The 288,358-nt window shown below is 41.4% G+C and overlaps 2 protein-coding genes and 1 pseudogene across 5 annotated transcripts; 2 read left to right on the forward strand and 1 right to left on the reverse strand.

The window, feature by feature from the left end:
* The first annotated feature begins 8,212 nt into the window (after window positions 1-8,212).
* LOC148016338 (uncharacterized) lies at window positions 8,213-11,407 on the forward strand. 2 transcript variants are annotated; one of them, XM_087664107.1, is made up of 3 exons: window positions 8,213-9,131; window positions 9,287-9,394; window positions 9,505-11,407. In XM_087664107.1, exons 2-3 carry the CDS (start codon window positions 9,382-9,384, stop codon window positions 11,007-11,009), a joined length of 1,518 nt encoding a protein of 505 aa, XP_087520233.1. In that variant the 5' UTR covers window positions 8,213-9,131; window positions 9,287-9,381; the 3' UTR covers window positions 11,010-11,407. The 2 variants fall into 2 exon arrangements, with proteins under 2 accessions (XP_087520233.1, XP_087520234.1); XM_087664108.1 differs by lacking the exon at window positions 9,287-9,394.
* Window positions 11,408-48,017: 36,610 nt separating this feature from the next.
* LOC148016339 (TOM1-like protein 1 pseudogene) lies at window positions 48,018-49,232 on the forward strand (annotated as a pseudogene).
* A 13,159-nt stretch (window positions 49,233-62,391) lies between these two features.
* On the reverse strand, window positions 62,392-181,340 carry LOC148016340 (ADP-ribosylation factor GTPase-activating protein AGD12-like). 3 transcript variants are annotated; one of them, XM_087664859.1, is made up of 9 exons: window positions 180,802-181,340; window positions 180,345-180,410; window positions 171,191-171,275; window positions 146,059-146,134; window positions 127,795-127,958; window positions 127,486-127,711; window positions 127,185-127,304; window positions 80,318-80,413; window positions 62,392-62,996 (listed from the first exon to the last, which is right to left on the reverse strand). In XM_087664859.1, exons 2-9 carry the CDS (start codon window positions 180,400-180,402, stop codon window positions 62,709-62,711), a joined length of 1,113 nt encoding a protein of 370 aa, XP_087520985.1. In that variant the 5' UTR covers window positions 180,403-180,410; window positions 180,802-181,340; the 3' UTR covers window positions 62,392-62,708. The 3 variants fall into 3 exon arrangements, with proteins under 3 accessions (XP_087520985.1, XP_087520987.1, XP_087520986.1); XM_087664861.1 differs by having other exon boundaries at window positions 127,579-127,711; window positions 180,802-181,336; XM_087664860.1 differs by lacking the exon at window positions 180,345-180,410 and having other exon boundaries at window positions 180,802-181,339.
* Window positions 181,341-288,358: the final 107,018 nt, after the last annotated feature.

The following is a 288,358-nucleotide window of genomic DNA, read 5'->3' on the forward strand; positions in this document are numbered from 1 at the left end:
GATACTGTCCTATCTTGTCAGACCATGCTCTAGGAGCTTGCTTCAAGCCATACAAGGCTTTCTTCAACCTGCAAACAAACTCAGGATGAACAGCATGCACATAACCTGGTGGCTGCTCCATATAGACCTCTTCTTGCAAATCACCATGCAAGAAGGCATTCTTTACATCCATCTGATGTAAAGACCATCCCTTTGATGCAGCCATAGCAATGACTGCTCTTACGGTTGCCATCCTTGCAACCGGACTGAATGTTTCTTCATAGTCAATGCCATATGTTTGTGCATACCCCTTGACTACTAATCTTGCCTTGTATCTGTTCACAGAACCATCTGCATTGTGCTTCACCTTATAAACCCACTTACAGCCAATTGCATTCTTACCTTTGGGCAAAGGTACCAATTTAGCATTTGCTTCCAAGGCATCCATTTCTTCATCCATGGCTTTCTCCCATTTTTCTTTTCCCATAGCTTGCTCAAAAGAAGTGGGTTCTGGTTCATGTATTACTTTGACCATATATGCATAGTGAATGGCTGTAAATCCATCATATTTCAGCCTATCCACAGGATACCTAGCTCTCGTAGACCTGCGCAAAATAGATTCACTCCCAGGTGCTCTCAAAACATCCCTGGTATTTCTTACTCCAGGTGTAACAATAGAAGGAATACCCAACTCATCATCAATGCTCTGTTCTGAGCCACTGGATTCACCATCCACATAAGAGTGACCTGCATTCACATCAAACATGGGCTGATCAACCTTCTCTTTTCCTTTTCGTGATACCTGCATACCACTATCTGCATTGCTTTGAGAAGATTCTCCTGATCTCAATCTGCCTGTCCATGGCGAAGAATGTGAACCACTGCTAGAGGACGCTCCAGGTCCACTAATATTTTGTGACTGCTGTTGTGAATTCTGTGCAGCATTACCATTTTGTGCATCTACATCATCAATCACATTTACTGGTTTATACCAGCTACTCATCTCATCAAAAACAACATCTCTGCTCACTGTAAACTTACGAGTAGAAGGGTTATAGCATCTATACCCTTTTTGCTGCAGAGAGTAACCAATAAAGATGCACTTCTCAGCTTTTGGATCCAACTTGGATCTCAACTCATCTGGCACATGTACATAGGCAATGCAACCAAAAATTTTTAAATGAGAAATATCTGGTTTCCTACCAGTATACCTCTCCTCTGGAGTCATCCCATGTATTGCTGCAGTGGGAGTCCTGTTCACTATATAGACTGCTGTAGCAACTGCTTCAGCCCAGTAAAAATCTGGCAAGTCTTTTTCGTTGAGCATGGCACGAGATACCTCTCCAATATGCCTGTTTTTCCTTTCTGCAATTCCATTTTGTTGTGCGGTATGACTGCATGAATATTGCTGCTTTATGCCATGCTCCTGCAGGAACCTTGCAAACTCATTTGAGAGGTACTCTCCCCCTCCATCTGACCTTAGGCATTTTATTTGCAGGCTTGTTTCTTTTTCAACCATAGCTTTAAGAGTTTTGAAATGCCCAAAAACTTCACTTTTCTTTTTTTCATAAAATACACCCAAACTTTTCTGCTATAGTCATCAATAAAAGTGACAAAATAATGACAGCCTCCAAGAGATGCAGCTTTACTAGTCCACACATCAGAGTGGATTAATTCCAATGGCTTCTCACTCTCTTGAACATGTCTAGGAAATGGTTTCCTTGCCTGTTTTCCAAATTGACAGGCTTCACATACCTTATGCATTTCTGCAACCTTGAATTTAGGCAAACCTGCAACAATATTTTGGGCCTGCATTGATTTAAGTCGCTGTACATTAACATGACCAATGCGTTTATGCTAGATATCAATATCTGCAACTACATCGGTCCCATGTGCAAACATTGCTGCACTCAATTCAGGCATGTCTGTATCCAACGTAAACATTCTACCCTTCTTCTTTCCTTTTGCTATCAAGCGACCTTTATTTTTCATATCCTCAACAAAGCATCCATGAGGATTAAATCTGACCTACAAGCCCTGCTCAACCATTTGACCAACAGAAACCAGATTCTTGGTGATATTCGGGACATGAAATATATCGGACAGGTATTCCTTTTTTCCATCCTGCATAGACAAAGGAATTTTTCCAATCTGCATAATAGGATGTGCAGTATTATCACCAGTCTCCACAAATCCTGGTTTTTCCATTTTTCTTACATCCTCCATCCATTCTGCATGACCTGTCATGTGGTTTGATGCACCTGAGTCAACATACCACACATCGTTGCTTTCTTCTATACTTGTCACAGAATTGTTCATGTGCTGTACCATAAACAAATGCTCATTTCTATCATCACTCTGTCTACTAGAAGATGTATAATTTCCTTGTTGCCATTTCCCATTCATGATGTCATTCTGCTTTTTATAGCAGTCTTTAGCCATATGACCCATTTTACCACAGTAGTAGCATTCAACATTGCTATTTGCATTTTGGCCTCTTTGCCATCCACCACGACCTCTTTGGCTCCCCCTGCCTCTAGAGCTACCACGTCCTCCTCCGTAGGACTAGTTTTCTTGAGTTTGCTGCATATTTTGATTTCTACCACGGCCTCCTCTACCTCTGCCTCTACCTCTTCGAGCATTTGAGTAGAAGACAGCTTCTTTTGAAGTTCCTCCTGAAGAAGATGCACCACCATTTCTCTGCTCCTCAGAAATTAGAAGAGCAATCAACTCCTCAAAATCAGGAAATCTTTCAGGACGGAAATGGATGTTCGGAACTGTGCATAATCCTTTCCTAGACCATTCAAGGTCACAGAAACTAAATCATCATCTTCCACTGGCGACCCAATGGAAGCAAGTGCATCTGCAATCTTCTTCACCTTCATGTGGTAGTCATTGATGCTCATATTTTCTCTTTGCACATTGTGCAACTCTTGCTTGAGCTGCATTTTCCTGGCTTGCGTATTTGTGCTATACATTTTTGACAAAGTATCCCATGCCTCCTTTGGCGTACTTGCATCTTGAATATGCACAATCATAGAGTCTGAAATGCTGATAGACAGCCAGTACATAACTTTCCTGGCTCTCTCATGCCATGCTTTAAATGCCTGCATTTGCTGTTGATTGGGAACATAAGGAAGAACTGGTTCTTCTTCACTTCCTGCAACAAATTCCCAATATCCTTTTCCCATAAGGAAATTCGTCATTCTAAACTTCCATGCTTGGAAGTTTTTCTTGTCAAGCTTTTCAGTGACAATCTGTGAAAGAGAATCAGACGCCATTACAGAACACTGCAAAAAATTCTGTCACTGCAAAGAACACAGCTTCAGCCTCACAAGGGCAAATCTGCAAAACTGGCGAAAGTGGTATTTGACCACACAGTCACTTCCTAGTGACGATTTTGCATATACAGGAACCAAGGATGATTCTGTAACTCCCAATGTCTCTGCACACGAGCATACGATGCAATATCTGTGGTAACTTTTCACCGACCTATAGAACAGTGGTCGCACAGCATAAAACAGGGTTTTTTCCTGAGTGCGTGCAGAAAACTTCCGCCTCCAAAACAGGCCTCGAAATGGCCTTAAATCAAAAAAACAGGGTCGCCAAGGGGTAAAGCCCTTTCCCGCAGCATATACTGCCCTCTTGCTTCACCGCGAAGGGCGTCTCAACCTGAGACAATGCACTCTTGCAATTTCCGGCTGTGCTGCCTGCAGAGATCTGCTCCCAAAACAGAAAATGAAAGCAACACTGCTCCTCTTACCAGAACACCGCGAGCTTGGCTTGCTTTCTTGAGCTCCTTACCACGAACAAGGCTCTGATACCATGTCAAGATTGTGGGAGAGAAGGAAGGAGTCTCACTTGTAGCTTTCTTGCTTGCACAATGGGGGAATACACACAGAGGTGGAGGCTGAAAACAGTTTTCCTCTTCTTAGTTGTGTAAGCCAAAAAAGAACTCTAGTACAAGGAAATAGAAGAACCCTATATATGGGTCTCAAACCAAACTCAACTAACTAAGGTGGCATACTAACTGAGCCACGAACTAGAGTAGATAAGGATAGCTATCATGTAGCTATTATTCATGGGCGGTGTACTAATCGCATCTGCAACTGACAAGTCGGTGACATAAATGCACAATGGTCACCCTGGCATATCACGAGTGGAGCTCGATATCTCAACACCAGATCCCTTATGCTTCAGCCGTGGGCAGTTTGATGTATGCCATGATAGCCACTCGTCCAGATATTGCCTTTGCAGTTGGTGTTGTGGCACGCTATATGGCTACACCTGCTATAACTCCAAATGGAGCACTCTATAGCTCAATAGATTCTATTTGTCAAGCACTTTCAATGATAGGTCACATCATATGGTTTTGAGAAACTTATGGGCATATTATCTGAGTGCCACCTTTTTAGTATTCAAAAAATGGGAATTGGGAGATTCCCAAACTCACTAATATGGTCAACTCCCTGTGGAATTGCAATTGAATTCAATTCCATGTAAAAACAAATGGGCATGTTATCATATTTTGGCAATGGATGGCAGTGCCTTTGAATTCAATTCCCTGTAAACACAAATGGTTAATAATAGAATGAAACTCATTTAAGTGGGTTGATATAAAAGCACCCTCCTTCATGCAAAGTTCCATGAGTTGCTTCAAAAAATACATTGGAGAAGTGGGGCTTTGCTTGTCATAGACATTGCGAATCTTTCCCACAATTCCCATGCGGATTGCCCATCAGAGACAACATTGTAGAACACATGCTTAGAGAGGGATACTATGATGATGGACTTACATAGCTCACATGATTCAACCCAATCATCTGCATCAATAAGTTCGTGCTTGACACCCTTATGTTTCAAGGGCCTAACCTACATTTTCTGCACTAAAACTTGCCAAATTTGGGCCTTCTAATAGCTATAGTTGGTGCTATCTAACTTGTCAATATTAAAGATAGCACTATTAGTCGGGCCACTAGCCATAATGAAGGCAAACAAGTGCACAAATGGTCAAAACATGCTATTGTGATTATTGCAAATAGCCCTAAAACCACTGCCAGATCAAGTTAAACACAAAGGGATATTGATCAAGGAATGAACTTTCTACAAACTCAATGCAAAGAACTGTCAAATAAAGGTGATTGCTCATATAAACAGTGCGGTAAATTGCAATTATAGCATGCTGAAGATGAAGTACATTAGTAAGAAATAAATGTGAAAGAGACGTAATCATTGATATAAGACAAATTGCAACTGCCAAGGAATAGCTCCAACTAGGAGTGAATGAATATGCGATTGGCACCGAGAACTGTCAAAGAATCAGTGTGTCATATTGAGATACATCCCATAGGCATAACCACCATGCATAGAGTGAGTCTCACAAGGAACAAAAGAGACCAACTAGAGGCACAATGTACTGAGCAATGCAACAGAAGCTCAGTACATAACCAACCAAGATGCATACATCACTGACAACATCATGAGACAGAGATAGGTGCCGGCCCAAAAGTAATGTCAGATCGATGACCCACTAAGCATCAATTGTATACATAAAGCATGACAAGAGCATGTGCATGTGCATGAGACAGAGATAGGTGTCGGCCCAAAAGTAATGTCAGATCGACCCTCGATCGACCCACTAAGCATCAATTGTGTACATAAAGCATGACAAGAGCATGTGCATGTCACCAAGTCCCACGGTCTCACTATAAGACCCTTAAGCTCAAATGCATAACCAAAAGCTCAATGTAATTTCCAAATATTAAGAAATGGCTCTCATTGGAATGAAAGTCGAATGTCAAACAATCAAACAAAGCTCAAAACATCATGTGGAAGGCATCCATATATCCAAGATTCAAGTGGCATACATTTGGGAGCATTCGATCCAAGTATATTGCAAAGCTCTTACTAAAGCATCAAATAGCCACACATACGCAAAAGTAATGTCAGATCGACCCTCGATCGACCCACTAAGCATCAATTGTGTACATAAAGCATGACAAGAGCATGTGCATGTCACCAAGTCCCACGGTCTCACTATAAGACCCTTAAGCTCAAATGCGTAACCAAAAGCTCAATGTACTTTTCAAATATTAAGAAATGGCTCTCATTGGAATGAAATTCGTATGTCAAATAAGCGAACAAAGCTCAAAACATCATGTGGAAGGCATCCATATATCCAAGATTCAAGTGGCATACATTTGGGAGCATTCGATCCAAGTATCTTGCAAAGCTCTTACTAAAGCATTAAATAGCCATACATAACAATGAATGACAGCCAATGTCAAGATTCAAAGCTCCAATCTTAGCTCAAATGCAATCCAGAAGCATAACCAAGCATGTAACATGAACCGTAAGCATTGGTATATCATCTAGAATAATCGGTAAGCACCTAAGAGCAATAGGCATAACCAAAAATGTAACATGAACCATAAACATTGGTATATCACTAGGAATAATCGATAAACACCTAGGAGCAATAGACATATGCTTTCATTGATAAAATAGGCTTCATCCTTGGTTATTATAGTAGTAAAAAACCTTTGTAAAATTGAGCAAAAGACTACTCAAATCAGTCCCAAAGCATTCCAATACATTGGCATAACATCCTAGATGATTTAGCCTAGATATCTTAGGAAGCATAAGTGACCTCCTGACAATGAATAAAGTGTTGTCCTGAACCCTATGATAGCAAACTATCACAAACTATGAAATAATAGCTAATCCCAGGAGCTCCAATTGATGCCCAAACTCATGCGAGAGATGTCACGGAAGTTTCCAATATTGCCAAGAGCTGGGAGGAGTGTCAAGAGTTGGAAGATGAGGTAGGCTGATCAGGAAGTAGCAGATAGCAAACAAGTGCAAATCACACAGATGTTGTTGCCCCTATGTTGCTCCTACTACTAGTGCTGAGTGAGTGTTACTAAGCACTTGTTGAAGCTTAGGCAATGGTTTTGAAGCTCCGGAACAAGCCTCAAGTGGAGGAAGCAACTAGAAAAGAAGTGGGAGCAAGATTCATACCTTAGGAAGAATGGGCTCAAGCTCTTGGGGAAGATGGCTCTAATACCAGTTGAAGGGAGTGAGCCCTAAAGTGGAAGCATGGAGTGGAAGCAAGAGCTATGGTGGGAGGAGCAAGAGCAAGAGAGAAAGAGGCACACAATGTGGAAACTCCAACAGTCACAATGTGTGAGTGGCCTTCCCTTTATTCAAATACCACTAAAAAAATAAAGAATGAAACAATAGTGATGGGCGCTCACCACCTGCAATGTACAGGTGTGCGAGTACTATCAATGTAACTAATACACAGGTGGCTAAGCACATGCAATTCTTCTTAATGGTTTGCAATTCACTAGAAAGTAAGCCTCACTTTTTTTTTTTGAATACCTCATTGAGAGGTGAACTAACATTTGGTTATAATGCTTCACAGTGGCCATGTCTCTTGCTCTCTCTCTATCTCAGGCTTAGGGGTGGTGGTGTCTTTGTCTCACACACTCTAGTGGTCACATGTGTAGAGTGAATAAAGCTTTGCTTTTTTTAATATTTTGGGCAATAGAAATACAAGATTGAACGCAAACGTGATCAAGTGTGTGCGACGTGTGAACGCAGGTGTGTATTTTGTGTGTATAGGCGTGGGAACCAGCTCTAAAGCACGGCGGCAGCAATGCGGGAGGGGCGTGGCGGTGGGAGACCTGGAGCCGTGAAAACGAGCTGGGGTTCCGGGGAGCCGTGAGAATAAGCGGCGGGATGACGGCGACGTCAGGTTGTGATTTGGTGTGCGGTCTCTCACTGAGAAAGCGACTGTGCGTGTGGAAGAAAAGGCTGTCTCTGCCATGAGAACTCTTCTGAGAGGCCGCAGCAGCAGCGGAAGAAGAAGAAGAAGCCGGGCTGCCCAAGGAACCGTGGCAGTAACTCCATCATTTTCATCTATTAAAGAAATTCCCATGTTTAATTACGGAAAATAGCCGATTTTATAATTAAAATTGTACTTAAAATATTTTCCCAACCCCTTGTTTTTTTAATAATTTAAAATGTCCAAAACTTTATCGATTTTCATCGAGATAAATTTCAATTTCGGAAATTCTTTTTTTCCCATATGAAAAACACCCTTAAACAAAGGTACATTTTGAAATTCGAAGGGTAATTCCAGAATTTTCTCTGGTAAGATAGTCCGGACCTTTGGACAAAATACCAATTTTATTTTACGCATATTACTTGGTCGTTTGCTTATATTTTTAGAAACCAGCATAATGTGCTCTTGCCGCTACACACCCGCATATGCTACTACAAGCCTGTCCAAAGAACAGAACCTTCAACCACCCCTTCTCTCTCTCTCACGGTGTCTGTGTCTGTCTGTCTGTCTGTCTGTCTGTCTGTTGGTGCATGCTAGCTAGGGTTTCCACCCCCTGCCATGGCCGCCTCCTTGCTTTCTCCCCCTACCTTCCTTCCCGTTTACCTGCCCGATCGTCCTCTCCGTCCCTCAGTGCAAGGCATCGTTCACATCGGCCCGCCGACTTAGTCTTCTCCTCCCTCACATCTCCATGTCTCCCTAGGGTCACCTGCATGCATTCCTTCAGTTTTTTCTCCAGCTGCATTTCTTCCTTCCGTTTTGCATCTCTCTTCGCTCGTTAAGCCTTTGTAGTCTTCCACAGCTCCAGCAAATTCATCTCCTTCCGTCGGCTTCAGATACTCGCACGCAGATCTTCCTTTGCATATACTTCCCCCGTTTCGTAGAGATAATGTACCATCCGAACGTTCTTCTTCGCAAATGCAACCCTTTTTAGAAGCGAAGCTGGACAGAGTTCAAAGAATATCGCCTTCTCAAATCGGTGGATTCCTCTGTGGATAAAATACAATTTTTGCTGACCAGAGGAGCTCCTCCACAGCAGGTTTTGTGTGACCCATTGCAAAGAGGCAGCGCGAAGTTCAAAAGGGAAAAAGTGAGGTAAAGCAACAGCGAGAAAGGTGTGCGAAGTCAGGGATGCAGCTTGTCAACTGAAAACACCTGAAGAGTAGAAAGAGAATAAGGCAGCTTTAGGCCTGATCAGATTAAGAAGGAAACTCCACGTCTGTTTTAGGGAAATTGTCTTTATTGTTCTCCCAACATACATTCATCTCTTTCTGGACAACAACAGCTGCAGAGGGACATTGAAGAGGTAGGTTTTATGAAACAAGTTGAATGTTCTATTTGGTGCTTTATGTTATATTCTGAGGACGAGCTTACATTCAATGGTCCTGACTCCTGTGCTTTGTTTAATATTATGATCTGATGTGGCCTAAATATTCATAAGCGTACCTCTTGAATGTTCAGTTGTGAATTAAAAGGATCCAACTGCAAACGATTACAAGGGCCTTTATACACACATGTAGGTGCACGTGCAACGGAATATTTACACAGCATTCTTCATGCTTCTCACTTGTAAGAGGCTCCCCACAGATGAATATGCAAAATTGTTTCTTTCTGGTTACAAGGATTGCAAACATTTCTTGAGAACTGCTTGTAACGGTCTTGTAATTTTTTGGAAACAGCTGATAAGAAAGTGGATCCAGGCAACCCTGGCCTCTCAAGAATGGGTTGCACATCATCTAAGCATCGATCAGGCAGAGATCGCTTCAATGCTTCATATTCTCGCAGCTTGTCTCTACCAGCAGATGCCACAAGGTTGGATGCACAGGAGGGCTCCACTAACAGTTTTGTTTCAGGCATCCATTACAGGAGCAGATTACTGGTATCATGCCCTTTGAAGCTTAGACCTGTTGAGGAGGAAGAGTTGGAGCCTGAAGCACAAGCAGGTTCAGGTGCAGCATTAAATGGCTTGGAGGACACTCACATTGGCCTTCCTGAGAGTCTACACGACAGGAGGAAGCGCAAACTGTATGAACGGTCAGCAACTTTCCATTCCAGCCAGAATGATACCAAAGGTTCTGCTTGGGGTGAAGATGAAGAAGAAAATAGTTTGTTAGGCAGGGACAGAACGATGCCCAAATTGTCATACAGGCTTTCAAACTGTTTTGCATCTGAAGAGTTTACACATGGATTCACTGGACTGAGGTTACTCTTAAGTCCTGTTGCTACTCCAAAGCATGGAATTATGCCTTCAACCAGGGGTGCAGCTCTCAGCAAGTTTATTTCTTCAAATGGAAGGTCTTCATTGAGAACACTAACTCTGCCGACAAAGCCACCTGATGCAGGAACTCTAATCTCCAAGCCTGAGGAGGTGAACACAGAGGATGAACTAGCAGAACCTGGTAGCCCTCTTTTTGATCCTTCACTTCTTGCCACTTTTGAAAAGGCTTTGGAGACATCTGATGACAGTTGGCTAAGCTTAGACATGAGCAGCAGCAGTTCCAGGAATACTTCGTCAGAAACATGTTCCGATGCTGACAGTCCAGAATGGCCCAGAGCAAAAGAGGATGTTCACCAAGAAAGTTGCTATGGATTTTATGGCCCCCAGGCAGTTTGTGAAGAGGTACAACTCAGAGGGGTAAAATGTGCCTCAAAGGTCAACAGCAGTGCTCACAATGCAAATATTGAAAAGTGGACCAAGTTACAGTACCTTGAGCAATTTGAATTTAAAGGTCCACCTGGCTGTGAGGAGAAGATTGTACTCTATTTCACTAGTTTGCGTGGCATAAGGAAGACATTTGAGGACTGCTGCACTCTCCGGATGATATTGAAAGGCTTTGGTGTACATGTTGATGAAAGGGATGTTTGGATGCACTCCAAGTTCAGGCAGGAGCTGACAGATATACTTGGTGAAACATTACCTGTTCCAAGGCTATTTATTAAGGGTAGATATATTGGAGGAGCTGATGAAGTGAAGGTGCTGCATGAGGATGGCATCTTAGCAAAGCTTCTGGAGGGACTTCCTAGTGATGGGAATGATGTTTGTGACCTTTGTGGAGGTGTAAGGTTCATACCATGCAGCACATGTGGTGGAAGCTGCAAGATGATATCTGCTGATGAAGTGATAGCTCGCTGTCCTGATTGTAATGAGAATGGTCTTAGCATGTGCCCTTCATGTGGGTGGTAAGAGGAGCTGCACAAGTTTTCGGATATTCGCCATAACATCTGCATTGCTCAGATGTTCTGACAATTTAGCAGCTGTTCCTCACATACATTCCTAATATGGCCAACTTGGAAGTCACAAGTTTCGCAGAAGCTAGCATTTAACATTGTGATGCTGAATCTCGAGGATTATTCCACCATCATACTACAAATAGTCCTAAATATTCCAAGAACTGTTGTTGCTTGTCCTTGAACTTGAAGCTGTGAGTACTATTTTGGTAAACCAACGTAGATGGATTGTAAGCTACATGGATGACTATAATCACAATCTACAACTATGACAATCATTGTCATTATTATGGGGTGTTATTTTGGCTGTGGCTTTTGCATATAGAAGAAGATACGAGGTATTTGATTTTCAAAGTGTAGGTTCCATGAGCTATACTGGTGAGAGGCTTGAAAAATAAACTTGTCAGCTCTTGGATGGTAGGAATTAACTTTCAAAGTAGGGTTAAATAAGCTAGGTGGCTGATTATTGAAACCTAATTCTAAAACAGCTGAGTCAAGGTTAGATGTAAATGTACGAGGAATCACTAGGAAGTTGATAGAATCTGTCATTGGCCAATATTATAAGGCTATCTGATGCTTTGTTATGGCTGTCATGAGTCAGCTCAAGAGCACCAGAGACTGGATGATTGAATTATTTGGGACTGGGTTGTAATAAATGGTTCACAGCTCATCCAAATGATGTCAACATCTTTGACCTGCCATCTCGTATACTTCAACAAAAAACGTGGAAAGCAGACCCAAAAAGTGTTGTGGGCTCCAGAAGTGTTGTGGTGCTGCCTTTATTCAGCGGAACATATACTGTGGGATAATGTCACAGGACAACTTTGTGTAGGTTTTCAACAGACGGTAAAGGATTCAACTTAGTGGCAGGCATGCACCTGTCCCTCTTCCCCTTCCCCCTCTGCAAACAATCCCCCCTCTCTGTTTTCCTCCCCAGTACAAAGAAAAAAATGCTGGAGAGAAGATAAACGTGAAAACTGTGAAGGCTGATGAAAATCATGCGACAAGCAGGCATATAGGGTTGAGTTAATGGTATTGTACGTAATTTAAAGTTGCCCTGTCCATCCGCCTCTCTTATGGTCACGCACACTAGAGGAGGAAAAACAATGTGGCCTCATAGGTTTCTTGTCTGCCTTGTTAAATTGCCTTGTGTTCAATGTGGCTTCATATAATTTGAAATAGATTTGGCGGCAAATCAGTTGCTTGTGCAGCAAAAGCTTGGCAGTTCCATACTCACCTGGGTGTGGGGCCATGCCCGCCTTGAATTGTGGCAGGCTTGGATAGACATTTGCTGTCTACGTAGGATTCAGGATCCTGTCTGGACTTGCGTGAATCCATAAAGGTAGTCTTTTGCATGCTGATTGGTCCATTTGGACTTGCAAAGTTTTGGACTGAACTAGGGTGAAAGCAGCCTGACCTGCAGTTGATACCCTCTTGCCCCATTGTTCTCAGGACTCTGTTGATCATGAAAGCAATGCCAACCTGACCTACAGTTGATACTCTCTTGGTCCAATCTTTTCCAAGTCGCTATCGTTCATGGAAGCAATGTTAACACTGATTTATTTTTTGGGATATTCTGCACTAAAACGAGATTGGCTTGACTAAGCTCTTCCATAACAAAGGAGCTGCCTTCAATAATCAGTCTGATCAGAAAAAGCAACTCATGAAGCTCAATAAAATTTGAAGCAAAGACACCATTTGGTGAACTTGCTTGTGTTTTTTTCTATGTATCTCTTGCCTTCTGAAGAGAATGTTGCAATTGCTTCGTTTATTTGCTATATTGCCTTGGTTATGGGCTTTTTTTCAGTCGCTAGTGTGGCTCACATCAATTCTTTATGATATTCAACCTATACGGTTGATTATGATGCATGCAGGCTTTTGTCCTTTCCAGGGTTGTGATTATAGCCAATGTGTGTCGAATTTCTTGGTTAGGTTGCAGTCAACTGTAGGTCTTGTCTCGCAATTTAGCACAACAATTGTCTAATTGAATCGAGGATGTGGTGTGCAAGCAATTGGACCCACAAATAATGCTTCATTTTTTAAAGCATGTTGCTTGTTTACAAGGTGTGAGGATGTGGGGTGAATGGTAGGACCCAAGGTATGTTTACATTTTGGTGGATAATGAGGACAGGCGAGTAAGAGAAAACAAGCAATAGCTGTGTAAAGAAAAAGATGTGAAAGATAGGATGTAGAAGGGCCCTCATTTTCAAGGCTTCACCACCTAGAATAGTTCTTGAGTGTTGCTTCCTTATCTAAATGGCCATTGCTAATTCTCTTGCTCATCATCACCATCCCTAACAGTCCTATTCAAGTTCCCTAATGAAGCAAGGTACATGAGAGTTTACTAGAGAAGACTCCATAGAGGATCAAGTGGAACTCTAGTCTCGTTTGTGAGCGTGAATTGGGAAATTTCTTGAATACTCGTGATGTAGCACATAAGAGATGATGAGAAATGAAAGTACAAAAGCTCTTGCACAAACAAAATTTAGTGAATGAACTCTCCATGCTTGAATTGGTGAAGGTCAATGATCCATGTGGCTTAACATATCAATCAACATATGCCCAAGTTGCATACTTTGGAAAGGAATTTGCCAAACTTGAGCAAGGTGGGTGCATAGTAATAGTTAGTTTGATGTTTCTATCTTTGTTGGTGTTGAAAACACTCTGTATCTAAAGTAGCTTCATCTTTGAAGCTTCCTGACACCTCTTGTGCCTAAATATTTGACCAAGAATACTCCAATTTCGCCAAACTTATTTCGAAGGCACAATCATGTCAAATAGGTGGCATTGAATGCCACAAATAGACGGTCAAACAATCATCTCCATAGCTTAGATATTATAGATTGAAATTCCCTTTCTAATTCCGATATACAAACTTGGATCTCAATGGTGCAACCCATGGTGGCAAGGCATGATGCCATTATCTTAAAATGACACATGAATGGCCACTTTAAGTTTCATGTGTAACTTGTGTGTAGAAAATGGGATAAAATAAGAGCTAATGATTGGCTATTGCCTATGGTTTCACCAAATATGTAAGAGAGAGAAAACATTAACGTTGCCACGTGAATAGGATTCATGATCCTTTTAGAAGGTAGAACATAGATCTTTGTTAACCCTCAAAGGAACAAGGTGGAAAATCCGAAAAATCTAAAGCAAAAGACAAGGCTAAGGTAAAAGTGAAATGGGGGACGAAGGCGCGTCAAAGAAGAATCTGGAAATACAAGAAGTGCAAAATAGTCCCAAATCAAGGAGAAAGATGCACAAGAAAAAGCACAAGTCAATACTTTTGTAAAAGAGCGCAAGGCGCACCAGGATTTATTTTAAGAGTGTCGGGCTTTCACCCTGCAAATTGTAAAGGTAGATGGGTGGTGGAAAGAAAGCTAGGAAGATAGGAGGACAATGGGAAAAAGGGCTTAGGTTATGGTCGGTCATGTAAAAAAGGGAATAAGGGGATGATTGTCCAAAAGGGATTTAGGGTTTTGTATATAAAGTTGAAAAGTGAATGAGAAGCTCATTCTTGTGTGTAGCCAAAAGTAGCTCTCTTTTTTTTCTTCTTCTTCTTGTTCTCACTTGAGGGGGTGTGAGAGTGTGAGGGAGGGAGTGTGTGAGGGTGAGGAATCGTGGTGGAGAAGCTCTCCATCTTCTTCTCTTCTCTTCTCTTCTCTTTTCTTCTCTTGCTCGCGGCAATGGAGCTTGGAGTGTGGAGCTTGAGGATGCAGCTCGCTTAAAGTTTGCACTTAGATCATGGAGCTACTGGAGTGCTCGGGAGAGGAGGCAACTCGATCGGGCATGGGTGTAAGCTCACTACACTCGTATAGATGGATGGTGCGCCGGCTATGTGAAAGGTAGCCATTAGTGCTCGGCTTGGAATGCTTGAACAATAAGCGGTTCGTGTGTCTTGGAGGTTGAGCTTATGCTTGTCTTTACAATCTTGTTCCATGTGAAAATATGAGTAAAAGAAGGAAAATTAGTAGGAAGTATTAAAATTGTACAAAGAGGTGATCAATAAGATACAATAGGACCATTGGACACATAATGTAAGTGGAGTGATCACATACATTCTCTTGAAAGTTCAAGACCATGTAAGTGCAATGATTTCAAAATTAGTTGGAAGCATTAAAAATGTAAAAAGAGGTGTGATGCTCAATAAGACATAGTAAGACCATTATATACACAATGTAAGGAGAGTGATCACATAAATCCTCTTAAAAGGTTAAGACCATGTAAGAACAGTGATTGCAACTATCTTATTGACTGGTTAATAAAAATAAAAGTTAAACAAAACATTCCAAAAAATAGCTTCAATAGAACCTAGAAGAAGAAGGTCAATAGTTTTACTTGGTCTTGAACACACTATTGATGCTTGATAATTGTATGATCTTAATGTTAATGACTTGTCTCATGTAGAGGCATGTGGTGCCTCTTTGGATTGCCTTTTGGGCTGTATCACCAAAATCCAACTCCATGGAGTGAATCCAAAACCAATTGCTAGTAAGAAAGCAATTGCATTTGTAAACATGTCATCAATTAAGATTTTACTAATCACACACAAATCTTATGTATTTGTGATGACCGATAAAGATGTTGATGTTTATACATGGGTATTAAGGTGGAGAAACATATGGCATGAAGGAGCGCATAACCCTTAATTGGGCTGTGAGATGAGGTGAATATTTACTTAACATGGCTTGCCTTAGTTGCAAGTAGAGCTTTTGTATCGGACCTTTTTTAGACTTTGTCAAGTTTTTGTGTTTGAAAAATCATTTTTTCACTTAATATCTTCCAAAAAAGTTTGTTTATTTTTAAGTGTGTTGCAGCTTAGAGAAGTGCATTTTCTATGTTTGTGAGTTGGAGCATTCAGGTGTTTTGCATTGGGAGTTGCTTGCAAGATAACTAGTTCGCATATTGGTTGGAAGCTCCATGCACAAGATAACAACCTCGATAATGCTATTTGTTCAATCAATGAACTTTGAATACATGATAAAATATGAAATTACAATGTTTTGAATGTATACATCAAATCAATATATCAAACGTTTTTAAAAAAATCTTTGTTGACATGGTTGCCAGAGTATAGAGGAAAAGGAAAATAGAACCTTTTGAAATGCTATGCCCACCTAACTTTAGCATCTTTGATACATATACTTCTCAACCACCTTATTAGAAAATATAGCATGGAGTCTACCACTAATTGGTTTTAGAAATTTTAAGTGTTGTGTGCACTTTACTCTTTTATTGCTTTATATTTTTAGTGCTTTATATTAAAAGTCTAATTGATATTAAAAAGTGGCTAAAGAGGGAGCCTAGATGAGGAGGACTAATTAGAAATGCATAATATTGTGATCAATTTAATATACAAATTGGAACTTTGAAATCGCGTATTGATTGTCATATCAAGGTTTCAAAATTTAGAAATTATGGGAAAAATGTGCTAGTTTGAGATTTAGAGTTTTCTTTTTTGGTTTGCTTGTGACATTTAGCTTTAAGGTTGCTTGTGAGACCAAAGGCAAGTGAAGTCAATTGTTCTACATGAAAATGAAAGTTATTAGTTTGTTTATTAAAAGTTATTAGTTTGTAAAAGTTATTGTTCTACATGTAAAAGTTATTAGTTTGTTTATTAAACGTGGAAGTTGGCTCCTTGCATGAATATTTGTAGTAAAGAAACCATTCAAAATATTTGTGGTAACCTTTGATATGAGATCAAATTTGTGTTACCATCCACTTGAGAGTTTTATTAAGTAGTGTTACCTCTATATGGGCATTCCTCACAATTTACAAGGCAAGCTACACTCTTAAAAGCTCCTTTCATCTACAAAAGTTTTGATGATAGGATTGTCCGTAGTATGCATCTTCTAACTCAAAAGCACAGCTTTGCTAAAGCTTCTCAAATAGAAACAAAGCTTAGAGAAGCATCTAACTTTAGCATACATATCTCTCTTGAAATGACAACCACTTTAGTATAAACAATTTGCTTCAAATGTCTGACATTATATACAATTGGGATAACATAAAGACAACATGGTGAGCTAATGAACACAATTTATGTACCATTTCTAAGATATCTATGGTGTCGAACTTCTAAGCCACAAATTAGAGAGGACTAAACAAGAGCATATTGTTTCGGTAGAAACACACCCAAACCATGCAAGAGGAAAACAAAATAATCAAATTAAGTATTAAATCACTCTGAAGTGTTGGTCAAGTCTCTTCTTAAAAAATGAAACATTAATTATGTGTAAGCCATCACGCAATCAACACATATATGAAGCCCAACCATGAAGCACATGTAACTAGAATACATATTGGAATTTTGATTGTCATAGCTATTGTAATGTTAATAATTCATGTTTGACATTAATTTTTGGGCTACTTTGCATGGTCAACTATACAATACATATTGGAATTTTGATTGTGGTGGCTATTGTGATGTTAATAAATTCATGTTTTACATGCATTTTTTGGCTCCTTGGCTAGTGATCCCAATATTCTTTTCAATTCAAGAATGGTCTATAGTCATAACTAATGTTGTGAATTTTTTTGATAAAGCTAATTTGCATAGTTGCCACAAAAAGCTAGTCTTGTAATATTTTTACTACCAACTACTAGCACAATAATTCATATGAAGAGTCAACGTACTTGTTTAGTCTTAGGTTCATAGAAGAGGTTAAACAAGAAAGAGGCTATCTTTTCCTACTTTTATTTGGTGGCCTGTCCTTCTACCTCTAATGGGCTAGATCTACTAATATAACATAACATGCTACACTTAGCAACAATGGCCATTTTCATTGGTTGATAGGATAATGAGGATGTGGACCTATTCAACTTGCCCATGTGAAGGAGAGAGCAATTGATGACATATTAGAACCCACATAGGATGTTAATGAAGCAGATGTGAGTTTGAAACTAAAATGCCTCGAGTGGAGAACCTTAGCTCTAAAAAGTATACGTTAAGTGCAAGGCGTTAATAATGTGTAAGTCATGGTTTCTTTATAAAATAGTGATAAAACCTTCAATGTAGATTAAATGCATACATTTGGCGCATAGTAGAATTATGTATAAATGCTCACAATGTGAGTAAAATTTGTGCACAATTGCTGAGAAAGTAAAAGCTATAGTAGACTTTCTCATAAGGAAACAAATGTTAGGTTACAATAACATTTTCAAGGTGGTTTGAAAACCAAGGGTTGTGGTTATCTAGAGGTCAGCCCATGCATATGTTGTATGCTTTTATGGGTCATGCTTTTTTGGGATGTTGATATCTGCACTACAAGCCAAGAGAAGCATTCCAATTTTTACTATAAAGTTTGTGTCATTATCTCTAGGACATAACATGTGTTCTTGCAAGTTGGTCCCTTCTATACAAACTTGCCTATTGTATCTTTCTTAACCACCAATGGGATAAGGTGGAAGAATTAGAATAATCCATTAGACTTGTTTAGTGCTACATCTTGACAAGCCCTTGCTCCAACACATCTAGGCACATCATGACTTTAGATATGCAATTGCTATACTTAACATTGAAAGGTGTCACAAATTTAACACATCCTTATAGATTGAAAATCTTTGTTTTATTGTTTCACTTAGGACACTATTGAAATCTAGCTATATTACATTTCCCATCAAGCACAATCAATCTTGATCCTATGTAAGATGACCTTCATTTGTTGGATTGAGATCCATGTCAAGTATAGGTTAAATCTAGTCGAATGACTAATTAATTTCTTACTATATTGAAGCAATTAACTTTAAAATGATGGGATGGATCCCCATGATTGGTGTGGTTAATCTAAGAAACATTGGTGCAATTGACATTTTAAGTGTTGAGATTGGTGGGATGGGTTAAGATATCGTGGAGGAGGGGATGCAAGGCCCCAAGCATCTAAGTTTAGCTTTCTTATGAGATGATTTGCATGCGATTCATCATTCTGTTACATATAGTGGGGTACATACATCCTATCAATCATCTCATAAAGTGATGGTGGGGGCCTTAACATCTAGTCTACTTTTTTTTCTATATAGTGGTGTTACACAACCCCAAACATCTAGTTCATAATCTAGTTATGCTATTGGGTGGGGCCCCTTGCTATTGTGATGGGTACAAGGTGAGGTGGCATAAGGTCACCCACCACCACCACCACCACCTCCATTCTTATTAAGGGGCACCATGATATGGTACGAAGAAGATAGGGGAGGGGGAGAAGCCTCTTTATAGTGGGAGAAGGTAGGAAATCCTAGCCATTGAAGGAGAGGAGGACACATATGTGATATGGATGGGAAATGGATGCAAGATGAGTTGATATGTGTTGCAGAGAAAGGAGGGTGTTGAGGGGGCAATACTCTCGAGAGAATACAAAAGGAGAGCTTTCTTTTTCCTTTCAATCTTTGGCTTTCATATTCATCTTTCTTCTTCTTATGAAGGGTCTCTCTGGCTAGGCTAGTTCCTTTTGGCATGGAATATTGCAAGGGCTTTTTGATGTTGTTCTTTCCTTGGCCCCCAACTCTCTCTCTTTCGAGTGTGAGGGGGAGTGTGTACGCCACCCCCTCTCTCAGGTGATAGAGTATATACTTCTTGCATGCGAGCTTGTCAAGTGCACATGCAATGCATGATGAGACACCTCTCTCTCTCTCTCGGCTCAATGATGGCCTTTGAAGAGAACCTCGGATTTGCCAATATCGGCCTAACAACGTCTCCATTAAACTAATCCCTTGACGCCCCCCCCCCCCATAGCATCTTTATCTAAGTATAATATATTCACAAGCCTTCGACCTCGCTCCTTTATATGACCGCATTATAATAGCCGCCTTTGATTGGAACTTCAAGCAAAGCATTTCTAACCTTCAGCTTTAGTCATGCAGACCTTAGACCTTAGACCTTGGACCTTAGGCCTCACGCAACGCATTCTTATCCTCCTCCTCTTGCTTGCACCTAAGAGTCCAGTTGTTCTCCCAGGAACGCTTCACCATTCTAAATCCTTGCCCTTCCCTCCCCATCTTGCTTTGTTAGCGTAGCATGCTTGTCATCATAAAGCATTTGCTTTAGTGGTTCATGGAAGTAAGTGACCAATAGGCTCCATCATACTTATGCATTTAGCTCCTGATTGCTTGCTTGGACTAAAATTTTAACCTCCATACATCCATGTGCAATAAAGAGGTACTTCTCAAACAAATAGAAAACCATGTGCAATCAAAGAGCCTTTTCATGAAAAGGAGAGACTCCTCCACTCTTAAAGAAGAATCACCTTACACTTGTACTACAGGCTAAGGAGTAGGGTATAATTTAAAGTACTCAAACTCTTTCTCGGTTCCATGCCCAACCTTTTTCACTACTCTTTGGTCAAAAGTAAATATGTAGCATGGAGTCACTTGTCCTAGATATACATTTCACTCAAAGCTCTTGATCCGAATAATGCCATCTTAGCCAAACCTTGCCTAGATGGATGGCAACACACATAGAATGACCATAGAAAAACTCACGAAATCTCTAATAATATTGGAAACCTTATTTTGAGGTCAATTTGGGCCCTTCTCAAGGAATTCCATGAAATCTTTGCTAATAAAAAGAACATGATAAGAAACTTAAAAAGTATTCGATTTGGTAGATACTATATGATTTGAAAGTTCATAATTAATTTAGACAACAATGGAGAGTTAACATGTTGGTAGAAAACAATTTCAATAGTTTATCTTTGTTTGCACTTTTGAACCAAATCAAAGGCTAAGTTCATTATTTTGCACATGAATATTAGAACCTACTCTTTACAAGCTTTCAAAGAAAAATCACATGAGCTTCAATGTAATGATTAGAACCATCTTTTAAACCTCCTACAAATTTGGGCTTTAGAGACATTCAAATTTCAAGATCCTAGAATCCGCAAAAACACTTTACAAGTAATTAACAGCATCTAGTATTTCATGATTGTCTCCATGCAAAGCTATATCACCATATAATGTCCATGTCCGTTATGTTTTCACTATGTTGGTAAATGCATGGATATGAAACATTGAAAAATGATTTTTTTTCTTTGACAAAGTTTATTTACATGTATGATCAAATGAAAATGACACTAGGGTGTATGATTTTCAAGTTATAAAATGGGATATCATTCATGCATAACACATATGAAAGGACACATGAACAACAAACTACACCAACCTTTAGCATGCAAAAAGCATCAAATTTGCCAACTTGTACAATCACCCACCATCACAAACATATGTTGGTGGGCATATTTGTTGTTTTTTCTACATTAGAAATATACTTGTATTGACCCTCTCACCTCTTGGCACATTGTGTGCATTTATTATTGGGGACATATTGTTGTTTTACTACATTGGACATAAATTTTGTAAGTTTTTACCCTCTTGCTTGTTGGTACATCCAATGCCCTTTTTACTGTATTCACAAATGGAGAGTTGGGTAAAGATGAGGCCTTTAGAGGGGAACAATGCATCAAGAAGAAGATGGATAGTTTTCTAAAGATAGACAAGTAATAGTTGACTTCTTGCATTTAACATGTCAATTTATCCCCTTTAACATGCTTGGAGCCAAGGGCTTCAAGCACTAGAGCTCGTCACCGTTCTCCATCTTCACATTTACTTGCTATGTTCCATGTGATTACTAATGCTTGGAGCCAAGGTCTACAAGCATTAGAGCTCATTACCATTCTCCATCTTCACATTTATTTACTATGTTCCATGTGATTACTAATGTTAGAAATGTTATTATTCCACCTAATACAATGTATGGATTTGTAATTTTGACATATTAGAAAAATTTACACCTTACATTTTTTTGTACAAGAACATATGTAATGCTTAGGATTTCAAATCTAGAAGATAGAAAAAAACCCCTTTCAAGTCCTTAAACTATTGTTATCTTATCTACAAAATCCCACCTTGTCTTCCTATGTGAATTTGATCAAATATTACACTTGCACAAACAAATCTTTAGGTTATTGCTTCATACAAGTATGAAACTCAAGACTCAATAATGCCTATTGTATGCTACACGAATTGGGCTCAAATGGCTTAGCATGACTTCTCTCATATGCTCTTCTAGATGTTGGACACACTTGATTTGCCTGAATAGCTACTATGTTGGTACAAATTTTCCTCAATTGGGTACCCAAAGGGGTCTTTGTTGATGGGCCAGCACAAGTACATTTGCATGGCCTTGAAAGTGTGTTCACTATACACAAGCAAAAACATGTTTGTTGGGTCGGTTGCCACAAATGTGATCAAGTCTCCACTTCTTTTTGTAAATGTGAAAACTACCTTTCATGAATCGCATATCTTTTTGTTTGACTACCTTTATTTAATTGATTATAAAGCCAAATATAATTTTACTTATGCATTTTCATGAATTATTCACCATATTTTGCATAGATGAGTACTCTTTACTATACAAAAATATTGCTTGTGAAACTCATAGGAATTTAAAAAAAAAAGAATCTTGAATTTGATATTTTAAAATGTTATATGTAGATCTTATAGATTCAATAGAGCATGAGAAGAGGAAGTTTTAGAAAATAGAAAAATAAAAAATCATGGTAACTTGTTAACATATATACTTCTAATGAAGCAAAAAACTTGTGACTTTAAACCTCAAAAAACTCTAAAGAAAGAGAGATGATGCTCCATCATAATATGAAAGTTCATCAAATACAGAACCATAGCAATTGACCTCTCAAATGCAATGGGCTTCCTCTCTTAAGTGCCTACTTGTTGCTAGTATAAAAAAATGGCATCGAACTATTGAATGGAGGAAATAACAAGGGAAAAAGTTGCTTAATTTGAGAAATGGAAGTGGAGTTTGCGAGACTACCGTAGTAGTAATAAGTAGATATGCAAGAGGTGGACTTTAGAAATGCACATAATTGAATAATGAAAAGAGGAGCCCCTCTTTGTTGAGAGTGAGATGAAGGTTTTCATGGTCTCTTCCAATTCCTTTCTAGATGGGTTAAGTAAAGCTATACAAAACTTGCATTGGCTTGTCTATATTTTGATTTCATGGGAAATGTTCCAAACTTGATAGTTGGTTTCAAGGAACATATCAAGCAAAGGCATCTTCATGATACTACATGTTTCTTAGTACATGCTTTGTTTTTGTAATGGTTGGCTCTAATGTAGAAAAGGAATGGATTCTTAACAATGGTTTACAAGGGAAAGTTTCTTAAAACTTGTGTATGTTGGATGACTTTGCTGACTTTTTTCTTAGCATTACATGTTTCTTTCACATCTTAGGGAACCTTTTCAATGTCAAATAAATAGAACAATGGAGAATTACCTTATTTGTTAGTATAGAGGTGGTCAAAAAATTAATTCAATAAGTATGCTAGTTGAAAGAACAAGGTTTTCCTTGGAAAATTTGCATATGCAAGGTGACAAAAGGCTATAGAAAACTTGATGGCTATGAAGGAGGTGATGGCTATTGCTTTCTACTTGTTTGAGTGAAAGGCTTGACTCAAGAAGCTTAATATGGTTACATGGGATGTAAGGGTTTCATGATGAAAAGAAGAAGAGCTTTATCCAATATGACTTAGGAAACATAATGTAGATATTCTTTAGTTGCAAGAATTAAGGTTTATGTAGATGATCTTGTCCTCTCCAAGTGTAGTGTTATGCTTCATTGGAGCTAAGCACACAAGCAAAAGTGGCACTCAATTATCACTAGCATGAAGCCTCATGTTAGATGGTGTGATGGATTAGGAAATATGGTGGGAATGCAAATGATTGGAGAACGTTTGACTTGATTTATGATTCATTAGCTTGTAGATACAAAGCCAAAGTGGTTCAAAAGCACACATTTACGAATATATTAGGTCAACGAGACATTGGGATTGGGATATGACACTAACTTAGTCTGACATGTTGGACGATAGTTTTAAGATGCTTGAGGAAGGTAAAAGCTGATGGGACCCTAAAGTTCTATACATTAAATTACCTAGATTAGGCAAATGTGACTCAAAATAAGGTATTCTTTCAATCCACATTGTGAAAAAAGAGATTGCATGGTAGATACTGTACCACTAGTGATTAGTTTATCAATTATGATGTTGTGAAAGGAGCCTTTCCAAGGCAATTTTGTTGGGATAATACAATCTAGTTTGTGGAAAGCTTGTGGTCCTAAAAGAAGATAACAAGTATTTGGACACTTATGCCACAATATTATTCACTCTATTGCAATGGATACCATACTTTCAAATAAAAATGGCTATGGTAGGTTTGGTAACTACCACATAGGATGGTGCTTGAGTGGGGCATTTGGGCATTCTTGGTTAGCTTTGTTAGGTCAAGGGGACACAAATCCTTTGAGAACTTAGAAGTATGGTAAAAATAAAAAGAGGTGAGTTTGATAAGGATTTGAGAACATAAGCTCAAGTGAGGAGACCAACACAATGAAAGTGAGCAACAATGAGATCGTGTAGAAGACCAAGAAATCCAAGAAGAGGGTAAAGTCCATTGCTAAGTGGTCCATAAGCTCAAGTGAGGAGACCAACACAATGATAGTAAAAGCAACAATGAGATGGTGTAGAAGACCAAGAAATCCAAGAAGAGGGTAAAGTCCATTGCTAAGTGGTCCATAAGTAGCCATATTAAGATGTTTGGTGTGCTAAGTGAAATAACTCCAATGAGTCACTCCAAATTGTTCTTGGAACTAGAGGTGTTGTGAGATTTTCGATACACACACTCGTGATATTTGCCATACTATCACTCACAATACACACACGTGATATTTGCCATACTTTCACTCATAGTACACATGTTTGTGATTGTAATGGTCACATGAAGAGGCCTAAATTTATAGAATGCCAAGGAAACATGTTGGGCTTATGAGAAATGGATGTGACTTTGATGATTATTGTTTTAAGGGCTTCCTTCCTCATTAATGGTTTTAAGCTATCTCTTGCACATAGTTGGCTCATACTCTAGCTCCAAACTATCTATGCCTCTCTAGTCAATCCTTATGAATGAAAGAGAGAAAAAATGATTCAATTGTCATATTAGACACCAAACTTAAATTTCTTGTTGTAGTCTCTTTGTCAAAGGAAGCTTAATGGTTTCATGATTCAAGTGATGCCTTTTTAAGCTCTCAAGCTATTGATTGCTATTAGATTCATTCACCTCCAATGCTATTGAGAGAGTAAAAAAAACCCAAATAGAAGAAGCTTCTTCTCCATCATAACTGCCCATTCTCTTTCTCACTCTCTCACCTTCTTTTTCTCATGGCTGCAATGGTTTCCTTAAACCTTCACATGGTATGGTCAAGAAGAAGAAGACAAAGAAGAAGAGAACATGAAATCCACCATTTGGTTGTAGAGTAGGCCTTGATCTCTTGGGTAGCGACATCAATGCCCTTTGCATTGTCTCCTCTAATTAAAACAAGATTTGATGAGCATCTATAGGTTGACTAATGTTACAGGACAACCCCTTGGTCTTAGTTCCATTAGATGTATAATTTGGGTTATTTCGAGCTCCATTTGAATGTTTCCATTACTTTATCATTATTTGTAGAAGTTTAAAAAATGTTCCAACTTTGCAAGCAAGGCCTTTTATAATCTATTTTATAATATGCTATATATCACATGTCGATTTTATGTAGGATTTTCTTTGAACATGCACCTTATGTAATGGCCATGGTTGACAACAATGGTATATTCCATATGTTGGCTATTGAGGATAAGTTGGATGGAACCAATTTTCCATGGTGGGCTTCATGTAATGGTTAGAAAAGGGTTTGGAAAACATGCATGGAATTAATTTATGTTTTGTTGTGCCTATGGAAGTTGCAAGTTTAGAAACAAGTGATCTTGAGGATATTACAATTTCAAGTTCTATTGGAATTAATGCTAGATCACCATCACTTTCCAGTAAGCAAATTCAATGGGACAAGAAAGATAAAATGACTCCTACCTTGATTATGTTGTTGTCTAAATGTATTATGATCCCACACATCCACTCATGCATGACAACTAAAGAGGCTTGGAATATAATTGTACATTTGTAGGAAGAAATGAGTCCGTGTTACTTACATGTGTAGAAATTATAGAGTGAAAACATGGATCAAGGTGAATCTATAGATAATGAATATAGTTCAAAGATCTTAAGAAGCAATTATTTTTGCATATGATATTTCTCACATAGTTTATGCAAACTATTCTTAGTAGTATTCCTAATTCTTTAATTAGAGTCTTGCATCAACTCAATTTGATGATGAAAGGCAATCTCAATGCTTTGTCATTTGAGGAGTTGGTCTCTATTTTGCTCTATAAGGAGAGCAGTCTCACTCCATCATGCATGTTACTGATCAAGTTTTTATGGCTAGTTGGAAAGGTAAAGGAAAATATACCCTTTCTACTAGTAAGCCAAAGTATGCAAACACTATTTAGACAAAGAAGAAAGATAATGATGAGAAGAAAAATAAGTATGAGTGATTTTGTAGGTATTGTAAGACAAAAAATTATATCCATTAAGAACTATCCTAAACTAGCTATTAAAGAGGCTAATAAGAAATAGACTAGTATGATTGTTACAGATGTCTCTACTTCTAATTCAAACTCTACAAACATTTTGCACATAATAAAGAGTGGATAATTAGTATGTAATGAAGCAATGATTTTTTTCAACATGATTCTTGTAAATCTATTGTAGATTCACACATGTAGGTCTTTGATAGTGGTGCCACTAAGCATATTACTTTCATAACATAGTTTGTTCACTTCTTTTGAGTCTAGTCTTAAGGGTAATACTCTCACATGTGCTAATAACACCTTTTTATCTTGTTAAAGGCATTACAAAAATTGTAATGACTATCACTACTAGAAGTGATTTCACACTTTCAAATGCTTTGTATATACCAAATATTAAAAAGAACTTGCTATCTTTTTTTGCTTATTGGATTTGTGGATGGTAGATCACCATTCATAGAATCTCATATGCCACAAAAATATAACATGGTATCTTCATTGCCCAATTTTGAGGTATCTGTAAAACACATTTGTGAGAGCTACATATTGGGTAAAATGTATATACTTCCTCTCCAAAAGTTGGTTCAATAATGAGAGCTATTTGCAAAGTACAACTTGTAAACAATGATGTTTATAGTCAGACGTAGAGATTTTCTTTTGGCAATTACCTAGACCTTGTGGCCTATATCTAGAAAACATTGAGAAAAAGTGTAACATATCTTATAATTGTCCCCTTGACTGAATGGTTCAATAGTCCATCAAGAGATCATTTAAGGCAACAACATTTGGAACTCCCAAGGAATGTCATAAACTTTGTTACCCAAGATTTCTTAAGTCTACCTTATAGGGGAAGGTTTGCCCAATTCCCATAAGGATAGTCCTAAATTTAGAGTCCCTAAAATAGTATTATGGTTACCTAATTGTTTGCGTAGCATTGGTTATGGGTGATGACTTATGTAACTCATCCCAAACCAAGTGGATATCTATCACACTTGGTTCAAAGAGAGTGAGAAATGAGGGGGAGCTCTTGTCATCCATGTCAACCTCTCTACCCATAAGAAAAAGTCTCACTCGGCCCCCCTAAAATGACACAAGATTGGTTCTAAAATTGATAATTTGGGATGGTCGCATGTAAGCTCTCTCTAGTTTGTTGACATAATGTTTTGTGAAAAAACTCTCACCTTATCGAGACCACCCTACCATCGGATGGATTCATTGGGGACCTTCCCTCCTACTTCCCATTAAAATAGAAGTTCTTATTTACCTAATTACATAGCATGATTAATGTAACATACAAAAATAACTTCCTTAATTAATTTGATTATCACAAGGTTCCTTCACATAATCTTAGCACGGATACAAAGATAGGTTGAAAATAATCTTTCAATAAAAAGAATTCTTTATTCCAATTGAGAATTATTAATTTATTTATATCAATACATTTCACCAAAATTTCACCAAAATAGGACGTGCTTGAGGGCATTACCACCAAATTCCCACCCTTACCTAGCATTGGGACCTTCTAGGAGCAATCCCACACTTAGAGAGGGTTGGACCAATCTTTGATGCTTAATTTATTTATAGCAAGAGCCCACTTGGCACCCTTGCCATCTCCTACCTAACTATGCTTCTTATGGAGAGACCTCTCACTCACAGGGCTAGTTCTAGTATCTAGAGTGGTAAATATATAGTCCCTTGTTGAAGGGCTCTCGCAACTACCCTTGGAGGAGGTGTAGTGCAGCTTTGAATTTATCCTAATTTTTGAATGCGTCTTAACTTAGTACAGGATCAAGCACAAACAATATTGCTAATGCATCATCCCCTATCCATCAAATAGTCATCGGATTCAATTCAAAACAATTGGGATTTATTCTAGATAGTATCCTCCCAATGTCAGCTTTTGCTTGATTATTGAGTGTCAAATTGAGGTAAAAAGGGTTATCCTAACCCTTGGAAGGGAAAATTGACCCCTTGATTGCATCAAAAGTAAATAAATTTAGGGCCACAAGATTCAATGATATTCGAACAAGTTTAATTTCCTTGTTTAAGGATCTTTGATCCCTTTGATCTGAAGAGTTGGGTTTATATCTATCGAATCCCTTTGATTATGACTATTTGGATCATGGCTTACTCTTTAAAATAATCTAATTGACTTACAACCTTGTAGATTTTTTGAAATGCACTTCCTCGAGTGGAATAGAAAGAGAGGAAAAATCACTAACTCCCTTTAGACAGCTTTTCTCTCTAGTTTCTTGGTCCTAATCCCTTAGGAGGTTTCAAAATAACTTGTGTCTTTGGTAGATATCATGGAGTCTATAAACCATGTTAATTTACGTTCTATTCAAAAAAATTCCTCTTTGTTGTAATAGAGAACTTCAATAGGATAAGGACAAAGGCTCCCTTCTTAGGCTTTGAATCCTTATCCTTAAAGAAAACTTGATTCCACATATATCATTTGAATTATGGATCTAATTCTTCTTTGATATATCCCTCTTCAAATAGAAATTCGCATGTGGCTTAAACTTCCCTATAGCGTTAATTTAAACTAGGATATAATCTATTGGTGCTAGAAAAGGAAAAGGTACTTAGTAATTCTGATCTAGTATTTCCTTGCATTTCTTAAATGCTTGCTACCTTTTTTTACACTTCCAATTAATGTAAGTTTCCTTAATCTACCTTCACGGATTAAACTACCTTTGCATAATGAGGATCAACTTGAATTTAAAGTCTCAAAAATAATATGATGGATGCCTAAATATTTGCCTAACATCTGATTACGAGCAATCATGTATGCAAGTCATCCCAAACTGGAGTGAACTTGTGTCACATTTAGTTCAATGAGAGTGCGAAACAAGAGGGGATTGATGCGTCAACCCCTCTGCTCATAAGGAAAAGTCTCACTTTGGTCCCCTAAAATGACACAATGTCAGTTCTAAAATTGATCACCTGGGATGGCGGCTCTTTTTAGTTTGTTGACCTAACGTTTCTAGGAAACCTCTTAACTTACTAAGGCCACCCTACCATAGGATGGATTTGTCAGGGACATGCCCTTCCATTTCCCATTTAAAATGGAGGTTCTTAATTATCTAATTAGCTAGCATGGTTAATGTAACATATAAAAATAGATTCCTTGATTCATCCCATTAGTTATGATATCTCCGATCCCTATCCCTATCCCTCCCTGCATGTGACTTGAAGCCTCGGGGGGCGGGACTAATAATATTTTAAATCTTAATTTAAAAATAACTTTAAGACTTACATGTGGATGTTGAATGAACATTTTCTAGCAGGTGTCGCACTGTCAAAGCTATTGCCAGTTGCGCCACCATCATAAGTATCATCCTCCACCCCCTTCTAAGCATTACCTCTAGTGGCATTGCAGATAGATTTGCCTCCTGCATGCAACCACAAACATACCATGGACTACACTAATAATGAGGTGAAGAGAGGGAGTGTAAACAAATCCACCCCCAACTCCCCCCTCCCCCCACCCCCACCCCCCACCTAGAATGGAGGCTCTTTTTAGTTTGTTGACCTAACCTTTGTGGGAAACCTGTTGGCTTACTGAGGCCACCCTACCATAGGATAGATTTGTCATGGACATGCCCTCCCATTTCCCATTTAAAATAGAGATTCTTAATTACCTAGTTAGCTAGCATGGTTAATGTAACATACAAAAATAGGTTCTTAATTCATCCCATTAGTTGTGATATCTCTAGTCCTTGTTCCTCCTCGCATGTGACTTGGGGCCTCGAGGGGAGGGACTAATAAGATTTTAAACCTTAATTTAAAAAAACTTTAATACTTACCTATGGATGTTGAATGAACATTTGCTAGCCGATGTCACGACATCAAAACTGTTGCTAGTTGCACCACCATCATAACTATCATCCTCCACTCCCTTCTAAGCATTACCCCCAGTGGCATTGCAGATAGATTTGCCTCCTGTATGTAACCACAAATACCACGGACTATGACAATAACAAGGTGAAGAGAGGGAGAGTAAAGGAACCCCCCCACACACCCTTCCCCCCAAAAAAAGGCTATATAATTTCTTAAGGCAATGTTTAAGGCTTAGGATTGGGAAATTTTCAATAAGTTAGGATGTTGTTGGAAGAAGGGGGGAGAGAGAGAGAGGGGCGGAGGAGGGAAAGAAGATAGATAGAGAGGGAGGTAGAACTACATACATACATACATACATACATACATACATACATACATACATACATACATACATACATACATACATACATACATACATACATACATACATACATACATACATACATACATACATACATACATACATACATACATACATACATACATACATACATACATACATACATACATACATACATACATACATACATACATACATACATACATACATAGCCATAATCTCTTGTCAAGATGCCACAGAACCAAGATTTTTCAGAAAGGGTTGTACAAAATGGAGTCTATAAGAAGGTGAAATATCAGAGAGGAAAATACCATGGTATCCAAGAGCAACTTGGATACAAAGTATAGAGTTGCAACCAATATATCCATCCCACTTGCATCACAAATTTTCTAGGTTTCTTTTAGTAGATCCAAATGTCTTATATTGAAAATATTGTTGATATATAAAATAAGACATATATCTTCATAGACAAAGAAGGAAATTTCTTGAAATATTCATAGCAAAAAGGGTTTGTTTAGATTCCTAATGTATGGAAATATTCTTGCAAGGCTAATAAGCGAGACTTATATGATTAATGGTTGTTATCCAAAGTATCATCCGTACAAAGGTTTGTAAAAGAATGAAGTTGACTCATTAGTATACCCTATGAGGTTACGAATAATAGATGTGGCTCCCATGAAAAGTAAATTGCACCTTGACAAAGATACTATGCTTAAGCATGTACTTGCTAGGAGTAAGATTTGGTTTTGTGACTTTTCTGACAGCTAAAGAGAGTGATGACCAATGAGTATTCCTCAAATTGCAAGTATCCTAGTATTTCACCTTGATAAATTCCTAAGGATGAGTCCACAAGGGACCTAGTGATCTCTAGATCATACTAAATGTAAAGGTAGATGGGTTGTGATGCCACAAGGAAGCAACCATGTGTAGTTAAGAGTTGCACCTTTCTAAAGGGAAAGATTTATGTGATATGAAGAGGCTTGAGATGCATGGTCTTGACTTGCAATCTAAGCATACTTGGGATTGCTATTTGTATATTAATTCCCAAGTTGTAGCACTCTTTTGGAGGATTATATTGGTAAGTTTATTGAATCTTGTGGGATACCCAATGAATTTTTTTGAATTGCATTTCTATCTTGAAGAGACATTACTCTCATTAAGGGAAAAAGTTTCTTTTATTAGCTTAAAGGTAGGTTGTTTGCCTTGCTTTTGATTGAAATTGGAGGATTCCCTAAGGGAGGGAGTTTACTCGTTCTGAGGCTTATTAGACAAGAATGTAAGCCATGGGTGGATCACCTCCATGATTGCAACTATGGAAATAGATACTAATAAAGGCAAGGAATCCAAAATGGCATTGCTTGATACATCGGCCAAAGGTCGAATGGTGTGAAAGCCACCATCGAAGGTCGGTTTGCTCCTATGGTAGCTCACGCATTAGAGAGGTTGTGGATTACCCATGTTGAGCCATGATGGAGATGGAAAAACTAAGTGGCCTAATGTTTGCAAACGTTGGAAGAAGGGTGGATTATTGATTGTGTCTATTGGATTTGTACATGGGTATCTAAGTGCTTTGGATATGGGTCCTAGTGTAAGGAACGAAATGCAGGATTAGCATTGCATCTTGGAGAAGGTGCATATAAATATATTATTGTTAGTGTCTTCTAAAGGCTATTTGATTTTGTCTTTATATTTGTGTATAAATTATTTGAATGAACTTTGTGCTAATAGGCTAATTAAAAAAGTTGTCTCTACATGTCAAATAAAAATATGTTAGGTGAATTAAATAACTAAAACACACCATCAATGAAAGCAGGAGGGTGGAACCCCTAGGGGATCCATCCTATAGATGGGTGATCTTGATTAGTGGAGTGCTTTTCTTCAAAGTCACATTAGTTAGGAAATCACACATTGACCAATTAGGAAATCTAGTAGAACCAGGTAACTTTGTGTTGTTTTAGGACGCTGGAGTGAGACTATGCCTTATGTGTAGAGAGGTTGATGTATTGCACTCCCTCTCATTTCTCACTCTCTTTGAACTAAGTGCGACATGGGTCATTAGAGGAGATTTGAGGTCAATTTTTGGCCATGTAAGAAATTGAGGAGAGAGAAAGTGCTGTGCAAATTCATAAAATACACCAATGGAAAAAAAATCACAATCTAGGGAAAAATTAGCCCTTGGTGGTTGGGTGAAAGCACAATTTGATGGTACAATAAAAGGACCAGTTTTGTCTGTGCACAATTGGTGCTTCCATTAATTCTTAATTTGGATTTTGGAGGAAAATCCCTAGATAAGAAAAGTTAAAACTGCTTAGAATTTTGAGCATGTCGTTGGCCCAAATGATGCCAAGTTGCGATGTACATCTATGGTGTCATTATAATCACATATGAATGGAGTTCAATCGAGTAGACTCGAGTTTGAATTACTGAGCAACATCCTATCACGCAAATGAATCTCACCATCATCCAATCGATGGGGCATAGGAGACGTGATAAAGCTCACTGCCCCAAATACAACACGAGCCCCCTCTAGCCATTAAGCTCTCAACATAGCCCCCATGGCTCTTTATTGTGCTGCTCAAACTCTCTTCTTAGAGCTTTGCACCTAGTTTTCTAGTTTGCATGTTGCCATGGGGACTCCATTAAGGAAGTGGGCCATTAAAACCACCCCAGTGAAGTCCCCCAATGACAAAGTGCTATGAGGGGACTGAATCCCCTCACAGCATCAATAAGACACTATGGTCCATACTGGAGGAGACATGGACCACAACCATTGGTGCAAGCAATGATAGCTTCTCCAAGGAGTAGTTTGAGAAAACACTAGTTTGATTTAATGATGAAGACAAATCCTTGATGAAACGTAGAGGTGATCTTCCATGGTATTACTTTTTTTGGGACTCACTTTGTTTGTTCTGTGTTTTTCCACATTTAGCTAAGACGTCATGCAATCTGTCATTTTCGCACATATGGTTGATCTCACTATTTTCATTCCTAAGAGCTTGTTGCTCAGTTGTGACTCTCATGTGGTTTAAACCCACAATGGGTCACCATGAAGCGAGAAAGGCCCCTCCTAAGGGTGGAGAATACTATATCACTTGGTGGTGACCCTTTTGTGTAGTGAACTCCATATGGGCCAACACCAAGTGAGAGATCCCCATCTCAATAGTGGAGGGTCCTCATATCGCATGGTTGCGACCTCATATGTGGTGAGGGTGAGAATTGTGTTCAGGAGGTGAGAAAAGTTTGCAGATTAGAGAGTCAACTAGTGCTAAAAATTGCAACCCTGCCCTTATCGCTGCAGCTTTGCATATACATGGTAATAAAATTGCAACTCTTCCCAATGCAAGCCAAGTTGGCCTCGAGGCTTAGGAGACTAGGTTTTGATTGTATCCTTGAGATATATAAAATTGTAACTTCAACATACACTTGCATAGCTAATGTTTATATAGTAGTGCAAATGCAAGAGGATGCAAGAGAGATTGAAGTTATGCAAATTACAAAGAAGGCTTGGAAGAAGCTAAGATGTTGTTAGTGGATTGATGCCAAAGAAAACATTCAATCCTTTTTAGTCTTCGACAAAAAGCACTCACAAAGAAAGTACATTCATGAGAATCTACAATAACTTATAGGAAAGATGGCATGGTAGGGTTATTCTTCGAGCTTGGGTCTGGTTTCACAAAACATATATGAAGACATGAAGAAGGATGTGCTTTGTGGGCACAGTGAGAAGTAAGTAGACTTTCTAAAGCAATTTTCAACTCTCTGGTTTGCGATTGCCTATGCCTTGATCAACACACTAGAAGGGTCAACTATAACTGTTGCTATGAATATCCTGGTCTGTAATGATTGATGTAGAGCTACACCACTCGTATTTGAGATAGAGAAGGAAAAAGTTAAGGTCGAAGATGCTAATTGTGTTCATATCTTTGAACATGGAAAATGTTCTAGTAAGAACTGAGTAGTGCAAGGTTCACTTTCAGTAGGGAAATGTAGTAAGGCTGGTACAATGCTATAATATTTCCACGCAATAAAAGTTAGTTGGCTAGTTCGAAAGTTAGTCAGTTAATTAATAAGTTAGTAAAATTACTAACTAAAGACTAACTAAGGTAAAAACTAGCTAACGTTAATAAATAAATAAAAATTATTTAATTATATATATATATATATATATATATATATATATAAATATAAAATCGAGAGCTGTAAATCTGACATTTTTCTCGGATTGACAAGGACTGTAGCCACCCTTTACGGAAGTCACAACGTGAACGAGACTTATGAGCCATATTCATCATTAATGATAATGTGTATAATATGGATGGTCCAAAGATATTAGTTTTTTGGGGAAAAAAAACTAGTATATTTTAGATATTATCTTAAAAAGATAGAACTAGATGTCATTTAAAAGAAAAGACAAGTGATGTGTTAGTTAGTTTTGGAGATTTTATAAAAAGAAAAAAATAAATGTAGCTACCTTAGGTTGCTCATTCTCTTAAATAAAATGTACCCTAGTGAATTTCCCTACATCACAATTCAAGGCACCTCAAAGGGCAAGACACCCTTACACTTGCTCATTAGTCTCGTCATCCTAAATTTTACTTCACCACTTTGCCCCTTACATCAACTAGGTTCTCACATACTTGAGGAGTTTTAGCTTGCATAATGTTAAGCCCATCTCTCGATTGCATTGTATTACTACCAGCCCATCACTTACACAATTAGATTGGATAATTAGAGTGGATACTACCTTCATGAAGAGATCACAAACGTTAGTTTTACAAGTAAACCTCAAAGACACACCCCATACATCAACATCCACCCCACTTTCTACAGCAACTCTATCCTTATAATAGTACATTTTTGTAATTTTTGTTGCAAGCACTACTATCTTTAGTGCTTGTTTGTTACAAACTTGCTATCTTAAGTTGATATGCTAAGGGATTGGTGACTATCTAGATAGAGCTGCAAAAAAAGTATACAAAAATTCAAAATGAGAGCTTGCAAAGTGGACTCTACAAAAATGCAAAATCAATGAGAGGGAAAATTAGTCAAAGCTAGGGTCAAAGGAGCCACATAGGCTTGTCAAGGTAAGAAAAAGAAAACTCGAAGTAAAAATGAACCTATTTGGAAGTTCAAGAGGTGATGTAGGTAATAGTAGTGATTCCTTAGAAGTAAAAGAGGAATAAAAGGTAGCAAGAAGCATAGGCAAGATGCCTCTCATTTCATAGTTAGTTTCATAATATCCTACAATGATATTATGTTGTAAAAAGAGAGAACCCAGTTCACTCCTGTACAAATTGTAATTTCTCTTAGAGTCATAAATGTGTAATTTTAACTCTATTCATGTAGATACAGAAGATTTGCAAGTCATATAGACCCATAGGCAAGCCCCTCTATTATGTAAGAAGTTTGTGCCCAAATATTATAGCTTTGGGCATGCAAACAAGTGGATCATGCAAGAAATTTGTGTCACAAATCTAAAGGCTAAAGGCATGTGAAAGAGAGGCCAATGGGTAAGGCTAGCTACCTAGAAAGCGCTTTGTATGAAATGTGTAAAATGAATAAAATTGTTCATTCATATGTGTGTAAACTTTTGAAGCTCTTGGTTCCATATACTTGCTTCTTTCTTCACCATAACCAAAGCTTCCAAGGGTAAGAGAGAGGCTGTGCATTTTTGCATGTGAGAAAGAGGATGAGAGAAACCAAGAGGAAGAACCCCAAGGGAAAGGAGCTTGAAGATTCACATCACAAAAGGTGTATGAGGTATCAAATTAGAAGATTTATGAGACTGAGTTTTCCCTTGAGTCAAAATTTCTAGTTCTTTTGAGTTGACATCATTGGTATTTCTCAACTCTAGAAAATGTGTAATGCTTCCTAGCTTTGCAAAGTACCATGACTATTACATACAGAATGTTCTTGTGTGCAAGGATTTTTAATTAAGGGTTTATTTGTGTATAAAAAAAGGATGGTTATTTATTTTTGCACATAAAAATGGGGTTCATAAGATAGTGCCAATAGATCATGGAATAAGTTGTTTGTAATAGGTAAAATTATATTGAAGAATAACGTACCTAAACTTTTCCTTCTTGAATTTTGTGCTTTGAGATTACTTTTCAATCAAATGATTGTTTTCAAGATATTGTTTGTAAATTTTTTGTATTCTTGCTTTAAAAATATTTCAAGGAATCCCATTTAAATGAGCTAATCAAGAAAGTTGATTGTATGTGTTTCATAAGTGTGGTAGCATAAAGTACTTGGTTAACTAAATATGATTTAGGTGTGTAAGTGAAGAATAGGTGGACATTTCCCCTCAATGGGGTTTTCCTATGGTTGGTTGGGATCAATTAGTTAATATTTTAAACATATGTGGCTAATGCAATCTAGAGAAGGATGTTAGAAGCTATATCAGTGCATTTTAGGGGAAAGGAGTGGTAGAGTATTACATAGCAAGTTAACACCTTGATATGAACTAAGTGTGAGTCCATTCACATAGCAAGTTAACAACTTGATATGAAGGGTATAGTTTTTCTATAACTAGTTTATCTACTATTACATTTTCTAAACATAGGTTTTATCTAGGCTACATTTACCATTGTGAGGTAGTTTGAGAAGCCGTGACTAATAGTCTTATTGCTTGGTTTTGATCAATCATTCTTACATGGTATTAGAGAAAACCAAGAAATTTAAGACTTGATTGTGTTGAGATGGCAAGCTCAATACATGTGGACATTGATGATGGACTGTCTAGTTAGATGGGTTTGCATGTTTACACTTAACACTCGGGGAGGGGTGTTTAGAAATATGCAATCACACCCATGTGATAGCCTCTTTGTATGGAGTAGTGGGCAAGGAAAATACTAGCAGTCTAGGAAGAGGTCCTGAATCCCATAAGCACAATGGTGCAAAATGCTACCTATGGAGCTTTTATAAAGCATTGTACTTGACTATCACTTTCACAATGAGTAATGCAATATCATGATACTTTCCTCTTTCACTTAGTGTCATTGTCATTGTCAAACCATTACACAAGATTGTATTTATGAGTCTAAGCTTCCATTTTGGAACCTAATTCACTTGTGTAATAGTTGCCTACTCATTGTCTATGTCAACATGAATCTAGCCTTCATCTTCCATTCGCCATAGCTCCTACCATGCTCTAAATCCTGACATTTTAATGTCTTTTTTATACTTTGTGTTCATTATATTTTTGAGGAAGAATGAAGAAAAACCAACAAGAGAATATTTTGGCCTCCATCTCTCTTTATGTCTTCTTGCATGAGCTTCTTCTTACATGTATTATGCATGTTTAGTGCATGAGCTCAAGCAAATTCCCCTCCACACAATTCATGATATGATATCAGAGCAATGCCACTAATAGAGGCTAAGTTTAAAAGTTGAAGTGAAGGAGAAGAAGTAATGAATCAAGTAAACAGGCAACCGCTAAGAAGCTCTCCCATTCTCTCACTCTTTCCCCTGCATAGTATTTATGGAGGCATTGAAAGCAAGATTGAGAAAAATCTCAAATTATTGTGAGATTTGGTATGCACATAGAATGATATATATTGTTTAAATGGAAATTTAGGGGTTTTCATTATATTTTTGCCCATTTGAGATTATTTTGGGCTCCCTTTTAACTCCACAAGGTTACAGACAACAATTTTAGGGCATGTTCCAATTTTGATTGTATTGGCCATTCTCAAGTACACAAGTTAGAGATTTCAAATTTGTAAGCTTTAAAGTATCTATCAAGAAGCAAAGATGAGTTTTATCTACAAATAGATTTTAGATTATATGTATTACTAAGTAGTTAGTAAAAGAGATTATCTACTTTATTGTTCTACACATTTTATGAAAGGTTGTAAAAGACATGTTTACTGTTTGCTACTTAGTTTTATCATAGTGGCTAAGAGTAGTGAAAATCCTATTATTAAGAAGCTAACAATAATAATAAATCATGAAAGTTATGTATGATAAACTTCGTTATTGAAAAAGGCCTCTATGAGTTTGTTTCATGTGTGAAGAAAAGAGACTAGAGTTAAGTGAACATGTGATGACTAGAAAATAACTGAAGGTATTAAAAGAATGAAATATAAAAGATAAAAAAGTATATTGGTTGTTTGTAGTCATTAATAATACTATGTTGGGGTATATAAAAAATACAAAGAATTTTCATGCAACTTGGATAATCTTCAAAAATATATTTTCAGTAAATACAAAGATATGGAAGATTCAAATCAAGCAAGAGTTGATTACTTTGAAGAAAGAAAAGATATTCGTAAATGAATATAGGAGCATTGCAAAGGCCTTAGCAGTTGATATAATACTAGATGATAATGATTTGGTTTCATCTACTATGGGTGGCTTAATAATAAGAAGACATGGAAATATTTTGGTACTTGTGTATATGTACATAAGCCATTTTTAGATTTTGATAAGTTGGTCTCTCTCATGACCATTGATAAGATCAATATGCAAGGTGATCATTTGAAAGGAGTGGTGAATAGGTCTAATAATTTTACTTAAGTTCAAGAAGAGAATATGGCAAATCCTCTTCAAGAGGTTATGGTATGGGTCTTCCTACCAATAATCAACAAAACAAGTTAAATCAACAATTTGGTGATATGCAGATTTCAAGAGGCTGTGGTAATTCTAGAGGTAGGGGGAGCTCAAGAGGAAGAGATGGATGATAGAATAGAGGCTCTAGAAATTTTGATATTTTTTGTTATGACTGTGGAAGAACATATAATATTGCAACACATTGTTATGATAAGAAGGATGGCATTCACAATGGTAAATTGCAATAAGAAAATTATGTATCATCTTCAAGACAAACATACAATAAAAATGAGAGTTTGTTTATCATGTAGCATATAAAAAATGTTATTATAGTAATAGAGATATGTGATGATGTATGGCATATTGATTGAAATATATCTAATCATATGATTGACCATGCTGAATGGTTTGGAGAAATGCAAGACTTATATAGTTCAAGTTGTGTAGAGACGAGTGATGATTTGTACCATCTGATTTCACACATTGGAAAATTTTGCTTGCCCTTGGATGATGGTTAGACAAAGTGCTTATTAGATGTATTACACGTGCCATCCATCATAGAGAGTTTGGTATTGGTTGGGAGCAAGGGATACATTTTAGATTTAATATGAAAGGTTATTTATTGAATACTTTAATAATAAGTATATGTTGATTGTAAAAGGAAGTGGAGTTGGCAACATGCTTACTTTGGATGTTGAAATTCCTACTATAAATGCTACTACATATGCTAAAGGCAAAGTTATGGTTATATACATTAAAATATGACACAAACATATTGGATATACAAACACACAAAGGCTAAGATTAATGTATTACAGGTTGCATACATTTAGAGTTGCAAATTTACATAATAATTATGAAGCATGTCAATTTGGAAAATTGGCAAGCAAGCTAGACAACCTTTTTTGGATGATAGAGATGTAAGCAAGAATATACTTGATGTTATGCATCAGATGTTTGGGGCCTACATAGAAGTATCTCTTGGTGGTAGTAATATTTTGTTATATATATTGATGGCTACTTTAGAAAGCTCTCGGTATATTCCATGCAGGAAAAGAGTGAAGTGTTTGAGCACTTCAAAACTTTCAAGGCTAGTGAAACAAAAAGAAGATCGAAAGTTTAGTACTTGAGATTCGATGGAGGGGGAGAATACCTATTTCATGAGTTTAATGATTTTTCGAGATCTCATGGGATAAATTGACTATTTACATGCATGTGAACTTGGGAATAAAATGGGATTGTAAAAACAAAAAACATGCATATTGCAGAAGTTTCACAAGAATTGAAAGAAAATATGGGGGGAGAGAGATATATCCTGAGCTCTTCCAAGACACAAAATACACAGAGAGAATGCACATAAGATAAGAAACTAAACTCCTAGTCTTTCTTCTTCTTCTTCTTCTTCACTATATGAGTCTATGAAAAATAAGAGAGAGTAGAACACACATAATATATAAGCGGTTTATAACGTAAACAAGCTAAGTAGAAAGATGAATTGATAGATATCCCATAACTCAGGTATATGGACCAGCTAATGTTCAATGGTAAAGTATCACTAGAATGATATGTTGATGTAGGTATCAACCATGTTAGTGATATAAATATAGAAACAATCATCGAGGTACATGAGTATCAGCTCGTATTACGCTTGACGACTCAACACTTTCCCTCAAGCTCAACTCCATGACATGTACTCCAAGTAAGCTTTGAAAATGCACTAATGTAGATGCCTACTCTAAAGTGCAATCAATGATTTCATTTGAAGTTTTTGAAGACATTCCAATTGCCTTGGTCATCATACAAAACTCAAAGTTGGAGGTACCTTTGCTAGAGAGGGACAATAAGAGCAAAGTCAAAGTCAAAGAAGCTACAAGAAAAGTAAAGAGTGACAAAGTAAACAAAAAGAAGGACAAGAGATTGTATGATCTCGGAAGAAAATCCAATGTAATGTCAAGCCATGAGTCAAATCCATATGAAATCCCAAAATGTATCCCAAGTTTTATGTAATGGTTTAACAAGTCATGTCAAGTCACAAGAATTTACCTATTTGTATCCATCTCAAACTCACTGAGAAAAAGAGCCTTACAAAGAAGACTAGAGTACAAGATAATGAAGAATAAGTCAAAGATGAAGAGCATGAAGAAAAGACCAAGAAGATCGAGGACATCACCAAAGGATGCCAAAGAAGCAAAAGAAAAATGAAGAAGATAAAGAAATTTCCACTACTAACAACAAAGAATTTTTCCCTTAGGGGATCTCTATTTCCCATAGTGGATCTTGTTTTCCCATAGTGGATCTTTATTTCCTGTAGTGGATCTTGTTTCCCAGTGGATGTAAAAGCCCTTACCAAATATGTAAAGTTTCAAGCTTTAACTTGACTAGGCTGCCAAAGAGCTAGTCTCCCGAGCCATGTCATCATATAGGGGGGAAAAAAGCCAGGAAGGGTAGAGACTAATCATTTGAGGGGGGTGTTGAGAAAAACAAATGATGATGACCAAATGTGTGCCCAAAAGAGGCTCGTCCATAAGTGGCTTTGTATGGAAGATAGACATATGATGTATGCTCTAGGAAGAGATGACAAAATCCCATAAGTAGAGTGAGGTACAATGGTACTATCCAAAAGCTATAAAGGCATGTACTTGTTGACACTCATTTCAAGGTAATGGTACTATCAATTTGAACTGTAATTGTCAGTGTCATTGTCCATCTTACATAAGAATGTGTTTATGAGTCCAAGCTTCCATCTTGGAATCTAATTCGTTGGTGTAACAGTTAGTCTATCTAAGTTTATGTCATCATGAGTTGTGTATTCATCTTCCATCCTCTATAGCTCCTACCATGCTCTAGATTCATGTTTGTGACACGAACTGACCAATAAATAACTATGGAAGGGGCTACCCAAATCGGGATGTCGACATGGCCAATGCCAGAGGGAATGGTAGAGCTAATGCAATCATCCAAGGACCAAATGGGATAGGCAAAAGGAAATTCTACTAGTGCGGAAGGATTGGACACCTAAGGGAAAATTTTCTTAACCGTCCTCAAAATCCTAACCCAAACCAAGTTGGTGGAAGAGGCTGAGGGAACGACAACAATAACCTAGGCCGTGGACGTGGAAGAGCAACTGGTGCCCGGGCAAATACCATGATTGGATAGCCCGAGGAATGCACATTAGATGAAGAAATTGAAAGAGGATCAATTAATGCTAACGTGGAAAGGAAAGGAGCGGACCACCAATGTTCAGTAATTCAATCTCTAGCTACTTACAAGGGTATGTTTGTTTATAATGTTGATTGATTGTGGTAGCACTCATTCCTTTCTTGCGCACCCAAAATAGTTAAAAGATTGCATCTAGAATCTAGGGGAACAAGGAAAATGATAGTAGAATTGGCTAGCGGGAAGGAAATCACCTCAATTGAAACTGTAGGGAAACCTCAATTTGAGTTAGATAGCCATACATCTGAAGCAAAATTTTGAATCCTACCACTAGGATACTACGATTGCATTATGGGAATGGGTTTGGCTCAATAAGAAAAAAGCCTAGATTCTATGTGTTGAAGAGGAAATAATCTTTCAAGACTTGGAAGGAGAAATCGTAAAGGCATATGGGAAAGTTGGAAGAACTAGAGTCCAACTAGCCAAGGCAAGCCGTCTCAGGAAAGGATTGAAGAAAGGTCAACCAATCTACATGATCCGGTTGAATAAGGTCGAAAGGACTAATGAAGGCACTTTACCTCCTGGTTCAATGACTTCGAGGATGTCTTTCCAAAAGAATTGACTCAACTACCTCCAAATCGTGAGGTCGATCATAAAATAGAATTGGTTCCTGAGGCCGAACCAGTATTAAAACGACCATACAAAATATCTATTCTTGAAGCTATTGAGCTTAAGGAGAAATCGAGGCAACTAATAGAGCAAGGATTTATCCACCCAAGTAATTCACCTTGGGGAGCGCCTGTCCTTTTTCAAAAAAAGAAGGATGGAACACTTAGACTCTGCATTGACTTCAAAGGACTAAACTAGGTTATGGTCAAGAACAAGTACCCCATACCTAGGATAGATGAACTTTTAGATTGCCTACATGGAGTCAAGGCTTTTTCCAAGATTGACCGGATACTATCGAATCCGAATCAAGGAACAAGATATCCCAAAGACTGCCTTTAGCACTAGGTATGGTCATTATGAATTTTTGGTCATGCCATTCGGATTGATTAATGCCCCAACCATATTCAACAGTCTAATGCAAGACATATTTCGACCATATCTAGATGATTTTGTGCTAGTATTCTTTGACAATATACTAGTGTACTCCAAATCAATAGAGGAACATGAAGGTCACTTAAAGATCACCCTTGTAACACTGTGAAAATTAGCTCTATGCCAAGATGAGTAAATGCATATTTCGCATTGATAGAATTGAATATCTTGGATACATTGTTTCCGCTAATGGAATCTCAGTAGACCCTACCAAAGTAAAAGATATCCTAGAATGGCCAAGACCTAAGATAGTAAAAGAAATCTGAGGATTTTTGGGAATGATAGGATGGTACCGAATCTTCATCAAAGATTATTCCCTCATTGTTGCACCCTTGATAAATCTTTTGAAAAAAAATGCAGTAATAATTTGGATAATTGAGCATTAAGAAATCTTTGATAAGCTTAAAGAAGCTGTAACCATTGCACCTGTACAAAAACTCCCTGACTTCAATCAATCATTTGAGGTGATCTCACTGATGCAAGTGGACTTGCAATCGGTGGGGTGCTAGTACAAGAAGGAAGACCAATGGCCTATACTTCTAGAAAATTGAAGCCCTACGAGTCCAACTATGCCACTCATGACCTTGAGCTACTTGCAGTAATCCATGCCTTGAAACTATGGAGACACTATCTATTGGGAAGAAAATTCACTTTAATGGACAAATCATAAAAGTCTTAAGTGGATCTTCACCCAAGCTAACCTAAACATGAGGCAAAGAAGATGGATAGAGATACTGCAAGAGTTTGATTTTGAAATCAAATATCGTCCAGGGAAGGACAACGCTATTGCAAATGCCTTAAGCTGAAAAGCCTTTCTTAACAACATTGTCTAAGTTCGAAGCTTAAGAACCGTATACATACCTGATAACCTTGTACTTGAGCTTGTATGCCAAGGTATTTCTTAGGATAAGGAATATGAAGGACTCATGGCTAAGGTACTTCAAGGAGGAAGCTCTGATAAAGAAAGGTCTAAGATTAAGTATTATCGTGCTAGCAATGGTTGTCTATATTACCATGATCGCCTTTGTATCCCAAAAGGACCAGAAGTGAAGGCCAAGATCTTATGGGAAGCACATGACAGCCTTATTGCAGGACATCTAGGGTGTGCCAAGACACTCAACATAGTTCGTAGGAGCTATCACTTGCTAGGATTGAAAATGGATGTATTAAAGTATGTAACTCAATGCTTGAATTGTCAAAGAGTTAAGGTAGAAATGATCAAGATTCTTGGAGAGTTACAACCCTTGGACATTCCACAAATAAAATGGGAGTCAATAAGTATGGACTTTGTTGTTGGATTACCTATTGCTGTTGGTGGATATGATTCCATCATGGTAGTGGTTGATAGCATGACAAAAGTTGCACACTTGATCCCAGTCAAAACAACCTATAAGTCATCTTACATTGCTTGAGTCTTTATCAAAGAAGTATTTAGGTTACATGGATTGCCAAAGAGTATAATGACCAAGAATCCAGGTTCACCTCTAAGTTTTGGACTTGCCTATTCCAAAAAATTGGAATGCAGCTATGCTTCAATACTGCTTATCATCCTCAAATTGATGGTCAAACTGAGAGGGTGAACCAGACCATTGAAGATATTCTAAGGTCTTATTGCATAGTCCATTTGCATACATGTCCTTCAGCTTGTCATTGGAAACATGTTTGCCTTGCACCACTAAAGGAGCTAAAATTTTTCCACCAATTTCAATCATTTTTCCATCTGATCTATGTTCACCATTAAAGATGAAATTAGTGCCCTATTTTGAATCATAAACTGTAGGAAATGAAGCAATCTTGCTGTAGGTATTTTTTTATTTATTGTTTACTAAAATTTAGTCTTTTTCTACCCAAAATTAGCAATTGTCCTAGTGGACTGGTTTGGCTGAAAATGATGCCATGTTCTTGGGTGACAATTCTTATACTTTTGACCATACCTTTCAGCCAATTGTATGGCTGCTTGTAAGAAGGAAGGTTTCACGACTCCCACTTTCAAAGATAGAGAAGATTCAAGCCCAAATATGTATTTATTCAGCTTTGCATTGTTGAATACCCCATCAACATACATAGAGAGGTTAAGGAATTGGTTAGAATAGTCTCGAACATATAATCCCCTTTGTTCAAAACCATACCACTTCTTTTCTAGCCTCTCTTTTTTAATAGGAGATACAAATACTACGATCATTGCTCTATGTTATGCTTCCCATGTCAAGAACTCATGATCGATCTTTGACATGTACCGCCACCATGTGTATATCCCTCCAAGTGTAGGGTTGCAAACTTGACCTTAGCATTTTCTAGTCTAGGATACAAATAGAAATATATTTGAAGTTTGTCAAACCATTCTTCTAATTTAGTTGGGGATGGATTATCACCCTTGAAATTAGAAAGGTAATCTTCTTCTTGTATTCCCTCTCAAATTGATGAGGTTGACCATTATAGTGTTGCTGCCCATAAGTATTTGCACCAAATGAATTTTGCCTTTGAGTATCATTGCTCCATGTTCCATGAGCATATGGTTCTTGCTATCAATGAGAGTTTCCAAATCCATGTGGCTGATTATATTGTCCTTGTGGCTAAGAGAAAGAATTACCCATAACATGTGGTTGTCCATATACTCCTTGATGTTGTCCATACATAGGAGATTGAATATTTGTTGTGGCATTTAGTTGTGGTTGATGCTGACCACCACTAATTTGATGAGGCCAAAACTGATTAGAATGAGGACTTTGCTTAGAAAGCTGATTATAAGCATGATTATTGCTGACATGCTACTGCTGCCCATAAGAATTTGGGGATGAATTGACATGACAATGTCCATTATAATGGTGCTACCCATGAGAAGTATTACCTCCAGTTGCTTGACCATGATATGATAATTTTTCTTCAAACTTCTCTTCATGAATAGGTGTACGAATAGTAGATGACTGAACATAAAAAGACTTGTAGAAAGGATCACACCCATGTGTGTGTCTTCATCACACTTAGAGTTAGCATGGATGCTCTCTTGCAGGTATTGACCATGAGAGCTTGTGTAGGCCTTTGGCTGATAACAAGGCTGAAATCGAGGTTGAAATTGAGAGGGTTGAGCTCTAGATGGCTGTCCAACCTCATAGTGCCCCACAACCTTAGGCATTGTGATCTTTGGCTACTCCTCAACAATGGGAGGACTTGGAAAACTTGGAACTACTGTAGGCAATATTCTCTCACTTAAGAGAGCCACAAATTTTTCAATGCCCGACTTCATATCCCTTATATCATTGGATAGTTGCTGAAAGCTATTAGAATCCGTAGATACATGAGTTGTGCCAGCCCCATTTGCCTGATTGTTGACTGTAGCATGAGTTGAACTCATTTTCGCCTCCTCATTATCATGGTTCACATGGTAAATAGCTTCTTGGGAAGCTTCATGCTCTCTTTCCTGCTAGTAATCCCTTAAACCTTCATTGATAGTATCCATAATGGGATCCTTTTTCCTGTTTTTGGCCATAGGTGATGATCTGTCCTAAAGTATACAACAACAGTAAAACTCAAATATATTGAGCTTCAATGATCCAAACGATGAAATTTTTGGCTCTCTTCGAAGCTAAGGATGTCTCCTTTCCAATGAGCTATCAAATGTTGAAAATGGTTCATTATAGAAATTTTTGTAAGCAATTTGCAGTGGCCATCAACAATTCTCTACACCTAGTAAGTACCCTGTTTTGGTCAATTTTTGATATGTAACATCAGTTTTACGCATGCCCCACCATTGTAGGCCTGTAAAAGAATTGAATACACCTGCAAGTATTGAGAATAATCTATGCAAAAACCAAAACAAGTTGACTAATCCAACTGTAGTTGTAGGAAAGTGATCCGACAATGAATCCATGTTTGCATTCATTGCCAAAGTCTTCAATGCTGAACTAAAATACTTTGATGCATCAATAAGCATACATGCTGCCCTGCATATTTCTGCCCATATTTGCCAAGTGTTTCATGTTGTCATACATTTGCCCACATATCATGCTGCCATACATCTTATCCATACATTTTTCAAATACATCATGCTGCCCATACATTTGTCAATACATCATGGAGTCATTTTTCAAGTACATCACTCTTTATGTTGGTACTTGCACCTAAATTGAAAAATGTGTAGGATCCATGACTTTAGGGGTTTGTAAATTTCCCTCTCAAGCTAGTTTGTGCTCCCCTTCAGGGTCCTTGTCTAGGGGAGGGTCACCTCACTATTGTCTTACCGACTTGCCTGGCATTCACTTTTCCTCACAGGGAATGACATGGCAGATCAATACTAACCTAATAAAACAACATGAAATGCATGGATTGAAAGAAAATTGGTATCCATTTCATGATATGCATGAACCGAGTGAAATGGGTTGAAAATGAAATGGAAGTAGGTAGGAAATACCTTCAATAGTGACTCACTACATTACAATTTTTTTCCACTTACCATTGGGCACAAATTTTCTCATGAGATTTGAGACAACAATAAAAAAAGGCAATGTCAAGGTCAGGGAAAAATATATGAGAAATTGGAAGCTTAGAGTATGATTTTGGCAATGAAATCAAAGTGGTTTGGTAATCATTACCATCTACGAAAGCTCTAGGGAATGATCATGTAATGCATTTAGGAATATGGATACATTTCTTATCAATTTAACCTATCTTTCCATCAATTGGATAAGCTCAGCAATAGGATATTCAAGAGAGATTAAAAGATGATTGAGAATACATCTTGTACTTGGAGTTGAAGTATATTGTTGATGAAGAACTCTTTGATAAGAATGGCTTCAATTCAACCTCAAATAGACCAAGATTCTCCATTATAAGCTTGCTTCATGTTGGATTAACTTCCTTCCATTTTGATGTAGAATGTTAATAGGTAATCCAAGAATTATTCAAGAATCCAAAATCGAAGAAAAGTCCAATTATTTCAAGAACATTGTGACATGGTGAACCGCGAGCAGATCAGGGACAAGAGATTGTCCGTGCCATCAAGAAACGACTGGCAATGTCGGGTGCTGGTGGTAGCCCTAGGGTTCAACTACTCACACTAGTCCTCTTGGAGACATGTGTTAAGAATTGTGAGAAGATATTCTCTGAGGTTGCATTGAAAAGAATGCTAGATGAGATGATCAAGGCCATTGATGACCCCCAGACTCTTATGATTGTCCACGTAAAGGTCATCGAATCTTAGGGAGAATCAATTGAGTAGTTGTGTTACCTTCCTGTATTTGAAAAGACATATAAGAGCTTAAGAACAAGAGGATTCCACTTTCCTGAGCGAGATGTGGAGAGCTTAGCTGCGATCTTTACTCCTCCAAGGACATAGAGTACAGGGCTAGTTCCAAGGACAAGAGCAAGTTTTGGTGCTATGTCAGACTAGGATAGCGGCAAGGCCTACACACCTGAACAGTCGAAAGAGATCTTTGATGTTGCTAGGAATTCCATGGAACTTCTCTCCACATTGCTGACTTCATCTCCATAGTAGGAAGTACTGAAGGAGGAGATAGCCTCCACACTTGTAGAATAGTGCAGACAATCTCAAGTTAACATATAGCAAATGATTGAAAGAGGGGAAGACAATGAAGTCCTACTTTTTGAAGCTTTGAATGTAAATGATGGTATGTAGTAAGTGATGTCTAAATACAAAGAGATGCTTTCTATACCTACATTACATACAAGTCTCATAGAGCTTCAAGATAGTGCATTTTGATCTAATCTTGCTGACCACAATTCAAATCAAACCCTCCAAGAATGGTTATGACCATACTCCATGTGTCAAGTAGAATGAGGCTTTGACAAGCATTCAAGTCATTCATGTAAAAGAAAGAAGATATGCAAGGAAATCCACCATTGAAGCTCAGAGAAAAGCTTGAGAGAGATGAGGAAGGAGAAGATTGACCCTACTTTCAAAAAGTAGAGGTAACTTTAGTCCCCTCTAGTCTCCCATAGCTCTCCTTTTAACAAATGTCCTTCAAAATAAACCAAATTTTGATGACGACCTGCTAAAATAGCTGGAGCCTGCCACTATCCATGGGTCATGCCACGAATCTCCATCTTGGTCACAGTTTGTGACACATATCCATGTCTAACCACAGTTATGGAAGAACTAACTCCTGTGACTAAATTTTAACTGCGGTTTCCACTTCCTAGTCACTACAACTAGATCTAATGCATGAAAATAACTTCTGACAGGATCTAAACTATTGCTTTGATACCAATGTAAAGAATGCCTATTCTACCATGGAAATTAACAAGAAAACTAATGAATTGAACTAAGAAAATAACAAGAAATAACATGAAATGCTTCAATCATGGCCATGCAATAGACAACTTTCATTATACCATAGCACAACGTATCCATGGAAGCTGAATCAAGATACAAGAAGCAAAGCTTGGTATTCACCCCAAGATGGTGATGGACAAGAGATCTCCCAAAATTAGTGTAGGTGTCAAAAGATCCCTACATTAGCACTTCTTGCCTTTTCATAGTAAACCCTAGTACCATCATGGCTAAGGTATTTGCATGGTTTATTTTGGTAAAGGTAAGTGAACTAATGTGGCTAATTTGCTTTATTACACTATGTCACTGTGACAATGTATTATTAATAATTTCACACTAAATATATCTAATTACTAGCTTCTTACATCCCAGTTTGTAATTCAATCCCAATGTTTAGAAGTTATATGATGGCCTTGCTATTCACAGTCATTCCTATCTACCATAGTGTGTACAGATTTTTTGTATCAAATTGTCAATATATCAAAGCCTTTTTTGGGTACTTCCAATCTTCTCTAATCTACAATTTTTGACATGTTATGATGTTTTGTTTGCTTTGTTACTCTAAAGTACTATTGGAGTCATTAGAGTCTAGTTGACTATGATGTTGTAGGTGGTACTATGTAGTCATCTTACGGCTTTCAAAAATGTCAGTGGTGTGATAATGGTACATTTGTTGCTGATATTGGCAGAAAAAGGTTGGTAGTTTGAAGTATCAAAATTTTGTACTATTTAGACTTGGCATTGTATCAAATTGGAAAGAACAAAAGACTTTAAGAATTTGATGCTGTGAAACTTCAAGTTTGGTACTCTATTTAAGTACATAGAACAACAGACTTCAAGCTTTGGTGCTCCATATTCAAATTTGGTCATGTTGTAAAGAAGCTACAACAAAGGACTTGAAACTTTTGGCACTAGATAGTACCAAATTTGGTATTCCACAAAACCAAACTAGGAAGTGAATTAAAGTGGCAAGACCAATAGAATTTAAGCATTTGCTATTGTACACTTTTAAGTTTGGTATTGTATAAAGTACCAACACCAAAAGAATTCAACCATTTAATATACTATATACTAAATCAAATCATGTAATAAAGAACCAAAAAGGTCTTTAAACTTTTGGTATTGTAGACTCCTAGATTTGGTACTATGGATATTACCAAATTTAGTACTCTAGAGATTCGAAATTAGTACTATTAAACAAAGAGTACTATGGATATTACTAAATTTGGTAGTGTTACATAGTATACCTGTGTTTAGTTGCAAATTTGGCATTCTAAGACATCAATATTCTATCAGAACACAAGAAGCTCAAGAGAGGGAAAAAAACAATTCTCTTTAATTTAAAAATCTACATGGTTGAATTTTTGTGTTGGAAGAAGCTGTCATAGATAATTTATTGGTACTTATTGACACTATTTGGTTATGTATGTTCTAGGATTGCTATATCTTGATAATCGTCATCATCATATGGCATGCTATTGTATATGCCTTCATAAACCTTAGTAGATGACTTGAATCTATTTTGACATCTAGGGATAGGTTTTCATAAACCTCTATAGATAACTTGAATCTATCTTGACATCTAGGGATAGGCTCCATGGGAAACCTGATTGCTCTTACAAGGTGTGAGTAGATCACAACTAGAGATGTGTGGTCTAGAAGTCTGTGTGTGTCAATCCTACCTTCAACTTGGCCATAATATAAGTCTTCACGTACTTTCTCCCTTTGAAAATTTTGTTGTGCCATGCATCCTTTTTTGCTTTCATTGTCTGATATATAGATCAAGTGTAGTTGATTAGATAGAAATCCTCATCTTTCTCTAACTGCCTTGACTACAAATTTGTATCCAATGGACAACATCTCACATAAATGATCAAGGTTCCCTTCAAAAATGGGCAATTTTGATTCATTTTGCACCAAAAAATCAAAACTAGAACTATAAATGTCTCCAATATAATCATTTTCTTCATCACTACAAATATCTTCTGATTCTAGGATAGGCTAGATGATGGGATACTTCCATTCTTCTACGTGCTGCTAGTTCTCCATCTTCTCCTTTGCCCATAGATACATAGATCACAAAAACGTGAGAGTGTTTCATAACGTAAAGCACATGGATCATCCTTTGAATATCTATAAAATCAATGAAACAAGTGTGAGTTTGTAACACTCATAATTCCATTAGTCATCATGTTGCACATCATCCTGGAAACTAGCCAAAAAACTCTCCATGTACTACATCTATGCACCTTATATCTAGTCTAAAATGTCTTATTTAAATAGTTGATTACATCAAGGGTTTTCTTTATGACTGCAGCAGCTCCATCGTGCTTACCTTTTCCACATCGATGATGAGAAGTCATGCATGATCTGTAAACCTATTTAGTGATATACCTAGCCACAAAGTAGAAAGGTCTTCAAGCTTTCAACAGAGAAGCTATACCATGGAACCATACCCAGTGACATTGTAAAGAAGCTACACCATGGAACCATACCCAGTGACATTGTAAAGAAGCTACACCATGGAACCATACCCAGTGACATTGTAAAGAACGGTCCTTCTATTTCAACCATTTTTCTTGGAGAAGAAAACAATACTGTACAAAGAGAGTACCATGCAACTTATCATTATACATGTAAAAATGGAGTGTCTTTTTCACAGCATCTCCAATGCTCCTAACATAAGTTATGTGAACAAGTATTGTAACTTTGTTAGACTAGCAATCACTCCAATAATAAAGAATGAGTGTATACATATATAGTTAGTGTGTAAGATGGGTAGCCATCCACATTGGCATTTACCCACACAACAACTACAAAGGAGAAGGGTCAAGAGAAAATAAAGGGAAAAAAATCTAGGAAGGAGGCCTCCAAGAAAGAGCCCAAGACGACCTGTCACAAGGGAAAACATGCCTAGGCATCTATTAAAAGGAACCCCAAAAGGGAAAACAAGCCCAAGCGTATGTTAAAAGGAACCTTAAAAGTATTCCAAGCAACAAGGGGATAGGGGCTGGGGGGCATCCCCTGGAAGGGCTCCTAGGACTCTAATAGAGGATGTTTAAGAAAATAAATATAAAGCATGTTGTATTTTTGTATAAACTACCTCTTGTACACAACCAAAATGGATACATTCTCAATGATTGTTGCTATTCTCTCTCTTGAATAATACATTTTCAATTATTTTGAATATTTTTCCTATTCAACAATACATTCTCAATTATTTTTTATTTTTTTTCTTTGGAGTGTCATATCTTTCCATGCATTGTGAGTCTTATTAATATAAACTTCAAGTATCTCAATTTAAGATAATATTAATCCAAATAAGCATTACAGAGTCATTTATCTAAGATAAAATTAATCCAATCTAAAAGTTCAAGCATCTCAATCTAAGATAACATTAATCCAAATAAGCATTGAAGAACATTTTAATAAATTAGTATTTGAAAGGCACATGTAAATTGAAAACCCATGTAGTCTTATGGCTTTGAAAATTTTACAATGCCTTGTTGGGATGAATTATCACATTTTGGAGGGTTTCCTCCTTTCTTCCAATCCTTTTACATATTAAAAAATTGAGATCTTATATGTATAGTAGTAGACAATATCTAGAGAGTTGCTCTTATATTTATCAATGTCCATTTCTTGTTTATTTACAAATATTTTGACCCTCATCATCCAAATTGTTATACATGCAAAGTGACCATCACATTTTCTTAAAGTCCATTTAATGTGCCCATACACCATTAGTCTTCTTTAATCTTCTATGCTATTGGAAACTCAAATGTAGTACTTGTCTTGGGATATTGTATGATAACACGATGAGCACCTTGGAAGGTTTGTAGAGAAAAAATGATCCCTTGTGTACTTTCTCCATTAAATTCTAGTCTAGTTTGAAGATGTTATCAAATGGCATGGATGAGATCTTCGATCCAACCACATTACCCTAGCTCTATGCAAATCTATATTACAAGAGATAGATTTAAAAACATGAATTGGAATAAATCAAGTCAAGATAACTCTCCTTGACAATTTTCCAATCTTCATTGAACTTTGAGTATCTTCAATCACCTTTAACTTGAAGCCTTGGATGGTTCCATCATCAAGTATATCCCACTTTGTAAGCAAATTGAATCTCAAGGGTTTCACTATATAAACCTTTCTAATGAGATGCCTTCAAGGCTTGATCTAAAAGTTCATTGTCTATAAATTCATCATAAATAAAACACAACCTTCTCCTATACAACCATTCATTGATACCCTTTAGAATGTTAAAAACTTCAAAAAGTGGGATTTTTAAAATTCTTTCTACTGAATTCATGTGATGACTTGCATATTTATGAGTGATCCCTCTCCTCCCTTGGGATTGAGATTAGTGCAAGAAGCTCTTCCAACCTTCCTTATGCCTATGCATTTGCTAGAACAAAATATATTGCGAAGTTATTTAACAAATTCTGAAGAAGAATGGATGATGGTCTGAGTAAATAAGCTTTCCAAATTTAGTATTTGTGATGTCAAATATTCTTGTGAGTGACTCCAATGGTTGCCCTTTCACAATTGTTCCAAGGGACACATCTTCACAAAGTTCTCAAACTTAGTCTTAAATTTCATTAGAAAAATAACAATGATTTTAAAAGGCACACTTAATCTTAAAATTTAGTGAAAGATTAATTATGTTACCTTAGAATGAGATGAAAAATACTATTATATAAAAGGTGCCAATTGAGGATCCTTTGTAGAATACACATGTTGAATGTTTGTGTAGCATTTTTTATCCTATAATTTGAAGTCCAAAATTTATCCTTTCTAGCACTTTTCTATTGCCCTTCCATAGTTGTTACAAGGAACACATCTTTACAACGTTCTCAAACTTAGTATTAAAATTCATTAGAATAATAACAATGAGTTCAAAAGACGCACTTAATTTTACATTTTAGTGAAATATCAACTCTATTGCATTAGAATGAGGTGAAAAATACTATAATATTATATAAAAGGTGCCGGGTGAATATTGTCAATGTTTGTGTAGCATTTTTAATCCTATAAGTTGAAGCCTAGAATTAGTTCTTTCCAAGACTTTTCTATTTATTGACCTTGTGGGAACCTTTACAAGAGGGAAGCTTTGTTATCCAATTATGCACTTGTAGGGTTTTTCATGTCATACATCATTCTCTCTTATATTGTAGCATGTGCATGCTTGTATAAAGTTAGATGTTGCATTAAAGAAGGCATGCATGAAGTCTTGGGTATTGAAAGAAATAAGGTTGGAATAGAGTAAAGGTGATAAAAAATGGAGATTGGATTGGAGATGAGGTCTCCAAAAACAATGTGGCTACAAGACCAATGCACAAAAAAGGGCGCAAACAACACAATATTGAAATATATCTTAGATTGAGGCAACTGTTTTTTGGTCTTCTAATTTTGAAGAAAAAAAATCCACCTTTCAAAAGTCACATCAAGGGTGTTGAAAAAAAAAAGGGGAGAGAGAGCTCAAAAATTTCATGTCAAGTATAAATCTTTCGGCTAAAATTGCATTGAGAGGATTGGTTTAGAGGCCATTTTTCACATTTTTTGCTAGAAGCAAATAAAGTTTGGCTAAATTAGTAGAGCCAAATATTAGATTTGACTACACATTGTATTATCTTATTAGGCTATCTCTAATCTTATATTTAGCAAAAGTTAATGAAGCAACCGATTTGGCCTCAAAGTTGGCCCTAATGAAAATATTTATTAAGTTTGGTGAATAGCTCATGAATGTGAGGAGTAGGATACTTATTTTTATGGCATCTTGATTCTTACCCCTCGATAAAACTCATCAATGTGAGAAATATGATATTTTTTAAATGGTAATAGGATATACATGACAATAAATCAACTCAAACGTAAATGGAACCATGTCTCTTTTCTCAAAAGGACAACTGCTACCAAAGGGGAAGCTAAATGTAAAAACATTTATGACTATTGGGGACTAGCTCGATTTCATGATTCACTTTCATGATATTGGAAGTTTGGTGACCTCTTTCGGAGAGACATCAAAGGTTTTTTCTTAGAGATAAGTGGGCTTTGGTCATTTGTTCATACTATCTACCTTATTGAATTTCACAAGGAAGACTCCTTATCCCTTTTATACCCTAAAGGATATAATTGGTTTTTATTTTCTTGGCCTTAGGTTGTCATATATTTCCCTACATTACTTATAAATTTTGTGGGTCATTTTTAAAGATGGATATTGTTTTGAGTAGAGCAAAAGTTGGAAATTTTGTAGCCAACTAGTTGATTTCTAGTATCCTATGGCAACTTTTGAAACAAAAGATCATGAAGTAGCATGAATTTCCACCCTTAATTGAAATCTAGATTCTGGATTTTATGAGATAAGTTCCCATAGTTTAGATAGCAAAAAAAACTATTGACTAGGCCCTATCTTTCCACAAGCACATGTGTGGTAGCATGCTTTTCATCATTGAATTCTGAAGTGTATTCACTAATTTTAATGCAATCTCAAACTTGGAAGATTGACCTACTATGTTCTACTATGCCCACCTCGTTGGTTAGGGTCCATTGCCTTGGTTTTGTTGGGGATCAAACCATGGAGCATGTCATTAGTGGATGGTGAACACAAGTTTTACATAATTAGGATACTTGTCCTAAAAAAGGCCCACCTCATTACAAAAAGAAAATTGTTGGTTTGTCATCATCAACTATCAAAAAATTAGGATATGCATCCTTGCAATGCCCCACCTGGTGCAAACTAGTACCAAAATGTTTGTTGTCCTCTAGCTCCTTAGCAATTGCAATTTTGCTAGCATATGTATGGTATACAATATGATTGGTGGGTTATATATGCATGAAGTCATCATGATTATGTCACTGATTTCTATTCAACTCCCTTGTTTAGTTATATTCTTGCTACAACCTCATTTTAAATTCTTGGCATGATGTTGCATGAAGTGGGAATTGATGATCACATAAGAAGGTTAAAGGAGTGGACATGTAAAATTTTGACAAATGTCTAAAGATTGCACATGTGACTTCTAAAAAATTGGACAATATGGTTGGTTTTAATATTTGATATTAGAAAAATGCTAAGGAGAGAAAAACATTTTTCAAACTGTATTCACAATTTATCATGATGCTTGCTAATATTTTCTAAATGGCCATATTTCTCTTCTCCTAGTTCAAGGACAATCCACAATTTAGAGAGAATTGACATCATAAATGATAATAGCCAATATGCCACTCACTATGTATCTAACATGTTTTTTATTTCTAATTTCTGCTTATTGTAAGGTGAATGTGATAATTAGAAAGAGAATTACATACATAATAGGATGAGCACTGCAATTGGACCATCTAAGGGACCACACATTTAGGAAAACATCATTAGTCTTCATTTCATGTTCAAACCCTAAAATGCTTTGCATTATGCTCAAATACTAAAAACATCATCTTTGGACAAAAATATTGAAAGTATTCCATATTTCTCAAAGAAGTTATATTTCGAAAGAAATACAAAGGTTCGTTAGTACAATCCTGCACCAAGATGGTCAAATTTTTATAAAGTTTCTTATTGTGCGAGTTAATCAACAAAATAGCTATAGTTCTTATGAACATTAAATATATAGGGAGGGTTCATACATTTTCTTCTATGAAGTGTGTTGTTAAATTCTAAGAAAAGATAATGCACATGTAAAGACTGATCAGAGGGGCCTTTTCTTTGTTAGGGGGGTAAAGTAATTGTCTCAAAGTGTATGAAAGGTTTTTGTGTGTAGGGGCTTGAAACCATATGATATGAGTAAGTTTTTGAAGATTCACTGTGCATGAATTGCTTTATACTTGTGTTTCTAACAACCACAACCCCGAGAGAGAGAGAGAGAGAGAGAGAGAGAGAGAGAGAGTGAGTGAGTGTGTGTGTGTGTGTCTGTTTGATACATATTGCACCCCGAGAGTCTCATATGTATCCAACCTTCAAACCAATCTTGTAGAGATTGCCCTTAACAATATTGAATGCCACTTACAAAATTATGGCTGAGGCCATTGCAATGAGGCTAAAATTTCTCTTGGGTGAGGTATTACGCATAAAGCTCGATATGGGTTTCTGTGCGGGAGGAAAATGCAAGATGCCATGGTTGCAACGGAGCATGCAATTGAGTCAGGTGGGGATTTTGTGCGTGTAAGCATTGATTTAGATAAAGCCCATATATGTATGACCAGCTCAGGTAGGATTTCCTAGTGGCTGTCACGGATAAGGGACTTAGGTTCTGCCAAGTGGTATGCTGCAGACCCCCTGCTCAAAGCTTTGCAATTAAGGGTTGAAGCTGATGCCTTGCATGGTCTTCCTCTTCATGGGCAGGAGGTAAATGGTTGCACAGTTTTTTGCTAATGATAATGCTAATGTAGTGAGACCCGAGAAACGAAATGCAGCAAATCTCCTACAGGTTTATGAGCAGTACTCTCAAGTGTCTGGGGCCATAAACAATCAGCCCAAAATCGAGATCATTTATCTAGGTCTGGGTGATACCCTAGAATGGATATATGGTATGGGATGCAAGGTTGTGGCAGTTTGAGAGGTACTAAGGTACTTAGGGGCCCCAATTGGTTTGGCTATCACTGGAAAACAAAAGATGAATTGGTTAGTTGGGAAAGATGGAGCAAAAGATCACTAACTCTCAATAAGGATACCTATCCTTTGCAGGCAGATTTCTGGTGGTTGACAAGATGCTAATATCGGTTACAACATTTGTGGCTGCTATCAATCCCTTCAATAGAATGCAATATGGGAGGATTGAAAGGATGCTTAGGACATTTCTATGGTCCTATGGTGAACAGGAGCATTGGCATGCATTGCCTTGGGATATGGTAACTAACGACATAAATAATGGAAGCATTTGGATTAAAGAAGCTCAAGGACAGAATTAGGAGGTTGGTGTTAAAACTACTGTTCAAAATGGATAGCCAAGAACTCTAAGGTAGCGATAGGCTTGGCCAGAATTGATGGATGCAGATGGAATATGCTATCATGGGAGGATAAGTTGGTGGCAACAACCTCAAAGCTTACCTTTCAAGGGTATGAAATGATCCAACTGCTGTGTCACTCTTGGTGTGAGGTGCTCAAAAAGCTCAAATGGCAGGAAGAGGCACCCAAGTTAGGAGATGAAGCTTTACTGCAATGTGTCTGGACATTTCGGGCGTATGACGATAGGACGCTGCCTATTAATGTAGACACTAAGCGTGCAAGAAAACTGGCAAATCTGGGAACGGTTAAATAGAGGGATATATGGAACCTCCACTTAATGTATGCAAACCAGCTTAAGACCAAGTTTGGTATTACACATCATGAGGAAGAATGGGTTAGAAGGGTGACTCAGAATAGGAGTTAATATTGGCCCACGGCTTCCAAGATTGGATGCCAAAAAATTTGGAGGTCACTCACTAATCACAGAGGCAAGCCAGCTTGCAAATTGAAAAGCCGCAGAGATTCTGCAGGCAGAAATCTAGAGATACCTGTTGAGGTGCACAGCAAATGGAAGGACTATTTTCCTCACACCCCAGTCAAAACATGGAGGAGAAGGCTAGTCAAAGCGTGGAAATCCATTCCCAGCAAGAAACTGAATTTGTTGTTGTGGAAGGTGGTAGCTAGGAAGCTACCCACAAGGGATAGATTAGGTAGGTGGATACTAGTTGGCACATGCTGCCCATTGTGCTGTGCTCAAAAGGAGTCAGTTAAGCATGTTTCTGGGACTTGCAAAGAGACTATGGTGCTGTGGAAAAGGATAAAGGATTGGGAAAACAAATAGGTCTAAATGATGCTATGAAGATGAAGACAGTTCTTTTCTGTGTGCAGGGTTCTTTAGATGAAGAAACACTAAAAATTTGGAATGTGATCAGGGCAGTGGCCATGAATCACATATGGTTGGATAGGAATAGAGTAGGCATAAGAAGGGGAAAAAATAGTCAACTATTGAGCTGTTTAGGGCTGTTAGGACTGATTGCCTAGCAATTTTTGGAATTTTGAGAAAGAAGCTGCTCTACCTTCTAGTCAAAAGGCTTTATGCCAATGTTGTAAATACCTACATTTTTTGACATAATATTATTATCAACAGCATTATCAACAATGTGGCTCAAATACTATTTTATGATACTGAAAGGACTTGTCTACCTTTTCAAAACATTATGAAACTCTTAAGGTACATTTAGAAGGGCATTAAAAATTTGGTTGAAATAGCAATTAGAAAGGTTACTTGCTATTTTTAGACCACAAATAAAATAGCCCACAAATAAAGATAGTAAAAATAATCTATGTATGGACACAAATATCATAGTAGCAATTCAAGTGCAACGATATGTATGAAATGAATCACCAATGTATCGAAGTACCCACAATAAATAAGGTAGAGGGGCCAGGAGAATAACATTTAGAACGATCCCATTACATCTTTTATTATTTGGGTGAAGTATATATTTTTATTTTATTGATGAAATATATGCATCATCTTTTACTCGTTCAAAAACTTGGAGTGATTTACTTTCTTATCAAGTAGATATAGAGGAAGGGATCACACAATATTATAACAAGGGGACAATATAGCCGCTCAAGATGTATTGTTACTAGGCTATAAATGGAGTAAATCAATAAAAAGCTATGACATTAATTCCTTGTTACATATAGAATTTAATTTAGCATATTGAAATTCATCTCATGCAGTTAAATAATGCTTCCACCCCCCCACCCACCCCTCGGCCGCCCCTTCACCTTATACAAGTTAGGCTTGAATACTATTTGAGAACCAAACCACGAATAGCATTAAAGTTTTCTTTTAAAATCCTTAGAAAAGTAGCCATTGTAGACGATACAAAAATTAGACTTGGGGAAATATATCAATAAAGAAGTTCATGACTTGTAAGCTTTAGCAAAGAAGGTAAAATCTTTAATGTGGTAACCTCCTCCCTTTTCTAAAGTGGCCTTTCATCAATGCCTCACATTAGATAGTAGAGGGTACTAATTAATTTTGTTGTTCTTGGTTTTCTCTTCCTCTATTGCATTGACAATAATTAAACTACATGCATGTCAAGTCCTATACTTCCTTTGGCAAGCCCTATTGCCTTGTCTGATTTAGTAGAATAACAACAAAGATTCACGCCAACAAATGGTCTATGATAATGATTGAAGGGTCATGAAAGTAAACAATTAAGATTTATGAAATGGTAACAAAATGTCACAAGCCCTAAGAAAAGAGGGCTCTAAGACATGATAAATGCAAGTTCCAAGGGACGTTCTCCAAAAAAAAAAAAAGGTTCAAAAGTACATTGAGATGTAAACCATAGCCATAATTTCTTGGTTAACATTGTGTACATGATTAACAATGTTTGCTTCAAAGTGTATCTCTGTAGGAATAACAATGTTTGCTTCAAAGTGTATCTCTGTAGCCATAATTTCTTGGTTAACATTGTGTACATGATTAACATTGTTTGCTTCAAAGTGTATCTCTGTAGGAATAATTTTTCTACTTGACAAGGAGGGCGCATTAAATAAAAGATCCTCACAGTATGTGTCTTGGAGTGTTTGAGACCCAAAGAAGACTACAGTACTACAGAACATAGACAACATTAGGGATAGGCCTCGGCCGAAATTTCTTTAGCTATGATTGCTCCCCCTATACCGGTGGGCATATCAGCAGGAGAAGGCATGTCTTCTACCTTGATCATGTCAAAATGTTTACATAATCGGTTTACCCAAAACATGCATTCGGGTGTACAAACTCATATAGTGCATGCAGCATATGAATGTATGCAAGATAACGAAATTGATGTGCAGATAGAATGGAGGTGCTACATTAGAAATACATGCGATTGCATAAAAATCAGGATGATACATAAGAAATACAAACAAATAAATCAGAGGGATGTTCTGAATTGTCAAACTCAGATCGGAAGAAGCAAAAACAGAGCTGGCATTAATCACATTGCTTCTAAGGTGTTTTTCCAAAATGGAGAATGCAAAGCAATTTCCAGAAGAACTCCACTGTTACATGTGTAATGCTACATTGTTTGACCTTGTAGTGATGGAGAAACACAGTCAGTTGGCCTTGCTACAAACCTAAAGTAATGCAGAAAAGCTGTCAACTGGCCTACAGCAAGCCTCAAATGATGGAGAGAAAACGGAGTCAGCTGGCTTCACCACAGCTGTTGCTGGTCCTGCTTATTGTTACACCTGAAATGGCAGCAGGCTTCATACAATGAAGGCATGCAGGTTACTCATGGTCACTAGTTCATAACAGCTACAATCAAAGTCAGCATCTTCATGAAACAAAGGCACAAAAAGTTTGAAATGCTATTATGGCATTCCCTTCTGAAGCTCAGCTATCAATCAGAGGAACTGCAATACTCAAAAGTACGGAGTTCGGGATAGGAAAATATAATATAACTTTGAATAGTAACTTGGATGGAGTACTTCAATTGCTGGGTAGGTGAAAAATTAAAATGGTCAAAAACTATATCATGCTTTGGTGCATCGTCAAATTTAACATTTTGTTGTGTAAAAATTGGCTCTCAAATGTTTAAAAAGGACCCTTTAGAAGATGAACAACACCTAGAGGAAAAAAGGTAGCTCATTGAAGCCCTGAAGATTTTGCAAACACCTTGTAACCTGCTCACCACTCTGAACAATGAGGAACTCAAAACTGAGACGCCTCAAATCAAATTACAAGTTGTAGTTTAGTTGCCAAGCAGTTTGGATCAATCAAGGCTCATTCAGGTTCAGATAAGGAGAAGTGCCTTTGAAACTAGAAACATTGGTAATAAAACCCATAATTTCATTGACTTCCTTTTTCTCCCAGTTCAATCGAAAACCAGTTTCCTACAGCTCAGTGCATTCATACATTTTGATCCATTTGGGACAGAGAATGTTCTGTGTCAGTATTGACTCAGGGGAACCCACCCCAGTTCCAACATCAGCTCACCACTCTCAACATTCTGAAGTTTTAAAGATACATCTTGCTTTACCTCACCATCATCCCTGAGCCAAATTATACTGTCCTCAATAAGGGCATTGTCACGTGAAGCCAGCCATTTCCCTATTTGCATTAGTCCTTGATTCTTTAACCCCTCGTGTACTCTTGCTGCTGAGACCAAGGGCTGAAGCTCCACCTCGGCCTCGCCCATTTTATCATCTGCTGATAGCAGATCCTTGTCATACACTTGCTGCATTCACAAAAAATTGATCAATAAATAAAACTAGCATTTCAATCCAGTCAAACAAGCTTAATAACTTAAACAAGATTGGTACAGTGCAAAGGGATGCTCTTATAAATGTCAAGCAAAAGTGATACAATGTGTCTAGTATATTATGGGAGGGCTTGGTGAAATGGCTGGAGTGTGATTCGCTATTGTTATCAGAACCTGATGAATGCACAGCAGCTGAGGCTTGGATGCCTCCTTATAGCTATACACAAGCACAATCAATGAGACACAGACCATGGTTGCATTCACACAGAGCAAGCCTGGGCATCAGGTGCAATGGTACCCTGATGTAACAGAGCAAAAGAAGGAGATTCAGAATCGTGCGGCATCAAGAAGCTTACTTCGCACAAAGACCCCACCTACAGCATACATGACACTACAAATACATGTAGTGTCAGGAGTGGATTCACATCATCAAGTCCATCATCCACACCACATGACACACATGTACAATGCCATTGGAGTTCTTAGTATGCCCCATCCAAACAAAGATAAAAGCCTCTTCCCATTGAGGAAGCTGGGACCAAAGAAAAGGGAGGCGACTAATGCATCCATGGCCTGCTTCTTTTACCACAACTTTTTATGCCACCAAAGAAAAAGGAGGATCCACATGGATCTATAGCCTGCTTCTTTTACCACAACTACATTGCCTTCTATGCCACCAGGTTTGAGTACTTTCATTTCCCTTAACAAAATCATATTTTAAACTAACCAATATGTCCAATCATGTCATCATTATGGTAAGCCATGTCTATGTATTTGTAAGGCCGTGCCACCATGGTGAAGAAAATCAATTAAGGAGCTCATCTAGATTAATATCTGTGCCCATCTTTTGACATTTTATCTCTCAACATTTACTACTCTGAGTCAGCTTCCCCTCTAAATTGTCGGACTTCATATGAACTGCATGAGCCTCTCTTTGCCTCCTAGATCATCTCATGACATTTCCAGTGCTCTTCAGACCTTGCTCACTAATTTGATCAAAGCACAAACTTCACTGCTCTTTGTTCCTTAGCAACGATAACAAAGGAGAATGCATTTGAGTAGAGAACAGACCAAGGAAGTTGCGTCTAGTAACTAATGCTGCTTTTCTAGCTAGTTCTTTAGCAATGAGTGTCACCTCATTTTTTAAATGAAGAGCTGCTGTGTGTTTTCTGCAACTTTCTCAACAACACGTTAAGGCGTCATTTTGTAAGGCACATTTTTCAAATAATTTGGATATTTTTCATGGCTTGATCCAGTTCTTGATTAAGCCCATTAAAATGGCTGCCTTTGTATTACATCATTACCTTCCTCTCAAGTGCTTAAAACAAATCAAAGAATCAACTCGTCAACTAATCAACCTGATTTGTAACTTCTTGACAATGGATTGCTTGAGACAGTGCAATAATGCATTTATGAAACTTTCCATTAGTGATCACTACATGTGCATTAGCTCCTACTGCTGCAGGAATACTATGCAAGGAGAAGGCAAAACGTGTTGTGTTTTGTCGTAAGACATATCGAGAAATGGGATGGCTACAGCTTATCTATTGGTCCCTAATTGAGAAATGGAATGGCTACAGCTTGTCTATCGGTCCCTAATTTTCAAGGCAAAGGTCAAGAGAATGGCAAAGAGCTGACCAATGGTTACTGATTCGTCTTGCATTGAAAGATGCCTAAGCAAGGCATGTAAAACCAAAACCTAGCTTGCTGCATACAAGTGGTTTCATGAGAGGATTGATTCAATGTGGGACTGCTCTATAGTAGGAGGATTTTGGCTCAAATGGGGCTGAATTGCAACAATTGGTTACATTCTTAGTAAGGCTATGAGCTTCTCTTGGTTGGGGCTGCTCTGTGAGTAGAGGACTTTGGTTCCAATGGGCCTGAATTGCAATCATTGACTATTTGCATTCTTAGTGAGATGTGAGCTCCTCTAGAGCAATCATGGAGCTCTTACAGTCACATTGCCTGAAAAAAGAGGAGCCACTTGGGAGTGGAAATGGTGATTGATCTTGTTTGAACTTTGGGGTGCAGCCTATATGTTGGATACTTGTGCTAGTATTCTCGAGTCATCCCTAGATTGAAAATCCAGATGCTTTCATTGGAGTCTGGGACAAGTGCACTGGTTCAACATTCATTTGGGATATTGTCTTTTGGTCGTGTGACTGATACTAATGCTTCTAAAGTTTGAATGTTCTTCTTATGTACTTTTTTAGGAACTTTTGAACATGATCTATAAGAAAATATTGCATTCTCTTACACATGTTGTCCCCTCACCCGATCTTATCCTTGTCCCTTGAATTTGGTTGAACCTCACCCCTGCCTCTGTCACATATTTGCATGCTGCAAGTGGGCTCTACACTGTAGGCAACCGGCATCAGGTTCAGATCAGTCTACAATCCTGCTCCTCTGTGCATCCCTTGTTGTGCTAAGAAATGCACTTAGCCACCTAAACAACCCCAAAACATGCTTATTTTAGGCTTATTTTAGCCAAAACCCTAAAACGGGGTGCGGATCGAGAAAGTTAAGTAGGAGAGGATCTAGAACCCTAATTTTCTATAAATTGGAAGCCAGCCCTCCACTCTTTTACAATCTTGTTTTTGCAGGTTTCAGGTGTTAGCAGCTTGCTGCCCACACCCTGGTCACGAAAGACATCTCAGCCCTTGCTGTCCATCACTGTTCCCTACAGTCTGGCGCTTGTTTCCAGCCCTCCATACGCTGATTGCTGCTGTTTCTGCCTAGCGACTGACTGCTGTTCATCTGCACTGCTGTCGTACAGCCGGCCACGCCAGCAAACAGCTGCGTTTGCAGGCTCCAGCTGCCGCCTTGACAGTTTTCTCTCTCCTGTCTGCAGTCACTGCAGTCTTTCTCTCTCCTGCAGGCTGTCCTGCCTGCGTTTTCAGTCTTTCTCTCTCTTGCAGGCTGTCCTGCCTACGTTTTCAGTCTTTCTCTCTTCTGCAGGCTCCGTTTTTAGTTTTTCTCTCTCCTGCAGGCTGTCATGCCTGCGTTTTCAGTCTTTCTCTCTCCTGCTCTTGTTTTTAGTATTTCTCTCCTGCAGGCTGTCATGCCTGCGTTTTCAGTCTTTCTCTCTCCTGCTCTTGTTTTTAGTATTTCTCTCCTGTAGGCTGTCCTGCTTGCGTTTTTAGTATTTCTCTCTCCTGCAGGCTCTGTTTTTAATCTTTCTCTCTCCTCACTGCTATCTGCATCAGATCCAGCTTCTCACTGCTGCGTTTGCTGGTGTACGACATCCGGAGGCTGCCTTGCTGCGATTCAGGATCCGTTCGGAGTACGACACACTCTCCAGCTCATTATCCCTGCCCTGATCCTAGATACAGGAGTTCGAGGTTCAGTATTCATTCACTGCATAGTGTGTTGTTGCATGAGCATCGTATTATTAGTAGTCATATCATTTCATTTATTCACTATGTTCATTGTCTCTGAGTTACTCTAACCCTAACCCTAACTGTGTTTTTTTTATCAGTCTATGCTCTGTCGTACAGTTTCTGTTTATGTTTCTGTGTTAGGGTATTTTTTTCTTTACATGGTATCAGAGCCTTGTACTCTCTAAGAAACCTAGGCCTTTGATCTGAAAGCTATTCGCAAGAAGCAAGAACAACAGCAGATTCAAATGACTTCGAACACATCAACACCGATTTAGTCTCCAGATCAGCCTATGCCGAGAACCGAGCGAGAGTGGGCCGATTAGCTTGCTCCACAAAGTTCCGACATGGTGGGAGAAACATTTGAGTATATGGAAGAAAAGATAGGCAAGCTGACCTCTGAGGAATATAAACTGATCATAGCCTATCGACAAAAGAAGATTGAGGAGCTCGACCGAAGGATTGCCCTTCAAGAAAAGCTTCTAAATGAAGGTATGCATGGATTTCACTCTTCAGATGTTGCATGTAAGTCTGATGATGTTGTAGGGCCATCGAGAACTCCATCAGGGATGGGCCCCCCTCTTAGAGAGCAACATCCGGAGTATGTTCCATTTTTTCAGACTCTTTCGCCCTCTCTGGTGCAAGGTACTTTTGATTCATCTTTTGTGCCTTCTTATTTTACCTCTTCTGTTTTGTAATATACTAGTAGAAATCATGTGGGAGAAAAAGTCCAGTCTGTTAACTACCGAAAAGGTCCTCTAGAGAACCAATTCTTGTATGTTAACACACATCGCGGGGATTATAAGAAAAAGCTAGGTAACTCTTCTTCTGTCCTTCCTTCTTTTCCATCTACTTCACATAATCAGATTGAATTTGGTATTCCTTTCACTTCATTACATGGTGTATCATCATCTTCACAGTTTCATTTTCAGTCTTTAAATGATAAAAATGAACAAAAAGAATCTGCACCTCATACACCTCACTTTCAAAACCCACCTATCCCACCACATTCTTCCGCCACTTCACAACTTCCATTTACACCATTTATATTTCCATTTCAGATACCTCATGTCGCACCGCACATCACACCGGGGGGTTATGGAAACATAGGCACATCCTTTAGGACCTCATCCTTCCCTCCGTCGGGTGGTGTTCCACCTACCTCATACATACTTTCGGGATCATTGTAGCCTCGGTATCCCACTCAATCTCTCCCGAGTGTGGATCGGTTGCCTCCACAGTTTGCCTCCACGGCATTTCCTAGTGGACCTTCTGGTCATAATGCTGTGTCCCAGCCTTACTTTGGACAAGGCTACTGTGTCCCAGTGCCTCCACCTACACTAGCACCTTATGGAAACATTCATGTTCCAATGCCTCCACATCAATCTCGGCACTCATTGGACACTCACAGCCTACTTTTGCCTACCCATCTCTTTCCCCTCCTTCTTACTCTTATCAAACACTCTCACCTCCACCATCTTTCCCACCATCATCTTACTCCACCCACCCGACACCTCATGGTTCTAGTTCATCTTCTGCCAAGAATGCATTTAATGACAAGACTCGTTTTAACGGGTCAAACTTTACTACTTGGTCGAATTTGATGAGACATGTCCTTGATTCACAGAACCTATGGGATCTAGTGCAAGGGTTAAAACCCCAACCCGATCCCGCATTTCTTCCATACGAGGTCGTCCACTCATGGAAGGCTAGGAATGTCTCCGCTATTGTCGAGCTGATGCAAGGCTTATTGCCAGAGTTTCATTCTCAGCTTCAGCATTTTGACTTAGCGCCAGAGCGATGGGCACACTTGACTGACCGCTATGTGGCTCGAGATAGGACCCGTCGTATTAATCTTGACCATGAGCTTCAGCTTTTCAAAGTCACTGACCGGGATGGCTTGAAAGTCAAGTTGGCTGAGTATCAGCATCTCCTCACTGAATTCTCCACTACGGGGACTCCCAAGTCCTCTGACGATCAGGTCACATTGTTCCTAAATAAACTCCCCAAGAAATACTTCAATTTTGTGGAAGGAATAGTTTCAAAGCCTACCATGTCTATATTCTATGAATTTGAGTGTCATTGTTGCGTTACGCACGGTTGTTCGATCAATTTCATATGAATTCCTCTTCAGAGAAGGCTCTTCTTGCTCATTCTCAGAAAGGGCAACAAGGGAAGGGCAAACCAAACCAAACCTCCATTCAAAATCAAAATCAAAATCAAACTCAAAAGCTATATCAATCTAGGGATTCTCAAGGAAGCTCCCAGTCAAAACTCAAACCTGGGTGGCAAAATGTACCTAAAAAGAAAGGTATTATCAACATTGTCAAAAGGCTGGCCATTTTGACAACGAGTGTCGATCAAAGGCACCAGGCACAACACCAAAACTTCAGTCTTAGACCCCCGCCCCTCAGTCGGGCTACCCCTAGTAGGAGAGGCAGGGTGATGGCAAGCGGCAGTTTAAAAGTCAGACTCGCACTCCCACTGCATAGTCATCTCAGTCGACAACGTTCTCAACTCCAGAGGGCTTGTCTGACTGGTCTGCAGAGGCCCATATCCTCTCCATAGAGAGATCAGATGCGAGTCTCATCCACATCTATGAGTTGCCTCCCGACAAGGTTACTGCAGATGCCTACTCGTCACAGCCGAGCACTTCAGCTCCAGTTTGGATTGTGGATAATGGAGCTACACATCACATGACTCCTATAGAGGACATTTTTCGTACCCGAGTCCCTGCAACCGGGCGGGACCGTGTAGGAAACAACTCCTCAGTCAAGATTCACGCTCAAGGTTGCGTCAGTTTTGCCACTGACAAGGGTCCGGATCTAGCTTCGATGGACAATGTATATCATGTCCCTCGGCTTGGGGTGAACTTGTTATCTGTTCAGTAGCTTTGCCGGTTGGGGCGAGTAGTTTTCTTTACAGCGACCACAGTCGAGGTCCTTGACTCTCTGACTGGTTTAGTGATTGCTCGCGGTGAGCCACAACCTAATGGCCTATACCACATGACACACTTTCTAACCGAGCCAACCACCGAAGGCTTTGTGTTCCATAGCTTCCATGCCTTAGCCACATCTCGGGAGCCTACGCACAATGAGCGTCTTTGGCATTTTTGCCTAGGGCATCTTGGTTATGACTCACTTTATGAGTTGTCACGCCGTAAGCTGGTTGAGGGCCTTCCACACCTGAAGTTAGCTCGAGATGTCTGTAAAGCCTGTCAGCTCGGGAAGCAGCACTGTACCCCATTTCCTCAACAGTCTACACATAGAGCTGACGATCCTCTTAGACTGATTCACATTGATCTTTGTGGGCCGACATCCACTGCTGCTTTGAACGGCGCACTGTAATTCTTTTTTATAGTGGATGATCATTCTCAATACATATGTGTGTACTTCCTCAAGCATAAGTTAGATCCTTTCACATATTTTTTTGCTTGGGTGCTGCTAGTTCATAACCAGAGTCCAGACTGGTTATTGTATTGGGTGCATGAGGAGTGATAGCGGTGGTGAGTTTATCTCCCACGAGTTTTTCGAGTTTCTACAGAAGCATGGCATTTCTCGCCAGCTCACCTCTACCAACTCCCCCTCTCAGAATGGAGTTGTAGAGCATAGGAACCGCATAGTCATGGAAATGCCACGCTCTATGCTGTTCGCAGCAGAGCTTCCTGAGCGCCTTTGGGTCGCAGCTGCTAACACTTCAGTGTATATCCTCAACCGGTGCCCGACTGTGGCTCTTCCTCAGAAGACCTCGTATGAGGCATTTTTTGGCTCTTGGCCTGTTATTTCCCATTTCAGAGTCTTCACGTGTCGTGCGTATACACACACACGCCCGATGACAAGATAGAAAAGCTTACTCTCTGAGCTGATCTCCTTATTTCTATGGGATATTCCTCTGAAGCGAAAGCCTATTGTTTGTTCGATCCTCGGACAAACAAGGTGATCGTTAGGCGGGATGTCGTCCTTGACGAGAGGGATATTGTGCAGTCTTTTGCACCGGCTTCCAATCCGCTTCCTTCTTCCACATCATCAGAGATCATGTCTACTGAGCCTGGTCTACTTTCCGCTCCTGACATTCCTGTAGTTTCTTCACCTCCCAGGCCCCCTTCGCGAGACCCGTTACCTCGCTTGTACTAGTAGACCATGCGGAATTCGGGGATCCTACCACCAAATTCCACTCCGGAGGGACCTAGAAGATCTGCACGGCTTGCTCCTCAAGCATCATTTGCATCGCTGTTTACAGCTGATTACATAGCGCATTCTGAGCCGAATACCTGGCAAGAGGCTCTTCAGCACTCTCAATGACGAGAGGTGATGGAAAGGGAGCTAGAGAGTATTGACCGAAATGAGACTTGGACATTGGTGGATCGTCCGAGCCACAAGAAAGTCATGGGGACAAAATGGATTTTTCGGACAAAGCTAAAAGCTGATGGGACTTTAGACAAGTACAAGGCTCACCTTGTACTGCAAGGGTTTCGACAGAAGCACGGCATTGATTATGAAGAGACCTTTGCTCCTACTGCACAGTTGACTTCCTTTCGGTTGCTACTCACGCTCGCCGCTCACCGTGGCTAGCCAATACATCAGATGGATATCAAGAGTGCCTTTCTGAACGGATACTTGGAGGAGGAAGTCTATGTGGAGCAGCCACCGGGATTTCCCTCAGGGAACCCTAGGGATACAGTATTTCGCTTGCAGAAAGCTCTTTATGGGCTGAAGCAAGCGCCGTGGTCTTCCTTCCATAGAATGGATCAGTTCTTACAGACTCATGGATATCATTCTACCCCTTATGACCCGAACTTATATGTTCGATCCACTCCAGAGGGGGTTAGCTATATCCTGCTATATATTGATGACTTACTCATCACAGGTTCAGATTCTACTGCCATAGCGGAAATTAAGGCTAAGCTTAAAACTACATTTGAAATGACAAACCTTGGTTTCTTGTCTTATTTTTTAGGGATGGAGGTAGTTCGTTCTGGAGGATGTATTTTTGTGTCACAGCAGAAGTACGCACTTCAGCTTGTGGAGCAGTATACTTCGGATCAGACACAGCCAGTGGTGGCCATGCTTATTGATCCTATTGTCCAATTGTTGAAGGATACCCTAGGAAAGCCCTTCGATGCACACACCTATCGTTCTGTTGTAGGAAAACTTTTTTGGTTAATTCACACTAGGCCAAATTTAGCATACTCAATCAGTATTTCACAACACCTAGGATGTCACATTGGATTGCATGTCTTCGTGTGTTGTGTTATTTGCGGTGTACTTTTTCTTATGGCTTGACATATGGTTCTAGTTTATGTTTGCAGGGATACACTGATTCTGATTGGGCAGGAGATCCTGACACCCGACATTCCCATGGCGGCTACCTCTTTACCTTGGGCACAGCTCCCATTTCTTGGTCTAGCCGTAAGCAAGAGATAGTAGCGGCTTCCACAGACGAGGCTGAGTACCGGGCTCTCTTCCATGGCACCACCGAGGCCATCTATCTGAGAAGTTTACTAGCAACGCTTTATTTTCCATGTGACTCTCCCACAATTGTCTACTGTGACAACCAAAGTGCCATTGCCCTTGTGGGCAATTCCATCATCACACCATAGACACAGCATGTGGGAGTTCACTTCCACTTTTCCAGAGAGCAGGTTGAGCTAGGCACTTTTCGTCTAGAGTTTGTGCCTTCATCAGCTAATTTTGCAGATATCTTGACCAAAGCGGTCAACCGGCCGGTTCTTCAGTACCTGCTACCTAGGATCGGCTTGGGTACACCCTCCCCTACTTCTTCAGCTTGACAGGGAGAGGGTGCTTTCCTCTTGCTTTCCCTTCCAGTTTGAGAGGTGGTGGCCCCTTCTCTTGATCGTGACAGTGATGCTATTGCATAGCATATTGCATGAGTATGACATCTTGCATCTCCCTTTGCATTACCCTATACATTGGCATTCTGTTCATGTCAACATGAATCTATGCGCATTTATCTCTTTTCGGTCTTTTGGAGTGGTCGACTCTCAGATTCACCATATTCGTAGCATAACACATGGCAGTTCTCCCAAAGGCAGTTTTCCTATCCTTGCTTTGCTTGTCTTGCTAAGCCCACCGTTTTTTTTTACCTCTCACGTATTCAACATTGCCCAGTGGCCTACTTTTCTCACCCTATTTTACGCTTGAGCGGGGGTATTGTGCTAAGAAATGCACTTAGCCACTTAAATAGCCCCAAAACATGCTTATTTTAGGCTTATTTTCGCCAAAACCGTAAAACGGAGAGTGGATCGAAAAAGTTAAGTGGAAAAGGATCTAGAACCCTAATTTTCTATAAATTGGCAGCCAGCCCTCCACTCTTTCACAATCTCGTTTTTGCAGGATTCAGGTGTTACCAGCTTGCTGCTCGTACCCCGGTCACAGAGGACATCTCAGCCCTTGCTGTCCATCACTGTTCCCTACAGTCTGGCAACTGTTTCCAGCCCTCCATACGCTGATTGCTGTTGTTTCTGCCTAGCGACTAATTGTTGTTCATCTGCACTGTTGTCGTACAGCCTGCCACGCCAGCAAACTGCTGCGTTTGCAAGCTCCAGCTGCCGCCCTGACAGTTTTCTCTCTCCTATCTGCAATCGCTCAAGTTTTTCTCTCATGCAAGCTGTCCTACCTGTGTTTTCAGTCTTTCTCTCTCCTACAGGCTGTCCTGCCTGCTTTACTTGGCTTTTTCTTATAATCCCCGAAACATGTGTTAACATACAAGAATTGGTCCTCTAGAGGACCTTTTCCATAGTCAACAGAGTGGACTCTTTCTTCCACATGATCTCTACCAGAATATTGCAAAACAGAAGAGGTAAAAGAAGAAGGCACAAAAGACGAATCAAAAGTACCTTGTACCAAAGAGAACGGAAGAGTCTGAAAAAAATGGAACATACTCCGAATCTTGCTCTCCAAGAGGAGGGGCCCATCCCTGATGGATGTCTCGACGGCCCTGCAACATCATCAAACTTACGCGCAACATCTGAAGAGTAAAATCCATGCATACCTTCATTTAGAAGCTTTTCTTGAAGGGCAATCCTTCGGTCGAGCTCCTCAATCTTCTTTTGTCGATAGGCTATGATCAGTTTATATTCCTCAGGGGTCAGCTTGCCTATCTTTTCTTTCATGTACTCAGATGTTTCTCCCACCATGTCGGAACTTTGTGGAGCAAGCTGATCGGCCCACTCTCGTTCGGTTCTCAGCATAGGCTAATCTAGAGACTCAATCGGTGTTGATGTGTTCGAAGTCATTTGAACCTACTGTTGTTCTTACTTTTTACGAAGAGCTTTCAGATCAAAGGCCTAGGTTTCTTAGAGAGTACCAGGCTCTGATACCATGTAAAGAAAAAAATACCCTAACACAGAAACATAAACAAAAACTGTACGACAAAGCACAGAGTGATAAAAAGAACACAGTTAGGGTCAGGGTTAGAGTAACTCAAAGAAAATAAACACAGTGAATAAATGAAATGATATGACTACTAATAATACAATGCTCATGCAGCAAACACACTATGCAGTGAATGAATACTGAGCCTCGAACACTTGTATCTCTAGGATCAGGGCAAAGGTAATGAGCTGGAGAGTGTGTCGTACTCCGAACGGATCCCGAATCGCAGCAAGGTAGCCTCCGGATGTCGAACACCAGCAAACGCAGCAGTGAGAAGCTGAATCTGATGCAGACAGCAGTGAGGAGAGAGAAAGACTAAAAATGCAGCCTGCAGGAGAGAGAAATACTGAAAACGTAAGTAGGACACCCTGCAAGAGAGAGAAAGACTAAAAATTGAGCTTGCAGGAGAAATAAAGACTGAAAACGTAGGCAGGACAACCTGCAGGAGAGAGAAAGACTGCAAATAGAAGAGAGAAAATTGTCAGGGCGGCAGCTGGAGTCTGCAAACGCAGCAGTTTGCTGGCGTGGCAGGTTGTACGACAGCAGTGCAAATGAGCAACAGTGAGTCACTAGGCAAAAACAGCAACAATCAGCGTGTGGAGGGCTGGAAATAGGCGCCAGACTGTAGGGAACAGTGATGGACAACAAGCTGGTAACACCTGAAACCTGCAAAAACGAGATTGTGAAAGAGTGGAGAGCTGGCTGCCAATTTATATAAAATTAGGGTTCTAGATCCTCTCCCACTTAACTTTCTTGATCCACTCCCCAGTTTAGGGTTTTGGCTAAAATAAGCCTAAAATAAGCATATTTTGAGGCTGTTTAAGTGGCTAAGTGCATTTCTTAGCACAACACCCCCTCTCAAGTCCAAAATAGGGCGAGAAAAGTAGACTAGCCTAAATTTTGATTTACCCCAAGCCGTCCCACCCCAAAGCAGCCAGGGCATTGGATAAAAGGTGTCCCTAACACAGAAACCTAAACAAAATAAACAAGTCCATTGTTGATTCTATCTGGCTTTGTAAGCCTTGGTAGGCCCTTTGGCCGCCGACGAGCATCCTTGCTCCGATGCCCTGACCTCTCTGGGGTGATCACTTGGGCTCCCTTGGTAAGATATCCTTCGCCTCTGTAGTCTTGGTAAGCCACTGGGCAGCCGACGTGCACCTTTTGTCTGATGCCCTGGCTGCTTTGGGGTGGGACGCCTTGGGATAAATCCCCGCAACGTGTGTTAACATACAAGAATTGGTCCTCTAGAGGACCTTTTCCATAGTCAACAGAGTGGACTCTTTCTTCCACATGATCTCTACCAAAATATTGCAAAATAGAAGAGGTAAAAGAAGAAGGCACAAAAGACGAATCAAAAGTACCTTGTACCAAAGAGAACGGAAGAGTCTGAAAAAAATGGAACATACTCCGGATCTGCTCTCCAAGAGGAGGGGCCCATCCCTGATGGAGGTCTCGACGGCCCTGCAACATCATCAAACTTACGCGCAACATCTGAAGAGTAAAATCCATGCATACCTTCATTTAGAAGCTTTTCTTGAAGGGCAATCCTTCGGTCGAGCTCCTCAATCTTCTTTTGTCAATAGGCTATGATCAGTTTATATTCCTCAGGGGTCAGCTTGCCTATCTTTTCTTCCATGTACTCAGATGTTTCTCCCACCATGTCGGAACTTTGTGGAGCAAGCTGATCGGCCCACTCTCGTTCGGTTCTCGGCATAGGCTAATCTAGAGACTCAATCGGTGTTGATGTGTTCGAACTCATTTGAACCTACTGTTCTTCTTACTTTTTGCGAAGAGCTTTCAGATCAAAGGCCTAGGTTTCTTAGAGAGTACCAAGCTCTGATACCATGTAAAGAAAAAAATACCCTAACACAGAAACACAAACAAAAACTGTACGACAAAGCACAGAGTGATAAAAAGAACACAGTTAGGGTCAGGGTTAGAGTAACTCAAAGAAAATGAACACAGTGAATAAATGAAATGATATGACTACTAATAATACAATGCTCATGCAGCAAACACACTATGCAGTGAATGAATACTGAGCCTCGAACACCTGTATCTCTAGGATCAGGGCAAAGGTAATGAGCTGGAGAGTATGTCGTACTCCGAACGGATTCCGAATCGCAGCAAGGCAGCCTCCGGATGTCGAACACCAGCAAACGCAGCAGTGAGAAGCTGAATCTGATGCAGACAACAGTGAGGAGAGAGAAAGACTAAAAACGCAGCCTACAGGAGAGAGAAATACTGAAAACGTAAGTAGGACAGTCTGCAAGAGAGAGAAAGACTAAAAATTGAGCTTGCAGGAGAAATAAAGACTGAAAACGTAGGCAGGACAACCTGCAGGAGAGAGAAAGACTGCAAACAGAAGAGAGAAAATTGTCAGGGCGGCAGCTGGAGCCTGCAAACGCAGCAGTTTGCTGACGTGGCAGGCTGTACGACAGCAGTGCAAATGAACAACAGTGAGTCACTAGGCAAAAACAGCAACAATCAGCGTGTGGAGGGCTGGAAATAGGTGCCAGACTGTAGGGAACAGTGATGGACAACAAGGGCTAAGATGTCCCCCGTGACCGGGGTGTGGGCAACAAGCTGGTAACACCTGAAACCTGCAAAAACGAGATCGTGAAAGAGTGGAGGGCTGGCTGCCAATTTATATAAAATTAGGGTTCTAGATCCTCTCCCACTTAACTTTCTTGATCCACTCCCCATTTTAGGGTTTTGGCTAAAATAAGCCTAAAATAAGCATGTTTTGAGGCTGTTTAAGTGGCTAAGTGCATTTCTTAGCACAACACCCCCTCTCAAGTCCAAAATAGGGCGAGAAAAGTAGACTAGCCTAAATTTTGATTTACCCCAAGCCGTCCCACCCCAAAGCAGCCAGGGCATTGGATAAAAGGTGCCCCTAACACAGAAACATAAACAAAATAAACAAGTCCATTGTTGATTCTATCTAGCTTTGTAAGCCTTGGTAGGCCCTTTGGCCGCCAACGAGCACCCTTGGTTCGATGCCCTGACCTCTCTGGGGTGATCACTTGGGCTCCCTTGGTAAGATATCCTTCGCCTCTGTAGTCTTGGTAGGCCACTGGGCAACCGACGTGCACCTTTTGTCTGATGCCCTGGCTGCTTTGGGGTGGGACGCCTTGGGGTAAATCAAAATTTAGGCTGGCCTACTTTTCTCGCCTTATTTTGGGCTTGAGAGAGGATGTTGTGCTAAGAAATGCACTTAGCCACTTAAACAGCCCCAAAACATGCTTATTTTAGGCTTATTTTAGCCAAAACCCTAAAACGGGGAGTGGATCGAGAAAGCTAAGTAGGAGAGGATCCAGAACCCTAATTTTCTATAAATTGGCAGCCAGGCCTCCACTCTTTTACAATCTCGTTTTTGCAGGTTTCAGGTGTTACCAACTTGCTGCCCACAGCCCGGTCACGGAGGATATCTTAGCCCTTGCTATCCATCATTGTTCCCTACAATCTGGCGCCTGTTTCCAGCCCTCCATACGCTGATTGCTCCTGTTTTTGCCTGGCGACTGACTGCTGTTCATCTGCACTACTGTTATACAGTCTGCCACACCAGCAAACTAGTGCGTTTGCAGGCTCCAGCTACCACCCTGACAGTTTTCTCTCTCCTGTCTGCAGTCGCTGCAGTCTTTCTCTCTCCTGCAGGCTGTCCTGCCTGCGTTTTCAGTCTTTCTCTCTCTTGCAGGCTCCGTTTTTAGTTTTTCTCTCTCTTGCAAGCTGTACTGCCTGCGTTTTCAGTCTCTCTCTCTCTCCTGCAGGCTCCGTTTTTAGTCTTTCCCTCTTCTCCAAGCTGTCCTGCCTGCGTTTTTAGCCTTTCTCTCTCCTATAGGCTCCGTTTTTAGTCTCTTTCTCTCCTCACTACTGTCTACATCAGATCCAGCTTCTCACTCCTGCATTTGCTGGTGTTCGACATCCAGAGGTTGCCTTGCTGCGATTCGGGATCCGTTCAGAGTACGACACACTCTCCAGCTCATTACCCCTGCCCTGATCCTAGAGATATAGGAGTTCGAGGTTCAATATTCATTCACTGCATAGTGTGTTTGCTGCATGAGCATCGTATTATTGGTAGTCATATCATTTCATTTATTCACTATGTTCATTGTCTGTGAGTTACTCTAACCCTAACCCTAACTGTGTTCTTTTTATCAGTATGTGCTTTGTCGTACAGTTTCTGTTTATGTTTCTGTGTTAGGGTATTTTTTTCTTTATATCCCTCTCATTTATACAGGAATATCTTTGTCCATCTCCCTCATCCTGTTTGCTCCCTGGCTGAGTCCTCTAGGCTCCCATGTTCCAGTTACATATCCTTGGGTATGCTATCATTTAAGTGACCCAACAAGTCAAAGACAAAGCCCTGTTTTTGTTTTTGGTCTTTTGAGCCAGGTGCTTAAGAAGGCTCAAAGCTGAGGCCGAAGAACGATGTACACCTCACCCAGTTGCATCTCCCTTTTGAACAGTTAGAATGTGAATGGCTCAAGGTAGTGACTGAAGGGTTTGCCTAGGGATCATGATTCTCACTGAAGAATAGCAGGGAGACCCCTCTACCACCACATCCACAAACATATACTTGTCAATCAAATGAGTAAAGACTCTCTATCTTGGAAATGTGCAGTGTCAAGTAGGCATCCAGGCCTTACAAGTAAATTTTCATTGCAATGCCATCCCCTTCAAAAGAATAATCCTTAAACTCCACCCACCATCGAAAAAGGCCATTGTTGTTTGAGATTCAATCAGGCTACAAGAAAGCACCTCCTTTAGCTGCTGGCTGCTCCAAAACTGTTTGCTAAAACATCCCTTGCCCGAAGGGACTAGGATAGGACTCTAAACTCCAGGCCTGTAAGTGTCAACTGGCACAGACTGACCACTTAGTTTTATTATGTGCCCAAAAAGATAATGTGGACGATGAAATCTGAGGGGTTATTTGGATTGGCCTCAGGATCGAGTGTTAACATGAAAAATCAGACCACATAAACAGTACAGAGTTGGACTTAAGAAAGTCTTGGATTGTGGGGGAAATTCATCCAAAAAAGGACAATCACTAAAGATTTGTGCTATCCAGTGCCCCAATGGATCTTTCCCTCAATAGAACCTATAATCAGATTATCTTACTTGGAATCTACTTTGAATTCAAGTATGATGAGCTCACCATTGATTTGGATTTTTGACTTGAGAAGAAAAGAAAATTTTTTGGGACAAGGTAGTAGTGCACATGTGAGAGTTCACCATGAAATATGAAGATCACTTGTAAACCTTTCTGACACTCGATCATTAACAAATTGCCCATCTGTATAACATAACATATACAGCCTCGTTTAAGAGGAAGATGAGAGGAAAATTTGACAAAAGGAAGCCAAGGATTCTCATACAGTTTAAAAACTCTTCAAGTTAAAAGCCTGTAGGTTCTTTCTCTACAAGAATTTAGAGGTTGTTTTCCGAATCTGGCCAATTTTCTTGAAACTAGACCTCAGTTCTAGTGTTTTTCATGAGCACAGTCAGATTGCACAGGTGCCAGACAAGCTAATCATCCTGAGTTTCTGCCATTGTCAAAACCAGCCAAATCAGAAATGACAGCTCCAGCACCCCACATCATCCTTCCTGGACATCAAGAGCACGTCAATCAACCCCTTCATTTGAGCTTTAAATTACCCCTTGGGCAGACCAACCATATCAATTTTTGCTCCTGCCCACATTTGCCCACAGCTTTGGGCATCCAATCTTTTAAATTGGCACTGCCAAGTATTTTGGGGTCAGAAGCTTTTGCAAGTCATCCACTTTGTTCTTCATTTCCATTGTTACCTGTAGGTACCCAATATAAGGGACAAGTCATTCACTGGTGAATTCACTGTTCCTCTAAGAGACAAGTACCCAATATGTCAATACGTTACAGAAGATCAAGTTGTATGTTTTGACTCCCAAAACCATCAAACTCAGTTGAAGTCTATGTATGCAAAGGCAAAAGAGTTATGTATGTTGAATGGGGGGAACAGACCATGCAACCAAAAGATCAAGGAGCTTCAAAGGCTTGGTTTGATCAGGCTCCTGAGCATTGGACAATGTTAATAATTTTCAAGACTGGTTAGCTGATGGTATACAAGACCATGACATTATCAGTTGGGAAGTCAGTGCAATGTCTAACATACGTGAGAAAAATAGGAGAATATTTGCAAACGATTATGCCAAGTGGATTTTCACCTTGTGGAAGATAAGAATACGTAAGCATAAAACTGAATTAAGAAGCTGAAATAATTGTGCAATACCCCACCTATTTGAAGGTGCAAACCCAGTAAAGTACTGCTTCAAGATGCATTAATCTTGGGAAAACATAACAATATCTTCAAATTCATCTATAATATCTATTGGATCGAAGTTGGCCATGCTTGCATTTGCTTATTTTTTCTCTTTCAGAAGCTACATTACCGAATAGAATAAATGAAGAGCAATTTGAAATCAATCAAACTTCATTATAACAGTTAGTAAATACCCTAGCAGAGATGATATTGGTCCAATTACATACCACTTTGAGAGCTGGTGGTGGGATTGGCACAGAGAGCATAAGTTCCTCATCCCAAACAGGATTCAGGTTGCTGTTCACAACATGTGTTTTCACAGTCTGCAGAATAAACAGGGCACTGCATCAGCTTACTTCAAATGAACTCATTCAATGGGATAAAAGACTGTTTGGAAAAATGGCCAACGCGAGAAAAAAAACTATATATTTCTGTATGTTGGCATGCATTGATTCAATAAATATGGGATCCTGAATTTCATGCACCTTAGGGTCATCCTTCGATTCAAAATGGGATGCTTGAATTGCACACACAGTAGGTTATCTTTTAATGCACAACAGAAGATAGATGTGTTTAACACTACTATCTGGTATTAAGATCTCAAAAAGTGCATGTGTGCAGCAAAGTCTGGCAACCAGCCCAAAAAAAAGTATCATAGCACTTAATTTCAGCAAACCACATGAAGTTTCTCAAAAGTCTTCCTTTTATATTCCAAATGTAACTGTAACTCGAAATATAAGAAGCTAACTTTGAAAACATATACATATGCAGTGGCAGACTACATACAACTTTGGTGGTAGACGCAGGTTGGATAGCAGTCAAATACACTCACAAAAAAAGGCAGAAGTACATGTGGGGTCAACAGAATTTCAACTATGTAAGTCTTCACAAACCCCAAAAACACAGCCCTATAAGGGCAGGATATAACGTCTGCCAATCACTCAAAGGATATCCTTCAAATCCTCCCCCATGTTCTTTTCTCTGCTCTGCTACCTTGGCCTCTGCCCTATTCAAAGGAGTGATTCATGGGCGCCCAAACACTAATTCATGGACAGATTTCCTCAGGTCTTCACCGACTTACTTCTTGGAGGTCATCCCACTTTTTTGTCTGTATAAGGAGGGTGTGGGGCCAGTGGCCCAATTCATTGTCTTGTACTTGCAGATTCTTTGTGGAGAGGGAACTTGTGGAGTTTGTGAGCTGGCACTCAACTGTTGTACTCTATAATAGTTTAGTGGAGGCTGAAGCCTGTTCCTGTTCACCTTCTTGTTACCATTTCTGCAATGTCTCTTTCATTATTCCTGCATTGTATTGCTCTTTGTGTGGGTTTTTCTTTTAATGGTGATTTGATTCTATTGTGTTAACCTTGCATATTTTGGGCTTAATGCATATTTGCCAGATCCATAGGAAGCTACATTGTTTCGCCCGGTTAGCAACATCGCTATGGCAGGGTTAGGGATTAGCTAAGGCTCTAAGAGCCAATCGAAAATTCCCCTGGTAGCAAAGCAGCTGGACAAATACCAGAGTTGAACGACGACCTGGTACAACTTTGTAGAGCAATTCGAGCAAATATGCGAGGCCAACGGCCTCACTGATCTCACTCAATGCTCGCAAGCTTCCGGTCTGTGCTTAGGCAATAAGGGTAGGACTTGGTACACGAGTCTAGATGCTGTTGAGCAAGCCAATTTCAATAGCCTGAAAAATCTCTTCACATTAAGAGATTTTCAGAACCAAGATACTCCGATAACCTACTAGTACGACTCATGAATGTGAAGCAGAGAGAGAGAGAGGATATCAGAGATTACGTGACCCATGTGAGGAGCCTCTTCGAGACAATCCCTATGGGCGAGAGACCAACTGAAAGAGCAGTGTCCATGGTATTCATTAACGAAATACGAAGTGAAGAGCTCTACAGAGCCTTAGCAGGCAACTCAAGCCTGCAGCAAGACGTGCTGGCAAGGGTCTTTGAAGAGCTCTACAAAGCCTTAGCTAAGAACTCAAGCCTGCAGCAAGATGCGTTGGCAAGGGTCTTTGAAGATGCTATTAGAGTAGACGACCAACTCAAGGAGAGAAGCTCCAGGAGCTCGAATCGAGAAGAGTCCAGCACTAGGAATCCCGAGAGAGCTTCAATGCCGAGCGAGAAATCATGCCCAAGTGCTCAGGATAAAGGGAAGGGTACTGATTCAGGACAAGAGCTAGCAGAGACGAAGATGGACATAGCCAAATTGCAAAAGATGATGAGACAACCAACACGCCCACACATCCAATGCGTGTATTGTGGCGGAAACCACCTGCCAGCTGAGTGTCAGGACCCTAGGTCACAACCTTGCCCTAATTGCGGTAGGTTCGGCCATGACGCCATGCATTGTCGATTACCTCGGAGACTCCCATACTCATAGCCTTACGGTCAACTCTACCTCACGAATAGGCTACCAAGCTTCTTTGGAAGGAGAGCCCCATTGGCCCTCCCAGCACCTAATGACACTAAGCTGGCCATCCCTAAGATGGAGATAAACCCTACGGGTATCCCTAGACCACTTGGGCCCTACTTAACCCATCCATCGAGTGACACTTCATCCACTATGTGAAGGAGCCGAATGGCAACGAGCCTTATGTACACCCTTATGTATCATATGATGAAGAAGGCAATGCAATCCTTATGGACTATTGACTAGTACCGATAATGGCGTTAGGTAGAGGGAGAGATAGAGGCCTAGAAAAGCAAACCCAAGAGCCAATCGTGTGTTGGACTTGTGCGCTAAGTGTGGAATCACTGGTCTCTTTGTCGATTGCCCTAGACAAAAGCCATCCTCTAGTTCAGCAAACAGCCCATACCTCCCCCTACTCTATCGGCTCTCGTATCAAGGGAGCAAGCCACTCCAGAGGTATCGCTGCGTCTATCTCTCTTCTCCTCAACTCCACTCCTCTCTGGCAACCTGATACACGTTGTAGCACCTCCTCGTCCGCCATCATGTATACGTCCCACCAAATCCTGATGGTACGGGCCGGGCCGACCTCCCAACCAGCCCACTGGATGTGGGGGCGCTCGCCAATCTGTACCCCTTCCCGATCTTTGACCTAGGGGTTCCAGATCACCGGCTAACGATCTATCTCCTCCTGGCAGCCTAGGGGGCTCTAGATTAGGGCCTTACAAAGGCCCTGCCACATGCAGAGTAAGCTGCGTAGAAAAGGTGATCTGGGCTGACATGAAGATCCATCTCAGGGACGGCCTCCACTCCTCGCCAAGTCTCGGTCTACAATCCTGAAGACCCTCCTGCAATAAGACTTTCCAAGTCTGCCCGCCTAGTGTGAGGCCGCGGACAACTAGCTTGCCCAAGAGGGCCATACTCTGATACTCTGGGTCTATGATCCCAAGCCCTCCCTCTGACCAATACCGTATGATGGTCGCCCATGCCACCTTGGCCTTGGAATCCCTAGAGCCATCTGACCCTGACCAAAGGAAATTCCGCACTCGGTGGCGAAGCTGCATTACGCAAGATGAGGAGAAGCACCAACACGAGGCAATGTACCAGGCCGTCACTAGGAGGACCCAGTTGACCACCAGGGCTTGGCCGGCTAGTGAGAGACGAGCCGTGCTTCAGTAGATCACCTTCCTCCGAATAGAATCAAGGATAGGAAGAAACTGTTGGGCAGGAGTGATGTCGAGTCCCACCTAGAACCCTAGGTACCGGACGGTCTGCCCTCTACTCACCCATCTAAATCCTAGGTGGACGCCCCACTCCACGCTAGAGTCCGGATCTGTGAGGAAACCAACCGAATTTCACCTGTTGATTTTCGCTCCGGCTGCAAAATAGAATACGTCAAGAGCCAACCTCACTCTCTCCAGCATCAACTCATCGTCGTCAATATAGAGTGCTATGTCATCTGCATACTCTGAGTCCAACAACTCAGACTCCTCTCTCACTGGAAGTCGGAGGCCGCGTAATCTGCTCACACGTGACCTGAGGAAGTGAGACATCGCCTCTGCAAAGAGTAGAAACACGTATGGGGCCAAGGGGCAGCCCTGTCGGACCAATCTCTTCAGCTGAAACTCCTCCCCTCGCCTTCCACCTATGAGAACCTTACTTGTGGCCGATCTGTAAAGTGCAGAGACCTCGTGAATCCAAACCTGTGGGAAACCCAACCTCACCATGGTGCCCTCTAGGAAATCCCAATCCATCCTATCATAAGCTTTCTCGAAATCCAACAGTAGTACGACCAGTCTCTGCCCACTGTGCTGAGCCCATTCTGTCGCATCAAAGAAGGTGAAAACATTGTCTAGGATGCTCCTATCCTAAACAAAGACTGTCTGTGTGTCATGGATGATGTCTAGAAGCACGGGGCGTAGTTGCCTACCAATCATCTTTGCTAGTGCCTTATAGGCCACTGACAATAAGGTGATCGGTCTCCACTGGGAAAGCTCCAAAAGGCTTGTCAAAAGACTTCCTGGCATCTGTCTTGAAGCAAAAATCTCGTGGAAGGCCATCAGTAGGGGGTCCTTCACCACTTCCCAGTAGGTAGTGAAGAAGGCCTTAGAGAGGCCATCCTCTCCCGAGCATTTCTGTCCATCCTGTGTATGGAAAGCCTCCTCTAGTTCGTTCTCTGTGAAGGGAGCTAGGAGGGAGCGTCCCATCTCCTCTGTGACGAGGAACAAGATATGATCCCAGACCTGCTGTCTACATCGTTGTCCTCCAACTGAGACTGTCTCCTGCTAGAAAAGGCACCTATAGTAGTCAGTGGCAATCTCCATCACCTCGTCTGGGCAAGAACGAGTCCTTCTATATTGATCCCAGAGGCTGCGTATCTACTATCCTACGATGCAAGGCTAGTGCACCTGGAAGAACTCCATGTACATTATGTCCCCCTTCCACGCCCACAAGGCTACTGAGGTGCGGAAAGAGAACTCCGAACGCATGTCCTCTGGTCCAGCAATGGCTGCTCGCACGCACACCTCCTATGCGTGGAGGATGGGATCCCCTAATGCCTCCTGTAATAATCTCTGCGTGGCTGTGAGGTCCTGTCGGAGTGCTCTCTCCTCCTCCCAGCTCTGCTGCCTGGCCTGAATGGCTGCCTCTTGGCAGATTCTGCTCGACACGGCTAGGACCTCTGCAACCTCCTCTGCGATCCGGTCCCTCTTGCTCCACTCCCTAGTCCAAATCTGCTCTATCTGTCTCGTCACCTCCTCCCTCCAATAGATCGAGTCAAGGATGCGACAGGATCGTGTGTCTAGGGCAGACGCTGGGGGATCAATTGTCAGGAGAACTGGGCAATGATCGGACAGCGTGGTGCCCGTCAACTGCTCAATCTGGTCTCCACGAGAGCCTCTCCACTCTTCCACATAAAACCTGTCCAACCATTCCAGTAGGACTCCAGCGATCTCTCCCTCCTGTGAAAGACAGGGTCTCTCCAGGCATCGCGTGCTCCAACTGCCAGTAGAAAGCCCTCCCATGCCTCCTGCTCCTCCCCCGCCATACCTTGGTAGTTTCTGCCTCTACCCTGCTGGTCCTCCAAAGCCTCCAGGTTGTTGAAGTCTCCTCCAATGATCCACGAGTCTACCTCTGGGAGTCCATACGCGATCTCCACCCAAAATCTACTGCGTGCCCTAACCTCCGTAGGGGCATAGACATTGAGGACTCCAAAACACAAGTCCCCAATGTCCAATCTGATCCAAAGAACCCTCCTTGCCACTATCGTCCCGTGGTCTCGTACATAAGCGGTGAGACTCAGGCCAATAGAGGTGCATACGCCTCCACTCCTACCGTGGGCACCTACGGCATGCTCCCAACAAGTGTGCGAGCTGCCCGGGAGTACCTTCCCAACCCGCTGGGCTTGGGTGGGAGTGAGCTTATACTCCTATAGGAGTAAGATGTCGATCCGTCCGGCGAGGGCAAGCTGCAGCTCCTGCTGAACAATCAACTTCTTGGAACCACGTGCCCCACTGTAGTGGAGACTATTCACATTCCAGGATGCAAGGTGTAAGCTCATGGGGAAACATGTGACTGACTGAACAGGCATCTGTTCGGTGTGGAGGCTGCTAATGAGGAGGAAAAACTATGGGGCATACAAGTACGCTTTGCCACCAGTCTGGACGGCGAACTCCAGTCCCCCGTGGTGGCCCTCGGTCGGACCATAGGGATAATAGATGCTCCAGGTGGTACTATCAATGCATCTATCAACCATACTGAGGGTCTGGGGGGGATCACCTAAACCGGGTGCAGATCAAGGGGGGTACTCCGCAGGGGAGGTGGTGGAGGGGAAGAGAGTCGGAGGATGGTGGGATGGTCGGAGGTATGTGGCAGGTGTGGGGGGGGGGTGGGGGCTGGTGGTGCTGGAAGGGGGGGCTATGGACCAGGGTCAGGGGGGGCATGGGAGGTGTTTGGGGAGGGGGGGGGGGGGGGGGTGTGGGTGTGGGAGCTGTGGGATCTCAGGTGAGGTAGTCTGTGGTGCAGGTGGTGGATATGGGGGTTGCGATCCTACCGAGTGGGGCGGGCAAGGGGGGCTGCGGAGCGCTCTGTCGAGGAGGTGTCGCCCGCCCTCCTGCTCCTTGCTGCCGAGACTGGGTCTGAGGAGCAGGTTGTGGCCATAGTTGCACTCGTACGTAGTACGAATTGGTTCGTACTATACGATTCGTACCGTACCGTACCATACGAAATCGTACAAAAAAAGCACCTTTTTTTTGTGGTGGTTGTTGTTGGTGGTTTGGGTTGTTGAGTGTTGTTGTTGTGGTGGTGGTGGTGATTTTGTAGCCTTGATCGATCAACCAAGAAAGGTGGTGAAAGCTTGATTAGACTCCTCATACATGTTTTGTTATGATTTATCCTAGAGCCAAAGGCCATACATAAGGTATTCAAGCAATTTCAAACGTTTCTAATTGATGTCCCATCATTTTTCACAATATGTTAGTGTCATCAATAAATAAATTCAGCACCATTTGAGAATCATCAAGTAGCTTAATCCTATTGATTTTACCTTTGTTGACAGCTCATTTTGCACCACCCAACCCAAAGCATTAGTACACTTTGCTAATAAAACTAGGCCAGAGGATAGCTTGGCCTAATGTACCTTCTGAGAGTATACAAATTAGTGAATGTACCATCGGTAGCTGCTTTAGCCTTAGCAATGCCAAACAAAACCATAACAAAATTCATAAATCTTTTACCAAAACCTTTGGTAGTTTGTTTGGTAATTATTGGTCTCACAGGTCATTTTGGCCTCTTGTAGACGTATCTCATGTCATTTCATCTCTCTCTCTCTCTCTTTTTTTTTCGTAAAAGGTAATTGTTTTAATTACGAAAAAAAAGTACAAGTTTTCATGATTACAAGCTACACGAGGGCTCTAAGCCAACGTGTAAGATCCCAGTACTAAGCTACACAAAAGTTACACAAGTGATGGCAAAGACCCAACGGAAATGGCCATATGCCAGGTAAGCAAGTCCTCCCGAGGGAGCAAGTCCGAGTGCTGAATGAGATCTAACTGCCAATGCAAGAGACCTTTAAGTCGGGCAATGTGTTTCGGTACATTAGAGGTGGAATCAAAAAGAAAGGCATTCCAAGTGGTCCAATTGTGCCACCATCCCCAGAATCTGAAGAAGTGAAACAAGATCTTCATATGCAACTGTGGCAGCGTGGGGTATTTTGGTCGCACAAAAACCCAATCGAAAGGGGTGAGCGCGGACCCCACCACTGTACGCCAAACCTGTGACAAGAGCGACCAGATCCTCTTGGCCAGCGGGCAAGAAATAAATCGATGCCGGGCCGATTCCACAGTAGTGGTACAGAAGAAACAATTGCCATTCGAGATTCTACGCTTGGAAAGGGCCGAGGCAAGAGGAAGACCACCAATCATCACCCGCCAAAGAAAGACCTTGGATTTGAACGGTGTCTTATTCCACCAGCCCTCCATCACCATTGCCTTCCACCATGACTGAGATTTCCGCAGACCCCATACAGAATTAGCTTTAACAGCCAGCCATTGATGATCTTTCATCAGAAGATGATACACCTGATTAGCAGAGGCCTTTTCCAGACTCAACTGGCCTGCAAGGTCCCAATCCTGCCAAGGGCGATCCATCGCAAGGGCAGGAAAAGGTTGCCGGGCTTGAAGTACCAGCCAAAGCTGCTCCCATAAGTCATGGTAGCCCCGCGGGATCCTGAAAAGTCTCCTGGCCGTACGAAACGATGCGAAGACATTACGACTGGCAAGGGTGGCGTCCGCAACTGAAGACACCCCCAGACGGGCCATGCGGTTAAATTTTGATCGAAGCTCATGTTTGTCTTCCCACAAAAGTAATCTTGAGACTGCCAACAATTCCAGTTGAAAGGAGTTAGCATGCAAGCGGTCCTCCGCTGGATGCCAGCTCGCCTTTTGGAGCACCGCTTTCCAGGAGCCGACCAAATGCAATAATAGAGAGGAGGCGGTGCTGGAAAACCCAGAGTCTGCATTAAGGACATGCCACCAGGAGGCCCGAATTTGTGTATTGCCATGTCGAAGCCCGCTGTCCTCCAGAAAATAACGGGCTATAATGGTCCACGGGTGATGATCCACGCACATAGCGCGAAAAAGTGACCAACGAAGGGCCAGCATATGAGTTTCAGCATCCAAAATAGCCCCCCCACCCAAGCGTTTGGGAGTACATGTATGGGACCACGAAATCCACGAAATACCTGTGTGCAATGAATCCTTTTTCCATAGCATGAAACGAATAGGGCGAGTGAGAGCCTTCAAAGTAGTAGGAGTCCAGGGCAGCAATGGCAAGAAATATGTGAGCATTGGCAGCATAATTATTTGCGCCACTTTGAGGCGGACATGAAAGGGCCACGCTTGCGACTTCCAATACATAAACTTAGCTGCCAGTTTCTATGAAATCCATTCCAGTAGCTTCTTTGGCTGAACATCAACACCCAACGGGTACCCAAGATGCCTGACAATGGAGCCACGGGGCACAACCCGACCCTGCCAACCCAATGACTGTAAATCCGACTCCGTGCAGCTGAGAATGGCTGATTTGAAGGCATTGATGCGAAGACCCGAAGCATGACCAAAGAGTGTCCAGACATCCAATGTCTTGCGAATGTTGTCCTTGTCTGCACGCAAAATCATAAAGCTATCATCAGCCAAAGATTGGCTAATGAAGTGCTGCCCCAAAGGAAGAGACAATCCGGCCAGTTGATCAGAAGCTGCCATTGAAGATAACATTGAAAGAACCGGGTGAGTCGCCAGGGCAAAGAAGAGAGGACTCAAAGGGCAACCCTGTCTCACCGAGCGTGCAAGGATAAATGGCTCTGTAACCCCACCATTGAGCATAACACGCGAAGAAGCCTCAGCACTGATGGTGTAGATCAACCGGGACATCCACGCACCAAAACCCATAGCGGACATAAGTTCAGCCATGAAAGACCAATCTAAATAGTCAAAGGCCTTTTCCAGATCCAACTGAATCAATACCACTTCCTGGCTAGAGTGCCTTGCATAGTCAATGGCCATTTGCACATTTAAGATATTATCCAGAATGTTGCGTCCCTTAATGAAACCATATTGAAGAGGATGCACAATAGCTGGAAGGTGCTTGTGGAGCCTATTCGCCAGGACTTTGGAAAAGATTTTATACATCGAGCCCATCAATGAAATTGGTCTCCACTATTGCAACATTGACGACGAAGGAACCTTGGGAAGCAATTTGATAAGGCCTTCTTTCCATGAGGAAGGCATGACCCCTGTTTCCCAAACCTGTTGAGACATGGCCACCAATGGCTTCACCAGTTGGGTAGCCGAGCACTCAAAGAATTCATTGGTGAGGCCATCCCAGCCAGGGCTTTTATCCTTGGGCAGATGTAACAAAGCATCCAAAACCTCCTCCTCACAAATATCTGCCTCCAAGGTAGCTCGCATATCAAGTGGAACCTGATGGCGGACTAGATCATAGAAAACTGAACATGCATACGTAACCTGGTCAGAAGGCGACGAAGAAGAACCAAGAAGATCCCGAAAATAATTCCTGCACATATCAACAATGGTGTGCGGATCAGTAACCATGCAACCTTCTAAATCCTGAAGTCTGGTCATATTTTCTCGAGCAGGAGAAGCATGCAAGGCGCGAAAGAACTTATGAGTCTGGCAAGCATTATCTTGCAAATTGTCAGACAAATTGTGTAATTTGGCTTGCTGATAGGATTTCAACTGAAATTCTTGGATAAGATTGGCCAAACGCTGCGCCAGTGATAATAGAAAATCATCATCTGGGGTATCCACCAGAAGCAAACGAACCAAAGCCAGTAAGCCTTCCACTGCATGGCGACGCCTCCGACAAAGAGAGGCATGGTGTATCCCATATTGGCGAGCGACCCGTTGCACATTAGAGACCAATCGTTGAAAAGAAACTGTGCCTTCAGAGGCAAAGTCCAATAAAAATCTCTCAATCAATTGCTGCATATAGCCCTGAAAGATTGAATGCTTCAAATAAGAAGAGTTGAAGCGTAAAGGGAGTCTATCCAACAACTACATAAAGGGTGCAATAGGTTGTGCCAGTATCTCAAGTTGAAGAGGGAAATGGTCGGACAATGCATATTGCTGCAATACTGTCATTTCCAGCATCTCAGGAAGAAAGTCATCATCGTGCATGATGTACATTCGGTCCAACCGCGACCATGTAGATGCATACTGCGCTGAATGAAAAGTAAACCCTAGAGAGGACGGATGTAACCACGACCATAGATCTTGCTTAAGAGCCGCAAGAGCAAAGGCGTTCCACGTCCGCCTTTTCGGAGCATCCATCACCGAATGCCCTGAAGTGGACTGGGAAGCGTCAACACACATATTGAAATCTCCCATCAAGAAACCCCTTCTGCCAAGTGACATGGAGCTCTGCAAAGTCTTCCAAAGATCCCGGCGAGATAAAGGGTCATTCGGAGCATAGAGACCCAGCAGCCATAAGATCTCTCCTTCAAATAAAATTTCAATTAGCACAAAGCGGCCCTGCACATCATTTTTAATAAGAATAGGCTGATATTTCTCATGGACAATCATAAGCACTCCAGAATAATGTCCAGCATGTGTCCCTGCATAAAATAAGCGAAAACCATGGCAATCCACCACTTTTCCTGCATCACCGTGACTCTTGTGCTCCACCGCACACAAGGCATCCCACTGATTCTCATGCAAGACAGTCCACATGGCATGTTGCTTATGGCGAGAACAAATGCCTCGCACATTCCACGTGGCTATCTTCATATATCTGAAAAAAGAAAAATCAGGAAGGAGGCGCCGCTTGCCTCGATTTCACCTTGTCAGCTAGAATGTCAAGGACACCATCATCCAGAAAATCAGCTAAGACTGCAAAAGAATTCGGCCGGCCAGCTTTAGAAGTAGATGGGATATCCACTGTCTTAGGGGTGGCACGGGGATAATGACGATCCCAGGGTGTAATCACATTGCCTTTAGAATCAAATGCCAACTTAGCAGGCGGGCCCTTGGGCCCGTCTGTATATACTTTCCTCATAGACTGATTACGGGGGGCAGAAGGAGCCATAGTACGTGCAACATGCGGTGAAGAGAACATTTCTTTCCTGCGCATGTATGTGCGCATTGAATCCTGTGACACTGCAGGCCCAGAATCTGGCAAAGCAGCCTCCAACTTCTTACCTTTTTTGGGACGTGCCTCTATCCATTCACTGTTACGAGAATCCAAACCCAAAACCTGTTGTTTACCTTTATCCAAAACACTGGGTGGCTGGTTTTCCTCCTGTGAGGGAGCATCAAGCACCATGTCATCCCTGGGCAGCACAACATGCACATTATCTGAAGACGGTTGCCGCTCTGGGCATTCGGCCATAAAGTGTCCCAATTTGCCACACGAAAAGCAGTGTCCCGCAAAGTTACCCCATTTCAAGCAAAAATGTAAAGGATGCATGCCAGAGCAATTAAGGCGCAGCCACACAGGCCTCTTCCTGGTAGTGTCCCATAGCATACACAAACGGTTTCTATTCATTGCCCTTAGGCTTGGGGGGACCAGGACCGTTCCCACTGCGGCCATGGCATCCTTTAACAATGGCCAATAAACAGCCAAGCAATTTTCCACCTCAACCCACACCGGGCATTCACGTTGAAGCAGACGCTGAAAGTCTGCCATAGGACGCCATGGCACGACATGGACCAAGCGGCGATCAAAGAATAATGGTAGTTTGGACAGGAGCTCAGTCCGATGCTTGTCCGAGTTGAGCAGTACCTCATAGAAGCCTCGAGGTCCAACATCTCTCTCTCTCTCTCTCTCTCTCTCTCACACACACACACACACACACACAACCTTCTCTCTCTCAAGCATACATGCCTCTTATTTGTATGATCATTCATGTATGATGTATCCACTCCTATGTATGTACTTGTAAGTTGTAGCCATGTTGCGCATGCGGCATATGCCATAGAGGTTTTGGTGTGTTACCCTCAAGTATTCATCTTATATACTCCAATAGCATTGCTATTTAGACTCTTAATATCTATTCTATCATCTATAGTTCAAAATAATGAAGTTAATTTTTTTTTCGTACTAATATCGTACCGTATCTTATAAAATCTTAAGGTACCATTTAGTACCGTATTTTATCGTACCGTACCATACCGTACTTTTCGTACCTGACAACTATGGTTGTGGCCCCCCTTGCCGTCTCCCCCTCTGTTGTCTCTGGACCCATATAAAGCCGTCAGCATCCACTTGTGGGCCTGTCGACGAACCGCCTTGGCTCTGAAATGCGTACAATCTATTGCCTAATGCTCAAAGTCATGGCAGTGCAAGCACTGCCTTGGTTGCCCAATCACAATGAACTGCTGCCTAAAGGAGTGACCTCCTGTCTCAATCTCCAGAAACTTCGGTATACTCTTTGTGTCCTTCACGGCCACTCATACCTTTGGGACTCCTGCAACTGTCACTGCATTCGCAAAGGAGGTAGGAAGAACTGTGCCAAAGAGCCGTCCAAAGTCCTCCACTAACTGGCAGTACTCTACCGCTAGTCCGGGGAAGAGTAGGTGAATGGGTGTCTGAGAAAACTATTGTGAAGCGCAAATGTCTTAACTGTGAAGCCGCTATACCAAGGAACCATGTAGATGACCCCCTTCGTGGAGGCATAGGGCGAGCTCTCCACTAACTCACGAGCTACGTTGCAGAGGTGAGTCGAACCATGAAGATACCTCGGCCCATGAGGACTACCTCCACGATCTGTGCTGTGCCAATACGCAGCGTGGAGTGAAGCCAGTCCTGCAACTGGGCCCTCGATGGGGAGTGCCCAATGACCTAGCCAAATATCGTTGTTTCTTTTAGCTCCAACTTTATGGCCCGGACGGCTAAGATTTGTTCCTCAGAGAGGATGATGCACAAGGTGTTTTGACTGGGGGGCACTCGCAGAATGCGCCGGCGTCTGACTAAGGGTTTCCATTGCGCGCACCTGGAAGAGGCAGCCAGGGGGGGAGACGGCCACAGGGCAGGTAGGCTTGGAGGGAGGGAGGGGGGGGAGGGCACGGTTGGAGGCCGGCGAAGGGAAAGGGCAGGTGGCCCCAGGGGGGCACGCTTACGACGGGCAGGGCGGCGAGCGGACAGGGCGCAGGGCGAGAGCAGGACAGGCAGGCGGCCACAAGGCAAGGAGGGGGGGAGGGAAGACTATCTAGCGGGAGGGAGGGGGAGGGTTGTCGAGCGAGGAGGAGGGGAGGAGTGGCACAGGGCGGGGGGAGGGGATTGGCGCACGCGGGGGAGAGAACGCGCGGCGTCGGATTAGACGAAGGCGGGGGGCAACTTGCGACGTGATGGCAGGAGCGTTCGTTATCTTGCCCAAATTTTAGTTTTAATAATAATTAGATCATTGTTTTTAATACTACTAATTTATTTATTTTTAATATAGATTATTTTAGAATATGAGATTTAAGATATGCTTTTATTGAAATAAGCTTTCTTTATAGAATACCTTGCTATTTTCTTCATGTGGTTAAGTTTTAGAAGGCTTTTCTAGGTTTCTTTATAAAAGCAACAGGATCATGAGCAAAACATGAGAATAAGGTGAAAATTGAGTTTTTCCGTTTGTCCCTCATCCGAAATCAGAATTCAGAGCTTCAAGAGTTGTTTTGGGGATTTTGGCACGTTACGAACACGATGGTGATGTCAAAACATCAAGATTCAAAGCACAGAATTCTCTGCAGCAACTACAACATGTTACAAGATACCTCTTGACTCTTAAAACTCTGTATTTCAATTGATATTTATGCTCTTTGTAATTATATGTAAGATATAAATGCAAATATCCATGTAAAAACTATAATATATAATTAAAGATGGCAAACCATGGCTTTTGCCATGGGGGAGGTTGGGCCCAATCATGTGTTTTTCTCTTGACTTTCTCAATCTATTGAGTTATTCAAATCCTCTTATGTATTATAATGTTATTTTTATTTAATAGTTGAGATGTTTGATTTGTTAGATTTTTCCACTAAGTTCTTTGTTTATGATTGAGATTTGATTTGCTAGATTTGCCACATGTTTCGCTTCGTAACAAACTCGAAGCAATTGAGAGTGAAGGAGTGGGTGAAAGAAGCCCAAGAGCACCTGAAAGACATTGAGCCCATACTAGAAGACGAGATCGATGATCTCTCGAGCATAAGCACGCCAGTCTCACCCCCACAATCAAAATCCCCACCCCCACGATCAAAATCGATGATCTCTCGAGCATAAGCACGCCAGTCTCACCCCCACGATCAAAATCGAGAGATGCGACTACACCACAAGTAGTGCCACTTAGACAAAGTTTGAATGCTACGGGCCAACAAATTAGTCAAGGTCATTGACCAAGAACCATGGAGTTAGAAGAGAAGCAAGCAGCTAGCAACCTCCTTAATACGTTGGTAACTACCCCTGTGACTCTAAGCTTAGGAGACCTGCTTAGGCAGCATCCAACGCTATGGCAAGAGCTGAAACAATGGGTCGAAGAATCAAATGAGCAAGCTGCCGCAAACTTGCACGAGCGCGACGCAGAAATGCAAATACCCAGTCTAACGCTGCACTCTGTGCCTAAGTCCTTGCACGTCAATGCTTTCTGAAAAGGCACAGAGATGCATGCAATCCTACCAGTCTTAGCTCTTGGAGATGTCACAAGAAAGGCAACCGTGGACACAGGAGCACGAGTTAGTGTGCTAAGCCATGCGGTACTCCAAACTTGGGGTAACCCGCCAGTCAAGACTGCTAGGTTCAACATCACACTGGCTAACAGAATGAAGGTAAAACCATTCGGCATGTTAAAGAATTGGCCAATGAAGATCGTAGGAGTCCAATTCTCTGTTGACTTTATAGTCATGAAGGGAATGGACTACAACATCTTGCTAGACCAACCCTGGATGCGTAACGCAAGAGTCATAGAAGACTTGAGCAATGGTCTCATTTTCCTAGGCAATCGAATGGAGGCTGTAAGGGTAGAGATGGACACCTAGAAGACTACGTCGGTTGACCTAGACGCCATCTCCACCATGCTGAAAGGTGACAGCCAGATGAGGAAATCCTATGGGCCCTTAACCAAGTATATCCCATGTCCTGAGAACGAGCAATACTGGATGCATATTCTTGCTAGCATCGACTTGCCATTCTCAGACAATGAGGAGTACGAACAAGCCATCAAGACAATTGGTAAGCCCAAGGACACACCCTCAGTACTAGTCTGGATGATGGCTAGAAGCCTATGCGGGAGATCCAACCCTGTCACATTCCAAGTTCTGAACAATAGATGAGAGCTCCTTGAGATCCTAGGATATCTGACTAACAAGTAGCAATGGTCCAAGGTGCATGACTTAAACTTGAGTACAATTGGGCCTTAGTCCCCGACCAACAAGAAGAGACGTATCAAGACTTGGAAGATGATGAGCAGTCAAGCAAAGACAACTCTGAAGACAAATATGAAGACTGTTGTTTCTTCAGAAATGAGAGAGTGAAGGGAAAATAGACACTATAGAATACGACACTGGGAGACGTGTAATCGAACAGATACGAGTTGACTCCAGACCACGCAAGCAGAACACCTTTAGGATAGAGAGAGGAGTCATGCACATGGATTGCGACTAAACCTAGTCGGAGCACATAGGTGCAATTGACTATGAGCAGGTAGGCCTAGCCCAACCAAGTGATGCACAACTGCTGAGAACGGACTCACCTTCCGAGCTGCGACCACTAAGAGAGACTCCCTCCTCTAGCGAAGACGAAGAGTTCGATTCTGAGTCGGAAGTCAGCTCAGATAGTGATCCTGAGATACCTCGATCTTCCAAGACTAGACGCACCAAAGGGGACCTATCTGTTCACCTAAGGCGCTGACAGTTAAGGGAGAAACGACTGAAGCAGGCTAAGGATACGCAAGCAGAAGAGCAGTGAAAACCGCAAGACCTACCAAAGCGATTCACGAAATTCAAAAAAGGAGATAGGGTGGTAATCTTGCTGGGAGCCAAACAACAAGGGCAAGCAAGTAAATCAATCGAAGGATCCGCCAAGGTCAAGGAGGTCAATTTAGCCAGGGAAGGAGAAACACCCTGACCTATCTTTGCAACCGATGACTTGACTGAGGAAGAGGAAGCAAATCTCATTGCTCTCTTGCAAGAGTATATAGACGTCTTTCCTTGGTCCCTAGAAGAGCTCAAGGGGGTAGACCCGAGTATAATGACTCACAACATACCCATGACACCTGACGCAACGTCGGCCAAGCAGCGACCATATCCCATGAATCCAAAGCACACCCACGCCATCAAGGAGAAAATTGACAAGCTAATAAGGGCAGGATTCGTCTTCAAGTTTGAGTACACGGACTCGGTTTCGCCCATAGTCATCGTATTGAAAAAGAATGGAAAGATTAGAGTGTACGTTAACTACAAGAAGGTAAATCCGGCTACGAAGAGAGATAACTATCCATTGTCGTACACCGAGCACTCGCCCATAGTCATCGTATTGAAAAAGAATGGAAAGATTAGAGTGTACGTTAACTACAAGAAGGTAAATGCGGCTACGAAGAGAGATAACTATCCATTGCCGTACACCGAGCACATGCTCAAGAGAGTGGCTGGCAAAGAGGCCTACAATTTTCTAGACGTACACTCTGGATACAATCAGGTGCAAGTGCACCCTAATGATAGGCATAAGACTGCATTCGCCATGTAGTGGGGCGTCTTTGCCTACATAGTCATGCCTTTCGGATTGACTAACGCGTCAGCTACCTTTCAACGACTGATGTGCACTATATTCAAAGATATGCTTAGAAAGGAGTTAGAGGTCTTCGTGGATGACTTATGTGTTCACTCTACTTGGAGGAAACACTTAGACAAACTCCGAGCGGTCTTCGAATGGTGTCAACTATATCGTCTCTTGTTAAACCCCTTAAAGTGCCAGTTTTGGGTAAACCACAGATGCATCCTCGGGCACGTAGTGTCCAAGAACAGCATTGCCACGGACTTCTCAAAGGTCAGGTTCATTGTTGATCGTCCACCCCCAACTGATTACAAGGGGGTTCAGTGCTTCTTGTTAGGCCACACAGGGTATTATCGGCGGTTTGTGTTAAACTAGGCATTGATTGCTAGGCCTCTATACAAGCTGTTAATCATATTCAATTGGACCAAGGAATGCCAATGCACGTATGAGAAACTGAAAAAGGCTTTGACCACAACACCAATTCCACGAGCCCCAAACTGGACACTCACGTTCCATGTGCACATTGACGCTTTGAAATTCGCCGTAGGAGCTGTGTTGTATCAGCCTGTCGAACACAACCTAAATTACCTAGTGAGCTTCGCTAGCAAACAATTCACTGAGACCGAAATGAATTACTCAACAACGGAGAGAGAGAGTTTGACCATGGTATTCGTTGTAAAGAAATTTCAGCATTATCTTTTGGCTACACCTTTTACCTTCTTTGTTAACCATCAAACCTTGTTATATCTTGTTAATAAACCTTGTGCTACAAGACGCATCGCTCGATGGCTACTTTTGCTTTCAGAATTTGACTTCTCCGTGGTGGTACGTAAAGGGAAGCAGCACTACATGGCTAACCATATGTCTCACATCCCCACAGAAGCTGCTGCATAAGCCTTTTTAGACGAATTGCCAGATGCGCATCTATTCAGCTTATCCAGTGAAAGAGATTTGTTTAAAGCCGACATGACGTCGTATTGGGCAGATGACATAGTCCAAGTGTTGAGCATGGACTACCTGAACGACCAATAGAAAAGACCCAACTTAGGCGACTCATCCTGAAGATCCAACCCTATCAGTTGATAGTAAGCCAACTCTATAGATTAGGGCAAGACGGGTTGCTGCGCAGATGCGTATGTAAGCAGGAAATGCATAACATACTCACGAAGGCACACGGCGGAATCACAGGAGGACACTTCAATGGAGACACGACAGCCTGCAAGGTGTTGCAGTCCCAGCTGTGGTGGCCCACTCTTTTCTGAGATGCAGTACGATTCGTAAAACACTGTGAGGAGTGCCAATAGGCTAAGGTCCCTATTCGTAAGGATCACATGGAGCTAACTCCAATCATTGCACGACAACCCTTTGAGAAATGGGAGATTGACTTCATCAGACCCATTAGTCCCATGGTACAATATTTACAAGCTAAGTACATCATTGTCGCCAACGATTATCTAATGAAATAGGCAGAAGTACAAGCTACAAGAAAAAATAATGTTAGGACCACTGCCAAGTTCTTATGGGAGCAAGTGATCTCACAGTTCGATTGCCCCATCGAACTTATTAGTGACCAAGACAGCCAAGTTGAATCCACAAATAAAATCTTGGTGAACGTCGTAATTAAAGTAGTCTCTGCTTCGCACAGTGACTGGGATAACAAGTTGATGGCGGCCTTGTGGGCCTACCGCACGGCCTATAAAACAGCTATGGGTGACCCCCTTTAGGTTGACCTATGAAACTGAGGTAATTCTACCCTTAGAGTTCTTCGTTCCTAGCCTAAGGATAGTCCTTCAAGAGAGATGGGATGGGAAGAAAGCATGGATGGAGCACCTGGTTGAGCTCGAACACTTATCGGAAACTCGGCTTCTAGCCACCCATGCGCTAATATGCGAGAAGGCAAGACGCAAAAACTGGTTTGACAAGCATGTCAAGCAGCGAGACTTTGAACAGGGCGACTTAGTACTGCTATACTCGATCAAGGGACATAAACAGAAAATGAAGTTTAGGGGGTTAGGACTTTTCAGAGTTCGAGCCATCAGCCGAACTGGCAACGTAGAACTCGAAACCAATGAGGACTAAGCAAGTCTATCAACCCCAACCACACCTTACTACTTACACACATGCCATGACTAGTCCTACAGCTCATGAACCATCACCCAAATGTCGCAGTGCACTAACAATAGCCACAGCCCAACCTACTACACAAAAGGCCCATCCGCAAGCTCAGGAACAACCAAAGCGGCAACCATCAGCTTGCCGAACTCTCTAGTTCTGTCAAAACCCCAACCCTCAACTGGCCTTAGACCCTCTTATGAGCGCCGATCGATTCTAACTATGGCCTGGACTTAGCGGAGAACACAAGGGATGAATTGGTTGCCTGTCTTAGACGCATAGATGCCACCTTCATGACGCTTGCTAAAAGCTATGACCGCTTAGACTTGGGCCTCTTGGACGAGCCTATCGCAACGAAAGTACAGACACTCCCTTGTTCTTGGGAAGAATCGGAATTTGTGTTTATCAAGGATTCTGAGGCAGCTGAGAAGCTGATTGCCACCGATGTTTCCCGTAAACAAGCACAGAAACAACACCTCATCACCTCATATGACAAGCGCACAGCTCATGCCAACGATCAAGAGATAGAAGACTTGAAACAGCTTGCTGACAATGATTTCCCTTTCTTAAGGAAATGGTACGCTCTGTGTCTTTAATGGGAGCTCAAAGGATGTCAGATTATGACAAATGCAGAGCAACGATGCGCAATCAAAATATCGGAGTATGACCCAACTTATGTCGATCCAACCTCTTATAGGGTATTGACGATTCCTGACCGATCCATGGAAAAATACATTCATGGACACCCCTATTTAGATGGCATCCTCACCGAGGAGGAACTGCACATCGCTAGTCGCGTAGACTCCAGTGACTTCTTGCTTTATGTCCTCACTTACATTACACATGCAGGCATCCATTCTCTCGATATGGACAGCTATGCTAAATTAGAATATAATCTGAATTTCTATGCTTGGCTCATGCAAAAGTAGAACACTAAGATTATGTACTGAAGCCCTCATCCTCTAACCCTTTAATCATAGGAAGGATTCTTATCGTTTCAAAGGGGGAAGGGGAATCAAACCAAGCGCATATGGAAAACAGTAAAGAAAAAACACACATTAGAAACCTCAATCAATGCCTAAAAATAGAAATGGAAGAATGAAACAACTTGCGATTGAGGAAAACGTCAATACAATGAGAAATCACTAAACTACTTGAAGGAAAAATCTACTTCTGCATTTCAGTTTAGTAAGTATGTAGTCGTTCCCTTCTCCTTGTAATTATATGAAAAACACTAATGGTAAATGTGGCTTCATGATAGGCACCCATCATGGCAGGCCAAGAAAAGGCTAGCAATTTGCCTTTTTCAAAAGAAGAGCAGGTAAAATACGGCCTTTTAGTGGAAACAAGGGCCTTTAACCAATTTAAGTTCCAACATGTCTTCAACCTAGAAGACGTGGCCATCGAAAAATGGGCTGTGAGGCAGATCATCGAGCAGTGCAGTCTGCAGAAATACATGGACGTAGTGGGCCAAGGGGTAGACTACATCCATTGTGTAAAGTTCTTACTAACTTTTCACAGGGACCACGACACCGTTACTGTGCGAGAGGAAGAAGAGACTCGCCAAGTACAAATTGTGCTAACCCTAGACCTGGTAGAAAGGGCCCTGGGATTGGCCAATAAGATGGAATGGAGGCCAAAGAGAGATGTGTACGCCATGCTAGGAGTGGACAAGGTGAAGGTCCATACCAATGATGGCATAAGCTTGGCAGACATCCCCGATCCTAAAATTCAACTCCAAGCAAAAAATGGTGCATGTGTTGTTCTCTAGCCAGAGGTACAACACCATCATGAGCCGCATTAATGTCCCTCTGCTGGAGAGCATCGCAACACGATTACTGGACGAGGTGAATCTCAATGGTTTCGTGAGAAAAACCATCAAGACCTCAACTAAGCCCCTGGCAATAGAAGGAGAATCCTCAGCTACCAAGGCCAAAAGGAAAGCCTCATCTTCTAAGGCCTCAACCATCGGATTCGGTGGGGTCCTTACGGCCATCACCAAAGAAGCCTTGGGGAAAGGGCAGGGAGAAGGAGGAGTTGAAGAGACACCACTAAGATCACCCCCTCAACAAGAGCGACAGACACAAACAAGTGAAGAGACAGAGACTGATGTGATGAAGGGGAAGGAGAGCTGTAGACTAGCTGGCAGAGGCATAGGGAGCAAAGGAGAAAGGCTTCGCAAGGAATGACGGAAGAAGAAAAGAGGAAAAAAGAAAAAGAAGATTTGTAGAGGGCTCGCATGGAGTCCAAAAAGACCGAAGAAGAGAGGAAAAAGAAAGCAAAAGAAGAGGCAGAAAAGTTGAGAGAAGAATCCAAAAGATCCAAGGAGGAGAGAAAAAGGAAGGCAACCGAAGAAGAGGCAGAGCTGAAAAGAAGGGAGGACAAGGATATGGCTCTAGCTACGAACCGATCAATAGAGCAGTAGAGCAAGCAGGAGAGATGAGCTAAACGCCATGAGCTTGCCTAGAGAGGAAGGGCCAAGCTCGAGCACCCATGCGCCAGAAATCACGCCACCTCCTCCAAAAGAAGGCAAGGGCAAGGAACCAATCATGCCCCTTCCTACCCTCCTAGTGCCAACCACGCCCATAGTCACAACCACCCAAGGCTCCACGCCAAAAGTAGACCCCAGCAATGTCTTAGCCTGGCTGCAGTACCTTGTAAATAAGGAGATGATCCAAGGGACCGGAGAGGGTACCCTAGTGACAGGGACCAAGAGACCAGCTGTAGCTGATGCCGAGTCCATGCAAGATCCAAAGAGGCAGAAGGTGGAAGCCTCTACTACCTCTGTACCCACAATAGAGCAGCCGTGGCTGCATTCCAGTTGGAGAAAACACCCAAATAGACATGGCCCAAAGGGAAATTAATGAGTTGAAGGAGCAGCTACAAGCTAAGGAGGAAACGGAAGTTGAATGGCAGGCAAGACTAGATGAAGAGACTGAGGCCATACGGCCTGCGAAGACACAACGAACAGATTGTGGAGCTTTATGAAGATCTACAAGCTGAAATGGAGAAGATCACTAAGGCCACAGAAGAATTGGAAGCGCTGAGGGAGGAAAGAGTGCACAGATACAAAAATGAGATGGAAAAATTGACACAAGAGGCAGCCTCGACACAGGAAGAGTAGAAAATTTTGAGAGAAGAAATGGACAATCAAGAACGGAGAATGACAGTGCTAGCTCAAAGGCAGGGGGAAAGCCTTGAGGACATGAAGGGGAGAGCAAAAGAATGGACCAATCAGAATGAAAGGAGAGTTAAAACCTTGGTGCACCGTCTAGCTCAGGTGGAGAAAAACAAAGTACTGGCTGAAGCAGAGCGACGGCCGTCCACATGAGTTTCGAGGCCCGGCAGCGCACCTTCCTCAATACACTACTCGACGTCACTCGGACAAAGGAAAGGGAGGCCGTTGAGACAATTAAGAAGAAGCTTGGAATTGCACACACGGCCCTAAAGGCAGGCCTGCAAATGCTAGCGCAACCAATGGGAGTCCGCCTAAGCTCTGAAGAACAAAGTATATGTTGCAAACAGGTCTGACCCCACAAGAGGTGGACACATTAGGGTTCGCCGAAGGGGCATAGCAGGAAGCTCGACAAGAGGAAGAGGCTGGACTCAACTTCGAGATGGGACTTCATGAAGAGGAATTAGCCCCACCAAAACTCCTTCTTCACCCCCAGAAGACCAGCCAACGGACATCTCCGCCGAGAGGAAAGCAACGTTGAAAGAAAAAAGGAAACAGATGGTGGAAGAAGCCAAGAGAAGATTGAATGCTAGACCAGTAATAGGGCCGATTGCACCCATTCCACCAACCTTAGATGAACTCTTAGCCAGCTTCCACACAGATCTCATCGTCTAGGAGCAACAAGAAAGTGCATGGCAACCTTTTGATCCTAACTTCCACTTCTCCACCAACTTGCGCCGGATCCTCCCCATTATGGTGATAGAAGAGGTGATTGCCATTGGAAGCAAGCTAGGAGACAGATGGCTCAAGGAGAGAGAAGAGAACCCCACCCTTTGGGGCACGGAGCGTGCATAATTTTGGCAAGACAAGGTTTTTGAGGTCCCGAGAGCAGTGTTGGGCTACGAGTGCCAACCTACATGGAGAAGGCAACTCTGTGATATAAACATCGACACTTGGGTAGCATTCTGCAACACCCTTCCATTCGAACGCAACAACCCAATATTCATGCCCTACCCCCGAAGAATGGAGTGGACTTTGACCCCAATGTCCTTGGCCGGTACAACTTCCTCATAATCTACAACGCAAATTGTACCACGCCGAAGAAAGCCCTTATATTTACCCCAGAAAATCTGGGCGACTCTATCATCCGTTTTGTGGATGAATTCTCCTCATGCCCCGACCTTGCATTTATTACTGCCTGTAATTACCTTTTCTTTGATCCCAACACCATAGACAACTGCGCCATGGCTCGACTAATGATGCGCCACTTTTCTCCCCTCATTTTGTTTATCCCTTCTAGAGGATATGAATGATAGCCGCTTTACTCGTTGCAATCATCCATTCCTCTCTACCACCACCCTGCAAGTCCACCTCAACCTCAAAGGGTACTTGCAGAGTCGGCAATTCCTAAATAAGTCTCTTAGGCCCCCTTCTCCATCCCACTTGGACGACGAAGCTTAGCTCTCGTCTTGCCTATGTAACCTTTTTTTTTTAATTAAGGGAGGAAGAAGAAGAAAAAGAAAGGAAAGAAGAAAAAACAAAAGGAAAAGAAAGAGAAAGAAAGAAAGAAGAAAAAGAAAGCAAAAATGAAGAAAGAGAAAGAAAGAAAGCAAAAATCAAAGGCAAAAAATCACAACAAACAGTAGTTTACCCCCACATAAGCCACAGTCACTACACCTAGGGGTTCTCAAGTTGGGTGCATCCGGTGGCTTCGGTCAGTCGGCTCCATTTCTAACCCCCTAGCCTCACTTTGATCCCCCACTTCACGCTTAGGGCACATCAAGGACAGAACATAACTAGAAAGGTAACACCCGCCTATGGTTAGACTTGTCACCCTAAGCATAACGCACCACACCTCCCTTATGCACAAACTGGAGCCTATGGTTCGGACCCAACTCCCAGTCCCACTAGCACAAGCATAATGCACAACGCACCAAAGTAGGCACACTCCCAAGTAGTGCACCTCCCTTTCTTTTCAGGTACAACAAGGCTCCAATCCTCCAACATCAGAGGCCCCATCATCCATGCGATGCGTCTCCCAACTTCCATCACCTTAACCGGGTGATCCATTTCTTTCCAAGACCAATTTCCCTGAGACCTCCTCATCATCGACTTATGCGTCTCCCAGCTTCCATCACCTTAACCGGGTGATCCATTTCTTTCCAAGACCAATTTCCCTGAGACCTCGTCATCATCAACTTATACGTCCACCCTTTCTCATCGCACATTCATCAGCTCAAAACCGCAAGTGTCCTGGCACTAGCACCCACCTAAGATGGGGGTCATCTTATGCGACAATGTCACCATGCAGGCAAAACAAGGCAAAGGCAGACCGAGGCAGCCCCAGTCAAAAAGTGAATGAAGAAGCTTATTTGGAACAGTGCAGGAGAAAGCAAGCTCAAAAAGAGGGAGCTCCAACTACATTGGCAAGGTCCTCTCAAGGATAAGGAAGGCCCTGTCAATGATGAAGAATTCTCCCTCGACAAAGGAGATGAGCACGGAATATTCTGGCAAGAATCTCTCAACGATGAGAGACATCCTCCGTATGCTCTCACAAGGAAAGCGCGAGGCGCAATATAATTCATTTTATAAAAAGGCACGCATGGTTCCTTCAGTGCAAGTGGTAGATGGACAAAGGTAAAGGGATATGGCAACTTGAAGGGAGTAAGGAAAGTCATGTTCAGATCACATCGTAGAGCAACCGCGAAGAACAAGAAGAGGGATCCGTCCAACACCATATTCAATTTTAAAAGATGGATCCACCCATCAGCCTCTCTCCAAGCAGGGATCCAGTCCAACACGATATTCAATTTCAAAGGACAAGTTTCCTCAAGAACAGCAGCAAAGAAGGACCCACCCCAACTATATCTTCAATTTCAAGGGCCGGTCCGCCCAACACCAAAACCCCCACAAGGGCTTGCATACAAACTCAAAAAAGCCATCGAGCTACACCCATCCCTCCTTCCAACCCCTCCACATCAATGCCATGGGACTGGCACTAAACTAGGAGGGGGGTAATATTAACCTCAGCACAAGAAGAAAGCAGAAAAAGTGGAAAAGCGCAAATAAGTGCAAGTTGGGTCACCTAAAAGAAGGGCGGCTTCTAAAAATCAAGTCAAAGGTAAAAGTGCATTTTTAAACGCAAGGCGCCCCTAAAACTATTGTAAAAGAGCATCGGGCTCCCTCCTGTGCCAATTGTAAAAGGTAGCATTAGTAAGAAAGAAGGCAAATAGAAGGCACATAGAGGAAAAGGGAAAAAGGACCTTGCCACAATGGCCGGTCATGCAAAAAAGGGGATAAGGGGATGACCGCCCAAAAGGAAATTTAGGGTTTTACATATAAAGTTGAAAAGTGAATGAAGAGCTCATTCTTGGGTGTGTGGCAAAGTGGACTCTTCTTCTTGTTGGGTATTTCACTCACGCCTCACTTACGCCTATGCTCACATAGAAGTGTTGGTGATCAATAGGACATTGGGGCACTTTTTACTCTCGGTAGGAGAGATTTTTTTCCCCAAACTTATGGTATTATTTCGTATGTGCTTATGACACACACTTACGGGCACTTACCGTGTTCGAGTTGTCAAAAGATGATGTACCAGCGAGACAGTAGGATTGGTGGGGAGGAACACCGAGTGAACTCGGCAAACACGGAGAAGAGAAGAGAAGAGAGAAAAAAACTCTGATGAATGGAATGATGAAGTTTTGAATCATGGAGTGAATGTGATACAAGGGAACAAGGGTGTCGTAGCACAAGGAAGATGATCAAGACAGACACAAACCACGAACCGCAATGTCCTCCTGAAGAGGTGTGAGGGTAGTGGAGAGGCCGGAGAGAAGAGGTGACGGACTGAACGAATCAGTCGTGAGAAATGAACCCGATCCCGCATTTGTTCCATACGGGGTCGTCCGCTCATAGAAGGCTAGGAACGCCTCCGCTATTGTCGAGCTGATGCAGGGCTTATTGCCAGAGTTTCATTCTCAGCTTCAGCATTTTGACTTAGCATCAGAGCGATGGGCACACTTGACTGACCGCTATGCGGCTCGAGATAGGACCCATCGTTTTAATCTTGACCATGAGCTTCAACTTTTCAAAATCACTGACCAGGATGACTTGAAAGTCAAGTTGGCTGAGTATCGGCGTCTCCTCGCGCTAAATTCTCCACTACGGGGACTCCCAAGTCCTCTGACGATCAGGTCATATTGTTCCTAAATAAACTCCCCAAGAAATACTTCAATTTTGTGGAAGGAATAGTTTCAAAGTCTACCATGCCTACATTCTATGAATTTGAGTGTCAGCTGTTGCGTTACGCATGGTTGTTCGATCAGTTTCATATGGCCAAACCTCCACTCAAAATCAAAATCAAACTCAAAAGCTAAATCAATCTTGGGATTCTCAAGGAAACTCTCAGTCACAACTCAAACCTGGGTGGCAGAACGTACCTAAAAAGAATAGGTATTGTCAACATTGTCAAAAGGCTGGCCATTTTGATGACAAGTGTCGATCAAAGGCACGAGGCACAGCACCAAAACCTAAGTCTCAGACCCCCGCCCCTCCGTCCGGCAACCCCCAGCAGGGGAGGCAGGGTGATGGCAAGGGGCAGTTTAAAGATCAGACTCACACTGCCACTGCACAGTCATCTTAGTCAACAACGTTCTCAACTCCAGAGAGCTTGTCTGACTGGTCTGTAGAGGCCCATATCGTCTCCATAGAGACATCAGATGCGAGTCTCGTCCACATCTGTGAGTTGCCTCCGAACGAGGTCACTGCAGAGGCCCACTCGTCACAGCCGAGCACTTCAGCTCCAGTTTGGATTGTGGACAGTGGAGCTACACATCACATGACTTCTATAGAGGACATTTTCCGTACCCAAGTCCATGCAGCCGGGCGGATCCGTGTAGGAAATAACTCCTCAGTCAAGATTCAAGCTCAAGGTTGCGTCAGTTTTGCCACTGACAAGGGTCCGGATCTGGCTTCGCTGGACAATGTATATCATGTCCCTCAGCTTGGGGTGAACTTGTTATTTGTTCAGCAGCTTTGCCGGTTGGTGCGAGCAGTTTTCTTTACAGTGACCACAGTCGAGGTCCATGACTCTCTGACTGGTTTAGTGATTGCTCACGGTGAGGCACAGCCTAATGGCCTATACCACATGACACACTTTCTAACCGAGCCAACCGCCGAAGGCTCCATGTTCCATAGCTTCCAGGCCTTAGCCACATCTCGGGAGCCTACGCACAATAAGCGTCTTTGGCATTTTCGCCTAGGGCATCTTGGTTATGACTCACTTTATGAGTTGTCACGCAGTGAGCTGGTTGAGGGCCTTCCATGCCTAAAGTTAGCTCGAGATGTCTGTAAAGCCTGTCAGCTTGGGAAGCAGCACCATACCCCATTTCCTCAGCAGTCTACACATAGACCTGAGAAGCCTCTTAGATTGATTCACGTTGATCTTTGTGGGTCGACATCCACTGCTGCTTTGAACGGCGCGCTGTACTTTTTTATAGTGGATGATCATTCTCGATACATGTGGGTGTACTTCCTCAAGCATAAGTCAGATGCTTTCACATATTTTTCTGCTTGGGTGCTGCTGGTTCATAACCAGACTGGTCGTCGTGTTGGGTACATGAGGAGTGATAGCGGTGGTGAGTGTATCTCCCATGAGTTTTTCGAGTTTCTACAGAAGCATGGCATTTCTCGCCAGCTCACCTCTACCAACTCCCCCTCTCAGAATGGAATCGTAGAGTGTAGGAACCGCACAGTCATGGAAATGCCACGCTCTATGCTCTTCGCAGCAGAGCTTCCGGAGCACCTTTGGGTCAAGGCTGTTAACACTTCGGTGTACATCCTCAACTGATGCCCGACTGCGGCTCTTCTTCAGAAGACCCCGTATGAGGCATTTTTTGGCTCTCGACCTGTTATTTTCCATTTTAGAGTCTTCGGGTGTCGTGTGTACACACACACGCCTGATGACAAGATAGGAAACCTTACTCCCCGAGCTGATCTCCTTATTTTTATGGGATATTTCTCTAAAGCGAAAGCCTATTGTTTGTTTGATCCTCGAACAAACAAGGTGATCGTTAGGCAGGATGTTGTGTTTGACGAGAGGGATATTGTGCAGTCTTCTGCACCGGATTCCGATCTGCTTCCTTCTTCCACATCATCAAAGATCGTGCCTACTGAGCCTGGTCTACTTCTTGCTCTTGACATTCCCACAGTTTCTTCACCTCCCAGGCCCCCTTCGCAAGACTCATTACCTCGCTGGTACTAGCAGACCATGTGGGATTCGGGAATCCTACCACCGGATTCCACTCCGAAGGGACCTAGAAGATCTGCTCGGCTTGCTCCTCAAGCATCATTTACATCGCTGTTTACAACTGATTACATAGCGCATTCTGACCCGAATACCTAGCAGAAGGCTCTTCAGCACCCTCAATGGCGAGAGGCGATGGAAAGGGAGCTAGAGAGTATTGACCACAATGAGACTTGGACATTGGTGGATCGTCCGAGCCACAAGAAAGTCATCAGGACAAAGTGGATTTTTCGAACAAAGCTAAAAGCTGATGGGACTTTAGACAAGTACAAGGCTCACCTTGTAGTGCAAGGGTTTCGACAGAAGCACGACATTGATTATGAAGAGCCCTTTGCCCCTACTACACAGTTGACTTCCTTTTGGTTGCTACTCACGCTCGCCGCTCACCACGGTTGGCCGATACATCAGGTGGATGTCAAGAGTGCCTTCCTGAATGGATACTTGGAGGAGGAAGCCTATGTGGACCAGCCACCGGGCTTTTCCTTAGGGAACCCTAGGGATACAGTATTCCGCTTATAGAAAGCTCTTTATGGGCTGAAGCAAGCGCCGCGGTCTTGGTTTCATAGAATGGATAAGTTCTTATAGACTCATCAATACCATTCTACCCTTTATGACCCGAACTTATATGTTCGATCCACTCCAGAGGGGGTTAGCTATATCTTGCTATATCTTGATGACTTACTCATCACAGGTTCAGGTTCTGCTGCCATAGCGAAAATTAAGGCTAAGCTTAAAGCTACATTTGAAATGACTGACATTGGTTTGTTATCTTATTTTTTGGGGATGGAGGTAGTTTGTTTTGAAGGATGTATTTTTATGTCACAGCAAAACTACGCACTTCAGCTTGTGGAACAGTATACTTCAGATCAAACACGGCCAGTGGCCACACCTATTGATCCTACTATCCACTTGTCGAAGGATACCCTAGGACAGCCCTTCGATGCACACACTTATCGTTCTATTGTAGGAAAACTTCTTTGGTTAATTCACACTAGGCCAGATTTAGCTTACTCACTTAGCATACTCAGTCAGTATTTCACAGCACCTAGGATGTCACATTGGATTGCATGTCTTCGTGTGTTGCATTATTTGCAATGTACTTTTTCTTATGGCTTGACATATGGTTCCGGTTTATGTTTCCAAGGTACACTGATTCTGATTGGGCAGGAGATCCTAACACCCGGCGTTCCCATGGCAGCTACCTCTTTACCTTGGGCATGGCTCCCATTTCTTGGTCCAGCCATAAGCAAGAGACGGTAGCGGCTTCCACCGCCGAGGCTGAGTACCGCGCTCTCTTCGATGGCACCACCGAGGCCATGTGTCTGAGGAGTTAACTGGCGGCGCTTCATTTTCTATGTGACTCTCCCACAATTGTCTACTGCGACAACTAGAGTGCCATTGCCCTTGCGGGCAATCCGATTATCACACCATGGATACGGCATGTGGGAGTCCACTTCCACTTTTCCAGAGAGCAGGTTGAGCTAGGCACTATTCACCTAGAGTTTGTGCCTTCATCAAATAATTTTGCAGATATCTTGACCAAAGCGGTCAACCGGCCGGTTCTTCAATACCTGCTACCCAGGATCGGCTTGGGTACACCCTCCCCTACTTCTTCAGCTTGACGGGGAGAGGGTGCTTCCCTCTTGCTTTCCATTCCAGTTTGAGAGGGGGCGGCTCCTAGTCTTGATCGTAACAGTGATGATGCTTACAATTTTTTAGACATTACATTCACTTATTCTTTTGTATTGTATTATGGGCATTTGTAACTTCATCCGCTGTCACAACTCTATAGAAACAGAATTTGTATCCTTTTTCATTAATTTGTCTATATAATGGTTTATTAAATTTGTTTCCTTTGCACTAATTAGATATAAAGAAAAGTGCATTGGAGCTAGCCACTAATGAGTGGTCACAGGTTATGGTGGACCCACGCGGTGGGTTAGAGAAAAGATAGTTCACACTTCCACCTATATGGCCCGATTGGGCGCCTGTGACCAGAACTCACGCATATTAGGGTTAGACTCACACACTGAAAGGATTGATGCCTTGAAGTGTGGGCTAGATCCGCCAGAACAAACAGTTACAATCAACAAGATGGCATGATCATGAAATGCTTGTACAATGTGCATGTGTGGACTGAAAGCTTGAAATGCACCTTTCTTTGCATAGGAAAGTCAAATGAAGATTCTGATACCGTTTTTGCGATGTACACGGAAAAAGCTTTCATATGACACCCATATTGGGGGGTCCCTAAATTTTAGGAGCCTCGAATTAGCCTAAAAATGCTAGTCCTAAAAAATAGGGATGACATTCTAAAAATAGTAAATTCTATACCCTGACTGTGCTTACTAAATTTGGTTGTTTCTATTCTTGACAGTATTCAGCCCAAAAAGGAAGGCCATAGAGAAGAGACAAGTGTCAAGACACTTGTCACACAAGTTTCCAAGTGTCCCACCACTTGTCACATCTCATGACATGTGGCTGGCCACTTGTCTTGTGCTTACTCCACTTTCCCTTTTTGTACTAGCTCTTCCCTCTCCTATAAATAAGAGCTCGTTTTTCTTCATTCGGCATCATTTTTCTTTGCTGTAAACTCATGTACAACACCCACAGATAGCCAGAAACTGGCCCATCCATCCCCATCATCATCCCCCACTTCTCCATTATCAAATTCCTCCATATTCCCTCTTTTATCACTACTGTTTTACAGGACAGTAAGCCTGTAAATTCATTACAGCACCTCCTTCTCGAGCTCTTTCTTTCATTTTAGCAACAAGAAGCAAGCCCTATCCATGTATTGCTGATCAACGATGGAGAAAGGCTGATTTCCCCTCTTTCTTCTCTCATACTGTAAAGAAATCAGTTCTTATCATTGCATAATAGATAATGCATGTGTGTTTGTACATCTTTGCATGATCTTGTGAGAGTGAGAATTACTTCTCCTCACTCTCAGGTTGATTGTAACTAAGCTCTTCCCTAAGGGACTTGGGTTGAGCAGAAATACATTCCTTCGGGGAGGGGGGGGGGAGAGGGGGGGGGTGGTGGGGGGGGGGTGGGGGGAGGGAGGGAGGGAGGGGGGGAGGGGGGGGTTTGGGTTGCCCATCTTCAACCCTCAATCTTGTCTCCATTACTTTTACATTTTCATAGCTGTAATTTTGTGAGTAATTTTCATTTTCAGCTTTAAGTGTTCATTCTCTTTTATATTAAATCTCGAAAACAAGCAAAAATCATAATTGTTAAGCATACTACGTTGTTCGGGGCGTTTACATCCGCACTATCAGGATGACCTGATTGTAAAAGGACACTTGGACAAGTAAACACTTCCCCTGCGAGGGCATTGTCCCAGTGGCACCCTTGCATAGCATATTGCATGAGCATGACATCTTGCATCTCCCTTTGCATTACCTTATACATTGGCATTCTGTTCATGTCAACATGCATCTGTGCGCATTTATCCCTTTTCGGTCTTTTGGAGTGGTCGACTCTAGGATCCACCATATTCGTAGCATAATACATGGCAGTTCTCCTAAATGCAGTTTCTCTAACCTTGCTTGCTTGCTTGCTTTGCTTGTCTTGCTAAGCCCACTGTTTTTTTTTGCCTCTCACATATTCAACACTGCCCAGTGGCCTACTTTTCAACACTGCCCAGTCGACCATATGCTACGAATATGGTCGACTCTAGGATCCACCATATTCGTAGCATAACACATGGCAGTTCTCCTAAAGGCAGTTTTCCTATCCTTGCTTGCTTGCTTACTTTGCTTGTCTTACTAAGCCCACCGTTTTTTTTGCCTCTCACATATTCAACACATGATTGGCACATACACTCACTTTTATCATCCTTAGGCACTTATCCTCATCAATGCGAGGGATTGGCTTGTTAGTTTTGTGAATAACTTGGGTTTAAAACTCTCTTTATCTTTTCCTATCTGTCATTTAATAGGCCACTGCCTCTATATTACTTATGTATTTTCAAAACACTTTTAAAAAAAAAAAACAAAAAAACAAAACAAAACAAACAAGTCCATTGTTGATTCCTTCCGCCTTTGTAGGCCTTGGTAGGCCCTTGGGCAGCCGACGAGCACCCTTGGTCTGATGCCCTAACCTCTCTGGGGTGATCACTTGGGCTCCCTTGGTAAGATATCCATCGCCTCTGTAGTCTTGGTAGGCCACTGGGCAGTCGACGTGTACCTTTTGTCTGATGCCCTGGCTGCTTTGGGATGAGACGCCTTGGGCTAAATCAAAATTTAGGTTGGCCTACTTTTCTCACCCTATTTTGAGCCTGAGAGAGGGTGTTGTGCTAAGAAATGCACTTAGCCACTTAAATAACCCCAAAACATGCTTATTTTAGGCTTATTTTAGCCAAAACCCTAAAACGGGAAGCAGATCGAGAAAGTTAAGTGGGAGAGGATCTAGAACCCTAATTTTCTATAAATTGGCAGCCAGTCCTCCACTCTTTCACAATCTCGTTTTTGCAGGTTTCAGGTGTTACCAGCTTGCTGCCCACACCCCGGTCACGGAGGACATCTCAGCCCTTGCTGTCTATCACTGTTCCCTAGAGGCACCTGTTTCCAACCCTCCACACGCTAATTGCTGCTGTTTCTGTTTGGCGACTGACTGCTGTTCATTTGCACTGTTGTCGTACAGCCTTCCACACCAGCAAACTGCTGTGTTTGCAGGCTCTAGTTGCCGCCCTAACAGTTTTCTCTCTCCTGTCTGCAGTCGCTGCAGTCTTTCTCTCTTGCAGGCTGTCCTGCCTCCATTTCCAATCTTTCTCTCTCCTGCAGGCTCCGTTTTTAGTCTTTCTCTCTCCTGCAAGCTGTCCTGCCTGAGTTTTTAGTATTTCTCTCTCCTACAGGCTCCGCTTTAGTCTTTCTCTCTCCTCGCTACTGTCTGCATCAGATCCAACTTCTCACTACTGCGTTTGCTGGTGTTCAACATCCGGAGGCTGCCTTGCTGCGATTCGGGATCCGTTCGAAGTACGACACACTTTCCAACTCATTACCCCTACCCTGATCCTAGAGATACAGGAGTTCGAGGTTCAGTATTTTTTCACTGCATAGTGTTTTTGCTACATGAGCATCGTATTATTAGTAGTCATATCATTTCATTTATTCATTGTGTTCATTGTCTCTGAGTTACTCTAATCCTAACCCTAACTGTGTTCTTTTTATCGGTCTATGTTTTGTCGTACGGTTTCTGTTTATGTTTCTGTGTTAGGGTATTTTTCTTTACACACTCTTACTCCTACTATGATACAAGCAGAGTTATGGCATGCTAGAATGGGGCATATGAACTTTGGTAGGTTGATGCTCTTACTGCGTACGCAGATGCTAGATGGATTACCTCTACTGGAGAGAACTCCTGAGCACTTGTGCGAAGGATGTATTTTCGGGAAACTGCATCGTTTTTCGTTTCCCTGTGATGTTGCTTTTAGAGCAACAACCAGGTTGCAGTTAGTGCATTCAGATGTATGTGGACCTATGCAGACAAAGTCATTGGGAGGATGTTACTATTTTGTGACTTTTATTGATGACTTTACTCGATTTTGTTGGGTCTACTCTTTGGTCAAAAAGTCAAAAGTGTATGATGCATTCTTGGCTTTTATTGCACTTGTTGAAAACCAGTCTGGTTATAAAATTAAAACTCTTTGTTCGAACCGAGGGGGGAAATACGTGTCCTCTATGTGGAATTCCTTTTTGAAGCAGAAGGACATTGTCCATCAGTACACTATTGCTTATACTCCACAGCAAAATGGGGTTGCAGAGAGAAGGAATCGGTCACTCATGGAGATGGCCAGATATATGCTGAAGGCAAAGAGCTTACCTCACAGTTTTTGGATGGAAGCCGTCATGTATACTTGCCATGTTTTGAACAGATGCCCCACCAAAGCTTTGAAGAAAATTACACCTTTTGAGGCTTGGAACAGCCGGAAACCTTCTGTTGGACACTTTCGTACCTTTGGGTGCCTTGCATATGCACATATTCCAAAGGTACTCAGGAAAAAGTTAGATAACAAGGCTGTTAAATGCATTTTTATGGGATATAACAGTGAGAGCAAAGGCTACAGACTCTATGATCCTCTTTCTAAAAAGGTGTTTGTCAGTAGGGATGTACTATTTGATGAAAAATCAGAATTGTCCCTGACTAGTTTAGATACCTGTGATGTATTTGAAGGGTTGCTGCCCATTACATTTGGTGATTCAGCTGGTGTTTCAGCAAATGAACTCAATGTTCAGCCAGCTGCTCCTTTGGAAAAAGCAAAAAATCAGCCATTGGTTGATCTGAATATTCAGCAAAGTGCTGAAACTGAAATTCAGCAAGAGCTTATGCACAGTTAGGAGGCAAGACAAATGCCTAGATGGTATTTACAGACTATGAAAGATAGTCATCTGGATGCACCCATGGCTGGTCGTACTAGAAGGCAAGCTCGTATGCATGATACTGCATATACCACGGAGTTCGTTATGGCAGCAAGCACCTTTGATAATGAGGAGCCTAAATGTTTTGAAGATGCACAGCAGAGTGTGCATTGGATGGCAGCAATGAAAGCTGAATTGGATTCTATCACTAAGAATCAAACATGGGATTTGGTATCTTTGCCATTTGGGAAGAAAGCCATTGGAACAAAATAGGTCTACAAGCTTAAACGAAATGCAGATGGATCCATTGACAAATACAAGGCAAGGCTTGTAGCTAAAGGCTATGCACTAAAAAAAGGCATTGACTATGAGGAGACATTTGCTCCTACTTCCCGTATGACGACCATCAGGTCTATGGTTGCTTTGGCTGCTCATTACGGATGGACTATGCATCAATTGGACATTAAAACTGCATTTTTACATGGGAAACTTCATGAGGAAGTATATATATAGCAGCCCATTGGTTTTGCAGTTGAGGGCTTGGAACACTTGGTCTGCAAGCTGAAAAAAGCTTTGTATGGTTTGAAACAAGCTCCTAGAGCTTGGTATGCAAAGATAGATGCTTTCTTGCTTAGCCAAGGGTTCATAAACAGCTCATCTGAGTCTACCCTTTACGTATGTAAAGAGGGGGGATCCATGCTCATCCTTTGTCTTTATGTTGATGATCTCTTGCTTACACGGACACATGCTGATCAGATTTCAGCATTTAAATAAAATTTGCAGCAAACTTTTGACATGTCAGACTTCGGGTCTTTGCATTATTACTTGGGCATTCAATTCATACATGATGCTAGAGGTATTGGGTTATCACAGTCAAGATACGTTGGTAAACTTCTTGAGAAGTTTGGCTTACAATATTGCAAGCCAGTTTGTACACCAATGGAACCTGGATTTAAACCGTCATTACATGATGACAGTGATTGGTTTGATATACACACATATGCTCCAGCAGTTGGATGTCTTATTTACTTATGCAACACTAGGCCAAACATACAGTTTGCAGTTTCAGCCCTAAGCGATATATGCATCAGCCACACATGTCACATTGGCAAGCTGTTAAGCGTGTCTTCCATTACTTGCAGGGTACTAGATCTCTTGGATTGCTTTATGCCAAGGGGGAACCACTGTTGTTACATGCTTATAGTGATTCTGATTGGGCTGGTGATTATGATTCACGTCACTCCACTAGTGGCAATTGTTTCTTTCTTGGATCGTCTTGCATATCTTGGCTTAGCAAGAAACAATCCACTATTGCCACATCATCATGTGAAGCTGAATACAAGGCAGCTTTCACTACCACAGTTGAATGCGTATGGATTAGACACTTGCTTGCTGATCTGAATGTATCTGTTACGGAGCCTACTCTTTTATTCACTAATAGTCAGAGTGCCATTGCAATGGCACGGAACCTAGTGTTTCATACACGCACGAAACACATTGAGATACATTATCACTTTGTCAGAGAGAGGCTACATGTAGGTGATATCAGCCTTGTCTATCATCCTACCACCAGTAATGTGGCAGACATCTTCACCAAAGCTCTTCCTCGTAAAAAATTTGAAGCATTTCGCAATGCTTTAAATTTGATCTCCTTTGGTGGCGGTTGATCCTTGTACTCTTGATCACTCTTCACTCCAGGGGGGTTTGTTGGGTATCTCACTCACGCCTCACTTACGCCTACGCTCACATAGGAGCGTCAATGATCAATAGGACACTGGGGCACTTTTTACTCTCAGTAGGAGATGTTTTTTTCCCCAGACTTATGGTATTATTTCGTATGTGATTATGACACACACTTACGGGCACTTACCGTATTCAGGTGTGAACACCCCCCCTACAACCCTAAGGTTTAAGGGTTGTACCTTGTACTTTCAGTTTACACTCTTTCAGTCTATTGCATTGGGTGTCGTGCTTCACTCTCTATTGTCTACTGTTTTTCTGTGCTAAGCTTCGATCATGTCCTCTCTCACACTTCTTCTCTCCTTGTCTTCTTTTGCTTGCTTACTTGTGAGTGCTTGAGGGAGAGAGCGTGAGTGGCAGAGAGAGTGAGTATGTGAGGGTGAGGGATCTTGGAGGTGAAGTCCGCCACCATCTCCTCTCTTCTTCTTCTCTTCTCTTCTCTTCTCTCATCTCGCGCGTGGCTATGGAGGATGGAGTTTAGAGGAAGAGGCTTGAGGATGCTTGAGCTCGCATCACGAATCGTGGAGCTATCAAAGTGCTTGAGAGAGAAAGCAACTCAATCGGGAATCAAGGTAAACTCACTACACTCATAGAGAAATAGCGCATCGGCTAAGTGAGAGAGCTCCCTTTACACACAGGGACGTGAAGTTTTGAGATGCTTTAATCTTGCCGATAACATTTGATTGAGATATTAATCAAATACGCAAGGTTATTCAACACATGTGATACACATGGTAGTTATTTCATGGTAAGAAACCAAGGGCCCCGAGGATGTAGTGGGTCCTAAAGGCAAAAGTTGTAATAAGTTATGTCTGACAAGCATTAGGAGATATCCAATGTCAAATTTGGGCCTAACACAAATTTATTGGCCACTAATGTCAATGGTAACATTAGAGACTAGGCATTAATGAATTAATTAATGCTAGTCTAAGGATCAATAACTACTCAAGGATATACTTGGAAGACAAATTGGCCTAGCCAATTTAATTATTTCTTGGTGGAATTAATTTTATGAGCACTAGAATAATTATTAAATTAATTTTTAATATTCTAAAAATTAATTCAATAAGCTGAATAATGCTAAAAAATAGAATTAGAAGGTTGTCGCTTGACAAAACTTGCCCATACAAGTTAAAAAAACGTTTTTAGGGATTGGTAGTCTATTACAGCCATTGTGAGAGAGAAGGAGGTTATTAGAAAGCAAAGAGAGATTGCTGATGTGATTTGTAGTCACCAGGGATCAATCCTACAGCAAAGTGGCAGCAATTTGGAGTCCTCCAAGAGTAGGTGATAGCAGCCCAAGATCCTTCTAGTGCAGACGACAACATACAAAAGGGGGCAACAATCTTTCTCGTGGTCCTAAGCTATAGGTGATAGCTTCCATGGCTATTTGAGCAAGGCAACAACAATTTTTCAGTGTTTCTAACGATGAAACTCTGAAATTTCACAGTATTCTCTCTTATCCCCCAACCACCTCTTAAGTTATCTCAACATTTTCCAACACTTTGAGCCATGAGGGGAAGAGATTTTAGTCAATCTCTATTGTAAACCCTAATTTACAACAAAAATTAGGGTTTCACAACCACCTTGGGATGCGTGCTTAGAATTGAGAGCCTAGGACTTGAATTCCAACTCCTAAATTTAAGGAATTTTAGGGAGATTCAAAAGGCCAACTAGCCAATATCAGATTTGGAGCTAAATTTGTCTTTCAAGGAGCAAGGCGAAGGCTAATCCCCAAGTAAACAAAGGGGAAATTTTGTTTAGAGACTTGCTCGTCAATTTTGACAGTAAGAGGCACTTGGATTAGGGGAGGAGTTCAAAGAATCTCAATTGTACTCCTTCCATTTACAATATAAGATAAAAAAATACCGCAAGGGACACCAATTTTGGGGCCAACAGGGTGTCCAAAATCCAATATTAAAGTGGTAAAGTGTGCATTTTCAGTATACATGAAATTTATGATTGTTGTCATTAGTACTTAATCGCGTTATTTACCACCCTATCTGAGGAGAAAGGCTGGATTCAAATTTCACATGTTTTTAGGAAGTGCATTCATATCAAAGGGTCTATGCCCTATAAAAACCAGAAAATAAAATCTATTTTTGAATACAATGAGTTTAACAATATATGGTTTAACCTGAGAAGAGTGCAAATTGCAATGGTCCACATGTATAAACTCAAGGTAAGAAGAACATCATGGTGTTCTAAAGTTTGTCTTGAAGTTGGATAAAGCACAAATTCAAGAAGGACAAAAGATGGAAAGACTCAACATTTGCATCATGGGTAGAGTATCGGACTACAAGAATGGTGAGAGTCAAGTATCACTCCACAAGTTCCAATCCGAGATAGAGATTTGGTGGGTTGATGCGGCTCAAGTACGATTTGAGAATCATCAAATATTAAAATGGTTGTTCACTCATACAAGTATTCCAAACATTATTAAGTCTCAAAGTGAAGGAAAAATTTTCGTAGTTAATGGGATTTGTAATTTTAACATAGAATGGTATACAACCGCCAACTTAAAAACTATCAAATGTATGCTTGGAATATGCAATGGAGAAAATGCAAAATATCCTTGTGTTTATTGCATGGAAATTGTTGGGTCTAAATATTGAATCACTTTGCATCCAACAAGAAGATCCCCAGCTAGAGACTCTATAGATTTGAGTAAATTTAAAAACATAGAAGACATATGGGATCCCATTTTTTCAATTTCTCTTAAAAATGCTCATATTTGTACTTTGCATGCAAAGACTAGAATAATTGACAAACTTCTCAAGTTGCATCTCGACTATGCATACTCAATTAAGCCATTGTCTTTATCAGATGAAGGTATCAAGGCATTACTCTTGAAAATGGATTTTTATGGGAATCAACTTCACTTAAGAAAAGATCCAACACTTTCAAGGAAAACCAAAGAAATCTTAGCCGATGTCTCTATGGAGACTCAAAAGCCAAATGCTTTTTAGGAAACCATACAAGAAAACAGGTGAGCATTACTTCAGAGTATTGGAGAGAGCTGTGTGAGATCATGACAAATATTGCAAGTACACCGCGACTTGCATTTCTAAGGATGGAGATTTGAAGACACCTTGATATCTTTCTAAAGCTCCTCAAGCAACAAAAGACAACATACACATATCCAAAAGAGTTCAAATGTTCAATTACAAACCTTATTCAAGCAATAAAGGAGGCGTGAGAAAAAAAGGATATCACATTTTATTTGATAAAATGTGATATTCTTTTTCTCTCATTTTTCTTTGAAAATTTTTCAAATGGTATAAAATGATTGTTACTCTCTTGTATTGCAGCAAATCCTTCATATCCATAGGCCTTACTTTATGGAGGAGCAAGATTCCCTAGTAACTTATAGTGGCCTAAGGCATGGAAAAATCTCACTATCAAGCACGTATAAGTTTTTTTGAAGTACAAGATATGGAGGAGTTACAAAAAGCAATGCTCTTGAGGAGCTATTCAATTGGTTTTTTCAATGACAACTTCAAATAATGAATACAAAAGATAACAATGAAACCTAAAAATTCATAGTATTTTTTAAGATAGAAAGGTACAAAGCTAGCTTTCAAGAGCTTTCACATCCTCTTCTTCCTCAGGGATCTTCTCTCTAGAAGGCAAAAACTTTCTTCTCTTGTAGCCAACTATGGATTTTATCTTTGTTCTATTTACTACCAAAGCACAAGACGAGAGGACCAAGAAGTATCTTGCTCTAGAAGCAGAGTAGCCATGACCCTAACCAAAGATCCTAATTGCTATTGTCTTCAAAGAAAAATTGGGAAAACTCTCGTTTCAGATCCATCACCTTGTGGGTATTATACTATAACCAAGTAATGGAATACTAAGAAAACATAAGGACCAATCATAGCCGAGTAATGCCCAAGTGCAACGTCTTTCAATGAGCTATCAGCAACTCTTTACCCCTTTCCACGTCCCAAGAAGTTATTAGAATTTGCAATCTCCAACTGCAAAAAATGCAAAAACCAAATGAAAGTCGAACTCAACCCTATCAATGTATCTTATAAAATCAAAGATGATATTACCACTTAGTTTTCACCATGCTCTAGTTTAGTTGGATTATAGATTAATTGATGATGATGTCTCATTAGTACCTTGCAATTCTTTAACATACTTCCACTATTCTCTTTCAAAATTGGAAATTCCAAGTCGGTCTTAAAGGCAATTAAACTCCTCATCAGTAATTTCCAACTCTTTCTCAACATCTATTGCCTTGTTGAAAAAAAGAGAAAGGGCATCCCCTGCATCAATAAACTTGTCATTTGCAATTTCTTTGTCCAGTTTAAGTAACTCTTCATTGGATTCATTCTTGACATCAACTATGCCATTTGCAACATCTGAAGCCTCTACAATGATTGCTAAACAATAATTCTCTTTGAGATTGAAGAGCCTTTGGATGCCTGATAGTAATATGTATTCCTTGTCCTTGATAGGAAAAGTTGGAAGAGAAGGAAACAGTAGAGCAAGAAGGGGAGTCGAACACAGTATCTACATTTGCATGGCTTTCTTTAATAATGATCTCAGCTCTGAATTGAGCAACATCTAGATTGTCAACAATACATGCTTCATATCGAGGATCCACACAATGCTCTGTTTCCTTCTCATCTACCACCTCATCCAACAAGCAAAAGCTAGAAAACTTTGCTACCTCCAATTGTTCTTCATCAAATTTAATGGGATATTTAACAAGAGTATACATAATAAATACAGCAGACTTTTACATAAGCCTACATTTCTTAGAATAAGCAGAACAAAACACGTCTATTACACACAACCAATCAAGAGAATGAGTTCCACACTTTCTTGTGAACAAATACTTCTCTGAAGATAAGGTCCCAATAGGTATATGAACATTTTTCTTTGTATCCTTTTCAACCACAAGCAATGCTAGACTTTCAAACTCAACAAAGTCCTTCACACAAAACATTTTTGCTAGAGTTCAACACATGATTAACGATCCAATCAAGGTGTAAATATCCTTTGCAATTGCATAATAAGATAACTCTATGCCATTCTGAAGAAGAAAGTTCATGAGTCTTTCTAAAGAAGTAACCTCTGTGCTTTGAGACAATCCAAAAACCCTCAATGGTGACTTACATTTGCCTAGAGATTTCTTAGGCATTCCCACACTTGTTCTGCTAAGCATAGAAAATAAGCTGAAGGAATTTCAAGAGCCAGAGATGATGTAGCACAAATTGAACCCCTTGAACCTGTAGACAACCTTATTTTCCTCTTTCTCTGTGTCCACATCTGAGGAGCCTTGAATACTTTTGGAATCAAATATCTCAAGATCCAAGATACAATGCAAATAGATGTGCATGACCACACCAGAAGTCCCTCCTCGCTTTGTATCTTGACGAAGAGGTAGGGAAAATGCAAAATACTACAACGAAAAAGAAAATGCGGAAAAAAACATGGTGCAATCAAGATACGGTACGAAAATAAGAATCTGAGCTAGACAAACGACCCTCCTCGCTTTGTATTTTGAAAGAAGTAATTGAAGGGCTTGAGATCCAGATACGGAGCGAAAAATGGTAGAAAAACATGAAAAATGATACTAAGAGAGTAAGACAATCAGGATATAAGATCTAGTTAAAAAGCGTAGAACAAACTTACCATGGATTTTTATACACCATTGGGCCAACATGACAGATGGTAGAAAGAAGGCTCGCATATCTAACACGTGGACGACACGTGGATGACGGATGACCATCAGAAACCCTAGCCAATGATAGGATGCCACGTGTCATGGACTAGCCCAACTATATAAAACAGGGTCCGGTTTACATGGACCCAAGTTTTCTCTTTCACCTAGTTTATCACGAAACGGCGTGACTATAGCACCTCAGAAAGATTGAAAGTCTTTACTCGCGCCATATCGTGATGCTTTCCTCACGTTGTCTCCCTCAGCCTATGAAGCCTGTTCGAAACGGTGCAATCAATTGATTCCAACAAGATCCATTGTCTTCTCGTACCGTATCGTGACACTTTTCCTCACTATCTCCCTCGGCCTGTGAAGTGCATTCAACTTCTAACAAAGCAGCGCGAGTGGTTCATTCCAAAAATCTTTACTATCTCTCCTTGCGTTATATCCTAGGCCTTCCCCTTTCATCCTCACAATACGGAGCAATTGAATTGTTTTGTAAGAAGGCTCTCTCAAATGTGCACCATATCTTCATGCCCAAAGATACGGTGCGAGTAGATATCTCCATTTGCACTAGCTCCTATATCGCGCCATATCTTCGCTCGCTACGTTAGAGGTTAGATATTCACTGTCACTTTGTGCTATCATTTTCTCTCAAGACAATGGCAAGGACAAAGCAAACAGCAATGAAAGTTTACATAGACAGCAAGAATAGTGGAGATGTTCCAAAGGCTAGGCTATCAAAGGTCCTAAAGATTGTTGCCCTTGAGATCCCTCTTACTCTTGGTTTTGTCCAGTCTCCAACTATACAATCAAAGCAATCTAGTGCAGAGATTGTGTCTTCTCCTCTTGCTCAACAACACCGCTTGTGGCTGTTGACCAACCCTTTGATCTTGGTGATCAGTTCTCTCCTCCAACTGGCCAAGTTCCAACCTCCCCCAAGGCACCTGATCAACCAGCTAATCAAGTTGGACCCTCTTCTGCTCAAGCTGGTAAGCCTTCCAAGCCAACAAAGAGCAAGAGAAGGTCTAGGTTCTACTATATGCATAAGTGTTTTAGTGAGATAAGGCCCAAAGAGCCACACAACATGAAATTCCAAAGATAGCTTTTATTAGAGTTGTCAAGGATATTTTTGACAAATTATCAAGAGTGTCCACTGAATCTGGCATTCAAAATAAATAGCAACTTGCAGCAATTCTTTGTCTTCAAGAGGCAACTAAAGTTTTTTTTATCGCCTTTATGAATGATGCTTATTGTTTTTGCTCATGCTCATAGGATCACCTTGGTCCTTAATGAACAAAGATTTCAGCATGGTCAATAGAATCAAGTATAAGTTCGACAAGGTATTGAGACCCTTGTCCAAGACTGATAAAGAAGCTTATGAGATCCTTAACATTTCCCCAAAATTGTCCAAGAAAGTCAAAGAGCCAAAGGTCGAGGATGTGACTCACCTATACTTAACAAGGGGTGCATCTCAGCAAGAGTTTGCCTAGGAAAAAACAAGGCAAGAGGTCATAGAAACTAAGAACAAGATTTAAAAGATAAAAAATCACTTTGCTTAGCCCTATTAATTATGAGGGGATAGGTACAGTATATGGCCAAATGGTTGTCAATGTTTCTTATACTTCTAAAAAAATAACTATCTTAACATATCTCTTGAGGACAAGTCTATGCTAGAGAAAAAATATATTCAATTTTTTGACTCTATAGTTTATTGTTGCATAAGATAAGCCATTTTGATTCTCAAAATTTTAAGTATTTGTAATAATTATGCTATTGATTGTTGCAAATAACTTTCCTATGTTTATTGAATATAGGGCATTGCTGACTTCTCTTAGCCAAGATATCTCTAAAAGTATATTTATCATTGATCCACTGCTATTAATGGAATTGTTTTCGAGATCTAGTTCAAACATAGCAATGTTTTTCAAGTCTTTTGGTTGCATCACAAACTACCATATCTTTTTTCCTTATGTCAAAAGATATGCAATTTTCTAGAAGAGTTTACTTATTTGTTGTCATATTTATTGCTTACTATTCTTTGCTTTGCAAAGGGCATTGAAGCCTTATACATATCGACGTACTTGCTAGAGAAATTACCCTCATGAACTCTAAAAGTGGTATTCATGGCCAAGCAAAAATGTACATTGAATGGAAAGTTATTTGCTTTTTTGTTAATGGTTTACTTTATTTGTTTTTTTTTTGTTTAGTTACAAGTTTCCATTTGCAATGCTGGCAAGCTTGTGACTACCTTTTTGGACACCATATATGAGGATATTGTTAATCCTGGAAAACCTTATAACTTTCTCTAACAAGAAGTACCATTACAAAGTGATGCACATACTTGTGGATGCAGAGTAATTTTAAATGTTTGCAAGACAATAGATTCAAACTTATTGAAGATAGATGGGGTGAATGTAAGTCACCTTTCCATTATTCATTTTCTAAGGTACCCTTATTACTTTACTGAATTATTAGATTTATTCTTACAATGCCGGGATTTTCCTAATTCATATAAGTGGTGGATAAGGGAGCGGTACATTGAGTTAATTTTGGATAGGGTAATCACACCAATCTATCCCGACTCTCCTTTTCCACATAAATCTTCAACTAAGAACAATGGCAATGGCAATGGCAAGGACAAGTCAACCACTAAGACAAACTCCAAAAAAAAAGAAATGTCAATGCTTTCTCTTATGAAGTTTGATCCACCTCCTCTTAAGCTTAAATAGAATAAAGTATCTGTCAAAGTCAAAAATTTTCAGCAACCAAAGAAAAAACCCATGTGAAAAAACTAAAGATCTTTAAGGAAAGTAACAAAGAAGCTACATTGCCAAAGAATGAGAAGGTGCCAGAGATCGAAGAAACATAGAAGCAAACAAAAACTTAGGAGGATACCTTATTATTTTGCATCCTTGTATATTTGCACTTCAATTTTGTAACTCATGATATAATGAAAAGCTTTTAATCTTATGTAAATATAATAATTTCATTATTATAAATTCAAAAGCCAACTGCTTCACAATGGCTTATAAGTTTATATTAACTAATATATTTTTAACAATATCACTCAACAAGATGAGATCTCCTAAAGTTTTCGTATTATGAGTCCAAACTTACAATTATGGGAGGCAAACAACTCATACAAGAGAGAGAGCATTTGGCTCTTTTCCCAATTGTTGTAACATTGACTTTGAACTTATATCCAAAGGATGTATTATGGAGCAACTCCAAGGTATCATTTACCTCCAATTGAAAGTAGCATTTACCTCCTTTACTTCTTCATGTGCTATAACTCGCATCTTAAGTTCAAAAGGCATGCAATCTACATCAGAATCCAAGGAAACCCAAATACCCAATCTAAGTTTATATCTCTTGTAATCGAAGATCAAAGCAAGAGTCTGTCACGAGATGTTATAGAACAAATCTAAGCATTGGAGGCATACATTACACCTAATGATATCCCCCTTAAGGTCATACTCTCTAGATTTCCATGGCCTTTCTATAATGTTGTCCAAATCCTCTTCCCCAAAATTCCTACTTAGCCAAAACACCTTTGTCCTTTGTAAATGTGCTATTTTGAAGCAAGCCACAAAGATACGTAAGGATATAAACCATGATAGGAGTATTCTTCTTGAGATCCTTCTAGCTGTCATAGACTTTTGAATATCTTGAGATATTTTGAATATAAAACTCTATACCATTGCCTTGCCAAGAATCTCACAATTTAGAGATGAAAGACTTGGCAATGGCAAATTCTCATTATGTCCATAGGTACCTGGTCTAGAGGAACCACATACTATGCATAATATATAAAAACCCTACCCTCACTAAAAAAAACCTATCGTCTGATCAACATAGATAATGTCTGCGAGCACCTAATGAATCACATGGGAAAGTTTCACTCATGCTTTCCACAGGTTGCCATTCAATACTTCTTGACGGAAATATCTCTACAACCAAGAATTCATTATTATTACTTGCTTAAATGAAAAAAAACTTACATACGTTATTCAACTACAAACTGACAATGTATTTGCTGCAAGAGGAGCAATAGTTATGGTGAAATGGAAGACATAGAAAGACAGTGGGTCAAGGAAAGAGGTGTAGGGGAAGGGAGATGACAGAGGTGAGGGAGAAGGCTTAACTGAAGTATGTTGTTTCTCTTACTTCACAGATAGGCCCTAGTGCATGAGAAAGAGAGCTGACTCTGAAGTACTTGAAAGAAAGCAATCATAGGCATGTTCAAGAAACAAGTTCACTGTTTGTGCCTGTATGTTTGCAAGAGCATGAGCAAACACAAGAGTGTGAATGCTTCTCACTGGCATTAAAATGTTTATGCCAAAAAGTAAAACAAAGCAATCACAGACATGTCCAGAAACTAGTAAACTGTTCTATGTCTGTATGTTTGCAAGAGAGTATGTGAATATATGCATATGTATGCTGCTCGCACTAGCAGGCAAATCTGAGTGCCAAAAAATACAGGTGGTGCTGAATATGCAGGTAATAGGGATTTGGTACTGCACATAAATACACTTACTTGGTGCCCAATCGTCAGAATTACATAAGGGTCACTTGTTTTTACATCCCGGATGGCCAAATTTGTTCCCTTGATGACACGAACTTTTAGCAGTCCTTGGAACTCTACCATGCCTGCCTCCTGTCTTACCAAAACACAGGCAACAGCTTGAGATTAAAATAGTGTCTAGTTCTCTCTTTACACTGATCTAAGATCTAAAGCAAGACATACACTTCTTTACTTCTGGATTTTATGCCCCCCCAATAAAAATTTCAGACAGGTTTTGTGTCCAGTATGAAGTCCTAGAATAATGAGCTCATACTAGATGCAGGCTTGGTTCAATTTTCCCGTTGTCCCTCTTATTCCAGCTCTTCCGTGATATATGACTCAGTCCAAAAAGGCCAGAGTTGCAGACCGTCTTTTTTGATGACTTCTGAGACAAAGAATTTGATTTGCTTGATGAATTGCTTGAAAAAGAAGAGTGTTTTGATGCTGAGGATGCTATGCGCAAGGCAGGCTTAAGAAACTCTTGTTCCTCATATTTACGCCTGTACAGCACACACACTACCATATTGTTAGATATTGATTATCTTCATTTCCACAATCTTCGTAGAGTTAGCAGATGAATCACCTTATAAAATCTGAACGTTCTTCAACAGATGAATCGAGTGAAGGCTTTCTTACACCCTCTGGCAGATAAGCTTCATAGATTGCATTTGCTGAAGCATTCCCACCAACTGCAAGCATTGTTTCAATTTGACTTTCTGTCCAATCATCAAGTGTAACAGAAAGAACCTAACAAATCAAACAGTTTCACTAGTTAGCAGAGGTCATTGTGCATAGCATAAAAACTCAAATGTGCAAGATTTGTGAAGTGCGGCAAGCAGAGACTAAAGACAATTGGTTAATAAAAAGTCAATCATGAGAATTTTAATGTTGCATTCAACTGCCTCTCTGAAGGAGCTGAATTATTAATATCATGCATCAAGTAACAGCTCACTGCTTGGACATATTCACTGCTTTCCCACTTGCCTCATCATTTGTTTCATGATGTTCCACCATTACTACCTGACTCTAAAAGTTTACATCATCTCATGCTGTGCTGATTTTATGGTCCTCTCAAACATGGCCCTAGTTCTCTCTTTTTCATGGTCTTCGAACCAGCAAGCACTAAGCAAGGTCTGCATAACACAGAGCCATGCAATGCTTGCAAATCTTCAAACAAGGCATGCTGCATATGCAAGTTGTTGAAGACAAATAGGTATAAACAACACCCTCCATGTGAGCAGATCTTAGAACATGTGTCCCAAATGTTATAATGCCAGCTTTATTGCATTACATCAAGTATGACCTGGAGCACAAGAAACGGCAACTAGATGTGCATCCAAGCGAGTAGAATGCTGTCAAGCCAATCCTTTGCTTGCTGATGACCTGCATAATCAGTTCTGAATTCACATCTTCTCTCACCATAGCTATAGGCTAACTCAAATTAGGTCTTCTTCCATGAACACTTGTAGAGTTAAGGAGGTGCCTAAGAGCTGTAGGATTAATTTACAAGGCTCCAGATGATGCTTGTAGCCTTTCTAGTGACCACTTGAAGGCCCTTGGACCTTACTAAGATTGATGGTTTGTTGCCTCTGCTCCAGCTGCCACTTTTTGGTTATGGTGGAAGGAAGATACTGAGGTAGAGAAGCCTGGTGTGCTAGTGTCCTAAAATGCCCAAATAGCATCTACACCTATTTCTGAGGTATCAATGCAACATGCAAAAAATGTCCGTAAAGGTGAGCTTTCCCCTTGCTCTATTATGTCATCAACATCAACTATAGGCCATCTCATGGGCTACACGTTGATGCCCTTTGACCCATGATCGGGGCTCCCTAGGCATTTAAACTATCATTAAATGCAATTGTGGCCCCTAGTGACACTAGGGTTATGGTTAAGCCATTAGGGTTTTACTTTTATTATAAAAAAAACACTTTGTGCCTCGTTACCACATAAGTGTTGCATTATTCGTTTTGATTGTATTCTCTTTAGACTCTCAATCATCAATACACCACCTCTTATTTTGTGATTGAATTATTGTGCATTGATTAATTCATTCGTTATCTTCATTCGCTATCAATTAATCGTGCAATTACTTCACGCCTGAGCCAACATCAATCAAAGGGGAGCCATAGTAGAGTTGTATGCTTAAGAGATGAGAGGGTGGAAAAGAGAGAGAGAGAGAGTAATTTGCTCACTACAATGCATCAGCTCATTGAAAAAGGCTATTACACAAAGTAAAAGTGCAACTAAAAATGATATTGTGATTGGCTTGATATCCAGCCACATTGTTCTTTACCCCAACAACCTCATGCTTAAAAGCCAATGTGCCTTTAAGGGATACCAAAGAATGAGAGAATGTTGTAAAGTTACTCTGACACAAAAACACGAATAATAATCGTACGACAAAGCACAGACTGATAAAAGAACTCAGTTAGGGTTAGGGTAACTCAGAGACAATGAACACAGAAAATAACTGAAGTGATATAGTTGCTGAATATACATTGCTCATGCAACAAACACACTATGCAGTGAATGAATACTGAACCTCGAACTCCTGTATCTCAAGGTTCATGGCAAGGGTAATGAGTTGGAGAGTGTGACGTACTCTGAACGGATCCCGATTCACACAAAGAAAGACTAAAATGCAAGCACGACAACCTACAAGAGAGAGAAAGACTAAAAACGCAAGTAGGATAGCTTGCAGGAGAGAGAAAGACTAAAAATGCAAGCTGTAGGAGAGAGAAAGCTGCCAAATGCAGGCTGGACAGCCTGACAACAGCCTACAAAAGCTGCGATAGCTGGAGGAGAGAGAAAACTACCAAACGCAAGCTGCAGATGACGTGGCACGAAGTACGGCAGCAGGTCTGTGCAGGAACAGCGATCGCCTAGCTGGGATCAGCTCCAAACTGCGAGAAGAGGGCTGAAAATCAAGCGCCAACTGATGTAGACAACAATGGACATTTTCGGCTGAGATGTCCTCCGTGAACAGGGTGTGGGCAGCAAGCTGAAACACCTGAAATCTGCAAAAACGAGATTAAGGGCTGAATAGAGGGAAGCATGCGTATTTATAGAAAGTTTGGGCCCTCCCAACTGGGTTTGTGCTTATGGGACAGAAACTCTCTAAGATCAGATTTATTTTAAACAAACAAGGTTTCTTCATTAATTAAGCAAGTTTTGCGGCTGTTTAAGTAAAGCTAATGCATTTTTAGCTCAACACCCCCACTCAGGCCCAACAACGGTGCCACAAGAAAGATCTTTTACCCCAAGGCGACCCACCCCAAAGCAGCCAGAGCATCGAACAAAGGGTGTGCGTTAGCTGCCCAATGGCCTACTAAGACTACAGAGGCGATGGTTATCTTACCAAGGGAGCACAAGTGATCACCCCACAGAGGACAGGGCATCGGACAAAGGGTGCACGTCGGCTGCCCAGTGGCCTACCAAGCCCTACAAAGGTGGATGGAATCAACTATGAACTGTGTGTGTTTTTTTTTTTTTGAATTTGATAGATGTAGCATTAAGTGTGGGGTTCAAATCAGTTTTCATCCTATTGAGTATCCATGCCCCAAATGGGAGAATGATTAAGGATAGTCAGACCCAAGACCTTCACAATACAAGCATACTATCCCTACCATTACTGGGTATCGATGAAGAAGAGTAAGACTAAGGTGTGGATATAGCAAGCATATGAAGCAAGCAAGCAAGCTAAGGAAAAAAACTGCCTTGGAGACTACTATGGGAAATGCCACGAATATGGTGGATCGAGAGTCGACCGCTCCAAAAGACCAAAAAGAGATAAATGCGCACAGATGCATGTGTACATGAACAGAATGCCAATGCATGGGGTTATGCAAAGGGCGATGCAAGATGTCGTACTCACGCAAGATGCAATGCAATGGTGCCACTTCGACAGTGCCCTCACAGGGAAATTGTTCACTTGCCCAAGCACCCTTTTACAATCATATCATCCTAACAGTGCAAATGAAGTTACAAATGTCCATAATACAATATAAAAGAATAAATGAATGAATGTCAAAAAACTGTAAGCAGCATCAAATAAGCTGCATCTCACCCTGCGCAACAATAGACACAGAAGAGCTGTCTCCAATGAGAATCTGCCCACGCGAAGGTCTCAAATGGCCAACACCAACGAAAGGAGTCATGTGCCGTGAGGAACCACTGTCTACAATCCACTCTTGAGCCTAGGGAGCTGTCATCGCAGCATCAGAAGTCTTTAATGTAGAGTCCTCAATGACTGCTAAGTGTAGAAAAGCAGCTAATGAGGGTGCAGCCACCGCTCCAGAATCCCTCGTGTCCTTCTTCTTGGTATCCTTCTTGTCTTTGTCCGGGCAATCCTTCTTCCAGTGACCGGTCTTTTCACAAATATGGCAAGTCGATTCCTTCTCCTTGTCCTTGGATTTGTTGTCCTCCTTCTTCTTCTTTTGGTCCTTCCTCTTCTTCTAAGAGGCTTAACCAACCAATGCCTCCGTTTTGGAAGCATTCTGTCCCTTCAATTGTTCCTCTTGGTCCAAGACCATAGGAACCAACTCTTCCCACCGAAGAGTCGACTCCTGCCCTGATGCAATAAGAGCGGAATAAAAAGTACCGAATCGTGGCGGCAACTGGGATAGTAAAGTGATCGCCATGTCTTTGGAGGAAATAGGCTTCCCCGCATTTTGAACCTGCATCTGAAGCTGCCGAAGCTTGTTGATGTGTTCCCGAAGCGAAGAAGACTTATTCACAGACAAAGTCCGCATTTGCACCTCCAAAGAAACCCTCTTCATCAAGGTCATCCAATTGTACATCTGGTCGAGCTCCAGCCATATCTCACGAGCCACCATCAAGTGCTCGATGTGAGCTATCACAGCTATGGTGCAAGACAGAAATAGAATTGATCGAATCCTGGCATTCAATTTATCCCAATGAGACTAGGCCTTGGTCAACTTCGCACAAGCATTGGAAGAGAGTTTGGACTCATCCCTCACAGAGGGCCTGTTAATCTCCTCCATCACCAGTTTTGCCAAATCATAAGACTCCAAAATGGCCAACATCATCACCCGACAGATGCGGTAATTGTCACCATCGAGCTTTTCATCTGATGAAAGAGCCGGTAGGACAAGCACCTTCCTGTCCATGATCGCCTAGAACTCCAAATCAGTCTCTATAGACATGTTAACCTGCAATACCTATACAAACGCAAAATCAGCCCCCTCTAACTGTGAAAACGCAGCCTTCTGGGGCTGATTCCTATGCTGCCCAAACCTTCTTCACCCGCCGGAGGCGATGAAAAGGTAAAATCTGCAATGGAAGGCCTCAAACACAGCCTTCCTCCCCTTCGAACAGCAATAACCTACAGCAAATTCACCGATTAGACTCCTTTCCCGCACACCCACGCTCACTTCAGTCTTGATCCGATGCGCAACCCTCCCGCTTGCCCTCGAATCCTGGAAACGCAGCCTTGTGTCGTGCTGAAGTCTCCTCTTCAGATAGGTTCAGCCTTCAGTCAGTCCATCTCCACGGCTCTGATACCATGTCAGAGTGCAGCAATGCGGAAGCGTAGGACAAAGACCGAGAGAGAATGAACATAGAGAGAAGAGAGAGAGAGAAAAAAAGACAGTGTAAACGCAGAAAATCTGCAGTGTAGTATGCTGTATAAGAGTGCAGAAATACACAAGGGGGCAAAAGAAATATCTGCGTATGTCTCCGACTTGATGATCTTGATCTCCATCAGCCCGAGCACAGTCTGTCTCAGCCAACAGATCTCAAGATCAGAATCTAAAAAGATGAATGCTGGAGTGTCCACAAAACCGACTATAAATAGCTGAAAAAATAGGAATTCCCAGCACCAGGTCGGCAGCATTTAATGCAGCCGACTGCAGAAAAACTGGCCAACTGCACAGAACTACAGTCCGACTGTACCTGTGCCACGTGGCACCTATCTACCCTGCTGACGTGGCATCCACTCTAGTCGTACTGCTGCAGTACTGCTCTACTGTCCGACTGGCCGACTATCCAGGAAATGACACTGTCTAACAGAGTCTGCATGATTAAGTCCATGAGAAGTCCTGCATATACTCTTATTCACAAAGAGGTCTGGTTGTCTCTTATTCGCAAGGAAAAACTAGAGGGTGGCAAGAACTCACAAGATGTGAAGGCGATTCACAACAAGGGTAACACCTCTTTCTCAAATGGCACCAAAGAAATAAAACCCATCTAGCAACAACTCCCTGAGAAAAATAGGTTTTGCACAAGCTACCAGGGATCAGGCCATATAGACGAGGAGTGTCGTACCAAGGCCCAAGGTTTTCCTCCTAAGAAACCTCGGCAAACTACTTCGACCACCTTCACTCCTATTGAACAATCCACTGGGGTCACACCTCTCATGGCCATTTATTGTTTCTACACCAATAGCCGCTTGATATGTGGCACATGGACAGTCTCCACAACCTATATCTTTCAATAGTCCTGAAGGATTAGTTAGCCAATGATGATGAGCTACAATAGCCCAAATAGCTTGAATAGCAGACATCCGAGTTGTAGGTGCGAAGGTCTCTGAGTAATCCAACCCTACTCACTAGGAAAATCCCTTGGCATTAAGTTGGGCCTTATGCTTGTCCAAGGATCCATTTGCAAGATACTTGATCTTATAGACCCACTTCACACGAACCACCTTCCGCTTCTTGGAATGTGGAACCAACTCCTAAGACTAATTGAGCTAAACTTGCATAGCACTGTGCCAAATCTCCTATGCAAGAGCCTCATCAACTATAGTAGACTCGTGGTCCTAAAGAATTTGTGGCATAAGGGTACAGTTCACACAAAGTGAACTATCCCGTTGGGCTTGAATCTTGGTTGATCTGCGTGGGCCAATAGGTGTCTCAAGGAAAGAGTAATTCCTGACTCCTCCATGAACCATTGATACCACCTAGAAATGGCAATAGGCTCATCCCACTATGGAGAAGACTGAATAGCCTCCGTTACCTGAAATGCACCTGTCTATGGAAGGGACTCCTCCTCAATAAGGGAAGCTAAATCCCCCTCATCCAAAGAACCCCTCTAATGGCTCAAACACCCCCCCCCCCCGAAGAAACCTAAGGAGATGGGGAAGGGGTAGGAATACTCGATGATGAGGTAGGAGTCATCAACGGTCAAAGGAGACAGACATGGGATTGTAGAGAAAGGGGAGGGAAGAGTCACAAGTGAAGAAGGGATGCGAATGGGTAACCCAAAAGAAATGGGAGGGGTTGATCGTTTTTTTTGGGGCAATGGCCTATTGAGCTAAAAATGCATTAGATTTACTTAAACAACCCCAAAACTTGCTTAATTAATGAAGAAACCTTGTTTATTTAAAAGAAACGCGATCCTAGAGAGCTTCTGTGTCCCATAAACACAAACCCACTTGGGAGGGCCCAAACTTACTATAAATATATATGATGCCCCTCCATTCACACACAATCTCGTTTTTGCAGATTTCAGGTGTTTCAGCTTGCTGCCCACACCCCGTTCGCGGAGGACATCTCAACCAAAGCTGTCCATTGCTGTCTACATCAGTTGGCACCTGTTTTCCAGCCCTCTTCACGCAGTTTGGAGCTGATCCCAGCCAGGCCACTGCTGTTCCTGCACAGACCTGTTGTCGTACTGCCTACCATGTCATCTGCAGCCTGCGTTTGGCAGTTTTCTCTCTCCTCCAGCTGTCGCTCAACTCCTGAAGGCTGTCGCCAGGCTGTCCAGCCTGCATTTGATAAATTTCCCCTCTCCTCCCGCTGTCGCCCAACTCCTGAAGGCTGTCCAGCCTGTGTTTGACAGATTTTCTCTCTCCTCTGCTGTCGCCCAGCTTCTGCAGCCTGCGTTTCGCTGTTTTCTCTCTCATCAGCCTGCATTTACTACATATTCTCTCTCCTCACTGCTGTCTGCATCAGATCCAGCTTCTCACTGCTGCGTTTGCTGGTGTTCGACATCCCTAGGCTGCCTTGCTGCGATTCGGGATCCGTTCAAAGTACGGCACACTCTCTAGTTCATTACCCCTGCCTTGATCCTTGAGATACAAGAGTTCGAGGTTCAATGTTCATTCACTGCATAGTGTATTTGCTGCATGAGCATTGTATATTCAGCAATTATATCACTTGATTTATTTTCTGTGTTCATTGTCTCTGAGTTACCCTAACCCTAACTATGTTCTTTTTATCAGTCTGTGCTTTGTCATACGATTGTCGTTTGTGTTTCTGTGTCAAAGTATTTCTTTACATGGTATAAGAGCCTTGTACTCTCTGAGAAACCTAGGCCTTTGATCTGAAAGCTCTCCGCAAGAAGCAAGAACAACAGTAGGTTCAAATGACTTCGAACACATCAACACCAATTCAGTCTCTAGAACAACCTATGCCGAGAACCCAGCGAGAGTGGGCAAAATAGCTTGCTCCACAAAGTTCCGACATGGTGGAAGACACTTCTAGCAACACGGAAGAAAGACTATACAAGCTTTCCACTGAAGAATATCATGTGATCATGGACTTTAGACGAAAGAAGACTGAGAAGCTCGATCGAAGGATTGCCCTTCAGGAGAAGCTACTCAATGAAGGTATGCATGAATTTCTCTCTTCAGATGTTGCACATAAATCTTATGATATCATAGAGCCGTCGAGACCTCCCTCAGGGATGGGCCTCCCTGTTGGAGAAAAAGGTCCGAAGTATGTTCCATTCTTTCATCCTCTTCAATCCACTCTGGTGCAAGGTACTTTCAAGCCATCTTTTGTTCCTTCATCTTTTACCTCTTCTATTTTGCAATATACTGGTAGAAATCATGAGGCAAATAGAGTACAATCAGTTGACTACATAGAAGGTTCTCCTGAGTACCAATTCTTGTATGTTAACACACGTCATGGGGATTATAAGAAAAAGCCAGGTACCTCTTCTTCTACCCTTTCTTCTTTTCAATTTACTTCTCAAAATCAAAATGAATTTGGAGTTCCTATTTCTACATTGCATGCATGGTGCATCATCATCATCATTTCATTTTCAATCATTAAATGGTAGAAATGAACAAAATGCATCTGCACCTTTCACATCACAAATTCAAAACCACCCATCCCACCACATTCTTCCACTACTTCTCCACTTCCTTTTACACCATTTACATTCCCCTTTCAAACACCTCATGTTGCACATCACACCGCACCGGGGAGTTATGGAAACATAGGCACCGCCTTTAGGACCTCATCCTTGCCTCAACTGGGTGGTGTTTCACCTTCTTCTCACACACTTTCATGATCATTGCACTCTGGATTCCCCTCCCCCGATCTCTCCTAAGTGTGGATCAGTTAGTACCACAGCTTGCCTCTATAGCATTACCTAGTGGACCTCCTAGTCATTCTATTGTGCCCCAGCCAAGCTTTGGATAGGGCTTTCGTATCCCAGTGCCTCCACCTCCATCGGCACCTTATCGAAACATTCATGTTCCAGTGCCTCCGCATCAATCGGCACTCATTGGATACTCCCAGCCTATTTCTACCTACCCACCTTTTCCCCCTCATTCTTCCTATCAGACACACCCACCACAACCATCTTACCCTCCACCTCCATCTTATCTCACTTTCCTAACATCTCATGGTTCCACCTCATCTTCTGCCAAGCATGATTTCAATGATAAGACTCGTTTTAACAGATCAAACTTTACCACTTGGTCAAACTTGATAAGACATATCCTTGACTCACAGAACCTATGGGATCTTGTGCAGGGGTTGGAACCCCAACCCCATCCCGCACTTGTTCCATACGAGGTTGTCCGCTCATGGAAGGCTAGGAATGTCTCCGTTATTATCGAGCTGATGCAGGGCTTATTGACTAAGTTTCATTCTCGACTTCAGCATTTTGACTTACCATTAGAGCGATGGGCACACTTGGCTGACCGGTATGCAGCTCGAGATAGGACCCATCGTATAAATCTTGACCATGAGCTTCAACTCTTTAAAATCACTGACCGGGATGACTTGAAAGTCAAGTTGGCTGAGTATCGGCGACTTATTGCTGAATTCTCCACTACGGGGACTCCCAAGTCCTCTCATGATCAAGTCACATTGTTTCTGAACAAACTCCCTAGGAAATACTTCAATTTTGTGAAAGGTATAGTTTCAAAGCCTACCATGCCTACTTCCTATGAATTTGAGTGTTAGCTGGTGCGTTACGCATGGATGTTCGATCAATTTCATGTGAATTCTTCCTCAAAGGGGGCTCTTGTTGCTCATTCTCAGAAGGGGCAGTAGGGGAAGGGCAAACAAAATCAAACCTCCACTCAAAATCAAAAACAAAATCAATCCGGGGAATCACAAAGAAACTCCCAGTCACAACTCAAACAAGGGTGGCAGAATGTACCTAAGAAAAATAGATATTGTCAACATTGTCAAAAGGCTGGTCATTTTGACGAGTGTGGCTCAAAGGCCAGAGGCACAGCATCCAAATCTAAGTCTCAGACCCCGCCCCTCAATCAAGCAACCCCCAACAGGGGAGGTAGGGTGATGGCAAGGGGCAATTTAAAGGTTAGACTCATACTGCTACAACTCAGCCATCGCAGTCGACAACGTTCTCAACTCCAGAGGGCTTGTCTGACTAGTCTGCAGAGGCCCACATCGTCTCCATAGAGACATCACATGCAAGTCTCATCCACATCTGTGAATTGCCTCCCGACGAGGTTACCACAAAGGCCCACTCGTCACAGCCGAGCACTTCAGCTCCTGTTTGGAATGTGGAAAGTGGAGCTACACATCACATGGCTCATATATAGGACATTTTCTGTTCCCAAGCCCCTGCAGCCGGGCGGATCCGCGTAGGAAACAACTCCTCGGTCAAGATTCAGGCTCAAGGTAGCGTCAGTTTTGCCACTGACAAGGGTCCGGATCTGGCTTCACTGAACAATGTATACCATATCCCCCAGCTTGGGATGAACTAGACTAGTTTAGAGATTGCTCGTAGTGAGGCACAGCCTAATGGCCTTTACCACATGACACATTTTTTTATCGAGCCGATAGCCGAGGGCTCCATGTTCCACAGCTTCCAAGCATTAGCCACATCTCGGGAGCCTACGAACAATGAGCGTCTTTGGCACTTTCGCTTAGGGCATATTGGTTATGACTCTCTTTATGAGTTATCCCGCCGTCAGCTAGTTGAGGGCCTTCCTCGCCTAAAACTAGCTCGCAATATCTGTAAAGCTTGTCAGCTCGGAAAGCAACATCATACCCCATCCCCTCAGTAGTCCACACATCGTACTAAGGAGCCTCTTAGATTGATTCATATTGATCTTCGTGGGCCGACATCCACTGCCACCTTGAATGGGACGCTGTACTTCTTTTTTATAGTGGATGATCATTCTAGATACATGTGGGTGTACTTCCTCAAGCATAAGTCAAGTGCCTTCACATGTTTTTCTACTTGGATGCTGCTGGTTCATAACCAAACTAGACGTCATGTTGGTTGCATGAGGAGTAATAACGGTGGTGAGTTTATCTCCCACAAGTTTTCCGAGTTTCTACTGAAGCATGGCATATCTCACCAACTCACCTCTACTAACTCTCCCTCTCAAAATGGCGTCGTAGAGCGTAGGAACCGGACAGTCATGGAAATGGCACGCTCTATGCTGTTCGCAGCAGAGCTTCCCAAGCGCCTTTGGGTCGAAGCTGTTAACACTTCAGTGTACATCCTCAACCGGTGCCTGATTGCGGCTCTTCTTCAAAAGACCTTGTATGAGGCATTTTTTGACTCTCACCATGTCATTTCCCACTTCAGAGTCTTTGGGTGTCGTGTCTACACACACACACTTGCTATACGTTGACAACTTACTCATCACAAGCTCAGATTCTATTGCCCTAGAAGACATCAAGGCAAAGCTTAGTGTTACTTTTGAGATGACAAACCTTGGTTTGTTATCTTATTTTTTGGGGATGGAGGTAGTTCGTTTTGGGGGATGCATTTTTGTGTCACAGCAGAAGTATGCACTTCAACTAGTGGAACAGCACACTTTGGATCAGACATGGCCAGTGGCCACACCTCTTGATCCTACTGTCCACAAGTCGAAGGATACCCTAGAACAGCCCTTCGATACACATACCTATCACTTTGTTGTAGGAAAACTTCTTTGGTTAATTCACACTAGGCCAAATTTAGCTTACTCAGTTAGCATACTCAGTCAGTATTTCACAGCACCTAGGATGTCACATTGGATTGCATGTCTTCGTGTGTTGCATTATTTACGTTGTACTTATTCTTATGGCCTGACATATGGTTCTCATTTATGTTTGCAAGGGTACATTGATTCTGATTGGATAAGAGATCCCGACGCCTAGCATTCCCATGGCAGTTGCCTCTTTACCTTGGGTATGGCTCCCATTTCTTGGTCAAGCTGTAAGTAGGAAAAGGTGGCGGCTTCCACATGGCCTAGGCTGAGTACCGAGCTCTCTTCAATGGCACCACCGAGGCCATCTACCTGAGGAGTTTACTGGTGGAACTTCATTTCCCATGCGACTCTCCCACCGTTGTCTACTGCGACAACCAGAGTGCCATTGCCCTTGTGAGCAATCCCATCATTACACCACGGACGTGCAATGTGGGAGTCCACTTCCATTTTTCCAGAGAGCAAGTTGAGCTAGACACTATCGCCTAGAGTTTGTGCCCACATCCAACAATTTTGCAAATATTTTGACCAAAGCGGTCAGCCGGCCGGTTCTTCAGTACCTTTTACCTAGGATCGATTTGGGTACACCCTCCCCTACTTCTTCACCTTGACAGGGAGAGGGTGCTTCCCTCTTGCTTTCCCTTCCAGTTTGAGAGGGGGCGGCTTCTACTCTTGATAGTGACAAGGATAATCCTTACAGTTTTTAGACATTTATTCATTTGTTGTATTATGGACATTTGTAACTTCATCCGCACTATGAGGATAATATGATTGTAAATGGGCACTTGGGCAAGTGAACAATTCCCTTGCGAGGACAGGTCCAGGTGGCATCGTTGCATTGCATCTTGCATGCGCATGACATCTTACATCACCCTTTGCATTACCCCATGCATTGGCATTCTGTTCATGTAAAGATGCATCTATGCGCATTTATCCCTTTTTGGTCTTTTGGAGTGGTCGACTCTGGATCCACCATATTCGTAGCATTGCACATGGCAGTCTTCCCCTAGCTTGCTTGCTTGCTTTGCTTGTCTTGCTTGCTTCACATATTTGCTATACCACACCTTAGCCTTATTCCTCTTCACCGACACCCAGTAATGGTAGGGATAGTATGCTTGTTTCGTGAAGGTCTTGTGTCTGAACATCCTTTATCATTCTCCCGTTTGGGGCACGAATACTCAATAGGACGAAAATTGATTTGAACCCCACACTTAATGCTAAATCTATCAAATCCAAAATAAAAAAGAGTAGTCCATAGCTGATTCTATCCACCTTTGTAGGGCTTGGTAGGCCACTGGGCAGCTAGCGTGCACCCTTTGTTCGATGCCCTGTCCTCTCTGGGGTGATCACTTAGGCTCCCTTGATAAGATAACCATCGCCTCTGTAGTCTTAGTAGGCCACTGGGTAGCCAACGTGCACCCTTTGTCCGATACTCTCACTACTTTGGGGTGGAACACCTTGGGGTGAAAGATCTTTCTCGTGGCATAGTTGTTGGGCCTGAGAAGGGGTGTTGAGCTAAAAATGCATTAGCTTTACTTAAACAACCCCAAAACTTGCTTAATTAATTAAAAAACCTTGTTTATTTAAACGAAACGCGATCCTAGAGAGTTTTTGTTTCCAATAAGCAAAAACTTACTTGGGAGGGCCCAAACTTTCTATAAATACGTATGTTGCCCTCCATTCACCACACAATCTCGTTTTTGCAGATTTCAAGTGTTTTAGCTTGCTGCCCACACCCCGTTCGCGGAGGATATCTTAGCCGAAGCTGTCCATTGCTGTCTACATCAGTTGGCGCCTGTTTTCCAGCCCTCTTCATGCAGTTTGGAGTTGATCCCAGCCAGGCCACTACTGTTCCTGCACAGACCTGTTGTCGTATTCCCTGCCACGTCATCTACAGCCTGCGTTTGTCAGTTTTCTCTCTCCTCCAACTCTCGCCCAGCTCCTAAAGGCTGTTGCCAGGCTGTCCAGCCTGCGTTTGGCAGATTTTCTCTCCTCCAGCCATAGTTGCACTCATACGTAGTACGAATTGGTTTGTACTATACGGTTCGTACCGTACCGTACCATACGAATTCGTACGAAATCGTACCAAAAAACAAGCACTTTTTTTTTTTGTCGTGGCTGTTGTTGTTGGTGGTGGTTTGGGTTGTTGACTTCTGTTCTATCATCTATAGTTCAAAATAATGAAGCTAATTTTTTTTCCGTACTAATATAGTACCGTACCTTATAAAATCTTAAGGCACCATTTAGTACCGTATTTTATCGTACCGTACCGTACCGTACTTTTCATACCTGACAACTATGCCTCTAGCTGTTGCCCAGCTCTTGAAGGCTGTCACCAAGCTGTCAAGCCTACGTTTGATAGATTTTCTCTCTCCTCTGCTATCGCCTAGCTTCTGCAACCTGCGTTTGGCGGTTTTCTCTCTCATCAACCTGTGTTTACTGCATATTCTCTCTCCTCATTACTATCTGCATCAAATCTAGCTTCTCACTGCTGCGTTTGCTGGTGTTCGACATCCGAAGGCTGCCTTGCTGCGATTCGGGATCCGTTTAGAGTACGACACACTCTCCAGCTCATTACCCCTGCCCTGATCCTTGAGATACAGAAGTTCGAGGTTTAGTATTCATTCACTGCATAGTGTATTTGCTACATGAGCATTGTATATTCAGCAATTATATCACTTCATTTATTTTCTATGTTCACTGTCTCTGAGTTATCCTAACCCTGTGTTCTTTTTATCAGTCTATGCTTAATCCTACGATTGTTATTTGTGTTTCTGTGTCGGAGTATTTCTTTAAATGGCCCCGGGGGGGGAAGAGAGAGAGAGAGAGAGAGAGAGAGAGAGAAAAGAATTAGTCAAGGATGAAGAACCACCTGCAATAGTGAGACACAAAAAGCTTCTTCCCAAAGAAAGCCTCATAAGGAGTCATATCCTGCAATGTTGAAGTAGCCGACCTATTGCAGCTATAAACCATTGTAGCCATTACCTCACCCCAAAGGGAATGAGGTAAACTTCTATGCTCCAACATCGATCGGGCCATCTCTAGCATGGTCAGATTGATGTGCTCCACCACACCATTCTCAAATGGTAAGTTCACATGGAAATATTGCACGCGAATGTTGTGATCCCTGCAAAACTGAGAAAAAACATTACAACAGAACTTGTTGTCGTGGTCTACTCGTACACCTTGAACCTTGAAAGACATTGCGTTTCCATAAACACCTTCCACTCGCAGAAGTGGAGTCACTACATCCTGTGTGAACACAACAAAATTGGATACATAAAGAACTTTGGCTAAAGAGTATTGCCAATCCGGCACTAGCAGAATAGTCTCCAGGAGGGGATTAGTCGAGGACGAAGAACCACCTACAACAGAGGAGCCATCAATCAAATCTTTGGAGGCTGCAGCCTCATCAAAGATCACATCTTTGCAGCCAAAGGCCCTTTATATTCATACTATAGCCCACAAAGATAAGCTTCTTCAACTTAGGATCAAGCTTCCTCCCTCTCTTCTTCTTGTCCACATGGACATATGCATCACACCCAAAGATGCAAAAGTGAGATACAGAAGGCTTCTTCCCAGAGAAAACCTCAAAAGGAGTCATCCTGCAATGCTGAAGTAGGGGACCTTGTTGCGGACATGAACCGTTGTAGCCACTATCTCGCTCAAACGGGAATGAGGTAGACTCCTATGCTATTGGGCCATCTCTAGCATTGTCAGATTGGCACGCTCTACCACACCATTCTCAAATGGTGAGTTCAGATGGGAATACTCCACCCAAATGCCATAATCCCTACAAAACTAAGAAAAAAACATTAGAACAAAACTCACCGTTGTGGTCTACTCATACACCTCAAACCTTGAAAGACATTTGCATTTCAGCAAACACCTTCTACCCGCAAAAGTGAAGTCACTACATCCTATGTGAACACAATGCAAATACCTAGCTATGTAATACCATGAACAACAATAGATTGAAACCCAAATCGAGTATATAAAGAACTTTGACTGAAGAGAGTTGTCGATCGTGTAATAGGGGAATAGTTTCCACTCCACAAACATGCACAAAAGAATTGTAACCAATGGTGACGGATCTCCCTCTGAAATGCATGTCTTGAAGCCAATCCTATCAAGAAGTCATATGGGAAGAAGCCCCACAATCCACAAGCCAGGGCTTCTTCATAGAAGAAGCAAGAGTGTTACCCTCCTCCTTGAACAAATGTACGAAGATGGACTAAGTGGTAGATAGGGTAGCCTTCGAATCCATGGATCCCTCCTTGGGCTTCAAATGGAAGTACTTCTGCCAACACATCTCTACATAAGTGCCCTTCCCACTATGTGGTCACTTGGGTTTCTTCTTAGTATCCTTCGCGTCCTCTTTCGTGTCCTCCTATTTCTTTGCCTTTGGCTTTGTCTTCTACTTCCCTCCTCCCGAACATCCTATGAAAGCCTTTGTGAAGCCGAATCCACTAGCACCAACCACTCTAAGTTGCTCGTCATGCTCCAAGACTAGCAAGGCAAGCTCCTCCCAAAGAAGAGTCTCTCAAGTCCTCCATGTTAGAAGGCTAGTATAGAACACATCAAACTTTGGAGATGGCAACTAAGTCAAAAGAATCATTGCCATATTCTCAGAAGATATAGTCCTCCCAAGGGATGCAAGCTCATCCCTCATGTCCTCTAGTTGGTTGATGTGATCCTTCATGAAAGAGAAGTCATCAACACTAAGTATCCAAAGTTTCTTCACAAGAGAAATCCTGTGAACAAACGTCTTTCTATGATATAAAGATCCAAGCTTCAACCATACTTCCACTGTTGTCTTCAACCTGCGAACATGCACTATAACAGAATCATGTAAGCTTATGAAAAGGAAGGATCAAACTCGAGAGTTGAGCCAATCCCATAGGGCTGCATGATCCATTGTTGTTTCCACATGGGGATCCTCCATGGGACTGGGTATAGGTAGGGTAACAAGCTCCCAAAGATAGAAGGTGTCAAGAAGGCATTCCACCTCATAGGACCAAAGCGAATAGTTGGAACCACCTAGTCGATTCTCTTTGGGCAAAGAAGGAAATACAAGCACCTCAATAGGTGGTGCCATATTGGGCAATTTAAAGCCAATAGAATGGGCTCGATGGGAAACATGGAGAGAGGGGGGAGGAGAAGGAGAATGTTGCTATGAACAATGAGATCAAACAAAAGAGCTCGGAGACCTCCGATCTTCACACTAATCACGTTGCCTGTCAGAGGAGAGATGAGAAATCTACTCATCAAAGTCATCAAAGCCATTGAACTAATGGTAAGACATCTTCAACACCTGCAAACACCCACAAAAATCTGTGTTTTGCCGTAGATGGCCCCGAATGGTGGAAATAAGGTACACGTTTGTGAAGGAAAGATTGTAGATGTCCAGTGACCTACAAAAAATCTGCCTTTTCAGCAAGGAACAGATCCCTGAAAATTTGTGCTTTCAGCTTGGAGGCTCTTCTCTCGATGGGGGAATCTCCATATCCTCACTTTGGCAATGATACCATGTGAGTGCGCAACAGAAAAGAATCACAAACACAGAGAGGAGAGAAGAAGAAGAAAGCAGAAAGAGAAGAATGATATGCACTGAACAAAGAAGGCTGAATACAATGAGGATTGATCAGTCCCTATACACAACCCAAGGCATCAGTGAGGGCACCGGATCAGGCCGAATAATGATGACAGCACCTTCGATGGTGATGAAGATGGGGAGTGTACAGCCTGCTGTCCACAACGGAGATGGAGAATACTACAGCCACCTGGTGGGACACCTGCAAAGACAAGAAGTGAATGTCTGTCCCAGCCAAACTGATCAGCTATATATAGCTGAAAGTTGAAGATCCTGAAACACAGCCAAACTGGCCAACCAGCTGCCAAAATGGCCAAAAAATCTGGCCGAGATAATGCAGAAATGCTGATGTGGCCACTGGGAAAATCACAGCATGATGGAAAAACCACTGACTGGCAAACAAGGGAAAAGCATACTAAACTGGAAGAAAACATAGCCAGAGCTCCAAATATCCTTATCAAACTCTCAGTAGGGCTCACAACCAAGAGATGACAGACTGACAAAATAAGGCACGCTAACAAGTTCAACCCTAGTCCCAACCCCAGTCCAATGAGCTGGTCAACCTGGGTCTGGCTGATGTGGCATGGGCACCTAATCCATTCAAGCTTTCTAAGGGCTGGCAATGGCACACGTTGACCACCAAGAGGTCACCCCCGAAGGGGCAGGTTGGGTGGATGCCTAGTTGTACACTGTGCTCATGTGCTTCTTGAACACCCCTCAATCCTGAGCAAAATGGGTCAGTCATGAGTCATTACACAGGGAACCCATTGGCTTCCTTATTCACATTGGAACAGTAAAGACCACCAAGTAAAAGTTCACTTAACACCCAGCTGCTGCACAGACAGTCTGTGTGTCAGAGTTTCAAGACCTCATGGATCACACCCTCTATCAGGCAGGTACAGATGAAGATCCTTACAACAGTTCACAAGAGCTTATATATTTCTTTTCTAAGCTGGAATGGTTGCATAACTACCTACATCAACATATGGCAATCGAATTTGAAATAGAGCGTGCAATTCTTAATGTGCACCAGTACATAAAGCAAAGTAAAGAAATCAAACTACAAACTGTGATCTTTAAGGTTGCTGCATGGTTATTAATACCTTGGAAATGTGAACACCTAGACTGCGATGCACACCTGAACATCTGATACAAATAAATACTCCAAGATTGCATGACCTGCAAGGACAACTCTGAATTTTATAAAGACAGCAACTCTCTAAGATAAAATATGCATCTAGACCAGACACTGCAGAATATTGCCATACATCTATTAAGCATGAACCTTACATCATATTAGTAGGCTTGAGTTCATCCATGCAATTTTCATTTATATCATGAGAGTAAATGTACACATAAAATGCTTCTGCTGCTCATTCCTACTTGTGTTTACAGACCCTTGGATCTCAAGATTGCAAATGGCACCCCTGCCTATCTGTATGGTAGTTTCCAATTCCAGGCCCCCATAGAGGTCATCTCATGTGATGCTTCTTGAACTCGGCATCAGTTCGTTAGCTTTAGAATTATTTTGTCACAGCCAGCCTGCAGATGACTCCTGGTAAATCTCCCCAGGCATATCAAAGTTACATTTCAGTTATCAGAAAGACTCCACGATTCTTACTGAATAGCAGATGGGTTCACTCCATGGCATCTTGCTTTGGAGCATAACCCATCTTTACTTCATACACAGGTCCTCCACAGTATGGTACACCTTTTCTTGCTGGGCTGTGCACCTGCAACTATCTTTGTCTGGTGATGATGCTGGGCCACTTCCTACAAAATGATTGTAATGTCGCTAATTATTCACCAACCTAGTAAGGATGGTTTGGGCTTATTGATCTATTGGCAGCTTGGTCATCCCCTACCTATAAGCCACACACTAGTCATGGAAGAAAATTAGAGTTTACAAAGTGTTCTTTGAGAGTGGTCATGGGCTTCTTGGCATTCATAGAGAAGGTCTCTCATGTAGATGAGATACTCTTTGTACCTCCTAAGATCACAGAATTGTGCCCTTTGAAAAGCCTCTTTAGCTTCAGCTTTGTCATCATACCTATTTCCCTCAATTTCTCTAAAGAGTAGTTTGAAGAAAGGAAAATCAGGGTCAGCACTATTGGAAATCTCTTCATTAATGTCTGCTGAAATGCTTTCCAACCAAAGTCTAAGTGTGCCAACAAATCCATGTGTAAGGGTATTGATGAGATCAATCTTGCCAGTGTTGGGCTTATCTAAGAGCTTTTGGGAAAGATAAGCATGCATCATGTGGAGTATGGTCTTAATCTCTTTCTAAGATTTGCCATCAAAGTTCCATATGGGAAAATTGCCAACTTTTGCAAGACTAGGTAGGCTATATTCTTTTATGCCAGATGTGGAAGCTTCTTCTTTGATTCCATGTACATTTAGATATTTTGCTTCAATTGCATCGATTTCATCAAAAAGTTAGAATCATATTCTTCTTTGTCATAGACTTCGGTGAAAGAGTGAGCATTGATGCGAATAAACCTTGGAACCACTTGAAAGTCATTACTATCTATTGATGATTCATCATCATCATCATAATCAAGATTTTAACATCATCCAAATCAGATTCTTCATCTATGGAATCTAGATAGCCACCAAAAAAGACTATAATCATCAACAATTGCACATCAGTTTTCTTTTGATCCATCAGTGTGACATTGTTTCTTCCATAAGTGAATTTTCTATTGCATGCTGGTGAAATCGTTTTGGTCTGTATAATAGCTCTTCTTCATTAGGAGAAATGTACATTTAAAAATGCTACATCATTTCATGGAAGGTCCACCATTGACCATGTATGAGCGAAGGTGGCCCTTCATAAGTATATTCTACTACTTCAGTCCTTTCACTAGGATTCCTTGTACTTGATGAAGCTTCTTCTTTTTCCTTTTTTGGAGCATTGAAAGCTGAAACATTTTGATCATCTTCCTCTTCCTCTTCTTCGTAGTCATCTTCTAATTCCTCTTCTTCGTAGTCATCTTCTGATTCCATCTTGAAATCCTTGTATAAAAAGTCGCTCATTGTAGGTGAGGAAGAGGATAATGGATTAGCAGTAGAAATAGCATTAATCTTGGTAAGGTTGGGGAGATGGAAATTCCATCTTCTTTTCTTTTTGGAAGGTTAGACATTCTTGGAGGAAGAGGTAACAATTGAGAGCTAAGTGGAAAGGCTGCAGAGTTTGGAGGGCTCGACTACCTTAAGAGATGCTTCAATAGTGCCAAGGTGAGTGTTGAGGAATTGCAAGCTTTGGTAGATTTGATCAACTTGCTCTTTTATTTGACGTAATGAGATATATGTCCAGTTGACTGCCTGGTACTCAACAATCCAATTGCCATGAAGAGGGCAAAGGAAAGGAGTAGCTTTGTAGTGAGAGCAATTTCAAGTAAACTCTCAAGTTTGAAATTCATGAGCATTGACAGTCCGAGAATTGCTAACTGTGGAGGTAATAAGCCTTTTGCAATGTGTGCATGTATCATTCTCATCAAGGAGTCATGTGAGCATATAGGCCTAAGGAAGTTATGTTGAATGGATCAAGCAGGTTGTACCTGAAAAGATTGTGACTCCCTTTGTTGGATGTAGCCTTTTTGGGAACCACCGATGACATATCATCCTTTAGAGGTGTGTGAATGAATCTGAATAGCCTGGGGTCGCTTCAACTCATTTACTTCTAGAGAGGATATGTTCATATGTCATTCCTTATGAAGATCCACTTCAGCCCAATTGATTATAGTAGAAAGATACCATTGGGTCTTGTTATCACTGTTCATGATTTATTGTCTACCCTTGATCTTTCTCAAAGTTGACTCGTTCAACCACACCAGGGATTGCCATTGAGACAAGGGAAAAAACAAGGTGGCATTGAACAGCAATATGGGTTGAGGATTGCTCCATTTCCAACCCAATTGTGCAAACATTGAGAGTCAAAATATCGGAAAGGTATGGGTCATTGAACTAAGATGAGGAAATTTGAACGGAACTCAAAAAAGATAGGTCCATTAGACAAGGGAGATACAAAGCTCCAATGATCATGTCTTGAAGCTCTTTATGACAAGTATCTAAAACTACAATGACACAAGATACAAATCTTGTTGATTGTAACTTTCTATTCTTGTGGATCTAGCCCACACTTCAAGGCATTAATGCTTTCTGTGTGTGAGTTTGATCCTAATATGTGTTGGGGGTAAAGGCGCCTCCGCCTAGCCGCCCGTATATTACTACACTGACAGTCACCGCCACTGCACACTGCAAGTGGCGGGCACCCGTCACCGTCACTTTATTCTTTATTCTTTTAGTGACAGTTTGAATAAAGGAAGGCCCCGTCATACATTGTGACTGTTGGAGTTCCCATTTCTTGTCTCTCTCTTTCTTGCTCTTGCTCTCCCGCCATAGCTCTCAAGTGCAAGCTTCGATCCTTCTCACCTTTCAACTGGTATCAGAGCTCGGCTTCCCGACTCTTGAGCTTGGTTTGTGGCATTCTCAACTTCCCATCAACTCCCCACTTGCATTGGGTCTCCTTCCCGGCAGCCATATCCGACCTTCCCGAGCTCCCGTCACTCCCCGGCTTCCCGAGCTTCTTCCCGGCCTATTAAGGCACCCTCAAGGCATTCAAGCAAAGGTATTTGATCATTTTCTTCAGGGTTTACTTCAGTTCTCAAGTCTCACAGGCTGTAAACAAGATTGGGCAGCCACCATTGAAGCTCCCTTGCTTCATATCTCACTTGCCTTTGAACAAGACTTGTTGGGGCTCATTGTGGGCCACCATTGGCCACTTCTCTTGCCCCCCAACACCTCAAACTTCAGCCACGTGAGCAGCAGGCCTCCCCTACAAATCTGGACAGTTTGCGCCATCTTCTTGTAGCTTGTGTACAGCACCAAAGCAGTCCCCCTACTTCCTAGTGGTCATTGGCATGATGTTTGGGCTTCATAATGCACTCTTGACATGGTCTATGGCTTGGTCTTGAAGGCTTGAGCATTGGACATTGATTTGGGGCTGATTCAAACACTGTTTGGAACTATTTACAGCAGTTCACAGTCATGTTATGCTGATGCTACATTGACAGTAACTACTATGCTTGTCTAGGCATACATAGTCAACCGGTTTGATGCCTATTGGATGCCGATCGACTTGGGGATGGATTGCACATGTTATGCCATCATTTTTGGACTGATTTGCATACTGAAATTTCTCAGTTTTGACAGTCATTCTTGGCTGTAATAACAGTGGGCTGAAGCTCATTTGATTGCTTTGGGTTATGCATATTGATTCCGGGTTATGTCTTGGATATATGCAATGAAGTATTGATCTTCGGGGTACAACTTTGAGCTTGGATTCCATTCCGGATGCTTTTGGAAGAGCTTTGGCATTACACACTCATTGATATGGTTCATGCTTGACAGTGGTATATGCTTTGACAGTGATGCTCTTTGGGTCTATGCATACCCGTTGCCTACTGCTTGATGCTCATGTCTCGGTTGATTACCCTATGCATATGTTGAGCTTGAGTGCTCATTGAATCTCTATCTTGGATGCATTTTGGATTATTTGGAGTTGTCTTGGATGTTACTTGGCTTGTCAGAGTTTATTGGGATGTATGTCTTACTCATGGATGCTACCTACAGTTGCTTTGTAGCCGTCATGCTCTTGGAATGCTATTGAGGCATTGTCTTGGTCACCTATCTTTGGCATTTTGACTTGGTTTGATTGAGTTGTTGAGCTCGTTTATCCGCCTTTTGTGCCGGTGGGAGCATCTTGTATGCTTGTCCGTCATTGAGCAGGAAGTTTATGCTATTTGAGCATTTTGCAAATACTTGAGACTTTGGGATCTCTTACACTTGGATGTTGCATGGTTCATGCACTGATGTCTTGGAGTTACTTTTGACTTGAGCTTGGGCTTTGCACTCTTGTGAGCATACACCTACTGGTGTCAGGTCTTGCCAGTGTTATGTATACTTTGCCCTATTGTACAGGGGGTATGCCTACTTATTGACGGATGTTTTGGTGACATGTTTGGGTGTTTGCTCAGGGTCTTGATGACTGTTTGGTGCTGATTTATGCCCATTTATGGCTGGTCATGTCTTGGCTGTCATTTATTGACTTGGTGCAGTGATTTGGTCAGCAGTTGACTCTCACAGTACCCTGCTGTCATTTATTACAGCAAGCATATAACTCCGGACTGACATGGATTTTTCATGCTGAAATATTCTGAAATGATGTACTTTCACTAGTACTTGGTGGAAAGCAGCTTTGGTTACACTTTTCTCGCCATTTTCTCTCAATTTTGTTTTGGTCATTTTCTGCAGTAAACAGCAAGCAGTTTTGAACTGTCTATAGTCTTCCAGCCTGCATTATGGCGAGTTCGTCTACTAATCATGCTATTTTCAACATCACTAAGCTTGATGGTACGAATTACTCTTATTGAAAGAGCCAGATTTGGCAGATATTGGTGCAAAAATCGCAGATCGAACCATTGAGGTTCAACGGGCAGCCGCCTGCAACTATGCCAAATGAGAGATGGTTTGAGCTTGATGAGTTATGTAAGTCCACTATTGTATTCTCTCTCACAGAACAAGTTCATTACAATGCATTTGAGGAAGAACAGAGTACATGGCAATTGTGGGATAAAATCAAAAATCTCTATAACAAGAAAAGTCCAACGAGTCAAATGTATTGCTTGAAACAGCTTATGGATCTACGTATGAAGGAGAATGTGACTCTGTCTGCTCATTTAAGCCAGTTCCATGCTATACTCAAGAACTTGACTTCACAGGACATCACTTTTGTAGAGGATGTCACTCCTCTTTTCTTGCTTGGTACTCTTAATGAGTCATGGGATGTATTCCGCACTGCATTATATGCCTCTACTGCTACCTTAAAATTATCTGATGTTGAGAGTGCTCTTCTGCAGGAAGAGGTTAACCGTAAGAATTTGGATGCCTCTCGTGTGTCGCATGCTATGACAGTTAGAGGTAGGAATGATGAATATGGAAAGCATGGCAGTGGCAGTGGCAGTGGCAGTGGCAGTGGCAATGGCCGTGGACGGGATTCTCAGAAATCGTGGTCCATATCTCGTGGGAAGTCACGTAGCAAATCCCGTAAAAGAAATGCAGATGTTACTTGTCACCGTTGTGGAAAAAGGGCCATATTAGGCCACAATGCCATGAACTGCGCAATGAAAGGCGCAAAGATAAGGGGAAAGACAAAGTGCAAATAGTCTTCCGATCGCAGCATAGTGCCTGCAAAGTCCAGTGTTAAAATTGAAGAGATCAATGTTATGCAGCCTGAGGATGTTGATGATGATTATATCCTTGCAGCTTCATCTAGTGCTTCGTAGATGACAAAGATACACTCTATGTATGCACAGTGTTGGCTCTTGGACTCGGGTGCGTCCTTTCATGTGACATCTTGCCGAGAGTGGTTTCATTCATACCGTACTATTTCAGGTTCTGTGCGTTTGGGTGATGACAGGTCTCTTGATATTTGGGCATTGGTGATGTTAGGCTGTAATTTCCTTCTGGCAGCAGTTTTGTTATGCAGGATGTACGTCATGTCCCTGCTTTAACACGCAGTCTCATGTCAGCTGGACAGCTTGATGACACAGGATATCATGTATGTTTTGGAGACTCTGCATAGAAGATCACTCGTGGTAGACTTGTGATTGCAAGAGGTGCTAAGGCTGGCAGCCTCTATCCCTTGATTGTATCAGCTTCTTCCCTTGATCATGTTTTGTCTGTGGGTTCTATCCCACATGTATCTCCTTGGCATGCCCGTTTGGGCCATATGTCTTTGAAGGGAATGAAAATGCTTTCCGGTTTGCAGTACTTACCGCCCCTTGATTATGCATGTTTTGATTCATGTAAGCATTGTCTTTATGGCAGGCAGACTAGGTCTACGCATAAGAAGTCTGGTAGGCCACGCATGAGTGAGCCCTTGGCATTGGTACATTCGGATGTCTGTGGGTCCATGCCTTGTCAGTCTATGGGTGGTGCAAAGTATTTTGTTACTTTCATAGATGATTTTTTACGAAAAGTTTAGGCTTATCCCATTAAGCTGAAGTCTGATGTCTTGGCTATGTTTCAGAGATGGCTTGCACTGGTTAAGAATCAGTCTGGGTCTAGGCTAAAATGCCTAAGGACAAATAATGGGGGTGAGTATGTCTCACGTGCTTTTGAGCAATTATGTGATAAAAGGGGTATTAAGCGTCAGTGGACCGCCCCCTACATCCCCCCCAGAATGGTTTGGCTGAGCGGATGAATAGAACCATCCAGGAGCGTGTACGCAGTATGCTTAGCCATGCAGGCCTACCACAAAGCTTTTGGGATGAGGCAGTTAGTACCACTGCGCATGTCATAAACAGATCACGGTGGTTTGGATTTCCAAGTTGCAGAGAAGGTATGGACTCGAAAACCTCCCTCTTATGCGTATCTCCGTGTCTTTGGATGTGAGGCATTTTGCCATGTGCCCAAGGACAAGAGAAGTAAGCTGGATCCTAAAAGTGTCAAATGCATTTTCCTTGGTTATAGGGATGCAAGCGAGATGGGTTACCGTCTCTGGGATCCGCACGCGCAGAAAGTCATCCGGAGTCATGATATAGTCTTCCATGAAGACAAGATGCATCGGTAGCCTAAGAGAGTTGTTGAGATCCGTAGGGTCATATTTCAGGAGGAGCCGAGAGCTCCCGCACGGCCAATTGGACAGCCTACAGCTGCAGCAGATGCTCATGGTCAGGGTGTTGGACAGGCAGCTGGGCAAGCAGCAGAGCTGGCCGTGAGACGGTCTACTAGAGACAGACGTCTACCTGATAGATTTCAGCCATCGATGCATTATGTCTTGGTTACAGATGCAGGAGAGCCTTTCACCTATGATGAGGCTATACGCAAGGGTGACAGTCACTCCTAAAAGAGGGCTATGCAGTCTGAGATAGACTTCCTGCATAAGAATAACACTTGGGATTTGGTTTCCTTGCCTACGGGCAAGAAGGTTTTGCCATGCAAGTGGGTGTACAAGCTAAAAAGTACCCCTGGACACCCCAAGCCGACATACAAGGCTAGATTGGTAGCAAAGGGTTTTAAGCAGGAGCATGGTGTGGATTTTGATGAGGTCTTTTCTCCTGTGGTTAAGATGACCACCCTACGCTTAGTTTTGGCTTTGGTTGCTCAGCTTGACTTGGATTTATACCAGATGGATGTCAAGACGGCCTTCTTACATGGGGACTTGCATGATGAGATTTATATGGAGCAGTCTAAGGGCTTTGCAGAACCTGGCAGGGAGCACCTAGTGTGCAAATTCAAGAAAAGTCTTTATGGCTTGAAACAGACACCTAGGAAGTGGTATCATAAGTTTGATGGCTTTATGCAATCACAGGGATACAGCAGGAGTGCTATGGATCCGTATCGTTACACGAAGAAAGCACGTGATGGTTCTTTATTGATTTTGGTACTCTATGTGGATGATATACTGATAGCAGGGAAAGCTCATGATGAGCTAGATGCTCTTAAGACTCAGCTCAAGAAAAGCTTTGAGATGAAAGATTTGGGACAGGCCTCTCACATACTTGGTATGCGTATTAGACGCGACAGGCATCAAGGACTCCTCTACTTGTCACAGAGGGAGTACATTCATAAAGTCCTTGAGCGCTTCCACATGCAGGACGTAAAGCCTATTGGCTGTCCATTGCCTTCTTATGTGAAGGCATCACAGGCTGATTGTCCGCAGACAGATGAGCAGAGGGCCGAGATGACCAAGATTCCCTATGCATCTGCAGTGGGCAGTCTTATGTATGCCATGATAGCCACTCGTCCAGATATTGTCTTTGCAGTTGGTGTTGTGGCACGCTATATGGCTACACATGGCAAGAAGAATTGAGATGACGTGAAGGGTATCATGAGGTACCTAAAGGACACTGCAGATATGTGCATATGCTATGGCAGCCAGGATACAGGAGTCGTGGGGTACACTCACTCTGATTATGCAGAACATGCAAATAGTAGGAAGTCCACTTCCGGCTATGTATTCATCTATGCTGGAGGTATTGTTTCTTGGATGTCCACGGTGCAGAAATACACGGCCCTTTCTACTACAAAGGCCGAGTATGTTGCAACCACTGAGGCTTGCAAGGAGGCCATTTGGTTGGATCGTTTGGTTGCTAACCTTGGTATGGATGCTATCCCTACATTGCATTCAAATTCTATAAATGCTATTCAGTTAGCCAAGAATCCGGACAAGAATCCGGTCTTCCATGCAAAGACGAAACACGTTGAGGTGAGGTATCACTTCATACGTAGGGTCGTTGAGGACAAGTCTATTGATCTTGTCAAGATCTTGACTAACCAGAATCCTGCAGATCTGCTCAGAAAAGCCTCTCTACAGAGCGCTTTGCCTTCCTCAGGAGGTTGATGGGTGTGGGATGAGATGACGTCTTTCCTCATCCTGTTGTACATGTATACATGTTGTACTGTCTTCTTCTTTTTTCTTTTCACTCCTCACTAGGGCAGATTCACCTTTAAGTGGGAGATTGTTGGGGATAAAGGCGCCTCCGCCTAGCCGCCCGTGTATTACTACACTGACAGTCACCGCCACTGCACACTGCAGGTGGCGGGCGCCCGTCACCGTCACTTTATTCTTTATTCTTTTAGTGACAGTTTGAATAAAGAAAGGCCCGGTCACACATTGTGACTGTTGGAGTTTCCATTTCTTGTCTCTCTCTTTCTTGCTCTTGCTCTCCCGCCATAGCTCTCGAGTACAAGCTTCGATCCTTATCACCTTTTAATATGCTTGAGTTCTAGTTACAAGCACCCAACAAGTCACATAGGTGGAATGTGTACTATCTTTCTTCCAACCCAATGCATGGGTTGACCATTCATCAATGGCCAACTCTAATGCACTTTTCTAGATATCTTAGTAATTACAAAGGAAACAAATTCAATAGTTACTAATTGTGCAAACTAATAAAAATAATACAAATTCTTTTTGTGTTGTCTTGTGACAATACCCCTTCATAATACTCACTTCACATCTTATTACTCTCTTGTATTTAATTTGAATTGGTATCTCTTGATTGAACTATTGATCTCATGCTATTGGACTTATCAACCATAAGGGCCTTAAGTATACTCTCTAACACTCTTACTTATCTTCTCTACATATCATCTATCAATGGCTCCTTGTTTGAACACTAATGACAAGCTTAAAAGCCCTAACTATCTAACTTAGAATAAAATGATGAAAGAGTGGTCTGCTAAAGCCATTTTTGATACATTGTTTCAAGTTTTACCTTGGAAAAATGACGATGCACAAGCATACTCAGCGCTTCTTGATGTATCTCAAAGGAAGCCCTACTAGCAATTACCTCTTGTTGGACAGCTCCCAAGGTGTGCGAAAAGCTCTAGCTTATGTACGAAGCTCCATCAACCATGAGGGCTGTCACCCCTCTGCGGCCACTTGTAGAATATCCAGTTGAAGGAAACTCATACTATTCAATCATTCATTCTCCACGTGGCATAGATCCAAGATCAGCTTTGCAACATTTACTCTACTCTACTCAAGCTCATTTGGGAGCGACTATTCTCTATGACTCACCTCTAGAGTTTGATGGGGTGGCAAACGCTTTACAAGCTCAAACATTTAATATTCACATCAGTTTCCAATACATAACATCCACGCCACTTAAGTACGAATCTGCTGTAGGTAAAACTCCTAATGTAAATCTATGTAGAATTTATGCAAGTTATGTCCCAAGTTGCCAATCATTATGATCCTAGCAAGGAAAGAAAATGGTCAACTGCAAACCATATAGTTGCATTGAAGGAAAAGTCTACGTTTTGCATACTTACATGGAACATTGCATCCTAAATCTATTTATTTACACCTTTAGAACAAGATTAGCATTCCTAAGAAAAGATCGTTCCTTGTCGCAAGACCAGTAGACCAGTTTAGCTAAACCACTTGTAATGTTATAACTCTCAAGGGATTCGTATAAGCATAACTAGTTAGTACAGCAAACACCTCAAAGTGCTAGGTAGGGTTTAGCACGTTAGAAATTCTGCCTAGTATCGCACTTGGGACGCCAAGTCGAGACCTTCAAACCCAAAGGTCCTGTCCACATTCACGAGATGTTTGGGTAAATTGAATGCCCATACACTAACGATTTAGGGTTTTACCCTGAGAATCGATTGACCTAATACTAAAGTCCGATTGAGTTTAGAATCCCTAGGAACAAGCGTGGTGACCTTAAAAGGTTAGGGATTGGGTTGGGTAAGAAGACACCATAAACCCTACATCTTAATTAAACATACTTCTTAACCAAGGAACATCATTGATGGGAGATTGAACCTACAAGTTAGATGTGACTCCTATGCAACAAGATTGCAAAGTCGCATGGTTTTGTGTTCAATCACAAAGTAGAGTTGCCACTCCTTAGAACAAGGTTGGCAGGTTCTAGTACAAGCCCATTGTACAAGAGGATGAGTAGACATCCTGCTACATCACCCTTCTTGGGCTGATTTGCCAAGTTAAGGGAAGTTATGTATTGCCTAGTAAGCAAAGGATCAATCAAGTTAGAGCAACATGGTCGCCAGGATTTACTGTCTTAACGTAAGAAACCTAAGGTGTTGGTTAATTTGGGTTGACAGGGTATGACCCTAACCCAAGGACAAAAGGGTAAACAAACAAACCCTTGAGGATCTTGCCAAGTCGCAATTGATCCCGGATCAGATGCTGGACACATTCGGAGAAAAGAATTCACACCTTAGCAGTTGGCCAAGTAAACAACCACTTGTTTGATTGTGTTTGTACAGTTTAGGAGCACTGTTTGTATTGCTTTGCTCAAGGAACTAAAGATAGAAAAATAAATAATGCTTCAGGGTGAAGGCCTGGAGGGAGAGGCAGCATCAGTTACCCCCGACTGTCTGCCTGACCCTAACCAAGGGGATTGTTAGCCGCGCAGGGAACGTGGACCGAACCCGCCACGAGAGGTCTCTCCGTTGGGCGCTACTTGGAGCAGCAGGACGCTTGGGTGCCAGGGGGGGCTCTAGCCGTAAATCCCTTGCCTTCCGGGTCCTGCACAAGAGGCCGACGTGACTCGGGATTGGATCTCGAGGCCCGCAAACTAGTCTACGGGCGGAATCATGGATTAGTAATCCTTGTGGATTGCTGGATTGCCTTCGGGCGGATTATGGATTAGCCTACGCGCTGGATTATATGATGTATTCCAAAGATAAATAAGATAAATTGTTGTAAAGGAACTTGTTTGACATTGTTTTTCTATGTCAGTGCTAAGATTACGTGAAGGAATCGGTAACTAATTGGCTAATTAAGGAAGCTGTTGTATGCCTGTCCAACTAAATGTGGTAGGTAATTAGATAACTAAAGCAACCTTGAGGAAAGTGCGGTGGATGTGGCCATGGGTCCGTCCTACGGATGGGTGGTTCCGGTTGGCCGGGAACTTTTCTCAAACGAAATCAACAGCAAGGAACGATGACTTACAATCTAGGGTATTAGAGTCCAAATTTATGATGTTTTAGGGGAACGGAATGGGACTATGCCTTATGGGCAGAGAGATCGAGCTTTGCATCCATCTCGTTTCCCATTCTCCTTTAACCAAGTGCAGCATGAATCCGCTTCGACCCTGATGTTTCTGCGTAAAGTAGTTCGCCTGGGGTTCGACGCTAGCTGCCGTTCTAGGAATTTGACCACTAGAAAAACCCTGATTCAGGACGGTACTAAGTGGAAACGGCCGGAATGCTTCCGCTTCGTGGCAGACTCGGGAGAAACTAGATCGCAAACCCCGTGACATTCCGTAGAAGTGCCGGACAGCGCTTTCTAGACTCTCTTCCCGATGGCCTGCTCAGACGTGTCCTGCGAGCGAACAGGTGGACACGTTACAGTTGATATCAGAGCGAACCAACGAAGGATCTGTCTTATAAGAAAACTTAATAAGGTAAAGTAAAGCAAATGTTGCTATTAAGAACATTTCCTTACTTACTTATCAATGCTGACTTACAGAGTCATGAAGCATGGAACAGATTCTTGGTATTCCAGATTATGTTTATGACCACGATGCATGCCTCGGATTATCGACGGAGGATCGATATGATAAATATCCTAGACCGCATCTACAACCCTTCACCCCTGTACATGGAACGGAGATGGACGGGTGACTCAGGAATCTATTACATAGCTGCCCACCGATTTGCGTACCTTTGAACCAACCTAAAGAGAATCAAGTGGTTGAAGGACCTGAAGATCGTGAAGCTGTTCATCTTTGTTGAGACTCACGCAAACACAACCCTACATATCGGAGGTCAGAAGGTCAAGCTGAATATGTATATGTACGAGGAAGTGACCCGAATAATCCCTGCCGACACAATCGAGGTGTTGGGACGTTACAAGAAGAACGGGTACCAAAGGAAAGAATACCCTAATCTTCCAATGACCTATCGATTCCTGAAGATCCATGACCCAAATCCATATTATTACCCAGTTCCCGTAGCTGAATGCAGCACAACCTTATTCTCCCCGAATTAATGTATCAGCTTGTTCCATCTTCCCAAGAATAATTGTACTCCGAAAGGGCTATGCCCATATAAATGAAATAAGACTCTTTTTATCAATGATTGTCTTGACTATGAGTATTGATAAAAAAGTTAAGTGATTAGGTCTCTTGGCTGAAAGCTGAATTGGGCATGAAATGTAATGTAAGAAACGTTTAGCGAGTTGTTAACGTTAAGAATCTCATACCCAGGCACAACCTCAGGTACAGATTCCTAGTCCGACCCCTACACCAAGTACGGCCGTGATTCAGGAAAAGAAGTTTCTTCTCAAGCAAATCAAGCCACCAGAATTTGACGACAAAGGAAGGACTGTCCAAACTGATGTGGAGATCTGGATCGAGTCCATGGAAGATTACTTTGAAGCGGCCGGTACTGCACCCGCTAACCAAGCAATACTTGCCAAGCTCAAGCTTATCGGCGAAGTAAGACTTTGGTGGAAGCAATGGTGCAGGGACTAGGGGATCTCGGAAGAATTCGTTACTTGGGAGAAGCTGAAAAGAGTTGTGCGAGGAAGATACTTATCGCCTGCCTACCGCATGCAGAAGATGAACCAGTTTTATGAGCTGAAACAGCTTGGTTTATCTCTTGACGCTTACTACTCAAAGTTCGTCTCTCTTTTGAAATAGGCGCCACAAATGGATATGACACAACAAGTGTCAAAGTTTTGTGCCGGATTAAGCCCACCTGTAAACACCCACCTCGAGTCAATGCGCCCAACAGATCTTCAAGATGCACTCATTCAAGCTGCACCCATAATACAGGAAGTGTAGACCAGGCCAAGAAATAACAAGACTTGGTCTTATAAGGATCAGAACAAAGGAGTGTATAGGTCCCAGGCGAAGAGAGTTCAAGGTCAAAACCAGGGATAAAGGAAGAAAGCGAGGGCCAACAATGTCAATAACTTTGTTCCTACCCAAGGTAATGGCCGCAACCTCCGTTGCTTCCATTGCAATGAGCCCGGTCATTTCAAAAGGCAATGCCCCAAGCTTGGCGGAGGACAACGTCAAGGACCATTCCAAGGAACCGCCTATGGCCAAGGAGCCACCACCTGAGGCAGAGGAAGAACCGCCTGTGTTGCGAACAGGGAGATGTGCGAAGAAGAAGACCCGACCATGGAAGCAGACTTTGAGAGGACAACTGTCCATGCCGCCCTTCACAAGAAAGGCCCGAATCGCCAATTTTCGGTGATTCAAACACCATCGAATTATCAAGGTAAAGGCTTCAAAACCTTGATTGATTGTGGCAGTATGCATTCCTTTATTTCACCAGCTTGTGCAAGAAGATTAGGAATAGCCATAAAAGATGCACCTACCTTGCTTGTGGAATTAGCAAATGGTCGTGAGGTCACTTGTACCAGGCAAACTGCTAAGGTGGAATTCTTACTGGGAGGAAAGTCGACTTCGGTCAGATTCAGGGTTATGAACCTAGGTATCCATGAGTGTTTGCTCGAAATGGATTGGCTTAAACCTAATGATGCCCACATTCATTGTGGAAATGGCCAAGTTTCCTTTTGAAATTCTAAAGGGGAATTGGTCACAACACAAGAAGAGGCTGAAAAGCCGAAAATTCAATCGGCCAAAGCATCTCGGGTAATAAAGGGAGTCAGAAAGGGACTACCTGTCTACTTGATTAAGCTAAATAAGCTAGATCAGAATCAGGAGTCTAGTAAAGAACCTTCATGGCTAAAGAAGTACGCGGATGTATTTCCTGAAGAGCTGACAGAGCTTCCGTCTCAAAGGAAAGTTGATCATGAAATCAAGCTAGTGTCAGGAGCTGCGCCAATCGCAAAGAGGCCATATAGAATGTCCATCCCGGAAGAAATTGAGCTGAAGGAGCAACTCAAGAAATTGTTAGATCAGGGCTATATCCGTCCCAGCGGTTCGCCATGGGGAGCTCCAGTGCTGTTCCAGACGAAGAAAGATGGAACACTTCGGCTATGTATTGATTACAGAGGGTTGAATCAATCTACACCTTCTGTGGTCAGTGACGGTCATGTTTTAAGTGTGGGGATGTTAGCGGTTGGTCTGTTGTGTGGTACTAGATCCATGTTGCTCAGTCAACCCTATCCATTAAGGTTTCAAGTGTGGGGACGCGTCCCTGTGCGTCTACATAGCATACCCCTCTGCATTTACCTTAACCTGATCATGCATCTATGCTTGCCCTACTTTTACCCTGATGGGGTTCCTTTCCCACCCACCCGTCCATTTTTTAGAAAAACTTGGCCCATGTTGTCGAGAATCAAGGTTGACTGTCAATGGCACGTCCACTGTCGTTGTCGGCTGCAGGAGGTACCAAGGTATCTTCACAGCACACATCCTTTGTGGCAGGGACCACGCGGCAACACCCAGGGAGGTAGCTGGTTGAAGGAATCGCAGGAAATTCATCGTTGATGAGGAATATTGCACTCAACTCACGATCAAGGAAGAGAATATCCCAAAGACGGCATTCAATACAAGATATGGACATTTTGAGTTCATGGTCATGTCATTCGGTCTGACAAATGCACCTGCCACCTTCAACAGGTTAATGCAGGATATCTTTAGGCCATATCTTGATGACTTCTCGTACTCGTCTTCTTTGACGACACTTTAGTCTACTCCAAACAGAAAGAAGATCATGAACCCCAGCTTCGCATTGTCCTTGAGACAATGAGGGCACACAAGCTTTATGCTAAGAAGAAGAAGTGTGCATTCTTTAAGCAACAGATTGAATATCTGGGATTTATTGTATCAGCAGAAGTAATCTCAGTAGACCCGGCCAAGGTCAAAGATGTTCTGGAGTGGCCAATACCAACAACCGCAAAGAAATACGCAGTTTTCTTGGATTGACAGGATGGTACAGGGTCTTTATCAAAAACTATGCTTTGATTGCAGCACCGCTGACAGATCTACTGAAGAAGCAAACATCAATTGTATGGTCAACTGCTGAACAATCTAGCTTTGATAGACTAAAGCAAGTTTAGTATCAGCACCTATCCTGAAACTTCTGGACCTCAGTAAGGAGTTCGAAGTAGTAACTAATGCTAACACACTTGCCTTAGGATGTGTACTTATGCAAGAGGGTCATCCTGTAGCATACTCTTCAAGGAAACTGAAGAGCCATGAGAAGAATTATGCTATCTACGACCTGGAGTTGTTAGCTGTCATCCATGCTCTCAAGCTTTGGAGACACTACCTGCTGGGTAACAAGTTTACCCTAGTGACGGATCATAAAAGTCTTAAGTGGATCTTTACCCAATCAACATGAGGCAATGTCGATGGATTGAAGTGCTGGAGGAATACGATTTTGAAATCAAATACCGGCCTGGAAAAGAGAATGTAGTTACCGATGCACTTAGTCGCAAGGCATTTCTAAATTCTCTAATCTTGCAAGATCCATCAACAGCTAGATCTCTAGCCACAAATGTATCCATGCCAAACAACCCAATACTTGAGCTAGCTAGAAAAGAGGCATGCCATGATCCAACCTATCAGAAGTTGCTAAGAGAGATCCCTATCAAGGATCAAGACCCGAAGCTATAGGCAAAGTATCAAGAATTCTCTATCGATAATGGACTTGTCTACTATAGAACGAGATTATGTATACCGGCAAGCCAGTCACTAAAGCAAAAGATACTTTGGGAAGCTCATGATTCCCCTTTTTCAGGACATCCTGGCTATGCCAAGACCCTCAATGCAATCAGAAAGAGCTATTATTGGGGAGAGGCTTAAAGGTGACGTTCTCAAATATGTCACTGAATGTTTGTCTTGTCAACGTATTAAGGCCGAACATGTCAAAATGCCAGGAAAGTTGCAACCACTTGACATTCCCCAAATGAAATGGGAATTCATCGGTATGGACTTTGTTGTTGGCCAAGTTCAGGGAGGATACAACTCCATTATGGTTGTGGTTGATATGCTCACTAAGGTTGCACATCTTATCCCTGTTAAGACAAACTATAAAGCCTCAAACATTGCAAGGTTATTCATCAAGGAGATATTCAAACTGCATGGATTACCCAAAAAAATCATTAGTGATCGTGATTCTCTCTTCACATCACACTTCTAGAGAGCTATCTTCAAAGCCATTGGGACTCAACTCTGTTTTAGTACAGCTTACCATCCCCAAACCGATGGTCAAACGGAGCGAGTCAACCAAGTCATTGACAATATGCTAAGGGCACCATTGTTGCCGTGAACCCAAAAAGTGGATTCAATATTTGTCATTGGTTGAGTTTGCCTACAATGCTTCCTACCAACAAAGCATTCAGATGACCCCTTTTCAAGCATTGTACGGGCACGACTATCGAAGTCCTTTAAACTTCTCGGATCCAACCCTAAGAGTTGAAGCTTCAAAGCAGATGCTGGAGGATATGGATGACCAAATGAAGTCAATAAGACAGAATATCCAAGCCGCCAAGGATAGACAGAAGGCATACGCGGATTTGAAACGTCAAGATAGAACCTTCGCTGAAGGAGATATGGTCTTCATTCACGTACGTCCCAAGAAGAGTTTCCTATCCTTAGGTGAATGCAAGAAGCTAAGTCCAAGGTATTGTGGACCCTACAAGATCATCAAGTGCCTAGGATCCAATTATAGACTGCAACTCCCTGAGAATCTAAAGGTCCATAATGTATTTCATATCAACCTACTGAAGAAGTATGTACCTAATACTGGTCATGTACTTGATGATCAACAAGTTGTAATGTCTAGCCAAGGAGTCCTTGAGCTACGGCCTGACAGGATCTTAGATGTTAGGGAGAGACATTTGAGATCTAGAACCTTGAGAGAATACCTCGTCCAGTGGAAAGATTATCCCGAGGAGGATGCAACTTGGATGGATAAAAGTGCTCTCAACCAACAACATCCCCAGTTCTTCTCGAGATGAGGACATCTCGATTCCTCTAAGGGGGAGAGAGTGTAATATTTCCGCTCGAAATATTAAAGAGCTTTTATCACCGCACGCCTACACAAAAGCTGTGCAAAGTTATCTCCCACATCGTAAATATTGGCAGTTAAATCCTTACCCCGCACGCGCAATAATGAGCCCATCCGCATTGTGCAAATGAGACCGAGGCTTAAAATCCGCAAAGCCGCGTGAGAACACCCTTCTTGAAAAAAAAAAGGGGGAGGTAATTGGATAATGGGTAAGATTAAGGCAAATTTTTTTATTAATTACCCCTCCCCTCAGCCGATACATGGCAGGGGGAGAGGAAGTGTGTGGAGGTGTGAGTTAAGTGGAGAGAGGAAGTGTGGTGTGTGGAATGCATGAGAGGGGAGGCATGCACCAACCACGTATATGGCTACCTCTCCCCCCCCCTTTAGCCTATATAACCTCCCCCTTAGAGCTTGGGGGGAGGCACGAACGAAGGGAGAGAAAGGGGAGGGACTACCGCCTGCAGCCGTTGAGATCGCCGCCACAGGACCAATCCGCCAAAGCCGCCGCCCTACTGCACCCCCAGTCCGCCAGGCCGCCGCCCATACTACCGCCGTATCATCATAATCTCCCCCCCCCCCTCCCCTTTTCCTCGTCATCTTCTCTCTCCAATCATTGCCCTCCCTCCTTCCACGTCATTCTGCTGTAAAGCAGAAGCTTCTTGGAAGCTTCCTTAGAAGCTTCTAAGATAAGGCTCCCATAAGGCTTGTGCACGTGGTTTTGTCCACGGTTGCCTATAACCCACATCCGTAAAGGGTATTCCTGCGCAAGGGAGGAAGTAGGCAGACTTTGAGGCTGTTTTGCCAAAGCTTGGAGAAAGTTCGGAGAACGCGTAAAAGCGAGAACAAATCGCGAAGTTCAAGTCATCAACGATGGCTCCCAAGAAATTGGCAAGAGGCGCACACACGGGAGGCTTTTCCCCAAGCATACGCGTGGACATTCCTACGAGCCCACAAACCCAAGTTCTTGGAAGTTTAATTCCGCGTTGGGCATGCTTAAAATTCATAGGAAAGTTATGAATATAAATTACTTATTCATCTTACGAGCTGAGTCGCATGTTGCCCTTTTTGTGCATTTCCAAAGTGACGAGCCTAAACGCATATTGCTTAGGGTTAAAAGATGAAATTGTTAAGTGCATCTTTGATTGGCCGTGGAAAGAATAAGCGTATATTGCATTTAGGCAATAACTTCCTTCTTGTGATTCGCATGAGGAAAAATCGTTAACATCCATTAGATGTTGTCTGAAAAATTGCATAGCATGGAAATGAAACCATGGACTTGCAAGTTGCATGCAAAGATGCTTGTGAAATGGATTAAGTCAACATTAGTCTTATAATATTCGTTTTGCATGAACTTCATTAACGATGTTGTATCTAGAAAAGGGTTGCATGTTACATATTCGTCATGCGTAAATTTCATTCATCGAAGTTGCATTTAGAAAAGGTTGCATGTCATATCAAAGCATGAAATTCAATTGCATTAACCGAAAGGTTGTAGGCAAAACTCTTGATGTAAATCTATGTAGAATTTATGCAAGTTATTTCCCAAGTTGTCAATCATTATAATCCTAGCAAGGAAAGAAAATGGTCAACTGCAAACCATATAGTTGCATTGAAGGAAAAGTCTACGTTTTGCATACTTACATGGAACGTTGCATCCTGAATCTATTTATTTACACCTTTAGAACAAGATTAGCATTCCTAAGAAAAGATCGTTCCTTGTCACAAGACCAGTAGACCAGTTTAGCTAAACCACTGTAATGTTATAACCCTCAAGGGATCCGTATAAGCATAACTAGTTAGTACAACAAACACCTCAAAGTGCTAGGTACGGTTTAGCATGTTAGAAATTCTGCCTAGTATTGCACTTGGGATGCCAAGTCGAGACCTTCAAACCCAAAGGTCCTGTCTACATTCACGGGATGTTTGGGTAAATTGGATGCCCATACACTAACGATCTAGGGTTTTACCCTAAGGATCGATCGACCTAATACTAAACTCCGATTGAGTTTAGAATCCCTAGGAACAAGTGTGGTGACCTTAAAAGGTTAGGAATTGGGTTAGGTAAGAAGACACCCCAAACCCTACATCTTAATTAAACATACTTCTTGACCAAGGAAAGTCATTGATAGGAGATTGAACCCACAAGTTAGATGTGACTCCTATGCAACAAGATTGCAAAGTCGCATGGTTTTGTGTTCAATCACAAAGTAGAGTTGCCACTCCTTAGAACAAGGTTGGCAAGTTCTAGTACAAGCCTATTGTGCAAGAGGATGAGTAGACATCCTGCTACATCACCCTTCTTGGGCTGATTTGCCAAGTTAAGGGAAGTTATGTATTGTCTAGTAAGCAAAAGATCAATCAAGTTAGAGCGACATGGTCGCCAAGATTTATTGTCTTAACGTAAGAAACCTAAGGTGTTGGTTAATTTGGGTTGACAGGGTATGACCCTAACCCAAGGACAAAAGGATAAATAAACAAACCCTTGAGGATCTTGCCAAGTTGCAATTGATTCCGGATCAAATGCTGGACGCATTCGGAGAAAAGGATTCACACCTTAGCAGTTGGCCAAGTAAACGACCACTTATTTGATTGTGTTTGTACAGTTTAGGAGCACTGTTTGTATTGCTTTGCTCAAGGAACTAAAGATGGAAAAATAAATAATGCTTCAGGGTGAAGGCCTGGAGGGAGAGGCAACATCAGTTAGCCCTGACTGTCTGTCTGACCCTAACCAAGGGGGTTGTTAGCCGCGCCGGGAACGTGGACTGAACCCGCCGCGAGAGGTCTCTCTGTTGGGCACTACTTGGAGCAGGAGGACGCTTGGGTGCCAAGGAGAGCTCTAGTCGTAAATCCCTTGCCTTCCGGGTCTTGCACAAGAGGCCGACGTGACTCGGGATTGGATCTCGAGACCCGCATACTAGTCTACGGTCGGAATCTTAGATTAGTAATCCCCATAATGACGTATCTAAAAATGCTAAAAACCACGAGGGCCTGTCGGTCCTTGACCCAAATTTTTACTAGACCTTTTTTTTAAAAAAAGAGGAAATGCATTAAAAAAACTGCTTGTGGAATTAGCAAATGGAAAGGAAGTACTTTCTACACAGCAAACTGCCAAGGTAGAATTTAGTCTAGGAGAAAACCTTTCAAGTTTGAGGTTTAGGGTAATGAACTTAGGAGCTTATGAGTGTTTATTGGGAATGGATTGGCTGATTCCCAATGATGCTCATATCCATTATGGAAAAGGTCAAGTCACATTTCAAGATTTAAATGGTGAAATAGTGACTACACAAGGTAAAACCTAGAGTCCCAATTTATGTTGTTTTAGGGGAACGGAATGGAACTATACCTTATGGGCAGAGAGGTCGAGCTTTGCATCCCTCTCATTTCCCATTCTCCTTGAACCAAGTGCAGCATGAATCCGCTTTGACCCTGACGATTCTACGTAAAGTAGTTCGCCTGGGGTTCGACGCTGGCTGCCGTTCTAGGAATTTGACCACTAGAAAAACCCCGATTCAGGACGGTCCTAAGTGGAAATGGCCGGAATACTTCCGCTTCGTGGCAGACTCGAGAGGACCTAGATCGCAAACCCCGTGACATTCCGTGGGAGTGCCGGGCAGCGCTTTCTAGACTCTCTTCCCGATGGGCTGCTAAGACGTGTCCTGCGAGCGAACAGGTGGACACGTTACACGGTTTGCCTTTCTTGTTCATGATGGGAGGTGAAACAAAGTGTGATCTTTGCATCTAGTTTGTTCCTATATGAAAGGACACTTGGGCAATGCAACTGAAGTCATGGAATCCATGGTCATGATGTGCTTTTCATGGAGTTGGTTCATGATGGGCATCAATATTCAGCTATTTCTACTCTCTATGGTCACGGATTGGTGCGATTGACATCAACATCAATGTCTTTTCAAGGTGCCTTAGTGGTGATTTGATGACCCATTGCTTGGGTATGTATGTTATTATTCAATTGTCATTGTTGTATGTAACATGGTGAGTCTTTCATCATTGTACATTACATTGTACTTTGTCAACCAGGATCGGAGACAGGGTGTTAGCTTAGTGCAAATCGTGGGTCGTACGAGCAATTCGATGGCATAACATTTGGGTGCTTTATTTTGTACTAGGTAGCTTATTTTCCGCCTGGTGGACTTGCGTTTATGGTCACATTCATGGCTGCCCGAACTGTTTATTCCTTTTCTTTATTTCTGCCCATTTATAGGCCACATCTCCTCCATGTCATGATTATCTGATACATGCACACTACATCCTGCAGGAGAAAGAAATCCAGAAGCACTCTGCTAGTCACCCACAGCTCATGTGGCTGTACACACTCTTGTGCTTAGGTATATGGATTTTGTTTTCTAAGTTCATGTGTTCCTGTTCTCTTGTCCAATTCTCTGTATACACAACAGCTTGTTATTTTGCTTCTGTTGTTCCACATTTGTCTGGCAATAGCATCACCAACAGTTGTGTACTGATTGATGGTACTACTGTTCTTTGAACAGCCACTGCTGCATTTTCATCTCTGCCATGCTTAATTACAATTGCCCAGCCTGGCAAAGTAATTTCTGCCCCAAAGTAGGTGTTGTGAAGCCTCAACCAGAAATGAAGACCTGCATTTTTTCTGCACACCTATTGCAGGAGGATTCCATCACCAGACTCACTTCAACCATGAAGGCCTTCTAAATTAGCTCCTGCTGGTTTGGAGGAGTTCTAGGCAGACCTACAAATTTGCATTTTCAGTCATGAACAAGCTACCAGATTTGAACATTTTCTGGAAACAAGAACACCATCAGCAAGGCAACTACATTGTGTGTCAGTTGACACTGGGCATCCACATTTTCAGGTTCAAAGGAATAGTCCTTGCTCTTTGGGCAGACAGCCACCTGTTGCAGCAGCACACTCTCTTGAAGGTATCTTCCTGTTCTAGTGATGCTACGATAATTTTTTATGATGTTTCAGTTTATGTGAAGCAGCTCCATCTTACCCATTCCTTTCCCGACTTCTTTTGTAAGTCTACCAGCAATAATCTGCTTTAATTTCTGAAACTTGCCACAACTTCAGATACAAAAAGTCAGTGGGGCCATGTCTGATTGACTGAACAATCACCAGCTAGCTGACAGCTAGCTTATACTTAATGTTGTGTTCATGTCACAGTTCGTAATGTTGTGCACACATGAAATCCCCTCCTGCTGAACTTGTCACTGGTTGAGCAACTTGTCATGTTTGCACCTGCTACTGAAACTAGATGCTATCTTTGATGTAGATGTTGATAATGATGTCTAACAAACACAAGTTTATCAATGCCATAGTATACATGAACTTGCAAAAGGACCTCCAATGCTGGAATCCTAAACGAGAATTGATGGCTGTGATGTTCTGGGAACTATCATTAATGCTATCTGGCTTATCACTTCACTTCACATTCAACTTATAAGCTGCTGAGATCTTCTTGTACCTGCTGCTCACCCAAATGTTTGTGGTTTAAGAGACGATCTGAGCATTGCTGACTGGAGTGTCTCTTTTCGACCTACCACTGTATTTAGGCTTTGGGATTGTCTTGAACCGCTGCCAAGCTGATGCTCAGACCTTACGAGAAATTACTACTGTCATACTCTGGGAAATCTCCTGAATCAGACTTGATCAGTTATCTAGACAGAAAATCTTAACCCAAAAAACAGTCGAAGGTAAATCATACAGTCAAACTTGGCCAACATTGGGACAACACAGCCAGTCTCTACTTGCAATCAAGCAAAGTCAGCTATTTGTCAAATGTGGTCAATACCAGGTCAACAGGTCAACACAGATCCATACTGACATAAAAGTGGTCCAAGTTGATATCATTCAAACTGCAGGCTGCATTGGACCAAAACCCTAATTTGGAGGCACACAGGCTTTGTATGCATAAACTAATCGATATAAATTTGGGGACTATAGAGCATAGACAAGCACTAATGTGATGTGCATGGAAGCTGAATGGACAAGCACTGAGCAAGAGGGAAAATAGGTTTTCTAAAAATACGTCAAACACAGATTTGCACTTAAGTGTACACATCTTGCTGCTGCATAGTATATGCAATGCTGAACAGTGAAAACATAGACTCTATTTGTCTTCTGAACTACACAAAAAACCATAGGGTTTCTTATTACAACAGCTAGGCAACCTCAGTTCTTGACTTGTATACATACAACCTAGTGCTTTAACTCTATTAAAACTTACTCAGAATTGACTTCTGAAACTTGCTACAGTTTATCCAATGTCAGGACCATGTATGACTGCCTGAAATATGACAGAATTATTTACTGATTTATACTTGTATTACACCCAAGGTTGTATGCACTCGACAATTATGGTGGAGTTGGAGCTGTTTTACATCAACATGGGTATCTATTGCATAGTGACAGGGAGTGCCTATTCCAGTCATTTCAAGGCACCAGAACATTGTAAGGCATCAGGATTGGGAAATATGTCCCAACTTGAGTGCCTCATCATCACAGAATTTACACTGAGGAGAAGATTAAGGAGTCATCTTTTCAGGTATATAGCACCATCAGTGGGGATGTGAGTTGTGACACCAATTACAGAATTTACTCTCAGGAGAAGATTTAAGGAGGCGGCTTTTCAGGTGAGGCCCAAGTAGATTGAAAAGAGAAGCTTTTGAAGGATATGTTGCTCTAAAAATCACTTAATCATCATGGATCTGCTCCTACTTTTATCATAAGTTTTCAAGAAATGTTATAAGAAATGATACATACGCCCATTTTGGACTGGGAGCACCACAATCAGCGCACACATGATTTTCAGGTTGAGCCATCAGTCGTCTCAGTTCACCCATCATTTCTGCATACATTAACAGTTCAACCCAAAAGTCAAAATAGAGTGGTGTTCATATGACTGTTCAACATTTTGTACCTTGGTAATAGTATGATCAGTAAGGATTATGGATGCACAGCTGACAGTTATCAATCAGTGCCTTTATCATGGTTTTTGATCAGAGGCAGCTTTGCAGCTGGGATTGCTCTAAATGCAAACTAGAAACTACACTCCTTGTCAGACTTAGGAGCAACCAATTAAGAATGCATTCCCCTTCATTGCACCACACAAAATATGTTATGCGTGGTATGGTTATTTACTAAGTCAACTTATCCATATGCACATAAACCTATCCACATTATTGTGTTTGCTCATCCATGTTAAAGCTTGAAGTATGAATAAAGTGTACTTCTGAAACCCATCCTTCAAAATAAGCAAAGGAAATGTGAGGAGCAATTTCCTAAAGTAAAGAACTGTAAAAGTGGTCCAGTGCCATGTCACAAGAGAAAAGAACCACAATCATTGCCTTTTCTCACATGTGTTCATATTTGATTGCTTGGTCATTGTTCTTTTTGTGCTAGTCTTGAAATATGGACACACTTGAACATTTTTATCTATATTAGATTAAAGAAAAACCTGCATTGCAACTAAAGTATTTGAAACCAGTCTTCCTTTTCGGATAGGGTGGTAGATGACATGATTCAACACAAAGCAAGGAATAAATTCACAAATCTGAAATTACACCCTTTACCGATAAATCTTGGACAGCCAACACCCGATTGGCCACAACAACTAGTGCCCCTTGCGGTATCTCTTTATCTTGTATCACTAGTTCAAGTACATTGAGATATGGACTGATTTCGTTCAATCTTCAATACAAATGGATGTCATAAATGACTAGCAGCACTAAGAATCGATTTGCCCCTTGATTGGACTACAGTTTGGGCTTCAAACTCTTGCATGCCAGCCAAAGCAAATGGGGATGGAGCTAACCTTTGGATCAGCTATAATTTCTTCAATCACGAATGCTAACCGGGTCTTCAATTAATGTGCATGAGTCCCAAGGTGGCTGAATAAACCCTAATTTCTGCTGTAAATTAGGGTTTGACAGCAATAGACCACTGCTGCCCTTCACCAAAGGCCGGATTATGCTGAGGATCGCTGAGCGAATGTCAAAGGATGAGAGTGAAAGTTGAGGAGAAAGAAACTTTCAAATTCAAAAAAAAAAACAGGTCACTTGTCTCTCTTGACCCTTTGGATGCTGTCGACTGCACTTTGGGCTGCTTCTGGAGCTGTTGCCTGCTGCCAGATGGTCGTCTGGTGGCTGCCAATGGCCCAAAACTGCTCAACAGGTTGACTCTATCTCTCTCCAGTTGCTATCCACACTCAAAATGGCTGCCCCCAACCCCCAAACACCTTCCTTTGGTTTGCATGGGCAAGTTTGCCAAGCGCAGCCTTCCAAAAGTAATTTTCAGCATCAATTAATTAATTTCCAGAATACTGTTTCTGAATATTAGTTAATTATCCATTTGACCTACCCATTAATTCACGATACCCATCCATATTTAATGTGCTAACCCCTTTGGAACTTAAAGTTATTTCTAGCTTTAGTTGGTCTTAGACAAGCATTAACTAATTAATGCCTAGTTCTAATGTATACCTGTCCGACATAGCTTAATACAACTTTTGCCAATGTCATCCACTACATACTTAGGGTATTTAGGCTGTCACCATCACTTAACTCACTTGTACTTCACATATACACCTCACGTGTGCACAACTTAATAATGCCAAGCTAAGCATTAAAAGTACACATCCTCGTGACAGTACTATTTTGTGGATTTGCATCTGACATGAATTCTCCATCCTCTCAAAAACAATTAGAAGTTCCAAAATGTTCCAAGTGGACGTAAAGTTTGTTGGACAGCCTAAAAATTTTATGTAATTGCCTTAGCTATGTGCTTGCTTTTCAAACCTCACCTTGGTTTTGCGAAGAAGTTACAGCATAATATAAAGAGTTTAAAAAATGAAAAGCTCAATGTCACTACTACAATGAAAATAAACTAAAATATTTAATTAAACTTCAACAAGATGTTTACCAAAAATGAACTTTAATTCTAGTACCCCTAGCTCTTGGCATGGTAATCATTGCACAAGCAGTGAAGGATTTGACACAGGGCAGGTAGCTGAAAAGTATATAGGCTATGTGATACAAAGGCAAAGGAACAAGGTGTAGTGTGAAACTTCCATTAGATTGAAAGTTTATACCTTAGAATTGAGTTAAATTGGAAGTTTCTCTCGGTAAGCAACTCACTTAAGTCATAAAGCAAGCCATAAGCTTAAGTTTGATGATTGGTCTAGTGAGCAATTCACTTATGATTAATGACCCAAGCATTGATTAGCCCTTAATCAAATTTGAAATTTGATTAAAAAGTAATTGATTGCTCATAGAGAACATCAATCTTGGCTACTTGGAATCTCCTTCTCTCTCATTTGAGTAGCACAAGTTTGGAAACGGCAATTCTTTTCTTCTTTGCTGAAGAAAATGCAAATTTCAACCATGCAACATGAGTTGACAGCATGTATGAAGTGAGAACACCAACCACTCTTCTCCTCTCTACATAGGAAATCCATTGGGCAACTTTAGAACTCCATTTACAACAAGGTGTATTTTTATTCTATCACAAAAACACATTATTACAACACTACCGGCTAAGATTCTCTCTTCTCCTCTAAGATCTCAAGCCTTGTGCACTTTCTGGACAACTTTGTTGCAAAGAAATGATATTCTCAATAGTTTCATCACAATAAATCCCTCTTTTTGTGACAGGAGTAGTATGAAATTGCATAGAATCTATGTAGGATAGTCATCAAGATAAATGCTCCACAAATTTGGGTTCCAATATTGGCCGTCATTTTTAGGTTTGGTAGTTTAAGATGTTCATATGGATGTATAAACACTCTACACCTAATTGGAGGCCAATATTAAGGCGACAAGGTCATTATGCTTCCATGAATCAATTATGCCATGAGAAATCATTGAAATACAGCCATTCGTAACTAGTTTCAAGCATGTGTCAATAATATAAAGAAATACCAAAAGAAACACCAATCTTTGGAGCCAACAAGTGTCATGAGTGGTGCAAGAGTACTTTAGCTTCAATTGTCTGTGGATTTCTCTTGTTAAATTTATTGTTACGCTGAAATAAGCTTTACTAAAATCTAGTTTACTACCCTTTGGGATTGTGAAGGCTAATTTTACTTGAGAACAAAAAGCTCTATGAGTTGAAGGCATCATTGACATGTGAGACTTCTCAAGTGCCTCATGTTCAAAGCATAAAGTCATCAATAGAAATATATATATAAACATCCATTGCAAAAAGCCAAAAACTATAGCATGATGGAGTTCCTTTCCATATATCGAGGGCATTGATGTATCCCTCTCACTATACTAATGGTTCTCAATAGCAAGCTTTGTTACACTTACCATGTCCCTCCATTGTTCTAGGGTAAAGGCTTCCTTATCCACAGGCACTTTTTACGTTCTAGTTGCAGAAGGGTTTTTCTTCATGTGAACAACCACCTTGGGTACAATGCTTTCATACCTTAGGGATTGTACTTTCATTCCATTCTATCACATTAGTGGATGTGACACTGTAGCACTCTCTTCTATCTTGTTATTTAACGTTCGCTGTGAGAATGCATATATGCATGTATAACTGAGCATTGACCTAATAGTGATATCAAAGCCATACCTTCTCCATCATGTTCAGCTCATGAGCCTTCGCCATCACAATTACCATTGAATTTTGAGCTCAGATCCACATTCATTCTTACCTAATACTACTCCACTCACATCACGCTAGGCACCTGTTGCTCCTAACTATGTAGTTGCTTCAATTGTGGTGCGTATCACAGCCTGCCACATCACCTTCAAACCTACCACCTATCTATCTTGGGCATGATTGCTTCCTACAGCCATGTTTGACTACAACACATAGCCCAACATTACCTACTTGACAAAGTCCATCTAACGCAACCCAATGTCATCTAACTAACGCAATCCATCTCGTACCACCACACCTTAACCTACAAAGTCGCTTGCTTGTCATAACCATCATCGACAGCCCATAAGTACAATGTTTGATGCAGCTATGACACACAACAATCAACCACAACATTTGTTGTAGCCCCAACACAAAAATTTAATGCTACAACCTTAGTTCTAAGAAATTTAGATCTTTTCACTTTTGAGCCACAAATGATCAAATATCTTCATGTAAATTTAGGGCTTTTATGAAATTTGCCAAATCCAACCCAATTTGTCAACTTGCATGATGACATTTGGAACATTGAAACAAATTTTCCTTTGATTTTTCAACATTCAACTCCATTGACATTCATGAAATTGTAAGTTTCCAAGTTTCCCTTTGCTTTCTTTTTATGTTGCACCTGCATTTATACTTTGGATAGCAACTAGTCAAAAAATACTAACACATGGCTGCTCAAAATGACTTGCTCAACATGTTTAGCAATGATGACAAGTTGAATGGGACTAGGTATCCCATGTGGACATGCATGATGAAACATATCTTGGTTGCAAAAACAGCTTTGGGGATATGTATCTAGTATAGTGAGAAATCCTACGGGCCCTATTACACAAAAAGATGCAAGTTCATCTAGCTTATTTTCAATGACTAGCAAATCATCAACACTTGCTCCTCCTCCTCCTTCCACAATTAATCGATTTAGATGGGATGAATGAAATGCATAGACACATGCATTGATTACACTATAGTGTAAGAGACACATTATTCCAAATATTTAGTCGTGCACCAACGGCCAAGGATGCTTGGGAGAAACTTGCTTATAATGAAGCACATGCTGCCTATTTGCGCAAGTAGCTCGAGGTAGAGAATATGACAAAAGGTGATTTAGTTGATGCATACATTATACGTGTGAAGGCCCTTCGAGAGCAGCTTGTTAACATCAATGAGATTATTCCACATGCATCTCTTGTTTCTATTGACTTAGCTCGGCTACCTGAATCCTATCAAAGTTTTGCCACTACACTCCACTTGCTTGCCAAAAGGAAATGCCAATGAATTCTCATTCGATGAGTTGATTCACTACTATTGCAAGAGCAATAGTCCCGAATCAATCGCTCTAATATGATTATGGATAATTAATCATGTGCAACCAGTCACAAAAACAAGGAAAAATCATGGCAACAAACTCATTCTGAGGGCAAAGGTAGATCAGCCTCTTCTTCGGACTCTCAAAGTACGAAGGATGGGGGTAACAAAAAGAAAGGTACAATTATTGCAAAAAAATGGGACATATCATTTAGGAATGTAGGAAATGTATTGCTAGTGAAAAGAGAAAGCAATCAAATATGATTGTCATGGGGATGTGTATTTTTAATGCTTAGCTTTGGCATTATTAAGTTATGCATATGTGAGGTGCACATGTGAACTGCATGTCGCTCGAGTCACATGACAACCTAAGTACCACAAGCATGCAATGGGTGACCAGCAAAAGTTGTAAAGTTTTGCTGGGCAAGTACTTGTGGGTGTTCAATGTCACTTTGAACCTACAATATTAATTAGGCCTTTAAAATATCCTATGGTGACATTAGAACTAGGCATAACAAATATGTTTAAGGCCAATTAATGTTGAAAACAAATTAAAGTTCCAAAGGGGTTAGCGCATTGAATGTGGATGGGCGCACTAAACAATGAATGGGCAAGTTCAATGGGATAATTTATTAATTTTCAAAAGGTAATTCTTAAAATTAATTAATTAATGCTGATATTTGCTTTTGGAAGGCCATCAGTTGACAAACTTGCCAATGCAAGCTGAGAGAGGGCTGTTTGGGGCTAGCTAAGTGTGCAGGCAGCCATTCAAACATTGAGGAAGAATCATTCCAGCCAGGTTGATGGCTATTGGTGCATTTTGAGGTTGTCAAATTAGCTCTGAGATAGGCCATAGCTGATCGCACAACGACAAGATAGGGTCAGCAAGTTTCCTTCTCCGCCTCAATGAGAGGTAGTGATAGAAGAGGAGAGCTTGAAAATTACATTAGAATTTTGCCCCCCTTTTGAAGTTGTTGGCATCATAAGAGCTATCATTCAAAATATTCTCTCTCCAACAGATTTTCTCTCTCATTCTTTAACATTTCCTCAACAATTCTCAGCATATTCCGGCCTTTGATGAAGAATAGTAATGATTTTGCTGCTGAAACCCTAATTGATAGTAGCAACTAGGGTTTTTCAACAACCTCAAGATCCGTGCCCAATAATTGAGGCCCCACAATACAAAGTAGCAGTTGTGACTTGGGAATTTGCAGCTAATCTAAAGGGCGGGCCCATTCCCATTTGATTTTGCCAGCATGCAAGAGCCCAAGGATCAATTTGTGCCCAATCTTTAGTCAAATCAAGGGCAAATTAATTTTTATTGATGGTGGTCATTTATAACAGCCATTTGTATGGAAGATTGAAGGAGGTCAGTCCAAACGTTAATATACTTTATCTTAGAGGAATATAAGTTTAAGAAATACAACAAAGGATACTAGTTATTAGGGCGAATTGGGTGTTAGTTGTTCAAGATTAAGCAATAAAGTGTATAACTTCAGATTTGCAAATTTATTGCTTGTTGCTAATTGTGTTGAATTTAGTCATCTACCACCCTATCCGAGAAGAAAGGTTGGTTTCAATGATACTTCCTGAAATGTGAAGGATGCAGAAGCACATTTGGCTAGTTCGGACATCAAATAGTCTTGCGCCTTTGTTGTGTGTTGTCCATATGGTCCTTCATCACATGCTCAGTGTCTGTTAGTGATTGAAAATAGAAGTGTATGGTATTTTGACAACAATTCTTCCAAGCACATTACCTCCTTTCGTGACTTGTTTGTATCATATGCAAATGTACAAAAGGGAGCATCCTTTGTATGTGCTAACAATGCTTCATATGCCATCAAGGGCATTGAACAAATTCCCATTCTTGTAGTAAATGGAGATGTCATCATGCTTGAGAAGGTCTTGTATACACCCAGCATAAAGAACAATTTGCTTTCAATTTCAACCATTGCTACATTGGTTTTATGGTGAAAGTCCATATGGTTCAATGTCATGTCTGCGACTATAGTAATAAGGATGCTCTCGTTATCATAGGCACATTGTACAATGGCCTATATCAACTAGATTTGCATGAGATGAAGGCATCAAAGAATGCACTACATGTTGATGCCACTACTATGAATGGCATTGAGTTGTAGCATGCTAGATTTGGTCACCTCAACTATGGCAATTTGTTTCACTTGAGATGATACTTGATCTCTCTTCATTGAAAGCTCCTACCTATAATGTATGTGACAGTTGTATAATTATTAAAATGCATCGTACCTCTTTTCCCAAAAGTAGATCTGTGCATGTCAATAAAAATTACAGCTTGTGCATAGTGATGTTTGTGGACCCATGTGTATCAACTCTATTGAGGGATATTTGTATTTTATGACCTTCATTGATAACATAAGCCGTCATTGGTGGTATATGTATTGAAGCATAAATTAGAGGTGTTTACATGCTTTAAAATCTTCTTGGTCTTGGCTGAAAAAGATAGTGGCTACAAGCTGATTACTCTCCATGCAAATCGAGGGGGGGAATACATGTCACATGAGCTTAACACTTTCTTAGTTGAAAGGGGCATTAAATATCAATGTGTTGTGCCTTACAATATAACCAACCTTTTGTATATCAACTATTATCAAGATGTATTGGCCCAATGACTCAAATTGATGTGATACTCATAGAGCTTGAAATGGGGGCCGAGAAGGGGCCTAGAGAGGGGAAAATGCAGCAGCTAAGGAGAATGCAGCAAGCTGTAATCTGCTGGTCACAACACACTTGGCAAACGATACCATGAGAGTGCATAGTATGAAAGCAAGAAAGGAGCACAGAGACTGTCAGTCCAAGTTCCAAGAATTAGAATGCCCACCCTGCCAAGGAAGTGCCATCCAGCATGCACAAACTACAAGAAGGAAAGAAGACGATTGCTATTCGAGTGCCCATAGGCAGCAAGACTGAAACAACCATGTGCTAACCCAAATCTCCACCTAATGTGCCTATGATGAAGGCTATTGTCACATAAGGAAGATAACAGATAGAAAGTGTGTCAGAGATCCAATGTCGTTGCCAAACTCTAGCTAAGGCTCACAAACAGGAGACGAACGCAAAAGAAGAAATACAAACACATCTACGAACATCCTAAAGAATGAAAGCGACTACAAGGAAAGAGATGAATTGAGTATTGGAGAAATTTAGGTCAGGTAGTCAAATACAATTCATATGGTGTGGCCAATCTACAAACTTACTATAGTAATGAATGCACACAAAACTTTGACAAATAAAGTACAATGTTTTGTACAATCATAAAATAATGGTTTGGGCTTTAGGGAAAGAAGAGGACATCAAGAGAAGAAAAGAGCTGCAGCTAGAGCTAGAGTAGGGGATGAGAAAGAAGAAGAGATAGAGGATGAGGAGGTACAAGTAGAGGTAGAGAGAGGGGTAAGGGAAGAGGTAGAGAACAAGGAGATGGTAAGAGAGAGAGAGAGAGAGAGAGAGAGAGAGAGAGAGAGTGAGAGGAAGAGGGGGGTGTAAGACAAGTAGAGGTAGAGCTAGATGAAGAGGAAGCAGCAGAGCTTGAACCTTAAGCTAACAGGTAGAGGTAAGAACTTGAGATGTGAAAGCCAAGCATGAGGAGTCTCTTTTTATTCCATAGTCAAAACATGGTAGGAACACACCGTTTTCAAGCTCTAACAATCACTCAGGAAAAAGAAAAGGGTCAAATTGTTTTCCAATGTGGGTCATACAGACGTACACATCCAAATTGATTGGATGGATCATGCAATAACTGGACTACCAGAAGCTAGCTACTTATCCCTTACATGTACATCTCAGAATATTCAATCCATTATCACGGCCTATGTATGACTTCAGTTATCCCTTCTAAATTGGGACAAAAAAGATAGTGATGCATTTATGTCTAGGCCATGGAATTTATGCAAAATTGCACTCTGGCAAAAAGCCCATAAATTACCTTGAAATTGAAATGATTTGCTTGCAAAGATGCATGGTGGTCTATGTATCCTCAACATTCGTTATCCTATATTAGCAAATGAAGACTGTATTATTGGTTGGTTCCATTGAGCAAGAGCAGTCTAGACTCATCTTGGCTGTTAAGGGTATCAATATAAAAACAAAGGTATAAATCTAAGAAGTCATCTTTTAAGAGGAAATTTCCAAGTTTCTGTTATTCAAGTACAAGATGAATCGTAGACACCATTTGGCGGAAGGACTTCATTACAGCAATTCAGTGAGTTTCCCAATCTTAGTGAGCAAAAAAGTCTGAAGATGAGAAAAATCATTACAGCAATAGTGCATTAACCAGAGAGAGATTGACGCAAAGAGTTGGACATCAAGTGCAATGCTGATCACGCAATCATTACGAACTGTGCAATAACCAGAGAGAGAGATTGAATTAAAGAGATGCACACCAGGGGAGGCCGAGAAGTCGGTCATTGTGCAGGCCTCCTCGCGGCAGCAGTATACACGGCTGGATTTGCAAATGAAGGCCTCTTTGGTTTGTGCTGGATAGATGAGTTAAGTAGGCTGCTCTTATCAATGTCTGCTTATCCTTTCCGGATTACGATGCGCCACTCTGCCAAGGGATTCCTTTGCCGGCAAGTTCAAACAAGGCATTAGGCGAAGCTTATCAATGGGATCTTATTACACTGCTCTGCTCCACGCGTTCATCAAAAAGCTATGATTTGCGCGTCAATCCCGTACGAAAAGCCGATCAACGGTCTATCAAAAGCTACAAGCCATGCTTGTCACTGCAGCAAAACAGGAGTTTGACAGGAATTCGAGACGAATTGTCAGAAACATAACGAATGCTGCAGTTCGCAAAAGTTCGCTGACGAGAGCCAGCTATGGCGATGGCGCAATGCTAACCGCGTGCAGGTAGGGTCTCACAGGAGCACTTAATTGCAGAAGGAGCCTTTTCTATGGCGATGACGGATGTGTGTACGCGCGGAGAGAGAGTGTGTGTGCGCGTTTGTGTGCGTGTGAAAAGAGGGGGGAGAGAGAATATTACGAAAAAATATATATCAGGAAAAAAGAAAAATAAGAAGGAAACAGCATTTCAGGTGGTATGGATAAAGGCTAGACGGTAAGAGACAATTTCAACATGTCTTAAAAAGCATAATCCCAATGTCTTGAAGGCATATCCCATCCCACAATTTCAGGTCTTGAGAAGGTGTATGTGTACATGCACACGTCTAATTCGTATAATGCATGTCCGAAGAATAGAGTTTAAGGTTGGGTTCAGACGAGCGGCGGCAGAGGTATCTCAAAGGGGCGTACTTTTGACATGGTATCCCACAAATGGTTGAGACTTCCCTCCTCTTTCCGCCGGGGACTCACCCTCTTTCTATCGACCCCTCCCCCTCGAAAGAGCCTTGGCACTAAAAAAAAACCTCTTTACCTTCTTGTAGCACACTGTGCCTCCAACTTCACTGTTCACACAAAGGAGGCGAAAAGTTGGTCATGTTTTGTAGTGTTGTCGCCTCTATCTAAACCCAGCCTAATATTGTGTGTTTGTGGAAGGAGAGTAGAGATTAATCTTAGGCTGGGTTCAGACGAGCGGCGGTAGAGATATCTCAAAGAGGTGTACTTTTGACATGGCATCCCACAAATGGCTGAGACTTCCCTCCTCTTTCCACTAGACCCACCCTCTTTCTATCGACCCCTCCCCCTCAGAAGAGCCTTGGCACTAAGAAAAAACCTCTTTACCTTCTTGTAGCACACTTTGCCTCTAGTTTCACTATTCACACAAAGGAGGCGGAAGGTTGGTCATGTTTTGCAGTGTTGCCGCCTCTGTCTGAACCCAGCCTTAATAAGAGTAGAGATCGATCTTTATGAGAGAGTTGTTTGTATTTGTGTAGATACAAAGTAGAGATAAACCTTTATGAGAGCAACAGTAGGGCGAAGAAGCAAAATGGGAGAGCAAAGAGAGTGTATTTATGTGGTAGCAACAATAGTTTTACATGTGAAGTTTTGTATGGGATAGACAAAGGAGAGTTTTTGCATGATAGTGTCTAAACAATCCCAAGAAGCTTCAAGGCATATCCCATATGCCAAAGAGGGCTTTGAAAATAAATACTCACAAAAGAGAGAGGATGAATTCTACATTGGAACATATGTATCTAATGTAAAGTGACTCTCTATCTTTCTCTTTACTTTTCCACTATTTTTTGAGAGGTGAATCTAGCTTACAATTCTTGTGTGAACAACCCCTCTATCTTCCTTTTTCCCAATAAAAAGTTGTTGCATTCGTTGAAAATTGTTGTTCTCTTAAGATAAAGGGAAAAGCACTTGTATATATTTTCTATGAGTGAGCTAACCCATCATTATAATTAGGTTGCTTGTCCTAGTTAATTGTAATGTCCCCAATGAAAGGTTTAAGAAAGACATTGACAATTCACATCCTAGCCTCTTCATCTATAAAGACTTATCTACTTATGAGATTGACCTAGCTCATTGGTCATGCCATGAATTAAAGCAAAAAGGTTGTCAATCCATATCCTTGCCACTCCAATTTTTTTTTTAAATGTAGGGTAAAGGGGCCAATAAAGTAGTGCCCCTAAAAGGAAAATGCAACCCACCCCAATTGAGTGACAATTTTACAGAAAATATGTGGCTTTTTTAGCCACTTAACATTATGATATAATTTTTTTTTAATGTGAGTTTTTGTATATTTTGGATTTAAATGTAAAACCTCAAAGCAATGCATTCTCTAGTGTCACTCTATTGGCCCCTCACTATCCCTCTTTTATGAACCTTTCATTTATAAACTAAGAGTACTTGATAAAAATATCAAAATGTCCTAGTATTTTTTCTTTGAGCCCTATATAATATAAATAGTTTGATTATTAAAAAACGTTTATACAACTCACTTGGGAAAAAATTTTATAATGGAGGATTGTTAAATTATACTCTTTTGGCCCCTTTACCCTAGTCATGATGTTGTATATTCAAGCTCCCTTGAGCCTCGATCGCATATGGGATGGACATTGTCAATCTAGTATGGCAACTTGCCTTTTTAAAGACAACTCTTGTCATAGTCACATGGCTTCTTATTTCAATCGCATGTTTGATGGTTTGCTCTTTGGGCCATGTGTCACTTCTCAATTCCATATACCCATGGATCAAGGTGGGTGTGCATGGTGGGCTAGGCCACATTGCAAAAGATATAATGAGGTTAGCTCATCGTATTATTGTTGCTTTGTCTAGACCTATGAACTTTTTATCTCTACCAAAAATGCCATTAGATAATTTCCACTTTGACATGCTTTCACATATAACTAGGAAGTCTACCAATGCAATCTTCCCAATTGATCAAACCATTCAAGTGATAATGAAACATATGGAAACCACTATGTTTTTGTTGGACTTGTATACATGTTTTCCATAATTTGCATCACACCTCTTGAAGTTGTTTCATTAATGTCAAACATGTACATGAACATTTTAACAAGATGCCATATTACCCCCAACTTACAAGTTTGGGTTAGAGTTCTCCAACCAATTTTCCAAGTCTATGTTTCTAGTGTGTGCTCTACTCGTACACCTTCAAAACATATTTCTCTAATGTGTATGTATGGAATCAAGGAGAAGAGCTTAAAAAATTTTGACGAGGGGAGCTCTATCAATGGAATTGAAGAGAAAGTAAATATATTAAGAAGTTGGGCGAGGAGGCTTATGGAAAGGCCCTTGGCCAAGGTAGAGCATGAGTTTTATAGGCTATCCTTGGGATAGGACAGCAAGGTAGTGTGGAAGGCATTTCAGGAGCCTAGAGGCCATAGCCCTATTACCTCTCCAAGGCTTGGAGAATGGTAAACACATTGGTTACACTAGCACTCTTATGTGGAGCTCCTATTTAGGGATCAAGCCTCTATCATGGGAGGAGAGCTATACTAGGGTAGCCACTACCAAATAGAGGGGAGATATACAATGAATGCGAGCAAATGAAGAGGCCCTTAATGATGATGATCTCTTGGATGATCAAAACTAAGTCCTTTGTGCCACGTGATATAGTCAAAGCAAATATGGGAGCACTACCTATCGTGACCAAGGCTCTTTTTCTTGATTTTTATGTGCATGCTTTGGAACCTTGTGAGACAAAGATACTCTAGACTTACTCTAGAGTCATCTAGACAACTAGCATTGTGGGGTGACATTGAATGTTGCTATGCTCATATAGATACATAGTTGCAGCTACATAGGCTATAGACAGATCACCTTCACCATTATGGTACAACTTGGATTCCCTTTTCTAAAGCCTAGCCAAGAGGAACTCAATAGGATCATCAAGTTGGACTTTATTCAACTACATACAATTAGGACTTGGTTGATGCCTACCCACGATCTAGGGACAAAGATAGATTAATGGTTTTGTGATTTGGCCTAGATACATGAACGGTGAAAGTACATGTGTCCTACGGAGGAGTACGGTGTGCAGTCGGTTAGCTCTGCACATCCTTGCATCAATTACAAGTAGAGATCCCCTCCCCTAGAGGATTGAATTAGCCAACTTTGCCAACTCAAGTCAAAGCACTATATATGTATGTGCCCAATATACTATGAGATTAGGGCGCTTCCATTATTAGATTCAAAGCACTATTAAGGGCGATGAATTTTCCAAATTAGTGTTGCCTTGGACTCTTCCTTTTGGAGCTGCACTAACATAGAGATCACCCCTTGCACCCTTGAGGGAGGTGCGTTGGGGATTCATGACAGCACTCGTATTGGTCAGAGCTGCAACTACACCAAAGATAGCTTATCCATCCAAGCATACCCCAAATTGACTAATTGGTGGTTCCACTACACAAAGTCACCTCCTTAGATAGGGCCACTAAGAGATGCAAAGCATTCCACCCATGGCTTGCTAGTCCACATCCATGTTTGAGACACCATCGGAGATAACAAATGATATTGACACATCATCAAGTAGCTCTACCTCGACACTTCAACTTGTCCACGTTGGATAGATCCATGAGATATAACTTGGGATGATACTCACCTACATATTGGTCCCACATTAATTTAGATCCCTAGTATTTTATTTAGTATTGTTAGTTATTTGTTATTTCCTAGAGATATTTCCTTTTGGATTACAATTCCTTTGTTTGTGTTGGGAAACATGATAGTTCCTTTGAACTTTAGATGTATCTATTCTAGTCTCATAGGTTGATTTGGCGTTGATTTGGCATTTTTTAGACATTGGTACATCTCTCTCTCTCTCTCTGTCTCCAACAAGGATGATGGAGCTAATGAGTTCTTTCTACTTTGGACCACCCTTCTCTCTTTGTCTCCCCTTCACACATAGAGCAAGAGGGGTGGGAAAGGAAAGCTATACAAGGCATTGATGCTCTCTCTCTCTCTCTCTCTCTCTCTCTCTCTCTCTCTCTCTCTCTCTCTCTCTCTCTCTCTCTCTCTCTCTCTCTCTCTCTCTCTCTCTCTCTCAGAATGTGTATCATAACTATACAAATTGATACCTTAATACCTAATGTAATCAATTGGTTCAATATTGACATGAGTTTGTGGCATTACAAGGGATATCCTTGATGACTATGTTGGTACTAATAAGACGCATAAAGCCACTAGCATGCAAGGTGAGGAAGGAAATATAGTCAAGATATGCAATCCAATGAGCAAGAATCTTATGGCAATGGTGTGGCAATGCTATACATGGCATTGTACATTATAGCATTGGGTGCAACTATAAATATTTACTTGGAGACCCTCTACATTGCTAGCACAATGATTGATTCAACACCAATCTAAAAAATAAGTGCATGCAATTTCCTTGCTTTAGCAAATGAAGCAAGGCTTTTGAAACCTAGCAAGATGACCAAGAAATTGATATACTTGAAGCAAATAGCATGTCTTGGGGACAAGTAAGAAGACACACATGTGGTGCCCATGTTGCACATGCACTACAATCATTATAGTCCATGAGGCCATGTTACACTTTGCCATGCAATCATACATTGCCTTGGCATCTCCATGTTAGGGATATGTCTGCACTTGAGCTACATATAGACCATCATGATGATGCAAGAGTGGACTTGCATATCCTCTAAGAGGGCTTCTAACTTTCTTTAGAGCTTCAACATAAGTATATAGTCAATCATGTTGGTGGCTCTACTCTAACTCATCATGATTCACAACCCTTATCTCCTTCTCTTTCTATGTAGTGTGTAGGGGGGCATGAATTATTATTGACAGATGTCATCAATAAAAGGTGTGTCAAGTTGCAATTATAGTGTGAATAGAGAGGTGGCATCCTCAATAAAGTATTGAGGAATGGATTAATTTAGTACTGCTATGAGTAAGCACATGCAATTATCTAGCTTTAGCAAATGATGTAAGAATACTTGTAGGATGACCAAGAATATGATAGATGCAATTGGTCTTGACCCCAAAAGACAACATGTTTTGGATGAGCAAGAAGGCACAATGCACTTGCCTTGCCACATATGTGCCATGATCACTATTTTCCATGTGACTAGGTTATGCTTTGCCATGCAATTAAACAAGCCCTTATCATCCTCCAAGCATCCACACTTTCCATATAGTTTCATCATTTTGTAGGCTAAGTATTTGTTTGCACACCATCCTTGATGATGTAGGAGTGGACTTGCATGCCCTTTAAGAGGGCTTCTAACTTCCTACAAAGATCCGAATATAGGCATTTTGGCAGTCCCATTAGTGGCTAAATGGCTAGATAGTTTAGTTAATCCCTCCCCATGGCTCCTCTTATACCTCTTGATTGGTCATGGGAGGCTTGCGTGAGAGGCCAAGTATTGTGGTAGAATTGGAGTGCCATCTTCCCCACAAGTAAATATGGTACATGTTGCCCATCTTATTGTTTTGATTCTAGGTCACGTAAAGTTGCAATGTCATCAAGTGTCAAAAATGTAGGGGAATAATTGTTGTTGCAACAAAGAGACTCTTCAACATTGTATTCTGTTGGCATTGTTGATGCATATGAGTATAAGATTTAGAAACATTTCCAATGAGTGCTAATGAACCTTTTATATCCATGTTATAACAATTTTAGATAATCTTTTACTTAGCTTGCAAAGCACAAGCACCATAACATGCCATCATACTTTAGCTAACCATTTGCTTGGGTCTTGCCAATTGCATATCACAAAAGGGTGGGAGAGAAATTGTGTGCACATAAAGAATGGTGCAATTTTGGGTTTTACATGAGCTATTTCTCAAGCAAGTATTAAAACACATAGTGTGAAGGAGTTAGAAACTCTAAATAATGAAGCAAAAGTTGCATTATCACGATATTAACAATCTTGGACTATTGTTATACGCATGAAATCTATTTTCTTTCAAAATATAAAATCATGAAAGGTGGTTTTTACAAGGTCCATCCAATCTTGGATGGGACTTAACAAAGGGGGAAAGAGAAATGATCATGTGCCCCCTCTCCCTTTCTCTTACATTGAAGAGAGAAAGCTAATATACATTCACATTGAAGCAAGCTCGTCAAAGTCACTTGCTCAACCAAAATAATATCTAAGATATCAAACATAGCAATACTTAAAGCCTATATGCAATTTATTAAATTGAACATGGACATGGAAGCCCACTAGCAAACAATGGTACCATATTTTGGTAGTGATGTTGTGAATGCACTTAGGATGGTCGTGATACTTTTTACCCTCTCTAGGAAATATTTTTCCCTCAACCTTATATATATGCCCATCCACCTTAGGGTATACTTAGTATTGTAAATCTTATCTAGTAATACTACTAAATACTCTTTGAGTTGTACTTTCTCAAGCTTCATCTTCTCCAAGTTGTGTGTGTACATTCTTGCAACTCTAAATCTAACAATTGGTATCAAAGCAAGCTTCAAGAAAAATATATTGGTGGTGTTTTGGAAGTTGCAAGTGTAGTAGACATATGTACTTTTGAGGATGTTGTAAGTTATAGTTCTAGTTGAATTAATGATAGAGCACCACCACTAGTAGCTACTTTGGAGTAGATTTGTTGTGGTGGTAGAGATGCAAAGACTCATTTCTTGATCACATTGTATATTAAATGTACAATGATCCTATATATTTTCTATTTTAAGATAGCTAAAGATTCTTAAGATATACTTGCATGTTTGTATTAAGGAAGAAATGAGGTATGTGTTTCTTACTTGCATAAGCATTTAAAGAGTCAACATATGGATGAAAGTGACTCCATGGTCAATTTTTTGACAAAGATAGAAGGTCTCTCAAAAAGAAAGGCTATTGGAATGCTTTGTTATTTGATAAGTTGATTTCTATTTTTTAATGAAAAGCTATCTAAATGCTTTGTCATTTGGCAAATTGGATTTTATTTTGCTACAAGAAGAACAATGTTGGCAAAATAGGTCCATTATGTATATTGCAAATCAACCTTTTAGGGCTAGTTAGAAAAGTAAAGGAAAAGCTATCTTTCTTACTTTTAAAAAATCTACAAATGTAGTCTAGACAAAGAAGGCTAGTAGGATTAGAAGGAAAATGAGAGTAAGAGTTGTGGTAGGTATTGTAATGCAAAAGATCATGTCATTAAGGATTGTCCTAGGCTAGTTACAAAAGCGGCTAAGAAGAAAATTCATAGATTGTAGCTTGTACATTGTGATGTTTATGGTCCAATGCGACCATAGTCTTTTGGTAACTATCTATACTTAGTGACTTTCATTGATGATTACTCTTGGCATGCATGGATATATGCTTTAAAAGTTAAGTTCAAAATATTTTGTGCTACAAACAATTTTGCAAGCATTGTCAAAAATTTGTTAGGATGCAAAGTAGGCACTCTTTGTTCTAACCAAGAGGGGGAGTACATGTCTTAAGGATTTTAATGCATATCTAGCTAAATGTGGAATAAAACACACAATGTCATATGCACCATAACAAAATGATATAGCTGAGAGAAAAAACATCTCTCTCATGGAGATGGCACAATGTATGCTTAAAAGCCAAACTTTGCCACAGTTTTGGCTTGATGCATGTGCACCATATGTACTTAACATGTGTCCCACTAAGGCATTGTAGCATGTCACTTAATATGAGGCTTGGCATAGTAAAGATCTATCTATTGCTCACTTGTGTATATCTAGTTGCTTACCTTTGTCAATGATGTTGTTTAGCCTTTACTTTTATGTACCAAAGAGACAAATGTGTACTCACAAAATATCTATGACACTTTTTATCCTCTTTTCAGTGGTGCACAATCAATTGTAGCACCAAATGAATAGTTTTTCAACATAGACATGGTTCTCATGAATCCACAAATTAGTCTATTATTGATGCAGATGTAAATGCTGCACTTCTAGATGAGAGAGTACATATTTAGTAATTTAGGACAATGCCAAAATGCTTGATGCAAAAATTGCATGATAGCAAATTGGATGCACCTTTTTTTAGGTTTGCATTTTTAGCTATTGTAGTATCTCTTATGTATCGGATTGTTATGCATTTTTTGTTTCTAGTTTGTGTGATGAGAATCAACTTGTTTCTTTGGAAGAGGCACAAAACTAAAAAAATTGGATGGCCACTATGAGATCTAAATATGATATTATTGAACAAAGTGATACTTGGTTCTTATGTGATTTGCCTCATAGCAAAAAGGCCATTAGTACTAAGTGGGTCTATAAGTTAAAGTTTGATGAAAGGGTCAATTGATATAAGGCTCAACTTGTGGAAAAGGGTTATGCACAGAAGAAGGGTATTGACTTTCATGAGATTTTTGCTCCCACTTGTCGTGTGAGAACAATTCATAGCATTTGTGCACTGGCAACTCATAAGGATTGGAATGTACATTAGGTGGACATAAAAAGTTCATTTCAAAATGGTGATTTATATAAGTGCCTATATTTCTTTTAGCCTTGTGCTTTTGTGCAAAATAGAAAAGAAGACAAAGTGTACAATCTGAAAGGGCTTGGAATGAGAAGATACAATTTGTCTGCACATGGTTGTCGAAATAGTCCAATTGAGAGCATCTTATATGCTAAACATGATACAGATGTGCCTTAAATCATTGTAGCTTGCGCCCATGATAAGCTATTCACTAGTCCTAATGAGACACACATTGTTGATTTCAAGGTTGAGTTGAATAAGCTTTTGACATGTCAAATTTCAGCCTATTACATCATTACTTGGGCATTGTGATGGAGGCATTGCTTTATAACAAAATGTTGAGATATTATTATAGAGATTTGTCCTTGAGGATTGCAAGCCTATTATTACACTTGGGAAGACATGTTTAAAATTGAGCCTTCATGATGTTGTGAGACGGAAGCAATGGTGGGATGCAAGGTAGAAGCTATGGAGTGCAAGAGGGTTGAGTGAGAGCATAACACAAGAGAGTTATGTGGGTAGAACATGAATGGTATCCTTATTCTTTATCTTTACTTATATATGACTAAAAATGTGTGCATATACAAGGGATGCCCATTTAGCTATTGGCCATTGGCATGTACCCCAACAACCTCCCAACACTTAAAGGCCAATGTGCCTTTATGGGAATATAAGAAGAAAGTGAAGATACTATTCAATGCCCATTAGCATTCTTTAGTAGGTAGAGCATTCATAAGGTGAACTCTTTACGAGAAGATCTCTAGGTTTATCAACCATATGGATATGACAAGTTCAATGTGCTTATACTCTAGAATCTCCATGATGAAGTGATAGTTCACCTCAACATGCTTTGTCTTTACATGAAGGATAGGGTTTTGTTCCAAGTGACACTCTAACTATCACAATGCAATGTAGGCACCTCTCGTGAAATACCTAATTTTTCCACTAGATAAGTAAGATGTATAGCTTCCTTATAGGCCTCAGTGGGCTACAACATACTCTTACCTTAGTGGCAGATAAAGTTGTACATGGAGGTATTTGAGAGAGCCAAGAGATTGCACCACCTATGAAAGTGAAGATAAAACCTCTAGTAGATCTCTTAAGAATATACTACTTGCAAAATAAACATCCATATATCCAAGAATAGATGCAGCCTTCCTTCTAAAGCATATGAATGTCCAGTATTGTTCAAGTATCTCATGATACTCTTTACTACCTCCTAATGCTTCTTGCCATGGTTTGCCATCTACCTACCAACCACTCTGCTACATAAGCAATGCCAAGTCATTAGCAACCACGACATATATCAAGCTGCCAACTGTGGATGCAAAAGACACCTTGGCCATTTTAGCCTTTAGCTCATCTAACTTGGAGATATCCTCCTAGCTAAGTTTCAAATATGGAGGCAACGGAACACTAATAGCCTTCCCCCTCTTCATATTGAAATTTTGTAATACCTTCCCAATACCATTCCCTATGAGCTTGTTTCAAACCATACAAGCTCTTATGTAGCTTACACACCAACTATTCCTTGCCTTCCATAACAAATCCCTCACATTGCTACATGTAAATATCCTCATGAAAGTCTCCATGCAAGAAATGTTGAGATATCGAGCTCCACTCGTGATACGCCAGGGTGACCGTTGTATATTTATGTCACCGACTTGTCAGTTGAAGACGCGGTTGGTACACCGCCCATGAATAATAGCTACATGATAGCTATCCTTATCTACTCTAGTTCGTGGCTCAGTTAGTATGCCACCTTAGTTAGTTGAGTTTGGTTTGAGACCCATATATAGGGTTCTTCTATTTCTTTGTACTTGAGTTCTTTTGGCTTATACAACTAAGAAGAGGAAAACTGTTTTCAGCCTCCACCCTTGTGTGTCTTCCCCCATTGTGCAAGCAAGAAAGCTTCAAGCGAGACTCCTTCCTTCTCTCCCACAATCTTGACATGGTATCAGAGCCTTGTTCGTGGTAAGGAGCTCAAGAAAGCAAGCCAAGCTCGCGGTGGTCTGGTAAGAGGAGCAGTGTTGCTTTCATTTCCTGTTTTGGGAGCAGATCTCTGCAGGTAGCACAGCCGGAAATTGCAGGAGTGCATTGTCTCAGGTTGAGACGCCCTTCGCGGTGAAGCAATTTCGGGGCCTGTTTTGCAGACGGAAGTTTTCTGCACGCACTCAAGAAAAGGCTCAGTTTTATGCTGTGCGACCACTGTTCTACAGGTCGGTGAAAAGTTACTGTAGAAATTGCATCGTATGCTTGTGCGCAGAGACATTGGGAGTTTCAGAATCATCCTTGGTTCCTGTTTATGCAAAATCGTCACTAGGAAGTGACTGTGTGGTCAAATACCACTTTCGCCAGTTTTGCAGATTTGCCCTTGTGAGGGTGAAGCTGTGTTTTTTGCAGTGACAGAATTTCTTGCAGTATTCTGTAATGGCGTCTGATTCTCTTTCACAGATTGTCACTGAAAAGCTTGACAAGAACAACTTCTAGGCATGGAAGTTTAGAATGACGAATTTCCTTATGGGAAAAGGATATTGGGAATTTGTTGCAGGAAATGAAGAAGAACCAGTTCTTCCTGATGTTCCCAATCAACAACAAATGCAGGCATTTAAAACATGGCATGAGAGAGCCAGGAAAGTTATGTATTGGCTGTCTATCAGTATTTCAGACTCTATGATTGTGCATATTCAGGATGCAAGTACGCCAAAGGAGGCATGGGATACTTTGTCAAAAATGTATAGCACAAATACGCAAGCCAGGAAAATGCAGCTCAAGCAAGAGTTGCATAATGTGCAAAGAGAAAGTATGAGCATCAACGACTACCACATGAAGGTGAAGAAGATTGCAGATGCACTTGCTTCCATTGGGTCGCCAGTGGAAGATGATGATTTAGTTTCCGTGACCTTGAATGGTCTAGGAAAGGATTATGCACAGTTTCGGACATCCATTTCAGTTCGTGAAAGATTTCCTGATTTTGAGGAGTTGATTGCTCTTCTAATTTCTGAGGAACAGAGAAATGGTGGTGCATCTTCTTCAGGAGGAACTTCAAAAGAAGCTGTCTTCTACTCAAATGCTGGAAGAGGTAGAGGCAGAGGTAGAGGAGGCCGATTTGGAGGCCGTGGCAGAAATCAGAATATGCAGCAAACTCAAGAAAACCAGTCCTATGGAGGAGGACGTGGTAACTCTAGAGGCAGGGGGAGCCAAAGAGGTCGTGGTGGATGGCAAAGAGGCCAAAATGCAAACAGTAATGTTGAATGCTACTACTGTGGTAAAATGGGTCATATGGCTAAAGACTGCTATAAAAAGCAGAATGACATCATGAATGGAAAACTGCAACAAGGGAATTATGCATCTTCTAGTAGACAGGGTGATGACAGAAATGAGCATTTGTTCATGGTGCAACACATGAACAATTCTATGACAAGTGCAGAAGAAAGCAATGATGTATGGTATGTTGACTCAGGTGCATCAAACCACATGACAGGTCATGCAGAATGGATGGAGGATGCAAGGAAAATGGAAAAACCAGGATTTGTGGAGACTGGTGATGATACTGCACATCCTATTGTGCAGATTGGAAAAATTCCCTTGTCTATGCAGGGTGGGAAAAAGAAATACCTGTCCGATGTATTTCATGTCCCGAATATCACCAAGAATCTGGTTTCAGTTGGTCAAATGGTTGAACAGGGCTTGCAGGTCAGATTTAATCCTCATGGATGCTTTGTGGAGGATATGAAAAATAAAGGTCGCTTGATAGCAAAAGGAAAGAAGAAGGGCAGAATGTTTACATTGGATGCAGACATGTCTGAATTGAGTGCAGCAATGTTTGCACATGGGACCGGTGTAGTTGCAGATATTGATATCTGGCATAAACGCATTGGTCATGTTAATGTACAGCGACTTAAATCAATGCAGGCCCAAAATATTGTTGCAGGATTGCCCAAATTCAAGGTTGCAGAAATGCATAAGGTATGTGAAGCCTGTCAGTTTGGAAAACAGGCAAGGAAACCATTTCCTAGACATGTTCAAGAGAGTGAGAAGCCATTGGAATTAATTCACTCTGATGTGTGGACAACTAAAGCTGCATCTCTTGGAGGCTGTCATTATTTTGTCAGTTTTATTGATGACTATAGCAGAAAAGTTTGGGTGTATTTTATGAAAAAGAAAAGTGAAGTTTTTGGGCATTTCAAAACTCTTAAAGCTATGGTTGAAAAAGAAACAGGCTTGCAGATAAAATGCCTAAGGTCAGATGGAGGGGGAGAGTACCTCTCAAATGAGTTTGCAAAGTTCTTGCAGGAGCATGGCATAAAGCAGCAATATTCATGCAGTTATACCCCACAACAAAATGGAATTGCAGAAAGGAAAAACAGGCATATTGGAGAGGTATCTCGTGCCATGCTCAATGAAAAAGACTTGCCAAATTTTTATTGGGCTGAAGCAGTTGCTACAGCAGTCTACATAATGAACAGGACTCCCATTGCAGCAATACATGGAATGACTCCAGAGGAGAGGTATACTGGTAGGAAACCAGATATTTCTCATTTGAAAATTTTTGGTTGCATTGCCTATGTACATGTGCCAGATGAGCTGAGATCCAAGTTGGATCCAAAAGCTGAGAAGTGCATCTTTATTGGTTACTCTCTGCAGCAAAAAGGGTATAGATGCTATAACCCTTCTACTCGTAAGTTTACAGTGAGCAGAGATGTTGTTTTTGATGAGATGAGTAGCTGGTATAAACCAGTAAATGTGATTGATGATGAAGATGCACAAAATGGTAATGCTACACAGAATTCACAGCAGCAGTCACAAAATATTAGTGGACCTGGAGCGTCCTCTAGCAGTGGTTCACATTCTTCGCCATGGACAGGCAGATTGAGATCAGGAGAATCTTCTCAAAGTAATGCAGATAGTGGTATGCAGGTATCACGAAAAGGAAAAGAGAAGGTTGATCAGCCCATGTTTGATGTGAATGCAGGTCACTCTTATGTGGATGGTGAATCCAGTGGCTCAGAACAGAGCATTGATGATGAGTTGGGTATTCCTTCTATTGTTACACCTGGAGTAAGGAAGACCAGGGATGTTTTGAGAGCACCTGGGAGTGAACCTACCTTGCGCAGGTCTACAAGAGCTAGGTATCCTGTGGATAGGCTGAAATATGATGGATTTACAACCATTCACTATGCATATATGGTCAAAGTGATACAGGAACCAGAACCCACATCTTTTGAGCAAGCCATGGGAAAAGAAAAATGGGAGAAAGCCATGGATGAAGAAATGGATGCCTTGGAAGCAAATGCTACATGGGAGTTAGTACCTTTGCCTAAAGGTAAGAATGCAATTGGCTGTAAGTGGGTTTATAAGGTGAAGCACAATGCTGATGGTTCTGTGAACAGATACAAGGCAAGATTAGTAGTCAAGGGGTATGCACAAACATATGGCATTGACTATGAAGAAACATTTAGTCCGGTTGCAAGGATGGCAACCGTAAGAGCAGTCATTGCTATGGCTGCATCAAAGGGATGGTCTTTACATCAGATGGATGTAAAGAATGCCTTCTTGCATGGTGATTTGCAAGAAGAGGTCTATATGGAGCAGCCACCAGGTTATGTGCATGCTGTTCATCCTGAGTTTGTTTGCAGGTTGAAGAAAGCCTTGTATGGCTTGAAGCAAGCACCTAGAGCATGGTCTGACAAGATAGGACAATATCTTGTCACTATTGGCTTTCAGATTTCCAAGGCAGATTTCTCACTTTATGTGAGAAAAACAGAGAAAGGTATTATGCTGCTTGTCATTTATGTTGATGATTTGATTATGACAGGTGACAGTGATGAAGATATCCTTCATGTGAAAATGCTATTGAAGCAGAAGTTTGAGATGAAGGATTTGGGAGAGCTGCGTTATTTCTTGGGCATTGAGGTGATTAGATCACCAAGTGGGATACAGCTCTTGCAGAGGTAGTATGGATTGGACATGCTGTCCAAATATGGGATGACAGGTTGTAAGCCTATTTCAGTTCCTTTGGAGCAAAATGTGAAGCTGAGCACAGATGCAGGTGAGCTTCTAGAAGACCCTACTATGTATAGACGCATAGTAGGAAGTTTGATTTATATGACTATTACCAGGCCAGATTTGAGCTATGCTATTGGATTGGTAAGTCAGTTTATGCAGGCTCCAAGGAAACCACATTTGGATGCGGCTAGACGCATACTTAGGTATGTGAAGTCCACATTGCAGTATGGACTATTTTATGAGACTGGGGTTCAGATACAGTTGCATGGATACACTGATGCTGATTGGGCTGGTAGTATTTCTGATAGACGATCTACCAGTGGATATGTATTCTCTTTTGGGAGTGCTGCAGTCACTTGGAGCAGCAAGAAACAGCCTACAGTTGCCTTGTCGAGCACAGAGGCTGAGTACAGGGGTGCAGCAATGGCTGCATGTGAGGTAGCTTGGTTGCATAAGCTACTTTATGATATGCATCAGTCTACAGATGGGCCAGTTGTCATTTATTGTGACAACATGAGTAGTATACACTTGGCAAATAACCCAGTCTATCATGCTAGAACAAAGCACATTGAGGTGCATTATCACTATGTGCGAGAGAGGGTTTTACTAGGTCTTATTGATCTAGTTTATGTCAGCACAGAGGATCAGGTAGCTGACATATTCACGAAGGCATTGGGCGCAGAGAAGCTGCGCAAGTTCAGAGACCTGCTTGGTGTGCAGGAATTGGGATTGAGCTCGAGGGGGAGTGTTGAGATATCGAGCTCCACTCGTGATACGCCAGGGTGACCGTTGTATATTTATGTCACCGACTTGTCAGTTGCAGACGCGGTTGGTACACCGCCCATGAATAATAGCTACATGATAGCTATCCTTATCTACTCTAGTTCGTGGCTCAGTTAGTATGCCACCTTAGTTAGTTGAGTTTGGTTTGAGACCCATATATAGGGTTCTTCTATTTCTTTGTACTTGAGTTCTTTTGGCTTACACAACTAAGAAGAGGAAAACTGTTTTCAGCCTCCACCCTTGTGTGTCTTCCCCCATTGTGCAAGCAAGAAAGCTTCAAGCGAGACTCCTTCCTTCTCTCCCACAATCTTGACAAGAAAATGGTGTTTACATCCATCTAAACCAACTCCATATTCTCTCTAGTAAAGACTAAAGAAAGGATTGTATGAAGGGTGGTCATCATGACTATTGGTAAGAATATCTTATCAAAGTCAATCCCCTTCTCCTACTTGAACCCTTTGGTCCACTGATCTTGTCTTGTACTTGAGTAATGCATCAAATACCTTCAACTTGTAGATCCACTTATATGGCATCGTATATTTCCCTTAGGTAAAGAAACTAACTCCCAAGTAGCATTCTTTTCCAAAGAATCCATATCTAACTGCATAGCCGGCTTCTAATTATGACTATCATCCCTTATAATAATATCAACAAAATATCATTCCTAATAATATTAGCATAACAAGAAGGCTCACCATAATCCGTGACCATGATATGGTCGAGAGATGGAGTATATCTATTTGGCAATGTAGAAACCCTTGTAGACCTGCGTAAAACTAGCTGTAGAAGCCTATAGGTGTCCCACCTATCTTTGTAAGACATGAGGTTGTCCACCATCCTATGGAGCTCCCACCTCAACATTAGTAGTTTGCCCAAGCCTTGCATCATGTGGAGTAGGCCATACAATCTATTGATGTGCTGGCCACTCCTCTTGAAATACCATTTTGTAGGTCTCAACTATTTTAATGGGTTGCTTACACATTTTATTTTCATTGAAAATGACATCATAGTTTCTTACTACCTTCTTTGATTGAAGATCCTATAACCAATAGCCTATTTCACCTAACTATACATAGCCAAGAATAATGCACTTCTTAGACTTAGGATTAAGCTTACTTTGCTTGTCCCTAGGTATATGTACAAATGCCCCATAACCAAAAACACACAAGTGATCATAACTATGTCTCTTGCTAGACCTTGACTTGTTAAAGGTAGTGGCATCATTAAGCACATGAGCTGCCAGCGATGCATTGAAGAGTTGACAGGAGCAAAGGAAATAGGAGAAAACAAAGCATGGTTGTTGTTGTTGTTTCGAGCATACTCATTGTCTTGGAGGCCAGCAGTAGCAAGAGGTCCTCTTGCTCGATGCCATATCCTCCTTGATTCATTCTTCCAGCCCTCTTGACTAGCATCCTTGGTGTGCTCTAACAATAGAGCTATATTATATTGTCCCCAATCAATGTATTTGGCAATAATATTGCCTTAGTCATTATATCTGTTAGTGTTTCACTCTTGTATTTCATAGAGATGTGTGGTGACTGGTTGGTTCCTAACTTATGTATAGACTTTGATTTTGGCAATACACTCTAGATTGAGTCTTGAATACCTTTTGTGCTTGTTTCTTATGCTGTGATTATGTCGTACTATTCAACCCGAGCTCTCAATGTCGAAAGTGATGTTAGTGTTTGTTAGTGTTGGTTCTGAGTGCATCCATTGTCATTTCAATGGCGGTCATATAAGGAAACTGATAAAACATGGCGACTACAATTTACGTTCCTCTGCGCGCCAACCTGAATGTGTCTATCGCCATTTCTATGGTGGTCGTACAAGGAAACTGATAACACATGGTGACCACAATTTCTGTTCCACCGCGCACTAACCTAAATGTATACGCATTTGCACGGTTTGCACGAGGCAGTTTCAGCTATAAGCCATACCTAATGGTCTCTATCTTTAGACAAGGCTCAGATAGTACTACATCTTGAGACTATCCCATTTCTTAGCGAAGCTATAGCCAAGGTGTATCACGCTACCCCAGATTTCTAGACATGTCATTCATGTTCTACTCCCCCAACTCGGAGCAACCTAAATCCTTCTATCTTTTTTTATCTATTACACCTTTGAATTTGACTAGTCGATTTCTTGCTTCACTAAACCTAGTAGAGGTCTCACTAGTCATCCCCACTTCACTTATTAGTCCGATCCCCATGGCACATCATCCTAGTATTTCCCTCCTAAAGTTCTCTAGATCTTCCAGTGAAGATTCAAATGATTTTATCTAGCAATTTGATGTAGCATACATAGTTAATTATCCTGGTCAGGTTGATGAAACTCACAAGGTTGCCATTTTTGAATCCTCGATATGCAAGAAGATTGCAACCTAGTTAGCTACAAAACGTGGCTGGCCATCATGGAATGAAGCCGTAATTACTTTCTAAATTCAATTCCAACCAGATGGAATAGATGCACAACAACTTGAGAGACTACCAGCTCAAGCAAGGTGGCTGATCGGTTCAAGGGTATACCGCCAAGTTCACAATATTGAATAGCCACATTGATCCAAATGTGCAGCTAATGGATGAAATGTTGAATACCTTGTATATCCAAGGTTTCAATAAACCTATTCAAAAAGCCTTTGCTTCTAATGATCATGTTGTGAAGCGGAACACGTGGCAAATCTAGCAAATCAAATCTCAATCATAAACAAAGAACTTAGTGGAAAAATCTAACAAATTAAATATCTCAACTATTAAATACAAACAACGTTATAATACATAAGAGGATCTGAATAACTCAATAGATTGAGAAAGACAACAGAAAAATGCATGATTGGGCCCAATCTCCCCAATGGAAAAAGCCATGGTTTGCCATATTTAATTATATATTATAGTTTTACATGGATATTTGCATTCATATCTTACATATAATTATAAAGAAAGTACAAATATCAATTGAAATACAGAGTTTTAAGAGTCAAGAGATATCTTGTAACATGCTGCAGTTGCCACAAAAAAATTTGTGCTTTGAATCTTGACATTTTAACATCACCATCACGTCTGGAGCGTGCAAAAACCCCCAAAATGACTCTTGAAGCTCTAAATTCCGATTCTCGATGAGGGAGCTACGAAAAAACTCAGTTTTCACCCTGTTCTCCTGTTTTATGCGCGATCATGTTGCTTTCATAAAGAAAGCTAGAAAAGCCTTCTAAACTTAACCACATTAAGAAAATAGCAAGTATTCCATAAAGAAATCTTATTTCAATAAAAACATATCTTAAATCTCATATTCTAAAATAATCTAGATTAAAAATAAATAAATTAATAGTACTAAGGACAATGATCTAATTATTACTAAAGAAGTTTAAACTTATAACTTACAAATAGAGTAATAATTTTAATAATGAAATTTACGCTTGGAGTTACGCTAACGTCCAGTGCTACCCAAAGCCACCGCTACCTGCTCTATACATCAAAATTGAAGCATTCACAATTGTTAGATAATAATAAAATTAAATCGACAAAAGTGAATACCTAGTAGTCTTTAGTTACAAAATAAATAAATAGGTTGGAACTCTGTCATAACCTTAATTTAATACTAGTGCACTTTAAACTCATAAACCTTCATTAATTTAATATGTATTTTGCGGAATCACTTGATGTGGAATCACCCATGCGCACATTAAATTAATTTGACACTTGAAAAGGACAAATGTCCCCGTCAACTTCTCGAACAAGGAATCCATCTTGTGTATGAGCCTCGAAAAATAGATATAGTTTTAAGGAATCCACAAAAAAACCTCACGAAATCCACTATGGAATATGCCTTCTAGTATCAGATTTGTCCGGTATACCAGTTCTATAAGAAAGGTCTCAGTAGTGAATCAATTTTTGATTCTAACTTGGACGTAGAGTCCTATAGTATAGAGTTTGATTCGAAGGAGGAGGAAGGGAAAAAGGCCAAAAAAAGCAAGAAGAAAGATAAAGGAAAGAAAGCAATATACAGCAAGAAGAAAACTAAGGCTAGCAACCTCTAGTGCACACAACACAACAATCCCAAACATATCGAGGTTGAATGTGGCCTGATGGTGTAACATTTACAACTTGGCTACACACAACATTTAGCACTGTCGATACAATGGTAGGTTCTAGATGGCCCGTCTCGGAGGTTGGCAATGGATTGAGCAACCAACTCCAGCCATGAAGTGCGAGCTCGTGCTCAACCACCAAGACCCATATACTGCTTATTATTTCAAGAATTTCAAGCGAGCTCTAATGGCTATCTCTTACCTACCCGATGCGCTTCCAATCCTATGAGTGTAGTGAGCTTACCTTGATGCTCGGATGAGTAGCCTCCTCCCTCAAGCACTCCGGTAGCTCCACAATCCATGATGCAAGCTCAAGTAAGCTCAAACCTCTACCATCAAGCTCCATCCACCATAGTCGCGCATGCGAGATAAGAGGAGAGAAGGGAAGAGAAGAAGAGAGGAAAAGATGGAGAGCTTCTCCACCACGGTCCTTCATTCTCACACACTCACTCCCTCACACTCTCACACTCCCTCTCTCAAGCACAAGCAAGAGGAAGAGAAGAGAAAAAGAAGAGAGCTACTTTTGCCACACACCAAGAATGAGCTTCTCATTCACTTTTTTAGTTTATATACAAGCCCTAAATGCCTTGGGCACCCATCCCCTTTTTTACATGACTGGGCATATTGCCAAGGTCCTCTTTTCCTATTCCCTTCGATTTACCTTATCCCTTTACCTATGCTCATCTAGATTATACAATTTGCACAAGAGGGAGCTTGGCACTCTTTTACAAAGTTTTAGGGGAGTCTTTTAAAAAATGTACCTTCCATCTTTTGCATTTTTTTGAGATTGCCTTTGCACCTTTTTCCTTTTCTCCTTCTTGTTGACTTCATTGGGTGCACATTTTAGAATTTTCTTGGATTTATTTTTACTTTTCATTTTTCTTGTCATGCACTAGGGTTAACATTACCCCCTCCTAGTTGAGTGCTAGTCCCATGGCACTTACGGTTCTTTGTTGATGAGGGCTTGGTGAGTTGAAGGGTGGTTGCTTGGGTTGATGATGGGGCCTTGTGTAGATTGGTCATGGGAGAGAAGCTTGTTGAATGATTGAGGTAGTGGAGGTCGACGAGGGTATGTCGAGTGAAGGACAGGGGGTCTCCGAGGTCAGTGGTGGTTGGTCACATTCATCTTTACCCAAAAGAAAAAGAAAAGTGCACTACTTAGGGGGTGTGTCTACCTTATTGTGAGATGTAATGTGCTCGTGTTAGGGAAATTGGGAGTTGGGTTGAGAAACCACAAGCAAGCTTGGGTGTTGTCCCACACTTGAGGACCCAGTTTGCGCATAAGGGAGGTACGATGGGTGAAGCTTAAGGAGACAAGTATAACCATAGGTGAGTGTGACCTCCCTAGCTATGTTTTGACCTTGATGTGCCCTAAGCGTGAAGTGGAGAATCAAAAAGGGGCTAGGGGGTTAGGAACAAAGCCAGCCGACCGAGGCCACTAGGCACACCTAGCTTGAGGATCCTTAGGTGCAATGACTATGGTGCTCATGTAGTGAGTTTCTTACTTTCTCTTGTGATTTTCTTCTATGTTTTCTTACTCTTTTCTTTCCTTTTTTTTTTTTTGAAAGGAATGAAGAACTAGTCTTCGCGGCATCATGGTCATGAGAAGAAGTTGGGGGCTTAAGGGACTTGCTAAGGAAGGCTTTTCCCTGCAAATATCCCTTTAGGCTCGTTCTAACTTGGATAGGAGTTGTGGACAAAAATGGGTAGTTGCACTTGGTGAAGCGGTTGTCGTTCATGTCCTCTAAGAGGGCCATGCAAAAGGATGGTAAAAGAGCAGTGCTCACATCATCAACCTCACCATGGCACAGCTATCTATGCCAACGTTAACATCAAAAAATAGGAGCGAGAGGTAGTACTCTTGAGGTGTAGGATCCTGTCTGAGTAGTACCCTAAGTAATCTAAGATAGTTAAAAGTAGTAATAAAGACGAGATTCGAGTAAAAAGTGAAATCATTGAGAAAATGGGCGATCGAGTCCCGTAAGTCGTTCTTGGTGAAGGTTAGGTGTCCTCTGGCTTGGTGGCATTTACATTGTATACTTTTGGGAAATCATATCTGCTGTGGATGTCAGGGTTAAAGTCTACTTCTACCCTTCTCAAATATGGCATGTACGTGGGGTTGTTCCTCTCGAAGGGTAGCATGTTGCAAAATGACATCCAGGCATCCGTGTTGCTGTCCCAAATTCTCCTCCTCCACTTTGGTTGGTACTTCTATCCTTTCACTGTCCTGGGCACCTCCATGACTTTGTTTTCCCAGTGATTAGGTGCTTCCATTCCCCATTGCATTGGATTCTTCTCCCTCTCTTGGTTCCACCTATCACCAAGCCTTCCTCCCACGCTTATCACCTCCTCCACCACTTTGGTTGATATAGTACTCTGCATAGGGTGGAGAAGAATTGGAAGTGAAGTTGAAGGGTTGGTGGCTGTTTTTTTGTTGCTCCCATTAGGAGCTCCACATTCCAATCCACTAGGAAACAATCTTCACATGGTGGAATGGGCACTTCTAGGGCTACTACTAGTTGGGCTTTTAATCTTCTCCTTTCTTGCTCCAACATATTCATTCTCTTCTTCTTGACTTTAGCTTTCTCCTCAACAGTGGTGTCCACCTCTTGCTCTGTATTTCTAGTCATGGAGAGGGAGGCTGCAGAACAAGCTCCTTGTCTGGCTGCCCCATTTCAAATTCTAGCTCTACTTCTGGAAGTGGACTTTGCATTTCATCTTCTCTCTTGGACTCTTGTGGTTCTCCTTCCTTGAAGCTAGCAAGTCCACATCTTAGACCGTTAGCCCTACCCTTAGCAAATAATTTCTTTGGTCCTGTTGGCTTAGGTTGGTCCCTTTTTCTTGTGGTTGAGCACACAGCCCATGCCTTATGGCTCTATGGGTGACCTCAAGCTTTTTATTTAGTGTCTCAATAGCCTCCTCCTCTTCTGAATGTATGACATCCAAGAGAGTGCTGAGGAAGGCACGTTGTTGGGCTTCTAGTCTTATCTGTGCGGCCTCTGCCCCCTCCTTTCTACTAACACTCTATTCCCTTCTACAAGGGCCAGGCAACTCGCAAGGTCTTTCACTCTTCTCTCACTCTTCATCACCCATTTGTCGACTTCCTATTTCATTTCTTCTAAGCTTTTATTCTGTCTTTCCGCTAAGGCCACTATGCCTTTTCTCCACTTATCTTCTTCTCCTTCCTTCACCTTGAGCGCTACCTTCAACTCAATTATCTCCTTTTAATAGCCCACCACTTGTCATGTTCTCTTAAGTTGGTAGGTTGCTAGTGTCTCCTTCTCAGCCTCCAACTTGGCTATCGCTATTTTCTTATCCTTCTTTGCCTTCTCGAATTGTGAGAGAATCTCTTTGATGTATTCATCGTAGCCTATGGAAGGCGACACGTTAGTGGGAATGGAAGTGGTGGAGGCCTCTATCTTTTGCCTTTTGGGGTCTTGTCTCGACTTGGCATCCGCAGACGCCGCCGCCGGTCTCTTTGGTTCCAATCCAATGGGGTTCTTGCACATACATTTGGGACTGCCTCATGTGCCATGTCCACCAAGAACTGCACCCAGGACATGAGATTGCTGGCATCTACCTTGGGCAAGTGCTTTGGGTGGTTGTGGTAGCCGGGATAGTCGACACAAAAGCGAGGGAGATTAGGTGAAGCAAGCCCTCGCCCTTGCCTTCTGCCACCACCAGGGGTGGTATAATGTCTGGCACTTGGGCACTAGTTCCTAGGCCTTCTTCTCTAAAAGGTCTCATGGCAACTAACTCCTCCTCCTTGGATCCTTGCTCTATTGACATGCGGATGGCCCTAGCCGTGTCCTTATCTTCTCTCCTCCTAAGCTCTTCAGCCTCTTCATTTGCCTTTGTTTTTCTCTCTTCTTTGGCCTTCTTGGACTCCTTTTGTGCCTTCAGGAAGTCAGATTTTTCTTTCTTCCTTCTCTCTTCTTTAGTCTTCTTTTGGGGAGTCCTCTTCTTCTGCTTCTTAGCCCCTCCTTGGCTAGATTATGTCTCGTGTTCTCCTTCCTCACTCACCATTCTCTTGCTAGATTGTTCCTGCTCATGGAACGATGACTTGTCGGGTGTCTCTTCAACCTATTCTTCACCTTGCACCTCTCCCACTGCCTCATGGATGATGGCCATCAATACCCCACCAAATCCTATGGTTGAGGCCTTGGAGGATGACTTCTTTCTTGCCTTGGAGGCCGGGGACTCCACCTACTGGTCTTCCATATGTGGCCAATGCTTTTGTTGAGGTTTTGATCATTTTTCACACGAAGCCATTCAGATTCACTTCGTCCAAGGATTTGGCTGCAATGCTTTCCAATATAGCTACGTTGATTCGGCTCATTAGTGCATTTTGTACCTAGATTGGAGAATAAGGCATGCACCATCTTCACTTACAGAGCTGGACTTCCAGATTTGAGATTTCGACGAGGCTGATACTGTCATTGGTGTGTGGACCAGAATCTTATCCATCCTCAGCATGTTATCCACATCCATTCTGAGCCATCTCTTGACCTTATTGGCCAATGCCCAATGAGCCAACTTAGGGCTCAGCTTCACCTCCACCTGGCAGGTTTCCTCCTCTTGCCGCACAATTATAGTGCCGCAGTTCCTATTGAAGGTTTGAAGGAATATCATGCACTTTTCGTAGTCCACTGTTTGCCCTCCAGATACTTCTCCAGATTTCATTGTTTCACAATCTGTTTCATGGCATGTTCTTCCATGGCTACATCCTCCAAGTTCGAGACATGCCTGAACCTGAATTGGTCGAAGGCCCTTGTCATCTCAACTAATAGCATGTACTTTGCTTATTTCTCTTTTGAGAACAGAAGTTTCCTACTTTTCTCTTGACTTGCCATTGTGGGTCCCTGTTATAACACCACAACTCACCATTAGTTCTCTTAAGATGATTCCCTGTAGGAAGATGAGTAGAGAATGATTGTGCACTTATAAAAACATGAAATGCTTAAGTACAGAAAGAGAAATTTTGTTCAAGCAATCTACACAATCCAATAAAAATCCATAAAATTTTTCTTAAAGTATGTTTTTCCACCTTAAACCCTCCCTTCCTGTTGAAGAATCCTTCCTAGGATTAGAGGGTACAGGGTTAAGGGCAATCAACATGCATTCACAGTGTGTTACTTCTGCATAAGCCAAGTGTAGAATTACGGGTTGTATTCCGCGTAGGCATGGCAGTCCATGTCAAAAGGTTGAATGCTGACACGTGTTATCTATGTCAGGATATCTGTTAGAAAGTCATCAGAGGTGATTCGGCTAGCAATATGTAATTCCTTCTCAGTTAGGACACGATCTAGGTAGGGATGGGCCAGTGCATGATCTAAAGTCTGTCGATTGCAATTGATGTCTAAGACTCTATAGGAGGTAGGAGCTGCATAAGTCTGATCATACTCTGATGTTTTAATTGCACGTCTTTGCTCGGTGTTGGTCATGATGTAGCAACCTTGCTGTTCCCATTGGATTCAGAGAGCATACCATTTACGCAAGAAGGTAGACTCAGTGTCAATTACGGCTTTTAATGCTTCAATTTTCTGGGTCGTGTCGGAGATCTTGTGCATCTCATAAGATGTGATGAGTCATCATTTCCATGATTGCTCGCAAGATATTTCATTGTCGATTAACTCTTCAGCTACCATGCGGGCCTTAACGAATACAAATTCAGATTCCTCCTAGGAGCAAGGTAGTGTATGCACTTTAGTTGCTAAAGGCTCATCTAAAAGATCTAAGTCTAATTAGTCATAGCTTTTAGCAAGCATGGTGAATGTAGCATCTAAGCGTCAAATGCAAGTGACCAAGTCATCCCCCGTATTCTCAGCTAAGTTTGAGGCCAAGGTAAGGATAGATCGCCACTCATAAGAGGGTTTAAGGCATGTAGGAGGTTGGGGTTTGATTGGGCTAGATAGCTTAGCAGCTAATGTCTATAGCTCTTCTGTGGATTTGGAGGGGTTGGTTTAGATTCTTGAGCAATAGGCATGGTTTGCAATTTTATTGTTGTGCTGCTAGATGCTTTTGAGGCTCTTGAAACACTAGAAGTGCTAGGTTGAGGCAGTTTGGGAGCAACAAGATGCTTATTCACTTTTGGTAGACTTGTTGAGGCTCAATAGGCTTTGTGGGTTTAGGCTCTATGGGCTTCGTAGCTTGAGTATTTTGTGGCTTTAGCTCCTTAATTGGTGTTTGTCCTTTTTAGGCAAGTTTGAGGGTTGCGTTTGAGTAGTGCCCTTAGTAGTCTTGGATTTCGGCACCCATATCCAGGTATTACCCTCATAATAACCTTGTGCTTGCAATAAGGTTTTGGAAACCCATCGCATGTTTGACCATGCATCGATGCCTATAGTGTCTTTTTTTCCTCCTAGGTTTTGAGTGTGAGTCCTTAGCATTGCAAGATCTCGTTTGCTTATTTCTAGGTGGCAGTCCTCAGTGTGTAGGTACCCCTTTGTATTTGGGCTCATTGGTTTGGTCGCACTCTTGGTTGTGTGCTGGCATTGAGGCTTGGTGGGTTGTGACAAGGTACAACCCTCCTCCTTAGACTTGATTGTAGGTTTCTTTATCGATGGCTTTGCAGGCTCTTGTGTGGCTGCGTGGCCCTTGCTGAAAGCCATCACTATGTGTACATTACAGATGGCAAGGTAAATGCGCTGTGACTAATTGACATTGCAATGTGTTTTTTTCTTAAATGCGCGTCCTAACAATGATTCCTTACCAGCATTTTTTTTTTGTTTGGCAACACATAAAAGACCATGGGTATGCTCTCAGACTAGATAGAGATTACGAGTTTGCAGTATCCCAAAAGCATATATGATTGATCCCCAAATGGGCTGAGTTTAGCGTTCGTGGGTTGTAGTTGCGGTCGACCAATTCGAGTCCAATGATCATGAGTTAAGATATTAAAATCGACTCCCTCATCGATCAAGGCATCGAAGGTATGTGTCTATTGGGCAGTGATCTTTATGCGTAGGTAAGTAGGTGCTACTGCTTCCTCATCTTCGTCTTCAATCTCTGTGATTGTGGCAACTCGTATGTTTGCGAGGGACTCTAGCATCGGAGGCTCGTGCAATGGATGCTTGGGAGGGTAGTACTTATTTAGGCAGCTACTATTGAAGAAGCATATGCCCTCTCCATCTAGGGTATCAAGCTTGACATTGTTGGTTCAGCTGATGGTGCGGACTCTGAAAGGCCCTAATCCCCTAAACTTCATCTTTTGTTTATGGCCTTTCACGGAGTATAACAGCATTAGGTTGCCTTGGTTGAAGTTTTGCTACTTGACACGCTTGTCAAACCAGCTATTACGTTGTGCTTTTTCTCAAATCAGTGCATAGGTGGCTAGAAGTCGAGTCTTTGATAGGTGTTCTAGCTCAATTAGGCATTCCATCCATGCCTCCTTTCCATCCCATCTCTCTTGGATGGCCACTCTTAGGCTAGGGACAAAGAATTCTATTGGTAGAATGGTTTCAGTTCCATATGTCATCTTAAAGGGAGTTTGCCCCACAACAATTTTATAGGCTATTCGGTAGGTCCATAAAGTTGCCATAAGCTTGTTGTCCCAGTCGCTACAAAAAGCAGAGACTACCTTGGTCAGGACATTCACTAAGACCTTGTTTGTGGATTCAGCCTGGCTGTTAGCTTGAGGGTAGTAGGGTGAAGGTTTCCTATGGATGATTGGGAAGGTAGATAGGAGGTGGGCAATCACTTCATTGATGAAGTGTGTACCTTGATCGCTGACTAGTTGAATGGGGTAGCCGAATTGTGAGATTACCTGCTCCCAAAGAAACTTGACCATGGTCCTAGCATTGTTTTTCCTAGTGGCTTGTGCTTCTACCCACTTTGTGAGATAGTCTATGGAGACTATGATGTACTTGGCCTACGAGTACTATGTTGTAGGACTAATCGGCCCAATGAAGTCAATTCCCCATTACTTGAATGAATGTCTTGTGATGATTGGGGTGAGCTCCATCTTGTCCTTATGAACATGGACCTTGGTCCATTTGCACTCATCACACTGCTCCACGAATCATTTTGCATCACAGAAAAGCGTAGGCCACCATCGTTGAGATTGTAGCACCTTGCATGCTGTTATATCTTTGCTGAAGTGTCTGCATCTCATGTTCGCACACTCATTGTCATAGCAAGCCATCTTATCCTAACCTATAGATTTGACCGACTATAGGGTTGTATCTTGAGGATAAGGAAGGCAACCGGACCTTTTAGATAGGTCTTTTGGGTAGTCTGTGCTCTAGTACTTGGATTAGATCATCCACCCAGTATGGTGTCAAATCAGCTCTAAACAAGTCCTTTTTGCTAGATAGGTTGAAAAGATGCACGTATGGTAAGTCATCTACTATACTCTATCCAGTGGCTTTTCCTACGGGTATGTGGGACATGTGATCTAACATATAGTGTTGCATCCCTTTGCATATGACCATGGAAAGGTCAAATTCTAGAAGCAGAAGCAATGATTGAGCAATGTGTCCTGTAGTGCAAGGTTTATTCACAAGATAAAGCAAGGTTTGATGGTCAACAAAGAAGGTGAAAGGCATAGTTAGAAGATAATGTCAAAATTAATTTACAGCAAACACCATGGCCAAACAAACCCTCTCTCTCAGTCATGGAATAGTTCATCTTGGTATCCGTGATTTAGTTGCTAGTAAAACTCACAAGATAGTCTAAGTTGTGTTCTCCAGGCTAGCACAAAATAGCTCCCACGGCCAACTTCGAAGCGTCAATGTGTACGTGGAAGGTGATGGTCCAGCCTGGGGCTTGCAAAATGGGTGCAGTTGTTTGATCCTTTTTCAACTTTTCGTATACGTGTTGGCACTCCTCGGTCCATTCGAATATTATAAGTAGTTTGTGGAGTGGTCTAGCGATTAACACATAGTTCAACATGAATCACTGATAGTATCCCATATGTCATAGGAAGCATTGAACTCCCTTGTAATTGGTTGGCGGTAGAAGGGGACAATAACCTTGACTTTTGAGAAGTCGATGGCAATGCCATCCTTGGACACCGCGTGCCTTAGGATATGTTGAGATGATAAGCTCAACACATGCAGACATTAATGATGGACCGCTTGGTTAGATAGGTCGACACGTCTACACTTAGCACATCAGTGGTCATTATGACTCTCACATGGCCACTGACTCATTACTTATTATATTCAGGTTATTACGCCTATTTACAACTGGCATAGTTATAACGCGAGTCGACTAGTGTAGTCGGTTATGCATTGTTTGACTTAGTAGGCCACTTTCCTTTATGTTGTATCTTATCTATACTTTGTGTACATTGTAAAGTGTGTGGAAGAAGAAGAAGAAACCAGCAAGAAAACGTTTTGGCCTCCATCTCTCTTCTTGTCTCTTGAGTGAGCTTCTCCTTGTGCATTCTGTGTGTGTTCGGCGCAACATCTTGAGCAAGTCCCCCCACCATGCGATTCTTGACATAGTATCAGAGCCGCGCAACTGAGAGAGGATGATTTCGAAGGCTGAAGTGAAGGAGAAAAAGCAAGGTTTGAGCAAGCAAGCCACGAGTAAGAAGCTCTCCCATTCTTCCACTCTTTCTCTTGGACAGTGCCTGTGGAGGCACCAAAAGCAAGGCAGGCAAAAATCTCAGATTGCAGTGAGATTTGGTGTGCGCGAAGAGCGTTGTGTATTCCGCAGATAGGCCCTTTAGGGCTCTGCCGCTGCTGCTTTCTTGGCCATCCGAGGTCATTTCAGGCCCCATTTTAGAGCCGCAAGATTGCGGATAGCAGTTCGAGATACCCTGCAATTTTAGCTATGTCTGCCGTATACAGGTGCACAGGTTATAGATTTCAGATCTGTAAGTTCAAAGGTGTTTATGAGCGAATAAACACAAGGTTTATCTGCCAATTGGTTGCAGATTGCATGTATTGTTGAGCAGACAATGAAAAAGGCTTTCTGGTGTATTACCGTGCACTATAGGTCAAGGGTTATAGAAGATTTGCTTGCTGTTTGGTATTAGTTTTGTAATAATGGCAGAGAATAGTGGAAACCCCATCATTAAGAAGCTCGACAAGAACAACTACCCTTTGTGGAAGCTCCGTGTCACGAACTTCCTTATTGGAAAAGGCCTCTACGAGTTTGTGCCAGGTGAAGAAAAGGAGTTGGAGGTAAGTGATCCTCCAACTGCAGAAGAGACAAAGGCACGGAAGGAATGGAATGCAAAAGACAAAAAGGTCATGTATTGACTGTCTGTAGTAATTGACAATAATATGCTGGGACATATCAGAAATGTAGAGAATTCATATGCAGCTTGGACTATACTTGAAAGTATGTTTTCCGTAAATACAAAGGCATGAAAGATTCAACTCAAGCAAGATTTGAATACATTGTAGAAAGGGAAGATGTCTATCAATGAGTATGCATTGAAGGTAAGGAGCATTGCGGATGCCTTGGTAGCGATTGATGCAATGCTCGATGATGATGATTTGGTGTCGTCTACCTTGGGTGGACTTAACAATGAAAAGGCTTGGAAGTCTTTTGTAACTTCTGTATATGTCAGAAAGCCATTTTCAGATTTCGATGAGTTGGTTTCCCTTATGATCGCTGAAGAGATCAACATGCAGAGTGAGACATCTGAAAGAAGTGGTGAACAGGTCCAAGCTTTTTACTCCACTTCAAGAAGGGGACATGGCAGGTTCTCTTCAAGAGGCCATGGTACAGGACGTGGTAGTGACAACCAGCAAAACATATTGAATCAGCAATTTGGTGATATGCCGGTTTTAGGAGGTCATGGTAACTTTAGAGGCAAGGAAAGCTTTAGAGGAAGAGGTGGATGGCATAATAGAGGTTCTAACAACTCTGGTATTGTGTGTCACTATTGTGGCAAAACAGGTCATATTGCAGCCCAATGTTATGCTAAGAAAGATGATATTCGTAGTGGTAAGTTGCAGCAAGGAAACTATACATCGTCTTCACGACAGAATGAAGATAAAAATGAACGCTTGTTTATTATACAGCATATGCTGAATGCTGTTACAGGAAAGGGAACACATGATGATGTTTGGTATGTTGATTCAAGTGCATCCAATCATATGACCAGCCATGCAGAATGGTTTGGAGAGATGTAGGATTTGCAAAATACAGGTTATGTGCAGACGGGTGATGATTTATGCCACCCAATTTCACACATTGGAAAAGTTCCCTTGTCCTTGCATGATGGTAAGACAAAGAGTATTTCAGATGTATTACATGTGCCATCTATTACAAAGAACTTGGTGTCAGTCGGTCAAATTGTAGAGCAAGGGCTGCAAATCAGATTTAATGCAAAGGGCTACTTTGTAGAAGACTTCAATGACAAGTGCAGGTTGGTTGCAAAGGGAAGTAGAGTTGACGTATATTTACTTTGGATGCTGGAATTCCTACTATGAATGCTGCTATGTATGCTAAAGGAAAATGTGTTGTTGCAGATATTGAAATTTAGCACAAACACATTGGACATGCAAATGTACAAAGGCTGAAATTAATGCAGTCCAAAGGGTTGGTTACAGGTTTGCCTACATTTAGAATTGTAGAATTTCATAAGGTATGCAAAGCATGTCAGTTTGGTAAGCAGGCAAGACAACCCTTTTCGCATGACAGAGATGTAAGCAGAAATATCCTGGATGTTGTGTATACAGATATTTGGGGGCCTACACAAAATGTATCTCTTGGAGGCAGTTCATACTTTGTCACATTCATTGATGATTGTTCTAGAAAGCTGTGGGTATATTTTATGAAGGAAAAGAGTGAAGCGTTTGAGCACTTTGGAACTTTCAAGGTTGCAGTTGAAAGAGAAACAGGCTTGAAAGTAAAGTGCTTGAGTCAGATGGAGGGGGAGAGTACCTCTCGAATGAGTTTAGTGATTTTCTGAGGTCTCATGGGATAAAGAGACAGTTCACATGCAGGTATACCCCATAGCAAAATGGGGTTGCAGAAAGGAAAAATAGGCATATTGTAGAAGTTGCATGTGCCTTGATGGCTAAAAAGAATATGTCTAAGCATTTTTGGTCTGAGGCTATTCATACTGTTGTTTATATTATGAACAGAACTCCCACAGCTGCAGTGTATGACTCCTGAAGAATGCTTTACTGGCAAGAAGCCTTATGTATCACACTTGAAGGTATTTGGCTGTGTTGTGTACGTTTATGTGCCAGATGAGCTATGGAGGAAGCTTGATCCAAATGTAGAAAAATGTGTTTTTATTGGATACTCTTTAGAGCAGAAAGGGTATCGTTGTTATAACCCTGTCACATGTAAGTTCAGAGTGAGTAGGGATGTCATCTTTGATGAAATGAGCAGTTGGTATGCATCTAGTGATGATGAATTGGATGATGATGATGATCATGACACTCATGTGTAGGCTGAAAAGTAAGAATCATGGACTCTTAGTGGACCAGAGACATCATCTGGTAGTCCTTGGTCTGGGAGATTAAGGAGTAGCTGTACATCTTTAGGTGCATCTAGTAGCACTACAGGTAAAGACAAAGGAAAAAATAAAGTGTCAAATGGCATTGATGCAGTTCCTGATGGAGACTCCAGTGGCTTAGAGAGCTTGGATGATGAGCTTGGCATTCCTTCAGTGAGGACTTTAGGTGTGCAGAGAGCATGCGTCAATGCAAAGACTCCATTGAGTGATCTAGTGGTACGCAGGTCTAGCAAGGTGAGATACTCTATTAACAGATTTGGTTTTGAAGGTTATGCAGCTCACCATTATGCTTATATGGTGAAAGTGATTGAGGATGTTGAGCCCACATGTTTTGAGGAGGCTGTTGGTCATGCTCATTGGGATGCAGCAATGGATGAGGAGATGGCTGCATTAGAGGCCAATAAGACTTGGGATTTAGTATCATTGCCGAAGGGCAAAAAAGCTATTGGATGTAAGTGGGCTTATAAGATTAAGCACAATGCAGATGGTTCTATTAGTAGGTACAAAGCCAGGCTGGTTGCAAAAGGCTATGCCCAAACATATGGCATAGATTATGAGAAACTTTCAGTCCAGTTGCTAGGATGGCAACTGCCAGATATGTGATTGCTTTGGCAGCAGCCAAAGGTTGGAGGTTGCAGCAAATGGATGTGAAGAATTCCTTCTTGCATGGTGATTTGCAGGAAGAAGTGTATATGGATCAGCCAGCAGGTTATGAAGATTTAGAGCATCCCACGTATGTGTGCAGGTCGAAGAAGGTGCTCTATGGGCTCAAGCAAGCACCTAGAGCATGGTCTGACAAGATCAGAGAGTATCTTGTCAATATTGGCTTTTATATTTCTGACACTGATCACTCACTTTATGTGAGAAAGGGATATGCAGGTTTGGTCATCATAGTCATCTATGTGGATGACTTGATTATTACAGGTGATGGTGATAGTGGGATTGCTGAAGTCAAGGACTTTTTGAAGAAGAAGTTTGAGATGAAGGATTTAGGTGAGGTAAGGTACTTCCTTGGCATTGAGGTGATCAGATGTGATGATGGTATATGGCTGTTCCAAAGACAGTATGGCTTGGATATGTTGTCCAAGTATGGTATGATAACATGCAAACCACTTTCAATCCCGTTGGAGCAGAATGTAAAGTTGAGTGCTGATGTTGGGGATGAGATAGAAGACCCTACTATGTTCAAAAGGATAGTGGGGAGTTTGATCTACATGACCATTACAAGGCCAGACTTGAGCTACGCTGTTGGTCTTGTGAGTCAGTTTATGCAAGTACCTAGAAAGCCACATTTGGATGCTGTCAGACGCATATTGAGATATATGAAGTCCACATTACATTATGGACTTTCTATGAGGCAGGTACAAATGTATAGGTGTTTGGATACACAGATGTAGATTGGGCTGGTAGTATGTCTGATAGAAGATCTACCAGCAGATACATGTTCTCTCTTGGTAGTGCAACAGTTGCTTGGAGCAGTAAAAAGCAATCTACAGTTGCTTTGTTGAGTACTGAGGCTGAGTATAGAGGTGTTGCTGTTATAGCATGTGAGGTAGTATGGCTACAAAAGTTATTGGCTGATTTAGATGTGCAGGTGGAAGGTCCAGTTGTTATTTATTGTGACAACATGAGCAGTATACAGTTGGCTAAGAACCCTGTGTTCCATGCCAGGACAAAACATATTGAGGTACACTACCACTTTGTGAGAGAGAAGATACTAGCAGGTGAGATTGACTTGTGTATATCAGCACACAAGATCAGATAGCTGATATCTTCATGAAGGCATTGGGTACAGAGAAGCTTCAAAAGTTTCAAAGCTTACTTGGAGTTGCAAAGATGCAGTTGAGCTTGAGGGGGAGTGTTGAGATGACAAGCTCAACAAATGCAAACATTAATGATAGACCGCCTGGTTAGATGGGTCCACACATCTACACTTAGCACATCAGTGGTCATTATGACTCTCACATGGCCACTGACTCATTACTTATTATATTCAGGTTGTTACACCTATTTACAGCTGGCATAGTTATAGCGCCAGTCAACTAGTGTAGTCGGTTATGCATTGTTTGACTTAGTAGGCCACTTTCCTTTATGTTGTATCTTATCTATACTTTGTGTACATTGTAAAGTGCGTGGAAGAAGAAGAAGAAACCAGCAAGAAAACGTTTTGGCCTCCATCTCTCTTCTTGTCTCTTGAGTGAGCTTCTCCTTGTGCATTTTGTGTGTGTTCGGTGCAGCATCTTGAGCAAGTCCCCCCACCATACAATTCTTGACAGGATATAGCCATGTTTCACCCAGAAATTGCAGTCAAGGGGGTGCAACTAGAGATGATACAATCTGCATCATTCAAAGATTGCGCGGAGTTTGTTTAGGTGTTCCCTCCAACTTGAGTGAACACATAGATCATCAATGAACACTTCTAACTCTCTCCTAATCATGTCCTTGAAGATGGCACACATGAGTCATTGGAATGTGGTTGGTGCATTTGTTAGCCTAAAAGGCATAACTGTGTAGGCAAAGATATCCCATTTGGTATTGAATGTGGTCTTATGCTTGTCATCGGGGTGGACTTGCACCGTATTGTAACCTGAGAAGCTGTCCAAGAAACTGTAGGCTTCTTTGCCACAGCCACTCTCTTGAGCATATGCTCAGTGTACAATAGTGGATAGTTGTTCCTCTTCATAACAACGTTGACTTTCTTATAATTAACAGACACTCTAATTTTTTCATTCTTCTTTAGGACGATTACAATGGGTGAAACCTAGTATGTGTGCTCAATTTCATACATGAATTCGGCTCTTAACAACTTGTCTATCTCCTCCTTGACTGCATGAGCATGCTTGGGATTCATAGGATATGGTCACTACTTGATTGGTGTTGCATCCGGTGTCATGGAAATGTTATTAGTCACTACACTTGGATCTACTCCTTTTAGCTCATCAAGGGACCAAGTGAACACGTCTATGTACTCTTGTAACATCGTAATGATATCAACTTCTTCCTGCTCGATCAGGTCATTAGCTCTGAAGACATGTCAGGGCTTTTTCCCTTCTCTAGCCACGTTGACTTCCTTGACCTTGGTAGGCCCTTCCATGGGTTTTTTCACTTGTCCTTGCCTCTTGGCACCCATCAAGATCACTACTCTATCGCCTTTCTTAAATTTCATGAATCACTATGGTAGATCTTGCAGTTTTTTTTGCTCCTCATTGTTCGACTCCCTAGGTTGCCTCTTTCTTTCCTTCTTCAACAATCTGTGCCTCAGGTGGACTTGCAAGTCCCCCTTGGTGCATTTGGTCTTAGGGGGTCAAGGTATCTAAGGGTCACTATCTAAGCTTACTTCGGACTCAAAGTCAAAGTCTCCATCTTCGCTGGAAGAGGGAGTCTCTCTTGGTGGTTGTAGCTTTAAAGGTGATTCTATCCTAAGTAATGGTGTGGCACTTGGTTGGGTGAGTCGTGCTTGCTCGTAGTCAATCATTCCCAGGTGCTCCAGCCATGTGCAATCACACTCTGTTAGCATGATTTCTCTCTCAACTCTAAAGGTACTCACTTTTCGTAGCTTGGAATCTACTCGTATTTTCTCAATATCATGTCCATCAATGTCATACTCTATCATGTCAATCTCTTCTTTGCACTCTTCACTAAAGAAGTAGTAGTCATCGTACTCGTCATTTGAACTATCATCGTCCGATTGCTCATCATCTTCTAGTTTTCTACATTCCTCTTTCTTCTCATCCATGACCAAGGCTCAATTGTACATCAAGTTCAGATTATGTACCTTGGTCTGTTTCCACTTGGGTTCGTCCATGAGATCCTTGAGGGGTTTCAAATTAGCGTGGCTAGGTTGCCACCTAGCTTGTCCGTCATCCAAGTACTCTAAGATCTCATGGAGCTCTCGCTTGTTGTTCGAGATAACAAAATATTAGAGAATTTGGAAAATTTCCAAGTCCTAATTTCAAATAAGTGATAAATATTTGACTACATGGCTAAATCTTGATCCATATTTGAAAGTGGGATTTGGAAGGGTATCTTATATAGTATTTAGGGTAGACTCCACCTTCAAGTAGACAACAAGATTTGACCATATGGTCAAATAATAAATGTATTGGGGATTCCCAAAGTGCATGGAAATCCTCAAATTCCCTAATATGGTGTTAGATGTGGAACGTGATAGGGTTGGGCTGGTTACAAGAACTTCTAGCCATCATGCAACATAAAGGTACCGAGGGCTTATTCGTGGGCTTATCAGCAAGCTGCCTTAGCGGCTTACTCGTATTCCTCCTCATTGTCTTAGAATGGCAGATCAATTATGGCTAGCATGTGCATCCAATCTCACTCATCCTCATCACGGCAAGGGATATCCTTTGTTAGTGGCCCATAAGATTTCCTAACTCGTGTGTCACCCTTTAGCATGGTGGAGATGGTATCTAGGTCGACTGGCGTGATCTTCTAGGTATCCATCTCTACCCTTACTCCTTTTGTTTGATTGCCCAAGAAGATCAGGCTGTTGCCCCAGTTTTCTATGACTCGTGCATTCCACATCCAAGGTTGGTCTAGCAGGATGTCTTTCTACCCCCTTCATAACGATGAAATCTGCTGAAAACTAGACTCCTGCGATCTTCAACAGCCAATTCTTCAACACCATGAATGGCTTAACTTTCATCCCATTGGCTAGTGTGACATTGAACCTAGCATTCTCAAACATGGGTTACCACAAGCCTGGAGCATTGTGTGGCTAAGTACACTAACTCTTTCCCCCATGTCTACGATTCCCTTTCTTGTAGCGTCTCCTAGTGTGAGGCATTAACATGTAAGGACTTAGGTACTGAGCGCAACGTCAAGCTCGATATCTGAGTCACTGCATTGAGGTCATGCAGGTAAGTTTCCCCCTTCTTGATTGGTCCTTCTATCCATTGCTTTAACTCTTGCCACAATGTTGGGTGTTGCCTAAGTCTCCTAAGTGTAGAGTCACACGGGTTGACATTATCATCGTAAGAAGGTTGCTAGGCTGTCTGCTTCCCTCCTAACTCCATGCTTCTTAGCCAATAGTCTTGGCTAGTTTGCTAGCCCATGGCGCCTAATCTTTGCCTATGTGGTACTGCTTGTGGTGCAGATGCGTCTCTTGACTTCAGTTTAGTCAATGATACCGGTGTGCTCACACTAGAGAGCTCATCGATTTCACCTTCTAATATGGACATTGCATCCTTTAAGTGCTCTTGGTCTTCTTTCACCCACTCCTTGACCTTATATATGTCTTCAAGCTAGCGCTCCCGGTTAGGGTACTCCCCAAACTTAGCACTCCATTTTTCTGCAGTTTGGAGTGAATGTTTTTGCCTTTGCATTTATGACTCTTTTTCCTATGGGTAGTGTCATGGCACTCTTTGTCTTAAGCGTGACCTTTGCCTTCGTTCTCTTCTTCCCACGCCATGACTCTTTTTTCCTATTGAGGCTACGTCTAGGTTACTAAGCCTTGGGAGTGATATGCTGGCTTGCTTTGTTTGTCCTCTGGTCATAACATACAATGGGATGGGCATAGCCTCTCCATCGAGTGTTTCAACTCCAAACATCCCCAATGGCACCGATGGCACAATTGCCAAACTAGAGGATGGTTTTCTTCTAGGGCAATCGGCAAATAGATGGGTGATCCCACACTTTGGGCATCTGAGGTTAGCCTTCTCTCTATTAGCTTGCTCCCTCTCGGGGTAGCACAAAGAAATGTGCCCTGGGTGATCACAAGTTGGATTGGCTCTTGGTTTTGCCCTCCCAAACCTCTATCTCTACCTCTGTCTAATGCCATTACTGGCATTGGCCAATAGTCCATGAGAATGGGGTTTCCCTCTTCGTCGTATGAGATGTAAGGGTTTGCTTATGCCTTCTCATCACTTGGTTCCTCCACATAATGGATTGGAGCATCGCTCAATGGTGCGTTATGAAAGGTCTAGCTGGCCTAGGAATGCCTGTGGGATTAATCTCCATTCTAGGGATGACTAGTTTCACATCGTTAAGCGCTGGAAGAGCCAATGGGGCTCCTTTTCCAAAGAAGCTTGGTGGCTTATTCCCTAGTACGGATGGTTGTATGATTGCAAGTATGGAAACCTTCTTGGTAGCCTACAATGCATGGCATCATGGCCGAACCTATCGCAATCGGGGCAAGGTTCGGACCTAGGGTCTTGACATTTTTCCAGAAGGTGATTTCCACCGCAATGCATGCATAGACATGTGGATGTGTAGGTCTTCTCATTATCTTATGCAGCCTTGCTAGCTCCATCTTCATCTCTGTTAGCTCTTGGCTTGGGTCAATGCTTTTCCCTTTATCTTGGATGCCCAAGACAGACTGTTCGCTAGATGTCATGGTTCTCTTTGAGGTTACAAAGTTAGCATTGTCTTGATTCAAGTTCCTAGAGCTTCTCTTGTTGAGTTGGTTGTCCACTTGTATGGCCTCTTCGAAGACCCTAGCTAGTATGTCTCTTGGAAAGCTCGAGTTGCCTGCCAAGGCCTTGTAGAGTTCTTCACTACAAAATTTGTTCACAAAGACTGTGGAGACTGCTCTCTTAGCGGGTTGTTCGTTAGTCAAGATTCTCTTAAAGAGACTCCACACATGGGTAACGTAATCCCTGATGTCCTCCTTGTCCTTTTGCTTGACATTCATCAGCCTAACAATGAGATTGTTGAAATACCCAGCCTCAGAGAACCTCTTGATGAAGAGTTTTTTTAGGTTGTTGAAGTTGTTATGCTCCGCCACATCTAAGTTGGTGTACCATGTCCTACCCTTGTCACCTAGGCAAAGGCCGAAAAGGTTTGTGAGGCCATTAGCCGTGTAGACTTGTTAGAACTGCTCTAGAAACTGTATAGGTCATTGCTCGGCTAGTATTTATTTAGTTGCTTTGCAACTATGGGGATCTTTGATTGGCTCTTAGAGCCCTACGTGACTCCTCCCTAACCCTGCGAGCAACAAGATCACTAGGGCTACTGCACTTTGCTCTACAAACGTATTTTCTATGAGCTGCTTCGCCTCTTTTAGTGCTTTCTTCCTTTCTGTGTTAGGACCTACACGATTCCTATTGGCTAGAGCTAACATGCATTGGACTTCCGCATCTCAATGTCTTACTATAACTTCCTAGTTCACTGCTCGTGGTTGTAAGATACTATCTTTTGTAGCGCTTGCCATGCTAATCTTCTCTACTCCTTAAGGCCTGCTATGATTTCTTCAGATGGCCTACCATGATGGTCCATCCTGGTTTGTAAATCATATTTGTTCACCATATGTTGGATGTCGACCGGGAAATCTTCCAAGTCAAGCTTGTCATTCTTGTGGTTGGAGCTGGATCCTCAGATGTCTGCAGCTTCTTCCTCCACTAGGCTGTTGATTAGGGTGATTAGGTCAGGCAATGTTGTGCCTCGAATGGTGTCAATCCTTCGATGCCTCTGGCGTTCTGTGTTGGCTTTCTCTTGGTCCTACTGGCCAGGGTTCTCAATCATTCATCTAAGTCTGAGGGTCATCTCCTATTAGTGGGTTTTTTCTACTTTTTATGTCTGAGTGTGTTTCTTCTTATTACAAATAGCCCTCAACTTATGTTCACTCAAGGTGTGTGTGACGATCCTTTTGTGCACGCTGCAAAATTAGGATTTTAGCTTTCAAGTGCACTTCAAGTGATAAACAATGTGGGGTGCACATGCAAGATGATGAATGCAATTCTTGATCTCCCCTCATTTAGTTGTCGACCAACTATGGCTCTAAGCGCAATTGCTGGCTACTCTTATGGGTTCACTAGGTCCTATATTGCATCTCTTAACCTGGTTAGGATGTAATTGGGGTATGTGGGTTAATTTTGGGCTCTAAATGGGAAAATAGCTAACAGGTTCGTGAGCTATCACTTTTAGGTATTTGATCACACTTCTCACAATTAGGAGGCTCTACAAGCCATCTGACGCATCTAGAAGGTGGTTAGAAGGTTTCCCTACTACGAGGGGTGCTCGATCCAGCCCCCAAATATGCAAGATCTTGAAAATTTTATGTTAGCTTTCTGGTTTGATATTTTGGAGTCCATTTATAGATGTCCAATTATAAGAATCGGATCTTGGATGGTTTGATTGTCCAATTCTGATGTGTCCAATTATGGGTGGTTTGATTATTCCATTGTCCGAATCGGACGAGTCACGTGTCTAGTCAAAACAGGTTGGGTAGTGTCCAAGTGGTCCCATGTCTGAAATTGGACCGTCCGATTATCCAAGATTGGATGCCGAGTCCGATTCTGGCAATTGGACCCTATCAGGCGCGTTTGATTCCGACGGTCATGATCCCAAACAAGGAAAAACTTAATCGATGACAATGATTCTAGGTATGCCTCACCACACAAACTTCCAAAATATAAGAATAGACCAGGCCGAGGTTGGTATATATCTGATGTTGCTAGAAAACATCCATCGTTGGCGATGATCCATGCTTGGCCTAGGTCTCTCTCTTCTCTCCCAAGCTCTCTTTCTCTCTCTCTCTCTCTCTCTCTCTCTCTCATTGTTGAGTCAGAGCCTTCATCCCCTCTTTCTTCTTGAGTATTTTAACCCCTCGTTCTAGTGCCCGAATGTTGCCTCGTTCATGCTCTTGCCTTGTCAATAGATTTCAACCCCTTTTTTCCCTTGTTTTTGCCCTGTTTTGGGCATGTTTATAGTAGCAACCCTAAAGTGATTGGCTTTGATTTCTTGGTCCTATCCTACTCTAAATGTAACAAAAATCAAACCTCAAGTACTAAAATGATTTATCCTACATGCCTAATCATTAAAAACTCAAAATACTTACTTGCTTTGAAGATTAAACTCCCAAATCTCCTACCTACATCAAGCACTGGTTCGGGGATGAAACCCTACTTTGATGCTCGATTTGAAGCGTGCAAGTGCTCAAACTTGAATCCATTGTTCCCGAAAACAGAAAAGTGAGAGCTCACACTTGACTGCCAAGACCCATGGACCACTTATTGTTTCAAGCATTTCAAGTGAGCTCTAATGGCTATCTCTCACCTAGTCGACGTGCTTCTGATCCTGTGAGTGTAGTGAGATTACCTTGATGCCCGAATGAGTAGCCTCCTCCCTCAAGCACTCCAGTAGCTCCATAATCCGTGATGCGAGCTCAAGCAAGCTCAAACCTCTACTGTCATGCTCCATCCACCATAGCCACGCGCGCGAGACAAGATGAGAGAAGGGAAGAGAAGCAGAGAGGAAAAGATGGAGAGCTTCTCCACCATGGTCCCTCACCCTCACACACTCACACACTCACTCCCTCACACTCTCACACTCCCTCTCTCAAGCACAAGTAAGAGGAAGAGAAGAGAAGAAGAAAAGAGCTACTTTTGCCACACACCAAGAATGAGCTTCTCATTCACTTTTTGAGTTTATATACAAGCCCTAAATGCCTTTAGCACCCATCCCCTTTTTTACATGACTGGGTGTCTTGCCAAGGTCCTCTTTTACTATTTCCTTCTATTTACCTTATCCCTTTACCTACGCTCATCTAGATATTACAATTTGCACAGGAGGGAGCTTGGCGCTTTTTTATAAAGTTTTAGGGGCATCTTTCAAAAAATGCGCCTTCTCTCTTTTGCATTTTTCTAAGGTTGCCTTAGCATCTTTTACCTTTTCTCCTTCTTGTTGACTTCATTGGGTCCACATTTGGGAAATTTTTTGGATTTTCTTTTGCTTTTTTTTTTCTTGTCTTGCACTGGGGTTAACAAACCACCAATGGACACACCTATAGGGTAATTCTGTTCCTACACTAGTTGTTGTGTATACCAATCAAGATTACCAACAATTCGAAATGCCATGGTGGGCATGGTCGAGGTGGAAGAGGCCAACCTTTTCTAAACATTGCTTCTTTTGTATATAGGAAGGACATTGGTGAGCTAAATGCCCCAATGCCCAAGTATATGCATTGAGAAGCATGGATCTAGAGCATTGCTATGGTAGATGGAAGATAAAGACAAGACTCATGAAGACATAGATATGACAATTGACTGTTACACGGGTAAATTAGGTTCCAAGATTGAAGCTAGACTCATAAACACAATCTTGTGTAAGTGGGCAATGACACCTAACTGAAAGAACAAAAGTACTATGATATTTCATTCAAATGATAGGCAAGTACAATGCTTTATAGTCTTTTGGGCAGGTAGCACTTTCCATGACCGTGCTTTTATGGGATTCAATCTCTTCTCTTGAATTGATTGCATTTCCCTTGCCCACTACTCCATACAAAGAGGCATGTAGATGGATGTGATTGCCAAAACTCTCAACACCCCTCCTCAATCACAACCATAAAAAACACTAAGTGTATAGAGGCTGTCATGAGTAGAACCTTGCTAAGTGTGGGCATACCATAAACATGTGAAGTATTGAGAGGCTATTGCAGGGACAACCAGACATCCTACTAAGTGTGGGTACAACCAAACATGGCAAACATCTAGGGGCTATTACAAGGCCTCACTAAGTGTGTAGAGGCTGTGCTGCATAGGCTACATGAGGAGTTTTACAAGCTTATGAAAGGAACATCAGTGCAAGGTTATATAAGGCTTCAAAAAAGTCTATCAGAGTAGTATGAAAAGAAGGATCGGTGAGGCTTGTCCTTTTGCTTTTATTGGTCCTCCTCCTCCTCCTCCTCCTCCTCCTCCTCCTCCTCCTCCTCCTCTTCTTCTTCTTCTTCATGATCTTCTTCTTCCTTCATAGTAGCAAGGTAGGCCTTCTGATACCTCTTTCTAGCATGACATAACTTTTTAGTATGTCTAGTTCTTTTGCAAAATTTACAAACTAGCTGATCCATTTTGCCTTTGTACTTGTTACTGACATACAACACTTGTTCATCCTTAGAAGTACTTGGCTCTTCTTTATTTTTTATCTTGTTTTCTTCTTCTAACAGAGAGGCCTGAGTGTCAACAAGTTTAGGATTTGGCATGTTGATTAAAGTAGTGGAGACATTATCATAATCTAGAGGTAAACTTTTTAACAAAACACCAATGCATACATCTTCATCCATTTTACCATGCACGTTTGGTAAAGAGACTTTTCATGTAATTCAGATGTGTTGCAAGAGATATGTTAGGTTTCATGTCCAATATGAAAATTCAATTAATAAACCATACTTTGAACACTTTGACTATGCACCAAATAGAGTATCCAATCTTTTCCAAGTGTCATGGGACATGTCACATGTATCCACATGGTGGATATAGCTATCATCTAGCTGAAGCTTTATGATGGCTCGAGCCTTGTTGTCACTTTTCTACTAGGCAACTGCAAGAGTTGCATCCTGAGGCTTCTCCTCTTGTCCATTAGTGATGGCCCATAGGTCCTTCATCATTAGGATAAGCTTTATGTGTGTTTTCTAGGTATGAAACGCGACTCATTTGAAGCAACATATTAGAGAGTCTTTGCCCATGCTAGAATGGCTAGAACAGCAACAAATTAGCACCAAAATTCTTAGAAATGAGCTAACTTTGGATTTATTAAGAGACACAAGCAATGGCGGTGTAGTATCAAAAGATACTAGTTTGAAATTTAATGTTATTGCTTGAATTTGACTTGATGATCTGCAAGAAATATTCACAGCTTCCCCTCCTTGTTGATTTGATGGTTCAATACTTCATGAGAACTTCAAATTAGAGTGGCCTTGGCTTGGTTTAAGTGGCATGGAGAGAAAATGTAGGAAAAATGAGCTTGATGTTGAAATGGCTATGGCTGTCCTTTAGGGTTTTTGCAGGCAAGGGCACGATTTTTTCTAATTGTAGCTCATAGTTTGAAATTTAATGTTATTGCTTGAATTTGACTTGATGATCTGCAAGAAATATTCACAACTTCCCCTCCTTGTTGATTTGATGGTTGAATACTTCATGAGAACTTCAAATCAGAGTGGCCTTGGCTTGGTTTAAGTGGCATGGAGAGAAAATGTAGGAAAAATGAGCTTGATGTTGAAATGGCTATGGCTGCCCTTTAGGGTTTTTGCAGGCAGGGGTGCGAATTTTTCTAATTGTAGCTCATACAAGTGATCATTTGGGAAACCCTTTCAGTGGGAGAGAGCTTAGGTACGGGTCTTCAAAAGCATTGTGGCATGTGATGATTGTGCAGAGTGTATGAATTGTAATGGCACATATTTGGACATCGAACTGATATAGATGCAATGATGGAGCATATGTTGAGCAATGTCACACTATGATATACCAAAAAGAAGCACCTTTTGTTGAGAAAGAAATATCTAGAAAGATTTGTGATGAGATATAGCTTCTATGAAGAGATCCAAGAGCTCAAAGGGAGGTAGGGTGCATGCTGGCTATGGCATACATGAAGCATAGAGTGGAGATGAAGTGAGAAATGAGCTCGTGAGTTGAGACTGAGTTGAGTAGTGGTGAAGAAGAGTTGAGAGAGAAGTTTGTTGAGCTAAGCCATGCTCACCATGGCTCTAATACTATGTTGAGAAGCATGGATCTAGAGCATAGTTATGGAGCATAGTGGAGATCAAAGAATTTTTAAAATCGGAAGTGCATGTGATCACCCGGTCTCGTAGGACACATGGGGAGGCCATGTTGCATCCCACAAGCACTTCGTGGACTGAGCAAGAGAAAGTCAGCTACCAAAATGGACTGCACATGAGTTGGTGATTCCACTCCATGCTTCAATTGGGAGGTTAAACCCAAAAATTGAATTGTAGGTAGCTCGAAGGAGTAGCCAATTAATGAGCATATTCCACCCTCTAAGGGAATGTAACACCATGAGAGGACATAGCCCCATTGGCAAAAAGCCATGGTAGCTCCAACTTGATCATACATCCAGAGTCTACAAAGTTCCTACTACAACCGAATTTGGTCTTTAAAAGATTAGACCCACCCTAAGAGAAAAATAAACAAGTGGCAAGAGAAGACCCACAACCCAGTGAAGTAAAGAACCCAAGCAGTAGTTCTGGCAGTCAAAGAGGAAAGCCACCAAAAGCTCATCTTTGACTACCAGAACTACTGCTTGGGTTCTTTACTTCCCATACAGAGATAGAGAATCACCCTAGATGTTAAGCTCAGTGGCAATGATAGTCAGAAGACCAAGGGGAATCCTGCAGCAATGGAAGGGAACATGCCAAGCACTTGTATTATAGACTCATCTAAAGCATCAATCGGATGGGGTATTGTCAACATTATTGTCCCACTAGGTGACTTACTCAACCTAGTCTTGGCTTTCAAAGATCATCTCCTAAAGATGATTGAATTTGAATCCTTGGTACTACCAAAACTGGAAGTAGTGGCCATGACAGCCCAAGCCCTAAAGGAAAGAGTGAGGAAGATTCAACACCAGTTAGTGCGAGCGGGCCCCCTATCTGACTCAACCATCCCAATCATTCCTATTTGGTGCAGAGAGCAAATAATCCAAAACATCTTTCTTGACATCGAATCAGGGGTAAATATAATACCAACGGCCACTTGCTAACAACTAGGATTGATGTATTGGGAATTCAATCCTCTCCTAGTAGTACAGATCACCAATCAACACAGAGTATGCCCTACTTCTGGAAGTTGGCACAATGTAGTTTCTAGTACCTCTAGTAGTGTTGAACATGGAGCATGCTAGTGAAGATTCCCACTTTCTATGCCAAGTCTTCCCAATTTGGATTGTTATCAGCAATCGAAATTGGGATAAGGATGAACTAACTATCCGGGGATACCTACAAAAGGTAATGGTTTGCTTGACCAATGTGACCCCACCTGCCCCATATCATCGATCAACTATTCACTGAAATAGTTGATATGGTTGAAGAATTAAGTGATGATGAAGAAGAGAAGTTCCTGAAGGCTAATGTTGACCTGTAACCTTGGTGTCTCATTAATGTTCTTTAGATCAATGAATAATGTACTAAGGACAACCCCATTGCTATAACTAGATTGTTGATGCTGACATTAGTGAATTCCTTTGTCAAGAGTTTGAGTTTGAAGCACAGATGTAGAAAGTCAAAAGGTCAAAGAGGATGAGTTGGAACTAGTGTATCTTGGCCTGAAAAAGACCAAACCAGTCTGGGTTAGTGCCAAACTGCAACTAGATTTCAGATAGTAACTCATTAGTTTGCTAACTGAGTTCAAGGTTGTGTTCACATGGGAATATTTAAATATGAAGGGATTGGATCCCTAGTTCTACTAGCATTGGATTCCCTTGAAACTAGATGCTGTTCTAGTTTGGATGTAGGGTAGGTTTTGTCACCCCAGTAGATTGTGTGGATTGGATATCCATGATTGTCATTGTTTCCAAAAAGACCAAGAAATTGCAGATATGTGTGGATTATCGAAAGCTAAATGCACCATCCTGGTTCCTTTCCTTATCCCTTACCTAGATAACATACTAGATGAAGTAGCTAGCCACAAGATGTACTCTTTTCTTGATGGTTTCAATAGATACAATCAAGTGTGCCTTGCCCTAGAAGACTAAGCTAAGATAGCTCTCATCAGTGCATGGGGAGTATATGTATGCAGAATGATGTGGTTTGGCCTCAAGAATTCTCTGACATCCATTTAGAGAGATATGTAGGAGATCTTTGGCCCCTACCTTATGTATTTTGTGAGGGTCTTCTTAGATGATTTCAATGTTTTTGGAAAAGCCATGCTCCACCTAATTCATCTTTGGCTTTGTCACACTAGATGCCATGAGGTAAGTTTAAGTATTTTGGTAGACCACATCATTTCGTAAAATGGTATTACTGTTGACCCAAACAAAGTGGCATCAACAATGCAAGCTCTAGTATAGATTCACCATCCACATTACTTACTTTTTTAGGACAAATCAATGGAATGAAGAGGCTGATGTGACATTCTGACATCTCTACTTGTTACTCTCAAAGGCTTCCATTATGATTCTACCTAATTTGGCAAAGCCCTTTCATGCATTTGTGGATGCTTTTGACATAGAAATTGGTAGTATGCTGATGGAGCAATATGAAAATGGATGGTTTCAAGTTGTGTTCTATGCCAATAAGAGATTATAGAATATAGAGAAAAACTACTTCTCTTTGAAAGGGAATGCATGGGCATGATCTACTCCACTAAAATTTTTTGGAACTATTTGCTAGGGCACACATTTACTTTTCATGTGGATCATTTTGTCTTGGTCTATATGGTCAAACAATAAAATGTTACAAGGCAACTAGCTTGTTCGATCCTATTTGTTGTAGGAATTTGAGTACACACAGCACAGAACTCAGCATGTCGTTGTGGACTTTTTGTCCCTTCTAGATTCCAAAATATTACCAATAGGTATTGATGATGAATGCTTGGATGCACAACTCTTTGTCGCACTAGTAGATGACAGAGACCTTGAGCCACAACAGACTCCATGGTCTTGGTATGAAGAGATGATGAACTTCCTAGAAACAGACCGATCTCTAGAAGGACCACTGGAAATGACTAACTCTTTGGAGCTAGTGTTTTGAGGTCAGCATGGGCCAATTGTATTACTACACTCTCTCTAGAGTGCTAGAGAGTGGTCCTCCTGATGGAGCAACGTGCTGTCTTGGAGGAAGCACACTAAGGAGTTGCCAATGGTCACTTTTCTTTTGAGGTAACAATTAGAAAAATCCAATAAGTTGGACTATGGTGGCCAATGATGCAGGGGGATGTTCGCAAATGGATCCAGCACTGTGACTCCTATCAAGAAATGGGCTAGTAGCTTGGAGCCAGAGATTGCTTACCACTTGAACCAATAATTTCATGGGAATCTTTTTAGAAGTGGGGATTGGGATCCATCTCTCCAAATGCTATCTACATCCCAATAAGTATATACCGACTATAGTCGACTACTGCACCAAATGGCTAGAAGCCTAGGCTCTATCAGACAACACTGTTAAGTCAATAGCTAAATGCCTATTTTGAGATATCTTCAATAGGTATGGCACATTGATTGAATTAGTAAATGGAGCAAGGTACACACTTGTCAATGAATTCATCAAAGAGCTCACATTATTCTTTCTAATTATCCATAAAAATTTGACTCCTTATTATCCGCAAGCCAATGATTTAGCCGAATCCACCAACAAAGTTCTGTGCAAGATTCTCACCAAATTGGTAGATCAACATTGGAAAGATTGGGATACCAATCTTCCTACTACATTGTGGTCTTTTCAAACATCTTTCAAGGTCGCAACATTTGGCATGACTCCCTACAAGCTATCCTTTGAATTGGAAGCCATTACACCATTGGAATTTGTAGTCCTCAGTTTGGTTGATTCCAAAGGAATCCCTCCCATTCCGAATCAAAGCCATCACTTAGCTCGAAGAAGATTGCATATGTAGCACCTACATTTTGTATGAAGTCCAAGCCCGCTAGAAACACCAAATCGACCGACTATCCAAGAAGCCATTGTTCCACAAAGGCCAACTCGTCCTAGTTTTCAAAACCCGAATGGGAAAACTCCTTGACAAGCTTAAATTCCGATGGAGTGGCCTATTTTGGGTATTTCATGACTTCAACACTAATTCATTTTATTTGACCAACTTATAGGGTAAGCTGCTGCCAAGGCTTATTAATGGATTTTAGCTATGGCATTACCTTGCTGAGAGCTTCTAGTGCCCATTCCCCCTCAATCTGGATTCCCTAGCTTCTCCTTCTACATTAGATCCCAAATTGTCCCCTCCACTACTTGCCTGCCTTCACATTTAATTCAATCCAAAAGTCACAAGTCCCTCTGATGTGGTGTGCATTTATGACACCCACTCATTTGAGGATATGCCTAACGGCCACATGATTGTTTAGAGATCTTAGTTGCATCATACATTGTTATGGATTGTTTTGTTGACCCAATCCACCTCGACACTCTGTCAATTTTGGAATAGCTCGATAAAAGCCACGCCATGCACATCCAAGGTTGTATGTACAATCTCTCCACCGTAATGCGTGCAAGAGAAGCTAGCTTTGCTAGAAAAGGGCTCGATGGACCCACTAACTCTCTCCACCTAGGAGATGGAGGACATCTTCAGCTCGATCATCAACAAGGAGTATCAACTTAGCAACATTCTCGCACTACGTAAGTTGAAGCAAGAGGCTCTCAAGTTCCTGGTTAAGGCACTCTACTTACAGGCGAAGGTCTTTAGTGTATCAAGGAAGGTAGCCTCTTTGTTGCTCTCCCCTTCTTCCCTTATTGTTGCTTGGGTTCATATTCTATGGGAGCACCTCTTTGTTGAGACCAAATGTGTTGCCCACTAGGCATCCACCGTTAATAAGCCGTGAAGGTGATATGCAGGTAGTACTTCACCCTTCTTTTCCCCCTTGCTCTAATTAAACCTACCCACCTCCTTGCCTCCACAATAGAGCCGACACCCCCTAGTCTCACCCAAAGATAGAAACTACTAGAGAGCCCATCCCCAACCTAGTCAAGGATCCCAAGGAAGATGGGGAAGAACAAGGACTTAAAGATGAGGTATTGGCCACCATCGAAGACCTTAAGGGAGTGAGCCATGAAGTGGAGGCATAGAGCAAAAGCAAGAGCTATAGTGGAAGGAGCAAGAGCAAGAGAGAGAGAGACATGATATAGGAACTCCAACCGTCACAATGTGTGAGCACCTTCCTCCTTGTATTCAAAGGTCACTAAAAAAATAAAGAATGAAGTGATGACGATGGGCGCCAGCCAGTTGTAATATATGAGTATGTGGGTAACTAATACACAATGCGAGTACTATTAGTGTAACTAATACATGTGTAGCTAGGCACATTACCTTTACCCCCAACAACCTCCTACTTAAAGGTGAATGTACCCTTGGTGAGAGGAGAGAAAAAGAAAAAAGTGAAAAAGTAAAAATGCACATAAGTATAGTAGGATGAGAAAAAATGTCATCTCATCCAACACCCATCAACTACCTAAGGAAGGAAAAATGCTCAATTGAGAGATTTTTAGTGAGAAGATCTGTAAGATTTTGGTCAGTTGACAAGCTCAATGGACTTGCCCACAATGACCGCTGTAATAAAGTGGTAACACACCTCAATGTGCTTTGTCTTTTCATGGAAGATGATGAATTCTTGGCCAATTGAATGGCACTCATAGAATCCAAATGTAGTGTAGGAACCACATCGGTAATGCCAAGGTTTGCCACTAAACATGGTCTAACTAGAGATCCTCCTTGTAAGCCTCAGTTGACTGCAACATAATCTGCCTCTATAGTAGATAGGGCCATGTACCCTAGACATTTAAGAAACAACACCTCTAGCAAAGGTGAAGACATAGCCAGAGGTGGACTCTTTACTGTCTGCATATCTTGTATAATCAAAATCAATATATCCCACATCTCATGTATCTCGGCTACCCTAATAGATGCACATGGCCACTGTGCCCTTTAGGTACCTCATGATACCCTTGATGGCATCCCATATCCGTCAGCTAGGTGTAGTTTTATAGCATGCCACAACTTCCATTGCAAATGTGATGTCAGGATGAGTGGCTATCATGGCACATAACATATTGCCCACTGTGGATGCGTAAGGGATCTTGGCCATCTCAACATTTTTCTCATTAGACTACATACAATCGGCCTGATCTTCACATGAGAAGGTCAAGGATAGCCAATAGGCTTAATATTCAATAGATGAAACTACTCAAGGATCTTTTGGATGTACTCCTTTCGTGATGACAAGTAAAGGAGCCCCTTATAGCGATTGCACGTAATGCATATCCCAAGAATATGTGAGGCATGTCTCATGTCCTTCATCTCAAAGCTCTTCTTGAATTGATCTTTTAAGGCATCAAGCTCATCATGAGCACTCCTAGCAATCAAAATATCATCCACATAGAGTGTTAAAATCATAAGGCCGCCATTATGAGCATTCTTTGTGTATAAACAAAGCTCCATATCACTATAGGAATATCCTCGTGAATGCATAAAAGCGTCAAACTTATGGTACAATTCCCTAGGTACCTGCTTAAGGCCATAAAGACTCTTTCTCAATCTACACACTAGGTATTCCCTACTAGGGTCTGCAAAGCCCTTGTTGCTCCATGTAAATCTCATCATGCAAGTTTCCATGAAGAAAAGTCGTCTTGACATCCATCTAATAAAGATCCAAGTCAGGCTGAGCAACCAAAGCTAGTACCAAGTCATAGGGTAGTCATATTCACAACAGGAGAAAAGACTTTATCACAGTCCACACCATGTCCAGCTTGAAATCCTTAGCAACCAATCTAGCCTTGTATGTCGGCTTAGGGCATCTAGGGGTACTTTTCAACTTGTATATCAATTTTCATGGCAAAGCATGCTTGTCACTAGTAGGCAAAGAAACCAAATCGCATGTATGATTTTTCTATAATGAATCATACTTTGACTACATGGCACTCTCCCGCCAAGAGTGACTATCACCTTTGCGCATGGCCTTATCATGAGTAAGAGGCTCACTAGCATCATCTGCCATGATAACATAATTCATAGAGGACGTAAACTGCTCAAGGCTTTTGTCTATCTCTAGTAGACCACCTCAAGACAGAGTGTGGGGCTTGTACAATTTGTGGAGAATTGAGGACTTGGGCCATTGTTATAGGCTATCGAGCTGGCACTATATAGTAACAGGAGGCTCGTCCTAAAATATCACTTTGCATACCTTAACGACATGCTCAAGCTGCTTATCCATTTTCTCCTCATGGAAAACAACATCATGGCTATGGATAACCTTTTGAGCTATGGATCCCATAGGTGATAGCCCATATCATGTGTATTATCTCAATAACCAAGTGTGGGAGCTTTCGCTCAACTGCCAAGACCCACGGACCGCTTATTGTTTCAAGCGTTCCAAGTCGAGCACTAATGGCTACCTCTCACATAGCCGACGCGCCATCCATATCTATGGGTGTAGTGAGCTTACCTCCATGCCGATCGAGTTACCTCCTCTCCCACACACTCCGGTAGCTCCACGATCCAAGTGCAAGCTTCAAGCACGCTCCATCCTCAAGCTCCACGCTCCAAGCTCCATTGCCGCGAGCAAGACAAGAGAAGAGAAGAGAAAAGAAGAAGAGAGGAGAAGATGGAGAGCTTCTCCTCCCCGGTCCCTCACCCGCACACACTCACTCCCTCACACTCTCACTCCCTCTCTCAAGCACAAGCTCAAGCAAGCAAGAAGAAGAAGAAGAAGAAGAAGAAGAGGAGAGCCACTTTTGGCTACACACAAGAATGAGCTTCTCATTTACTTTTCAACTTTATATACAAAACCCTAAATCCCTTTTGGGCGATCATCCCCTTTTCCCCTTTCTTACATGGCCGGCCGTAGCCTAGGCCCTTTTTCCCATTGTCCTTCTATCTTCCTAGCTTCCTTTCCACCGCCTGTCTACATTTACAAATTGCACGGGTGAGAGCCCGTGCAAGGCGCTCTTTTACAAGATTTCAAGGTGCGCCTTTTTATTTTAAAATGCACCTTTTCCCTTTTGCATTTGCCATGGACTTTTAAGGTTGCCCTTGCGCTTTTGGCATTTTCTCATATTCTTTCTTCAGTCGGGCTACGTTTTTTCCGCCTTTGCCTTGCATCTTTTTTATTTCCTTTTTCTTTCTTCGTGTTGGGGTTAACATTACCCCCCTCCTAGATGAGTGCCAATCCCATGGCACTCACCATCGTAGGTAGCATGCGGAGCTTGCACCGAAGACGTGGGTGGAAGGGACTATTGTAGCTTGTCGTGGAGGAGTTCTGATGTTGGTGCGGATGAAGGTCATTGGTGGCACTTTGCTGTTCTGATTGGCTGGTGATATGATTGTTATAGGTGGCGATAGGGCTACTCTTTGTTGGGAATGGTCACTCATAGCTGGCACAGGTGTTGGTGTTCTTGGGATGCTCATGGTGGATTCTGCTTGTGATGATTCTTTGGTGGTCTTGCATGATGAAGTAAAGGACAAGAGTTCAGAGTTGAGTGTTGATGTAGAGGCGACGACGCTTTCGTTGGAGTCTTTAATACCTGCAATTGGAAAACCTCTCATGTGGTTTCTCCCTAAGGCGTAGTGCTAGTCTTCTTTATCATGCACAAGACATATTTTGATTAGTTTGGGAGACATGTCAAACTCTAAGCAAGCCTCGAGTATTGTCCTGCACTTGAGGACCCAAACTGTGTATAGATTTCGGTGCAGATATTATGTGAGTGCTCGTGCATATTTAGATATTACGTAGTTAGAAGACTGCAGGCTAGTTTCTCGTAACATTGTGTGGATAAAGCAAAGGTGTCCATGTCGAGAAGAAGTACACGTGAAGGTGCATGAGACATCCTTTGCATTGTGACTGCTCGACGTAGCATATTTGAACACAGGGACACCACACTTTCGGTAGCTGGAAGCTATTGGACTTGCTTGATGAGGACGATGTACATTTCATGCCAATCGTGCGGTGCTTACCACAATTGATTGCAATGGTATTAAGGCAGAGTGCAAGAGGGAATTGTGCCAGTGGGTCAGGGTGACAGGTCTAACCATAAGCGAGACAAGCTCCCTAGGTATGTCCTGCCCTTGATGTGCCCTGAACACTTGTGAGTGATGCGAAAGGGCTAGGGGACTAGGGACGGAGCCAGTCGATCAAGGTCACTGGACGTACCTAATTTGAGGACCCCTACGTGGTGTGCTGTGATTGTGGGTGCTTCTTTTCGTTCATTTCTTTTCTTTGTTTTTTTTTGTTTTTTCTTTTAATTTGTTTTCTTTTTTGTTTATTTTTCTTGTGTTTTTTCTTACTTACTTACTTTCTTTCTCTTCTCTCTTTTTTTTTTTTTTGTTTTTTAACTTGCCTAAGTACAACCATTGCAATATGTTGAGGCTATCAGACTTTCAGTGGATTAGCTTCAAAGGCTCAAGAAATGGATATTACAGTGATGATTGTGCCCTAGCCTCGTTGTTAGAGAAGCAGTTGTTGAGATGGGGAGTGAGAGCGGAATTTAGGTGACGGGAAGTGCTTAAAAATAGCTAAAAATTACGAATATCAAGGGAAAAATATTCACTGTCAAAGGCGGCGGCTCGATCTAGGACGATTTTAAGCGCCAAAGTGCTTTAAAGGTGCCCGAGCGACACTTGTTGATTTTTCATAATTTTTCAGACAGTCGTGTGGGTTGGCAAGAGTTACTGGCCAATGCGGGATGCCAAGCCGGACGCCTAGGATTTTTCAGAGCTCAATTCGGAGTCTAGACGGGGAAATGGCCAAGGAAACAGTCAATATATGAAAAGGTGGACACTTGGGAGGCCAAATTTGAGCATGCCTTTTGAGTTTGGACCCCCTCCAAAAATTTTATGCACCTTATGAAGCAAAAAATGTGGAGAGAGAATGAAGAGGAATGAAAAAACGTGATCAACAGAGGGCGCCGTTTTTTTCGCCATGGATGGAGAGAGGGCATCATGGATGTTACAAACACCCTGCCTAATGGATTATGGGGCTTCATTCCCTCCTGTCTGTGGATCTTATCGCCATCCTTCGCTCCTCAATTGATGGCCTGAATGCTGAGATAGAAATCTAGTCTTTCTCTCTCCTCCCTCTCTCTCTTCTAAGGGGGAATTCATGTGGGAAGAAGAAGGGAGAAGAAAGAATGATGGAGGCTTGTCCGGCATGGATCGGATTGCTCCACGGGCTGGAAATGGTGATTGGTGATTGTGATGGACATGAAGTGCTGCTGATTTTCAAATTTGCAGCCATGGACATGAAACCCGAAACACGCAAATAAGCGGTAATTCAAAATTTTCAAAGGAAATTTGAGATTTTATGGCTTTTGATTGATGAAATGTTGTTCATGTGGGCTAAAACTTGTGTATATTGCTGTTTTCCATGAGTTCTTGCTGGTCATAATCAAAAAATAAGGACAATATGCATCTTGTGGTTCAAAATAATATGCTAAAACACGTAAAATATGAAAAATCAAGGGGAAATGATAGTTTTTGGCATAAAAATGGGAAAGTAAATAGGAACACCAACTAAACTTTCATTTTTCTGCAAGAAGGAACTAAGGGCCACAACCCATAACCTGTTTTGAATTTTCAGTAATTAAATAATACAGAAAATAAGGAAAAATACAAGAAAAGGGTGGAAAAATCCTAAAAAATAGGGGAAAATATATATTTTGGGCTTCGAAAAATAAGGATAAATAAGAACAATGTTTGTGAATGTTTGTGGAGACTGAAGCACGAGGATTTGCCTCAGTTCAACCCCACCTTCTTGTTCTAGTGTGTTTTTTTCCGGTTTTTTCACATAAAATGATGGTAAAATGTCCCACAAATCTATGCAACGACGCAATATTTAAACGGGAAGGGTAGAGAAGTTGAAATATGTCTAAATGCCATGTGAGATGATGGAAAAGTTACTGATTTTTATGCATAGCATTTAGGATGGATGAAAATTAACATTAAGAGCTTAGTAGCAGAGGATCACCTCGGTGCTAGGCCCATGCAACGAAGCACGAACGGTAGTTGGAAACCATTAAAAGAATGTTTTCGCACTTGTGCACGATACTGTTTTGCTAAATGTTTGAGCACTAGACATCCACCAAATGCATAGAGCATGAAAAGAATTTAAAAAATATAAGTGACCAGCTCCTGGACATGCATTGCAATTGGTTTATTGGAACTTGACCTACGATGAGAGGCAGTGAGGTACCCATGCTGTAGGTAGACGCGGGTCCCAAAGGGGAAAGCAAGTGAGGAAGAAATGGTACACTCCTGGACACGCTTATTTGGTACCTTGAGCGACTTTTGTGCGAAATGTTTAGATGTTGAGCGACGCATCGAGGGGCCAATCCCCAAGGTGTAGGAGAGTCGTAGAGGGTTGACGGCATTTAACCGTAGGAGGAACCCCCATGTGTATGTGATTCGAGCCTTTTGGCTATGTGAAAGGGACTCCCTCTGAGGAGTAATATTGGGTTAGGATCAGTTGGACTACAACGTATTACAAACGCAATGTTTAGGAAGGTAGAGATTTTGATAGACGCTCCTGGCCGCGAGGTCGAGGGGTTGTCTTGTGCGTAGTGACGAGGCCCGGGTAGTGCATGAGCCAGTGCCGGCCCGTTTTTAGGTCCATCAGGGAGATAAACTTGAGATATTGCAAACCTCCTTGCGACACACACGATGTTGGTACAATTGAGGTAACGACTGCCGTGGGACAACTATAGAGCTTGACCCAGAAAGAGAGCGTAGCCCATGAATATGCTTTGGGCTATGCGATGTGGGCAGTCGGCAAGGGTGATTTTTGCTTTCGGCAGCGTGGCTTTGTCGCGGCTCTTTGTGGGGTCGATGGTCTTGCAGTGATCGGGCATTGAACACTTTCGCACAAAGACCTGTATCATCCTGTGTCCATTTGTCACTTCATGAGAGTACATGCATGGTATATGCCGCAATTATAATAAACCAGTGCAACACAAGGAGACATCACTTATCTGAATTCTATGGTGTTGACTTAGATATTTATCACCTACGCTTGATTAGCTTTTTCTTTTGCTAAAGATGTGAAATATGTTAAAGACAGATATGAAAAGTTTGTACAATTTGGGAACATGTCAACACTGAACCATTTAAAGGCAAAAAGTCCTGGCCAGGTAGTAGCAATACTGAGTATATTGTGATAAGACGTCAATCAACTATGAAGTATCAAGAGAATAAGTTACATGTATGAAATCATAATCAGAATCAATCTGCATGACATTAATCTCTTCAATCTTAACATTGGACTTGCTAGAGACAATGCTATGATCATCATTTTTTTCATGTACTTATTGAGAAGTATGGATCTAGAGCATGGCTATGGCCGGATGAAAGAGAAAGAGAAGACTCATGATAACATTGACTTAGAGACAATGACGGTCACACAAGTAAATTAGGTTGCAAGATGGAAGCTTGGACTCATAAGCACAATCTTACGTATGTAGACAATGACACTGATTGAAAGGAAAAAAGTACAATGACATTGCATTCAAATGATAGGCAAATACAATGCTTTATAGTCTTTTGGGTAAGTAGTACTTTTCACCACTATGCTTATGGGATTTAGTCCTTTCTCCTAGATTGCTTGCATTTCCCTTAGCCCAACTGCTCCATACAAAGAGGCTACACTGGGTGTGATTGCCTAATTCTCAACAATACTTAACCTTGCCCTTTTCCTTGCATTTTTTCTCATGCATTTTATGGCATTGTGGCTGAATATGTCCTCCTTTTCCACAATAATGGCAAGTGAACGAGGACTTTCTGCCATGGGACTTACTGCAAGACTATCCACGTGACTGAGAACAAGACTATTGAGAGTCTCTCCCACAACACTCATTACTGCTCCTACCATTATTGTCTCTAGCTGTCAAAGCATGAGAGGTGTGGGAAGCATCAAAATTCTTTCTGTTACCCTCTTCATTCAAGAGTGCACCCTCTACATCCTGAAACTTTAGCCCTTTAGTAGGCATGTTGACATACATTGCAGTACGAGATGTATCCCATGATTCACACAATGTAACCAAGAGGAACAAGGGATGGAGATTACCCTTGAATTCAATCCCCTAAAAAGATAAATGGCTAAGAATAGAAGGAAACTCATTTAAGTGGGCTGATATGGAAGTGCTCTCCTTAATGCAAAGATCCATGAGTTGCTTTAGCCACCAATACATTTAAGAAGCAGGGCTCTTCTTGTCATAGATATTGCGAATCTTATCCCATAAGTCCCTTGTGGATTTTCCATCAGTGACAACATGGACATCAGTCCCATAAGTCCCATATAGATTGCTCATCAGAGACAACATTATAGAAAACTTGCTTAAAGAGGGACAAAATGATCATGGACTTACATAGCTCATCTAGTTCAGCACAATCATAGATATCAATATGTTGGCTTGACACTCTCATGTTTAAAGGCCTAATTTGCATATTTTTCACCAAAACTTGCCAAATTTGGGCCTTCCAATAACTATAGTTGGTGCCATGCAACTTGGTAATATAAAGATAGCACTATCATTAGAACCACAAGCCATAAAGGGACCAAGCAAGTGCATAGAAGGGCAAAATAGGTTGCTATAATAACTTGTAAATAAGCCTCAAAACCACGACCAAATCAAGCTAAAAATAAGGGGTACTAACCAAGTAATGAGCTATCCCCAAGCTCAATGTAAAAGACTGTTAACAAATGGAGGTGACTTCCGGCATAAACAATGAAGTAAACTACAATTATAGCATGTTGAAAATGAAGTACAGTAGTAAGAAATCAATGCCAAAGAGGGGCAATCACTGATACAAGATAAACTATAATTGCCATGGAATAATTGCAACTAGCAATGAGTGAATATGCAACTATCACCAAGAAGTGACAACAAAGTGATAGAGATAGGTGCGACCCAAAAGCAATGTCAGATCAGCCCACTAAGCATCAACTATGTATGCCAATTACGTACGTAAAGCATAACAAGAGCATATACATGTCACCAAGTCCCATGATCTCACTATAAGACCTTTAAGCTCAATTGCATAAATAAATTCTCACTAAAATATCTAAGTGTCAATTAGGCTCAATACATAAAGCCCAATAGCTTCCATTGTGACAAAATTCAACAAGCAATCAAGGCTCAAAACATCATGTGGAAGGCATCCATATATCCAAGATCCAAGTAGCATATATTTGTGACATTGCATAATAAGAGAGTTAGGATAGGAATGCCATTGACATAGAGGCCTAAAATAATGACGGTGTTTTTTTGAATGAGAACATAAATATTATGATTTGTATTTAACTTTCTAAAGCCATGGTGTACTAAGTGAGTATGAATGCAAGTGTACCATTGCTTTGGTGCTTGTTTCAAGCCATATAGAGCTTTATGTAAAAGAAAAACGTGGGTAGGAAATTTGGGATCCATAAAATTTGGAGGTTGGGATATATAAATTTCTTCATCTAAGTGACCATGTAGGAAGGGAGTTTGACATTGACATGGTACAAAAGTAATTTGAAATGAGCAGCCATGGAAACTAATACCCATAAGGAAGTCATGGATGTGTATTGCAGAGAATGTACTTCCATAGTGGAGGCCTTTAATCTCTTCAAATCGTGAGCTACTAGGCAAGCTTTGCACTTGTTAATAACACTGTTTGGTTTGAGATTTTTTCAAAGCACCCATTTGCAAAGCTAATTGCTAATTGCCCAAAGGAAAATGGACCGATGTCCAGGTGTGGTTTGAATAGCCTTATATTCCTCAAGCATGGTAGCTTGCCAATGAGGAGCTTGATGACCTCGGAGTGCTTGAGTGATGAAGGTACAATTTGGTGGCTTGGGAATGCTATCATGAGGTGGATTTTGGGCTTGTCCAACTGCAAGATTGGCTTGGACATAGTGGTCATCCAAGCTCTTGTAGCATGGATTAGATAAGGACATAATTTCATCAACTTTGGAGTCAGAAGAGGTGAAGAGAGCAATGGGCTTGGAGGAGGAGATGGGAGATGGAGGTTTGAGTGCAGTGATAATGAGGACAATAGGAGGGGAGTTTCTTGAAGTTGAAGACATGATAGCTATCCTTGTGGACATTCAAAGATTGGGGGTAGAGTTGGAGGTTTCTTTTATTCTTGGATTTCCTATTTTGGTTAAATGGAGCTGCTCATGAGTAAAAGATGACAGAGGATATTGTTGAGGAGCCGAAGCTAGTGAGGATGGAGTGAATAGGTCTACCATGATTATATGATAAGTATTGTTTCTTGATATAGCTAAGGTTGGAGAATCATTGGGCATTTGAAATGGAGGAAACTGTAAGGGTTCAGCTGATGAACTGGTTTGGTAGGGATTTTTTCATGGATTGATGGATGAGATAGGAGTTGGAGTGAGTGTTGAAGCAATAGAAGTGTGACATGCTACTAGCATGACCTATTTTTGTGGATTGTGTGGCACCATATGCTACATCATATGTTGCTTTGTGTGGCCTACATTGGAGTGGGGACTAGGCCTACTATACTAAGTAGAGTAGACATTTGTTTGAAATTGACCATTCTTTATGAAAAGTCATATGATGAGTAGCTCTAGAGTCTAGGAACCAGGTGTATTCTTCTTTCGAGTCTTGATAAGATACCCAATCACTTGTAGCTAGGTTGATGATGGTATTTGATTGATCTTTTGTGTCATAATTTCCAATGCTAACAAAGTGAGCTTGCTCCCTTGAGTGATGTTTGTTGAATCTAACTTTTTGCTAACAATCCTTTTCTATATGACCTTGTCTTTTGAAAACATTACATATGAGATGATATTGAGGATTTCTAGAAATGGATAAGGATTGAAATGATGGTTTGTGATGAGAATTGCTAAGGATTTCTTTGAAGTTGGACAGAGGAGAAAACTTGGGCTTTGGGTGAAGGGTGCGAGCTCTTTTGTGAAGATGTTTCAGGTTGTAGGTAGTTAGAGCTAGGGATTTAGACTCTTGAGTAGAAGAAGTGGACAGAGTATCCCTCATGACTTGTCTTGTTTAATTCTATTGATGATGAGAGATTAAATCCTACCCTTGTGGTTTGGCCAAAGATTGAGGATGAGGGAGTGAGAAAGGACAAGAGCGAAAGTAGCTAAGGATCCTTGGGTGCCTCAAATCCAACAAAGGAGCTTACCAATATGAGAGTTTATGCACCTTGCATCAATAACTTAAAGGTATTTTCCATGTTTTTGTGTCTTCCAAATGATCATAATCAATATTCAATCAACTTTACTAAAAAAGAAATATATAATAAAGTTATCAATGAGGAAGTTGAGCAGTTTGGTGATCCAAGAAGATCATGTATGTGTTCAAGAAGATGATTTTGTCATGGATGATTAGCCTCAAGGTGATGGTTTTCTCAATAAGAATGTCATTATGAATGATTTTCTTAGTTCTCTTATTGCTTTTGAGGTAGATTATATAGATAATAAGTCATATTTTAGCAAAAAAGGGTTTAGAAATATATAAGATGCTACTATTTATATGTGAGGTGTCCGCCATGCTCATTCCAAGGTGCACCTTTTTGTAATCCATCAGTAGGTTTTCCAAATGACACCATGCCTGGTGCTTCCTTGGAATATCATGGGGTTTGTCACTTAGATTGTATTGAGTCTACATCGCAACTGAAGAGTTTCGGTGGGTGGTCGAACCCACTAGGATTGACCTGAATTTTTGGGTTCCTAAAATTAGATTGGTCTCCTAACAGTCAGCAGCGTTAGCAATTTCAAGTTCCCACTTCCTACAAGATTACTTGAATTGAAGCGGACTTTCCATTGCACTTCGTTCAAAGAGAATGGGAGACGAAGGGGAGTACGATGCATCAATCCTCCTACCCATAAGGCAAAATCCCATTTCAATCCCCTAAAATAAAGAAAGTCAGTTCTATTTAGCGACTAGTTGGTTAATTTATCATCTTCCTATTTCTACTGTCGATTTAGAAAAGCTCTTAGCAATAACTAGGACCACCCTATCATTGGTGGACGGACCTGTTGGGGGTCACACCAACCCGCTTTCCTTGATGACGGTATCATCTTTAGTTTTTTTAATTAGCTACGGCACATTTATTGAAACATATACAACCAACTTTCTTAATTAGTCCGTTAAATCACAAGTTCCTTCACGTAATTTATCTCATGGACACGCATACAATTCAACAAAACCTGAATTAAAAAAATTCATTTATTATATTGAAATTTTATTACAATTTCCATCTTTTTGATCCTCTAAAAGATATACAAAATTCCATGAGGGTATTCTGTTCACCAAGATTCCACCCTTGTAGCTAGTATTAGGGTTCCAGGATCCCATCGTGGGTCACAAAGGGGCTTGTCAAATTCTAGGAGTAATGCAAAATTTACAGCGAGATCCCCCCTCGCATCCACATTTCCTATTGCTTGAGACTATCCCTACGGAGGACAGACCTTTTCGCTATGGAGCCGGTCTAAGCCTCTCGAAGCTAAACATGATCCCCTTGGAGTAGGGTCTTGTAGCTAGCTTGGGGGTAGCTTAGTGCAATCTTTTCTTTTATCCTATTTGTCAACATTTTTAATCAGAGATCTAGATTCTAGCAAACACAAACAATCCTTTCAAACATATAATGATGCAATGGCAATCACACCATCGTGCAACTCACAGCTTCACATAGCCAAGGTAGACCTTAACCTAGGGTAACCTTACAATCTAATGAGTATCCTCCTCTCCTTAGAGAAGCGTCGAGTACAATTCTTTCAACTTTGTTAAGCAAGACATTAATTTCCCGTTTGGGGATTAACTTATCCAACATAAGCGATACCATTGTACAAACTATGCGATATCCTTCTATTTCAATTTTAGGGATTTTGTAGATAATATGATAGAATGGGAGGGTCTAAGTTGTTCTTCACATTTTTAGATTCCGTTCAATATCTTCTTAGCATTGATTTGTCCTAAGAAATAGTGGATTTCCTAGTAAAAATACGATGACGAGATGATTTATAGGGATTTTAAATAGACTTTAGCAAGAGTTAATCAATACTTAACCTTGCCGCGTCTGTCAATAGATATATTGAGTTATTTTATTTAACTAATCTTGAATGAGCATATAATCCTTTACTTATTTCCTACAATATCCACCTATAGTTATGTCCATCATAATTCTACGGGTTATAATCTCGATTAGTCTAACTACAAATCATAGGTAGCAGTTAGCAGTTTATGCATGTATTAATACGCTCCTCTAGATGAAAGTTGTCATTTCATGTAAGCGTAAATATGGAAGCTAATATTTTATGTACTTAATTTTTATATGGATATTGTCCATGCAATCTAACAAGTAGTTCTTGTACCATTTAATACAAAAGTTAACATTTTATGTAAAATTTTGGCAAAAACCTTATTACTTTATGTTGCGATAATAGCCTATTTTTGAGTCGAGAATAACTTGGTTTGGCACAACGACATTGGGAATTTCTTCTTTGCTACATTTGCATTCGCCACTCTCGATGTTCCATTTGTTAGTGGCAGCTCGAGCAACTGCAGACACTCCCATATCTCTGGCAATGTCTGACTGGTTTGTGGTGAATGTCATGGTCTTTGCATCTCATTGCTTTGGAGCCATCATTCGTGAGGAGGTTCGAGAGATAAAGAAGGAGGAATGAATTTGGGATGGGAAAGCATGAGAGAAGATGGCCTAGTTGAAGATTGAGAGAGGGGCATTACAAGATACAGGTTGCATACCGACATTCAAAGCGACGAAAATGTTCATAAAAAAATTTACCCTCGTCGTCACAAAAAACGTTGGTATTAGCGATGCCATAGAACAGTTGCTATAATTGTCGCTATATGCGTCGCAAATGCGACACTAATTTTGACACAAATAACGACGATTTACCACACACATTGTGACGCTAATAGCAGCGCATGCAGTAATTTTGTGATGCTAATAGCAATGGTTACAATGATTTTTTTTGGGCTATACAAAAGAGTTACAGTAAAGTGTACAATGCTCATCAAAATGAAGGCAAAGTGTACTTGAATCGATAAGAGTGATACATAAAATAAATAGAAGATCGCGTAATGAAAGCGACGGTAGAATCATGGCAAGATACATAGGATGATAATAACATAGTGCATAGAAGCTTCCTACATAAATCACGTGACCAAAAAAGAAGAGGATGTGCGCTTCATAGATCCATAGGCGAGCTTGTAACAGGTCTGCTTGAGCACTTGTGGGACATGTCTTAGTAGCCCATCGGGAGGGGAGTCTAGAAAGCGTCACCTAGCACTCGCAAGGAATGTCATAGGGTTTGCGATCTAGGTCCTCTTGAGTGTGCCCCGAAGCGGAAGTATCCGACCATTCGCACTTAGGACCGACCTGAAGTCAAGGTTTTCTTTCCTATCAGCCAAGTCTCTAGGAAGTAGCTAGCGTTGAGCTCCAGATGAACCACTTTGCGTAGGAACAACAAAGTCGAAGCAGATTTATGCTGCACTTGGTTTATGGAGAATGGGAAACGAGAGGGATGCGAAGCTCAACCTCTCTGCGTGTAAGGCATAGTCCCATTCCGCTCCCCTAAAACAACACAAATCGGGATTCTAACTCTGCTGAATCTATGTCTTCACAGTGTCGTTATCACATCTTTTGAGAAAAGTTCCCAGCTAACCGGGACCACCCTTCCGTAGGACGGACCCAAGTCACATCCACCACACTTTCCTCGGGTTGATTAGTTATCTAATTACCTACCACGCTATGTGTGACATGCAAAAGCAACTTTCTTAATTAATCAATTTAAACACACGTTCCTTCATGTAACTTAGGCACTGACACAAAAACAATGTCAAGCAAGTTCCTTTTTCAAATATCTGATCTTTATTTATCATAGTCCTGGAATACATCAAGTATCCTGCCGAAGGCTATCCCAGCAATCAACAAGATTGCTGCTCCAATTTTTGCCCTTAGACTAGTACACGGGCCTCGAGATCCCATCTCAAGTCACATCGGCCTCTTGTGCGGGATCCGGAGGCAATGAATTTATGGCCAGAGCCTCCCCTGGCACCCAAGTGTCCTCTCGCTTTAAGAAGCACCCACGGAGAGACCTCTCACGGTGGGTTCGGTCCATATACACGGCGTGGCTAACAACCCCCTTGGATAGGGGTAGGCAGGCAGTCGCAGATAACTGAACCTGCCTCTCCCTCTAAGCTTTTAACCTGAAGCATTAAGTGTTTTTCCTTGAATTAGTTCCTTGAGCAAAGAAGTTCAAACAATGTACCTAAGTGTACAATCACAGTCATTTGAATGGTAGTTCGTACGACCAACTGCTAAGGTGTGATTCCTTCTTCTCGAATGCTCCCAACATTCGGTCCTGGATTGTTCGCGACTTGGCGAGATTCTAGGGGCTTGGCAAGCTAGGTTGCTTATTTTCCCTTTTTCTTTGGGTTAGGGTTTGTACCCTACCGACCCTAATTATCCTTACCTTAGGTCTCCTTGTAAATTAGATCATGGACAACCCCGTCGTCCTCGGTTGGTCAACTTGCTGGTTATCTCCTAGATCCCTTGAAGTACCTATGTACCTTTATCTTTGATCTTAATTGATCAAGATTGTCTATCCCCTTGACCATGGTTGGTCAAGATGGTTCTGTTTAGAATAGTTCCTACTCCGTCTTAAGTATAATCTCCTTAAGCTCTCTTAATAATGCTCACATGCAGTAAGCTTTTACCTATCCCTCTTGAGGTCACCAAGGACTTTGACATGGGACTCATGGATCTCAGTCCCATTTGGTAAATTACAAACACGTTGACTTTTCCCAACAACTTTAATGCATGAAACATAATGCCATGCCTTCATTTCAATGCTTACAATTTTGATATAATCCATACAATATTTTATGCCACACATGCAAAGGTACTTTCTATGCATGCAATCTTAACATTATCCTCTATGTAATTATTTACACGATCTATAACCTTCTTGAATGATCTGATCTTTATAACTTTATGTGATTATTGTATGAGTCTAGCTGCACTTTAATCTTTTTTGTAGTTTATTACATGCACCTTAGAATCCATCTTGCAATATGGAGATGCACTTTGCTTCTTTCGATGTCCTCTGAAATGTATTTTGAAGGAACTTGTGCAAGGAGCAATGCACTTTATGCAAGAATTCATGCAAGATTTTTTTTGGGTAAATTACGATGCAATTACCTAATCAGTTTCACCTATTATGATATTATCTTACAACTAAATTTATATTGTTTGTTACAAACATCACAACTAAATTCATACCAAGGCAATTACCCATCAATCGTGCAATCAATGTGATGCATGTGAATATGATTTTCACCATGATAATTATAATCTATGATTTAATAATAGAGCAACCTGGGTTTGGAGTGATTTCTTGATTCTAGTGGTATTTACGCCTGATGATAGACCATTCGTGGTTGCGGTACCGTCTTGATTCAAGCCGCCATCCACTCTTGCAGGGTTTTTGGCTATCCTTGTAGATCTACGCTTCGGGGCCATACTCAAAGATGCGCATACGAGAGATAGAATTCTCGCACTCTCTTATACAACTTTAAGTAAATTCTCGCAGCCTCTCCTTGAGTGGAGAAAAGATAATAAAAGGGGGGTGTATTTTCAGAAATATTAGAGGGGGCATATGACCTCTCTTTAGGGGGGGGGAAAGAAGAACCCTCCAAAAGCTTCCCTCTCTCTCTCTCTCTCTCTCTCTCTCTCTCTCTCTCTCTCTCTCTCTCTCTCTCTCTCACCGTCAGAGCAGCGTGCCGAGGCATCTCCTTGCGATGATGATGAGGAGGGGGGCTATGTGTCAGACGGAGGGGGGCATGATGTGTAGGCGGCAGCTCGGCATTTTCTCATCATGGGGGGGGAATGCATTTCTTGACGACAAGGGGGGGCACTGCGTGAGCCACGAGGGAGGGGGGGCTACTGTCGAAGACCACTAGGGGGGAGGGGGGGGACTTCCCCTTATATGGTGGGGGAGGAGGTGGTTTATGGGGGGGAGACGGCCGTTAACGGCCGCCACCCCTCCACCTGGGGGGTGCATGCCCCCCTTCTCTCTCTTTACTCCTCTCTCTCTCTCTCCCCAACATGCTGTTGGAAGGGAGAGAGAGGGAGAGTAAAAAAATTTGAGTTAAATTTAAAATTTTTTAAGGGGGGGTCTTATGGGGAAGGTACAGGGGAGGGAGAGATATTATAGATCTATAGATCCTCGCCATCCAAAATCTCGTCTCGTTGCAAAGGAGCATGGAACAGACTCTACAAAAAAAGAAAAAACTACACATTAGTCCACCATACAATAATGCATTTTAATTAAAATTAGTAACTATGGACAAGAAAGATGAGTGACTTACTGGGCCGTTGCATCCATACAATCGGTCGATCAATGCAGTGAGACCGTGTCTCTATGCATATCGAGTATCTAGGCCAGTGGGATCGCGGTTTGTAATGGAGTACTGCAAAGAAAACAAAATACAACGATTAGAAACACAATTCTCAGTAAAATAAGCAAACAGAACACAAAAGAAAAACTTACAAAGCCCTCTAGATAAGTCTTGTGGCCACCACTCCCAAGATGATGGACCACTCTGCCTCCAGTCATGCCCTCGCCACCTTGTGCTATTGTCTCCAACGTCCTGGAGAATCTATAGTCTCCTCCCTGAGTCGGCGCTAGCCATCTATGTCTAGCCACTCGAGCTTTGAGACCCCACTCTTAAGTGCCTTGCGTGCATCCGATTGTTTGTGTGACATGTACGTACGCATGCACTCTATCATCCAACCTGTGGAAAACCTATCTGCTACGATGGGTACCAAAAACTCCTCATGTAAGGATGCTACTATGTAGTCCTTGCTCCCCTCCGGTATGTTCTTCCAATGATCCAAGATGTTGTGCCGAAAAACTTGTTGGCACAACTCTCTCATACGAGCCATCACCCTCCTCTCCTCATCATTCATGATGATGGCTCATGTCCTATCATCTACAAGCTATCCATACCCCTGTGGGGTATGCCTAAGATGTGTCCTCTCCCACTTGTGACCATGCTCTTGGGCATATCCAGGAGACCCTTGTACATCTGCTATACCTACGGGGATAGTATCTCTAAGAGTAGCACCCATAGGGGTGCCACATGCGAATAACTGAGCAAAATTTGGAGTGACTGGAGTAGATGTCCCCACAGGTGTGACAAATCCCATAAGTGATGTAACTCTAGCAGAATGACGAGACGGAGACACTGCATCAGTACCTCCACAACAACCACATGAGCTACTCTCTCTCAAACCTGCATGAGAGCGAGGAGTAGCACATGTATACCGAGTCAACTGTGGGCTCACTACATCCACGTCTCCGCAACATCCCCCAGAACCACTTTCTCAGTCAGCCCAAGTCCCCAGCGTTGACCTCGTCTACTGGAAATCAAAGCATCAAAGCGCACAGAAGTAGATATAACAGAATGGCCTGATGGTGTCCGAGACAGCTCTTAGTCCGCCATATGTGTGAATCTAGCTATCTGATCTGGAGACATACATGTGAAGATCTCTTGTAGCTCCTTGTCGCTTATCCCTTGACTCATCATGCAGATCCAAATATCCACAACGATCACCTGCATAGATAAAAATTGATGTTTGCATAATCAATATAAATCAAGCAAAGCACGGTAATATAAATCTTAAAAAAATGATATTACTTAAAAAGCATATCTTATGTACTCGTATAAGCGATTCATCAATGAATTGAGTAGGTGGATGCTCCAAGTATAAAGTATCCTATGGTCCCATGTCAATCTCCTGACACAACTCCACATACACTAAAAGGTCGATAAACAGGTCACCACAAAAGGATGAGTCCACCTCGTTCTCAAAGAATTCTTGTACTCCTGTATTTCCATAATTGTTATCCGATTCTGGCTCCTCTACATGCTCTGAGCTTTCGGTGGCCTCCACCCCTTGCAATATCGACCCCTCTATTTGCATACTGTCTTCATCTACATTGAGAACATTGCTTTCATAATATACTCTCACACTTCGGAGAGTTGAAGGTATAACATACCACCATCGAGGTTGTCAGGGGTTTGGATAGAAAATTACATGTTCAAAATCATGTACAAGAGAGATTTAACTTTTGTGACATATACCATGTTGTAATAAAATTTTAAAAAATATGAGTTCATGGAGTTGTTCACAATGGGCCGGCAATACAAACATGTCGTGCAAATCCATCTATCTTTTTTTAGAATCTATTTTGAGAAATCCAGATGGACCTCGTCAAACTGTTGCCCCAGCTCCTTCAAGCACCACTTTGAACCACTGCACATCCAATAGAATCATGGAGAAGCTACTGTAATCCACCATGATAATACTTTTCAAGTTCCCAAAATACTCCATCTCATCTATAACGCTGTTTGGATTCGTTGCTCGTCATCGGCTCTCTTGCTCGAACTTTGCCATGATACCACAATCTGTTGTGGAGTGCATTTTGTGGATACGCTCCACATGGAAATGCCATCTACACGACTATGTCGCATTGTATATTTTGTAATGTACATTGAAACAATTAATTAATTGTTGCATATAAAATCTAGATATGACAAACCCTAAACACGTCGTCACCTTTGGACTATATCCCCTCAAGAATTTTCACTCCTCAGTTGAGACCTTCGCCCCTTTGCGAGACATTGCGGTTAAAGCTCCATGCAACCATCGCGTTGACATAAACTGTGGCATCTCCTCCATGCCCTCGAGATATTGAATCGGTTGATGGCACGTACTATGTCGAAATTAAGATTGCACTTCTTTCCGATGTTTCTTGGATTGCTTATACCCAACGAGCCACGTCTCCATGGAGGAACGGTGCAACATATACAAACGATTCACTTTCTCCTCCATTGCAACATCCATCCTTTTTTCTATCCCATTTCCAACCACCACATCTTCGGTCAATCTATCATCGTCCTTCAACGACCATAGCATACTATTGTCTGAATCCACTGTTGATAGCCATTGCGAAATATGTACTAATGCCTTAGACACCAACCAACCTTTAGCCATACTACCTTTTGGCCGAGCTCCTTGTCGCACAAAGTCTTTCAGGGTTTTCATGAAGCACTCCAAGAAGAACATCCATTACATATAGACACAGGTCTCCCAGTTTCCACTTCCTCTACAAGATGCACCAGGAGGTGGGTTTGTATCGTGAGCATGCTGGTGGGCAAGTACTTCTCAAAGAGATAGACAGTCTCCACTACTCCCCACCTTGTGGATTCAATAGAGGATGTTTTTATCTCCTTCTATGAGATCCATTGCACTAAATTTGACAACCTGTAAATCACCCCGCATATTTCTAGAGTAAGGCATCTTGCGATTGCGATCGGTAGTACAAACTGCCACAAATGAAGAAGCATTAGGAACAATGAATAGACTCCTAATAGAAAAATATGCAGGCGACTTACAATCCATTTGTAGTACAGACTTGACATATCTTATGCCAATCATGGGAGATTTCACCCTGATAATTGGTTGCGTCTTTAGAAAACACGGACGTGAGAGAACACATAATACCTGTCGGAGTACAGATAGACTTGATAATTTTCTTCACAATGTGCTCTTCTTTAGTGGACAAAACCCAAGGAGCACGAGGTAGCTGTAAGCGATCATCAACACTCGACTCTGCGTCCAAAGCGTCTCCATCTTGCCTACCTCCTTCAAATCCATTCGTGCCCCTGTAGTGTCTCTCTTTCCTATGATTTGGTTCGATAGTAAGCTGCCCACATTCTTGAAAATATGTATGGAATCCAACAAGTGGTTGATCTGTAAGTGGGTCCAATATAGCAACTCATAGAAAACTAAGAACCGTTGCATTCCAATTGGATGTGACTCTGTGTGGACCATTTTTCAGCTCGTGCTAGCTTTGGGCATTCATACGTGTTGGAGGTCGTCCAAGAAAACCTTCCCTGAGTTCATGACCCTTTGCAAGAAAGGGGCATGTCCTTAATATACCATCTTCTTCATGGTTCATGACCTTCGGGAGTCTAACTATGGCCCACACAATGGACATGCATGATAACCTGAGGTAATCAGACTTGTCCCAACACCTCTACCTAGTGAATACAAACTTGAATGAGCTATGATAGATACTACCAATGAGAATGAAAGCTTACTTACCTGAGCACTTCCTAAATCCTAGAAAGTCATACATGGTCCATATGAGAATGGCTCGTATATTGGAGGATCATCGACCGTGCTTGCTCATATCTTCCATGATGACCCCCTCCTCCCAAAAATCTTGAGCTTATCGACTAATGGACGAAGAAACACGTCCATATTCTTGACTTTGTAGCTGCTAGGAATGAGAAAGCTAAGGATGAGGTGTCCTTTCTTCATAGAAAGCCATGGAGGGATGTTGTAGTTAACAAGGACTATAGGCCACACATTGTAAGAAGTTGAGCGCAGACTGAATGGGTTCACGCCATCCATAGCAAGACCAAGCCAAAGATTCCTTGGCTCTCAGGCAAAGCCTGGAAAGGTAGAGTCAATGTGGCTCCATGCATGTGAATTTGCTGATATTCATTGGACTCCATCTATGGATCTATTCTGCGCATGCCACATTGTCAAGCTCGCCATACCGGACGTATAAAACATGTGATGTATACGGGGGATAAGCGAAAAGTGTCTAAGAACTTTTTGAGGGATGCATTTTCCTTGCAAGTCCTGTCGATACCTGCGAGCACCACACTTTGGACATGTCTCCATAGTCTCATATTCTCCTCGAAACAATATATAATCGTTGATACATGCATGGATGCTATTGTAGTCCATGCCAAGCTTTTGTAAAACATGTCGCACATCATCACGAGACTCAAGCATGGTATTTGCAAGTGGTAATATATGATACTTTAGTAACTTGAAAAGAAATCATAAAACACCTTGAAAAAGTACAATTGTTTTTTATGATGGTGTCGAAAATAAATCAACGAAGCATACGTAGAAGGTACATGAGCAACTTGGTCACACTCGCATTGCTCCACTTGTATTTTGCTTGCACACTTAGGAGTGCAATTAGTGTCTTCAGGTGAGATACTCAACACCCATCATATAACGGTGTGGATGCTTTCTCTCGAAGCGTATCATATGTCTAGACATCCATGGGTATCAATGCATCGATCATTGCCTCCATCTCAAGATCCAAGATTGTAGAAAAGTTTGGAAGGTTGCTTGTCTCACTTGGTATTGACGGTATAACTTGGGTAGTGCCTTCCAAGTGGTGGATTGGCTTAGGTACTCCATCCATCGCATGCCCACAAACTCTTCTAACTGGTTGCAAAAGGTGCACTCCTCCTTGGAGTGAGACGTCATTTCCCTGTAATAAATTTTACGGTCACATCTAATGTTTTTGTATATGATATTCAATTAGTTTGGGAATACAATGCATGATTGATATACACTTTTCTTATCGTTTGCTCAAAATCTAAGATCGCCTGATCAATGATGTCTGATTGAAACTCACCAAAGCATTGTACATGTTTTATAGACAATCGATGTTTTTGTCTAATTGCTATCTTACATTAAGAGCAAGGACATGGGACACACTGATTAAGATACGTCTCGTAATCTTGAACATCACGACCTTCATCGTTTTCCATTTGATCTACTGTACGACAAACATTTTGTTTTTGTTATCATTCTTTTTTTATTTCTTAAATTGTTTGAGAAGGGATTTCTTCTCTTGTGACTCAACAAAATTAACATATGTAAAGTCTCCATGCCTACAGTATGTAAAGTCTAATATGCTATGCATGGGGGCGAGGGAGTACCTAGCCTATGTTGGAGTGTTTCCTGTCCTGTGGTATTGCACTAGACCTCGCCACATTTTTCCCTTTGTGTTTGATTCGATATGTAGAGCGTAGGAGGAGGTAGCGCAAAGCATGCCAATAAAACCATTCCTTCACATCCAAGTCCAATCTCTCTTTCACTTTACCGGTCCTAGATACATAAGCCTTCCGTGCCTTCCCGAAGTGTCAAAAACACCTAAGGTACACCCTTAACTATATATATATATATATATATATATATATATATATATATATATATCTACTACTACCACCACCACCACCACCACCACCACCTCTCTCTCTCTCTCTCTCTCTCTCTCTCTCTCTCTCTCTCTCTCTCTCTCTCACACCACCACCACCACCACCACCACCACTACTACTCGCCTTCCCAAAGCGTCAAACACACCCAAGGTGCATCTTAACACAACCTCTCTCTCTCTCTCTCTACTACTACTACTACTACTACTACTACTACTACTACTACTACTACTACTACTACTACTACTACTACTAGTACTCGCCTTCCTGAAGTGTTGAACGCACCCAAGGTACACCTTTAACAAAACCTCTCTCTTTCTCTCTCTCTCTACTACTACTACTACCACCACCACTACTACTAGTACTCACCTTCTCGAACACACCAAAGGTGCACCTTTAACAAAACCTCTCTCTCTTTGTCTATCTCTACCACCACCACCACCACCACCTCCACCACCATGATTACTACTTCTACTACTACTCACCTTCCCGAAGCGTCGAACACACCCAAGGTGCACCTTTAACAAAACATCTATTTCTCTCTTTCTACTACTACTGCTACTACTACTACAAACAAGAAAAGAAGAAATTAAAGAATAAGATATTACCCTCTCTTTGTTTTTTATCCATTCATTCTCCTCTCTCTCTCTCCCTCTCCCTCTCCCCCCCCCTCTCTCTTTCTTTATTATGTTTCATGTTTATTCCCTCTCTCTCTCATTCATTCTTTATTTTTCTCTCTTCTCTCTCTCTCTCTCTCTCTCTCTCTCTCTCTCTCTCTCTCATTTTCTCTATTTCTCTCTCAAAACACATCATTTTTAACAAAAACAAAAAAAAGGAGAAAAAACAAAAACAAACCAAGAGGGAGCAATGCACCCACTGCAAAGGCCCGAGGATGGATTTGGCGGCTCCTCTTTGCCCTTCGTGCACTTCCTCCTCTTCTTCGTAAATGGCAACGACAACGGTGAGAATCTCTCCTTCTCCCTCTTTCTCTCGTTCTCTCCCTCTCCCTCCCAAGCGCACGATGTAGTTCACTCTCTCTTTCGCTCCCTCTTTTGCTCTTTTGCACAAAATGCCACGCTCAAGTTTCGGCTTCGTCTGAGTACTATCTCTATTTGCGATGCAAATAGCGACACAAATGGCGACACAAATTGCGACGCCACTAATTTGCATCAGAAATGGCCGTTGCTATTTCCCTATATCCTTGTAGTGGAGGGGGGTTGAGTTAACTCTCTTTCTCTCTGACTCTCTCGTAGACTCTTGGGGTATCCTTCTTTCTCCTCATTTGAGTAGAGGGCATGCCTTTATATAGGCAGAAGGGATTGCATGTTGCCTCTCCCTTCCCATCTCTTTCTCCTCTCTTTATGCTAAAACAGCTCCTTCACTTAGAGTGGGAGCTTCTCTCTCTTCTTTTATTATTATTTTATTTTCTCTTTTTTATTTAAAAAGGGGATTGTGAGGATGTTGAGCTGATGATGATGATAAAGAAGAAGAAGAAGATGATGATAATGACAATGACGATGCTGATGATGATACGACGATGATGATTATAAGGCCCATGGCTTGTTCAGTGAGGCGCCCCTCTTTTCGGTGGCATGCTTGATCAGATTGACGTTTCTCTTTAATTAAAAAAATGTTAGCCTAATTGTTATAAGGGTTAGTAAGTTAAGTACTAACCTTACTAACCTTATGACTAACTTACTAACTTATAACTTACTAACTTACTAATTGACCTAACTAATTTATGAACTAAATTACTAACTAACATTTATGTTTTAAAAAAATTATTGGGGGTGTGGGGATATTACATTATTGTACATTTTTGGATGTTTTTATTCATGATAACCATATTTTCATCATCTAAGATACTATTTCAGGTCATTACATTGTTTAGCTTGAAGAAATTTAGCAAGTTTCTACTACTGTAAATATTTAGGTTCTTTGCCCATATCAACCATTTTTTAGACAAAAAATCATCATTTTTCAATAATAATTAGGTTTAGAACAACATACTGAATGTCAAGAATTACATTAATTTTGAAGTAAACAAAATTATGCAGCTAAATGAATGCAGTTCATGCTATTGAAAGAATGGTTGATATTGTTCATGTTGATCAGTTGTTGAGTATGACAATGGTGATTCTTGATGAGTTGGATGATAGTATTGGAAGTGTATTGTAGTTTCTCCTAGCTAGAAGTGCCCAAGTCCTTTACCCTCGCAAGACTATTTTTCAAGTTTGCTAGAATTTTCAGGTTTGCATTTTAGCAATTCAGGAGTATTGAGGTTTGTTGCTCGTTTGTTGGTAGTGTTAGACTTATAAGATGGAATGCAAAAACCTAAATTTATGCAACTTAACATCTTGAAACAGTGACTTGGTTTCTCACAATAGCAATAGAAAATTTTGCAGCATTTTAAAATGTAGGATACATAGTAGGAAGTGCTACAACAACCTCAAAGACAACAATTGTAGTAGCAACCTAAAGATCAAATATTTTAGGAACCTAAAAATAGACATGAAAGTTAACAGATATAGGTTCTATCATTTTGGATCAATACCACGAAATACTTTGTAGATGATATGATGTAGATCGAGGTTGTGGAAGACTGTGATGCAAATGCATGAACAATTTTGTATTGTTTTCTTTATAGGTTTTCTTGGATGATCTTGCATATTTTTTGGTGATATAATTTCTTGTTCAAGATCCAGATTATGTGGTATGTTGCCATATATATCTCATGATGTAGATGCAAGAGCATTATTGACATATTTCTTGATCGATGCAATTGCTCTTTGTCATTGGAGTATTGATCTATGTTGAGAAATGTGCAATCACATCCACCATAGCCTCTTTGTTTGGAACAAACATGGCAAAGAAACAGATTGCAAATAAAGCCTTAGACTAGGTCATGTATGCATGGTTTATCAAAATCACAATTAGTGAATACCATGGTCACTTTCCACTTTTCTCCACCTACCAATACCACCTATTGTAAGCCTATAAAAGGCACTCATCCCCACACTCATTCCATAAGTTATTATCATTCAATTGTACTTGCATTATGCTTGGATAATATTAGTTGTTCTTCTTTGTGAATGCCTTTGCCTCATTATAATTGTCTATTTTCTCATCAATGATCCTCCATAGCATGCATTCTCAATATTTTAACATGGTATCAGAGCAGGTTTCAAGTTAATGAGTCATTAGACCACTAATTGAGTCATTCTAGTTTGAATTTCTAGCTCCCTCCACTTTTTCATGAATCTCTCACCTACCTCCATAACTACCCACCTTCAGTGGAGGGCTTGAATCTCTCAAATCAGGCCATTTTAGCTTGTACTTTCTCTGGAGAAATCTTCTTTGACTTAGGGCACTCCTCCCTGTCATCTCAAAGCTTGGCATTGTCAACTATTAACCCCAGCATTACGTTTTCTTCAGTCCGCCGCCTGTCTGCGCCAATATCCCTGTCGTACGTTGCATGCAACACTTGTGCCCTACAATCTTGATGGGAATCATGGGGCTTTAGAAGTTTACTATGTAAGCTATCTCCCCATGAAATATTTTGGCATGTAATCGTCTGTACACACTGCAATAGTGGAAAAACCAGTCGGGTCTGGTAACTCTAATCACAGACTCCGTAGCTAGGCTTCATCTCCCACTTTATTCTCTCACTCACTGGAGTCCTCAAGTCTTTGCTATTGGAAATTACTTAGTCTTCAACAACTGCAACCTTATTTTAGCAAGAATTCAAGTAATTTACCAGCAAGGAGGGGAGATCTTGACAAGATTTGCAAGCATTTCAAGAAGATACAAGCACTGTGTCCATTGACACTCATCTAGTGTTTTAGCACTTATGTTATCTAACACAATCAGCCTTGCCCTTGATAAAATTTGAGTTTTTTGTGCTACTCCAGCATCAAATCAAGGAGGGGAAGACTCAGACTTGCAAGACTTTGAAGATCCCAAGTTCAAAGGTCATACTAGTCACCAAATCACCTAGTATCTCTTGATACTAATGACGAGTACTTCTTGGCACTTGTGCTCAATTGAAATTTGAATTGTTTGGAGTTGATTTACTGCTGACCTTGCAATCTCAACATGGGCAAGGACTCACTGACATCTTGATTCAATGGTGTTGGATTCCATACATGGCAAACTGATCCTAATGAAGAAAGACTTGTGGTCAATCACAAGTGGTCAAGAGAAGAAACCAAGGGAAGCCGCACTTTCAATCATATGGGATAAAAATGATGATAAGACTCAAGCTATTATCAAGCTCAAACTTGATGTTGATGATTGTGAAACCTCTTACGTGACATGGGATTGATTAGAAACTCTTTTTGGAACTCATTCAAAATCCTCCAAATATGGCTTATTGATTGAATTTTTTAGACTTGATATGTAAAGCAATACCTCACTTGCAACTCATTTGAATTATATGGAAAGCTTGTTGACACAACTTGCAAGAATCAACTTGAAGATGGATGAAGACATTTGCATTGGAGTGCTTCTCAAGAGTCTTCCACCCAAGTTTGATAATGTTTCTACCACATTAATCAACACGCCAAAGCCGAAACTTGTGGACATCAAAGCCTCTCTCCTAGAAGAGGAAAATAAGATCAAGAACAAGGGAGAAACAAGCATCCCAAGAGGAGAGCAACAACTCCTCTATGTGAAAGGGAAGAAGAGTGTAGTCTGTGACTTTTGTAAGAAAACTAGGCATATTGAGAAATTTTGCTATGCTAAGAAAAGGTCTCAAAGAGCATATTTTGCTATAGTCAAAGAAGATGAAGACAACATTGAAGAAGAAGGAGAAGATGAACCCCAAGAACAAAAGGATAGGACTCACTTGTCCCTCTTTTGTAGTTCATTTTCTGATAAACTTTTTTAAGTTTAAAATGTGGATTTGCCTAATGTTCCCACCATAAGCTCCTATACTCCTCATGTAACCTCTGCACACTACAGCCTCTACACACTTAGTGAGGCATTGCAATAGTCTCTAGCTTGGTATGGTTAATTTTTTCCATGTCTACACTTAGCAAGGTTCTACTCATGATAGCCTCTATATATTCAATGTATTTTTTGGTTGTGATTGAGGAGGGGTGTTGAGAAATGTGTAATCACATCCACCATAGCCTCTTTGTTTGGAACAAACAAGGCAAAGAAACAGACTACAAATAAAGCCTTAGACTAGGTCATGTATGCATTTATTAAAATCACAGTTGGTGAATACCATGGTCACTTTCCACCTTTCTCCACCTACCAATACCACCTACTATAAGCCTATAAAAGGCACTCATCCCCACACTCGTTCCATTAGTTATTATCATTTAGTTGTACTTGCATTATGCTTAGATAATATTGTCTATTTGCTCATCAGTAATCCTCCATAGCATGCATTCTCAATATTTTAACAATCTACTTATTCAGTTATGGTTCTATATCTTCATTCTCTATGATGTTCTATGGATGTCATTGTACTTGATGGGTTCCTTGCCATGGCATGTTGCTTTGAAAAGGTTGCATTGTATTTCACTTTGGATCAAGGGATATGTGGGTTGAAGTCATGACTACCATGCCCTAGCCATGGCATGTTGCTTTGAAAAGGTTGCGTTGTATTTCACTTTGGATCAAGGGATATGTGGGAAAGTCTTGCTATAGGTGACAACATTTTCAAAAACTACATTAACTTTGGGAAAAGTCTTCACATGAGGGAGAGGTGGCACTCTCCTATTGGTTAAACCTGAACCAAATTCTTCATTTGCTTGGGCTAATGGGAGAGGTCACATGCTTGCTGTTAGAATTATGATGAATAATGCAATCATGGAAGTGATTTCCATATATACCCTAAATATATTAGGTGAGAGAGCTAAATGTTAGGGGAGTACTTTAGGAATCCTTCTCCAACAAGAATGACGTTTTATCGGGCACTTGTAATATAACTACTTTGATGTATGGTAGATCACATGGGTTCTCCTACAACACCATACTAGGGAATATGGGAATTTCGCATTAGTTTGGGACATGTGGTAAATCTTTGGATTTGTCATAACTTGAACACTATAACTCCAAATCAAGCGCTCTATAGCTCTTAGATCACATCATATGGTTTTGAGAAACTTATGAGCATGTTATCCGGGTGCCACCTTTTTAGTATTTAAAAAATGGGAATTGGGAGATTCCCAAACTCACTAATATTGTGTTCTACATGATTAGTAGGGAGTCCCTAGTGCATGCTCAAGATCAAGTGGATATTATGGTCATATACAAGGAAGTGATGCAATTATGTTTACTTGGCATGAAGAGAGGGGGAAGGCTTGATAAGATCTATCTAAACATTAGATGGGGGAAGGCTTGATAAGATCTATCTAAACATTAGATGGTCCCTATTATGTGACATTCTTGGATGCATCCCCGGAAGATGAGTTCTCAAGTCAAGAAGTAATTAACTCTCAAACCAAAACAGAAATCGCCTTGATACCATTTCAACATTCCAAAGAGCCAAATGAGTCCCATGGAAAGCTGATTCTAGTGGAGCATCATTAGACAAGGACACCACTCCCTTGAAGGAGTTTAACCTATATCCAATAGTCTATGGGACCTTCATTAGAGAAGTGGAAGGTGAAAAGTAGTTGACTTTTATTGATGCAGATGGCATGGAAATACATCTCAAAGTAAGCAGCAGCCTTCCAAAGAGGAGATGTTGACCCTTCATAACCTATTGAAGGAGAACCTCAATGCTTTTTCTTGGTCTTACAAAGACTTAAAAAGGGGATTGATAACATCACATTGACCTAGAGCTTGATGCTAAGCCTATATGGCAATGACAGAGGTGCATGAATCCAAATTATTCTGCCCTGGCGAAAGCATAGTTATTGAAGCTCTTAGAAGTTGAGTTCATCTATCCAATGTCCAATAGTGAATGGGTTTTGCCCATCTTGGTCATATCTAAGAAAAATGGAAAGTTGCGGATTTGTGTGGAATTCCGAAAGTTGAATTCCAAGACAAAGAAAGATCATTTTCCTATTCATTTGACCGATTAGCTATTAGACACAATGGCAAGCCATGAAATCTATTCCTTATTTATTGGATGGTTTTAGTGGATACAATCAAGTACAGATTGCAAAAGAGGACCAATCCAAAATAACCTTCACTCACAATAGAATGGGTTACCTATGCCTGTAGGGTGATACCATATGGACTCTATAATACCCCTACTACTTTTCAATGAGTTATGTTAGCAACATTCCAAAATCACGTACATGATTTCATTGAGGTATAGCTAGATGATTTCTGTGTCTTTAGACTACTTTGTAAGCATTGGGGACAACTAGAGCAGTGCTTTGATCGATGCCGAGAGTATGGGATCTTCCTCAACCCCAACAAACACATATTTGGAGTCTCTTCAAGCATTTTGTTGGGCCACATTGTCTCTAAACACCAAATAGTAATAGACCTTACCAAAATTGAGAAGATTGTGGCCCTAATTGCACCACCAACCAACCTAAAACACTTGAGAGGGTTTCTTGGCCATGTAAGCTACTATAGGAGGTTCATTGCACATTTCGTAACAAAGATAATCCCCTTGCACAAGCTCTTAAGGAAAGATGCATAGTTTATTTGGACATATGATTGCAAAGAAGCCTTTGATACCCTAAAGTAGTGTTTGACTAAGGCACCCAGCTTGCAACCTCTTGATTGGATGAAGGAGTTTCATGTGCACACTGATGCATCTATAGAAGGCTTAGGTACAATCCTTTTTCAGAAAGGCTCCTAAAAGCTAGGTCAGCCCATCTATTATGAAAGCTAAAAAGTCATTGATAGGGAGAGGAACTATAAAGTGAATGGATTGAGTTAGAGTACCTTGCAATGGTATTTGCCTTGGAGAACTTTTGACACTACCTATGTCGATGCACTTTAAGTTTTATGTGGATCATGAAAATCTATCCTTCTTAATGAAAGAAAATTGTTAAAGGCAAATGATGAGTTGGCTCCTTCTATTCCAAGAGTTTGATTTTGAAGTGGTTACCAAGCTTGGTCATTCACATGTTTTGGCTGATCATCTATCGCGGATTGCTTAGACTGCAGAAGAGGGGCTGGATGATCTGAACGTTCCTATTTCCCTTTGCACACATGGGATGGGCCTCTATCCTCACCACAACAAGACACACCACTTTGTTATGTGCACTACACTACAAGGTTCCCTCGCCTTCCTTCTTGCACCTATGCCAGATTGGTTGGGATACACTGATGCACCATCAATTGTGCATGTAGGCATGATCCCTCTAAGCTCCTCAATTTTATCAATTTCTTAACTAGGTGTAAGATATGGGTTTCCTTTTATTATTCTCTGAGTGACATTAGCTATAGGGCGAGTGCTTGATCTCTCATCCCCCATGAGTGATTGTAAAACTAAGTGCTATATTCTTCGTCCTCAAAACCGGTGGACTTCATCGATAATGTTATCTCCCTAGGTGCTATTGCATGGTCCCAGACATGATCTAAGTGTGTTGTGGCAAGTTGTGGTATCTCTTGTTGATGCCTCTGACACTGAGCATGTCAATGACTATCTACCTCAACCATTTGCTAAATAGGTAAAGTGTTTCCAACCCTACCTCTTGTGTTCATATGTGTATGTCATGTCTTAAGTGTGGCAATGCAAGGGTTTGGTTTGTTGTCAAGAGCTAGGCCCTTGTTGATTAACAAAATCATTTTGAAAAATTTTAAGTGTGGGGATGAGTCCATGTGCATTTCTTTTGCATACACTCATGAAAATGCCACTATCTGATCATTCATAAATGCAATGTCTTTTCTATATCCTGTTGCTGGGGTCCCTTCCCCACCCATCTATCTTGTTCTACCCCATTCTTGGGGCCTTCCCTTCCAAATGTGGCCATTTTCCTCTTTTACTCTTTTTTCCATGTGAACACATCTTCCTTAATTAGAAATGCACTTTCGTATCATAACCATTTTCATCCCTGTGAAGTAGACATTTTTCCCTTTTGCAGTTCCATGTTTTGATTCATGGTTCATTTGTGACTAATTTTTGAACCCTTTTATGCTTTGTAGATGTATTTTCATGTGAACATGCCCTACGTTCATCAAACATGAAATTTAACCTTACAGCCCTATTCTTCCCTTTGAATGAGATATTTTTCCATTTACTACCCTCTATTTCACATGTGAGGATGTGCATGGGGTCTTGACCATGTTGCGTAGCATGTTGTTCACACACACTACATTAGTTGAGTACCCACCTTTTTCTCGCATATTTTTTAATTTAAGAAAAGGAAAAAACAAAAAAACCAAAACAACAAAAATCCATAAAAAATTCAAATAAATGGAAAAAATTACTAAATAATAGGGAGAAAAATTCAAAAATTACTAAAAATTTTGAGACCATAAATCTAAACTAAAGAGACAACTTGAAAAATCTAACAAATATTTTAAAATTCCATGAAAAATCCTTTAAAATGTGAAAAATATCGATAAATGTCTTCAATTTTTCTAAAAATTCAAAAAAAAAAAACATTTATAATTTAAAATGATTTTTCTTCATGTTTGGTACTCCAAACTACACATTTATTTATTTTTAAAAACCAAAGAAAGAGACAAAAAACACAAAAAAAAAAACACAATCACAATCATATAAATATTATGTATTAAAGAAAACCAAACAAAATGCAATAATAAAAAAGTTAAACCCCTTAAAGTCACAATGAAACAAATTGAAAAAAATAAACAAAAACATCCCAAAAAAACCCATACATTTTCCTATCCTTTTGTTCTTTCACGCATAGGTGTTACTTATTTTTTAAAAATTGTCAAGGAGATCTACTCCCTGTTAGTCAACATGCTGTCCTCTTGCTTATGGTTTTTCCACTTGCTATGGATTTATGGACGTTGGATTTGCACTCCTTGCCATCGTGTCATAAGATTTTGCGAGTATCTACACACTGCTATGTTCCATTTCTTTTTCCTTCTTCACATGCACCATAACACAAAAATAATTTGTAAATAAAATTAATCTGACCATCACATCCACAAAATGAACATACTACACTTTACTAATTTTGTAATTAAAATCAATCCGATTGTTAAATTATAAAAGGAACCCTCGTAGTTGCATAAGCACATGGCACAATAACCCACATAATTTTGTTAAATTAAAATAAATCCTCTATTCACGATGCATACATACATGTGCTACATACACATGAAATTGTAATTAAAAATGAATCCCATCCCCGCCATCATGCATGCATGCACTTTGTGCCAAACATAATATAAATTGTAATAATGAAGTGCAATTGTAGAGACCCATAGTCAAGTTGAGTCAAGTTTGAGTGGGTTTTGAGGTGTGAAATTTGACTACTCTCTCAAATATTAACATATATTCTAGATAGTTCTTTGTTCACAAATGAATTCTTCGAAACTTTCAACTTCTATTGTCTTATTTATCCTTCTGATCCCAATGATCTCCTTTCCTATTTCCTAAATTTTTATTGCTTATATTTGTATATTTCCATGATCAATTCTAATCTAGGTACCATTTCTATCTTATTTGTCATACTTGCAAGCTCCCCTCAATTTTCTATTTTTAATAGTTGTCCATTCATCATTGGTCCTACATCTTCTCCTATCCCTTTTTAACCTCTTTCTATTATTCGATCTATTCCCTTTGTCTTTTTACCAGAGTCCCTTCAAATATTCGTACTATCTTTTCCTCCTTTGCCATCCTCATTGTCCCTTCAATTATCATCTTTTTATAATTTATCTTACCCTCCTCTTCATTGTTCCCCTATTATTCCAAGACCTCCACATACTGAATTTATTTATCTTCCTCCACAACTTGTGATGGGGATACTTTGGATATGATAGTGATATCCTTTGTCAACGGTAGTGAATCTTACATGATTCTTTGATAGGACCAATATTTAATTGGCCTCTCATTCTTGCATCTTGGGAGAGTCCTTCAGCATGTTCAAACTCCTATCTTTAATTTGCTCGAGTGCATACTTAGTCTGAGGATTCCTCTATACATCTTACAACTCATTTTTGTTGGTATCTTGCCTTCATGCATCAACAATCTAATATGAATACTCGAAAAAAACCCAATTCACAAATTAATCCTAATGAGGATGTAACAGTAGCTCAGATATCTTTAGTTCCTTCAAAACATGCCTATATACTTTGTAGATGAGAGCAAAGCCTCAGAACATCTCAAGCTTAGCATGAAGTTTAAGAAGAAATATATTTGTCCTACATAGTAGTGAAATAGGTTCTTGATTATATCTTTCTTTTTAATAAAATATCTCCTTCTTTTAGCTCTTCATTTTTTGGGAGCGTATGCCATTCAGACTACATCATTGTAATATGTATGTGAATTTTGTGTTCTATGATATCTGTGTGAGGTGTGTGCGTGTTTTATCCTTGTCATGTGGAGATGAAGTTGCTGCTGTGTTGAAGATGATCAAAGGTGGATGGTTGTTGAAGTTAAAGATAGTTTGGAAGAACATGTGATGAGAAGTAGAGAAAACTCTTATATCTTTTAATTGTTTAAGTTTATTTGTTTAAGTGGCTAGTAATCGGTGAAGAATGCATCTCTTCAAGGATCCTTTGGGTGAAGGGAGAGGCATGGGGAATCACAATACGGCCATGGATCCAAATGAGGCCATTATGGAGCTGATATTGGGAATTGTCATCCATGACACCTTGCTGTAATTTTTGGAAAAGAGGGCTGAATTCAACATCAAGCAAGTATGCCTCTTGGAGCTCTTCAATCCAATCATGGTGGAGTTCAGGATCGATGAGACCTTGTATGCCCACATGCGAGAGAGTGCATCGGCCACTACATTGTTCTTGCCACAGGTGTGGGTAATCTCAAAGTCATAGTTTTATAGTGTCGCCACCCATCTACGTTGTTTGGGAGTGAGGTTGGGCCGAGTCAAGAAATATTTGAGCACACGGTGGTCACTTTTCACCTTAAATCTGCTGCCATACAAGTAGTGATGCCACTTTTTGATAGCATGAATGACTGCCAACATCTCTTGATCATAGACATGCAACTCTCTCTCTTTATCATCCAATTTTCGGCTCTCAAATGCTATTATCCCATGTTTCTGCAGCAAAACTGCACCAATACCCCGTCCACTAGGATCACACTGGATGGTAAAATCCTTTGAAAAATCGGGGCAAATGAGGATGGGGGCTGAAGTGAGCAAGTCTTTTAGTTGCTGAAAACTGCGGGCAGCCAATTCATCCCATAGGAAAGCCTCTTTTTTCAGCTTGTCTGTTAACGGGGCTGCAATTGTGGCATAATGGCAAATAAATCTCCTATAAAAGGAGGAGAGACCAAGAAAACCACGCAAGGAGGTAGTGATAGTGGGGGTGGGCCACTCTCGGACACATTACACTTTTTTAGGATCAGCTTGGATGCCTTTTTCACTAACGATGTGTCCTAAGTACTCAACCTCTATTTGCATAAAGATACACTTGCTTTCTTTGGCAAAAAGGCGGTGCTCTCTTAGTACATCAAAAATCTGCCTGACATGCTTCAAGTGCTCATGCATTGACTCGCTGTAAATGAGTATATCATCAAAGAATACCAACACAAATTGGAAAAGCCATGGCTGCAATATCTTGTTCATTAAGCTCTAAAATGTGGCGGGTGCATTTGTGAGCCCAAATGGCATGACAAGGAAATGGTACAAGCCACGGTCAGTCCGAAAGGCTGTTTTGACTTCATCACCCGCTCTCATTCTGATTTGGTGGTAACCGGATCGCAAATCAATCTTAGTGAAGTAGCGTGTACCCTTGAGTTCATCAAGCAAGTCATCAATTCGAGGGGATGGGGTATCTATTTGTGACGGTGATCTTATTGAGATCACGGTAGTCAATGCACAATCGAAAAGATCCGTCCTTTTTCTTAACCAATAGGACCGGGGAGGTATAAGGGGAAGAGCTAGGCTCTATGAATCCCATCTCAGTGAGCTCCTTGACTTGCTTTGCTACTTCCTCTCTCTCACATTTAGAGAGTCTATATGGGGGTTTATTGATGGGCTTGCATGGGGCTCCAAGTCAATCGGATGATCCACCAATCTTTGAGGGGGAAGGGTAGTGGGAGGTTGAAATAGGTCCTCATATTCAGCCAAAAGTGCTTTTAGTGCTGCATTTTGCTTCCCCAAGGTGTGTTGGTCATCATTATCCTTATGCAAATGCAAGACAAAGATTTGGGAGCGTTTCTTGAATTCCTTTTTGAGTTGTCTTGTTGTTATAAGCTGAAAATTTACATTTTCTTTGATTCCCTCCAAGTGTACAAGCTGCCCATGCATTACAAACTCCATATACAGCTCAGAGAAGTCCATAGAGATTTTTCCCAACTGCTGAAGCCAATCACATCCCAATACAACATCCACGGGGCCCATATCAAGGGTAATCAAGTCCACCTTTGTTGTGTAATTTTCAACCAGCATAAGAGACACTTGTGTGCATACATGGGAGCTCACTTCCTCATTTCCATTGGCCACTTGAACCCGAAGGGGTTGCTGTAATTCAGTGGGAACACATGTCAAACGGCTAAGAGTTGATTTATTTACAAAGCTGTGTGTGCTGCCACTATTTATGAGGATGTATACACTCTTGCCATCAATGTTACCATGCACCCGAAAGGTGTTCGGACTCCTAGAGCCGGTCCATGCATCCATGGAGATTGAGCAGGCTGATATAGCGGTGAATGAAGGGTGCCAAAGGTCATTTCCAAGCATGTCATCAATAGGGCAGCCCACCGGGGTCAAAAGGGAACCCGTCCGGTGAGTCATAAAATTGATCGGGATCAATATCCTCCTCATATTCAGCATTTTCAGCAAGTGTCATTATTTGAGGACATGCTATTAAACTTGACAGTGGCGTTCTTAAAGGGGCATTTGGATGCATGATTAGTCGTGTACTTATCCCCGCATTTGAAACACAAGCCTTTGGCTTTTCTATCCTTGACAACTTCAAGAGGAATGAATTTTTGACCGTTGGGACCGAAGCCATTCCTGGCCTTATTTTCAGCATACTTTGGGTCACTTTTGGAGGGTGGTGCTATCCCAAAATTGCCATATTTCTTTTCAGCATTAAAAGTGAGGTAAGTAGGAATTTTGGGGCTGCCATTCCCTGCATTGTTGCTGTGATAATTATTAATATATGGGGGTTGTCTAATAGGGTATCTTGGCTGTCCTGCAATGGGTTGCGTGCTCTCATTGCGGCGGTACTTTCGACCATAGCATTCGGCCAATTCGATGGCTGCAAACAGGGTGGCTGGCTTTTGAGCCATTACATCAGCTGAGAGATGCGCATCCAATCCATAAATGTATTTATGCAATTTGGCCTCATTAGTAACTGCCTCAACATACATGGATAGATTCATAAATTGGTTGGTGTACTTCCTCATGGTGAGATTTCGTTGATCAAACTAATACCATTGCCTAGCCAAGCATTCTTTTTCCACCGGGGAGACAAAAACTTGGATCATATGCATCTTGAACTCTTCCCAATCACGAAACTGCTGGTTTTCTTGTTGAACAAATCTCCACCATGTGTGGGCAAAACCTTCTAAGTGAAGGGAGGCAAAAATGATATTTGATTCATCGGTACGGGGGTAGATGAGAAAATAGGCTTCCAATTTAGAGGTCCATTCCTCTAGTTCAGCTGGGGATGAGGATTGCCCATTGAATTTTGTAAACAAAATCTTGTCATGCAGCTCATTTGGGCCTGGTTGCCCATGAATGCCATGTGCTACATGCTGCCCATACATGCCTTGCTGTCCAAAATTTCCATGGGGGCCATACTGCCCGTGCATTACATGAGGACCAAATTCCCATTACGACCTTGCTGTCCAAAATATCCATGCTGCCCATTACCATATACATGCTGCCCATTGCCATATGCATGCTGCCCATGCACTCTGTGCATTCCATGCTGTCCAAGATTTGCATTGGAGCCGTTCCCTTGAGTGTGCAAGTAGCTACCGTTACGGGGGAGTTGGGATACCAATGATGGGCTGGAAGGATTCGTAATGGGGGAGGGAAGGAGGGGCTCATCATGTCAAGTGGAGGGCTCACCCGTCTCATAAGTGCTATGGGGAATGCCATGGGTACCACCAAGACCTTGTGGGTTGCGCCTAGTCTCCAAGGGGGGAGGGCGGTTAGCCTCATGGGGAGGGACATACTCCTTGGGCCGATCCAAGGGAGGGGCAATGGCGGGGATGAGGGCGCCCATGCACTCTATGAGTAAGTCCATCTTGGCCATCATCTTGAAATGACAATGATCTTGGCAGGTTTCCATCTTCCTGTGGCGTTGCTCCATCTCTCGATGTCGTTCAGCATGATGGGTCTCATGTTGGCATAGGGTTTGGTTGAGTAGAGACAAGCGATCTATCTCGGGGGCACCTCCTTCAAACAAGTCTTCACGATCCTCCTGGGCTGAGCTAGGATTGTTCATTGAGGCACGGGAGTCCCTTATTTCACGCTGAAATTCCTCCTGGGCCTTTGCTTTACCCTTGTGGCTTGCCACCCAAGTGCAGTCTACCAGACCCATTGTTACAGAAATGATGATAACTTGAGCTAGGGAACTTTGATTGCCAAAATTTATGATTCAAATGAAAGCCCTCAATCCCCTCTATGAGGCTATGTAAAAATATCTGTGACAGTAAATGATCAGGGCTTTGCTGTAATCACTTTTTGTGGGCTGACTGTGTAGGACTGTTGCTTGTCCCACAGTACCTTTGGGCACAAAACTGAGTGTACCTCCCAAACCGTAGGGCGGAATGGGGAGGTTTTTAGCTCAGATCGAAGGGGAAGATGCCCTCTTCAAATCAAGCTATAGAGCTTGCACTCAATCACAAAAGAAGGCTTTTTTGTAATCAATTCTTGTGGGTTGACTGTGTAGGACTGGCTGTCTACAATATCCTGCAAAGGCTCCCTCAAGGAGCATACTTTATCCCAATGGTGAGGGTCTTATCCCAAATATCCAGGGCCTCAATGGTGGCTCTCAATGCCCCATAAAGCCATACATTCTTTGCATCCATAGCTCATTGGTGAGACCAATTCCACACTGCATACCCTGCCCTTCTTGCATTGCATCCACCATACATTGCCAAGCGGTTCATGACATTACCAATGCATGTAGGGGTTTGTAGGCTCAAGTGATCAAGGTTCAGGCTATTCCATCAAATGTACCTGCACTTGCAATAATTCTTTGGGCTCCGGATCACCGGGAGGTGGGCAAAGTTCCCCTCGGGCTGGGTTGTGCACCCCTTCAGGGTCTTTGATGGCAAGGGGGGGGGTCACCCCTCTTTTGTCTTGCCACCTCGCCTGGCATCAGGCTTTTCCTCACCTGAAATATACATGACATATATTTATTAATTAAACAACCAGCATGAGATGCATTTTAGAAATCAAAATTTTGGGCTTTTCATGAAGTGCATGGAATTGGAATGGGGAATAGGGATAGGGAGCTTACCGGCAGTGACTCACTGCCTACTCACCCTTATACAATGGATTTTTTTATCACTTCTTGGCTTAGCCAATTCACAAGAAGCCAAATGGGTTATGGGTAAGAAAAATATAATCACAATGAAGCTTCAGCATGAGTAAAATCCATTTTAGCACTATAAGAGCAAAGGGAAATGACTGGGACTAATGATCAGCATCATGCATTCAAGGTCTGGGCCTCCTATTATCTACTTGGACTCATACATTCTCTCAAACAAATGGATGGGATTCAAAAAGAGGCTTAAACGGAGAGAATGAGAGCCAAGAATCAGTTACCTTGAGTCTTTTGGAGAAGAAGGCAGCCACTAATGCCACCTCAATCCTTCATGAGAGCTCCATTTGGTCCCGAATGCTCCATGGCTCCAAAATGGGTATGCTCGTCAAGAAAGGATGAAGTCAAGCTTGGGGCAGGATGGTTCAGGACCTTCCCATGAAGAGTTCTTGCTAAAATTGAGGTCCTACTCCATAGCCATGGCTGCCCACAAGTACATGCCTTCAAATCTTGCTTGTAATCTTCTTCCCGTTCTTCTTGATGGCTGAAATCTTGAGCAATATTGAAGAGGGACTCCCGGGAACCAAGGAGAGACCAAAATCTTCAGGATTTCTAAGGTTGATGCCAAGGTTCCATGGCTGCCATGGACTGCACCAGACCAGGGTTTCTTGTGTGCAAAAGGGGAGTCCAAGGGCTGAGGAAGATGTCTCTGATGCTGCCCAAGAAAGTTGCCAAGGGCCAGGAGTGAAGCCAGAAAGGAGGGGAGGGCTGCCTTGCAGGCCAGGAAGCAGCCCGTTTTTTGTGCCGCAAATTTCGCGCTGCTCCTGGGAGGGCCACAAGCAGGGAAAACCAAGGGTGCTGCTGCTCAATGTGCTGCTCCAACTGAGGGGAAGACCATGGGACAAGCCAATCTTGCTGGGGAAGAGGAGGGGGAGCAATATTTTTGAGTTTCTTGGGCTGGAGCTTCCATGGCAGCTTGGGGAAAAGAGGAGAGAGGTCTTCTTGAAAAGTAACTAAGTTTTTGGCCTTCTCTAACTATGCTACCTTCCTTTTTGCCCAAAACCCTAAAAACTTGCATGAAAATTAGTGATGACTTGTCAAATTTGTCTACCCGCCTCCAGATTTGTCCATGGTTCTTGGGAAAGCTCCAAGAAAGGCTGCCACAGTCTTCAAGAGGGCTGACAGCCTGCCTGAGTACTCCTGTGTACCTATGAAAGAGATGTAACTGGAGCTTTCTAATTGTGGGAAATTGTGAGAGCCCTAAATCTATGGGGAAAGAGAAGGATGAAGGACAAGGCTCTGATACCACTTGTAATGAAGAAGACCTAACTGTCCTAACTAAGGGGAAAGAGAGAGAGAAGGACTGCAGAAGAAGAGGGAAAGGAGAGAGAAAGGCAAGAAGAAGAGAGAGAAAGAGGGAGAGAGGAAGAAGAAGAGGAAGCCATGGGAGCTTGAGAAGGTGAAAAGAGAGTTTCTTGATAATTTCTGTGATGCCTCAAAATACCCTCTTACACCTTATATACAGTCAGTGTGACTGGTATGTTCCCATGCCATATTCCCGTGATCCCCATTCATTACATTAATTGTACTTATTTGACAGTTGTACCCTCACTTGTTCATGCCCTTTTACTTGTTTTTTGCCATCAATTTTGGGGTTGTTTTGCTGAATTTATTGTAACCCATACTCTTGTCATTTGCAATCATTATGGCAAGTTCATTAGTAGATAATGTTATTTTCAACATTGAAAATCTTGATAGTAATAACTTCCAATATTGGAAGACACAAATATGGCAAGTCTTGGTGGAGAAGAGGTAGGTTAAGACATTGAAGTTAGAGAAAATAAAGCCTGAGCTTAATAATGCAAAGTATTGGACAAAACGTGATAAGCTATGCAAGTCCATTATCATTCTATCATTATCAAAGTAGGTGTATTTTAATATCATTGACATTGAGGGTGGTGCTTATGCATCGTGGAAAAAGATTTGTGATCTTTATGATAAGAAAAGTCTTGCATCTCATTTGTACTAGTTGAAGAAGCTTATGGATCTTCGCGTGAAGGAGGGTATGACTATGTCTATTGATTTGAATGAGTTTCATTAGATTTTCATTTAGCTTGTATCATAGGGCCTTCAGTTTGAAGATAATATAAAGTCTTTGTTCTTGTTTGTTACACTACCTCAATCATGGAATACCTTTTGTAATGCTATGAGTGCTCATCCCCCTAAGGGTGATTTTAAATACAATGATGTAGAGAGTGATTTACTGATAAAAGAGGTAAATAGAAGAATATTGATGCAACCCACACTTCTCATGCATTGACTATTAGAGGCAAAAATGGTGGTAATGGCAATAATAATAGTGGTAGAGATTCATAACTCAACAGGGGCAAGTCTCAATTTTGTGAGCAATCTCACAGTAAGTCCCACAAACATAAGTCATCTTTGGCATATCAATATTATGGGTAGCAAGCTCATATTAGGCCATAATGCTATAAAATGTGCAATCATAGGTGTAATGAGAAAGGCAAAGGAAAGCACAAGTTAATGCAAAGTTTGATGATTGTAGTATTGCCTCTAGTAAATCCAACATGAAGATTGAAGAGATAAATGTAGTACAAGCTAAGTCTAATAATGACTATATCTTAGTTGCTTCATCTCTTGACATACTTAGTTGACCAATGCTTTATCTACTTACTCTTAGTATTGGCTGCTTGATTCAGGGGCTTGTCTTCATGTTGCCTGGCATCGGGGTTGGTTTCATATACATCGTAGCATTACAGGTTCTGTGAGATTGGAAAGTGACATTGCATTGGATATCATTGGCATTGGGGATGTGAACCTGTAGTTTGCTTCAAGCAACTGTTTTGTTTTGCATAATATATATCACAAACTAGCTTTGATCAAAAGCCTACTCTCTATTGGACAGTTGGATGATGTAGGATATCATATCTTTTTGGTGATTTTGCATGGAAGATTACCCATGGTCACCTTGTTTTTGCTTTAGGTGCCAAGGTTGATCATGTATTGGCTGTGGTTTTGACTTACCGAATGTATCTTTATGGCATTGTCACCTTGGGCACATGTCTTTGAAAGGAACGAAAGTATTGACTCGTTTGCAATATCCTTTGCCTCTTGATTACATGCATTTTGATTCATATAATCATTGTCTTTATGACAAGCGGACATGTAACTCCTATAAGAAGTCCAATTCTATGTGTTTGTGTGAGCCTCTAGCTCTTGTGCATTCTAATGTATGTGGTCTCATGACCTACGAGTTATTAGGTGGTGCAAAGTACTTTGTGACATTTATTGATGATTATTGCATAGGGTTTGGGCTTATTCTATTAAGCAAAAATTGAATGTTTTGGCTACATTTCAGTGCTTTGTTGCTCTTGTTGAGAACCAATCTAGGTATAGGCTAAAACACCTAAGGTCTAACAATAGGGGTGAATATATCTCTAAGGCATTTGAGTAGTTCTTGCGAGGAATGGGGTATTAAGAGTCAGTTGACTACCCCATACACCCCACCATAGAATATTATTGCTGAGCACATGAACACGATTATTCAAGAAAGATTCCATAGTATGCTTAGTCAGGCAGACCTACCACAATACTTTTGGGTTGAGGCAATTACTACTATCATGCATCTCATTCATAGATCCCCATACACTACTCTTGGTCATTAGTATGTAGAGGAAGTATTGTCTAGAAGACCTGCATCATATGCTCATTTGAGGATCTTTGGATGTGAAACTTTTTGCCATGTTCCCAAGGACAAGCACAACAAGTTGGATCCAAAGTCTATTGAAAGAATCTTTCTTGGATATGATGTAGGTGAGATAAGCTATCGCCATTGGGATTTGAATGCTTCAAAGAATATCCATAGCCATGATATTGTGTTTCATGATGAAAGGATGCGTAAGCAGCTTAAGGAAGTACTTGATGTATGCTTGGTTGTCTTCCATCTAAGAGGAGCCTCATATTATAGTATAGCGAGCTAGATAGCCTATAGTTGATGATGTATTGGCCTAAGATCCCTTGCCTATTTTGTAGTATCATGTTGTTGGATAGCGATGACATACTATAGAGGCCCCTTAGCTAGCTTTGAGGTTCTTTGTTAGAGCTTCATGTTCTCTTGATTGCTATGAGTCCTCTATGGATTATGTCATGGTGATAGACTTTGTTGAGCCACTTACCTTAACATTCATTGCTATGTAAGTGGGTGTACAAACTAAAGAAGAGTACCCTTGGTCACTCTAAGCCAACATATATGGCTAGATTGGTTGCAAAGGGTTTTAAGTAGGAGCATGGTGTTGAGTTCAATGAAGTATTCTCTCATGTAGTTAAGATGACTACCCTATTCTTGGTCATGGCCTTGATTGCTTAATTGGATCTAGATCTTTATTAGATGGATGTTAAGATGGCTTTCTTACATGGGGACCTACATGATGAGATTTATATGCAGTACCTTAAGGGCTTTGCGAAAAGAGGAAAGGAACACATAGTTTGCAAATTGAAGAAGAGTCTTTATGGGATTAAGCAAGAACCTAGGGAGTGCTACCATAAGTTTAATGCTTTCATGCATTCACACGGTTATTCCTGCAATGATATGGATATGTGTTTATACATAAAGAAATAATGGTAGCCTTATTATCTTGGTGCTTTATGTTAATGATGTCGTTATAGCCGGGAGTGCTCATGTTGAGCTATGGATGCTTTAAAGACTTAGCTCAAGAAGAGATTTGAGATAAATGACATACTTGGTATGCCTCACACATACTCGGTATGTGCATTACGTGTAATCACTTTAAGCATTAGAAAAAAATGAACTCACAAATGGGCCTTTTAGCTCCCCCTCTCTCCTTAAAATAAGGGAAAAAGGAGAGAAGAATAGTAAAATAATTTTCTCTCTCCACTTTTGCAATCTCATTTTTCCTTTTTTATATTATCTACAAAGATATACTTAGATTCCTTCTCTCTCCTCATTCAAGGTATCTTTTCCAACCAAATTTTTATATTAAAAAAGGAGAGTTACGGGAGTGTGGTGCTTCGTTTTCAATGCAAAATGATTAGTAGATACGAGGTAATTGATTTTTTAATCAAGAACAAGGAAAATAAAATTTCAGAAGTTTCTTTTAAGATATTTTGGGAATTTTTTATATTTTAGCTTTTGGTAAAAAAACAAACAAATTGGTCAAATTTTGTGTTTTTTGGAAATTTTTTTAGAAGTAAAATAGAAATGTCTAAAATATGAAAAGTCATGGACATCCCTACCCTCTGAGCTATTTTTCCCCATATCTATACTCTCTTATGGCTCTTTTATGACCTATTCTCTGTGTTTATGCAACCTTCATTAACAGAGTGAATTACTTACACCCTTCTTTCCCTTGGCACCTTTGTGTGCCTCTATGTGCATCTCCACTTTATCTCTTGTGACAACCAAGTAGCCTTCCTGTTTCTATTAATAAAATGAATACATGAAAGAAGGAGGTGCATATTGAGGTAGAGATTGAATATGCCCCATTATTCAAAAGAACCCATCGTACCAGTGTCAACACTCAGGTTTTGCAAAGTTACAAGAAAATGGGATTGAAACACACAGAATTGTGGGTTGATGGGGGAATCTACCCAATTGACCCCTTAAATAATAGACCTCCAACTTTCTCAGGAATCACAAATTTGTTGAAGTATGTGTGCGAGGGTGAAAATGGGTTGCTTGGTTATACTAGGCGGCTCAATGATCAGGCATTCAAAGTATTTACAACTTGCCAAGCAACCATAAAAAAATATCATGTTGTGATCGCTGCACATCAACTTCATATACAACAGCTCATAGGATAAGTGGTACAGCTAAATGACACTATAATTCAACAAAACAATCAAATTATTTCAATGTAGAACACTATCCACAACATTGGTATCTCATATGAGGAGGCAAATGCACAATTGGACGACCTGAGAAAGATCAACAACAAGATGACACAAGAGTGAAAACAAAAGAAGAAGCCAATCAATTAGTTAATTGTGAATAGCGGCTAGTGGAAATGACATATCAAAGAATGTAAGGTAGCTTAGAATGAGAACCTAGGTGAGGGTGAGGTTAGATCATGTATTAGTAGATTACTAAAGGTAAGTACATTGGAAAATGCTTTGAGCAATCCTAAGTTTAAGGCTGTGGAAAAGGTGATTGAGTGCACATTAAAAGATGTGTCAAATGAGTTCTCAGCTATGGATGCACAATCCATTTGTGATAGGGTTGGTATTAGCATAATGACTTACTCAAAGTTATTCAAAGGTGTGAAGGCTGGGTTTGGTCGTGTGCTGAAGAGAAATAGAATCGTGCCTCTTCCTCAACCTTCAAAGTTAATAGAGGCCCAATGGCAACTTAATACAAAGGTTTTGGAGCTGATGGGAGATCCCGTGCATGTTCAATGTGTGGAAACACTAAAGGTTGGGACAAAAAATGCATGAGGTAAAGTTCATTGAACTCAACAATTACTATTTAGATTTGTACAAGGTGCAGTCGGTAATGGTAATGTACTACAATATGTCTGTTGAGGAATGTAATAGTAAATTGCAGTTTGTTACAAAATTAGATCAAAGTGAGGTCGTCAAAGAAGTAAAGCTTAAAAGAGTTAGTGTAACTCCGATGAATAGAGCTTTACAATTCGACAAGAACAACCTAAGGAACTTAAGTGTTCAATCCGAGCGCCAATGTGTGATGGCTCACTGCATTTGAAATTCCTAAGGTATAACATTTTCCTCCCCCCTCCTTTCCGACATAATACCCCCTAAAAGAAATTTTGTTTTTGTTAAAATAAGAATTAACCCCTGGTTATGCCGCCAACAACTGGTGGACGGCGTGAGGGGAGGGGGGCTGTCGTGTGTTGATGTGGAGCACAGAGAGGGTTGATGCAGCAACTGTCCTGCGCATGCTGTGAGGACGTGGAGGGCAGAGAGGGGGTGCCGCGTGTACCGTGGACAGGCCAAGGGGGTGCTGTGTGTGAAGTGGAGGAGGCCATGGGCGTTGCATGCCTTATGAGAGGATGCAGGAGGGTGCCACGACCATGGGGAGGTGGCAGAGGTCAGGTGCCATTACTAAATTCTCCCCCCCTATAAACACCTATATAAACCCCATCGTGAAGGGGATGAGGGGGGAGGAAAAACAGAGGGAAAGACCACGACTTGTTGCTACTTGGGTAAGGAGAAAAGGGAGAGAGTGAATAGAGAAGAGGAGAATAATAAGAAGAAGAGGGAGATAGTGAGTAGAGAAGAAAAGAGGAAGAAGAAGAAGAGAGAGAGAGATAGAGAGAGAGAGTAGAGAAGAAGAGAAGGAGGAGAAGAAGAAGAGAAGAAGAAGAAGGAGGAGAGTAAGAGAAGAGAGAGAAACCAAAAAGAGAGGGAAAGGAGGGTAAGAGAAGAGAGAAAGAGAGATAGAGAGAAAGAAGGAAATTGTTTTTTTTTCCTTCCCTCGTTGAAGAACTCGGAGCACACTATCTCTCCTTCCTCCCCCCCTCTTGGAGAAAATCCGCACAGACTAGGCCCTTCCATGAGGAGCCATCTCTCCCGCAATCTAGGTACGTAGCCGCGAAGCAAAAGCCAAATCATACGATGCCTCCCAAACGAAGTAAGGTCCAACCAAACACGAAACCCACCTCAACCGATGGAGCCATGGGGCAAGGAACCGCGTCACATGGTAATCAGGTGCGTTCCATTCACCCTACCGTGATGGGGAGTCTTAAGGACATAGGCCGACTTCATTAGAAATGGAAACTATTCGAAAAAAATCTATCATAACTAACCACCATTTAGTTTACATCAATTTATCTTATGGGAAATCGTGTATTCATGCATGCAAAAGAAGAAGCCAGGACCTTATTGATTTTGCTCATTATACTTCAGACTATGCACTAATGTTAGAATGCTTAAAAACGGGTTGTTGAAACACTTATGCATAATCGTCAATTAAGAAGAAATTGTACTTTTGTTTTGCATCACAAAACTTGTGAAATTGGAAAGGTAAAAGTGACGGTTTGAATCAAGTACATGAAATTCCTGAATTGCTAGGATGACATTTAAATATATCTAGGCCATTGCAAGACTAAAATATGTATTAGACTCCTATAATCTTTCAGAGGGAGTGTTCATTTTTGCCTTAGGACTAATAGCTTCTCATCCTGCACCCCAAGGATATATATATATATACAAGTCTCTATTTGAGTTGGCATAAGCACATTGAAATGAATTCCCCAAAGCAAAGGCCTGCTTGGCAGCATGGTGTTGTCTAGGAAAGTTACACCTCTAAATTGCGTGACATCACGATTAGTTTAGTTGTGTTGCTAGGGATTCATCTTGAAGATAACTACCGACTGCACTTACAAAATACGTAATTTTGTTCAAAAACCGTTCAATAAAAAGGAACCCTATACATGCAAGGATAGGGCTCAACTCAACTTAGTTAGGGATTCGAAGAAACTAAGCCAACCTATGGTTATTATCATAGGGGGACAGAATGAAGGAATTCCCTATCCTTCGGAGGATATTGGTAATTACCACCAAGACAAGAAGGGCAAATGTTAGGGTCAAGAGAGGGACCCCACCTTAGCAGATGTCTCAAGCATTCACCTGCACCTTTGTTTATGCTTGTAAATTTAGGAACACTACTTCAACAAAAAGAAAAAAAAAGGGAAAAAAGAGATGGTGCAAACCCAAACTCATAAATGAGCGTAGTGAATTAGGTTGAACTTTTGGAGGGCACGACAAACCACCCCCAGCTGGCCAACAACCCTAGCCAAGGGGGTTCTAAATAGCTGTGATGGAAACGTGGACCGAACCCACCATGAGAGGTCTCTTTGCATATTGATATGAACGTAGGAGGATGCTTGGATGCTAGGGGGGCTCTGGCTATAAATTCCCTGCCTCCGGGTCCTACTCAAACAATCAATGTGACTCGGAATAGATTTTCGAGAGGCCCTTGTTACTAGTGCAAGGCGGAAACTTGGTGGAATTAAAAGTGCATTCTTAAGAATTGCGGATATTGTCCCTTTTGAACAAGATTTGTAATTCTGATAAATTGTTAATATTAAGTACTTCGAGGAAAACTGCTCAAATTTATTTTCGTGGCAATTCCATAACATTACGTGAACGAACCTTGTCCCCTAGAAAGGTTTAATTAAGGAAGCAATTTTTACATGTCACACTTAAAAGTGATAGGACTAATTAGACAACTAAAGTATGCCAAGTAAGGGAAGCGGGAGGGCGAAACCTCTGACGGGTCTGTCCTACGGTAGGGTGGTCCTAGAGAACTAGGAGGCTTCTCACAAGGTTTTATTGACGACCAACGCTTAATAATCATTAGGTTAGAACCCCGATTCATGCTGTTTTAGGGGATCGGAATGGGAGTATGCCCTATGGGCAGGGAGGCGGAGTGCTGCATCCCTCTCGTTTCCCATTCTCTTTGAACCAAGTGCGGCATGGGTATGCTTTGATTGGGTATCTCTGTGTAAAGTAGGATGTCCAAAACGCGATGCTAGAATGCTGTTAGGAGACCTTGACCACTAGGGACTCAATTTCAGGTCGATCCTAGTGGCGGCCGCAAACATTCTGTTGCGAGGCAGACTCAAGAAACCCCAGGTGACAAACCCTGTGACATTCCATGGGGGTGCTGGGCGGAGTCGCTTGGACTCATCTCTCGATGGACCGCTAAAAACATGCTTGGAGAGCCAGTAGGTGGGCACGTTACAATTGGTATCAGAGTAGACCTACCACTAAAACAATTAGGGAGAAAAATTTGGAAGAGTGAGGTGATATGTTCATTAGTAAATGTTTCGCTTTTATACTCACTTGTGGATTGATGCCGCTTCTAAACTTACGAGGCATGGAATAGGTTCCTCGTATTTCAGTTCATGTTCATGATAGCTATGAAATCTTCAAGCTATCGTAGACGATCTGACATGATGCGGATCGTGGATCGGCTCTAGAACCCCTCATTGCTATATGTGGAAAGGCGTTGGACTTGGAGCGCAGGTTTCTACTACATAGACGCCAAGCGACTCACCTATCTTCCAAACAATTTGAAGAGGTTAAAGTGGTTGGAAGACTTAAATATTATCAAGTTATTCATCTTCCATGAGGCTTGTGTGAACTCAACCCTACACATCGGACGTGGAGAAGTAGATCACAACCGCTACATCTACGATGAGGTGGTTAAAATTCTACCATCGGATATAATTAAAATAATGGGGCGACACGAAGGTCATGGCTATCAAAAAGAGGGATTTCCTGAACTTCCCATAACTTATTGTTTCCTAAGAATCAATTCCCCAAATCCATAATACTATTCTGTCCCTGTAGCTGAATCCAATAGAGAATTATTAACCTCGCATTCATGCAACTCCCATAAAAATAAAAAAAAATCATCTCATCCAATCCCTACCCATTTCTGAATAATTGTACTTGAGACTTACGTTACCCTATGGTCAAATAAGAATTTTATGTTCTTTTGAATGGTTGCAATGGAAAAAAATGTGCGCTTTGATTTAAGTTGTATAGGGGTGTGTAAATGCAAACCTAACACGGGAAAGTTTAAATGGTAATCAGATACACCCCCAAGCGCAAATCCAAAACCTTGTTACCAACAAAAGTACAAGAGAAGAAGTTTCTTCTCAAACAAATTAAGCCACCAAAATTTGATGGAAAGGGAAAGACTATTGAAGGTGATGTTGAAATATGGATTGAATCCATGGAGGACTATTTCAGTGCAGTCGGGACAACACTTGTGAACCAAGCCATGATTGCTAAGCTCAAGCTCACCGGCGAAGCTAGGCTGTGGTGGAAGCAATGGTGTAAAGACCAAGTAATCACTGAAAGTACAATAACTTGGGAAAAACTAAAAGAAGCAGTATAGGGGAGGTATATGGCACCTACGTATAGAGCTCAGAAAATGAATGAGTTTTTTAGGTTACGGTAGCTGGGCCTGTCTCTGGAGGCGTACTACTCGAAATTTGTTTCCTTGCTAAAATATGCACCGACAATGAACATCCCCCAACAGGTCTCGAAGTTTTGTGATGGGTTCAATCCGCCAATAACACTCGATTGGAATCAATGCGTCCTTCGGAGTTGCAAGATAAGAGCACGACCTATTACCCAAGAAGTTCAGCCAAAATCCAGAACTTGGGCTTTTAGAGACCAGAATTTGGGGATGCCAAGAGCTCAAATTAAAAGGGCGCAAGAACAGGGTAAAAGCCAACGGAAGAAGCCAAGAACAAATGCAATCAATGACTTTGTTGCCACTCAAAGAAGTGATCAAAGTCTGTATTGTTTCCATTGCAATGAACTTGGGCACTTCAATAGGGAATGTCCCAAGCTTGGCGGGGACCGCCGCGTCAAGGGAAATTTGGAGACCAAGCCAGGGCTACACATGGCTATGGTCATACAGCATTGGGAAGGGCAAAAAATTTCAATATTACCACTAAAGGATTAGATGAAGAAGAATATCCGTACATGGAAGCCGAGATTGAGAGGGCAACCATTCATGCCACTCTCCATAAGAAGGGGCCGAACCACCAATTCTCGGTGATTCAAACACCATCAGACTACCAGGGTAAGGAATTCAAAACCTTGATTGACTGTGGGAGTACTCATTCTTTTATTTAACCAATGTGTGCAAGAAGGTTAGGGATAGCCACTGTAGCTACACCCACTTTGTTTGTCGAACTAGCAAATGGGTGAGAAGTCACTTGCACTAGACAAATAGCTAAGGTGGAATTCCTACTCGAAAACGAGCCCACAACTACTAAGTTCAGAGAGTAATGAATCTAGGTGTCCATGAATGTCTACTCGGGATGGTTGGCTAATCCCCAATGATGCTCACATTCATTGGAAAGGGTCAAGTCTCCTTTCGAAATCCTAAGGGTGAGCTAGTTACAACACAAGGTGAAGCAGGTAAACCAAAGATCTAGCTAGCTAAGGCAATGTGAATAGTTCAAGGAATAGGGAAGGAGTTACCCGTGAACCTGATCAAGCTAAACAAACCAGATTAGGCAGAGGACAACAATGAAGAACCATCATAAAGGAATATGTGGATGTGTTCCCAGAAGAATTGATTGAATTACCACTGCCTAGGGAATTGGATCATGAAATTAAGCTAATCCCAAGAGTTGCTCCAGTTGCAAAAAGGCCCTACAAGATGTCCATCCCTGAGGCAATTGAGTTAAAGGAACAACTCAAAAAACTAATGGACCAAGGATACATACACCCCAACAGTTCTCTTTGGGGAGCTCCAATCTTGTTCCAAAAGAAGAAGGATGGTACGCTTCGACTCTGCATCGATTATAGAGGACTAAACCAAGTAACCATTAAGAATAGATACCCCATTCCAAGGATAGATGAGTTACTTGATCGACTGCAGGGAGCAAAAATCTTCTCCAAAATTGACTTAAGGTCATGGTATTATCAGATTCGTGTCAAAGATGAGGATATTCCAAAGAGGACATTCAATACCAGATATGGCCATTTCGAATTCACAGTAATGTCTTTTGGATTGACTAATGCCCCCACCACCTTTAACAAGCTAATGCAAGACATTTTTAGACCACACCTTGATGATTTCATACTTGTCTTCTTTGATGACACCTTGGTTTATTCCAAGAAGGAGGTAGATCATGAGTCCCAAGTTCGCATCGTCCTTGAGACCATGAGAACTCATAAGCTCTATGCTAAGAAGAAAAAGTGTGTCTTTTTAAAAAGGCAGATTGAATATCTCGGATTTATTGTGTCAAATGAAGGGATCTCTTTAGACCCTACCAAGGTTAAGGATGTCCAAGAGAGGTCTCCACCAACTACTATTAAAGAAGTGCATAGCTTTCTTGGATTAATAGGTTGGTATAGGATCTTCATCAAGGACTATGCTTTAATCACAGCATCCCTCACAAATTTGCTGAAAAAACAAGTTGCCATAATGTGGACACCCTTTGATTAAACAAGTTTTGATCAACTCAAGCATAGCTTGGTGATAGCACCAATTTCCAAGTTCCTTGACTTAAGCAAGGAATTTGAAGTTTTCACGGATGCTAGCACACTTGCAATGGGATGTGTACTAATGCAAGAAGGTCATCCCGTAGCTTATTCCTCACAAAAGCTAAAATCCCATGAGAGGAATTATGCCACCCATGATCTGGAACTGCTAGTAGTGATTCATGCCCTCAAAATTTGGCGATATTACTTGCTTGGTAACAAGTTTTCTTTGATCATGGACCATAAGAGCATTAAATGGAACTTTACCCACACAGACCTCAACTTGAGGCAACACCGTTGGATAGAAGTTCTAGAGGAGTATGATTTTGAGATCAGGTATTGCAAGGAGAATGTGGTCACTGATGCTTTAAGTCACAAAGTGTTCCTCAACTCTCTTATCATGGAAGAACCCTCATTAGCCGAATCTTTGGCAACTATGGTGTCAATGCCTAGCAACCCTATCCTTGAACTAGCCAAGGAAGAAGCTAACCATGATCCGGAATATTTGGTGATGATAAAGGAAATTTTGGGAAAGGACCGACACCCGAAACTTAGGATAAAATATCAAGAATTCTCTGTCAATGAGAGGAATTATGCTACCCATGATTTGGAACTGCTAGCAGTGATTCACACCCTCAAAATTTGGTGACATTACTTGCTTGATAACAAGTTTTCTTTGATCACGGACCATAAGAGCCTTAAATGGATCTTCACCCAGACTGACCTCAACATGAGGCAACACCGTTGGATAGAAGTTCTAGAGGAGTATGATTTTGAGATCAGATATCACAAGGAGAATGTGGTCATTGACGCTCTAAGTCGCAAAGAGTTCCTCAATTCTCTTATCATGGAAGAACCCTCACTAGCCAAATCTTTGGCAACTATGGTGTCAATGCCCAAGAACCCTATCCTTGAACTAGCCAAGGAAGAAGCTAACTATGATCCGGAATATTTGGAGATGATAAAGGAATTTTTGGAAAGGACCGAAACCTGAAACTTAGGATCAAATATCAAGAGTTCTCTGTCAATGAGAGGAATTATGCTAACCATGATTTGGAACTGCTAGCAGTGATTCACACCCTCAAAATTTGGCGACATTACTTGCTTGGTAACAAGCTTTCTTTGATCACGAACCATAAGAGCCTTAAATGGATCTTCACCCAGACTGACCTCAACATGAGGCAACACCATTGGATAGAAGTTCTAGAGGAGTATGATTTTGAGATCAGGTATCGACCCAACAAGGAGAAAGTGGTCACTGATGCTCTAAGTCTCAAAGAGTTCCTCAAATCTCTTATCATGGAAGAACCCTCATTAACCGAATCTTTGGCAACTATGGTGTCAATGCCCAGCAACCCTATCCTTGAACTAGCCAAGGAAAAAGCTAACCATGATTCGGAATATTTGGTGATGATAAAGGAAATTTTGGAAAAGGACCGAAACCCGAAACTTAGGATCAAATATCAAGAATTCTCCATCAATGAGGGACTCGTCTATTTTAGGACAAAATTATACATACCCTCCAGCAGAAAACTCAAACAGAGAATACTTTGGGAAGCACATGACTCCCCTTTTTCAGGCCATCTCGAATATGTCAAGTCCCTCAACACGGTCAGAAAGAGCTACCATTGGGGAAGCCTTAAGGGAGACGTGTGTAAATATATCATGGAATGTTTGCCTTGCTAGCGCATCATGGCAGAACATGTCAAGATGCCTAGGAAGCTGCAACCCCTCGACATCCCCCAAATGAAGTGGGAATTTATCAGCATAGATTTTGTTGTGGGTTTACCCTCAGTGCAAGGGGCCTACACCTCAATTATGGTTATAGTAGATATGCTCACCAAGGTTGCACACCTCATTCTAGTCAAGACAAATTATAAAGCTTCAGATATTGCTAGACTATTCATTAAGGAGATATTCAGGCTCCATGGGTTGCCTAGAAGGATCATTAGTGACCGCGACTCCCTCTTCACATCTCACTTCTGGAGAGGGATATTTGGGGCCATTGGGATTCAACTCTGTTTCAACACAGCCTATCACCCTCAAACTAATGGCCAGACAGAGAGGGTCAATCAAATCATTGAAGATATCCTTAGAGCTTATTGTTGTCACAAACCCAAGAAATGGATTCAATATATACCATTAGCACAGTTTGCCTATAATGCTTCCTACCAGCCAAATGACACCTTTTCAAGCATTATATGGGCATGATTATCGCACCCCATTGAACTTCTTAGATCCTACCTTAAGTGTAGAAGGTTCTAAGGAAATTCTTGAGGAAATGGATGAGCAGGTTAAAACCATCAGGTAAGACATTAGAGCCGCCAAGGATAGTCAAAAAGCCTATGCAAATCTAAATAGACAAGAGTGACTCTTCGATGAGGGAGATATTGCTTTTATTCGTGTACGACCCAAGAGGAGTTCCCTATCATTGGGGAAATATAAGAAACAGAGTCCAAGGTATTGCAGACCCTATAGGATCCTCAAATGCCTAGGGCCCAATTCCTACAAACTTCAACTACTTGAGAATGTAAAATTTCACAATGTATTTCATGTTAGCCTACTAAAGAAATATGTATCCAATCCTAGTCATGTACTTGATGCTCAACAAGTTGTAATGCCAAGCCAAGGAGTCCTTGAGCTCTAGCCATCTAGAATACTGGACATTCGAGAAAAGAGATGGAGGAGTAGAATCCTCAAGGAGTACCTCATCGAGTGGAAGGATTTTCCAGAAGAAGATGCCACATGGATTGACGAGAGTATTCTCAACCAACAATACCCCCAAATCCTTTCGAGATGGGGACATCTCGATTCCTTAAGGGGATAAGAATGTAACATTTTCCTCCCCCCTCCTTTCTAGCACATGATCCCCGCTAAACATTTAAAAAATAAAAATAAAAATAAGAATTAACCCCCTGGTTACGCCACCAACTGGCGCATGGTGTGAGGGGAGGGGGGTTGTCGTGTGTGGACGTGGAGAAGGGAGAGGGTTGACGCAACAGTAGCCGTCCCGTGCATGCTACGAGGCAGTGGAGGGGGGAGAGGGGGTGCCGCGTGTGAAGTGGAGGAGGCCATGGGTGTTGCCATGGCTCACGAGAGGAGGCGAGAGGGTGCCACGACCATGGGGAGGTGGTAGGGGGGGTGCCATTACTAAATTCTCCCTCCCCCCTTATAAACACCTATATAAACCCCATTGTGAAGGGGATGATGAGGTGGCAAAATAGAGGGAAAGACCACGACTTGCTGCCGCTCGGGTAAGGAGAAGAGAGAGAGAGTGAATAGAGAAGAAAAGAGGAATAAGAAGAAGAGAGAGAGAGAGAGAGAGAGAGTAGAGACGAATACAAGGAGGAGAAGAAGAGAAGAAGAAGAAGAAGAGAGGGGAGAAGAAGAAGAAGAAGAAGAAGAAGAAGAAGAAGAAGAAGAAGAAGAAGAAGAAGAAGAAGAAGGAGAGTAAGAGAAGAGAGAGAGCAAGAGAGAGAGACGGAAAATAGAGGGAAGGGAAAGGTTAGGGATAGCCACTTTAGCTATGCCCACTTTGCTTGTCGAACTAGCAAATGGGCGAGAAGTCACTTACACTAGACAAACTGCCAAGGTGGAACTCCTACTCGGAAACGAGCCCACAACTGTTAAGTTCAAAGTAATGAATCTAGGTGTCCATGAATGTCTAGTCAGGATGGATTGGCTAATCCCCAATGATGCTCACATTCATTGTGGAAAGGGTCAAGTCTACTTTCAGAATCCTAAGGGTGAGCTAGTTACAACACAAGGTGAATTAGGTAAACCAAAGTTCCAGCTAGCTAAGGCAACACGAATAGTTCAAGGAATAAGGAAGGAGTTACCCATGAACCTGATCAAGCTAAAAAAACCAGATTAGGCAGAGGACAACAATGAAGAACCATCATGGCTAAAGGAACATGTGGATGTGTTCCTAGAAGAATTGACTGAATTACCGCTGCCTAGGGAATTGGATCATGAAATTAAGCTAATCCCAAGAGTTGCTCCAGTTGCAAAAAGGTCCTACAAGATGTCCATCCCTGAGGCCATTGAGTTAAAGGAACAACTCAAACAACTACTGGACCAAGGATACATACACCCCAGCAGTTCTCCTTTGGGAGCTCCAATCTTGTTCCAAAAGAAGAAGGATAGTACACTTCGACTCTGCATCGATTATAGAGGATTGAACCAAGTAACCATTAAGAATAGATACCCCATTCCAAGGATAGATGAGTTACTTGATCGACTGCAGGGAGCAAAAATCTTCTCCAACAAAATTGACTTAAGGTCAGGGTATTATCAGATTGGCGTCAAAGATGAGGATATTCCAAAGATGGCATTCAATACCAGATATGGTCATTTTGAATCACAGTAATGTCTTTTGGATTGACTAATGCCCCCGCCACCTTTGACATGCTAATGCATGACATTTTTAGACCACATCTTGATGATTTCATTCTCGTCTTCTTTGATGACACCTTGGTTTATTCCAAGAAGGAGGTAGATCATGAGTCCCAAGTTCTCATTGTCCTTGAGACCATGAGAACTCACAAGCTCTATGCTAAGAATAAAAAGTGTGCATTCTTAAAAAAGTAGATTGAATATCTCAGATTTATTGTGTCAAATGAAGGGATATCTGTAGATCCTACCAAGGTTAAGGATGTCCAAGAGTGGTCTCCACCAACTACTATTTAAGAAGTGCATAGCTTTCTTGGATTAGCAAGTTGGTAGAGGATCTTCATTAAGGACTATTCTTTAATTGCAGCATCCCTCACAAATTTGTTGAAAAAACAAGTTGCCATAAAGTGGACACCCTCTGAAT

Source organism: Lygodium microphyllum, chromosome 23 (assembly GCF_053477565.2).
Source record: "Lygodium microphyllum isolate KBCC chromosome 23, Lygodium_microphyllum_v1.1.10, whole genome shotgun sequence".
Lineage (NCBI taxonomy): Eukaryota > Viridiplantae > Streptophyta > Polypodiopsida > Schizaeales > Lygodiaceae > Lygodium > Lygodium microphyllum.

What these genes read in the sequence shown, in the direction of transcription:
- LOC148016340 (XM_087664859.1), bottom strand. Translation starts at nt 180,402, where the DNA reads ATGTTGAGGATACATAGACCACCATGCATCTTTGCAAGCAAATCATTT. An exon ending in TAGGTGTTCACATTTCCAAG is followed by an intron (nt 127,959 to 146,058) that starts GTATTAATAACC and finishes TTGATTTGTTAG; the next exon opens with GTTCTTTCTGTTACACTTGA. An exon ending in CACCACCAGCTCTCAAAGTG is followed by an intron (nt 62,997 to 80,317) that starts GTATGTAATTGG and finishes TTGTGAATGCAG; the next exon opens with CAAGTGTATGACAAGGATCT.